Source organism: Balaenoptera physalus (assembly GCF_965194825.1).
Source record: "Balaenoptera physalus genome assembly, chromosome: 3".
Lineage (NCBI taxonomy): Eukaryota > Metazoa > Chordata > Mammalia > Artiodactyla > Balaenopteridae > Balaenoptera > Balaenoptera physalus.
In genome coordinates this window covers 128,139,041-128,387,317 of record NC_138890.1, presented here as the reverse complement: position 1 = coordinate 128,387,317, position 248,277 = coordinate 128,139,041, and the positions used below count along the sequence as shown (strand labels likewise).

Below are 248,277 nucleotides of genomic sequence, written 5' to 3'. Positions count from 1 at the left end.
TATTTGGTTGAGGAATTTCTACAGAACTGAAAAAGGATGGGAAGGGCACCCTCATCAGTACAGGAAAATTGTTCTAATAATTGGTATTGCTTATTATTCTGGCCAAATTCCATACAATTGTTGGGATTTTTTTTTTTTTAGTACCAAGGTAACATTCAGAAGTGAGACAGTATTGGGTGCAGCATGTATCCATGAGCCCTAGGGAATGTGTGATGCTGGGATATGAGCTGCATTAAAGAAATGTGTATGCAATTTATGCTGGAATGTATTTGAGTTATCTTTGCAGCTATGAATGGCTTTGTAATTATAAAAAATAATTTTATGCTTCTCTGCTTCATATTTATATCCTTTGTTAACTAAAAATAATTATTTTTGGGCTTCCCTGGTGGCGCAGTGGTTAAGAATCCGCCTGCCAATGCAGGGGACGCGGGTTCGAGCCCTGGTCCGGGAAGATCCCACATGCCGTGGAGCAACTAAGCCCGTGCTCCACAACTACTGAGCCTGCGCTCTAGAGCCCATGAGCCACAACTACTGAGCCTGTGTGCCACAACTACTGAAGCCTGCGCACCTAGAGCCCGTGCTCCGCAACAAGAGAAGCCACCGCAATGAGAAGCCCTCGCACCGCAACGAAGAGTAGCCCCTGCTCACCGCCACTAGAGAAAGCCTGCGTGCAGCAACGAAGACCCATCGCAGCCAAAAATAAATAAAATAAATAAAAATTTTAAAAATATATATATTTTTTCAGTTTGGGTGTGCACAATTGATTACTGCCATTCTTATAGTGTTTTTTTGTTAAAGTGTATCATAACTTGAAAAATAATTACAGTAACATTTGCTTTGGTAGAAGAGGATTATTTAAATTCACAGCATGCTTGAAATGATAACATTCTTAACGTGCCAGGGAATATAATAAAGAATAAAAATAAAACATTGTGAGCATTTTCTTGTATAAATTATAGTCCCTTGCAGACTTTTAATGTATTGAGAAGTCATAAAAACATTAAGAATGTTTGAATTTCACACTTTTAACATGGATTTATTAACTGAAATACTATATTTCTATGAAAAAATAATTCACCTGGACAAGATAAAACAAAATCAAATTGAAATGTACTTAGTATCAAGCTGTTTAATTTGATTAGAACAAAAAAAATATTGTGCCAATATCCAATACTAAAATGAAGTGCTGCCTTACAAAGTAGAACAATTTCAAAGAGTACCTAGAGACAATTTCTACTATGCTGTCTAAATCTTAACAGAAAAATGTGATGAAATTTGGCTGAAAGAAGTAATATACCTTGAATACTATGAGCAAGTCTTCTATAAAAAATATTCTAATTTTTTTCAGATTATTAAAATGCTATTTTAAATTGATACAATTAATTAAGAAAGAAGACTTTGGTCTCTGTTTAATACCAGCATGATGAGTCTAAGCATTGTCAGTGAATATCTAATAATTGTTAGTGAAAATCTAATATCGAATCATTGATACCTACCAAAAGCATCTGTCAGATAAATGTTTTCATATCATTACCATAAAATAATATATATTCTGTTGCAAAATGAAGCACTTTGAAGCTTTCCAAATACAATAGGAAAATTATTGTACTAAGAATTCTATTTGTGGATTATAATAGAGCCTATTTCATATTATATGTTTTATATTTGTATTTATATATTATATTTTCATATTGCATTTTATGGGTTTCAAAGTACTTTCCACACAATTAGATTTTCAGTGAAACCCTGGGAAGTTGTTAGGGCAAGCATGCTTATGCTGTTTTACCTGTGAAGAAACTGAGTCTCACAGAAATTAAAGGTACTTGCTCAAGGTCTTTCAGGTAGTTGGCAGCAGAAGTAGGGGTGGAAGCCTGTGCTCTTGCCACAGCAGGACACCAGCCTGCCTTATGTGGGCTCCTTTGGTCTCTACTTACATCTGAATGTTGCCATCATAGTCAATTCGCAGGTTACGCATCCGCGGATACAGAGGACCCAGTGTACTAGGCCATCTTATGCAAGGGACTTGGGGGTTCGTGGATTTTCGTATCCAGGAAGGGTCCTGAAATCATTCCCCTTGGATACCAAGGGATGACTGTACTCTCGTCACTGGTGGAATGGCAGGAAAGCAAAAGATACTAGCTGAGTCATTCTAGATACAATTTAAATTAATTTCACTCTTTAATAACAAGCTAATGTAAGAGTCAAGTGAATTCTAAAGTATGGAGTTAAAAAATTAAATCTTTGGTTACCATGAATTTAAGAATAAATTGTGTACAAAGTAACAATGACAGAGATGTAGTAAGTAAAAGTGGTTTTATTTTCCCCTTTTATGCGTTTCCTGGGCCCCAAAGATAGGGCAACTACATTGTAAACGAAATAACAAAACCAAAAACTTAACTTGCAAAAATCCTGGAAAATACAGAAGGTAGAAAGAAGATGAAAAATTTACATCTAATCTCACTATTCTGGTATAACCTCTGTGAAGGTTGACACACACTGTTTTCTCCTATTGTTTTAGCAATACATATTTTTACATAGTTGAGATCATATAACTTACTGTTTTTTTTCCATAAAATACAGTAACATAAAAAGCACTTTTCCCAGTTTTTATACAATCTTGATAGTCAGTATTGAAAGCTGCTGCAGAAGATTTCATCTTGTGACTGTGTAAGAGTTCACTAAATCATTCCTATACCACTGTTGTAAAAAATAGAGCCATACACATTTTACTGCATTTATGAAAAATATTTTCTATACTTTGGATTATTTCCCTAGTAGAGATTTATAAGAATGGAGTTATTTAGTCAAAATATATGAACATTTTAGTCTCTGAATATATAGTAATAGATTATATTCTAAAACAGTTGAATCAATTTTCATTCTTACCAGGAGAATATGAAAAAATGCTGTTTCACCTTAAGAGATACAAAGCTACATGGTATTATATTTATTTTTCCAAAGTAGAAATATTTATTATATTTCTTTGATTATTAAAGTAATACTTAAACATTGCAAAAAATTTTAGATAGTACAAAAAGATTTTAGAAAGTGAAACCTATCACTCAGAGTTCACCTCCACTAAGGAATTGATATTTTCCAAGACTTTTTGGATATAAAAAATTCTTTTAACCTACTGTTCTTACCTAACTAAATATGATGGACATCTTTTAATGTTAATGAATATAAATCTATATCAGCATTTTTAACAGGTAGAGAGTATTTCATTGTATGAACATACCATAATTTATGTAATCAATCCTTAGTGAAAGACACTTATATTGTTTCAAATTTTTAAAAAATTATAATCAGAGACTTCGCTGGTGGCGGAGTGGTTAAGAATCTGCCTGCCAATGCAGGGGACACGGGTTCGAGCTCTGGTCTGGGAAGATCCCACATGCCACGGAGCAACTAAGCCTGTGCGCCACAATTACTGAGCCTGCGCTCTAGAGCCCATGAGCCACAACTGCTGAAGCCCACGCTCCTAGAGCCGGTGCTCCACAACAAAAGAAGCCACTGCAGTGAGAAGCCCGCACACCACAACGAAGAGTATCCCCTGCTCGCCGCAACTAGAGAAAGCCCGCGCGCAGCAACGAAGACCCAATGCAGCCAAAAATCAATAAATCAATAAATTAAAAAATATATAAACAAAACTGAAGCTGCTACAAAATTATATTACCAAGGGCAGATCAGTTAGTTTCTCAAAGACTTATTTTCCTAAGCTGGTAAGCTTCTAATGAGTTAATTTATAAGCAGCTAATGAACTATATTATAGAGTTGCCCAAGACCCAATTTTACCCAAGTTACAATATTAAATGAAGTGTAGCAATTTCGAAACGTTATGATTTCGGAGCACATATTGGTTTTCTATTGCTGCTATAAAAAATTGCCACAAACAGTAGCTTAAAGCAACACAAATTTATTGTCTGAGAGTTCTGAAGGTCAGAAGTGTAAAGTCATCTGCAGGACTGAGTTTCTTACAGAGACTGTAGGGGAGAATCCATTTCCTTGACTTTCCCAGCTTCTCTATGCTGCCTGTATTCATTGAGTCATGGCCCCATATCGCTGTGACCTCTGCTTCCATGGTCACATCTCTCTCTCGGATACTCCTGTCTCCCTCTTAATTTTTTAAAAAAATTTATTTATTTATTTATGGCTGTGTTGGATCTTCGTTTCTGTGCAAGGGCTTTCTCTAGTTGCAGCAAGTGGGGGCCACTCTTCATCGCGGCGCGCGGGCCTCTTACTATCGCGGCCTCTCTTGTTGCAGAGCACAGGCTCCAGACGCGCAGGCTCAGTAGTTGTGGCTCACGGGCTTAGTTGCTCCGCGGCATGTGGGATCTTCCAAGACCAGAGCTCGAACCCACACGGGGGCGCCTGCAATGGCAGGCAGATTCTCAACCACTGCGCCACCAGGGAAGCCCCTGTCTCCCTCTTATAAAGACCCTTGTGAATACATTGGGCCCACAAGATAATATTTCCAGCTCAAGATTCTTAACTTAATCATATTAGCAAAGTCCCTTTTGCCATGAAAAGTAATATATTCACAGGTTTCAGGGACTAGGATTTGGCTATCTTTTATTCTATCTACCACAAAGCATATATCTAAATTTGAGTCTGTGCTTCTCCAGTTAAGAATTTGAAATTACTTAATTCATATGAGCATCATCTTCTAATCTGTAAAATGAGGGAAAGAATAATCTCCATATAGGGTGGTGATGAGGATAATAAATTACATGAAATGTCTACAGTTCAATGTCAGGCACTTAAAAAACACTTAGAACAGTTACTGGCACATAGGGAATATTTAGAAGTTAGCAATCATAATATTACTGAGGCAAATAATTTGCATTGTTATTATGTTTATCTGTTTTTTGGAACCTACTTGAGACTGAGGGGTGAGGGAAGCTAATGTTTCTTTAACTTATCATTTGCTCCATCAATTTTCTGCTTTCTCTTTTCAGTTTTCAACCATTTTGGGGGGAAAGCACTGAATATATATTTATATTTTAAATATGTTCTGAACAGCCCAATGATCATTTAATTTAAATTAATTTAATATTTGTCTTTTTCTTCAAAGAACGTGAGAATATGAGAATATAGCAGCAAAATGCACTCATATGAGATTTATCCAGCTGTACATATTTGTTTTGTACATACTATATTACTAGATTTTACATTCATAGTAGCTGAAGCTAGGACCTCCAAGTGCATCTTAATTTGGTGCCCTGAAGTCGTAGGCAAAATTTATGTATGTGCATTTTTCTAAGTTACAGCTTTTCTTCAATATCTGAAGAACCCATTATTCCAAACAGAAAAGATCCTTCTAAACAAATTTTTTCATTTTTATTAAAATTAGGTAATTTTTTCCTGCTTTATTGCATATTCCTTACAGCCTTGTTACACAACGTGTGATCTATGGAGAGCAGCATTAACTGGAAACTCATTCGAAATGAAGACTCTCAGGCCCCACCTCAGACCAACTGAATCAGGATCTGTATTTTAACAAGACCCCCATGTGATTCTATGCACATTTAAAATTTGAGAAGTATTACCTTTCAGTAAAATCAGAAGATACAATCAAGCAAAATAAATTAAAAAATAAAACATGCCCATAATACCATCCAACTGGTGACAAACCCTGTTAACATTTTCGCATATACTTATTTCCAAAAATGGAACCATACTGAGCATATTGTTTTGTAACCCACTCTTTCCCTAATGCATTGTGAACATGTTAACATATCAACATAATTTAAAAATTTTTTTAAATTTGATTTTTATTTTATATTGGAGCATAGTTGATTTACAATGTTTTGTTAGTTTCAGGTGTACAGCAAAGTGATTCAATTATACATACACACATATCCATTCTTTTTCAGATTCTTTTTCAACATTATTTTTAATGGCCAATTTATATTATATATGCATGTGTCATGATTTAATCATTCATTTTGGTGGTCATTTAGGTAATTTTTATATTTTTACTTTCAAAAATAGCCCTTGTGTGATGAGCATCTTGTAATGCAAGGCTTATGGTTGCCTGGTTCAAACCTAACACTGCTAGTTACTACTTACTAGCTGTGTGAACTTAGGCAGGTTACTTGATCTTTCTAGTGCTTCAGCTTCTTCAACCTCACAGGGTTGTTTTAAGGATTTAAATACATGATTCATCTGAAGATCTTAGAACTGTATCTGGCACATTCTAAATGATTAATGAATGTTATCTATTATTTTTATTAATCTTTATGAACACTAAACTATTTCCGTACAACTATTTTTTTCTAAATGTAAAACTTAGGTCACTAAGCTAGTTAGCAGCAGAGGCAGAGAGAACTGGATTTACTCCCTTTTAATCTTTCCACTCTTGCTATCGTTCTGGACTAGAGCGCCGAGCAAGTTTAGGACCTTAAAAAAATAAATATTCGTGGGAGGGCTGACTGCTGAGAGTAGGATTATTTTAAATAATTCTTTACTGAGACAGATCCGTAAAACAATGCAGTTTGGCAACTGATATCTGGAATAAGAAAGGGAAAATGATTCTGATTTAAGCTTCAATCAACCCAGGAGACAGTTGATTTTCCCAGGAGTGGGGCAGAGCCGACCTATGGTTTCCATGGTTACAGGTCGCTCAGCGTCCGGTGGTGGGGGGGGGTGGGTGGGACCAGCTCTCTATACTGCGCAAGCGCACAGAGCTGCCTTAGACGCCCGGCGCCTTCAGTTTCGAAGGGAAAGCTCCTCCCTCTCCTTTCGTCGTTCTCCTATCGTCTTCTGTCTTTGCCTAGTCCACGCGCTCCGGGTGTCCGTGACGCAGTATTCGAGCGCCTGCGTCGTTTGGAGCCGCGACGCTGAACATGGCGCGTTCCTAGAAGCGGCTTTCGGCATCAGTAGGCGGCGGCGTGTGGACTGGAAGCGTGGGGCGCAGGACGAGCTGACGCCGCTTCGTGTTGGAGCGTGGAAGCGGGAGAGCCGGGCCATTCCGGACCGAACCAAACGGTGAGGCCCCGGCCTGAGAGCTACAGAGCGCGCGCGAGCGGGAGGAGTGGGCTGGGCAGCGGAGACCCGAGAGGTGAGGGAAGAACGTGTGGCTAGTGGGAGGCCAGGCATAGCAGTAGCGAGAGGAGGGCGGCCTGCAGGCTTGGCTCTCCGTTACCCCAAGGACCCCTGGGAGCTCTAGGCTGCCCCAGTCAGCCCGGGAGCGGGAAGCATGGTCGCGGAGGAATCAGGGCGCAGGGAGGCAGGGGCTGGGTGCCAAAATGGGGACGTAGGGTGCTTATTGTGGCTGTGTTGCGGGTTAGGGTGGTTCATTTGCCCTTGGGGGATAGGTGGTGCCACTTTTCAGAGAACGTGGTCATCTTTAGTATAAAACCACTGTATGTTGTTATTGCACCCACAATACTGCTACTAATAGTAATACTGTGAAAGCTTTAATTGACCATTAGACCCTTGCTTGCCTTTAACGAACAAGTGAAGGAAGTTGTACATGTTCATAGAGGACTTACTTGCTGAGGTATGGCCGACAGTGCTCGAGCCCAGCGACTTCTGCAGCTTTATAACTTGAGGGTATTTGTGATTCAGCAAAACTATTTTGAGGCCCATTGCATTTGTCTTTTTTTTTTTTTTTTTAATCCTTTTGTGACATGGTGGTGAATGAGGGAAGTCTTATTTTTTCAGAGTGACTTCGCTAGATAGATAGGACTGCTAAATTGCCTCCTGGTACCAGGGCTGCAGTTGATCTCCCCTCCGCACCCCATTTGAACGGGCTCGGTTGTAGTGCGCTAGTGCCCTTGCGATTTGGTTATTCTTCAGAAGGGAATAAGGAAGAGTAGTTTACAGCCAAAATATTTTTTATTTTTTCTTGGATAGGGAGTTCATTACTTCGTTTTCACGTTATTTCCAACTTCTCTATTCAGTACGGAGGTTTCAGGTTAAAGGCAGAGTGACTCTACAATATGAGACATCCATTTCATGACATTTTTTCTTAGGTCTTTTGTCACTGAAGAAGATTTCTGTGAAATTAAATTGAAAATCTCTCCCTGTTGGTTGTGATAGGATTGTGAAATTTACCTCCTGTAACCCCTAGCACAGGGAATAGTAAAAAGCAGTTTAATTATAGCAGTGATTTGTGGTGATATATTATAGCCCTAGGGCAGCTGGGCTGTCTCTGCCCTAGTTACACTTCCTAAAGCAGAAAAGAATTCTCAACACAAACAGATTTAGTTGTGATAATACAATTGGAGGTTCTAAACAAATAGGTGAAGATTATTTGGGAATTAACATAAAAATCTTTAGGTTTAAAAAAAAACAACAACTTTAGGTTTTGTGACACTGTGGAATGTGTTTGCATTCAGGATCAAACCAGAATGCAAAAGAATCTTTGTAGACATGTAGGCAGTTAAAGTATACTGAAGATTTTTCTAGAGATAAATACACGTGTTTTTCCAGAAATGTTCATATTTTGAGAAAGAAAATGTATTTAATTAGAAGGTTTTAACCTTTGTGTTGTATATATGTGTACGTGTGTGTGTTTGTATTTAATCTTGGGCTTCTCCTAATTTAGTGTTATTGATGGCAATTCCTTTCTTTTCCTGTGATTCCTTTCTTTTCCTGTCTGCACCAAATGGGGACTATCAGTTAATTTCAGAGTGTTTCACGGAATGGCAAGACATTTCGTGCAGGTGTGAGTCTAGAGTGTTTTTCCTTGGTTTTCTAAATATCAGGCTGATTACAGATAAGCCGATAATTATAAGCTTTGTACAACTTGAGCTGGATCAGTGTCCTACACCCTTGCAGCTCAAAATATGGTGTAGGCATCACCTGAAAGTTTGTTAGAAATGCACAATCTCAGGCTTAACCCCAGATCTACTGAATCAGAATCTGCATTTTAACAAGCTCTCCAGATGATATGAATGTACATTACAGCTTGAGACACACTACTTTGGTTGGTAAAAGTTGAAGACCAAGGTCATGCACAAACCTGCATAAACATTGTAGCACTTCTTACTTTGAATCTGAGGTGATCTTATGCTGATTATCAAGTCTGGTTTGTCTGGTTGAAGAAACTTAAGGCCCAGAATGGTAAGTGACTTGCACAAGGTCACATGTTATCTAGATTTTTAAACCAGGTTCTGATTCATTGCAATGCATTTCTTTTGCTAGTTACTGCTAGAGTTCACCGTATTGAAACTGAACTAAAGCATTCATGAATGACACTGGGTGTTCATTCAGTAACAAACATTTACTGACTAATGGAAAGGCAGCCTAATAGTCCTCTGTGTCTTTAGTAACTACTCTTGTTTCCCGTGGTGGTTATTAGCCCACCACCTCCTTCCTTCCTTACTCTTTCCTGGATAATGTTGCCTTCTGCTTCACAGAGGAAATGCAGTACATTGGTGGGAACTTCATTGCTTTTTTCCCTCTTTCACCTGCATACTTGTCTACCTCTGTCTGTTCATCTCTAATTGTGTTCCGAGTTTTTTCTCCTCAGGGACAATGTTTCCTTGGTGTATTAGTTTGCTGGGGCTGACATAACAAAAAGCAGAGACTGGGTGGCTTAAACAAGAGAAATTTATTTTCTCACAGTTTTGAAGGCTGGAAGTCCACAATTAAGGTTAGGGCAGAAATAGTTTCTTCTGAGGCCTCTCTCCTTGAGTTACAGATGCCCTCTTTCTGCCTCTTTACATGGTTGTACCTTTGTGCACTAGAACCTCTAGTGTCTCTTTTTCTCATTAAAACATCAGTCATATTGGATGAGAGTCCACTCTGATGGCCTCATTTTAACTTAATCACATCTTCAAAATTCTTATCTTCAGTACTGGGGATACTGAGGGTTAGGGCTTCCAACATATGAATTTTGGGGAATACAGTTTAGTCCATAACACTTGGTTATTCCTTTTACTTTCAACTGGTACTAATTTATCAGGATTTAAATGCACTTGTCTTAAATACAATCTTTTCACTCTAGATTCCTCTTCAATTTTATCTGTAATTATTTCCCTTAAGGTTCTTGAAAAAGTTGTCTATGTTCATTTTCTCCACCTTCTTCTTATTTATTTATTTATTTTTCAGTGTGTTGAAGTCTGCCAATCGACTGCAGTCACTGAATTTGATGGGGTGATGGTCACTATTGATCTCCTTATTCTGAACTCTAATGGCATCTTTTAAATCATTTGACATTTTGATTAGTCCTCCTTGAAATTCTCTTCTGTTTCTGTGACACTGTAGTCTCCTTATGTTCCTTCGATGTCTTGGTCAGTCTTTCCTTGGTATATTTTTCTCTCTTCTCTGGCCACTTTAAATATTCATTTCACTCTGGCATACTATCTTCTCTCTTCTGCCTCTGCCTACTCTCCTTGAAGGGTTTCATCCTTTATGAGTTCAACTTCTGTATCTACTTTGATGACTCCCAGATCTGTTTAGCACAGATCAACTCTGACACATTGTGGTTGTATTAAGATACCTTAAACTCATGTCAAAAAAATTACGTATCGGGCTTCCCTGGTGGTGCAGTGGTTGAGAATCTGCCTGCCAATGCAGGGGACATGGGTTTGAGCCCTGGTCTGGGAAGATCCCACATGCTGCGGAGCAACTAAGCCCGTGAGCCACAACTACTGAGCCTGCGCATCTGGAGCCTCTGCTCCGCAACAAGAGAGGCCGCGATAGTGAGAGGCCCGCGCACCGCGATGAAGAGTGGCCCCCACTTGCCACAACGAGAGAAAGCCCTTGCACAGAAGCGAAGACCCAACACAGCCAAAAATTAAAAAAAAAAAAAAATGTACTTAAAAAAGTGTTTCAGGATGACTACTTTCCTGCAAACTTTAAAAAAAAAAAAAAATTACATATCTCACCCTTTCTGAAGTTGCTTCTCTTCTTCCTGTGATTCTTGCATGCAGCTCATCACTCACTCAGAGACACCAGAATCTTAACTCTTCCCTGTTATTACCCTTATGTGCTAACCTTCCCGCACTTAACTGTATTACTATTTACCAAATCTTGTTTTACCTCTTTCATCTACTTTTTCTCTGTGGCTACTACCTTGGTTCAGATTATCATTATTATCTGGACTTCTATGTAAACCTTCTAAATAATTTCCATACTTCTGAGAATGCGTGCCATCCCTCTGTACCTTTCCTTTTTCTGTAGGCAGATGGTGCTGTTATTCTGCAATCTTTCTCTGCAGACTTTCAGATAAAAATCCAAACTACCAAGCCTTGGAAATAGGGATGTTAATGATTTGGCCTTGCTTGTTTTTGCTTTCACCTTCTCTTATTTCCTGCCTCACATTGTTTTGTCATGCTGAATTGTTTACAGTTCTTCAGAAGTGTTAGGATATTTTTTAAAATTGAGACACTTTTATGTTGTGTGTCTTCTGCCTAGAATGTACCCATCACCTGTTTGACAAATACCCATAATGTGCTCATCAGGATAACTTCTGCTCAGCACAAATGCTGCCTTCCTCCCCTCTGGGAAGTCTTCCCCAGCCTTCCTAGGGTGAGTTAGGTCATCTTCTGACCTTCTTCCATAAGCGCTTATCATAGCGCTTGTACTGTATTGTAATTGTCTTTTTTCCTCTCTAGACTTTAATGCAAAGACTCCCTTATTTATTTCTCAGAGTAGTGCCTGGCCATGAGAAGCTGCTTCATTGCTGAATACTGTGAATGCAAATTCAATTGCCAGGGAGTTGGAAAAAATGTGGAATGTTACATACTCTGGAGGTTATATAACCACTCAGGTTATATACTGTGAGTGGGCTTGAAAAGTCAGAGACTTGGGTTCATTTTTGTGACTTTACACAGCTATAAGCGGAGATTGGGATGTAGTCATTGAATTCATTTATTTAACAAATATTTTTTCATGTGCCAGGTACTAATTCTAGATTCTGGTGATATTCCTTTGAACAAATTTCCTGGTGTCTGGATTTTACATTCTAATTGGGATTCTGAACAATAAACACATGTCAGACAGTTAAAAATGTTATGCAGAAAAATGGAAGATTAGAAAATAGAAGGAAGGATATCCAGACTAGAGAGATTCTGGATTGAAAGGTAAGCTATTTTAGATTGGGCAGTCAGGGAAGACTTATTTGATTAGTTGACAATTTGAGCAGAAACTGGATTGAAGCTAAAGAGCCAGACATGCAGATATCTAGAGGCAAGAGATTTGCAGCCAGAGGGAACACATTCTGCAAGGGGAGCATAAGATATATTTTATGTATCTGTTCCACTAACTATGGACAGCATATTGTCTCTAGCTCTCTCTTATTGTAGACAACTCCAAGACAAACACCCTTATCCTTGTCTCTTCCTTGTATGCCTATGCAGGAGTTTCTTTAGTTATAGTACCAAGTGTGGAACTGCTGGGTCATAGGATATTACCTGATCATAGGATGTACCTACACATACGAACACAATTTCATTCATGATGACAAGATTGCTCTCCAAAGTGGTTTTACTAATGTATACTCCTAGCAGCAGTGCATAAAGGTTTCTATTTACATACATTCTTGCCAGCACTGAATATTTTCAGAATTTGTAATTCTTGCCAATCTGATGATTATAAAGTAATACCTCTTAAAAAAAAAATTCCTGATAAAGCTTGTTAACTTTGTGTATGGTATTTTCATTGACTTTTAATTTTGGTTTTCAATTTTGCTATAGTAAAATTTATCAGGAATATAAGCTCTAGTCTTTTGATACTGTATTTTGGTTGTCAGGTCTAAAGATTTTTTAAATTTTGGTTTTCAGTTTTGCTGTAACAAAATTTATCAGGAAGATAAGCTCTAGTCTTGATATTGTATTTTGGTTCTCAGGTCTAAAGATTTTTTAAAAACAGTTAATTTCATTGGTATTTGACAACACTGTGATCAAAAGGAAAAATGTGGTAGTCAATAGAGAGTGTTGGGTTGGGATAGGAGACTTGAATTCTAGGTTTCCAGAAATGTCACCAATTTGCCTGTGACTGTACAGGAGTCACAATTTTTCTCTTTAACTTTTTTAGGACACAGTTTCTTGGTCAGTAAAACAAAATGCTTAAATTAGATATACTTACTGTTTAGAGAACTGATATGGATGGCTCTAAGGTGCTAGAAAATTATTTTAATGACTCAGAACATAATTTTAATGATAAAATGTAGAACAGTTTCTAATTTTGAGGGTGTTACTGGGCATACAGCCTATAACATGTTTTAATGAGTGAATTTTTATAAATTCAAGTGAGTCCTTAGGCTGAACTCTCACAACAAGAATGAGATTCTTCTAAGACGAGTTGTATGATATCCTGGATCAGTAATTGGAAACTACCAATTGAAGATATGTATATTTGGAGAGGACTGATGATCCCTTAACAGTTAGCAAAAAGTTTTGACTAAAATTTGGTCAGTTATGGTCTATTAAATTTAGGCTGTGCTATTACTGCCATTCGAAGAGCAGTATCTTCCCAAAATCAAGCTTACAACTTTTCCTTCCTATTTCTTTGACATCAGAGAAGGAACTTTAAAACCAATGAGCATAATTACTGTTCTTTAATAGTTTTTATACAGTTGTATATTTTTTTCTTTCACCTAAAGAGATGTCAAAGAAGGTGGTGGTGACACTAGTTGGGGCCTCACTGCTGGCACTACCTTGGTGGGTGTCACTATTGTTTAGGATTAGCTCCTTAACTATGAGGAGGTGTTCAGTCATGGGGGACTCTCATGTATACCAAGCTGGCAAGAGACTCATGGAAGTTTATCAATGCCATTTTACTAAAAACTCCCAGTACGACATGAATACTTGGGTTTATTGGACAGGACTTCTTTCACAGCTGTCTTCTGGCACTGTATACTGTCTTCTTACATACTGTATAATTTACTTCTCTGTCTCCATCCACTAGAATATACTCTCCATGAGAGCAGGGATTTTTTGTCTTTTTAGTTCATTGATGTATCTTAAGTGCCTAGAATAATGTCTGGCATTGTAGGTGTTCAGTAAATATTTGAATGAATGAATGAATGTGGAAAAGTCTAATGACAGGCCAAGAAGTATCAGAAACCTGATTGAGAGAACAGGATTAGAACAGAGGATGTTAGATATTCCCAGTGAAAAGCATTGTTAAATTTTATTGGCTCAATGTGCCTCATTTCAGTAGGCGAAGATACTGAACGAATTGTTCATTCATTTATTCCTTCCTTCATTTTTTTTTAGCTCTTCAGCGTACTGTTTACTTTTGTAGTATCTTTTATAGATATTTCTCTCTTTACTGTGATATAATTTCTGTACTTCCAGAAATATTGTTGTTTCTTTGACCTCTTTTTCATCATTTCTAAAAGCCTGCTTTCCGCTTTTAGAAATTACAATCACATTATTGCTTTGTTGTTCATCAAACATTTACTGAGCATTTGCTATAGCCCTGACACTGTATTAGGTGCTCGCACATATAGATGAATAAGACACAATATTTGCCTTTAAGCAGCTCGTGATTTTGTTGGTGGGACTCAAAAGGAAATAGATGTAATAACAGAAGTATGTTCTATGTAGAAGAGTGGTGTGGAGGAAGGAGCGCTTTACTATCTAGTGCATTTAAAGATTTCCAGAGCGGCTGATGTCAGCAGCTTTAGTATTCTCTGTATCATGGTCCATTAGCTGCCACTTTAAAAAACATACACAAAAATAGACGGAATTGTATCATGAACCCTTATCTACTCACCACCCAGGTTTAACAGCTGTCAGCCCATGGTCAATTTTATTTCATCTTACCTCCACCTACTTCCGCTCTAACTACATTGGTCGTGCTGTCTAGAAGCTTGGTCATTTTCAGGTTTAACTTTTTTTTTGGCAAACTGCTTTAAGATTTCTGTTTCTCAAAGTTTGAACTCTTCCGCTGGTCTTCACAGAAATTCATTTCTTTCTTGTCTTTGACACATTGTCTTTCTCTAGTTTGCTTTTGACTCCAGGCAGTTGAACAGTTTTGTAATATTTCATATCCATAATTCCTCAAGAATGTTTTCTGCCTCTTATTATTCTTTTCGTAGACTTGGGCTATAGATCATGATTTGACTTGCAGGAATTTAACTATCTTTGAAAAAATGACATCTTCCTCACATCTCTCTGTAGGATATGTTCCAGTGATTCCTGGTAAATACTATATTGCTTATACATTTCACCAAAAGGGCTACTCGCCATTCAGGTTTTTATTTGCCCAGTACCTGTTCTTCCAGGAGGAAATTTGGAGCTTTCAAGTTCTTATGCCACTGTCTCAATGGCTTGTATCTGGCTTTTCTTCTTCTTTCCGAATATTTGTCCTTCTGTCAAATGTGGACTACTGCATGTTTTTCTCCTTAGGTGATTTCATCCCGCTCCTCATATCACTCTGCCTGTTCCTGTTCTACAATTTCTCAGTCTCCTTTATGCTACAGTATTGCTTATGAATATTAAATTTTCTTAAGTTCTGTCATATTTATTTTGTGTAAAGCTCAAACACATTTATGTCTTCATCTCACATTTTCTTTTGCTAGAGAAGAGAGTTTTTTTTTTTTAAATGAATTTATTTATTTATTTTTGGCTGCATTGGGTCTTCGTTGCTGCGCACGGCCTTTCTCTACTTGTGGCGAGTGGTGGCTACTCTTCGTTGTGGTGCACGGGCTTCTCATTGCAGTGGCTTCTCTTGTTGCAGAGCACGGGCTCTAGGCTTGCGGGATTCAGTAGTTGTGGCACGCGGGCTCAGTAGTTGTGGCTTGCGGGCCCTAGAGCACAGACTCAGTAGTTGTGGTGCATGGGCTTAGTTGCTTCGCGGCATGTGGGATCTTCCTGGACCAGGGCTCGAACCTGTGTCCCCTGCATTGACAGGCAGATTCTTAACCACTGCACCACCAGGGAAGTCCCGAAGAGAGTATTTTTAATCTTCCTTTTGTTTTGTTTTGTTTTGTTTTTTTTTTTGGCTGCACTGCACAGCTTGTGGGATCTTAGTTCCCCGACCAGGAATTGAACCTGGGCCCTTGGCAGTGAAAGCACAGAGTTCTAACCACTGGACTGCCAGGGAATTCCCGAGAAGAGAGTATTTTTAATGATGCAGTATTTAAGTACAGAAGTAGAGAAAGTGCTGTAAGGTTGTTGTCATGTTTTGCCTCAGTGTGAAGTTTTCATTTTCATGTTTTCAATACCATCTTGTATTTACATTATTCTTTAGGCTCCCATTCATTTCTTTCCCTCAGGAGTGCTTTTCTCAGCATTCTTTGCCCTAACTTCCTGAACCCTGAAAACACTTGCTGTAAGGTTGTCCTGCCACTTTGCAGATGGTTGTCCTGACCAAGTGGTCACTGAGAATTCCAGTGTCCTTCTCTTCCCCTGTTGATGGGAAGAGGATGCTTAGAACATACTCTTTGGGATGTGCTACTTACTTCTTACCATCAGGTGGCACTGCAGATTAATCAGTTTATTTCTACATCTTTAGAAATAGTAGATCTAGTAGGATGTTATCTTGTAAAGGAACAACTTGATGTGGAAACGTTCATGGAAAATACTTCGAAGTGAAATTAAAGATAAACACGATATTGCTAACAAATACAAATTTATTTTCCTTTTATATGATGGAAGTGTACGGTATATATGTATGTGAAGCTTAAAGGAAAGTAAATAATAAATCAGAATTTTTTTTCTTAGTTTCGTTTTTCTCAGACTGTTAAATGTTTTAAACTTTTGTTTTTATGAACGTCACATAGTAAGAATTTTTAGAGATGAGTATTTGTAGGTAAAACTGCTGTTGGAATATAAGACTCAGAGTCCCCTGCATGAGGAAGATGTCTTTTGGTAAACATTGCCATCACAAATCCAGGTAATATGGCAGAACTGTTGCTTATCAACTCTTGCTACTGAAAACCAAGTCCTGAATGTTTATGATAAGAGTGCAGTTATTGACTACATTATCTACTTAAATGTGTATATATAATATATTGCCATGATTTCTTGGTATGTGCTTGACAAGAGAAGTACATGATGATTTGAAACTCTTGAGGAGTTTGAATAAGTTTTAGGATTACAGAAGAGAAATCAAGCAAATATTCCCATGGAAATTTAGAGTAGGTGTAAAGTGAAAATTCTTGGCCTTTTAAAAAAAATGTTTTTTCATCGTAAAGGTAAAATGTGTAGACTATTAGAATCCGCATAACTCCTAGGACTACCTTAGCACAACACCTTATAATCTTATGTTTCCTGCTTGTCTTTTATTCTTAGGCATTTTTATATTTGTATAGCTTTATTACGTATATTTTATGTGGTATTTTTTATTTGACATTATAGATATTCCTCTAGTTACAAAATAGACTAAGAGTATTTTTAAAATCCTGATTGGTTTAGGAGTTAACCTTGAGTTTCTACCACCAAGCAGGAGTTTGTAGCTCCTTTGAAACTCTTGAGTAGGTAGAATATTTTAAGAGTAGAGAAGAGAAAGCAAGGGAATATCTTCTCTCCTCCTTGTTCTATGTTTTAGTGTGTATCTTTTATTATCTTTTATTCCAGAATATATCAGTCTTTGACAGTCTGCATGATGTCTCATAGGGAATGCTTCCATAGCCCTGGTGGTTCTTTAACTTGAAGGTATTTGGAGATATATGGAAACATCTTGAGTCAAAACAATCCCTAGGAAGTGTTATTTACATATACTATGCAGGGATGCTAAACAACCTATAATGCATGCACAGAGAAGAATTTTCCTGCCAAACAGTCTCTGTTGAGAAACCGAAATGAATCCAAATGGTACAGTGTGAATTTGAATAGGACTAGCATCTTTGGAACCTTCTGGCTTATGTCAGAAGTCTTACATCCTTTCATCTTGCTTTAGTTTCTTAAACAAGTGCTCTTCCTTGCTCTGAATTAACATCACTTGTTGTTGTTACTCTAGCCACATTTTTCATTTCTTCAGCTTTTCCTGGTCTCTTGCTAACTTTGGCATTTACATAGAGCACTTAAAAGAAAATAACAGCTTTATTAAGATATAATTCACAGACCATACAATTCACCCACTGCAAATGTACAATTCAGTGAGTTTTAGTATATTCACAGAGTTGTGTGATCATCACTACAATCGATTTTAGAACATTTCATCACCTCAAACTGAAGTCATTCCACATTGTTCCCCAATCCCTTTTTATGGCTTGATAGATCATTTCTTTGTAGCATTGAATAATAGTCTATTGTCTGGATATACCACAGTTTGTTTATCCATTCGCCTACTGGAGGACATCTTGGTTACTTCCAAGTTTTGGCAGTTATGAATAAAGCTGCTATAAATATGTATGTGCAGGTTTTTGTGTGGACATAAAGTTTTCAACTCCTTTGAGTAAATACCATCGAATGTGATGGCTGGATTTTATAGTAAGAGTGTGTTTAGTTTTGTAAGAAACCACCAAACAGTCTTCCAAAAGTGGCTGTACCATTTTGTACTTCCACCAGCAATGTCTGAGAGTTCCTGTTGCTGCACATTCTTGCTAGCATTTGGCCATTCTAAAAGGTGTGTGGGGCTTCCCTGGTGGCACAGTGGTTAAGAATCCACCGCTAATGCAGGGGACATGGGTTCGAGCCCTGATCCAGGAAGATGCCACATGCCGCAGAGCAGCTAAGCCCGTGCGCCACAGCTACTGAGCCTGCGCTCTAGGGCCTGCGAGCCACAGCTACTGAAGCCCACATGCCTAGAGCCTGTGCTCCACAACAAGAGAAGCCACCGCAACGAGAAGCCCTAGCACTGCAACAAAGAGTAGCCTCCACTCGCCGTAACTAGAGAAAGCCTGCGCCCAGCAACAAAGACCCAACTCAGCCATAAATAAATAAATAAATAAATTTAAAAAAGTGTGTAGTGGTATCTCATTGTCATTTTAATTTGTATTTCCCTGATGGCATATAATGGGGAGCATCCTCTCATATGCTTATTTTGACATCTGTATATCTTCTTTGGTAAGGTGTCTGTTAAGGTCTCTGACCGATATTTTAATCGGGTTGTTTTCTTGTTGAGTTTTAAGAGTTCTTTTTATATTTTGGATAACAGTTCATTATCAGATGTGTCTTTTGTACATATTTTCTCTCAGTCTGTGGCTTGTCTTCTCATTCTCTTGACATTGTCTTTTGCAGAGCAGAAGTTTTAAATTTTAGTGAAGTCCAGCTTATCAATTATTTCTTTCATGGATTGTGTCTTTGGTGTTGAATCTAAAAAGAAATCACTATACCCAAGGTCATTTAGGTGTTCTCCTATGTTATTTTCTAAGAGTCTTTTAGTTTTATGTTTTAAATTTTGGTTTATGATCCATTTTGAGTTAATTTTTGTGAAGGGTGTAAAGTCTGTGTTTAGATTCATTTTGTTTTGCATGGATGTTCATTTGTTCCTGCACCATTTGTTGAAGAGCCTATCTTTCCTCTATTGTACTGCCTTTGCTCCTTTGTCAAAGATCAGTTGGCTATATTTATGGGCGTCTATTTTTGGGCTTTCAAATCTGTTCCATTGATCTATTTGTCTACCCTTTCACCAGTATCACTCTCCTGATTCATGTAGCTTTATAGTAAGTCTTGAAGTGGGTAGTGTCGGCCCTCCCAGTTTGTTCTTCAATATTGTATTGGCTAATCCATGTCTTTTGTTTCTACATGTAAACATTAGAATCAGATTGTTCATATCTGTAAGATAACTTGTTGGGATTTTGATTGGAATTGCATTGAATCCACAGATCAGGTTGAGAAGGAGTGACATCTTGACAATGTTGAGTCTTTCTATCTATGTGCATGGAATATCTATTCAATATTTATTTAGTTCCTTTATTTTGTTCATTGGTATTTTGTGGTTTTCCTCATATAGATCTTGTACATATTTTGTTAGATTTATACATAAGTATTTCATTTTTAGGGGTGGTAATGTAAATGATACTGTGTTTTTAATTTTCATTTCCACTTGTTCATTGATGGTATATAGGAAAGCATTTGACTTTTGTCTATTAACCTTGTATCCCACAACTTTGCTATAAATCACCTGTTAGTTCCAGGAAGTTTTTGGTTGATTCTTTCACATTTCTACATAGATGATCATGTCACTTCTGAACAGAGACAGAGTTATGTCTTCCTTCCTGATATGTATACCGTTTATTTTCTTTTCTTACCTTATTGCATGACCAAGGACTTCTAGTTCCATGTGGAAAAGGAGTGTTGAGAGGGGACATCCTTGCTTTGTACCTGGTCTTAGTGGGAAGGCTTTGAGTTTCTCACCATTAAGTATGGTGTTATGTGTAGGTTTTCTGTAGATTGTCTTTATCAGGTTGAGAAACCTCTCCTCATCTTTTGCCTTTTAATCGATTGTTTATCTTTTTATTGTTGGATTGTAAACATTCTTTGTATATTTTGCTTATAAACCCCTTATCAGGTATATGATTTGCAAATATTTTCTCCTATCCTGTGAATTGTCTTTATTTTCTCGATGGTATTGTTTGGTAAAGTTTTAAATTTTGATGAATTTAACTGATCTTACTTTAGTTGCATGTGCTTTGTTATCATATTTGAGAATGCTTTACCTAGCCCAAGGTCATGAAGGTATACTCCTAGATCTTCTTCTAAGAGTTTTATAGAGTTACCTCTTTATGCTTAGCTTTATGATCCATTTGGAATTAATTTCTGTCTATGGTGTAAGGAAGAGGTCCAGCTGTTCTTTTGCATGTGGATATCCAGTGGTTCCAGCACTATTTGTTGAAAAGACTGTTCTTTCTCCATTGAATTGTCTTGGTACCGTTGTCGAAAATCACTTGACTTTAGATGTAAGGGTCTGTTTCTGGACTTCAAAATCTGTTTTATTGATGTGTATATCTGTCCTTTTGCCAGTACCAACACTGTCTTGATTACTGTAACTTTGTAGTAAGCTTTGAAATCTGGAAGTGTGAGTGAATTTCCCACATTTCTGTTACTGATTGCAATCTGAGGACATATTTGTATGATTTCAACCCTTTTAAATTTGTCAAGACTTGTTTTGTGGCCTAGCATATGGTCTGTCCTGGAGAATGTTTCATGTGCACTTGAGATGAATGGTTGCTTTCATTCTACTGTTGAGTGGAACGTCTGTTAAGTCCAGTTTGTGTACAATGTTGTTCAAGACATATTTCCTTTTTTCTTTTTTTTTGGCCATGCCGTGTGTCTTGTGGAATCTTAGTTTCCTGACCAGGGATTGAACTGGGGCCCTCAGCAGTGAAAGTGTGGAGTCCTAACCACTGGACTGCAAGTGAATTCCCAAGACATATTTCCTCATTGATCTTCTTTCTAGATGTTCTCTGCATTTTTGAAAGTGGAGTATTGAAATCTCCAACTGTTATTGTTCCTGGCTGAGCAAGCTGGGGTGGGCATGATTGAGGTCCACTGTTCTTGGTCTGATATGCCTAGAGCTTCTGCCCCATGACTGGTGCCTGGGTGGAAGAAGAGTACCCCAGACCTTTTGGCTGTGCTTGTCTGGAATAGAGCTTCAGTATGTAGCTCAGTTAGCTGAGAAGTGCTAGCTGTCTGCTTTTCTTGGGGAGAAACTGTAGCCCTAGATTAAGAGCGGGAGTGAAAGGGAGCCCCATGTTCTTGGTTCATTCTGCCTGGAGTATAGCTTCTGTCACACTGGGGCAGGAGTAAGCTTGTGGCTCAAATGCCACAGATTGTTGCTATTTTTACCAAGATTTAGTAGTATTTCTTGCATAAATGTTTCTCCATTTGCTGTATGTCCTTAAATATGCTTTCCAGAGACTGTAAATGGTTGCTTTTTATAACTTTTATCAGTTACAGTTGTTTAACTGAGGAGAGGATCTGTGGAGCTCTTCATGCCACCATCCCAGAAGTATTCTCTCTCCTTTCTTTTAAACTCGAAATTGGATCTAGAGTCTTGATTAGATTGTGGCTGATCAGTTTTGGTAGTTCAGAGATGAGGTGGTGTACTTCTTTTTGCATCATCACATCAGGAGGCACTTTAGCTCAAGTTGTGCAGCTATTGGTGATACTGAAGTTGCTTTCTTGGTTGAGCCAGAGACTGACAGATCCCTTCATTTTAAAGGTTTGTTTATTTCTTCATTGCATTTAGCAAGTAATCTGTGGGGCAATACACTGGGAATATTCTGTTCCCCAACACCTCTTCTTTCACTTAATGGTTTTAGCATCCATATTGATCTATGCCTGAATAAATTATTTCACTGAGGGGACTATTTTGATTTTGAAATTCTTTTTTCTTCAATTTTTCTTGTAATCTTACACCTTCTTTTCTTCAGTTTACTTACTGCTTTAACTTTTAAAAGTGGGGTGTGGTTATTGTTTGTGTGGAATGTCCTAAAACTAAGGACAAACACAGATAATGTAGTAGTCTAAAGAAAATTGTCATGACTGAAGTTAAAGTCGATGCAGGCCTGAGAAGTCTGTTTATTGGTGGCAGGCAGGGTTACTGAGTTTTCCCTATTTGTTTCTTTTAATGAAAATTGGTAAGTTTCCAACTACAGGCGCATCTGTATTATCTTTGGACTTTGGATTTTTCCACAGTTGGCAAAGTATCTTATAGAATCAAGCCTAGAAAGTCCAGTTACAAGGTATGAGTATTTTTAGGCTCTTGGTCATATATTCCTAGATTATTTAGACTTTAATAGAATCAAAGACTACAATAAAGTTCAGTAATTAATAAATTGAACTGACTGACTTGTGAAATAGTGAGAAGGGTGAAAATGCCTGCCCTTTTAATTTTCACCTTCTTCTTTCGTTTTATTGTTCTTAGAGGAAAAAAAGAGTATGCATTTAGATTTTGAATAATGCTCTTCTGTAGTATAGTTGAGAGCTAATAATGCTCACAAGCAGTGTTTCCTCTTGCTTATGATTTTGAAACTATACAAATTAATGAAAATCAAAGCAATCTCAGTGTATACACTATTAATTAGAAGACCTAGGCAAATTTAATCTTGCTGTTTGCTTGGTTGTCTCTTGATAATTTATAGGAGCACAGAAAGGGAAAGGATACATTGTTTTAACATAGGTATGGGATTTCTCTCACTACACATAGACCTCAACAGAGGAGATGTAACAGCACTTCCACTGTGAGAGGCTAGCTTCCATGGCCTTCAGGCCTACATGGTGATGATCGCCATGAAGATCCTGTCAAGTTCTTTGAGAAATACCTCTGGCCATTCCCACCAGTTAGTCTGTGTCTGTCTCTCCCTCTCCTCCTACCTTCTACCCTGTCCCTTCTTTTCTCATTCCTTACCCCCTTCTCCTTTTCTTCTTCCCTCTCTTTCTCTGTCAGTCTCAGGTCTCTGGCTTTTTTGGAGACTAGTTGTATGTCTGCTTCACTACTATGTGCAAATAACAGTAGCAGCCCTGTTATATTTCTGCATGCTAATTCCAAGAGAAAGATATTGAAGGTTAGTTTCCAGGTGTACTACCCTCCAAACTGACTACTGCTAGTCAGTAATCATCTATCTTTTATCCCAAATGAAGTTTATTTCCACACTGTTACATTTGAATGACTCAGTACATTTCTCCCCCTGTTCTTTGTTGCCATTGTTGTCCTCTCAAGAAAACTCCACAATTGAGTACTGTATGAATATTTAATACATAGAAAATGTAGTCCTTTCAGATTTCTGATGGATTCAGGAATCTTTTTCTCCAGGAACCTATTATGGGAGAGCATGGTGTGTTTCTAAGTATTAGGGAGTAAGGTGGTGTGGTGAGACCATTTCATGTTTTAGTAGGAAGAGCTGGGATTCTAAACACCTTGTTATTAGGGCTCACTCTGCCATGTACTAGTTTTCTACAATGATCCTGGACAATTCTCTTGATAGCTGTTAAGTTCTTCCTCTATAAAACAGTGATATTATTAGTACATGTGCCAGATTTGCTTTTTATAGGTTTATTATGGGATCTTTAAAAAATTTAATAGGCTTTAGTAATGTGGTATGTTTAATAATCCATTATGGGTTTGGATTGTTATTTTTGATGATGCACTTAATCTGCAATTTAGGAACTGATTGCTGCCTGAAGCTTCCCTTCAGGAAGTTGATTAGTACTTGGAAATATTTCCAATATAAGTTATGAATGATGATTTGTTTCTCAGACCAAAAAGCCTTTTTACCCATTAGATAAACCACTCATAATGTTGTTTCTGTGGGGGAAATATACTCTGATTCCAACTGATATTCTAGAAACTTATTTTTCATAGTTTTTTTTTTAAAATACTTAGCAGCATCGGTATTTATTTATTTATTTATTTGGCCATGCCGTGCGGCATGCAGGATCTTAGTTCCCCGACCAGGCATCGAACCCGTGCCCCCTGCATTGGGAGCTCGGAGTCTTAACCACTGGACCGCCAGGGAGGTCCTGTAGTTTGTTTTAATAAGAATAATTCTCTGCCTCCCACCTCATTATTCCCCATATTTTGGGGAGAGAAAATGACCCTTTCTAATTCTTATTTCAACAACTACTGCAGTGCTTGGCATAGAATTGGTTCTCCAAAAATATATAAGCTGAGCTTTCCTTCCCAGACTGGATGAGCTTTTTGGGAGCAAGGATCAAAGCAAGAGGAGGAGAGGACAGGGCATATACTGCTGGGGAAGACCTGGATGGAGCAGGGTGCTGGAGGGAGGTAGGGATGGGGAACTCTAGCATTTCCATTAGAACAGGTGAATGGCGAGAGTAAGTGGGATATAAAGTTAAGAGTACATAGACTTAAAATTTTTAAAAATATTTATTTATTTAGGCTGTGCTGGGTCTTAGTTGTGGCATGCAGGATCTTCCTTGTGTCATGTTTAGTTGCAGCATGTGGGCTTCTTAGTTGCGGCATACATGTGGGATCTAGTTCCCCGACCAGGGATTGAAGTTGGGCCCCCTGCATTGGGAGCATGGAGTCTTACCCAGTGGACCACCAGGGAAGTCCCAGAGATAAGAGTACATAGACTTAAGGATTGCTTTGTTGCGAAGGTCCAGAGAAGTGTGAAGGTGTGTGTGTATGTGAGTGCTCTGCACAATCTTTGTTCTAGGTAAAAATTGCTCTGGGGGTTGGCAGTAGTCAGTGATTTTATTCTTCAAGTAGTAGCCCAAAACAGAGACATGGCTTTTTTCTTTCTTTTTGCAGGTTGAGTTTGGGATAAGGATGAGTTCTGGTATAGCCTTTCTCTATTATTATATTCGTATGTTCTTCCCATCTTCCAGTGGCTTTTTTTGTGCATGTATCACAGTCCAGACACTTTATTTTCCCCTACAAGGTCGTCCGTCACATGATCTGTTCCTTCCTACATCTCCAACCTCATCTTGTACTACTTTCCCCTTTTCTCATTAAGTGCCAATTATACTGGCTTTCTTAAGTTTGTTTATAATATTAAGGCCTTGTTTTCAGTTGTTTTCCCAATCCAGAACTCTGCTTTCAGATCTTTGCTTGTGGATCTCTCTTGTCACTCTCATGTCTCTTGTAAATGTCACTAGAGAAACCTCTGAACACCCAATCTGAAGTAACACATTCAGTTAGAGTCAATTTTTAACATTATTTTCTTCATATCACTACCTCTTTTCTTTCTTTTTTTTAAAAACAGATCTGTTTTCTTCCACTAGAATGTAAACTGCATGCAGTCGGACACCATTTTTGTTCACTGCTATGTTCTCAGCACCTAGAACAGTGCCTGGTATGCAGCAGGCTTTCAGCAGTTTTATTGAATAAATCAGTTAATAATCCTGTGTGGTTCAGTGTGAAGTCCTTTATTGTTCGAAATTGATCACTTTTGTTAATTCAGCAAATATTTATTAGGCATATGTCATATATCTTGTTGGGCCCTGGGACTACAGAGATGCCTTAAATGTCTGTTCTGTTACTCAAGGAAGGCAGTATTAGATATTGATTAAGAATAGTGGCTTTGGGGATTTCCCTGGTGGTCCAGCAGTTAAGACTCTACGCTCCCAGTGCAGGGGGCCTGGGTTTGATCCCTGGTCAGGGAACTAGATCCCGCATGCCGCAATTAAGAGCCTGCACGCTGCAACTAAAAGATCCCGCATGCCGCAATGAAGATCCCACGTGCTGCAACTAAGACCTGGCGCAGCCAAGTAAACAAACAAACAATTGAGTCCCCATCCTGGCCTCTTGTCTAAGGCCAGCATTTAAAAAAAAGAAAAAAAAAAAAGAATAGTGGCTTTGGTATTCAAGTCCAGGGACTGCTACTTAGTAGATTGTGATCTTGGCAAGGTAAGGTCTCTGATCCTTTAGTTTTCTACCTAAAAATTGGGGATAAGAGTATCTACCACATAGAATAAATATTAGGAATAAATAAATGAATAAAGCACTTAGTACAATGGTTGGCATGTAATATATGCTCAGATATTGGCTTTTTTTTTAAATTTTTTTTTTTTTTTTCAAAGCTGGTTGCTGTTACATTGCTTGGGAGAGAATCAGTGAATTCCTGCTCTTTATACCTTAGACAGTTCCCTTGTGAGAACTGCAAATCAGTGCTGGGTCAACCTTTTTTTAAAAAAAAAAAATATATATATATACTTTTTAAAAATAAATTAATTTAATTTATTTATTTTTGGCTGCGTTGGTTCTTTGTTGCTGTGCACAGGCTTTCTCTAGTTGCGGTGAGCGGGGGCCACTCTTCGTTGTGGTGCGCGGGCTTATCATTGCAGTGGCTTCTCTTGTTGCGGAGCACAGGCTCTAGGCTTGCGGGCTTCTGTAGTTGTGGCACATGGGCTCAGTAGTTGTGGCTCACGGGCTCTAGAGCGCAGTCTCAGTAGTTGGGGCGCACAGGCTTAGTTGCTCCGCAGCATGTGGGATCTTCCCGGACCAGGGCTTGAACCCAAGTCCCATGCATTGGCAGGCGGATTCTTAACCACTGCGCCACCAGGGAAGCCCTAGCTTTTTCTTTTTTTTAAATTAATTAATTAATTAATATTTAATTTTGGCTGCGTTGGGTCTTCGTTGCTGTGCTCGGGCTTTCTCTAGTTATGGCGACTGGGGGCTACTCTTCATTGCGGTGCGTGGGCTTCTCATTGCAGTGGCTTCTCTTGTTGCGGAACATGGGCTCTAGGTGTGCAGGCTTCAGTAGGTGTGGCTCGTGGGCTCAGTAGTTGTGGTGCACGGGCTTAGTTGCTCCGAGGCATGTTGGGATCTTTCTGGACCAGGGATCGAACCCATGTCCCCTGCATTAGCAGGTGGATTCTTAACCACTGTGCTACCAGGGAAGTCTTGGGTCTACCTTTTTTAGTAAGAATGTATAATTGAAACTACTGTACATCTTGTCATCCACTGCATTAGCAGTAGAGCTGGACTTTCAGATGTACCTTAGTTTTAGATGTTCTAAAGTTGTGCTTCTCAAACTCTGGCAATTATTAAGGTTTACCTAGAGAACTTATTAAAGCACAGCTTTTTGCCCCACTGCCTCCTGCCTTCAGCCCCTGTTTTCATTTGCTAGGTTTGGAGAGAGGGTTGGGAATTTGCATTTCTGTGAGGTGATGCTGGTGTTGCCAGTCCTTGGGCCACACTTTCAGTGGGGTTGTGCGAATATGGTAGCCACTGGCCACATGTGGCTATTGAGTACTTGAAATGTAGTTAGTTTGAAATAAGATGTGCCTTAAGTATAAAATATACACAGGAGTTTGAAGATTTAGTATAAAAAATGTAAAATATCTCATTGTTAATCAGTATTTTCAAAATATTGATTGCATGTTGAAAGGATAACATTTTGGAAATATTGAGTTAAATATAATATAATAAAGCTAATTTCACATGTTTCTATTTCTTAATGTGGCTACTCGAAAAGGTAAAAATTACATACATGGCTTGCTTTTGCGGCTTGCATTATTATATTTCAACTAGTCAGAAAAACATACTGCCTATCTCTTTAAAGTATCTTCTTAGGGCCTCCATGAAGTGAATCTCTCTTATATAGCCTGTTTTTGAAATCACACATTACCAACAAACCCTCTAAATTGAGTAAAAATCCATTCACTTATTACCAAGTGGTAATGAAACATGGAAACTTACATTGTTCAAGAAACTCCTATAATGGAAAAGAATCTGAAAAAGTATCTATGTATCTATCTATCTAATAACTGAATCACTTTGCTGGGTACTTAAAGCTAACACAACATTGTAAATTAACTATACTTCAATAAAAAAAAATTTACCAAGAAAGTAAACAAAACAAAACACCCCAAAAACTCCTAATTAGTGAGGGAGACAATATATATTTACAAGGTACCACCCTAGTCAGTTCTAAAATACAGACAACAGACTACTAATTTAAAATCTTAGTTCAGCTCCATTGCTAATTGGTAATATTTTGTCTGATTCCAGTTATTATGCCCTAGCGCTGCTTTACTCACATAGACTTCAAAATGATTAATTTCCTTAAAAGTTGTAATATTTGGGTAAAATTTCTTGTTGAATCAACATTTGGAATCTTCCCTTTTCATGAGTCATTGCAATTTAATTACAATTCTTAACAAAGGAGGTAATTTGCTTTGGCTATATTCCTTATGGGTTAATGACTTTTAGACTTTTACTGTCTGGAACATTCTTCAGTTTTAGGTAACTACTGTCATAAAGCTAATTCCCAGTCACCTCTGTACTGGGAACTATTTTTTATCAACTCTTAGTTTTCAGTTTTAATCTTGCATACTTTGTATATGTGTATTGTGAACTATACATACTTTTCTGAGTAAACAATTGTACACAGTTTTGGGGATGATTAGAAACAGAATCCTGGAGAATTCAATAAATGGCTTATGTATTTTTAGAATGGCTTCAGATTCTTGGTATAGGATTAGATGATTCAACCCTTAAGATCCTTTCTAACTTAGGGTTTTATTTTGTTTGTTGGTTCAGTTCTTTTTTTCCCTTCCACAATATTTCTTGGGTATGCATTTGTCTTTTATATTAAAAAAAAGAATTTTCAGACACGTTTTATTGGTGGCACCTAAGATGATAATGTGAGGTACTTAGCACTCTGTCAAAGCATTCCTTTTTCAGTTCTCTTCCTCCTGGTCTTGTTAGGAATAAAGTGGTTAATACTTTTATAGCTTTTATAATGCTTATCTTTAAAAAAACAAACAAACAAACAAAGAAGGCATTATGATTAGAGTCTTGGGCAGGCAGTGGTATTTAACCAGAATTTAGTAACTTCGGTTTTTGTTTGTCATTTTTTCCCCCCCTATTTACTACCTTCTATATATGGGACAATAAAAGGCAGTTTCCTTTAGAAATAAATTGATTTAAGCAAAGGCGATTTGAATTATGGGAGTTTTAAGTTAGAGTATGGGTGGTACATAAAAGAGAGAGAAATCCAGCAGATACATGCAGAGTAGATATGAAGTACAGGAGTAATTCAGAACATTGAAGCCCCTTTTCTCCCTTTTATTAGTGTTAATTTTTTAAGTATAATGTACATTCAAGTATGTTAACTTATCATTGCCAGGTTTCCATGGATCTCAATAGTGCCAGTACTGTCGTTCTTCAGGTCTTAACACAGGCCACCAGTCAGGATACTGCTGTGTTAAAACCAGCTGAGGAGCAGTTGAAACAGTGGGAGACGCAGCCGGGTTTCTATTCAGTGTTGCTGGTAAGTTGTTCTAAAAGAGTTTACTATAAATTTTAATAAAATGAGACACTATTATTTTTAATTGTTCTAAAAACTTACTTGTATTGGTGGTTTACTTTAGTGAAACTGATCCAAATGTTTGCCTGCCATTGCTCCTGCCACATATTAATTCAGAGCATGGCTCTTTGAGGATGTTTAAAAAATGTTTATTGATGATTGAATAAATAACCCAGCAGGGTACTGGTAGAATCTGCTCAGTAGACAACACTGTGCTGATAATCTATTTTAGTGTGTTAATGCGGACCTGAAGACTTTAGGTAGTACACTTTGATGTTTTGTCTTCATCCTTATCCGTGCCCCAGTTAATTTACGTTGTCAGAGTTCTTCAGGTCTCCCCACCGCTGTATCCGTCAGGTCTACCTTGCTCAGTGTGTTTCACTTTAAAACGCCATTTTCTTTACCCCCGTCTAAAAATTTTATTTTCTTAACATATCTGATCTTTTCCTGGGTGTTATGGGAAATAGTATGATAATTAACAATATGTGCTTTAACTAAATCTTTCTGGGAGTTAAAAGCTTTTGGTTAATTAATGAAAATCGTTTTCTCAATGCCAGAATGAAAAGACGTCTTTTTGTATTGAAGGCCTTTATTCTTTTCTTCTTCGGAAAATTTGAGAACTCTGATTAGTGTGTGAGATTTAGTTTCTGGCCATGGCAGGGAGGTTACCAATTGGATCAAAAACCAATTCAGTATGTGTGACTGGGTCAAAAATTCAGAGCAGAACTGTTTACTATATCTTGTAAAATAGAAAATTATGACATTACATAATATTTTGACTTCATGACTAAAAAGTTTTGAGTTGTTACATTTAAGAAGTTACTAGTCATGCCTGGAAGGGAAATTAAATATCTGGAGTCATACTTGATATTCTGAATATATAATATGAAAGTTGGCTCTTTGACACAGTAACACAAAGATAAAAAACATTAATTTCTAAAGATACTAAAGAAAGTATCTTATTCTTGTAGATAATCCCAGCATTATGTTTGTAAATTTGGGGCATAGTATAAATCTTTAGAAAATCTCTGAGTATATGCTTATTTAAATCAATGTACTCTGTATTTAGCCTTGTGTTTTTTCAGGCCAAAATATAAAACACTTTTTCTTATTTTGGTTACTGCTTGACCTTGGAAAAACCAATAGGCTTGCTTGATACCTTTTGTGTAATGTATGAATTATTAATATTAAGTGCCTAGACCTTTTTGTTTTTATTTTTACTAGGTATACTTTTCTTCTTAGAGGGATAGTAAAATTTCTTTTAGATAGAATAGATGATAATAGATTTAAAAACTGCTGAGTTTATTTCTTCTTTTTTCCTGTACTCACTGTCTTGCCACATTTGCTCTATTTGAGCCTTAGCCGTCCAGTTTAGTCTGGAGATTCCTACATTTGTATACGTGATCTCAGGCGTGTGTTCCAATCCTGTTATTCAGTATATAATATATATTTACTTGGATTGACACCTGCAGCTTGACTTTTCTTGGTTCCTAAGTGTAGCTGAGTTCGGCTGAGATCCGCCAACTTCCGCAGTATTCCCACATTACTTTCATTCATTCACTCATTTGCTCAATTGATATTTATGAAGTTTCTGCTTTGCTGGGCTGTATGCTAGACTCCACTCATAAGACACAACTCAATCTAGTGTGGAAGGTAGGCATGTAAAGTGTTAAAGTCGAATGCAATTAATTAATTAGTTATGCAATTAATGTGGTGAGAGAATCTATTCTTTCTTTTGCAAAGGAGACCCAAAAGAGGGACTCTGACTCAGTTGTCAGGGGTCTTAAGGAATAAGTGAGCATTACACAACTATCTTTGTAACTTTTTTTTTCGTTGCACATGATTTTTTAAAAATAGGTTTATAGTATACATACCTATTTTTAATACTTAACATCAATTTTTTTTATAGTAATGGACATACTTCCACATCATTGTTTTTGGCTTTGAGGTTTTCCCACACAAGGTTGTGTTTAAGAGGTCAACTCCAGGGATTTGAGTTGTTTTTGGTGTGAGGTGTAGTACAGTTTTAGTTAGTTAACATATTCGTACAATCCTATTTGTCCTATGTACCCGCTATTATAGAAACATTTTTTAGAAAGCAGTAAAACATTTTAATTCTCACTGTTTGTGATGTTTTAAATTACAGTGTTAGTATTAGGTTTACTATTCTTTTTATTTCATATACATTTATAACTGTCACTTACAAGATTTTGATAACAATTTTAATAAATTTTAAAATCAATTTTAAAGGTTATAGAACAGTTGTAATGTTGGTTTCAAGGTCATGTTGCATGGTTTAGCTTGCACAGTCATTTTTACACTCTCCCACTATGGTGCAAGGCAAGGACTGCCTGTATTTGGATTAACACAGTGAATAAATTTTTTGAGTAATGGTTAACTTTGAGTTGAAATTATTCATATCACTTCTGCCTTTATATTACTTGAAATTATTTTGCTATTGAACTTATTCGTAAACATAATTGCTTTGATAAGGAGGATGCTTTGAAATTGTTTATTTCATAGCATGAATTAATAACCCAGGGGCTTTGGCTCTTTGAATCTGTGCTGTGGTGGGTCTGCTTTTTCTTTTTTAATTTAGAAGTGTTTATTTTAGTTTTGTGTGTGTGCGTGTAGATTATGCTGTATAATTAGATTTGTTTCCGAATTTAATTTTTTATTAGGAAAAATTTAAAACCTACCTAAAAGTGGAATAGTATAATGACTCTCCACATATCCATTACTCAGCTTACATAATTAACATGCTCCCGAGCAGATATGCTTTCTTACATGAATTGTAGAGCTATAGATATTTAGAAACTAACAATATGATATGTGTAGTGATAAAATTTAAGTGAAGCATTTAATTAAAAATCTATCCATACTTTATTGTGTTATATTAATTATACTTTTAACTTATTACATGTTCATTCTGATGCTTTGTTTTTTATTTATAGAATATTTTCACAAACCACACTCTGGATATAAATGTAAGGTGGCTTGCTGTGCTGTATTTTAAAAATGGAATTGATCGCTACTGGAGACGTGTAGCACCTCAGTAAGTTCCACCTCTTCCCCCCCTCAGTGTCATCCTTTTCAAATTCAAGGAGGTATAAGACTGTTATCTGTTAATCTTCATTCTTTGTGTAAAAGAATTCATTTGTGCTTACTTCAGCAGCACATATACTATAATTGGAACAGTACAGAGATTAACATGCTCCCTGCTCTAGGATGATATGCAGATTTGTGATGTGTTTGATATTTAAAAGAAAAAAAGGTGTGTTAACTACTGAAGAAGAAAAGTGTTCTACATAGTTAATTACAAATCAACATCTATATTACTGCCTTTTTCTGTGAGTTTTTTTTTTCCCCATGGGCATAGGGTATGTGGATTTCTCATTGGCCTTCTGTCTTAGAGGATCTCTGATTTTATGGGCACAAAACAAATGCTGAATTAATGAATCATGTTCAGAAATGTCCTTTTTTTTTTAAAGGAAGTACAAGGCTTGAATTCTGGAAAATGTCATTGAGAAGGAACGCCCAGGTCATTTTTGAGCCAACTGATGTTAATTCCCTAGTCTTCTGCGTAATTGCCTCTGTGGTGGAAATTGGGTAGTATATATTTGTAATCTCATCAGATTCAGTTGTAACTTCTCTGTACGTGGTTAAGTGAACAAATTTTTCTTAATAGTTAATTACATGTTATATAATTGATGGAAAGACAGTGTAGACTGGACCCAGGAATTTGTTGGATAGAAAATAGTGAACTTTGCCAAAGGAGTAACATAGTCTTTATCCTCCAGTAGATGGCACTACAACTCTGTAGATTTTATATTTATAAGCCCCTTTTTTAAAAAAAATTGAGTACCTCATAGTGCCTGTAAAATATGCTCTTGAATAATATTGGAAGTAACTAGAGTATTTTAAGGCTACACTTAGGATACTATAGTATAAATCAAACCCTTCTCTTCTTATTTTAGAATTAATTCATAATTTTGAGAGAAATGGAGTGTTTAGTGATGAGAAATTATATATTGTTGAGTTGTAGGAAATAACGCAACAAGATATGTTTCTACTGCTATGTCCAGTTAAATTTTAATGTCCCCTAAAATTCATTTTGTTTTACTAGTTATATGAAGAATATGGTTATAAGTGACTGTCTTGGATGAAAGAGTAAATTAGGATTAAATATTTCAGATTGTACTTTCATGTAAAGAATTAGAAACTGGAATTTAGTTTAAATTTTAAAAGTTAAGGGAGATATCTTATAATAAGTAGTTAAACCCCAAGCTGTCTCTTTTAGTGATATATTGAGATACAAGCTAGAAAGGAGATGAACGTACTTAGGCAGCAAGGATGCTAAGAATGTAAAGCAGGGAGCAAAGATTCGTTATCGAACTCATATTAAGACATTTTATTAAATTTAAGACACTTAAAAAAAAAACTGTGTTCCTATCTAAGTTCCATCTTATAGTTTCTGTTCTTACCACTGTTGTCACAGAATGATTAAGCTTATATATCATTACTATGTAAAATGCAGTTTTTACTGGGTCCTAATTAATTAGATACTATCCAATTTCTGCTTGGGATATAGTCTGAATTCATCTAATGATAACAAGTGCATAAAGTTGAAGGTGGAATGCTAACTCTTATTGTAGAATTGCTAAAAACATGAGATTTCTCAGGTTAATGGCTTGCTTTCTTTAATAGTTATATAGTTTAATATAGTTTCATATAATTACATGAAAACTGTTGAACCTGGCTTCTTGGCATAGAAGAAAACTTAAATTTCAAGCTTGAATCAAAACATTGTAGGAGAAAACATTGTTTCAGGGATTTGATTGATAGAAGGAAGCTACTAAAATTGAAAAGTGCAGCATAGTTATAAAAAGATTAGAGAGATCATTTTTATTTTTATTTTATTTTATTTTTTTGTAATACACAGGACTTGTATTACTTGACATTATAAACATATCAGAAATAAACAATAAATCATAACAATGTAGCACTTTTCAAAAATAAACAGATCAACAAAACTGAAGAAAAAGTCCAGAAGATGCATGTACATGTAAGTATTTTGTGCATAATAAAGAACATGTTTCAAATTAGGATGGAAAGATGCGCTCTTCAATACTGCTATTTAGAGCTATTTTACTTCACAACAGTGAAGTAAAAGTTTAATTGTAAAAAACTCAAAACATAAAGGTATCTAAAGAAAATATAGGTTAATATGTATATAATTTGGTGTCGCAGAAGTTAAGCTTGAAGTCAAAGAAAGAAACCATAAAGGAGACCTATATTCCCATAAATAGAATAAAGGGACAATAGATTAGAAAAAGTAGATAAATCTCAAAGATGGAATTCATTTGGCTAATAAATATATTTTAAAGTGTTTAAATTATTAGTAGTCAAAGTTTTTCCAATTTAGGCAATGAGAAAGAAGATCACACCTATTGAAATGGTATATATTAAAAAGAATGTAGAGACTTCCCTGGTGGCACAGTGGTCAAGAATCCGCCTGCCAATGCAGGGGACACAGGTTCGATCCCTGGTCCAGGAAGATCCCACATGTCGCGGAGCAACCAAGCCCGTGCTCCACAGCCACCGAGCCCCCGCGCCTAGAGCCCGTGCTCTGCAACAAGAGAAGCCACTGCAACAAGAGAAGCCCGCGCACCACAACGAAGAGTAGCCCCCGCTCGCCCCAACCAGAGAAAGCCTGCACGCAGCAACGAAGACCCAACGCAGCCAAAAATAAATAAATAAATAATTTTTTTTAAAAAAGGAATGTAATGTACAGTACTGAAGAGCGCACACTGAACCTTTGCCAGAGGGATTATATATGGCCACCACCGTTAGGGAGAGCACACTGGAAATATACATTAAAAAGACTGGAAATGTACATATTCCTCACCGAAAAAATTCCCCATCAAAAATTTACCCTACGGAAATAATCAAACAACTGTATAATGTGTATGCAATGTTTGTTGTTGATAACAGGAAAAACAAACCACAAATCTAGAAACAATTTAAAAAATCAAGTAACTAAGTGTTAAACTATGTCATTAAAACATGAGCTAATAATTATGTCATCTAAAATTTCGCATATAAATATGAGAAATAAATTAATGACAGAGCTTAAAAGGTCATTTTTGTATTAAAAAGTGTGTGTGACATACTTCTCAGAAGGAGAGAATTAAAGAGTAAAAGAAAGGCAGAGAAAGAAATTGAATGGATAAAAGGAGTTATCTCAGGATGATAGGATTCTAGGGTTTTTCTTTCTATCTGCACTATTTCTTTTCTAATGATTATAAAGTGAGCATGTGTTTCTTACTTAATAAAAATAATAAAAGCAATAGAAAGTTGTGAGGAAAACAATCTGAGAATAAGGAGGCAGAAAATATACAAAATTTTTAGTTAAGAAACAAAGCATCTAAAGAATGTAGTTAATTTTTCATATTGTACATTCTCTTCATATTTTGTATGACATTATCTGCTATGCAATTTAGAATATCTGCTATTAAGTTACAGAAGAATTTTATAACTGATAGGGATCCAACATCGTATTTATAATACTGCAAGTCATTGTTGCAACAAATGCTATAAATTTGTACGTTTCTGTGTCATGTATGACATGAAACCAAGCAACCCAAAAGATTTAACAGTGGTATTTGAATCATATTTTCTAAGAGAGAATTTAAATCCACATGACGATAAAATATGAATTAATAATTTTATGAAGAGTGATTGTTTCCATGAAATTAGAAATGCGTATATTTGATTCAAATAATTAAGCAAAATATGAAAACATTCTTTTCAAATGTAAATAGATTATTTGAAGAATTGAGTTGAAGCATCATATCAAGAACTATTTTTTTTTAATGTATCAATATTGGTTTATTTTTTTTCTCATAATTTTTTTTTTTTTTATTCAAACAAAGTCACAAAAATTATAATCATCCTCATCAGTTCACTCAGTCCCATGTAATTAATGTTTTTTTCATCTTGATCTTTTGGTAGCACTTTTATGAATTCATCAGTTTTCCATTAGAGTTCTGAAAATGCTTATTCATTCAGCTCAGCAGTATAGTAAGTTACCAGAAACCTGTGCTTGTCAGAGTCTTTTCCATGAATTCCTTGAAGATGAAACCCTTTTATAGGAACATTTTTGCAAAAGCATCAGAGTATACCCAGAACTGTCTGTAAATGAAAGAAGACTTAAAAATGACCACGGTTAAAGATTTGATGAAAGTTCATAATAATGCAATTGACAAGGAAATTTAGTTATTTCTGAGATATACATTTTAAAATAATAACTAGAATTATGACTTATAACATTATACCAGAACATATAAGATTTTTAGGAATTTCATGTAACGTCTGAAACATTTATATTAACATATTTCCATACAAATAACCCAAAGAAAGTTTAGTATTAGTTGTTTTTTTGTTTTTTTTTTAATTTCTGAATTTTATTTTATTTATTTTTTTATATAGCAGGTGAGAGATCATTTTTAATGGGAAAGCATAGACTTGTATTGGGCTTTGACTCCTTTTGCCTAAATGTTTATTTTTTAAATTGAAGTTTAATTGACATATAACATTATATGAGTTTCAGATATATAATATAATGATTCAAAATTTGTATGAAACGATCACCACCGTAAGTCTAGTTAACATCTGTCACCATACATAGAGAATTTTTTTTCTTGTGATGAGTTACAAGATTTACTCTTTTAGCAACTTTCAAATACACAGTACAATATTACTAAGTGTAGTTGCCATGCTGTACATTACATTCCCATGACTTCTTTACTTTATAACTGGAAGTCTGTACTTTTACACTCCCTTCACCTGTTCCACATGCTCCCCCGCATGTTTATCTTAATCTTGTCTTCTCATTTGTTTACTAATCTTGAGCAAGTCACTGTTAAGATTAAAAAAAACTTTTATTGAAGTATAATATATAACATACTTAAAAAGTGCACAAATGAAGGGTACAGTTTGAATGTTTGTAATGTGACCACATCCATGTAACTACTACTCAGAACTAATCTAGAACTAGCACCCCAGAAGCTTCCTTTCTGCCGTCTCACAGTCACCTATATGTCCTCCTCAGAGATCTGACATTGCTCACCATAGATTAGTTTTACCTGTTTCTGAACTTCATACAAATGGAAACCTTATAGTATGTTCTCTTTTGTGTCTGACTTTTATTCAGTGTTATATTTGTGAGATTTATCCATGTAGTTGCGTGGGACAGTAGTTTGCTCTTTTATGTTTGAGTATAACATCCCATTTTAGGAACATACCACCATTATCTGTCCATTCTGCTGTTGATGGGTATGAAGGTTGTTTCTAGTTTTTGACTGTTAAAAATAAGGCTTCTTTGAAAAATCTTTTGCATGTCTTGTTGCGTATAAGTTTGCATTTTATTGTCATTTATGGTCAGGTGTATGTTCAGCTTTAGTAGATACTGTCAATTAGTTTTCCAGACTATTTGTACCAATTTGCCCTTCTACTAGTAGCATGGGTGTTGGCATTTGCTACGCATTCTCACCATACTTGGTCTGATCTATTTCATTTTAGTCATGCTGGTGTGCTTGGTAATTTTTGCATTTTCCTGATAAACAATGAGTACCTTTTTCGTATACTTACTAGTCATTTGGAGATCCTCTTTTGTGAAGGGCTTGCCATTTGCACATCTAAAAAAATTGGATTATCTTATTGATTTATGGGACTTTATATATATATTTGGATATAAGTTCTTTGTTGAATATACATATTGAAAATATCTTCTATTTTGTGACTTGCCTTTTCACTTTCTTACTGGTATCTTTTTTAATGAAGTTCAATTTAGCTACCTTTCTTTTTATAATTAATTCTTTTGGGATCTGTTTACAACATTTTTGCTCAACACAAAGCCATGAAAATATTCTTTTTTCTGCTAGAAGCTTGGTTTTTTACTTTTCACATTTTGGTGTATGTCTGGAAGTGATTTCTGTGTAAGTTATAGATGTGAAGTAGGGGCAGCACCATATATTTTTCCCCTATAGCATTTCAGTGGTTCCCTTATTATAAATCAGGCAGTTTATACATATGGATCTGTTTTTGGATTCTCTATTTTGTCCTATTGGCCTATTTTTCTATCTTTGCTTTAGGTATTGTACTTCATGAGGCTTAATGTACTTTTGATTACTGTTTTGAATTTAATTTGCTGTTCTTTTTTTAGTTTTTTGAAATGGAAGCTTAGATAATTGATATTCAGTTTTTCTTTATATGCATTTAAAACATTGAGGCTTTTTTGTAATCATGGCTTTAGTTCAGATTCACAAGCCTTGATATGTAGTATTTTCATTACCATTCATTTAAAAATATTTTAATAATTCCCCTGTGATTTCTTTTTAGACCCATAGGCTAATTAGAAGTATATCACCTTATTTCCAAACATGTGGGACTTGTTGTTGTTGTTGTTACTGACTTCATTCTTTGAAACGTGCTGTCTTGTTTTATGATCCCATCATATGGTGTTTTGGTAAATGTTTTATATGCACTTGAAAGGAACGTATGTTTTACTGTTGTGGATTATAATGTTTTATATATCAGGTCAAATTTGTTAATTATGCTATTGAAGTCTTCCGTGTTGTTACTGATTTTGAGCTACCTTTTCCATCAGTTACTGAGAGAGGTATGTTAATATCCAAATATCACTCCAATCTCTGCCTTCATTGTTACATAGTGTTATTTTCAAGTATCTTCTCTGTGTCTCTGTCCAAATTCTTCTATTCCTATAAATGGCATCAGTCATTGGATTAGGGCCCACCCTAATCCAGTGTGACCTCGTTTTAACTTGATGGCATCTGCAAAGCCCTTAATTCCAAATAAGGTCACATTCACAGGTATATTGGGTTAGGACTTGAACATACCTTTTGGAGGGTTTGGGGAGGGGGACACAATTCAACTCAACAGATGCTTTAAAACATTTTTTTTTAAAATTGTATGCAACTTTTATAGCAGGTTTTTTTGGGGATGATTCATCCAGTGCCAGCTACTCTATCATAGCCAGAATGGAAAACCTTGAAATGAGGTCTTTAAAATAAATAAAACCATTCATATAGTTCAAAATTCAAAATGTATACAATCTTATACAGATGGATAGTCTCCGTCTCTTTCCTTTTGCTATCTAGTTTCCTTCCTCATTTGCAGTCAAACTTATTAGTATTGTGTTTATCCTTTTCAGACATGTAAAATGAAAGATTTTAAACTAGTTGATTTCTAATAAGTCTTCCATCCCAAATATTCTCTGATTCGTGATCCCTTTCCACATAGAATTTTGTAAAAGAAGTCAGTGTAAGACTAATATTTACTCATAGATTTTTTTAAAGACCGTCATTAATTTTTTGGTAGGCAACTGTTTTTATATCAATAGAAGGAAACATCAAAATATCATGTTCTTTACTCTGGATTTGTCTTATTTCCTGTTGCTTACTATTTTGTGCTTCCTGTTTATTCAGTTGTGCAGGAATTTTGTGCTTTTGAATTACCTGATGTGTCAATATACAAGTAATGGAAATAATTCTGTTTAATTACCAAAACAATCAAGGACACATTGTTTGAAAGACTTTATTGCTAAAATTCTCAGTCATGCTTACCTGCATTCATTATTAGGCAGCATTTTCTTGCATAACAAATATATCTTTTTACAGTGCTCTCTCAGAGGAGGAGAAATCTACATTGCGTGCAGGGCTAATCACCAACTTCAATGAACCAATAAACCAGGTTAGTGAGAAAATGAGTGCCAACTATTCTTTCTTTTCCCTTAGTTTTTGCTTCTTTTCCAAACTAACTTTGTTTCTTGGCATTAAAAATAAAATCTTATAATGTTCATTTGTGATGTTTATACACATTTTTCTGATGGTTTTTTAATTTTGAGATCCAAGCCTACCTGTTAAGAATTTTTATTAGATTTGGCTGTTAATGATTTAAAACTCAGAAGTCATTTGAAGATAGATATACTTGTATATTTTTTAAATTCTTCAGTGTTTGAGCCAATATTGAAAGCACATCTCTATATATTAATTATAGAAGTTAATTTAGCACTCCCATTCCCCCCCGCCCCCAAACTACAGGATGGCTTCTGGTTTTTGTCTGTTTCCTTCATCACATTTGCAGTTCTCACTACTCTGTGGGAACTGAATTTTTCTTTCCCTTGTAGTGAGATTTTTCTTTTAAGAATAAAATAAGTTTGCTTATGATACAAAAATTATTTTTCCAAGTTACTACTATTTCTTACATTTGATTCTTTAATTTGAATATTAAAGCACACTGTATTAGGTGGTGTATCCAATGCAGTTTTATCTAAACCTATTTAAATGATCTGAGTTTTTTGCTGTACATTTCTTCAACTGAGGGAGATGAGGGGAGATGGAGAGGAACAGAGTTACTTTCCGTGGGGCAGGAGGTGGTTGGGGGGTCAGGGTCTTGGGTGATTGAGGGGTAAACCATTGCTTAGGTGTTCTGTCAACCAGAATTTGTGAAACTGATCTGAACAAATATTATGTAAATACCTAATATTGATGTTCATTTCTACTCTGAGGTCAGTGGTTCTCAATGTTTGCATTCTTAGAACTTCCTTATACTGCTAAAATAAAACACGAAATGGTTATATATGTTGATATTTATTGTATTAGAAATTAAAACTGAGAAATCTAAAAAAATATTATTTGTTAACATAAGTAGAATTTAAAAAAGTGAACAATAGCTATTTTCCCAAACAATAAATATTTAATGAGAAGAGTAACATTGTTCGGCATTTTTGCCTATCTCTTTAGTGTCTGGCTATTTAAAAGAAGACATCTAGATTTTCAAATATATCTGCTATTTACAATGTTGTGATATTATTTTGGCAGAAGGTATGTAATGAAAATCTGGCTTCACACCGGTACGTTATTGGGAAAGCGAGGACCTCACAGAAAGGATCCTAGGCGCCCTAGGGATCCATAGACCACACTTAGAGAACTACTATCTTAAGCAGTTGCTCAGTGAAATCTTACTCATTTTTGTTAAATGTATAATTAACCAAAAAGGTAATTTTCAACTATGAATGCATTCCTTATCTATTGCTTTAATTTCGTATGTTTATTTCTGAAGATTAATTTTTTTCCCTTTAGATTGCAACTCAGATTGCCGTGCTGATTGCAAAAGTTGCTCGATTGGACTGTCCTAGACAGTGGCCTGAACTGATTCCCACTCTTATAGAATCTGTGAAAGTACAAGATGATCTTCGACAGCACAGAGCGTTGCTTACCTTTTATCATGTTACCAAGACCCTGGCGTCTAAACGACTGGCTGCTGATAGAAAACTGTTTTCTGATGTAAGTGATTTAACATAGAATTTGGTAATGAAAACTGTGCTACTTGTATTAGAATGTGTGTAATTTTACCTATAAATATCTTACTGAAGGATTATTAATTCTTTCTAATTGACCTCAAAAGGTTCATAGTAATAGATAACACCCGAAAGGTTTTAAGCTGGTTAGTGATATGACTGGTAAGGTCACTTAGTTGCCAATGAGGGGGAAAAATCGGTGGAGAACAGTCTGAAGGCAAAGAGACAGTCTGAAGGCAAAGGCAATTGAGGCTATTTGAAGTAGTTCAGATTCGATGATAAAGCTCTTAAATGAAGCAGTGGTAAAGAGAACATTTAGGAGCATGTAGAGTTGAAATTTAGGAAGTTACAATTGACGCGCCTGGGTAATTGGTGGATGTAGGAAGGAGTCTGACACGACTGAGGGTGTCTATAGGTGTTTTAGCACCATTTGTTGAAAAAACTTTACTTTCTCCATTCAGTTGCTTTGGTGCTTTTGTTTGTATTTCACTGTTTTGAACTACCAGAACAGTGATTTTCATATTGTTCAACCTAACATTTTGAACTGTACCAGGTAACAATGGGAGTCTCCAAGTGTTTTTAAGTGTTCTTGCTTACCTTTGGAATTCTCACTTTGAGGATATGGCTTGGGAATTTGCATTTTTGATAGGTTCCCCAGGTGATTCTTAATACATCAAAGTTTAAACCAGAACCACATTATGTTCTCTTTATTTTTAACCCAGTAGGTTTAAATAGCCAATTTTCTGTTTATCTGAGGATATTGAGTGTAAGAAATTCTTTTTGTTAAAGGTTGCTTTTAAAATCCTTGTCCCTTTTGCTTGATATCTAACAAGGACTAAAGAAATGGACATTTTATCTACTCAAGTCTCTCTATGAATTTCTTGTTGATTTTTCTCACCTTTATCCCCATCTTAGGCCCGTTCAATTTCTTTTATATAGATGTTTTCCAAAATCAAATGTGTAGAAGATTCTGGGTTACGGTTACTCTATAGTGAAGGGTCCCCTTCTATAGAAGTCTTACTTCTTGGTTTGGCTTTCTGAAGTTGTACTCTCTTAATGTGTTGCCTTGGTTTTCAGATGTAATTTATATTTAGCCTAGTCAGGCTCTACCAGTTGTATCTAAACTGGCCTTATTCTGTATAGCTTGTTTGGGTTAGCCTCCTGTCCACTTCAGCTTTCTTGCTTGGTTTTCCTGTAGTGTGAGGCTGTTTCCTCTCCATATAAAGTGAAATATTGGTCTCCTTAGCATCTTGTACTTACTTCCAGCAGCGCATTTATTACACTGTACGTTGCATTGTAATTACATTATAATTGTTGACTTACCTTTTTGAGGTCCACCACACTGAATTTTATGAGGGAGGACTGTAACTCTTATTGTTATAGTCGTACTATCCAGCCCAGAAGAATGCACATCAGTGGACGGTGCTCAGTAACTGTTAAATGAATAAATGGTAAAAGAAGAGATTTGTTCTTAGATACCTTCTAGATTTCAAAGTGATATAGTGCAAAACTTCAAAAAGCAGGAGTTTGAGGAGCATATACAAAACTCAAGATACCAGGAAAAAATAATTCAGCTTAGCACCTTTCATTCTGGAATGGAGTATCTGAACCTGGAAACATGGAGCACAGTAGGGACTAGGAGGGGAATCTTGTCTCATGGGGCTGGGGAACAAGATGTGTACTTTAACTGAAGGTAGCATGTGTGGGAAGATATTATTATAAAGAGCAAGTTTGCTAGTTAATAAAGCAACTCCTATTATTTTGGTAATCTGAAGTGTGGGAAAATCTTCCTTTTAATAATGTGTTTACTTTATCGCTAAGATGGTCTTCATGTACTAAATTAGTTTCCCACCTAAAATTAAGTGTAAGGTCATAGTTGAGCTAGTTGGTGTGGCAAAGTAGTGCAGTGTGCACTTAAAACCCCTCCCTACTGCTCTGCGTGCCCCAACAATGTTTATATCTTGTTTTCCCTCCATGTTAAAATAAGTTTTTTTCAGGGGTGACAAACTACAAAATCAGCAGTGGAGAGAAAATTGCTTTGCAGTTACAAAATTGAGCTTGATTTGACACAAAGAGGATTCATTTTCTAGAAAATCATAAGCTTTTCATACAAACCTGAATATAAAAAAGTTGACATTAAGTACAGTTAAAATCTAAAGTCTACGAAGGCAAGGGATTTAAGGTACAGATAGTAATTCTAATGTACTTGTAAATGTATTAACCAAATAATACCTTGTAGACATGATGTGTAACCCACAAAGGTTTATGCTATGGTAAATGAAGTAATCTAAAACTCAAAAAAGAAGAAAAGATTTTTTGAAAGCAAGTATATTTCACTTGTGTTTAGAAATATGGGTTAACAAGTATGAGAAGACCTGGTTTCCAGTGAAGAATGTTTCTTTGTACTGAGCAGCTTTGGAATTTTGAGTAAGACATTTAAACTTTATGATTCTTTAAAATTTTCTTTCAATTCTAAAGTTGCGTGATTCTGTGAATTTATAATCTTTATTATTCCAAGTTAATCTATACAAGCACCATTAAAGTTTTGATATGGAAATCTTAGTTATGTAAATTTAAATATAAATTTTGCATTTTTAGTCACTGTTTTTTCTAGAAGCCAAGACCTTTGTACAGTTAGTTTTCTTTTTTCTTTTTTTTGTATTTTCTTGGCATACAGTTAAGTTTTTGACCTACTGACTTTATTGGATACTTTGCTGTGGAATTTTGGCATACAACCAGTTATATAGTTTTCTTAATTAAGAAAATTTCAAATATACTCTAGTTGAGAGAACAATACAACAACCCCCATATATTCTTCACTCATATTTAACAGTTCTTAAGGTGTTGCCACGTTTACATTTCCTCTTTGCTGGAGCAAATCTTAATGTGTCAGTTCATCCAATAATATTTAGAGTATGAATCTCTAAAAAAGACATTTTCCATAACCAGTTTTTATTATGAATTTTTTAAGGTTGAATATTAGGAATTAATCTTAAATTCTTCTCCCTGAGAGTAGGTCAGCAGATATTGATTGCCTGTTGTGTACGAGAGATATCTACGGTACTGAAGGAGATGAAAGAGACGAATAGTCGTCTCTTGACATTCATGGGGAAAGGCGTAAGACACAAACAAACCCTCAAAGTTCATTTAGTAACTTATTAAAATCTGCCACATAAGAAAACTAAATACTGTATTACATTGTTATTATAGTCAAAGCTAACATTTAGCAAAATTTTAAAAACTGAAGGGTTTATGATGAATAATGTTCCCACTAACAGCATATGTATTATTTGTATGGTGAAGATAAGAGAAAACTGTGTGGCAAGGTGAAGTCAGGTTACAATACTACCAAAGAGTCTTCCTGATGAGTTACTGTTTTCTGAATAAACTAACAAAACAGAACCACATAGCTACTTTGAGATGGGTTGGTTAGTATAAGCTCACTCAGCCTCGTAAAAGAGATTTTCATACTTCTTATAAATTTATAATTTAATGATGTGGTCCTTAGGGAAAATTCCCAAATAGTTGAAGTTATGAATGTTAAATTTGAGACTGCCAAGGTGCCACTTATATGGTATAGCTTGAACCTTCAGGAAATTTACAAAATAGTGAAACTTATTTAAAAGATAAATGTGTTTATAGGCAAATCATCAAGTAGGTTAAATTCATTTTGTTTTCAGTTTCATTTGGGTGGTTTTAAATGCCAAGTACTGATTAAGTGCTGATTCTAGATCTTGTCTCTTGCTCTGCCAAATTCAAATTGGCTTTTAAACACGTTGTTTAAAGGGTGACTCCTATAATACACAAAGGGTCATTTCTGCTATGAGCCTGTGTGGGGACTTAAGAGAGTGTGTGTGTGTGTGTGTGTGTGCGTGCGTGCGTGCGTGCGTGCGTGCGTGTGTGTGTGAGTGTGTGTGAGTCTAGGCTTATATAAATATGAGGAAACTTTTGGTGGGAAGCTTTGTTTTTTGCCCATCTCTATCTGTCTGACAAATATTTGAGTTCCTACTCTGCCAGTCACTGTATTGGATGCCTGAAATGCAGCTGTGAACAAAGGTAGGATCCCAAATGGAGAGGAGGGTAGTTTCACTTCCTCCTTCCTCATATCGAGATCATACTCTGTATACCTGAGAGCATTGTCTAGACATCAGTAGCTAAGGACAGCCTTATGGCTGTTGCTAGGATTAGAGGACTTGAGGGATCTGGAAGATGGGCCACAGTGACCTTCCTGGGCCTGAGGTGTACCAGTGGCAAGTTTGAGAACAAAATAAAAATTAGATTTTACTTAAAAAATATGTAGGTAACATGTGTTACAGGTCTTTAGGAATGTCCTTCATTGAAAGTTAATAAATATCAATTGAGAGACATACATTGGCACTTTGGAAATTGTTTTTGAGACCTTATAATCCACCAAAGCTTCTGGCCTGGCACATTTGGGTAGTTTGATATATATGTATGTCATGGTTAAGTGGAAACAAATTTATTTTTAAATATTAAGGAAAAAGCTGACTGCTACTAAAGTAACTACCTTTTTTTGTTACAAATGTGTGGATATTTTAAGAGTTACTTGTGAATTTTTTAAACATATAGAAAAATAATGAAAAAATATTAACTGCCATATACCCATCACCTAGATTTAGCAGTTAACATTTCGCTGTTTTTGCTTTATTGCTTTTTCTAAGATATTTTAAAGTAATTTAAAGATTTCACAATATTTTATTACTAAATACTTTAGTATTCATTTGTAAAAAGATAGATTTATTTTTTTTAAGGTTAAAAGAAAATTTTCCACAGACAGTTTACTGATTTAGTAGACTTTTATTCAACTATTCATGGCTCAGGCAGCATCCAGTCTAGCAGATAGGAGCTCCAAAGAGCTGTACAAGCTGAAAGAGTTTTTTGTACGAAAGTGAGCAGGAACAAGGAAGCTAGACTGGGAATTAGCTGAATAGCTAAATCAGGGTTATTTTCCTTATATGGAGCAGAAAGAAGTCTTAGAGCTGGGTCAGGTAACTTGTGTTGAGCAGGCAGGCACTGATTGGTTGACCTAGACCTGCCTTTTCTGGGAGAGCCCAGCACAGAACCTTAGTTCTAAGTTTTGGTTTGCTGCTGTGGGGCTTAGCATGAGCGATTTCATCTTGAGCCTAATCTGGTTACTTAGCATATATAATCATTTAACTTTTATCATATTTAACACACATAAAAGTAGTGATTTAATATGATGTAACACTTCTAGCCAATTTTCTACGTTGTTCTTAAATATGTTTACAAGTGGTGTGTTTGAGCCAGAAAAATGAATATGGCAGGTACATAGCATTTGATCATGTTTCTTAAGTGTCTTTTTTTTTTGGCCACACCATGCGGCTTGTGGGATTTTAGTTCCCCGACCAGGGATTGAACCTGCGCCCTCGGCAGTGAAAGTGCGAAGTCCTAACCACTGGACCGCCAGGGAATTAATTCCCTCTTAAGAGTCTTTTTAAGTTAGAATAGTATTCTCTCTCTTTTTTTTATTGGTGCACCATTGACATGTTGAAACATTTTTTGGTTATCTTTTTTTTTTTTTTAATATTTATTTATTTGGCTGTGTAGGGTCCTAGTTGTGGCACACAGGCTCTTTGTTGCGGCGCACGGGCTTCTCTCTAGTTGTGGCATGTGGGCTCCAGAGCGCCCAGGCTCAGTAGTTGTGGTGCACAGGCTTAGTTGCCCTGCGGCATTTGGGATCTTAGTACCCTGACCAGGGATTGAACTGGTGCCCCTGCATTGCAAGACGGATTCTTAACCACTAGACCACCAGGGAAGTCCCTATCTTGTTGATTAGAGTTAGGTTAAGCAGGTTTTGAAAGCTCCAGTTTGTGGATAATATTCATTGCCCCACTATTAGTGATGAATGACAAGACTTTGATTTAAACATTTTTGGTGCTCACTTTTCTTAGGGGAAAATTGTGAGGACAGTGGTCCTGAGGCTAAAAAAGTTTAAGAATATTTAAAATGCTAAAAGAAATAAAACTTCCTGTAATGTTTTGCTTTTGATATTCAAGGAGTCAAGTCTGTGTGCTTCTACAAAGTTGCTAAGCATTCAGTGGGTGGCACTGTTTCTTCTGGTTTAGAAAAAGAAAAATGCAAGTATTTGGGATTTTCATGAACTACTACCTAAAATGTTTCATTAAGTAATTTATTTTTATATTGTCTAACTGAATATTCCCTACCCCCTCTACATTTTTGAGAATAAAATGTAGAATAAATATTTTTATCCCTCCTATTTGTGCTTTATTATTACTTTCTCTTTTCCAGATGAGCCTTTTGTGAGCATGTATCAGTTGGTATTTTCTGGAGCAGATAGAAGCTTGTGGAGGGCTTGTGTTTACAGGATAGTTATCGGTATTCTGTCCCAAATTCTTGTGGTTTCTTCCTTCTTTGTCTGTCTCCTTCCTTTTACCCTTGGGCTGAAAGTGTAGTGCTATTGCTGCTTCATTCCAACCATCCCTGTTTGTGCAGAGCCCTTTTGTAGGCTAGCTAAAAAGAGTTATGAATTGTGGCATAATAGATGCCTAATGTCTAAGCTAGGTGCTTAGCTCCAGAACTGGAGTGTGAAACAAAGAAGAATATTAATTAAAGTTTTTTCACACTACTGTTTCTTGATTTCTGTCACAAATGCTGTATGTCTACACACTAAAAACAATGACCAAAGCAATAGGGGCTGGATGACTCCAGTCCAGGTTGTGGAATGCCCCATTGCTGGGAAGCCACTTCTAGACTGTAACTAAGTGGTATTATATTCTGCAGCTCTCTTCTGGGGGAGAGAGTTAGGGGTGGGATAGGATACTTTATACCTTATCAGATCCCAGGAGGCCATGAGAAGCCGTCTAACAGAGGAGATAGGGAGGTGAGCAAGAGATTGGTGTTCTAGCAGTTGCTTACAAGCCTTTCATCCTCTTGTGTTCCAGGAGGATCACAAGATGTTCTGCCAATACTCGGATTAGCAGAGGTTTAAGCCTTTGCCTGTGTAGATGTGTGCAGAGTTTCCAAGGGGTATGGTGAAGCTATTTCTCTATACCTGGAAGCACAGACCATTAAGATTACTGAATTAAAATAACAGAAGTGGAACTTGATTTTTTCATAGAAATATTATATTTACAGGATTGCATTTCTGACTGGTTTCTGATGCCTGACCATATTAGTAAATATAGTGTTTAATTAGTTGATATGACATATCTCAAATAAGAAAAAATCATTCTGAAGTGTGCTAATGATAACTAGTCATATGCACTTTTGTATAATTTTATTTAAAGAAAATTGCCATGTAGGCTCAGGTGGATTGCTCTTAGACCTTCTGGAAAAAAACGAAGATACCACTGGAAGGTGGTTCTCAGTGTGAGTCAGGTTTTTAAATACTGGTACATATTAGGCAAGCAGCCTGACAAGTGATGTGGTTTGTATCTTCTTGCTTTAAATACCGAAAACCATATGGGTAGAATTGGCAGAGCCCAGAAATTTAACTCCTTTGTATTCTTAGTATATTGATTTATCTGATAAACTCAGTGACACTCCTGTTTTTAAAGCTGAGTGTTACAACTATTAATGGAAGAAAAAAAAGTAAAAATAGGAAATATCAGACTGCAATGCAGGCATTAGGCTAAGAAATGTTTCAAGAAACTAATATTTTGGGGGGGACATGTGTGTGTGCGTAAGTAGCAGTAGCCAATGTAAACCATACTTACTGCTGTGCATTGTGACTAAAAAAAGTTTAAAATGTTGCTGTAAGTGATTCTTGACTATTTTAAATCTCATTGAAAATGTGTGCTCAGTTTTAAAACCAAAATGTATTACTACGTAGGTCTAATTGATTACTGAAATCTGTAATAATATTGTGAACAAATTTGTTGATATCTTTGCAGTTAGCTTCTGGAATTTATAGTTTTGCCTGCTCTCTGTGGAATCACCACACAGACACATTCCTTCAGCAAGTTTCTTCTGGCAATGAAGCTGCAGTTCTAAGTTCACTAGAACGAACTCTACTGTCATTGAAAGGTACTATTAAACTTGACATGCCTATTTTTGAAACAACATACCTCAGAACAGTGGCCAAATAGTTTGTCTGTATGGACTTTCTGTTTCCAGTTGCACTGGTGGAAGAATAAGGGGTTAATAGTTCCCTCAGAGACAAGGGCTCTTGTAGTTTGCTTTTCTTTTGTAAGAATAGCTCTTCCTCTACCCTAATTGATGAGAGCACACGTAGTTCAGATGGATAGCTTTAAGTTATATTCACATTACTGGAGTTTCATGGCTGTGAATGCATACCTTTCAAATACTTGCACTTCTTTTTTGCTTCATTTCTCATTCTGGGCTGCTACCATTATTATTGTCATGCCGACTTTCCTAAACTTCTGTCCCCCAGGCTTATTAGTTGAGCTCTATCTCCCAGCTCTCTTTTCCCTGAGAACTCATCTTTCTTGTTTGTACCTTAGGCTCACTTGGATTTTAGAAGGTGCTTGTTGGGGTGCTATCTTGGCCTGTGTTTTCCTATGCTTTGTTTATAGGCATTCCCTTAGCATAAATCTCTTTCACCTTCCCTGAGCTGAGCTTATCTTGATGCATGTATTCCGAGGCTCCTTTCCTTTCTAAAACATTCACCATCATTTTATTCTCTTTGTCTTCCTTCTGTTCTGGTTGCTGAGGCTCTTTTATCTTGTGTTTCTTAGTTTGAGCTCAAGCAACCTTTATTTCTTTCTTACTACAGCTCATTTTGCATTCTCTATTTTATTTGTAAACCCTTTTATCATATTCACCTTAGTACCTTGCAATGGCTCTACTCCAGTGCATCACTTACGTTAATAAGACAGTGGATGCACAAACCCCAAACTGTCAACACATTTTGGTGAACCTTGTGGACAGATTATTTTAAAGGACTGTTGACATGTAAAATCCAATCCATTGTACAGGTGGTTTTACAAGTGAATGGAGATGGTTTTACCAACATTCTTGAGGAAGACATTAAAAGGCCTTAGAAATGTTTACACAGAAAGAATTAGAGAAACTGATACAAGATTAGATTCATAAAGCGGTGTGTAAGTACTGTATTTAATGATTAAGGAATTTTCATGAATCCTTTTGATTGTAGAGTTTTTTTGTCTCACTGACTTCAAAGCCTAATTCCTGACACAAATGATGCCGTTCTACTCTACATTAGCCTGCTTTAGGCTTTTCAACACCGCAGCATCTCGAGGTCTTAGATACACATTAGCATTTCTAAGGCATCCTGATCTGGAAAAATCTCATAGCATTTTTCTTTAAAATACTTGTTCTGTCAAGCTATAAATTTCTTTCCTTTTATGACTTAAATACTTAGGACTAGAGCTTTTGTCACATGTAATCTTTGCATTTATACCTGTGCGCATTTAGTATCTTTTAGACAGGCATATGTTCATTACTTCATTCAACGTATTTATAGGTAGGTGCTTGGTTCTGGGGAGACAGATATAATACAATGATCATACAAGTACATGTAAAATGACATCTGTGACAGGGGGGCCTTACAATGTTATGATGATTGATAATAAGGTCAGAAAAGACTTCCCTGAGAAAATGATGTTTGAACCAAAATCATAAAGGATAAATGGAAGTTAACTAGGTGATAAAGGGAGAAAGAAAGCACTGTACCAGATAGTGTAGACCAAGGTCCTGTGGTGGGAAAGATCTTGTCCAGGGTAAGGGATTCAGCTTGAGCCCTATTTTCTCCTATTAGGGTACAGTAACTTGAGTTGTAGATAATTGATGGTATGAAACTGAAGGTCTTCAGACATTTGCATTCTAAGCCTAATTTTAATACACTGACTTTATTATTTTTTTATTGAAATTTAATTGATTTACAATGTTGTATTAATTTCTGGTGATTCAGAAAAGTGATTCACTTACACACACACACACACACACACACACACACACATACACACATTTTTTTTCATATTCTTTGCCATTATGGTTTATTACAGGATGTTGAATATAGTTCCCTGTGCTATACAGTAGGACTTTGTTATTCATCTGTTTTGTACTGATAGTACTGATAGTATGTTTCTGCTAATCTCAATTCCTAATTCATCCCTCCCCGACCCCCTTCCCTTTTGGTAAGTATAAGTTTGTTTTCTATGTCTGTAGGTCTGTTTCTGTTTTGTAAATAAGTTCATTTGTGTCATATTTTAGATTCCACATGTAAGTGATATCATATGGTATTTGTCTTTCTCTTTCTGACTTCACTTAGTATGATAATCTCTAGGTCCATCCGTGTTGCTGCAAATGACATTATTTCATTCTTTTTTATGGTTGAGTAGTATTCTGTTGTGTGTATATACCACATCTTCTTTATCCATTCATCTGTTGATGGGCATTTAGGTTGTTTCCATGTCTTGGCTATTGTAAATAGTGCTGCTATGAACGTTGGGGTGTATGTATCTTTTCGAATTATGGTTTTCTCCAGATAGATGCCCAGGAAGGGGATTGCTGGATCATATGGCAACTCTAGTTTTTTAAGGAACGTCCATATGGTTCTCCTTAGCGGCTGTACTAATTTACGTTCTCACCAAAAGTGTAGGAGGGTTCCCTCTTCTCCACACCCACTCCAGCATTTATTATTTGTAGACTTTTTAAAAAAAAATTATTTATTTATTTATTTATGGCTGTGTTGGGTCTTTATTGCTACACATGGGCTTTCTCTAGTTGCAGTGAGTGAGGGCTACTCTTCGTTGCTGTGCGCGGGCTTCTCATTGCAGTGGCTTTTTGTTGTGGTGCATGGGCTTCAGTAGTTGTGGCACCCAGGCTCAGTAGTTGTGGCTCACAGGCTCTAGAGTGCAGTCTCAGTAGTTGTGGCACATGGGCTTAGTTACTACGTGGCATGTGGGATCTTTCCGGACCAGGGATCGAACCTGTGTCCCCTGCATTGACAGGCAGATTCTTAACCACTGCGCCACCAAGGAGTCCCTGTAGACTTTTTAATGATGGCCATTTTGACTGGTGTGAGGTGGTGTACCTCATTGTAGTTTTGATTTGCATTTCTCTAATAATTAGCGATGTCGAGCATCCTCTCGTGTGCCTATTGGCCATCTGTCTGTCTTCTTTGGATAACTGTCTATTTAGGTCTTCTGCCCATTTTTTGATTGGGTTGTTTGTTTTTTTGTTATTGAGTTGTATGAGCTGTTTATTTTGGAAATTAAGCCCTGGTTGGTTGCATTGTTTGCAAACATTTTCTCCCAGTCTGTAGGTTGTCTTTTCATTTTGTTTATGGTTTCCTTTGCTGTGCAAAAACTATAAGTTTGATTAGGTCCCATTTGTTTATTTTTGCTTTTATTTCTTTTGCCTTGGGAGACTGACCTAAGAAAACATTGGTACGATTTATGTCAGAGAATGTTTTGCCTATGTTCTCTTCTAGGAGTTTTATGGTGTCATGTCTTATATTTAACTCTTTAAGCCATTTTGAGTTTATTTCTCTGTATGGTGTGAGGAAGTATTCTAACTTCATTGACTTACATGCGGCTGTCCAGCTTTTCCCGACACCACTTGCTAAAGAGACTGTCTTTTCTCCATTGTATATTCTTGCCTCCTTTATTGAAGGTTAATTGACTGTAGGTGTGTGGGTTACACTGCCCTTAGACTTCACCTCATGAACACTAAGTCTTTAGTTATATAGAAAGCAATGCTGTCTATAAAGTTGTTTTCTTACAGTGAAGTGACTTTAAATTTGATAATATAAGGTGGTAGTCTTATGCTGCTATCATGCTTGTTGTTACTGAATTCTGCTAAGTGTTTTACATATATTGTACTATTGAATTCTTTAATAACCCTATGCAGTAGGACTTATAACCATATTTTATAGATGAGGAATGTGAGATCAGAAAAGTTGTCCAAAATAATACAGTTTGAGGCATTGGAGCTACGATTTAAGTCTAGATCTGACTTCAAATCTGTTAATCCTGCTTGTCTCCCTGTGTACATCAGTTTACTCATAAAATGTGTGATGCTTGTAACTGAGCACTGTAGTTTATTCCAGATTTGGAAATTGAGTTTAATCTTTTTGTCCCTTTTTGGAGGTGCTATATTTTCATTAATGTAGCCTAAAACTGAATAAAGCTTTTCGGTCACTGTTGAGTCATAGTTTAAAGTTTATGGAATAGAGGTAACCTTCTCAACTTAGCCTGTAGGTGTTATTGCAAGTGAGAAGTACTAACAGTTATGTAAATTGAACTAAATTTTGCAGTATGGTTTTAAAAAACATGAATAGTTACGACAAGTGAGAAGAACATTGCTTCTTAGTCACAATAACTGGGGTTTAGTTCCATCTTTCCCACTTCGTAACCAACCAGTGACCAGGAGTTACCTTTCTTTATCTATTAAATGAAAGGATTAAGCTAGATTAACCTCCAGGCTTGATGAGGCTTTGTGATTCTGAGTCTATTATGATTATGATTTTAATAGGAAAACATATGAAAAAAAGATGTAAGTAAAGCTTGATTTTACTTTTCAGTGCTGCGTAAGTTGACTGTTAATGGATTCGTGGAACCTCATAAGAATATGGAGGTGATGGTAAGTGAAAGAAGTCATTTAATTTTTGTAACTTCGGAAAAGTGCTTGGTATTTTCCTGAATGTTATATAAAGTTTATTCTTTTTACTTGGCATTCATTTAAAAGTTTTTTATTAAATGACCACCTAGTGTTTTACTATTTTGTATATATTATACTACACTTTTAGACTTGTGGTCTGTTTTCAGACATACAGAAAATATGTTAAAGCAGCAATATTATGTGAAGGAGAGGAAGTAGAACTAGGATGGTTCTCAAGATGCCGTGGTGCATTGAGAGTGTTACTTTGAATTTGAATTCAAGTGAACTCTTGTGAATTTGAATGCTATGATAACATTACCAGGGTCAGTGTAGATTGATTTATATCCTTGGTATTTTCCTTTGTCTGTTTTTATGTACTTAAAATGTGTTTATTTCCCCTTGAATCATAACATTTATGCCCTTTTGCAATCAATTAAAAGTTATGTGTATAAGCGGGGAAAACTCCATTGATAAGCCCAACAAGTTGTGAAATATATTCATTTTTGGTATCACGTCATCTGCTTTTTCTATATGCAAAAATATATAGCTGCATAAATTTTATTCCTAAACAAAATGGAATTGTATCATACTTGCTCAGATCTATATTAGTTTTCACAGTGAGTTTAGGTCAGCTAAGATGTTACTCTCTGTGGATTGTCTTGGGGGCTGCATAGGAATTGTGGAAAGAGTATGTTTAATTGGGTCTTTGGGTTTGTCCTACTAGATTTGACCAGAGTCACACTTCTTTTTTTAATCTTTACTATATTTTGTATTTCCATAAGATTATGATTGAAATAATGGTTCTATTGTTAAAAGAATTCAAAAACTTTTGATATACATCATTATAATGTAAAGACAATTTTTTTCTATAAAAGCATTATATGCTTATTTTTTTAAAGGTTAAAAAACTCAGAAGAGGAAACAGGAAATAAGAAATCATTTAAAAACTTACTATCAGAGATATTGCTAACATTTGTTAATTATCCTTTAAGACATCTTATGCATATTCTTTTAGATATACTTTCTTTCTTCCTCAATTTTGTGTGAATGAGACCTACAAGCTGTTTCCTTACTTGGGTCCGTCTTCCTTCCTTCCTTCCTCCCTCCCTCCCTCCCTCCCTCCCTTCCGTCTTTCATCTGTTTATTTATTTTTGGCTGTGTTGGGTCTTGGTTGCTGCACGCAGTCTCTCTCTAGTTGTGGTGAGTGGGGGCTACTCTTAGTTGCAGTATGTGGGCTTCTCACTGCGGTGGCTTCTCTTGTTGCAGAGCGCGGGCTCTAGGCACGTGGGCTTCAGTAGTTGTGGCACACGGCCTCAGTAGCTGTGGCTCGCGGGCTCTAGAGCACAGGCTCAGTAGTTGTGGCACACAGGCTTAGTTACTCCTGGTCCGGGATCTTCCCGGACCAGGGCTTGAACCCGTGTCCCCTGCATAAGCAGGTGGATTCTTAACCACTGTGCCACCAGGGAAGTCCACTTGGCTTTTTCTTAAACTCAGTGTATTGGGGATATTTTTCTCATGTCAGTAATATTGTTATATGTCATGTTTTTAATGATTGTATAGTAAATCCATATGATTACTGTCGGTGTACAAATTTTTAAAAAAATGATAAAATTAATCATAGGTTTTCTACAATTTACTTGCCCAGTTATCTGTTGATGACATGTAGGTTGTTTCCAGTTTTTAATTGTTGATAAATGGTATTAGAATGAACATTTGGGTGCATATGTCATTGTGTACTTTTCTAAGTGATCTTCTAGGATAAATTCTTAGAAATGGAAATGTTGGGCTAAAGTGTATGCACACTGATGATATTGATATATATTACCAAATTGCCCAAAGATATATCAAAACCAATCCCAGTTTTAAATGCTGATACATTTAAATATCTATATTTATTGCCATGCTGTCAAAAAACATTTTCCAGAAACCAGTTTGACAACTCCCCCTCATTGCCCTCACTAGAGTGTAAGTTTCATGACTGCAGAGACTTTGTCTCATTCACTGTTCACTCCAGAGCTTGGAACAATCTCTGCAATATAAAAATGTTCAGTAGTTATTTGTTAAATGAATGACTATATGATATGGTAGAAACATGTCAGAAGGCTCAGCGATTATCTTTATTTGTAATATTCTGAGTATCATAAAATTAACTAAAATACTGAATATGTCAGTTTTTAGTGAAAACGAATTGATTTGAATCATATTTCTGTAAACTAGAATAATAGTTTTCAGTGGATACTATCCATGTTTTGTGAGCCTTTGGCTTTTCCTTGAGAGTCTTCTGTCTCAGAAATTGTACGTCAACCTTTACTCAGTTATAAATGCTGTGTTGTGGCATTTGATGTATATTGACTAGTTGTAAAGAGAATAGAATTTTAACAAATTATGGACAACTTTTCAAATAACATAAAGATCTTTAAAATAACATGGAATTTAAAAGATGCTTAAGAAACACTATATGATAGTCGTGAGATTTGGGTTTCTGGAGGCAGATAAATTTGGATTTGAATCTTGGCTTGGCCTTTTCCTGATAACATGGCCTCAGACTATTTACTTATCTTCCTTGATACTGAGTTTCCTTTTTTGTAATACGAGATGAAATAATAGTACATGTCCCATTGGATGTTGTGAGGATTAAGGGAGAAAATGATTTTTTTTTAAAATTAATTTATTTATTTTTGGCTGTGTTGGGTCTTCGTTTCTGTGCAAGGGCTTTCTCCAACTGCGGCAAGCGGGGCCCACTCTTCTTCGCGGTGCGCGGGCCTCTCACTATCGCAGCCTCTCTTTTTGCGGAGCACAGGCTCCAGACGCGCAGGCTCAGTAGTTGTGGCTCATGGGCCTAGTTGCTCTGCGGCATGTGGGATCTTCCCAGACCAGGGTTCGAACCCGTGTCCCCTGCATCGGTAGGCAGATTCTCAGCCACTCCGCCACCAGGGAAGCCCAGAGATAATGATTTTTGTAATGAGTTCAGCAACTAATTAAAATGCTCTGTAAATTACCATTTAATGATAATTTTAAGGGGTTCTTACTTTACTATTACGTAACAATAGTCAAGTTAATTAGTTGATTTGGATTGCAGATTAGTTGGTGGTCTAGTTCTATAAATTCCCGATCCTCTTGGTGCGCTTACTAAAATTGATGGCCTTTATAATTTTCTACTCTCTTTAGAGAACCCTGACTGATACACAAATTTTATTTAAAAGAAAATAGAATAAAATTCCTTCTATCTTGTAGCTACTGTATGGGACCATTGAACCCCTGTATAAATTTAACATACATATGGGATCTCGGTGATTTTATTTTTCCTATATTGAAACATTCTGCTGTTTCATCATCCTAGGAATTATTTTATTGTTAATTATTACTTACCATTCTCAACTATGCTTAAAAAGGTTGAAATAGTATGAAAATGAAAGAATGATGAGATTGCCAGAGGATAAGGCAATAGTGAAATTAGTTGTTGTCCTGCAGTTTTCTTACTGTGTTGTCTACTGTATTGCATCATCTTTTAGGAAGGTATAAAAGAAGACCACAAACACTATCTCTTTACTATTAGCTTTCATTTAACACAGTCGAGAATTCAGAATTTTTCACTTCCTGCTCGAAATGGCTGAGAAAAGAAAATTAACAGCAAAATGTTTTATAATTTTTACATGAATCTGAAGATGGATGCTCTCAAAGAGACTGGTAGCAGCATTCTAGACCCTAACGATGATAGTGAAATTGTCTAAGTGAAATCCCAGCCTTTGTGTCTTCAGGTGATGATATCCTAGTTGAATTGTCTCAGACTCAGGGATTGATGAGTGAACAATATATTTCTATATTTCAAAGAAGAAATGGAGCATTCTGTTCTAGTTAGTCATTCGTCAGGAAGGCCTTCATTGTGTAGTATTTTGTGACAAAAACCTGGACCATCTCTTTTGCTAACAGGACATGTGACATCTTTTATGATGTTTATACACCAAAATTTATTGATATAAAGAAGTCTGTGGTAATTAAATTCTTAAAAATTTTTAATAAAGTTGTTTTTCACTATCCCTTTATATTTATTTCTGTAAAGTTTTTAAAAAATTAATTTACTTTATTTTATTTATTTTATTTTTGGCTGTGTTGGGTCTTTGTTGCTGTGCACGGGCTTTTCTCTAGTCGTGGCAGCAAGGGCTACTTCTTCGTTGCGGCGCACAGGCTTCTCATTGTTGTGGCTTCTCTTGTAGCAGAGCACGGGCTCTAGGTGTGTGGGCTTCAGTAGTTGTGGCTCGCGGGCTCTAGAGCGCAGGCTCAGTAGTTCTGGCACACGGCCTTAGTTGCTCTGCAGCATGTGGGATCCTCCCAGACCAGGGCTCGAACCCATGTCTCCCCTGCATTGGCAGGCGGATTCTCAACCACTGTGCCACCAGGAAAGCCCTATTTCTGTGAAGTTTTCATAACATTTTAAAATACATATTAAAAGGTAAAGGTGTATTGATCCCATATGATATATGGTGAGTCTTGCCTTCCCTGGTATCTGAAGGCTAATATATTTAATACTTGAGATTGAGAACTCTGCTATAAATAATTGCTACCGTTTATTCATATTACGAGTACTTATTATTGGTAAATACCATTCCTGGATTCTGGGATAGAGCAAAATAACAAGGAAAAGTTCTTGGCTCTTAAGGATCTTACATTTTAGTGAGAGGAGACAGATGATAAACAGTATGTCAGGGGGTTATAAGGCTATGAAAAAAAAATAAAACAGTAAGGAGAATAGAGAATATTTAGTGAAATAGAATGCTTAATAAATAATTTTTTATTTATTGCAAAGTGATTTAGGTTATTGAAATGAGACACTGAGGAGATGAAATACTATAGTTATTTTGTTGTGGAAGACTGAAGACATTATTATAATAATGGAATGATTTTTACTTTATCTAATTTTAACTTTTTAATATGATGTGATAAGTATGTTTTAGTTTCCCTGAAAAAGTGTAAGGTAAAATTATAACAATAAATTGAGACTCTTCAAAAATTTTTTTCTTTTCTAGGGTTTTTTACATGGAATATTTGAACGTCTAAAACAATTTCTGGAGTGCAGTAAGTACTTCCATGATAGTAGTTTTTACTGTAGAATCCTTATTCATTAATAGCTTCCGCTTGGCACTTGCAAATCTGGAGTGGCTAAAATCTTGTATCTCGGTAATTAATTATCTGAAATTAAATTGGAAGCTCAGCTTTTGTCTTCATATACCTGTCTTGTCCTAAGTATTGAGGAAACCTTTTTTAAAAAACAAAATTATTTTGTATCCATTCCTTCCTCTGTATTTCTACTGCTACTACTCTGTTCCGTGCAGACATCCACAACGATAGTATGTTTAGCAGATAATAAGTGTAGACCCTATGTCAAATGCTATTTAGACTTTTTATTGATTGTTTCTTTTAGTACATTTTATGTATCTGTTTGATATAAATGTTCTTAAGTGGTTACATTCATTTTGTAAATCCCTTGTTTATTAACCTTTACTGACTTACCTATAGGACCCTTTCTGATCCACTCTCCCACACGAAAGAATTTAGCATTTGCATTTGTGTTGTATTATACTGGTGGTCTGTTTGTTATCCTCTTCGCTTCCCTATGATTATAAGCACCTTTGCTCAGGATGCACACACACATAACATACACAGGATACTCACGAATGCATGCACACACATGTATGTATACATGTATGTATAACCTGTATACATGTATACGTGTATGTTTTTTATGTGTGAGTGTATTGGGAGACTTACTCTCCTGAGAAGATACCTTAGTGTACTCACTTTTAGGGAGTTGCTGATTGTTTTATGTCAGTCATTTTCGGTTTAGTAGAATCATTATTGAGTGTGTTGCCAGGTATTGTTCTGGGTACTGTGCATGTAAAGATGAATAAGACAGCTCATATAATACAGTTTTTTTTTTCCTAAAAATGATCATTTTCCTCTGGTCATCCCCATGGGGGAAACAGAAGGAAGACTATATGATTAGTATGATTAGGGAGCAAGATAGTTAATGAGCTGATGGACATTATTCTGAATGTACAAAAATTAATTATACCAGGGAAATTATCAGAAGAAAATTGTTAGAAGATATAGGAAAAATAATGATTATGTTAATCTTTGAATTCTTTGTTTTTACTTATGTTGCTTGATAGGTATTTCAAATATGACTAGTTTAGATTTTGAAACTGTGATTCATGATTTTATGGATAAAATTGCTATCCTTTTACTGTGAAATAGGCTCAGTTTGTATTTTAGGATTAATTTTATGAAATATGGCACTGAGGATTACTGTGTCAAGTACAAGTCTTGGTATTGCTTTTTAAAAACTTAATTACTGTTTATTGTTTATTTGTTTAGAGTTGGGAATACACACTAATGAATTCGTAATGCAAAATGTGCAAAAATAAATCTGACAGTATTTTTGTAAAATGTTTTTTCATTGTCTTGGTTGTGAATTTATAGAATATTATAAATTTTTTACTAATATTTGAAATGTATTTCTAACAGGTAGAAGTATAGGTACAGATAATGTATGTAGAGATAGACTGGAAAAGACCATCATTCTTTTTACTAAAGTGGTAAGTTTTTTTTTTTTTTTGATCTTAAGTATGTTTTCTCAGATGAAATGTACATACTCAAATTTAGTAAGGAAAATGATTTTTTAATAAGCATACACTTTCACTTTAGTGTTAAGGTAACTTATTTTCTTACTGTGTATAAGAAAGCTAAAAAAAAAAATCCCTTGTATCTTGAAGTCTTTAGAATGCATATAAAAATTAAATTTATATACCATATACCATAGTGTATAAGTCACCTGGATGTAAAAAAAAATCAATCCTAATAAATATTAGAGAAGTTGATTCCCGTAAGGCTCATTATTCTCAAACCTACTGGAAAAAGCAGAGATAAAGAAGACAGCAATGCAGCTCAGCAGAAAGCAGCTAAGATGTCGCAGTAGATAATACTAGGAAGTCATTATATTCATAATGACAGATTATCATCATTAATATCAGATATCTTTTGAATATAATTATATGGGTACATTGTACTAGGCAGTGTGTATATATTTCTGATAAAATTAAGTTTTATAAAAAAGAGTAATTTTTACGAAGTTTTGGTCTTGGAGGTTGGGAAAAGTACAAAGAATTGGGTATAGCAGTGAGGAAGACCTGGTTGGAGGACTGCATAGACTTAAAACAGGTGTTTGAAGATAGGTGGCAGTATCTAAATCTGTAGCATATTTCCCCCTTTTCATTGAAGGATCATTAATAGGGTTGAGGTTGTCTGTTCCCTGGTGGGGCCGGTGGAGCAAAGGAGTAGAAATGAGCTGTTCTTATTTTTTGTGGTTGGATAGCAGTTACTTTCAGTTTCAGTTGTCTTCATTTCCAACTCTCATGTTCCAAAGAGCCTCAACAGCAAAGCCCACCTCATCCAAGATCCAGATAAAATTGACTTAGATCCTTTAAGTTAAAAACAAAAAACACATAGCAAAGTAAAACAAAATGATGTGGTTAGGCAGTGGGGCTACACAGTGTGAGTATATAATATAATTTATGAAATTCATATTTATGGTCTTATGACTTTATTAAAGCTTTTAAAATTGGAACATTTAAAATATGCCTCCAAATAGAACTGAGTAACTTTGAATACACATGAGGTTATCACTCAGCTTCAGCAATTATCAAAGTAAGGTCATGGTCAATTCTGTTTTTACCTGTATGCTGCTTCTCTCTCCTTTCTGTTTGTTTTAAAGCAAAGCCCAGATATCATATAGGATTATCTATAAATATTTGAATATGTGTCTTTAAGTGAAGGATTTAAAAAAAATATAATCTAACAATATTATCACATTTAAAAAGTAGGAATGACTTCTTAATATCAACTAAATATTTAGTCAGTTTTCAGATTTCTCTCATAATTTTTGTTTTTTTAAAATTTATTTATTTATTTATTTATTTATTTTTTGGCCGTGTTGGGTCTTCGTTTCTGTGCGAGGGCTTTCTCCAGTTGCGGCAAGTGGGGGCCACTCTTCTTCGTGGTGCGCGGGCCTCTCACTATCGCGGCCTCTCTTGTTGTGGAGCACAGGCTCCAGACGCACAGGCTCAGTAGTTGTGGCTCACGGGCCTAGTTGCTCCGTGGCATGTGGGATCTTCCCAGACCAGGGCTCGAACCCGTGTTCCCTGCATTGGCAGGCAGATTCTCAACCACTGCGCCACCAGGGAAGCCCCTCTCATAAATTTTTTATATATTTTTTTCGAATAAGGATTCAATAGTGTTGGTTCGCTCTGTCTTTTTTTTTTTTTTTCTTGTTACTTATTTGTTGAGGTAACAGATCATTTCCTGTAGAGTTTCCCGTGTTGTGGATTTGGCTGCCTACATCCTGATGTGTTATTTAACATATTTCTTTGTCTCTATATATACCTGTCCTACTCCCATATTTGTTATAAATTTCTAGTTAGATACAGAGGCTTGATCACATTCAGACCTTTTTTTTTTTTTTTTTTTGGGAGGAGGGTGGCAATGACAAGAATACTTTACAGGTGATGCTGTGTATTTCCTATTGCATCACATCAGGAAATGCACAGTGTCTGGTTGTCTAAAATTGATGAGTGAGCTATCATAAAGTTCTTCAGTAGCCTTTCCCTTATTTAGCAGCGATTGATGATCATAGCTTAGATCTGTTGTTTGATTAGGGGTTACAAAATGATGGCAATATAATTCTGTTATTCCTTTTGCATTTATTAGCTGGAATTCTTCTATAAGGAAGAAATCTCTCTCATCGAATGTTTGATACATTGAAATACAGTTGATGCAGGATACTTTTTTGATTCTTTGCCTTTATCTATTACTTTTTTTTTTTTTTTTTTTTTTTCTTTTTTTTTTTTTCTTTTTTTTTTTCTATTACTTTTTAAAAGCCTATCTTTTGTATACTTGTACTTTTTGTATCACATTTGCCCATTGATATCAAATTAAGTATGAAGTAAGTTTATTTCAAACCTTGTACTAGAAATAATAGAGAATTCAGGTAATGAGATATAATCTGATTTAATCCACTGTTGTATGATGTATGCCAGGAAGTATATTACATGTCTATTACATGTGAAACTGCATATATATATATACATGGACTTCCCACCAAGGTTCAAAACTTGCTAAGTGTTTATAACCAAAGTTATGAGATGTACCTATGAATGATTATATTTCCTATGTGAATTTGATACATTTTAATTTTTTTTTCTTTATAGCTTTTGGACTTCTTGGATCAGCATCCCTTTTCATTTACTCCTCTAATTCAGAGATCACTGGAATTTTCTGTAAGCTATGTGTTTACAGAAGTTGGTGAAGGCGTTACATTTGAACGATTCATTGTCCAGTGCATGAATCTTATTAAGATGATTGTCAAAAATTATGCTTATAAGCCATCCAAAAACTTTGAAGGTAATGCTTTACTGGTAGTTTTATTTTGTTCACTTCCTTATTTTAATCTAAGCGTGAAGCAATTGCTATTTTTATGTAAGTGTTTTGAAATTCATTTATTTAAGTCTGAAAAATAAAATATTGCTGGGACATGAAATAGAGATAAGGATTTGAGCCTTTAATATGTGAATGCCAGCTTTTAAAAACCATACACTGCATTTAGTAAACTGTCTTTTGCAACACAGTAGAAGATCAGTTGAAGCCCTCCAGTAACCACTGCAGTTCATTTGTAGGCTGTATTTATTTGAACAATTGAAACTTTTCTCTGACCTTGTATAAAGTGATGTTGCTTCTAGACAGGTTAAATTGTTTGTTATATTACAGTTGACCCTCCAACAATGTGGAGGTTAATCTGAGTATAATTTATAGTTGGCCATCTGTATTTGTGGTTCCTATGCATCTGAGGATTCAACCAACCACGGACTGGACCGTGTAGTACTGTAGTATTTACTGTTGAAATATCTGAGTGTAAATGGCCTCGCAAAGTTCAAGGGTAAACTGTATTTGGAATTCATTCATGTACATGTATATCAAGATGAATGAGAAAGTCTTGTAGGACAGAGAGAGATACGTAAGTAAGTCACTTCAATATGGTGTGATAATATAGCATGGAAATGTACAAGCTATAGTGGTAAGACAGAAGCAAGACTGGTGTGTGTGTGGTATGAATAAAGGCAAGAGCATCTTTGAGATTTGTCCATAATAGAAATGAAAATTTATACACCACTATATAGGAGGTATTTTTAAATTTAAGTTACATAATCCAACTTGGGTAGAATGTCTGTACAATTAACTTGGAAATTTTATTTTTCTAGATAGCAGCCCTGAAACTCTTGAAGCTCATAAGATTAAGATGACATTCTTCACATATCCCACTTTGACAGAGATATGTCGAAGATTAGTCTCTCATTATTTTCTGTTAACTGAAGAAGAACTGACAATGTGGGAAGAAGACCCAGAAGGCTTTAGTAAGTATCCGTTTTTCAGTTTTCGCATGATTCTTTTCCCCCTTCCATCAATAGATATCATTTATTTGAAAGATAGGTATAATAACACTATTTGAATGTAGTACTTTTGTTCTGAGAATCTTGGTTTTTAAAAGTTAGCTTATCATTCTCTCTTTATTAGCCATTAGTACAAATTGAGAAGGAGAAAATGAATGCTTGTTCAAGTATATAGAATTTTTTCCAAAAAGATAAAATTTTTTAGATGTTATGAATATATTCTGTAGTTTAAAACAAAAATATAAAATTAACTGTTTTTCTCTATTATCTTTGTGGTTCATTCTGTATTATTTTTTATTTGTAGAAATTTTTACTTCAGAAAGAAGTTTGGAGATGAAAATTTCTGAATTGCCGAATGGATTACCTATTTAAGTTTTAATTTAAAATTAATTTTTTGATGATTAAAATGTTTTTATAGGAGTTCTTTTTATCTATATGAATTTTAGTACTAGATAGAATATCAGGTCCTTTGCTACAGAAAATCAAGGAATTGTGTGCCTGATAAAGTACCTGTGTGTGAATGAAGTGTTCATGTGTGAATTGCTTCAGCCATGGTCAGACATAGGCTAGATTTTAACCTCTACTTATCCCTTTGCCTGGGTGCCTTTGTGTAGTTATACACGTTTCCAATATTTTTAGAACACCTTAAACATTTCTGTAAGACTTATCTTTTTTCTCTTTTTCATTTAAAAATATTTTAATCCATTTAGAAAATACAGCACTATACTGTATAATGCATATTTTGTTTTTGCTTTTTCTCTTAAAGTCTTATGCTTCTTATTGCTTTTTTTATGCAGTAATAGAATATTATAACATGAAACACTAAATCCCTAGAGTTTTAAAAGTCCCTGAAGTATTTTACTTTAAATATAGGAAATTATGGAAAATGTGACTAATCATTTGAACTTGTAAAACATCATTATTGTATAAAATGATTCTCAGGATTGTAATGATAGTGTATCAGGTGATGTCGCATACTCTGGGAGTGACAAGTACTTTGAGCTTTCCTCCATACAGAGTTTTTAATGAAAGTGAGAATGCTTATGGATATGAGCACTTGATAGATGACTATGATGTACACAGATAAGATCTGTAGGTTATAGTAAAGAAATCTTTGTAAGGCCTTGTGTTCCCAAGCATGCGCTCTCAGTTTTATTTTAAAGCAGTTCACAGCTATATTATATTGATATTATTTAAAGTCTTTGTTTTCCAAACTGAGATTTTGGAAACATCATTATTGCATTTGTGGAGAGCATCATTTGTTATATTTTTAATTGCAGCAGTGGAAGAAACAGGAGGAGATTCTTGGAAATACAGTTTGAGGGTGAGTATTGATTGAAAGAAAAATTGATAGGGAAAAGTTTAATGCTTCTGTAACTCTTAGTAGAGAATGATACTCTATTGAAGATTTCAAGCATTAAGTCAGACAGATAGGGAACATATATTCATAATTGCAAGAGTCCATATTTGAGAGGAAAGTACTTAATTAAATTATGAACTTAGATCTGAAAATTTTTTTTAAGTTGGAGCTTTGCAAACTGAATTTTTCTTCATTTTACAGATTGATTGGGAAATAACTGTTGTTGCAGAAGTAGGAAATGTTTTTGCAGTGAAAGCTACCTTTTTTTGGCTAGAATGATTTTTTTCCTCCTAAGTATTTCAGTAATTATAAAGCTTCTTTTGATACATTATTTCTCTTACTACCTAGTATAATTCTCAGAGACCAGCCCATTGCTTTTAGTTATAGAATGCTTTTTAAATATACATTTATTGATAAGGCCAACATTTGAGGAAGATTTATCAAATGTGGTCTTTGAACTATTCTTTTTGTTGTGTTTACATAATTTACGTAATTTGCCATTATTTTCCTAAACGTGTGTTACTTTTTTTAGTTTCATAAGCTTCCATAGAAAATATTAGTACTTAAAAGTTTTCAAAAAAAATTTTACTGCTTTAAGTTTTTAAAACTTTCTCTTATGGAAAATGTTAAACATATTAAAAAATAGAATAATATCATGAACTCTTCTGTATTCAAAACCTAGTTTATCAGTTATCAACTCATGGCTAGTCTTGTTTCATAGAAGCACTCTTTTACAAACCACTTAGATTATTTTGAAGTAAATATCTGAGATGACATGTCATTTCATCTGTACATATTTCAGTCTGTATATCTGTAAGATTCCTTTTTAAACATAAAGCACAATACCTTCAAAATTTAATTTTACTTTATATTATGAAACATATCTAGTGATTCAGTACTTTTAAGAATGAAAATGAATCATTCTTTTTATTTGTGATTTCTTTTTGTGTCTGTTAAAGGAAGAACAACTCAGGTGAACTGAATTCATGAATTGCTGTTGTTACTTAGGTCATTGCCAAGAAAATATACAGTTTTTAACATATTAATTCCTGGACAGTCATTTATAATTCTGTAAATGAATGTGGCTCCAGATTGCATTTTAGATTTAAAGAATTATTAATTAAAAATGTAAATTTCTCCTCTCCACAGTTTGGTGTTTTGGAATGCATAATGCCAAATGATTGAAATAGTGAAATAAACGTTCCATGTTAAGAATTTAATTATTAAATTTGATTTTATTTCCGACTGTGTTTACAAAAAACAGTAATAAACTTTTTTTCAAAAAACATCAAGAATTGGAAACATAGAGTTTTAAGAATGAGTATTCTTTGCTTTAATGTAGAATTTATCAATGCAATATACCATTGTTTTCATTAGAAATTTATTTTTTTCCCCAACAGCCATGCACTGAAGTATTATTTATAGATATATTCCATGAATATAATCAGACTCTGACTCCTGTACTTTTAGAAATGATGCAAACACTTCAAGGTGAGGTATATTTTGTGATACTTTGATTTATCTTTTAATTAGTGTTCAGTAAAACATTTTGAGTGCCTACTATGTGCAGTGCACTATTTCCTAGATCATATAGTAGACATGAATTTGAGAAAGACAGAATGTGTGCTTTTCTGAAAGAGTGGCCTTCAAGATAGAAAACAAGGATGGGCAGTTCACAAATGAGATAGGCCTTGAATGTGGTAATTAGATTTTGCTGTGATAAGCATACTAGCAGCATAAACAAAATAGCAGTCAAGTATATTGGTTGGAGAAATAGCCTATTTGGAGCATGCTGTAGGAAGTAGTGAGAGAAAAAGTTAAAATAATAAATGTTAGCCTTAGAATGGTGGCAGTGGGAATGGAAAGAAGGTAATGGATTTAAGAGAAAATGATGAAGTGAAATTTTTAGCACTTGATCATTGTACTTTGTACACAAGTAATTAAATTTTTTAACTATCACAAGTGATTTATCATTTTTTTAGTTATTTTTATTATCAGAGTATAGATGATTTACAATGTTATGTTAGTTTCTGCTGTACAGCAAAGTGAATCAGTTATACATATACATATGTCCACTCTTTTTTAGATTCTATTCCCATATAGGTCATTAGAGTATTGAGTAGAGTTCCCTGTGCTACACAGTAGGTTCTTATTAGTTATCTATTTTATGTATAGTAGTGTGTGTATGTCAGTCCCAATCTCCCAATTTATCCCTACCCCACCCCCCTTTCCCCCTTGGTAACCATAAGTTTGTTTTCTACATCTGTGACTCTATTTCTGTTTTGTAAATAGGTTCATTTGTAAAAAGTGATTTATCACTGACTAGTCTGCTGTACTGTAAATTTCAGAGAGGAGGCCGTGAACACATCTGTGTTGTTCACACCTTGTTCCCAGTGCCTAGCACACCCAGTAACTGTTGATTGACTTTTGGCAATTAACTGACTGTGCTGGGCAAGGGAAAGCTATCAAAGACTATCCTGAACTTTATAGTGTCTTAAACAGATTATTTGATTGGTTTGGGCAGGAGTCACATTATAAGGGTTCAAGTATTGAGTAGGTGGTAATGTAAGGAAATAACAGCAAGAGAACCTCCTGTAGAGAAGGAGATTCCTGATCTTGTTTGTAGTATTATAAAGGGTAGCTCACTTTTTAGGCTTTTGTTTTCTCAAAAATTTAATAGAGTATTCCTGCTTAAGTTATAAACCAAGGGAAGAAATGAGCTATCCGTCAGGTTTTTTGTGTTCATTTTTAAAGATAATTTGAATATTAATTGTATTTTCAATTTTTCTTGAACCACTGTAGGAAAGTGGGTAAGCTAATTAGGTTACACTGCAGTAACTTGCTCTATGGTGGTAAGGTTTTCAGTGATTTCAGTTATTTTCTTTCTAGTTCTGGAGCGATTTGCTTATTTAGGGCTGTACTTAACTCTAGTAATTGGACTAGTGAGCTTAAGAAATCATATTTAACAGCAGAAAGGTGCTTTGATAAACTTGCTAGAAAACTTTCTATTCTAAAGAAATATACTTACTAAGTAAACTGTATTTTTTCCTGTCTTAACCATGGTAGTCTCCTTTCTGGAGAGTAGTGCAGAGACTGCCAGCTTTTTATTCTGAAGTTTTCACATTATGTAATGGCTCTCATTTTTCTGTTTGTACTTTACATTTTGTTGTTAACCCTTTAATGTATTGTCATAACCTGGTTTATTTTTTATGTTTAGAACTTCTTGTGTGAATTGCCTATACTTGTTCTTTTTTTTTTTTTTCCTATTGTGGGATTCATCTTTTTATTCTTTCTAAGAATTTTCTCTTATAATCAGGGTATAATACAATAGTTAGCAATTTGGTATATATTTTTCTAGAACGCTGCTTGACTTAACATTTTCCATATATGTTATAATGATTTTTTAAAATTGTAATATGGCTTTACATGTTGTATCTGTGTTCTCTAACGGTGATGGTAACAAAACTTAAACTTTCTCTTTACACCTACGTGTATGTTTAATATCACAAAATATATTGTACTTAATGAATTGAGAAACTAACAAATTGAGTTTAAATATCTTTTAAAAACTAGTTTTATTTACCTTTACTGATACTTATTTTTTTTCAGGGCCCACTAACGTGGAAGATATGAATGCACTGTTAATCAAAGATGCTGGTATGTTAAACGAAAACGATTTAGAAACATTTCTTCAGAAGATGGTGTGTCTCTTTTGTAACAGGTGTTAATGCTGGGAGAGTTGGGATACAAAGATACCTAAAATTTAGGAGCTATCTGGTGGTGGAGATAGTCAAGTAAACAGACAGTTGATTATAACATAGTATCAGTTGATTAATGCTACAATAGGTGGTAATTATGTAGTACTGTGGAAAACTACAAGGTAGTTTTGGTGTACCCAGGGAAAGGCTCCTAAAGAAGTCTTCTGTGAGGGCACAGGATAAGTGAGAGTTAATAAGGGGGAGGGGGCGATTCCAGACAGAAGGAGCAGTAGGGACAGAAGCTTGAAGGGAAGAGGAACAAGCCCAGTTAAGTTTTGAATTGGGTGTATTTTGGTTTAATTGGAACATGGAGTTTAATGGGTTGTGGTGAGAGAAGAGGCTGGAAAGAGGGTAATTAGGGACCCCATAGCATAAAATATTGCATCTATTTGGAAGCAGATGTTGTTTTTATAATTTGACTTAAATATTTTTAAATGAGTGTAATTTTCTGTTTGAAAGCACTAAGGAGTATTTAAGAAAAACAAAAAGTAACTTAAATAATGTTTCTAAAATGTCTGTTTAAATAATTTACCAGATTAACATATTGTAGATTTCCCTCTATTAACATATTACATATTTCAAAGTAGTCCTTAAGGCTATTTTCTTGCATAAGGACAATTAGCATTTTGCCCAGTATCTGAAATTAAATTTTTTTTTTAAATCTTCTTCTTAGTGTATAATGCTGTTGGATTAGCAGCTTATGAGCTGTTTGACAGTGTTGATTTTGATCAGTGGTTTAAAAACCAGCTTCTTCCAGAATTACAAGTCATTCACAATAGGCAAGTATAAAACCCTGTGTTTGTTATATACTTATTTTATCTTATTGATTTTCTAATGAAAACAAGAAGGCATTAAAATTGCTTAAAATTTTAAAAAAGTCATAGTATGACTTAGCTGATAGTGTCTAGTGTAGAAAGGAATAAGACTTGTGAATCTTATAACTGAAAAATAAGCAAAATCATTTCTTGTTATTTTACTTCAAATGTGAATTGTGACATGTATGAAGTGTTTGATGTTAGATAAGCTAGTTTTCAGGAGGAAATTTTTGTTTGTTTTGTTTTTTTGTGGTTTTTTGAATTTTATTTATTTTTTATACAGCAGGTTCTTATTAGTTATCTATTTTATACATGTTAGTGTATACATGTCAGTCGCAATCTACCAATTCATCCCATCACCACCCCCTCGCCCCCCACCCCTGCTTCCCCCCCTTGGTGTCCATATGTTTGTTCTCTACATCTGTGTCTGTATTTCTGCCTTGGAAACCAGTTCATCTGTACCATTTTTATAGATTCCACACATATGCGTTAATCTACGATATTTGTTTTTCTCTTTCTGACTGACTTCACTCTGTATGACAGTCTCTGGGTCCATCCACGTCTCTACAAATGACCCAATTTCGTTCCTTTTTATGGCTGAGTAATATTCCATTGTATATATGTACCACGTCTTCTTTATCCATTTGTCTGTTGATGGGCATTTAGGTTGCTTCCATGACCTGGCTATTGTAAATAGTGCTGCAGTGAACACTGGGGTGCATGTGTCTTTTTGAATTATGGTTTTCTCTGGGTATATGCCCAGTAGTGGGATTTGCAGGAGGAAATTTTATGCAAAGGTAACAGAAGATGGAGATCTCTGAATTCTAGAAAGAAATTGTGTACAAAAGGAAGCCAGTTGGAGACTTAGCAGAGGCTAGGCCTGATGCCAGAAGTAGCCTAACCAAAGTAACATCCATCAAAGGTGACTGCCTTGGGATCACACAGAGAGAGCATACTGCAAGTCTTTGGGGAGGAGGAGTTGCAGAGACACCATGGCAAAAAGTATTTGGACACACTTTAGGCTTGTATTGAGGTGCCTAATTCAATAGTACAGATCTATCTGACATTTAGTAGGATTTTTGCCCAATTCTTCTGTTGAATATACATTTAAATACTTGCCTAATTATTTTAATTTTAGGTACTGAATGAGTAAAATGGAAGGGAAAGGGTCTTTCATAATTTTTACAAATTTTCCTTCATTTAAAATTAGACACCTAAAAAAAATTCCAAGATACTTTTTTCTTGTTTTGAATCGTGCAGTTCTAGTGATTTATTTCTGTAGATGTGGTACTTGTCAGGATGCCTAGCATGTAGTCATAGATCAGTTAACATATCTTGACTACTTTAATAAATGAATAGAAAACTATCCATATATGGATCATTTTATAAATATTTAGAGCCATAGAATTGTAGAGCTGGAGACGCTTTAAAAGTAATTTTGACCATTAAGTAGCTATCCATTCAGTTATTCAATCATTTATTCAATCAAATATTTTCAGCCCTGGAATTTGCTGTGTCTTGTAGAGGCAGTGGTGAATAAGATGGGCTTCAATTCTGCCCTCAGAGAGCTAGTGAGCCTTTGATGGAGAGAAAGCCTTTAGTAGGGAGACACGTGTTATGCACTTTGATTGTCCTTAAACCCTTATAGGCTGTTTAGTCTAGACCAGTCAACCATGTATTAATTACATGTTGAAATGGTAATATTTTGGATATATTGCAATAAATAAAAATATTAAATTTTCACATGTATCTTTTTACTTATTTTAATGTGGGTACTAACAAATTTAAAATTGCATATTTGGCTTGCATTATATTTCTTTTGGACAGAACTGAACTAGACCAGTATTTCTCAAACTTTAATGTCCATATGAATCACCTGGTGATCTTGTTAAAATGCAGGTTCTGGTTTAGGTTATCGGTCTGGGTCAGATTGTGTGATTCTGTCACACTTCCAGATAATGATACTGCGGTCCAGGAACCACACTTTGAGGAACAAACTGACTCCTATTCTTAACTTTGCCCAGAAGTGACTGTCATCTTGGAATTTGAACCTTTCTGAGCTTCATTCTCTTTGTCGAGAACAGAGTGTTGAATGTGGTAGTCCCAGAGATCTCAGTCCAAAATTAAAGGCTGTGTGGTTCCTTCATTTACTCTACACAAGTCTTGTTTACTTCCACCTCTGGGACTTTGTTCAAATTGTCCCTGTCCCCTGAAGTGGCATCTTTTCAGTTTTTTGCCCCAAATGCTATTTATCTTAAAGACTGTTCAAATCCCATCTCCCTCTGCCTGCTCTTCTCTCTTTCGTTTCTGCAATCCTAGTATATAGTTTTGTGGTCTTTAATTCTTTTAGGTACGTTAAACATTTTGAAAGCAGGGAATACACTTCTTTTGGAACTTTAATGAGTAATTCTTTTTACGTGTTTAATCATATAAGATTATAATTTTCTTAAAAATGTGGTATATTCATTAGTTTACTACATTTTCACCCAGAAATGAATATCATCTTGCCACTAAAATAAATATAATATCAAGAAGAGACTTTGTGGGTGGAATTCTTGGACACAAGTGATTTTTCTCTTTGCCTAAAGAACCTTCCTTTTCTTTAGCAAAGATGGCCATAGAGAAACAAATATATGTACATGTTGCTGTAAATGTTCTATAACTTTAAAAATACAAATCATTATCTTGGTAATCTGAGTCACAATTTGTAATTGGGCACCTTTTACAAAATTAGAAACTTTAGCTGAAATCAATATAAATTTATATGAATATTTTGTATAAGTCTAGAAATTTCTCACAGTGTTCTGAAAACAACCTTTATGAGATTAACAGAATTGGAATTGGAAAATTCCTTTATTATTACTTTTTGGGGCCTCTCCAGCCTTAGGGTTTGGAACATTAGCTAGTTATACCTATTGAGATTAACTTTTTTTGGTTACTTTAAGGAATAGAAGTGGACGTGGTTTTTATGTACATAACTATGTTGTAATTCTTTAATACAAAATAATCAGATTTACAGTATAAGAATTTTCAGTTTTTTAAATCAGAACTTTGTTAGTATTTATACTGTGGTACATTTAAAGTGCTTTTAAACTTTTATATAAAAATGCATATTGCTTTCTTACTACATTTTAGATTTAAATGATGAAATATACTAAGTGAAATAGGCTTCTTAAAATATTTAACATTTTAATTTCATGATTTTCCCTATCTAGGTATAAGCCATTGCGACGCAGGGTGATTTGGCTCATTGGTCAGTGGATTTCTGTGAAATTCAAGTCTGACTTAAGACCCATGTTATATGAGGCAATTTGTAACTTGCTTCAGGATCAAGACTTAGTGGTATGTTGCTTAAAGGTTTTAAAAGAGTTATTTTTATAAGTTTAACATATGTTAAAGTTCAAATTCAGAAATGGTTTATATCTTTCTTTAGAATGTTGGTGGCCTTTCAGTGCTGTAGTTATTCCTTGGTGAGTAGTTTGATTTGAGGGAAGAAAGTCCTTTGATTACTTTTTGCCCTTCTCATCACTAGTAAATGAAAAAAAATTTAACCAAACTCTACTAATCTAAAATTATTTATAATTTTTTAATAAGAATAAAAGAAGGCATTTTAAAAAAAATCCTTTTATAGCTTTACGTGTCCTTTTTCTTATTCAGGATAGAATTTGTCATTTTTACATTTAAGATAACACCATAATCTGTTTCACCCTTACTATTGATTTTTTCTTTGTCTCTCAGTTTTGAGGGTTTTTTTGTTTTGTTTTGTTTGACTTTGGAATTGTTTCTTTTAGGACTTTATGTATAGTGTTCACATAATATTCTTGATTTTGTGTTACTGAAAACTTGATAATGACGTCTTCGTTGCTTCTTTTGTTCCCCTTCAAGGCAAGTAGGTGTGCTGCTTTATTATATGTCAGTTACTCAGAGGGCTTTTTTTTTTTAAAAATATTTATTTATTTATTTGGTTGTGCCAGGCAGGCTCCTTAGTTGTGGCATTCGAACTCCTAGTTACGGCATGCATGTGGAATCTAGTTCCCTGACCAGGGATCGAACCCAGGCCCCCTGCATTGGGAGCGCAGTCTTATCCACTGCGCCACCAGGGAAGTCCCCAAAGAGGTTTTTTAAAAGAAGTTCAACATAGTGTGGAACAGTATCCTCCCCCCACCCCACCCCCACTGTTGGTACTTTATTTTATGCCTGAGTAAGTATATTCATGACTTACTGTACATTTTCTTTGTCTTGCGCTTAGGTTTGACTCCAGCATAGTCTTTAAAAAGTGAATCTGGTTGATTTTTTTTCTGAGCTTCTAATTATTTTTAGATAAAATTAAGTGATTCCCCCCCCAAATTATGCTAAGATCTTGTTTAATCATTTCTCAATATACCACCTTTTAAAAAAATTTCGAACCTACCCGATTATCCTGTTTTTCAGCAAAGGCTTGGGTCATACTTTTCTTGTTTTCACATGTGTGCCACGATAATATAAACTACTTTTCATGTTCAATGAAGGAAAACATAATTAGAGAAATTACGAAATTAAGAAAACATTATAATTGCAGAAGCAATGGTACATTCTAAAAGCAAATAGAACTGATTTTTGGATTTTCTACTTAAATGTTACCTACTTTGTGTAAATAATTGAGAATTTACTCTAAATATCATTCTGTAATTATTAAATAGTTTAAGCATCCCATGCTTAAACAAGGGAATCCGGTTTTATTTTACCATGTTTAAATTCTTAGAAGTTTGTTAATATAATAAAACTTAGCTGTTTCTAAGAATACTATTTGCTGGAATTAATTTACTTTTGTAATAGCTTTAGAATAAAGCATTTGTAAGATTTAAGTTTTGTTTTCCTAGTTGGAAATATTATTTGCTGTTCTATTAGTGGTATCAGAGAGAAGACATTAAATGCTTTATGAAAGTGTTACAAAAGATTTAAATTTCAGGTCAGTTTTCTGTGGGAAAGAGAGAAGTTTCTTGGATCTTATATTCTTTTTTTAATGAGTCTATTAGGAGAGAAGTGAAGAGAAAAATGAGTCATTTAGGTCAGCACTTTAAAAGCAGAACATTAAATCTATCACATCAATAAGCATTATTGGGGAAAAAGGGTTTCATGGCCAGTTAAGTTTGGAAAACACTGGACTAAATATTCAAATACTCCTCTTTACTGTAGGACTGATAAGAACCTTTAAAATGTACATCTATGTAGTGACTATCCAAGATGACAAAAACATTAATATCCAAGGAATATACTTTGAGGAAATGCTGCTGTAGATACAGCTTTTGCCCTTTTCCTGTACGTCTTCTGGTGGCTGCATCTCATCATTTTTACGCTTTTACAGTTTTGTCCTGCCACAATTATTTTCTTATAACTTCTTAAGAAGACAGTGTTTTGTAAGGCACTAAGTTCATGGTGCATACATTGTCTCCCCCCCCCCCCCCCCCCCGCTTTTTTTAAGTACATTTAAGATCAATAGTATATAAGATATACTCTTCTAATTTCAACCTGTGAGAAACGCTGGCTAATGAAATGTGGGAAAATACCTTATACATACAGACATACACAACAATGTACAAACATTCAGACATATATGTACAAACATACATGAGTGAATTTGTATGTATATAAACATACACACACGAAGTATATAGATTCTGATGAATCTAAATCTGCTTTGGCTTTCAGAGTCTGTGTTCTCTTGCTTGATTGCTGCTGTTATGGAGTTGGGATACATTTAACTAGTTGTCTATGTGGCTTCCTAGTCTTATAGCCATGTTATTACAAGGCTTGTTGTGGCAGAATAGAAATAGTGCAGCAACTGGAGAAAGCAACTTCTCCAGTTGGTATAGGACTCCATAATTTTTTTTTTTTTTTTGAGCCGAGGAAGGTTTATTGCAGGGCCAAACAAGGAGAACCGGTGACTTGTGCTCAAAAACCCCTAACTCAGGACTCTATAAAATTTTATAATATCAGATGCTACTGTGTAGAGTAAATATCTCTGATAGTTGCATGATAGTGTTGTTTGATCTGGAGGAATATAATGCAAATTGAGTGAAATTTTTTTGGTTTATTTGAAATAGTGTTATAACTTTTCATCAGTATTTAGCAATTAAAACTTGATCTAGGCATAATGGGCAAGCATTTATAATATTGCAGTATTTGGAAACTTTTTTGTAATAAATGTTGGGAATTTTGATTAGGTTTAAAATAATGCTACTTTGAAAATTTTAACTTCTAAGCTTCTTTCTTTTTTTTTTTAAATTAATTACTTAATTTATTTTTGGCTGCGTTGGGTCTTCGTTGCTTCCTGCGGGCTTTTTCTAGTTGTGGCGAATGGGGGCTACTCTTCGCTGTGGTGCACAGGCTTCTCATTGCGGTGGCTTCTCTTGTTGCAGAGCATGGGCTCTAGGAGCTCGGTCTTCAGTAGTTGTGGCATGCAGGCTCAGTAGTTGTGGTGCGCGGGCTCTAGAGTGCAGGCTCAGTAGCTGTGGCACACAGGCTTAGTTGCTCCACAGCATGTGGGATCTTCCTGGACCAGGGATTGAACCCATGTCCCCTGCATTGGCAGGCGGATTCTTAACCACTGTGCCACCAGAGAAGTCCCTCTAAGCTTATTTCTGACTCATCTTTAAAAAGGGGATGCTTTAAATTTTTTACTTTTTAAAAGTTAAGAATTATATCAAGGAAAGAGAAAAATTCAATGGCTAACATAACAGGTACCTGGTTTTCCATATTTCCATTGTAATAATTTTCCATATTTCCATTGTAATAATTTTCCATATTTCCATTGTAATGATTTTCCATATATTTCAAATATTTAGGAAATAAAACATTACAAATGCAGTGGAATGTCTATATCTTTCTTTTTTTTTTTTTTCCTATATCTTTCTTTGCTCATTCTGTTGTCTTTTTGTTGAGCAGAAGTTTTTAATTTTAGTATAATCGGATTTATTGATTTCCTTCTTTTGATTTTGTTCTTTTTGTTTCTTGTTTAATAAATCCATTTTCTTCACACGTGGTTCTTTATTCCATTTGGGATTTATTTTTTGACATGATATCAAGTAAGTTTCCATTTTTATTATTTTTTTATAAGGGCAACAGTGCTATAATGCTCTATTGAAAAATCCATTAAAAAATATCTTTTGCATGCTTTCTTCCATCCCTCTTAGAACATGTTACTTAGTAGATGCAGTGCTTATGGCAAGTTTCAGATTTGAGAATGTTGTTACCACAGTGTAAACAGAATGACTAAATTTTAGGTGAAAGGAACTTTCTTTCCCTAGGACCCCCAGATGATTCTCTAACCATAATATTTGATTTACATACTTGGTTTCTTTAGTGGTAAGGTTTCTGATCCAATAATAACCTTTCAATTTTGGAAATTATAAGTAATTAAAAAAAAATTTTTTTTTACTTAGGTTATTTATGCAACCTTCAATAAAACAAGCAGGAAGCTACTTAAAAATTAGCATCAGTGTACTCTTTCAGCCTTGTAAGAGGCAGTGTATAATGTAGACTGTGGTACAGCCAGAAGGTTTATAGTTTGGGGGTGGGGTGTGTGGGGGTTACTGTCTGTCAAGCAGAGGAAAGGCCATCTTCATGGGCAGGTTGACTACCAGCATAGAAATGGGGAGTTTTCCAGATGGAAAGCCAGTTGATGGAGTTTAAGAAGGGACTTCGAGTGACATGTACATGACTGTGGCAAACCCTGAATTCACTGTGGGAGGTGCAGCTGGGATCTGGGCAGAGGTATTTTTAACAAGGTGCATTGAAATTCTCCTGTCTTTCCACTCTTCTGCCTTTTATGGGTCTCCCAGTTCTGTCACACTTTCTTACAGTTTTGAGTTTTCTTGCTTGATCATCCTTTGTCTCAAAAACACTGTTACAGGTTTTAAACTCTGCGGTAGTCTGTGTTTTCACAAAATGAATTCTGAATTCACTTATATTCAGCAAATATATTGAGTAAGATGTTGTGGGAAAAACCCGAACGAACTTCTGGGCCAACCCAATAATTTCCAAAGGAAATATCAAAAATATGTGTTTGAGACATCAAGATATTAGGCCACTCTAAAACCAGGAAGAAAGGAAACTTTAGTAAGTTTCTTATAGTCCATTTTGGTTTTGTAATGATGTGTCTGATACCCATATTATATGAAAATGAGCTTTAGAATGTTTTTCTTAAAAGGAGATGAAAAAATGGAAGGTGCTTTTTATCCTTTTAGGAAAGTTATTTACATGTGTATTTCAGAAGAAAATATGTAATTCAGTGATCTAGACTGCATAATAGAGTAAAAATAGTACCATAATAGTACCAAGTAGTAAAAGAGCCAATGAGTAGGATAATATTATTCATATTAGTATCTCTTATTATGCCTAGCATGGAATCAGAAAATTAGAAAATGTTTATTGAAAGAGTTAAGAGATAAGGATAAAATATTATAAAATTATTATTCTGTTTCTTTTCAGCAGAGAAATAGAATCTATTTCATAATTATTCTCTCATGTTTGCCTTACTTACATTTTCCTGGTGGTCTTAAGTCCCTGAGACATCGCCATTTATTTCAGGTCCCAGCTCCATGCTCACTGCTCTAGTGTGTGGAATTCCCTTCACTGCTATAGGCAGGCTGTAGTAGTGGTCAAGCATTAGGCTGCTCCAAGTCTAGAACTCAAATCCACCACCCTGACAGTTATGCCAAGGCTCATTCTCATGCTGGACACCGAAGTGTCCGGTTACTCTTGCCTTTATGCAGCAGACTTCTTTGGAAGTAGTGTTGACCTGTGATTTCTTCTTGTTCATTTCTCTGTTGCTGTATGCTTCTCTGGGATTCTTCCAATGATTCTGATGGCTTGATGGCACTTGTTTGCCCCTGTATGGAATTAGTTTATTATCTTCTTAGAAGTTTTCTGATGTCTCAGCTGAAGGTGTAAGGTAGACTCAGGATGAGTTACAGTCTGTATCTGGTTCTGGATACTTGGGGTTTCTTTCTTCTTCAAAAATCTAGGTTTATTCTATGAAAAGTTATGTTTAGAGTCTGGTTAAGGGAAGATTTGTTTTGTTTTGTTTCGTATTCTTGCATTTATTTATCAAGTATTTATTGAATCATGTCTTAGAAGTTGTGTTAGACGCTCTTCTGCCAGTCTTCTGTCACAGTCCCCACCTCTTCATTCTGTAAATTCAGGTTCTGATTTTTTTTCCCCGTTACTTGTGAATTGCTGCAAAGTTCATTGTCTCTATGCAGTAAGTACTTCCTCTTTCTTTTGTAGCTCAGGAATAGCTAATTTTGTTCTTATTTGTGTTTGTCGTATTTTAAATGCTCCTCTCTTTTCTTAAACTGTGTGCTTTTTGTTTTCCCTTATGATCTGGCTTCCTAGTCTTGCAGTTAAACTAGAGTGCATCATGATTAATTTCATCTTTTTCTCTGCATGCAGTACTGCACTGACTTCTTCCCTTTGTTAGGAGGGAAAACACAGCTAGTTTTCATTCAGATGTCTCTTTCCTATACTTATTTGTGTACATGTCATCGTTATGGGTTAAATGCATCTCTGGTCCTTTTGTGGAGGAAGATCAAGAGAGATTTAAGGGTGAGTGTGCTGACAGTTTGATTTCCTTTTGGGGGGCGCTTTCAAGTCCTGGTGTTTGTGAATTAACTTATTGCCACAGTGCCAGTTATATGCCTTACACTGTACTAAATGCTGACAATTTGAAGATGACTAGAAATAGTTCATGTCCTCAGGGGGATTATCCTGTTCTTAAGCTCTTCACATTAGCCATTTTTATTTATAATTATTTAATATCTGGGTGTGTTTTCCCCCCTGCTAGATTGTAAGCTTTTTGAGGACAAGGACTAGGTGTGTCTTAATCAGCTTTTTTTCCCACAGCACCCAATACAATGCCTGGGAGTTACAGTTCCTTGTTGAATATTTTTAATTGCTTGAGTATGTCATCTTTTCCTTAGGTCATTTCATAGTAGAACACTTGGCATAGTGCTTTGCATGTATTGGATAATCAGCACATTTGTTAAATCATTTAAAAATCTAGAAATGTTCATATTACCTTTAGAAACAGTGAATAAAAAGAAAAGGCAGGTGAGAAAACATCTGCACTCTAGGCTCTTAGAATCTGTGGATTTGGAACTAGAGTACTTAACATTTGATGAATATGCCTAATCAGCACCTCAAGACCTCAGAAGCTCCTATAAAATGATCAAAACTGTTTCTTTGTGAAAAATGGCTGCAAAGGAAAAACCAGTTGCTATTACAGGTGTGGGAAGCATAGCAGCATCTAAGAAAGTAATGGCTCTTAGCCAGGAAATAAAAGTTTTAGATACATTATTTTACAGAGTAGCGTATAGCATTTAATCATGGCTTGAGTTCACGTGACTTGGTGTGGAAACTGAGTGTGGTAGCCCATGCCCATTTAGCTGGTCAAGTCCCAGGTAAAACTCGAAAAGAAATAGGAAGATTATGCTGTCATGATATGATTTTCCCAGGTAACATGCTGATACACAAAGAAAGCGTGATTTGGCAAGGTCAAGAGCTTGTACAAATCTTTCTGTATTTGTGAACTTTGGGATTTAGAAAATATCAGACTTTATCTTTTGGTTAGTTCAGGGACTTGCTGTAACTGAGGTTACAAATGGGAATTTGTGTGCTTTTTCCTCCTCCCTCTTCTTCCTTCTCTTCTCCTCCCTCACTCTTCACTTATACATCCACCAGCTTCTCCAAGCCCACCCTGTTTTCCTGCTTCTCTTCTCTGCTTCTCAACCTTCCCTTTCCCTCTGACACCATCTTCACACTCTTCTCACAGTGCCACAGTGTTACGGCAAATTAGTTTTCTTCCTGGAAACACTCAGTGGATTAAAGACTCCTTTAAGCAAATTATGGGAAACTGAGAAGGGTGGGAATCGACACTATTTTACTTTTTCCTTTTAGTCCTTGCTAAATAAGGAGAATGTCCTTTTATTTTTTTCTTTTTAGTCCTTGCTAAATAAGGAGAATGTCCTTTTATTTCTAGATGTTAATGTACTCTGTGACTTTAAGTAGAGAAAGTGATTTGCAATAAATTTTTTGTCATTCATTATTAATGATGTTTAGTAATTCTAGAATGATTCGTAATTCACAGTATACTTTCTTTTAGGTCCGTATTGAAACAGCTACCACTCTGAAGTTAAATATCCTTTAAAAACTTTTAAAACACTTCATTGAAAAGAATTTTAACAACACTTTAAAATTGTTACTTATTTTTAAAATTAATTTATGAGATAGTTTAAAATGTAATTTTTGATTGGTTTGTTGTATTTGGTTTTTACATAATTTTTATCCTGATAAATTTCATATATTCTGAATTTCATATATTCTCAGTATTCCTTAACTGCTCTTCACCTGTTGATGATTTTGAGTTTAGAACAGATCAGTTTCTACCGGTAAGAATATTTATTTCTAGGTTTTATAACAGTTTCTGGTTATGTCTTTTAGAATGTTGTGTTATTTTATAGCTGAAATTATATATGTAATATCAGTTATTTATTAAAGTTGCATTGAAAAGTATATTAGATTTTTTGGAAGTGATTGCTTTTATTGGTAACTTTAATTTGAAATAGTTTACTTTTATTCTGCTTGTTTTTTGTTTAGTTATCTTGTCATCTATTTTGGAGTAGACTGCTGAACTTTTTTTCTCACAGTTATAAAACATAGTAATTTCATTTCATGTTTGTCTGTTACTTTTCATCCTTAGGTTATCCCCCTCTGTTGTCTGTATGTCTATCCTACACTAGATTGCAAATTACTTGAAAAGCAGAATACCAAGTCTTACTCATTTTTTTTTTCCTTCACTCAACTCTCAGCACCTAGTGTGGTGTTTTCACATAATTGGTACTCAGTGAGCACTTGTTAAATATGTCAGTAAGGTTGGGGCATTAGTGTTTGTGTTTCTTGAGAGGACTAAACAAGAAGAAAACTTTATGATAAAATGTCTACCTATATTTCTTATGGGGTCATAGATGGGGAAACTTGTAGAGCAGAAAACTTTCTTTAATAAAAGAATCACTAGGTATTTTTGGATGAAAGAAATAGGTTTTACCAATCTATATAAAAATGAACCAGATATGTGAAAGAACAAATGTTTATGTATCTGGCATCCTGTGATTGGTTAACTCCTACTATAATTTTCAAGATGTAGGAGTTAAAAACCAGACATAGGATTTTTGTTTTCTATTTCCCAATCAGAAATATTCTGTTGTTCTTAGAATTACAAGTATTTATCTACAAAAATTTATATCTCTGCGCAGCATACGTTAAGGCCCACATTAGACAGCTGGTATGTGATTGCAATAATGGCATTCCTTTTGCTTTAATAAGTAGACTTTGCAGAACAATAGGCGTATGTGGAAAACCAATGACAAAGCACTGTTAAAAGTTGAGTTTAGCAGTATAAAATTTATACACAAAACGTTTAGATACAATTTTCCTCTGAAAACATTACTCAGTGTCTAGATGAACTAAATTCTAAAATGGACACATTTAACAGCAATAAAGAAAAAAATCACTCCCCTAAATATTGGCACCTTGATCATTTTGAAGTTGTATAGGTAATGCTAAGGTTTTGTCTATTTGTCTTGTATTGCTTTGATATTATGATTTAATTTTATTTCTTATTTCTGTCTGTATGTAAAAGGTTTTACATTTCTATTCCAAACTTTTATTTTTTCTTTTTACCTACAGTATTTGGAAACCGTGTTCACACTACTCTTTCAGTTACTGCAGCAAGTTACAGAATGTGACACAAAGATGCATGTTTTACATGTCCTTTCTTGTGTGATTGAAAGAGTCAACATGCAGGTAATTTTGTTGTAAAGCATGAAAATAGATGTTAGAGGAGTAAGTAGAGTATATGTAGAATTCATTAATATCTTTGCTTTATGTATGTTGTTTAAGTGTTAAAACATCATTAAAATATTTCAGTTATGTATCAAAATTGACATTTATGCTCGAGTTTTTATAAAATGACCTAAGAAAATTAAAATTAAAAAATAAAAACTTGGGCTTCCCTGGTGGCACAGCGGTTGAGAATCCGCCTGCCAATGCAGGGCACACGGGTTCGAGCCCTGGTCTGGGAAGATCCCACATGCCGCGGAGCAACTAGGCCCGTGAGCCACAATTACTGAGCCTGCGCGTCTGGAGCCTGTGCTCCGCAACAAGAGAGGCCGCGATAGTGAGAGGCCCGCGCACCGCAATGAAGAGTGGCCCCCACTTGCCGCAACTAGAGAAAGCCCTCACACAGAAACGAAGACCCAACACAGGCAAAAGTAAATAAATAAATAAAAATTAAAAAAAAAAAAAATAAAAACTTGGATCAGCAATGTAGAGGTGTTTATTAGAAAGCAAAATTATATATCTCTTAGAAAATTCAGTTTATATTTAATAATATTTCTTAAAATTTAGTGTGTTTGAGTGCATAGTCACAAGTGTCTGTCAGCAAATGCAAATATTCTCAGAAGTCTATTATTTGTACCTTAAAAATTGAGTGTGTTTTGCAGTCTAGTCCACATTATATTCATGATTGGTTTAATATAAAAATGATATGTAAAGTTCTTAACAGTAGATTATTATTTAACTGTATTCAGCTTCCCTTATCACTCCTAATCTTTTTGAAAAATTGATAATCCAGGAATCACAGTATAATTATCCTGTAATTTCTTATATCCAAGTTTACCAGTGCATATTTTTACTTGAAAAGCTCTGAGTAAATCTGTGAGGTATTAGGGAAAGATAATACCTCGAGTCCACAGTCCTGAAGTCTGCTCCTGAATCCATTAGTGAATTCTGACACTTGAACCTGTTTACTAATTCTAAAGCAGTTGATGAAAATTGCTATCAGTTATTGAGTAATGACAAGTTTCCAACTTCTGTGCCAGATGATTTGCATTTATTTCTCACTTAAATCTTTGGGTGGGAATTAGAATGTATTACCTCAAACAATTTGAGGCTTTAAGAAACTTACCAAAGTTCAGACATCTGAGTGGCATTGACAGTATTCAAACTCAACGTTATAGTATGTTAACAGCAGTTGCAGTTTTGAGTGACTGTTGATCATTTTGAGCAGATCTGAGTCCTGGTGTCTGAAAGTAGTAATATCTTACAGTTTTCTTAACACTTGGGATTCTTATTACATTAATTACATTATTTCATTTTGATATTGGTTTATAAACAACATTGAGAGAGTTTGATCATTGAAACTGTTTTAAACTTATTTCAAGTCCCTGTCTCTGCTCTTTAGCTTGAGCAAGGTCTTTAACCTTGTGTCCTCATGTATAAAATGGTAAAGTTAAAGATAACTCACAAACACAAAAAAAGATTTCATGAGTACGAAATTATTACAGATGTTCAGTATGCTTTAGATCACCATACAATTGCAATAAGTTATTTTAAAAATTGATTATATAAGCAAGATTTGGCAAATTTTTATAATTTTATTTAGATATCATCTGGCTAATGGGAATTTCTTAAAGAAGATTTGTTTTTTTCTTCTTTTAGAAATGTATTTTCTTACCACCATCTCCCCTAACCTTTAAACCTTTTTCCCCCATTACTTTTGCTTAGTAAATTTAAAAATGCTTTTGTTTCTATCCATACTCATCTTTCATAACACATATAGCCTAAGCAGCTCAGGTGTCTATATCATTAGTAAATAACAATAAGATATAGTTATCCAGTAGTACTTTTTTTTTTGTTTTCAGAATGCGGGTAGGAAAGGGTTACGAAAAATGTTTTTAGTAGATTCTTTAACATTTTCCCGTGTTAACCTTTGAACAACACCATCATTTATATATCCTTCAGCTATCATTTATATATCAATTTGATTTTTGTTTACTAGGTTGCAAACATTTTGAACCATCTTATAACAGTGCTTTCTGACATATAATAGTTTTTGAAGTTTTAGGGAACTCACCATTTTTATACCATAGCTTGCAATTATTTGAAGATTATATTTCCTCTACTTTTAAAAAACATAGTTGAAAACCTATAATTAAATTATTCCGGTGCAGGGACCCCATAAATACACAGTCAGGAAAAATGTGTTAATCATCAGGTATGATGTCAGGTAGATAGTCTTTGGACTTAAGCATTTCTAAAGGAAAAGAACAAAATTAAAGGGCCAGCGTGAAATATTAAATGTTCGGTGAAAATGTTACCTAAAATGAGGTGTCATTAGAGACTTACTTTTTTAATTCCCCTGTGAATGGAACCTTTGTTAAAACATTTTTTAGGCTGTCACATATTTGATTTTCACATGTTTTTCTTTTTCGTTTTTTTTGAATTGTCTCAAAGTACTTTTCTCCCTTTTTTAAAATTAATTTTTATTGGAGTATGATTGCTTTACAATGTTGTGTTAGTTTCTTGCTATACAGCAAAGTGAATCAGTCATACGTATACATGTGTCCCCTCTTTTTTAGATTTCTTTCCCATTTAGGTCACCCCAGAGCACTGAGTAGAGTTCCCTGTGCTATACAGTAGGTTCTCATTAGTTACTGGTTTTATACACAGTAGTGTATATATCACATTTTTCTTAACGTGTTATGAATCAAAGTGGGTATCTCCCTATATAGAATGAACTAACTCATAAGAGTATAATTATAATGCTCATAGTAGGCACCCCCCCCAACCCCCCATTCTGTTTTCTTTGGAGAAGTGCCAAAAGATGAGTGCTGTTTTGTCACAATTGTTTAATGCTTGTGGTTCAGTTTCTATTATAGGGTTATTTAGCCCAATGTCTATAAAACATTCTTAATTCCACGTGTTTTTTAAATATTATGTAAATAACTGATAATTGGTCTACCAAAAATCTCATGTTATGATCATTTTCAGAATGTATATGCATAGTATTTTTTATTTCACATCATTTCATTAAAAAATTTTAAATGTACAGATAAGTTGCAGTAAATCACTACCCGTATATTCTTCACCTAATTTCATCATGACACTTCACCCAGTATATTAGACCTCTCCTTCTTAATCATAACCATGATTAGATTCAGAGGACTTAACATTGATGTAATACTATTTTCTAATATCAAGTCCATATTCAGATTTCCTCAGTTGCCCTAATAATGTATTTTTTAACCTCCTTCCTCCTGCCCTAAGGGAATGTTTGGCATTCATGTCATCACTTTGTTTTCTAATTGCCAGCCTTTTTTTTTTTAAACATCTTTATTGGAGTATAATTGCTTTACAATGGTGTGTTAGTTTCTACTGTATAACAGAGTGAATCAGCTATACATATACATATATCCCCATATCTCCTCCCTCTTGCGTCTCCCTCCCACCCTCCCTATGCCACCCCTCCAGGTGGTCGCAGAGCACCGAGCTGATCTCCCTGTGCTATGCGACTGCTTCTCACTAGCTATCTATTTTACACATGGTAGTGTATATATGTCCATGCCACTCTCTCACTTCGTCCCAGCTTACCCTTCCCCCTCCCCGTGTCCTCAAGTCCACTCTCTACGTCTGCATCTTTTTTTTTTTTTTTTTTTTTTTTTTTACGTCTGCATCTTTATTCCTGTCCTGCCCCTAGGTTCTTCAGAACCTTTTTTTTTTTTTATATTCCATATATATGTTTTAGCATACAGTATTTGTTTTTCTCTTTCTGACTTACTTCACTCTGTATGACAGACTCTAGGTCCATCCACCTCACTACAAATAACTCAATTTTGTTTCTTTTTATGGCCGGGTAATATTCCATTGTATATATATGTCCCACATCTTCTTTATCCATTCATCTGTTGATGGACACTTAGGTTGCTTCCATGTCCTGGCTATTGTAAATAGAGCTGCAATAAACATTGTGGTACATGACTCTTTTTGAATTATGGTTTTCTCAGGGTATATGCCCAGTAGTGGGATTGCTGGGTTGTATGGTAGTTCTATTTTTAGTTTTTTAAGGAACCTCCATACTGTTCTCCATAGTGGCTGTATCAATTTACATTCCCACCAACAGTGCAAGAGGGTTCCCTTTTCTCCACACCCTCTCCAGCATTTATTGTTTGCAGATTTTTTGATGATTCGCCAACCCTTTTTTTGTCTTTTGCAACAGTGAATCTATGAGTGATTTTTGAAATAGTGTTTTTGAAGCATTAATTGTAATTTAGAACATCATATATTCTAATGAATAACTAGGACTGGGATATAAATATTTCATGACTTTCAAATGTATTTGGGAACTTTGGTTTTATTACTCACCAATTCATAGCGTATACTTCCTTTCTTCCATGCCTTAGAAGGTATTCTGTCTAATTTGTTCAAAACAAAAGCTGGTTTATTTTTCTTATCAGTAGAACATGCTGTTATATGCTGTTTTTAGTTGAATATGAATGCATTAGGCACTCTGAAACCAGTGTTTTTATGTATTAATTGGTTTGCCTTTAGAAATTAATTGGAGGAATCTTTGAGATAGAGCACTTAGTAAAATTAAGTGCTCAGCAAAATTAAGTGCTCAATAAATATCTATTTTAGTAGTATGATTGAGAATTTATATGTAAATAGTCTCTTAATATTTATTCAGTTTTATCTCACTGAAATATTTGGGCAAATATTTAACTTCTTATCTTTCTGTGCCTCCTCCCCCAAACCTGGGGGGAAGAAATCCTACACTTTTTTCTGGCTACCCTTTCAGTGTATGATGTTTTATAAGCAGAATAAAGAAACTCTTACTCTTTTTGGGAGCAATTTTTAAATTTTAGTCCGTGGGATTGATAGATAGTACTCAAGCTGTGAAAGTCTAGTACTTCTGTTTTATCACCAAGGGTACTCTGGTCAGATCAATTCCAAATACTGTGTGACCGTAAGCCTGAATCTGGAGCACTATGTCCATTTTCTGTGTGGATCCATTTTATTTTCCAAAAAGCTCAATGTCAAGCTGTGCTTTGCTTAAGGGCATATTTTTAAAACTGGTGAGCTTAATCCATAGTGGAGTTAACAGTTTTATCCTTTGAAAAGGAGTTTCTTCTCCTGTGTTTCTACCATACCTTGTGAACACCTTCACCTTGCATTTGTTGTTTTTCATTATAAGGATTTGTATGTCTACCTTTATATCCTCTTCTTTTTGGTGCCTAGTCTTCAGGGCCTGATACTTGGAAGATGCCATTAGGTAATTGTTGAATGAATGAGTAAGTGCTAACTCTTTTTAAGACACTATAATTTCCAATTAGATAAGCTGTTTTATTAAGAAGAACCAGGATGTAACAGCATTTTCTATTAAATTCTAAAGAAATAACTGACCTCAGTATGTTGTTTTCTATTCCTAAATTTTATTTCATGCAATAAATTTGGTACTTGTTTAAAATTGTTAATATTTACCATGGAGCTTTGTGTCTCTATGTAATGTCTAATTTATCTTTAAAAGGATATGTGCCTAATATATTACATCTAGTAAATATTAAATATTTGCTGCCTGGGACCTGTTAGGTCTGTCAGCGTTTCTTGAAGTAAGTCGCTTTCTTTACTAATATAATTCTTTTGCTTCCTCTACTCCTGTTGTGATAGATACGACCGTACGTAGGGTGTTTGGTACAGTATTTGCCTCTTCTTTGGAAGCAGAGTGAAGAACACAATATGTTGAGGTGTGCTATTCTGACAACACTTATTCATCTTGTTCAGGTAAGTTACTTCTCCACAGTTTCTTAGTTTAGTATTTTTTCTTCTTTAAAATTTTTTACTGTTTTCATGTGGTCTTTGTCAGTGATAGTAAAAGGTCTTACATTTGTCTCATGTGTGATCTAAACAGTTTAAAAATACCTTTTATATGTTTACTATGGGCATTTTTTGACCCTTAAAAATATTCTCTACTTTTAAAAGACGATTTCTTTCATTAGATGTAGTTTTCCCCAGTGATGGTAGACTCGTGATTTGTGCAGTCACTTGTTCTTTGTATGCAGCTTCCTTGGTATTCAGAACTCTTATGCATAAAGTTACTCTCCATTTTCACTCTCTTTCCTTGATTTAATATAAAAATGTTCCCTTTCACATATTGGGAAGGCAGAAAAACAGGTGAATTGCTTTTGAGGGAAGGAATGAATTTGATTTTCAATATCTTGCCTTTGAGGTACGGGGATGTGCAGCAGGAAGAGAGGACCCTAAAATTCCAGAGAGAGAGAGAGAGAGAGAGAGAGCGAGAGATGGGACTGTAGTCCTCATTTGAACTGTTACAGTGAATTATAGTCTGATGGTGAGAGTATGGCGAGGAAAGCACTTAATGCCAAGACTTAGAATATCTGGCTACAGGGATGCACAAGTGATTTTTACTGCCTTGCCCCAAAGTTTGATAGATTTTTTCCAATGGGGAGGTCTCTTTCGAAATTAAGAATTACTACTCTGAAATGTTCTAATAAGTTAAAAAAAAAAACCTGTCTAATATTAGTTTTAAAAAAACCTTTCTCTGTCACCTTGGTACTTTTTTGAAACATAAATTCATTCTTTCACTAAATATTTATGGATGAGTTTTGCAGTTACAAATTCCTGAAGCAGTTTTAGATACTTGATTAGTGATACAAAATTTTTTTTAAAGTACTTTCTTTTTAATAAATGTCTGGCCTAGCATCTCTTCTTGTCTACCCTTTAATTCTTGTGATTATCCTGAAAAATTATATCCCTTTTATAGTTGGGGATAGAAAGGCTAAGAGAAGGTTAACGAGTAGCCTGAGATTGCTCATGTAAGTGTCAGAACAAAGAGTGATCCCCATATCTTTTGCCCTATATCCCTGCCAAATTTGTTTTTAGACTCAATTTGAGATTTTTATGAGGGAGGTGTGTCTCTTCAGGCAGTGTTACCTCAGGAAATCTTAGGAAGCCATAGTAACTTGTATGGAATGTTTGGAGTATATAGGACCTTTTCCTTTAATCCTGACATTTAAGTACCCTGTGTATTTGTATAGGCCAGGGATACAAGCCTCCGTCTAAGTAATCATCTGCCCTTCCTGGAGAAAGCATATAACATTTAGTATTAAAATTGAGACTAGCTTAAAATAAGTTTTTCAGTCCTTTGAGAAGATTATAGTAGGATTATAGGTAAGTTTCCTTTCATGGAAAACAATGCGTCTTTTGACTTTTATTTTTATTTATTTATTTTTTGAAATATAGTTGGTGTACAAGCCACCCTTTGAATTTTAAAATTTAATAGGCAGATATTAGTGTAGGTATTTGTATGTTTTTGTTTTTGTTTTCATTTTTTAAATTCTGGGAACCCAGACTGATAGTCTCTGACTGAAGAGTGTAATAATGGATGAAAATAAACTTACTCGTCTGCAGTAGTTGGCCTCAGTGGAAGTAGGCATTCATTCATCTAATAAAGATTTTTTGAACAGTTGCAATATGTAGTACATGGTACTAGACACTGGGATACAGAAATGAATTGGGCAAGCTCTTTGTGAATGTGGCTGTCTAGGGGAAGACTGAATAGCTAAGTGCTCTGTTAGCAATAAGAACATGGTACTGTGGGGCACTTGGTAGGTTACCCATCTTAGACTTGAGGGTGAGGTGGGACCTCAGGGAAGGCTTCCTTCATAGGTGATACCCAGATAGTGTTGGTGTTAAATGGTGTTGAACAAGAGGTGTTAATGAGATACGGTGGTTCAGGGATGAGAGTGGTAAAGATATTTTAAACAAATTGACCAGCATATGTAAAGCCCCCTGGACATGTGAGAATGGGATACTTTTTTTTTTGAGTTTATATATTGATCGGTTTTGTATGTAGATAGGTTAAGGAGTGAGTTCTTGAAGACTTTTTATGAAAAGTAGCAGTATCTCCATTTCCTATTTGGTGGAGGAATCCACTTTCAACACTTATAGCCCTGTCTCTTTGGCTTTTTATCTCTCTAGCTCTAAGTAACATACTTATATTGTTCATTCTTGATTTAAGCATTTTAGGCATTATCTCTTGACCTCCCTGTTTAGAAGATGAAATTTTAATTCTTTCATTTCCCTCTGTATGACTCCTATTCCTCCCATCCTCCCAATATATCCCTCTGTATGACTACTATTCCTCCCATCCTCCCAATATAGTTAGATTGTAATTTAAATTAGGTCACTATTTAGTGTTTTTATTTGTGTGACTATATAAAGGCTATTGAAAGCATATATCATTATGTTACGGTTAATTTTCTTTCTTGTACAACCATCCTCCTAATCTTCACTCCTATATAATACTTTTGTTTGCTTAGTTTATAAGTTTTCTATTACTGTGTAACAAATTACCACAAAAGTAATGGCTTAAAAACAACATCCAGAATAACTCATAGTTCTGTAGATCAGAGGTCCAGCACACCTTGTCTGTACTCTTTGATCAGGGTCTGACAGGCTGAAATTGAGGTGTCTGCCAGGCTAAGTTCTCCCCTGCAGGCTTTGAGGAAGATTTGTCTTTACACTCAGTCAGCTTGTTGGCAGAATTCAATTCCTTGATCTGTAGGACTGAGGTCCCAGTTTACTTGCTGTCTGTCAGCTGGGGCACCTCTCAGTTCCTAGAGTCCAGCCACATTCCTTGATACACGGCCCCTTCCATCTTCAGTGTCAGCAGTGGGGAAATTCTTGGCTGTCAAATCCCCTCAGGCTTTGAATCTCTAACTTTCTTTTATGCAAGTAGCCAAAGAAAACTCTCTTTTAAAGGGTTCATGTGGTTAGGTCAGGCTTACCTGTATAATTTTCCTATCATAAGGTCATTGAATTTGGGACCTTAATCACATCTGTAAAGTAATATCTAAATTAGCATTTGATTGAATAACTGGCAAATGGTGTGTGTACACTGGGGTTAAGAATCATAGGTGGTCATCTTAGAATTCTGCCTGCTACATTTAGTTTTCTATGTAACTGAATCCATTCTCTCCACCTGTTATCTAAATATTCCCTCAGTGTGTTTACACACATCAGGTGTTTTATTACTTTCATCATCTTGGAATCTGGAAGATTCTTATGTGCTTTCGTGTGGCCTGGCTTTACTCTATGCTTGTTCACAGCTGTTATAACTGGATCCCCTTTCAGTGTCATCTAAAGGGTTTTTCTTGCCTATCCTTTCTATAGGATACCTGTTTTCTGTACCTGTCTTCTTCCTTGTTTTACTTCCTCTTTCTGATGGAGCCCATAAATGCCAGTGGCATTCTGCAAAAGGTACGTGGGAGGTAAATTTTCTCCAGATTTTGCATGTGTGAAAATGTCTTACAGCTTTCACATTGACTAATAGTTTGGCTGAGTGTAAAATTCTAGATTATCCCTCAAAATTTTAGAGGCATTTTTCCTTTGTCTTCTAGCTTCTAGAGTTGCTTTTAGGAATCCTGAGCCATTTTAATTCTCGTTTCTTGAATGTTACATCTCTCCTTTCCCTTTGGCAACTTGTATGATCTTCTCTGTGTTCCTGTTTTCAATTTCATGATGATGTGGGTGTATTTTTATTCCACTGTTCTGGACATGTGGTGGATATTGTAAACTGGAAACTCGTGTTCTTGGGTTCTAGATAAGTCTATTGTATTTTGTTGATTATTTCTGCACCTTCATGTTTTTCTTCTGTCTCTTTCTGAACTTCTTATTACTTAGATGATAGATGAATGAACCAGCCCTGTATTTTTCTTCATTTCTGCTTTTTCTTCTCTTTGTCCTTTTGCTCTACTTTCTGGGGTATTTCTTCAACTTTATCATTTACCCTTTCTATTGAGTTTTTCTTTCCTGCTATAATATTTTTAATGTCTATGAGTTCTTTTTTTTTTAAGTTAAAAATTTTTATTTGTTTATTTTTATTGAAGTATAGTTGATTTACAATATTATATTAATTTCAGGTGTACAACATAGACAGTTCAATATTTTTATAGATTATACTCCATTTAAAGTTATTACAAAGTAATGGCTGTATTTCTCTGTGCTGTGTAATATATCCTTGTTGATTATTTTATACATGTTTGTGTCTCTTCATTCCATATCCTATTTTTCCCCTCCCCCTTCGATGAGTTCTTTTTTGTATTGTTGAATAATCATTTTACAGCATTTCATTTTTTTTTTCATGAATACAATGTTTTCTTTTATTCTGACAAGGATATTAATGATGTATTCTTCTAAGCTTTCATCTCTTTGTGTGGTCTCTGTTTCCTTCAAGTTGCTGTTTTCTATTTTATTGTTTTGTTCTCTGTTTTTCATATTAGATATTTTAATCATATATGTTGATCCTTGGTTGCCTACTTTTTTTTTTTTCCCTTGTGAAAATTTGAAGCATGTACAAAAGAAGGAAGAACAGTATAATGAGTCCTTAGGTAACCATCACCCAACTAAAAGAGCTATATCAACATTTTGTATAAATTTAAGAGTGGGCACTAAAAAGCTAATTGGAAGGGTTAAGTATGTATGCGAAGCTTGCTGATTGTGGATTTTTCCTTTAGGATTATCTAGCTGGAGGTTTTTTTTTGTATGGGACAAATGTTTTGGTTCCGTGTTTTTCAGATCTTTCCTTAGTGAAAGATCCGTCAGTCTCCCGTCTGTTACGTTATATCTCCCTGTTTTATATAGTATCCCTAGTCTTGATTACCTGATATCTCCCTGTCTTTAGACGATTTGTTTTACTTAACCAGAAAATAAATGGCCAGTTCTATACTGGGTTCAGGAGAGGGCCAATTGTTGATTGTTGTACTTGGATGAGATCTCGTCATCAGATGTCTTTTAAAATACCTTCCAGAGGTCCTATTATTTTTAATACCTCCTCTTCAACCTCCCCTTCCCAAAATACCTTGAACTATCAGTTCCTGAGTCTTTTGGAGTTTCTGTGATATAAATCAGGTGGTTTCTTGCCCTTTTTCACTGCTGGCTTTGAGCTTTCGTTTTCTGAGTCTGCTAAATCAGTCTTTCTTTCCGGCTTCCAAAGATGAGTTGCTTTTATCTCTTCTTATGCTGTCTTTGTACTTATGGTTTTAGGTCTTTAAAAACACATCCTCATATATCCTTTTGGTGGATCTTGGGAGAGCACAGTAGTAAATGCATGTGTTAAGTCTGTCAGCTTTCTGCAGAAGTTAACAGTGATTTCTAGTACGGAGTTGTTTGGTATAGCTGCGACATAGAGTACTGAGCTTGCGTGTGGGGGTCTGGTTAGGAAGGCATAAAAAACATCTCTTGAAGTTCAGAGGAAGGAATGTTATCATTTGTATTTTAGAAAGGTAATCAGTGTACCAGTGGGGACACTGGTTTGGAATGGAGTTAAACCAAGCTCAAGGAAACAGTTGGAAGGCTCTTCTGTTAACCATGAAAGAGATGATGACCTGAAGTAAAGCCATGGAAAGAAGGGGAAAAATTTGAAAAATATTAGAGAGATAGAATTAAGGATTGTTTAGATTTGGGGTGAGGAGGAGGAAGAACCAGGAGGTAGTTGTGATATAATTTATCTCTAGATAGACAGTGGTTCATGTCACTTGAGTTAGGAAATGCAGGAAGAGGAACCATTTTTTAGGAAGACAATGAGTTGGTTCACTGGTATACTTGAGAGTTTGAGATGCCTTCTGGGTGATGATGTCCCGTGTCATTTGGAGTATCTGGAGTTCAGAGGTTTTGGTTGGAGATAATATATTTGGACGTTATCAGCATGTACATGGGACATGAGAAGAGAACCAAAGACAATAACCTGAGAAACAGCAGTTTTTAGAGAGTGTTGTTCTTTTCTCCCCTCTTAAATTATAGATTCATAGGCAGTTGCAAAGATCATACAGAGAGATTTCCTTATACCTTTCACCTAATTTTAATTTCCTTTTATGTTTTATGTAATTATAGTACAGTATGATTTCCTCCCTTCAAGCATTTATGATAATTTTATTAATAACTGATGACTTTATTTTTGAGCTTTCATAGTATTGTAGACAACATCTTATAGCTCTAACTGTAATTATTTCATAGTATTGTAGACAGTGTCTTTCAGTTACAGTTGTGGGTTGAAAGAATTTTCAAATAAATTTACTTAAAGCTGCATATTTGGGATTGGACACATTCTTCAAGCCACTAGATTACAAAGGTAAATTTCTTCAGGCTTTAACTGAGAGAGTCTTATGTATTTAGCAGTTGCTTACTTTAGTTTTGCTAATGCTAGCATACTGTGCTCATTGGAATGTGCACTAAGTAAGTAGATTCTGACATTCCTAGGAAATATTAAGTCTGCTTGATATTAAAACTGAACTTTACTAGTTTTTCTTCATGTTTTTTTTCTTTTTTGTTCTGTTAAGAATTGAGCTATGGAGAGTGAAATTTAACTGAATTTTAAGGCCCAATTTACTACTTTATGAAATGTGACATTTTTATAAATCTCTTCCTTTGGAAAAATCTTTAATAAAGTCTTTCAACTGATGCTTAGTTATAGAAAGGGCCAAACTTAACATATTTAAGGATAAGCTTTATGTATTTCCACTGAAGTATCTATACCTCACTGATAAAAATTCGTATATATATATACACATACATATGTCATCAAAAGGGGAATACATATATATTTTGTTGCATTGTAATTATATGTCAACTATATTGACATCTGAATTATTTTCTAGGTGAGGAGGTGTTTGATAGTTTGGTTTCCTTTCTGTGTTTATCAGATTATAGAGATTATTATGAATTAAAAATTGACTTTCTATCCTTTTTGTTTCTTTCAAAGTGCTTAGATTTAGTGTGATACACTGAGTCAGCCTCCATAAGACAGTAATTAGTCAAAGTAGAATTTTAAAGTAAAATCCCTTCTTCTTCCATCTTTATAGTCTTAATTCATTAAAAATATTAGCAGAAATTCTTCATTAAAAAATATGCACACATTAAAAAAAGACTCCTTTTACCTTTTTCCAACATCCTTTTCCAATATCCATGTTTAACTAGTGTTAACAGTTTTTTCTGTTTGCTCCCAAGAAACATTTTTATGCATGTATCTTCATATCAGATACATAGCTATTTAAAAAAATTGTTTGGCATGTGGAATTGTTATACACATTTCTTTTTAATCCCAATTTGTCATTATTTTTGAGATTGTTTTCATTCCATGCCTAATCCTTTTTCATGGCTACTCAGTATTCTAGAATATGAAGGTATTATAATTTAATTATCTTACTGATGAACATTTAGATTGGGTTCATTTTAGCTTAGTTATTTAGGTGAGATAATTTGTAGAATTTAATACATCACTGTTAACACCTCTTCAGTCATCAGAGAAGGGAAAATAAATATTTATATGAGAAATCTCTTAAAATGAACAGATGTGTGTAGCCTTGGTGTATATGGTTTTACTACCATTAGGCAATTGAATAATATTTTTTTCCAATTATAAACAGAACTAATTTTGTTTTTGTAGTGCTTATAATTAGAACCATTCTTTTAAAATCTGACTGATTGATTTTTTATAAGTTGGTTTTAGGGCTTTTTAATATGATAGGTGATTTTTTGGTGGGAAGTGGGACCATAGAGTATCTTATGTTAAGTTTTATTTATACTTCCCATAGGGATTAGGAGCAGACAGCAAGAACCTGTACCCTTTCCTGCTCCCAGTTATTCAACTGAGTACAGATGTTTCCCAGCCTCCACATGTTTATCTTCTGGAAGATGGTTTAGAATTATGGTAAGAGGAAAAACTTGATACCGTGGATCTTATTTATTTATTTTCTTGGCCTTCCCTACTCATGGCAGTAAAGCAAAGGTCATGTACTAGGGCTTAAAAACTCAGCATTTAAAAACAAAAACATAAAATCAGTTTCCCTGAACTGGGTAACATAATACATAGCTCCAACTTTTCTTGGCAGCTGTCACTCAGTGTAGGCTTATAATAGTCAAAGTTAGAGAGGAAGTTTCAGTAAGAACTCACCTGAATTTCATCTTTTGGAATTTGGAATGTAAAATGGGGAATCTTGATCAAAACTAAAAATTGACATAAAACTTCCAGCGTGTTAAATGAGATGTTTTGGGGGATATTGAGTTATTTTCAACCTCTTACTACTTTACCCAGTAAGTACTGAGATAGAATACCTCAGCCCTAAATGTTAATGCTACTTAGTCTTGGCTTATTATTTTACTGAGTAAGTAGTACATAGTGTTAAGAGGTAAAAAAACAAACAAACCCTGTTTCTGTGGCATCTCAGAGCTACAAACTGTGAAATGAATGAATTGGAGTTAAGTAAGTACAGACTGAGCATTGACTAGAAATCTTTTTTCTTCATCTTACTGATGGCAGCAGTTTTCTTCAGGGCCAATCTTTATATAAGATGTAATTAGTAATACAGGAAAGGTTTTAAAATTCTAATGTAAAAACCTGGTATTGGAATTAAAAAAGCAAATCATAGAAAGTAACCACAGAAAAAATAAACATTTGTGGTATCTCCCTCCCTCACTCCTTCCCTCCCTTCTTCCCTTCCTCCCTCCCTTCCTTCAGTTTTGCTTGGATGTCTAGGAATGAACAGTTTTTTGATTCTAAGAAATTGTCTTTGATGCAAATGGTAAAATTAACGATCTGTATCAATACTGGATGAACAATTTAAAAACATAACTAGGTGGATACTTATTAATTTGCAATTTGTGTTTCTCATATTCTTTTCTAGGTTATGTTGTTTGAACTTAAGTGACTTAAATGATTGGAAATTAGCATGTGTTGGAGCCTCTTATATTCATATATTTTTATTCGTACAGGATGGATTACTCTAGATCAGAGGTTGGCAAACTTTTTCCCTAAAGGAGCAGATGGTAATTATTTTAGGCTTCACAGGCTATGTACTTTCTGTCCCAGCTCTTCAACTCTGCTGTTTCAGCACCAAAACAGTCATAGACAATATATAAACAAATGGACATGGCTATGCTCCAATAAAACATCACTTACAGAAAAAGGGTATTGGTTTGGCCCATGAGCTATAGTTTGCCAACTTCTACTCTAGATTACAAATTAAAACATTAATCTCTGGCACAGAGATACTTTTCTGTAACCATATGTATATCGTATCTATCATAAAAATTAAAAATATTAGTTATAATAAAGAGGCAGACTCATATACTTATCAATATAATTACAGATTTAGTATATTAATGTGTTAATGAGAGGTATATAAATTTTTTAGGGATTATATGAACAGGTAATAATAGAAGTGCATTGCTCTACTAATGGTAATTTCTTTTTTCCTAGCTTTCGTTCTATGTAAACAAAATTAAATCATTAGGATACATTAAAAAATTTATCAAATTTATTAAAGCTAAGATTATTTAAAGAATCAGGGTACACACTTCTTAACATAATTTTCTTAACGGGTTAGAACTCATATTTGGAAGCAGATAGAGGTGGCCAATCCCATGTATACCACTGCATTAGGTTTGTAATCATTTTCTGTGAGCCTTTCCTTCTGTAAAATGAGGAAAAATAATTTCTACCTGATGTGGTTGTTGTGAGCATGAGATACTGTTTGTAAAGTGGTTAACATGTTGTGTATGATTTATAAAGTCTGAGAATAGGTGAGATTGCCTAGGAAGGAAAGGGCAGATAGAGGGCCTTGTGCTCAGGGCAGAATCCTGAAGAAAAAACATTTTGAGGTCACACGAGAAGCCATCAGAGATGATATAGGAGGAAAACCAAGCCAAGAGAGAATATTTCCTAAAAGAGGGAATGGTTAACTATGTCAAATGTTGCTGATTGTCCTTGTAAGAGTGTACAGAAAAGTGAATGGAGATGATAGGAGGGGTTTCAGTGGAGTAGTGAGAACAGAAGGAAGAACTGGAGTAGATTGAAGAATGAATTGGAGTTAAGTAAGTACAGACTGTGAGCATTGACAGCTTGTTTGAAAGCTTTTACTATGGAGAGGATGTTGAAATTGCGTAACAGTTGGCTAGTGTGGGAATGAAGATCTAGAGGTATGATGAAGCTCAAGAGAGTGAGATAATTGAAGGAGGCAAGAAGGGATGGGATTCAGCATAAGTGGAAGGAGTTGATTTTTTTTTTTTTTTCTTTAAATAGCAGCAGGGGTATTTCATCCATTTTAACTCAAGGCAGGAAGATAGGTTTCTGTATTGTAGTAGAATGAGATGGGAAGGTGTTCCATCTAATAGCTTCTGTTTTCTCAACAAAATATGAAGTATAGTCATCAATTGAGTGGCATGGGCTGGAATGGGAGTATTTATAAGATGAGAGAGGTTTGTGGGGACAAAGGTATAAAATAGTTATCTTGGGGAATGGAAATTTGAACTGATAGGGCTTACCAGTACCAGCTGATGTTTGTGGTCTTGTTTACAAAGAAAAATTTTTCAGACTGATTATTTGATTTTTTTTTTTCATGACTTCTTTGACCCAACATTCTTTATTTTTTTGCTGATATTAAAATATATGATTCAGGCCTGGATTTATTGCATTGTAAATATAACATACCACTTGTACAATTTTTTTAAACTTAATGTGAATTTTAGTGACTTCTTATAGTATCTATTTTTGTAATATATTCACATAAATAGTAATGATAGTATCAAAGATGCAGACTTTCATGTATATCTGTTCTTTTTAACTTGTAGATTGTTAGTTCACATTATTTTGCTTTTTCATCTTGACCCTGATGTATTAAAATATCCCATTCACTTTTCTTCATGTGAGTGCCCCTTTTTATTTCTAGCGTTTTTGATCTGTAAGTTAAAAAAATATAACTGCACAAAATTTTGGTACTTTTGTATAGTGTTATAAGATTTAATAAATAAAATATATTTAAAATTTTTTATGAAGCATCATGTGATATAATGTATATATGCAGTGATTAATTTTCCACCTTTTAATTCTTTTGCATTTAAATTTTATATTAATATTGTATGGTTTATTTTGTTTAGATTTGATTTAACTATCTATGTTCATCTTTTATATTTTAGCTTTTTTATTTGAAATTTATTTATGTTCTATACAGAGCAAATTTTTTAATTTTATATTTTAACCTAACCAAAGAGGCTTTACTTCAAAAGAATTTTAATGGTCTTATATTTATTTGTTGAACTGATATGTCTGTCTTTTTACTTTATGCTCTCTCTTTTCTACATTTTTTGTGGAAGGATAACATTAAATTTTACATTTCTCTAGTCAAAGATGTAGGTACATATAGCTTTGTCTAATTATTCGTCAAAATAGTTAACTTCTCCCTTTCCCTGATGGTAAAGAATTTAGTGCTTTGACTTTGCCTCACTCCCTCTCCTTTCCAAGTCTTTATTTGTTTAATCTGGAATTACAAACCATGTCATTTTATTTTTAAGTAGTTTAAGTTCTTCAAGATTTTTCCTCTTTTGAATAGCATAGTTTATACTGTGGGAACTAGCATAGGAAGTGAGAGTGACAATGACCTGAGTGGCCTTTTTACTAAGGTAATGACAGTAGAAGGGAAGGAACAAGCTTCAGATAGAATCTTAATCTGGACCTATTGAGTAAGAGAGTTTTTTTAAACATCTTTTGGCATTTAGAATATGACCTCCAATTTTTTTCTCGGTGAAACCCCAGGACTGGAGTGTAGTTTTTCTTTTGGCTTCATGGTTATTTTAAAGGTGAATAGGATAATGTTTTTTTTTTTTTTTTACCTTTCCTGAAGTTTTATTCTTTAAAAATGAAATAAAATCCTGTTGCTGTTTTTTAAATTTATTTTTTATTGAAGTATAGTTGATTTACAATGTTGTGTTAATTTCTTCTGTACACCAAAGTGACTCAGTTATACACACATATACATTCTTTTTTATATTCTTTTCCATTATGGTTTATCCCAGGATATTGAATATAGTTCCGTGTGCTGTATGGCAGCACCTTGTTGTTTATCCATTCTGTATGTAACAGTTTGCATCTACTAACTCCAGACTCCCAGTCCATCCCTCCCCCAGGCCCCTCCCCCTTGGCAACCACAAGCCTGTTCTCTGTGTCTCTGAGTCTGTTTCTGTTCGCATATAGGTTCATTTGTGCCATATTTTAGATTTCACATATAAGTGATATCATATGGTATTCGTCTTTATCTTTAAAATCCTGTTACTGTTGATCAAGTTAAGGTGTCAAAGACATCATTGCTTGTGCATGTTGGAAGTACTTCATTTTGGGGGTAGCTGGTTTTCCCTGTGTAATATCCTGCCCAGATTACCTGATTTTGTCATTTAAAATTTGTGAAGTATTTCATAGACACAAAATAATATGAGGTCATATTGTTTATAATTATTTATAACTTACATAAAATGAAAATCAATTTTCCATACTCTGGGTAAGAAATACAACAATAAGAATGTCTTTGAAGCCCCTGGTGTGGCATGTTTGTTGAATCTTCCTGCATCCATGCCAGAGATAACCCACTATACTGATTTTTTCGTTTTCATTTCTTGGTTTTCTTTCTTGTGTTTTAATGCTTTTAGAATCACATATGCGTGTGTATCTCTAAACAGTATATTTTAACTTTATATAAATTGTATCATATGTGTTCTAACTTACTTTTTTTGCTTCCTGTTTGGAGATTCATCCATAGTGATGAGCTTAATGGTGTGACTGTAACAATTCATTTACTCATTTGCCATTTTGTTTGTTGTTCAAATAATGCGACTCTGAACATTCTTGTGCATGACTCCTAGAGCAAATGTATAAGACCTTATGCCCTGTGCACATTTCTGCCTAGAAATAGTGCCAGGTCATAGGTATATACACATATACATATTCAGTATTACCAGATAATAATTATTTCCCAAAGTGATTATATCAACTTGCACTGCTGTTAGCAGTATGCAAGAGTTCCCACTTTTATAGCTTTGACAATACATGGTATGTCACACTTAAAATTCTGCTGATCTGGTGGGAGTAAAATTGTACCTTGTTTTGGTTATAATTTATATTTTCTTGATTACTAGTCAAGTTGGATATCTTTGGTACTTTTTATAGTCATAGCTTTAATGGTTATGGAAAGTGATTTAATCGTCTGTTTTTTTCCCCTAGGTTAGTGACTTTGGAAAACAGCCCATGTATTACACCAGAGTTACTTCGTATATTTCAGAATATGTCACCACTTCTAGGTATGTATTAAGCATAAAATTACCACTGTTTTTGAATGCAACCATAATTTGGGGCATTATAGGTGACTATAAATCATACCTTCCATTTTTACTAAAGCCCTTGATTTTGAGAAACAAGTTGTGTAGTGTTTTAATAATTTCTAGATTTTTTCCTACAGTATAACCTTTTAGAGTTATTTCTGCGTATTAAAGAGCAAACACTAAATTTACTTAACTTATACTTAATTGAAAATTGATTTTGTGCTGTCAGTTGTTAACAAATGAGCTCTGTACATATTTCTGATTTAGCTAAGGAACCACCAAAATAAAGATTATTAAATAATAAAAATCATTTATTGTTTGTTGAGGTATTACTTATGTAAAAGCTTGAAATCAGGAAGCTTAATGTTTTAAGACAACACTTTTGGCATGTGACACCAGAGAACTGGCCACTGTGCTAGGAGTAGGCTGTTAGTCTCTGTTAGCCACCATGGATGATACCTGGTTAGATTCTTTTCTGAACATGTATTCTGATGATACTTAGTCATAGAAAGCCAATACTTGTCTGCTACATATCAGCTTCCATTCACAAGTGTGTAATATCTTAAATTTACAAAAAATATTTTGCTCACAGGGTTATTTTGTGAGCGATTTTACCAGTGCAGATTCACATTTAAACCTCATAGAGTATTTAAGAATTGTATACAGTGCTATTTACTGGCCCTTTGCTTCTTTTTCAGTCTGCAAATTACTGCCATTTAAAAAAATCGTTTATTTACAAAATGTAAAAATTATTTACATTTATTCCATTCAGAGTTCCCACTCTCTAAGACTCACCCATGAAGCATCTTTAATTCCTTCATTAGAACTTTGGGTATACTGACTGAATAGTTTAATATTATCAGGAGAGGGCATTCATGTAGGAAAAAACTAGGAAAAAAGGCATACTTATTATGGCAATATCTCAAAATTATTTTTTCTGAGAACTTACTTGTAGTGAGCAGTTTTATTAGAGGGAAAGTATTACTGAGGTATAATGATGCGCCAGAAAGGTAGACACATTCTTTGATAAAATCAACAAGTGTGGACTAAAACATAATTATAGCTGATTTAAAAACATCTGTTGGGCTTCCCTGGTGGTGCAGTGGTTAAGAATCCGCCTGCCAGTGTAGGGGACACGGGTTTGAGCCCTGGTCTGGGAAGATACCACATGCCGTAGAGCAACTAAGCCTGTGCGCCGCAAGTACTGAGCCTGCGCTCTAGAGCCTGCGAGCCACAACTACTGAGCCCATGTGCCACAACTACTGAAGCCCGCACGCCTAGAGCCTGTGCTCCGCAACAAGAGGAGCCACCACAATGAGAAGCCTGCGCACAGCAACGAAGAGTAGCCCCTGCTCGCCACAACTAGAGAAAGCCCGTGTGCAGCAACGAAGACTCAACACAGCCAAAAATTAAAAATAAATAAATAAAATAAATAAGCTTATTAAAAAAATAAAAATAAAAAACATCTGTCTTCATTTGCTGGATGATCATGGGGGCTATAGATAATGTGATTAGTCCTTCGTGTTTTCTGATTTTTTGTTGTTGTTCTTCTACCCCATTCTTCAGAATAAATTAGACCTCAGATAATACCAAGATGCCATCTGTTTTCTAATAAAAAGCCATTTGATGTTTTATCATCTAGCATCCCCATAAAATTATGGAAGAAATTTTCAAACATGAAGGCAGTGGCAATAGACCAGTCGCTTATTGCTAGTCTCCTAGGGAAAGTTTTGTAGCTAAGATATCATAGAGAAAGAGAATAGGAAAAGTCCTTTTACTTTCTTTTACTCTTGGTGAAGACCATTTAGTTCTAGTCTACCTAACTTGGAGACAATATACAGTACCATTCTGGGTAATCCACAGTGCTTCTTTATATACTTGCCCTGAGAATGGAAACCTCGACCAGGCCCATTATCAACTTAGTCATGAACAGGATTCAGCCATTTTCACATATGGGTAACTTCACAAGGTGATTTCACTTCACCTTTGTATTCCACTGCGAATTCAGCCTGCCTGGCCTTTACAACGTGGTGGGAGAGAAGATTGGTAGCCAGGAAGAAGAGACTGAAAAAAAAAGCACATAACTAACCCTCCTATAACCATATGACACTATTTTGAGTGTAGTTTTAGGTAGGTACTAAAGTACAGTTTTACCATAGAAAGCTTTGTAGTTGATGCATAGTCCTTATAAATCAATAAGGACTTTTACGTGTTTAGAACAATGTCTGGCACATAGTAAGCACCATTTAAGTGTTTTGTAATTATATTTATTACTACTATTACTGTCAACATTATTGCTATTTTAAAAGAAAAAATACTGAACCACTGGCTCTGTAGGATTTGTTAGTTAATAATATGAAGAAATTCTTTTTTTTTTTTTTAATTTATTTATTATTTATTTATTATTTATTTTGGGCTGTGTTGGGTCTTCGTTTCTGTGCGAGGGCTTTCTCTAGTTGTGGCAAGCGGGGGCCACTCTTCATCGCGGTGCGCGGGCCTCTCACTGTCGCGGCCTCTCGTTGCGGAGCACAGGCTCCAGACGCGCAGGCTCAGTAGTTGTGGCTCACGGGCCCAGTTGCTCCACGGCATGTGGGATCTTCCCAGACCAGGGAAGACAGGGCTCGAACCCATGTCCCCTGCATTGGCAGGCAGACTCTCAACCACTGCGCCACCAGGGAAGCCCGAAGAAATTCTGTATACAAATTATATCTGTGAATGTTTAGTATACCTTGACATCAGTATTACCTTTATTTTTGTTTTGAGTATTGTGCAACTAATTAATATTGTTTGATGTGTAGCTTTTTGCATATACATTCTTTCAGTTGAGCTTTAAAATTTATTTTGAAGTATAACCAGAATATTTATTTTAATCTTTTAAGAATATAGATCGAAATGAATACTCACTTTTCTTAAAGGTGAAAACATTTTTTCCTATTAGATCAGTGATTTTTAAACATTTATTTAATGAGTATGATAGCTATTATTTTTTTCCAAGTAGAAATAAAGCTACTGGCTGGAAGTTTCTCATTTTCATTTAAAACACATAAAACCAACAATATTGGTGTTTAAGTTAATGATTTTTAGGATATGTTAATTAGGTGTGAATAAATCCAAGGCTAAAATTCATTTCATATCCTTCTCCCCAAATGTAAGTAGAACTGGAGATACTTTAAGTAGAACCATAGGCTATAACTAATTCTAATAATTTAGTTCTAAAGGCTTATTTTTTAAATCCTTTATATCTTTTTTATGGTATTAATTTTCTCAGTATTCTCATTACTTAAAAGATAAACACCTGACTGACTCTTGTCCATGTTGTTGTAAGTGCCAAGCTAATGTTCCTTGACCAACGAAATTTTTCTAATTCGGAAGGAACTTTTCCCCACCTGACATCTTGATGATGTGTAGGCTATTTTACACATTTTAGCCTTCATATTTTATCAGAATTTGAAATAAAAGAAGAAACTACTATAGTTTCATTTCCAAACATAAACATCAAATAGTATGATTAAAAAGAATAAGTAAAATGTAACATGAAAGTAGAAATTAAAAATAAGAGCCAAAGAATAGAGAAAAACAGAGAGGAATGGAATATAAATTATAATTAGACTAATAAATATAAATCATATGTGCACACAGCATAACTAGATACTTGGATGGGTTACAGCGTTGAATCAGAGCTCTCCGTCTATGAAAGAAAAACTTGATCACTTAAGTTAGGGGTTTTCAAAATTGTTGACATTTTGGGCCATGTAATTCTTTCTTGTGAGGGACTGTTTAGAGCATTGTAGGAAGCTTAATAGCATCTTTAGCCTAACCCACTAGATGCTAGTTTTAATAACCAGAGTTTCCAGACATTGCCAGATGTCCCCTAGGGGGCAGAATTGCCCATGGTTGAGAACATTTGAATTAAATTATTCACAGGGCTGAAAATAAATACAGATCTGTTGTAGGACCAGACAATAATTTTTTATCGCAGTCTTACTGGGAACTCATGGATATAATGAACAATGTTCAATATACTTTAAAATAGATAAATTTATTAATTTTAGGACTTTTTTTTTTACTATCAGTATTTAATATTTGCTGATGATAGCATGCCTTAGGAAATTTAGTAAAAGTTGTCCTTGGCATGATGGAGGCATGGAAAACAGTATGAAGTGACCTAATTGCTTATTTGCTTATATCAGTTAATCTAGAAATAGCTTTTAAAATATAAGAAGAGATGGCTACTATGGTTTTTATTTTTAGGTTTTTTTTTAATTTTTAAAATAAATTTATTTATTTTTGGCTGTGTTGGGTCTTCGTTGCTGCATGCAGGCTTTCTCTAGTTGCGGCGAGCGGGGGCTACTCTTCATTGCGGTGCGTGGGCTTCTCATTGCGGTGGTTTCTCTTGTTGCAGAGCACGGGCTCTAGGCACACGGGCTTCAGTAGTTGTGGCACGCGGGCTCAGTAGTTGTGGCTTCTGGGCTCTAGAGTGCAGGCTCAGTAGTTGTGGCACACAGGCTTAGTTGCTCTGCGGCACGTGGGATCTTCCCGAACCAGGCCTCGAACCTGTGTCCCCTGCATTGGCAGGCAGATTCTTAACCACTGCGCCACCAGGGAAGTCCTGGTACTATGGTTTTTAAAATCAATCTTTCTTAAATATTGTCTCCTTCATCACAGATCTTGATAAAATTTTAGATGGCAGTGATTTAGAAATTATATTCACTGACATACCTGGAATGTAGCCATTCTAAGTTCTCACTTAAATGTAGACCCTCTGCCTTATTTATCACGGTGGTTGCCAAAACGGTGGTTGCCAAATAGTCTGCTATTCCTTGTTGGTCTGTTAAACAGTGTGCACAAGTTTAGACTTGACTGGACTTGCTCCTTGAGGAGAAAAGGACATGTGAATTGTTCATAAGAATAACTTTATCCAATGTAATGGCCTGCCCCTTTATCCTGAGATTTTGTCTTACTTCTGTTGTGAAAAATATTTAGGTGACAGCCTTTATTATTTCTTTTTATGCCTTCCGTTAGCATGGTAACAAGTTGGTTAGTTTCTGTCCCCTCTACATTCTCATTTTAAACTAATATGTTAAATCCCTAAAGTATAGAAAATAATGCCTTTAAAACACATTTTGAGCTTTGAGTGGGATTGTCATTTTCTTGTGAAAGTGTATGGGTAATTCTCACCTGAATAGAATATCTTCTCACTTTGCTAGGATGTGAGTTAGGTAAGAACCCAGGGCCTACGCTTTTGCCAGGAAACATTTTTTAATCTGTCCTGTTGCAAGTGAATACGATTTCTAAAATAGTAGCAATACAGAATGAAAGATTTCAGATATACATGATATTTTGGGGTCATGTTTTGATCTGTATAATTATATACATCTGTAACCTGTGTTCTATTGTATCATTATTGTATGTGATAAGACGTAAAATAACACTGCATAAACATTTGATCATTTTCAATTTTAACAAGTTTTCTGCTTTGCACTTGAAAAAGAATAATTAAAAACAATATCCTTTTCCTATACTATTCTGGTAATAACATTTTAAAGAAGATTTTTTATGTGTAGGTTTTTCATAGAGGAGTGGATTTGAAGAACAAAGCCCAAGAATTGAGAATATCTAAACACAATATAATTTTCGGAGTATAACAGGGACTCTTTTCGTACGTAGGGTAGCATGTTCAGTGCCAGCACAATAGACACTCAGTAAATGCTTACTGAGTGAACCCATTTAAGCAGATATCAAAATATGATGGTAAAATGATTCAGTTGCATGTCGTTTGCCATGCTGGTACTAGAAATTTAGTTTGAAATGCACGGTTGGATCACGTAGTTATTTTCTGAAAGGAAAGAAAAGGGAGCTTAGTATTTTCTAAGTTGTTTTAACTAGTGGGAGGTATATGGGAAAGCATTAAGTTACAGGTTAATGCCAGTTTTTAGATAGATATTTATATACTAGCCATCTGAATAGCATTCAGAAAAGATTTGTAAAGAAGGGCATGTAACTTAGCTTTAAATAAGTCACTTCATTTAAACTGATTTTGAACAATGAATTAATTTGTTCTTTTTAAAAAAATTATTATTTTGCCAGAACTAAGTTCAGAAAGTCTCAGAACCTGCTTTAAGATCATCAATGGTTATATCTTTTTATCATCAACAGAATTTTTACAGGTATGTTGTAGGTTTTGCATTGTAAAAATTTATATAGTTATTATTTTGATTGTTTCTTATTTGAAATCAGGAATCTTATTTTGAAACCTTTTCAAAATTTAATAGATTGATTTATTACTTTAAGGCGGGAAAAACGTCATAAACATTGCCTACTGTGGGCAGATGTGATGTAGTTTCATGAATTATTTAACATAGAAAATATGCTCTACATGTAAATATATCCTTATATTTCTACAAAAATTAGAATATCAATAAACTGTATTTTTATTTCTTAAACATTTCCTAAAGAGTTCTAATTGAAATTTTATATGCTTAGAGCTTTAGTATCTAATTCTCAAATAGAGTATAATGAGTCCCCAATTTAATTTTATACCTTTTTTGATATTGCAGATATATTCATATGTATATTTTGACTTTTCATTGAATTTCAGACATATGCAGTAGGTCTATGTCAGTCCTTTTGTGAACTGCTAAACGAAATTACTACAGAAGGTCAAGTTCAAGTGCTAAAGGTACTGTCATCTTTCTAATGAATATTGTTGTAAATTTTCCATCTGTATTTTGTGAAATTGGACCTTCATTTGGGTTTAGATGATGGGCAAGAAGGGGAAGAGTAATTCTAGACAGAATATTTTCTTTTAGCTGTATTAAATTGGTCTAATACCTCTGGACCAGGGGTGTCAAATTTGATTGTGCATATAGATCACCTGAGGATGTTGTTAAAATGCAGATTCCACATTTCTAACTAACTTTCTGCTGATGGGACCCCACTCAAAGTTCCCCCTCATCCTGAGATTTCACTTTCTGTAGCAAGGCTTTAAAACTTTTATAAATTATCCAAAGCCTGGTGACATCTGATACTTCTCACCTCTCCAGTTTGTTAGCCTGCTTTTGGGACACAATATTCCCACTATAATTTGGTACTTTTAATTTGGATCGGCTCTCGAAGTTAGAGTACCAAGTTTGTATGGACTGTGTATAACTAAGAGCCAATGTTGAGTCATTATATTGTATACCTGAAACTAATATAGTGTTATATGTCAATTATACCTCAATTAAAAAAAAAACTTACAAACAAAAAAAGAACCCATGGGCTCTGAGTTAATCTTTATGTATTATATCTTTATAGAATCACTATATATTATCTTTATATATTGTATATAATTGTGTATAAGTAAGAACCAACAGTCTCTGAGTTGTATGTTTATATATCTATATATTAAAGATAAAGGAGTATCAAATGTATATATTTAAATATAAATGTATATATAAATATATCTTCACATGTATGTGTCACACACACATATTTTGTATGGATTTTGTGAGAAGGTGTACTTGTTAAAAGCATCTCTTTTTTTTTTTTTTTTAAAGCATCTCTTTTTTGTTTCTAATTTCTTAGCTATGTTTTAAGTCAGATATGAGAGCTGGTTAGGTGAAGTGTTACTATAGCTTAACCAAGTAGCATTTTTTTGTGTGAAAACTATGGCATTGCTTTAGATCCTAAAAACAATTTGATTTCCTCCCAGTGAAATGAAAAAGTGTTTGCCCAAAGAGATTCATTGTAAGAAGTGTGTTAACCACAATAATCATAGCAACAACCCATAGTACATTTTGGGGGACTAAGTGGGTATAAGTTTGTGCAGGTGGTAAAGTCTTTCATAATAACCAGTAAGAGTAATCATCAGTTGGCACTTATTCAAGCATTACACTATTTTATGTGCCGTTCTTCGGACATTATACACATGTATGCACATATAAAGCTCCAGATATCTGTGTTAATATGCATGTTAATTTGATTTTCAAATTGGTTGCATTTACTATCATTACTGATTATTCAGTCATTCACCATATAGGTCAGGGGTCAGCAAACTTTTTCTGTAAAGGACCAGCTAGTAAATGTTTTAGGTTTTGTGGGCCATACAGTCTTTGTCTCAACTATTTATATGTTTTGTTGTGGATTGAAAGCAGGCATAGATGGTATGTAAATTAATGACTGTGGCTGTATCCAAAAATGCTTTATTTACAGAATCATATAGTTGTTCAGATTTGGCCCAAGGGCATTGTTTGCCAACCCCTGTTACTGGTATTCAGTGCATTCTGGTAGGCATACGTGATAGAAAAACCACAGTTTCTGCTCTTGAGTAATTCATTCTTCTGGGGGAAGGAGGCAGGTAAACAGTCAGCCCATATTTAGTGTGTTATGTTGTTTTGGATTAGAGGTATCTCAGATTACCTGGTGAACTTTTTGAAAATTTGGGTAGGACATAAGATGTTAGTATTTCTTTTTAAAAAGTTCCCTAGGTGATTTTCATGAGCACTTTCTAGTGTGAGCCATTGCTGTCCATTGGCTTTATGTTACTTTGGGAGTATAGATGTGGTCATCTAACCCAGCATTTTGCAGAGAACATTTTTCAGGGAGAAAGAATTGAGATGGGACCTGGGTCTTAAATGTTTGGTAGGGTTAGGGTTACCAGATAAAACAGTACTTTTATTTGCTAATTCTGGCAATCCTAGTAGGGTGAATTAGATTAATACAGTGTTAAATACTGCAGAGAAGTGAACAAAAATAACACAGAGAATACTGTGAGAATTGTCTGTTGAGGGTGGGGATAAGGGTGTTATTTAAAACCTTTAGTGTCTATAAATTGGAGGGGTTCATATAACAGATTACTGAAGTGTTAAATTATAAAGTGATGAGAAAATGATTATATTATTAAGAACTATATTTGTTTCCTAGGGCTACCATAACAAAGTATCACAACCTGGGTGGCTTAAAACAACAGGAACTAATTTATAATATTTATAGTGATTATCTCTCTCACAGAGTTCTGGAAACTACAAGTCTGAAATCAAGATGTTGGCAGGGCCATACTCTCTCTGAAGACTCTAGGGGAGAATCTGTTCCATGCCTTTCTCTTAGCTTCTGGTGGTGGCCAGCAATTTCTGGCTTCCTTGGCTTATACATGCGTCACTCCAGTCTCTGCCTCGATTGTCACATGACATTCTCCTTGTATCTTTGTCTTCTCTTCTTATAAGGGCACCAGTCATAATGGATTAAGGGCCTACCATAATAACTTCATCTTAACTTAATTATATCTACAAAGATTCTATTTCCACATAAGGTCACATTCACAGGTACTTGGGATTAGGACTTCAGCATATCTTTTGCAGGGGGCAGGGCACAAGTCAATCCATAACAAGAATTTACTGTTAAAAAATAAAAAGATAGCTTTTGTGTGTGGAGAGGCAGTGAGGAAAATCTGATCTGAGTAGATTTTGTAGGTGAAAGTGACCCAATAGAAAGGAAGGTGGCGCCAGAATGATACAGGAGATTGGGATTTTGAGTCTAGAGCGTATGTAGAAGGGGCAAGAGTTTGTTTTTTAAGAGAGCTGGCAAGACTGGTAGTGATTGAAGCTGTAGATATAATGTTAGGTGAAGAGAGTAAGAAACTGGCATGTGACCTTGGTGTTTCCAGATAAAAAGACAAGATTGTCAGAGCTGCCTGATGCCTGTCAGTATGAGGCAGAGGAACATTACAGGATGATTAGTACATCTGCACTTATTGAGGAGGGAGAGGGGACTGAGTAGTATTCATCTCAGTATTCATTTTTAAATGAATTCTATCTTACAGATGTTTAGGTTGATATTTAAGAATGATTCAGTTATATTAGAATGTCGTCTTAGACTTTGGAAGAGAAATCTTGTAAAGTAAAGGCTTTTAACAAGAGTTGAAATAAAAAGTTCTTTGGTAAATTCTGATTTTTCCCAGAAAGATTATTTATCACACATATTACATTTTTCACACTCTCTGATTTGCTGTTTTATATTTGAAATCACAATGGAAACTTAACTCCAAAATATTGTTATAAACTAAGAAGTAGGTAAATATAGAGTGAAAATACAGCAGAGCTCTCTGGTTTTAATTTCATAGGTTCTTCAGTTTCTTTTTTAGAGTAGGGGGTAAAGGATGGGAATGTATGCCCTTGTTACTGAGAAGCTTGTGGGCTCTGAAGGAGTAATAACAGGAATCTGTGTGTGTGGCTTGTCAAGACCCCAGATACTGGAGGCCTAGTCTACCGCCATGTGTCTATCAATCCTCACCTGTACTGATTTCAAAGTATTCTAGCTCCAAAGCTTACAAGCAAGTAACGTTAGACATGTTGTTTGCTAAACTGTTTTTGTGAATTTTTATTGCATTTATGCCCTTACCAAACTGATATAGTGGCAATATATAATTATGTTGAGGAACTTCCATCTGTCTTACAGAATCTCAGCTTCATCTTTTCCTTGGTGATAATTTCTTCTCTGAAAGTAGGGATATAAGGAATTGATACTTTGGACTTAATTCTGTTTGAGGAATAACTGATTGGCAATGTGGGAGTGATAGAAATTTGAGAGAAAATTGTCGTGTCATTTTGATGTTGCCTTTGTAGATTTTTCAGTATGTGTGTGTTTTATCTTTTTCTCCTTTACTAGACTGTAAGCTTTTCCATGATCCTAAGTTTAGTAAATAATAACTGCATTTGGAATGTTATTCTCTCCTTGACCTGTGCCTTGGTTTTGTACACCCAGCTCTGTTACTTATACATTCTTGAGTACATTTTGGACTTAAATTCTCTTATTTATTATATAAGGTGTTGTACTATTATGATTTTTAATAATCTGTAACTATATATTATCTGAAATCCCTGTGACAAATTATAATCTATAAATTCTAAGTGATGAAAAAAGGTTGTTTCTTATGTTTATAAACACCTACCAGAAAAAATTTGAATTGAAAGTGTTTATTTCCTCCTGCTTTTCTGCAATATTATTAGTAAAGTAATTATTGAAAGACAACTTTTTCTGAGTCATATGGAATGGGATTGTGAAATTTATTTGAAAAATGAGGCAAGTTTTTAGGATATGTCCTAAGGAGAATATTTATTTTCTTTTACTATTTGTTTTAAATTATATTCTTACAAAATAATTAGACCTAGTGTAACTTAGCAGGTGACTTAAGCAAAACTGCTAGGGTTAGAATATTAACCCTGCTACTTCACAGCTGTGTGAGGTGAACCAGTTAATCTCTGTTCCTCGCTTTCCATCTGTAAAATGGGGATAAAAATGTTACATACTTCCTCAGGTTGTGGTGAGGATTACATGACCTTATATGTATAAAGCACTTGTAACATTGCCTAACATGTAATCAGCTAATACAAGTGTTGGCTATTTTAATCTAATTATATAGTTGTCTAATTATTTAATCTCCCTTTGGGGGAAAACAGGCCACCAGGGAACTCTTCCTTTGACCATCTCTTGTAAATAAATGTTTATTTAAAATAATACATTAGTTAAATTTTTTATAACTTAAGTAGATGATTTGCACAGCGATAGAGTTTTACTATTTTTCCAGAATCATGTTATCTCAGCTGGCTTTTTAAAAATAATTGTTTTAAATTCTTTCTTTCTTTTCAAAATAACATGCTCTTCTAAAAATTTTATTATGGAAAATTCCAAATCTATATAATGTACAACACTACCCTTACAATTTTACTAGAAAGAGGTCTATTTGCTTCTCCTTTTTCCTTGAACTGAGAGAAGGTAATGTCATTATTTGTCCCCCAGTTGTGCCTAATATTTTTTGATTGAATGATTCAGCACAAATCAGTTACCATGCAAATATACATTGAAATATTTGTAACATTTAACATGCGTTACACATTAAACCAGTTTCTAAGTATAGCTAGCCAGGGGGTCATAAATAGGATATAAATACTTGAATTATATAACATGTATTTCAGACTGTATTTTTATATAACATTGCTGTAGCTAAACCTCTGTATTTGATTTGAAATCCCAGAAACTGAATTTTATTGTTTATTAAATGGATGTTAAATACTAGAAATATACTAATTATCATGAATAAATTATTTGTGTTTTTTTTTATATAAAAGAATATTTTAGGATAATGGTACTTTTATGCTTGTACTTGAAAGCTGAGAGAACTCTCAACATTTTTGGCATTTTCCTATTCTCAGAGTTCCAATAAAGTTATAATAGTTTTTAATATTGGCTCATTTTTTTTCCATTTTTTAATACCTCTCAGATACTGTTTCTTAATATAGTATGCAGTATAACATTTTTAATATATTTTTGACTAAGTGTCACTGTTATACTAATTTCTGACAGTATCTGGAAGCAACTTCTTTGTTCTTTGAAGCAGAAAATTACAATGTTATGAAAATTGGATAGAGAGATAAGTATGCCTGCCTTCAGAGCAAAAATAGGCTTTATTGTGTTCTGTGACTCGGAACAAGTTATCTAGATGAATACAATTATATTCTAAAAATACTCAAATTTAACCTTTTTTTTAAATTTGAAATTTATCCATACGTATACATACCAATTTGAGTTTACAAATCATCTTTTTTATCATGGTCTTATTAAGCAGTAGTGAGCCATGTTGGTTTTATTCACTGTGATAAGCCTTATTTAAGATGGCACGCATATTTTTAAGGTATAATTTATTCTGTAATAATTATAGCTAATACTAGCATTTACTATATGATACACATTTCTAAGCACATAGCATAGAGTTCATTTAATCCTCACATAAACCTGGGACAGTGGTACTGTTCTTTTCCCCATTCTTACAGATGAGAAATTAAATCACAAAGAGATAAATACCTTGTCCCAGGTCACACAACTAGTAAGTATTGGAGCCATGTTATAAACATAGGCATTCTGACTTAAGCATCCGTGGTCTTAACCACTTTGTATGCAATGTAAGCCTAAATCAAAAAAATTGTTTGAGTGTAAGGCACAAACTAAAAGCCTACATTTTTCACAGGGATTATATTATAAAAACATAGTCTGTTTCTAAACTATTTCAGGTATATTCAGAAAGGGGGTGGAATGAAAGTAAAGTTAAGAAGTTCTATTTGTAATAGCAAAATGCTGATAAAAATAATTAGTAATAGGTGATTGGATGATAGGCGGTACTGCAACTTATTCAGCCACACAGAGGAGTACTGTGCAGCCTTAGAAAGGAATGAAGATGACCTCTGTATACAGTTTTAGAGTTAAGCAAGGAACAGTGTCTAGAGTTTTCTTGTATTTAAAGAGTGCAGCATAGATAGCAATGGAAAAATAAACCAAATTAAGAAAAGTAGTTATGTAGGGGAAAGAGGGACAGAGAATGCAATCTAGATCTTTCAGGATGTATGTTTTGTACTTTAGGGTTTGAAGCTATAGAGATGTTTCACATGATCTAAAATAATAAAGTAAAAGTAGTTCTAAACATAAAAGAAAGGAAACATTTGAATCTAACTATTATTATGTTGGTGGCATAAGTCATCTGAGAATATTTCAAGTAACATAGTATTTTACATGTACCTCCCTGGTGAGATATAACATTAGAACAAAAAGAAACATAAGGAAATTATAAATTGCTTTCAGTATTGTTATTGTTATCAGTAATATCGGTATTATTATTTTGAAACCCATATGTACATATGTGGACATTTTTGTACATAGCAGTTAGAAGCAAATAAGTTAAGGTTATTAGAATCTGGGATTTTTCAATATAAGGGAAGAAGGATGGAACTATTAAAGAAGTTATATAAAATGCTATAGTCTTAAATTGAATTTGGTGAATTACTGGTATATACTTCTCAGGAAGAGAAAAATAAATTTCCTAAATCTGTGTAAGCAAAGACCTAGAAGCAGTGTCAATCCAGTGGCAATGAGCACCTCAGAACCTAGATTATGGTCTGTAAATACTGTGTCCTGCTGGTTGACTCCAGAGCTCGGGCAAGAGAGACACAACATAAACTGGGGACCTCTCCTTGTGCCGGAAGGAAGAGAAGGTGGGATTTTGTCAAAACGATGCAAGAGTCAACTTGAAGGAGCTCCCACTGCCTAATAATGGGACAGTTTGAGCATCAAAACAAAACTAAACTAAGTGGATTAAAACATATCAAACATGTTAAAATCCCTGAGAACATAATGATTCCCCCCAAGAAGAGTAAGTTATGATTTAAATTCTCTCAATATCTGTAAATTACCTTTTAATAAACTACCTGTTATTGCTTTAGTTGTCTTTAGTGTTATTTCCTTCTTAGACATGTTTGGCCATCTGGCTATACGTGCATTTCACTTAAAATATACAAAATTGTTTACTACCACTGAAATCATTAGATGCATTTTTCAAAATCTTGTTTAGAAGTGAAAGCAGTGCTGCTGATCAAAATGTTTGGTAGGATTCTGATCATTATGAAAGAACCTTCTTCATTATGGAAATAGTCATAATTTGAACTCTGACTTTTAGGTCCCAACTGCAATACCTTCCCTAGAAAGTGGACTGTATAGAGTGTTATGTGTGTGGAAATAAGACCATTCCATACAGATTTTCCCACAGGTTTCTCAAGTTCACCATGTCTAAAGTGAAGCCTCACTATTATTAATGGCATCACGATTGTACCCATTGACCAAACGTGAAAACTAGGAGTAATCCCAGACTTCTTCACCTTTGGTCAGCTGTTCAGTTGGTTTTTTATATCTGATCAGCTCTGCTTTCTGATTTTCTCTTGATTCTGATCCACAGTCCTTGCCTCCAAGTCTGATAGTGGCATTTTCCTGCATAATTTTTCAGAACGGATCTCATCGTTTCTATGGTTCCTAACCTTTTTGAATACAAAGACTCCATTTTAGTTCTGAAATAAGTGAACCCTTTACACACTGTACCTTTATATATAAAGAAAATGCATAATGACAGCTGGATTGTATTGAATGGTACGTTTCAGTGAATTTACATTTTAAAAGTCAGAATCTTAAGTATGTGATTACTTTTCCTTTTCTGCACAAACTTCTGTAATCTTTGGAGTTAATAATTTTTTTAGTGTTATTTTTTAAGTGCACTGAGTTCTCTGCCACTTGTCTCTGTTTAATATGTTCAGACACATTGACCCATAAGGATTTTATTACTTTAATTTTCTTGAAGAAGTCTCTTTCAGAGCCATGCTGACTCCCCCACCTTGCTCCCCCTCCCCAAACTTGTAGTTTCTTTTTCTTTTTCCTAGTGTTCTGAAATTTTACAGTGATGTACCTTGATTTAGGGGTTTTTAAATTAATAGTACCAGGCACTCCTGGGCCCTTTTAGTCTGGAAAGTCTCTCTTTTAGACCCTTTAAAGAAAATACACTGTCTTCTCCTGGGGTGGGGGAAGGTCAGTTGCCCAAATATGCAGATTAGGGAATATCTGGCAATCTGTTTCTTAAGTAGACTTCCAACCTGTCTTATTTTTAGCTTTACCTTTACCCTCCTTTCCAAAGGTGTATGGCTCTGCTAATTCTTGTGGATTTTGGTGGGGAGAGGTAGGGAGAAGATACATCTGATGTGCATCGAGTTGCTCTCAGCTTTCTCTATTGCAACCTTAGATTTCAGCTTTCTCTCATCTGATAAGTCAGTTACCTCTTGAATTTCTTCTTTGTACCTTCCAATATTCATCTCTCATTCCTTTTGTCCTTTTAAAATTATTCCCCCTCCCTTTAAAATCTTTTTATATAAGTTTAGTGGGGTTTTAGGAGGGAATGAAGTTATAGTGTGTCTAACAATCAGCAGATGGCCTTACTTTCCATTCGTAGATAAAATGTCTGGTGACATCTGCCTCTGGGTAGCTTATCTACACCTTCCCCCTCTTTATTCCAAATCTAATTTTTTGACAAAGTAAACCTTACTGAGGTCAGATTTAATCATGTTCTGAATCTCATCATCTCCTGTTGCTTTTAATCAGGAACTGTGATATCTTTTATCCTGTATTTCTTATTAGATAGCATAGTGTTCGGCCCACAGTAAAAGTTTTTGTATTTTTAGACTTTTCTTTGCACATTCCTTTTACTTCTTGCACAAAATTAGAGGATGTTGTCATTCATTGTACTGTTTGCTTACCTTGAGAATGTTTTGAAATGCACGAGGTGTATTTGATTATTGCTGTGTTGGGAGCATGCCATTGGCACATAATGAACAGAGATCAGAGATGCTAAAAACCCCTCGATAAGTGGAATAGTCCTGCACAGTAAACACTTGTCCCACTCAGAATGCCAATAGTCAGTCTTGAGAAACATTGCTGGACGTTTTAAGGGAAACCTGGCTCTGCCTTGAGACTGGTACTTGCCCACAACCCTCTCAAATGGTGTCTGCTTTCATTCTTACCCCGCAAGCAGTGGGGCTAGAAGTATGGACATTTCTTGTTGGTCCTCACTGCTGCTTTCTGACCACTGCCTTCCTCACTCCGCCCCCCGCCCCAAACCCTGGAACAAACAAACAAACAAACAAATCCCACCCCAGTTTGAATTTCATGCTACCTGTGTTTGTTATAGAGGGAGCCCATCTCACTCAGATAAAAGTAATTTATGTTTCAAATTTTCATCTGTAACAATCAATGTGCATGGTTAATAATCTGTATGATTGTATTATAAATAAAATAAGATTATTTCTCGTTTAGTAAATATGTAGTATATATGCAACATGCCCTTTTCCATCCAATTTATGGATAAATTTAAATGTAGACTTATTTTTGGATAGTGAGTGTAGTTGTTACTGATTTCCCTTTTCACTATTAAAATACTTTTGAAGTGCCTTTTATTGCCTCAATAAGACAATAAACATTAAACATTATAAAACATTAAACAGACATTAACATTTTATAAGGGTTGTTTATTTAAAATGCAAAGATAAGTACATTAACAACATATCTGTTATCAAAATGGGATTAATTATAATTCTATGTAAGATGTATAACTGTGTCTAAATACTACATACTTAAAATCGAATTGTAATTTTTAATGGATTATCTTATAAAAGTGTGTCTAGAATACTGAATACTTCATGTACTTGTATATATGTGATATTCAATACATTGTTTTCTTTACCTATGTTTTGCATAAAGCAGTGACTTGCATTATTAAGCATTACCAATGTGTCATTTTGGTTTTTAGGTTGTGGAAAATGCCCTTAAAGTGAACCCAGTATTAAGCCCGCAAATGTTTCAACCAATTCTACCCTGTGTTTTCAGAGGTATTATAGAAGGGGAGGTAAGATTTTTCTTAAGCTTGTAAAGTTAGTATTGGATTCTAGGGTTCTATTTTAATTATTTTCCTTATTCATTGGAAAATTATTTCTTCTTCACATATATAATCCATATAAATATGTACATAATACATATATATTACTTTGTATGACGTATATATTTAGTTAGAACTCAGGCAATATTGGTGTTCATTCTAAAGAAGCAGTGTAAAGAAGAATATTGTTATTTCATATCCCTGTTGATTGTTACTTTGTCAATGATTGTTTATAATTGTTTATACTTGTACCATAACACAGTTTTACATATGCTGTATTTTAATTGTACAGAGGTATCCTGTAGTGATGTCAACGTATCTCGGCGTTATGGGTCGAGTCCTGCTACAAAACACTAGTTTCTTTTCCTCACTACTTAATGAGATGGCACATAAATTTAATCAGGAGGTAAGAATCAATTTACTTAAATTGAAGGAGGTCTTTATCCAAATAAAGATTGGAAATAATTTCGTGAAATAATGAGTCTATAAAAGTCTTGTAGTATTTAAACTTTATTTATTTATTTCCCTGAATTAAATTTTATTATGTTCAAGAATACGAAATGAAATAGTACATAGTTGAGTCATTCATGGAATTACTTTCAACAAACAGATGATTTTGAAATAAATATTTTTGTTATTTTAAATCTTTAATAAGTTGTATTGATACTATAATTTGGGAGAAGGAGAAAGAAACCTGTGAATGGCAGTTGAAACTTAAATTTTGTTCTCTCTCAAAATAGGCAATTTTATTCTGCTTAACCATAGGATAGAATTTTGATTTGTTATGGTTCCCGTTTTTGTTAACTCATACATAAAATGAAACAGGAATACTTTACATATAATCATGTACTACCTTTGTTTCATTTCCTTAATGAACTTGTTCTTAATGCCATGCAATGAGTTTCTGTCATCATTATTGTGGGAAATGACTTTTTCTGCAGAAGCTTATTAAAAATATACTGTAACTGAAACCAGCCACCTGAGTAAGTATGGAATAGGTTATTAAGTGAGTTGGTTACTTGAGACTACATACATTATATTAAAATATGGTTTTTATGTCTTAAGTCATTAACCTGTGAAAATTTATAAAATGTAGAAGGTGGAATGTACTTGACTGATCTCTAGAATGGAGGGGCAGTTTGTGAAATCTTTTGGTTTGTGGCTGAAATAGGTATTACCATTTCCACTTTTAACGAAAATCCAGAGTAAGGAAGTGCAAACTGTAGAATGTATATAGTTTTTCCAGAATTAGACTAACCTAATTAGAGAATCTAGACTTTATTTTGATGAATAGGCAGGACAGATTTTTCATTAGCTTCATTAAATTTAACTGTGATGGAATAATGTTAAAAGTTTAAAGAGTTTATTCACTTGAGTTCAGCAAAATCTGTTGAGTGGTTTTAATAATAACAATATATTTAACAATATAAATTTTATGTATTATTTTAATTCCTCACAACAACCCAATGGATAATAATATTTTTATTTCCATCTCACATCTGAGAAATCTGAGGCTTGGAGAGATTTTGTGACTTGGTCAACTTTGCAAAGCTAGTAAGTGATGGAATGATTTGCAGACCCCAGCAACCTCACTTCAGAGCTGATATCTCAGCTACCACATTCTGCTGCCTCCTATACATCCTGCAATAGGCACTTCTCCGCTAGACACTGGAGACACCTGGTTTGACAAGCTGATAGTATTCTTTTAAGGAAGAGAGTACTTAAACAGGCAATTTTGTAATAGTATTATAAATACTATGTTAGAGTTTTGTCCATCGTGCTGTGGGAAGAGAAAGAAAAGCTGTCTACTCTGTTAAATTTTTTTGTCCAATTTTTTTTCTTGTGATAGAATACACATAGCATAAAATTTACTATCTTATCTGTTTTTAAGTGTGCAGGTCAGTGGTACTAAACATATTCACAGTATACAGTCATCACCACCATGCTTCTCCATAACTCTTTCAGACTTGTAAAACTTGAATCTCTATATCCATTAAAGAATGACTCCCCATTACCCTCTCCCTGTAGCCGCTGGAAACACCATTTTACTTTCTATGTCTGTGATTTTACTCTAAGTACCTCATATAAGTGGAATCATACTGTATTTGTCTTTTTGTGACTAACATATCACTTAGCATAATATCCTGAAAGTTCATCGTGTTGTAGGATATGTCAGAATTTCCTTCCTTTTTAAGTCTGAATAATATTCCATGGTATATATTTATCACACTCTACTTATCCATTCATCAGTCAGTGTACACTTGAGTTGCTTCCACATTTTAGCTACAGTGAATAAAGCTGCTATGAACATGGGTACTCAGATATCTATTTGTGACCCGCTTTCAATTCTTTTGGGTATATATCCAGAAGGGAATTGCTGGATCATGTTGTAATTCTATTTTTAAGTTTTTGAGGAACCACCATACTATTTTCCACATAGCTCCACCACTTTAAATTCCCATCCACAGTGCACAGGGTTCCAGTTTCTCCATATCCTTTCCAAGACTTGTTTTTGTTTTTGATAGTGTCCACTTTAATGGGTGTGAGGTCATATTGTAATTTTGATTTGCATTTCCCTAATGATTAGTGGTGTTGAGCGTGTTTTCATGTGTTCGTTACCCATTTGTGTATCTTATTTGGAGAAATGTCTAAGTCTTTTGCCCATTTTTGAATCCGTTTTTCTGTTGTTGAGTTTTAGGGTTAATTATGTATTCTGTATGTTAATCTCTTATCAGATATATGATTTATAAATATTTTCACCAGTTTTGTGGGTTGCCATTTTACTATGTTGATAATATCTTTTGATGCACAAAATTTTTTAATTTTCAAGAAGTTCAATATGTCTTAGTTTTTTCCTTTTATTGCTTATGCCTTTGGCGCCATATCCAAGAAAACACTGCCAAATTCAGTGTCGTGAAGCTTTTGTACTATTTTTTTGTTTAAGAGGTTTATAGTTTTAGGTCTTACCTTTAGTTCTTTGACCCCCCCTTTTTTTTTTCCAATTGAAGTATAGTTGGTTTACAATATTATATTAGTTTCAGGTGTACAGCATATTGATTCATTATTTTTTACAGATTATACTCCATTAAATGTTATTATTAAGATAATGGCTATAATGCCCTGTGCTGTACAGTATGTCCTTGTTATTTATCTCTTTGACCCATTTTAAGTTGAATTTTGTATATGGTATGAGATGAGGGTCCAGCTTCGTTCTTTTGCATGTGGTTATTCAATTTTTACAGTGCCATTTGTTGAAAAGAGTGTCCTTTCCCCATTGAATGATCTTGGCACTCTTGTCAAAAGTCATTTGATCATATATGCAAGGGTTTATTTCTGGGCTCCGTATTCTGTTCCATTGGTCTATATGTCTATCTTTGTATGATTATCACATAATTTTGATTACTAAAGCTTTGTAAGGCATGTTGAAATCCAAAAGTGTGAATGCTCTGGCTTTTTTTCATATTTTTGGAGATGGTTTTGTCTATTCAGGGTCCTTTGAGATTCTGTATGAATTTTAGGATGGGTTTTTCTATTTCTGCAAAAAGTGTCATTGGGATTTCGACAGAGATTGCATTGAAACTGTAGATTGCTTTGAGTAGTATTGACATCTTAATGTTAAGTCTTGCAATCCATGAACAGGGGATGTATTTCCATTTATTTATGTCTTAATAAGGAGTGTTTTATATTTTTCATTATACAAGTCTTTCACCTCCTTGGTTAAATTAATTCCTAAGCATTTTATTCTTTTTGATGGTAGTAAAATGGAATTGTTTTTGTAATTTCTTTTTTAGATTGTTCATTGCTCATGTATAGAAGTGCAACTGATTTTTGTTGACTTTGTATTCTGCTGCTTTGCTGAATTCATATATTCTAACAGTTTTTTTTGAGGAATCTTTGGGACTTTCTACATATAAGAACATATGATCTGCAAACAGATAATTTTGTTTCTTCCTTCCCAGTTTTGATGCATTTTATTTCTTTTGCTTGCCAAATTGTTCTGGCTAGAACTTCCAGTACTGTGTTAAATAGAAGTGGTGAAATTTGGCATCCTTGTTTTGTTCCTGATATTAAAGGATGAGATCTTCTCAGTCTTTTGTCATTCAGTCTGATGTTCATCATGGGTTTTCATATATGGCGTTTATTATGTTGAGATATTTTCTCCCTATTCCTAATTTATTCACTGTTTTTATCATGAAAGGGTATTGAATTTTGTTAGATGCTTTTTCTATATCTATCGAGATGATCATGGGTTTTTTATCCTTTATTCTGTTAATGTGGTGTGTTATCTTGATTGATTTTCATATGTTGAATCATCCTTCCATTCCTGGAATAAATCTCATTTGGTTATGGTGTATAATCTTTTTAATATGTTGCTGAATTCTGTTTACTAGTACTTTGTTGAAGATTTTGGCATTAGTGTTTGTAAGAGACACTGATCTGTAGCTTTTCTTTTTTGTATTATCTTTGTTGGGCTTTATTACCAGGAAATGCTGACCTCATAGAATGAGTTAGAATGTGTTCCCTCCTCTTTGATTTTTAAAATTGAAATTTTAAAAATATTGTAATAAGTCCCTGCTAACTACAAAATAGTATAATAACCTTGATAAATGCTGTAAATAATTAATAGTATAAATTTTACTATGAAGCAGTTTATCATTTTTTTTTTTTTTGATGTGGACCATTTTTAAAGTCTTTATTGAATTTGTTAAAATACTGCTTCTGTTTTATGTTTTGGTTTTTTGGCCACGAGGCATGTGGGATCTTAGCTTCCTGACCAGGGATGAACCCACACCCCCTGCACTGGAAGGCGAAGTCTTAACCACTGGACCACCAGGGAAGTCCCTATCATTTCTGTTTTGTAAATAAATCTTTTGAATGTTCAGGAGTACAATGAAGAAATTATGTTAATAATAAATTGCAGTGGAGAACATCTTCTGATATGTTGAAGAATTTAGAACAATCTGGAACCTCTTGAAACTGTAGGACTCGGTGCAAAGTAAAAGTAATCTTTATTTCTGGAATGAAAAATATTTTTATTATTTCAGCAAAATATAGTGATTTGTTGTTATTGCTTAATGATATAAACTTTGGATGCAAAGGTGTTTAAGAATTGTATCATTAGAAGTTGAAGGTTCTAAATACATTTCATCAGAATGTCAGTCATGTTCTATTAATGTTTCTGGCAAAGTAAAGAATTTTTGCAGCAGTCAGTGAGGAAAAAAATTAAGGGAACATCATGAATTTGTGTTAGATAATAAAGTGATCAAAATAATAAAGTTTTTCCACTGTCAAAGTGAACAAAAACATTTGGAAAAGTACCATCAGCATTTAAAAAATTCTATCAACTATGCAGTTTTAATACAGTATCTTAAGACATGAAATATTTAATAGAAATTTCAAAAAATTAATATTTATGGGACTATCATTATATTCTAAATTTTGTTTTTCACCTGCTAGCTAACATGTATTTACTGAAATGAGAAAACGACTTTTTGAAATATTTATATAGATTACTTAAAATGAGAAATTCATGACTTTGAAGATATTTAATGATGTTTATTGAACTCATATAACTAGATGAAAGAATATTTGAAATAATAAACTTGATGTTTAAGAAAAATATTTCAGTAAGAAATATTTAACTGAAAACCTCATTGCCAGTGTCTCTATAGGGAGAAGGTGTATATAGCTTCAGTCAAAACTAAAAAAACTTTTCCACATATTTGGTTCTAAGTCACTAAATTTAATCATATGCAATGAGGGATGTAAATCAAACAAATCAGAAAGCTTTTCTTAATAAATTTCATGTTTACTATCGTATTGAATAAACATCAGAGAAACAAATAATATACCTGAAAATCAGGAATTGAATGATGAAATTGGAAGAATATTAACCCTGCAGTTTTACTTTTTCTTTTCATTTTTCCCTCATATTAGCTATTAAGCAAATGTTGATAGTTTTCTTGCAATATATGAAAACTGAGATGTTCAAAACTACTCTTTGATGTAGTCACATCCTAAAGATGTGTCAGCATTTCCACAAATAGTTTTGGGCACATCCCCAGATCATTTCTTCAAAGTAGTACTTGACACAAAAAAATTAACTTGGAATGAATCATTGATCAAAAAAGCTAAAACTATAAAAGCTTCCAGAAGAAAACATAGGAAAAAGATATCAATTTATTTTATACACATGCACATGAAACAGTAATTCCTAAATCATTTGCTGATATTTAAAAATTGTAAATATGATTCTTTATTTGATGCTGCTGACACTAGCTGAATAATGCTCTAGTTTGAGTCAAGATTTTACATAAAAAGATGACATCAAATATTTTCAACAATTTCCTCCCTAAGTATTAGTCACTAGGCAACTTGTAGTCTCAAAAAGTAGTAATTTGTCTTAATGTTCCTAGTCATGAATCACCTCTCATCTTCTATTAAACTAACTGCAGTTCTATTCAGAGCTTTTCTAGCCCTTCTAGATGCTGTTTGGGATATTTAGAGATATTTAGACTTCATCCAAAAGTCATATTTGTTTATCCAAAAGTCATATTAATTGGTTTAATTTTATTTCATTTTCAATGAGCTGAGCTTTACAACCATCATTAGCCAAGTTTAGGATACAGTAAATGAAAGAACCTAAAGATTCAATATATTTTTCATTTGTCATCAGAAAGGGGGGCGGTCACATAATTGCACAATTTTTCTTATAATTAATACTTTGTTTTGGTTGAATGATAGTTCACATTTCTTAATTTTCATATCTTTCACTTTCATAATTTTTTCTTTTATATGGTCAATTACAAAAAAGTGATTGAACGTATCTATCACAAATCTCTCAGCTTTAATATCCAAAATATTTGCAGTAGAATGAGCAGAATTCTAACAGATTTGATATTTCAATACTTCCATTCATTATGATACTGGGAGCCCTACCAGTGCAACAAGGCAAAAAAAAGACAAATAAAAGCATACAGATTGGAAAGGAATAAGTAAAACTGACTCACTTTGCAAACAACATGATTGTATATTACAATCTCCAGTAAAACTACTACTAAGTTTACTAAGGTCATGGGTTACTTGGTCAATATATAAAAAACAATTTTATTTCTCTTCACTACCAGTGAACAACTGGAAACTGAAATTCTCAAAACATGATTTATAATAACATTCAAACCTAGAAATATTTAGGATACACTTAGCAAAAGGTGTGTAAGACAGGTACAGTAAAAACTACTAAACATTGCTGAGAACATTAAAAAAATCTCAATAAATGTATATGTATGCTCATGGATTAGATGATTCATTATTGCTAAGATAAAAATTTTCCCTAAAAATTATTATTATTTTTTTTGGTAGAAATTGGCAGGCTAATTCTAATATTTATATAGAAATATAATGGACCTAGAATAGCCAAACCTACTTTAAACAAGAACAAAGTTGAAGAATATATAATACTATCCTATTTCAAGACCTATTATAAACCTATACTAACCAAGAAAGGGGGATAGCATGAAAATAAACATTTAGGTCAATGAAACAGGATTGAGTTGGAAAATAGGTGCACACATTAATGGTCGGTTTATTTTTGACAGATGTACCAAGGAAATTTAATGCAAAAAAGACAAGCCTTTTATTTACTTATTTTATTTTATTTATTTATTTTTTTGGCTGCGTTGGGTCTTAGTTGCGGCACGCGGGGTCTTCCTTGAGGCCGCTTGCGGGATCTTTCATTGTGGTGCGGGCTTCTCTCTAGTTGTGGCGTGTGGGTTTTCTTTCTCTAGTTGTGGCACGTGGGCTCTGTAGTTGAGGCACGCGGGCTCTCGTTGAGGTGCACGGGCTCTCGTTGAGGCGCGCAAGCTCAGTAGTTGTGGCGCGCGGGCTTAGTTGCCTCATGGCATGTGGGATCTTAGTTCCCTGACCGGGGATCGAACCTGAGTCCCCTGCATTGAAAGGCAGATTCTTTACCACTGGACCACCGGGGAAGTCCAGAAAAAGACAAGTCTTTTAGATGAATCAAGCTAGATTAACCTATAACATGCAAACATATATGTGTATACATATGTATTTATTTATGTATATATGTGTATAACTATATACGTGTTTTATATTTGTATAACATAAACCTCATTGGAGGGCACAGTAACTTCCTCTTGGTTTTAGGTGACACACTCATTCACACATTCCTTGAAATTCTTCCCTTCTTTAGGTTCCAGGACACTGTAAGTTAATTTCCCATTGATTTCCTTCTTGGTCTCATGGGTTTCACTTCCTAGTAAACGATAAGCATTTTCTAAGACTTAATCATTGACTCTGCTTATCTCCAGCCACAGTCACTCCTTTAAGGGAGGCCAACTCTGACCTTTTCCTTACCATCCAGTCCCAGTATCTTTACACCAAGGTCTTCTGTCTTCTTTGAGCACTCAATGTCCTCTGACATTTCTTCTTTTGTGTGTCCATTATGCTTAATGTATATTTCTCTCTCATTTATTCAAAAGTTTTCTCATCTTTTATTGTAGAACAGCTCTCCCACCTCCATCCTTTTTTCCTGTGGCCTTAGTTTATTTAAGGGCCTGGGCCAGTTATCCCAAAGAACTTTGAGCCCTGTCCTGGTATCATTTAACTTATTCCTTCATCCCCTGTATTTTTGTAAGCCATGTTAAATCCATCTTCTTTTCACCTCCATTGCTGCTGCCACAGCCCAAGTGCTTTTCTCGTGACTGGAATATTACCATAACCTCTAATATTGGGCTTCCTCCAGTACCTCTTCTACAGGTCAGCTGAGTGGTCTTGCAGATTGAATTACAGAATTGCTTACTTGCTTGTCTTCTCCATTTGACTGTGAACTCCAAGGTCACAAAGCTAGGAGATGGTAGAGTTGGGGAAATGTACCATATTTCTCTTTTCATGGCTTCATCTGTATATAGGGGTACGTACCTCAGTTGGTGATGAAAGTTCTGGAGGCTTGGAAGTCCAAGATCAGGGTGCCAGCGTGGTTGAATTCTGCCATTTCCTGCATTGTAGCCTGCTGACCTTTCACTGAGTCCTCATGTGGTGGAAAGGCAGAAATTATTAAAATGGTTTGATAACGATTTGTGCTACATAGCTTGATAGACAGTGTTAAAATACCAATTTGTATAAAAAATAAAGATTATATTAAAAATTTTTAATTTATAGTTACTTTTTGATTTTTAAATATTTTAATTTTCATTTTACCTCAAGTGATTGTTAGTAGCAGCATGATTTGAATCTGGAAATGAGTCACCTAGCATAGTATGTATTTGCATGAATGGAGAAGATCTGAAAACATAGCTTTACTTGTTATTAGACCTTAAAGGAAATTTGCCTCTGTGCTGTCCTGTGCTTAACACCATCTTTCTACCCAAAATAATATGCTTTGCTAATCCAGGGCAGACTAACTAATGGATAGTTCTTTAGGTGCTGTTCATTTAAGAGTCATCATGTGATCGATCAGCTATACTCCAATATAAAATCAAAATTAAATTTAAAAATAAATAAATAAATAAAAGTCATGTGGAAAATTTTCTGAAATGTCCTGTTTCCCTGTTATCGCAAATGTCTTAGGTTTACTTTTAAAAAAATACACGAGAGTAGACCACCACCTCCATTGGGTTAAACATCAAAATATGCAGAAATAATGACCTGTGGCTGGTGCTGGTACTACATCAACCCTTTGACAATATGAAGGATTAAAGAGAGATGTTATAGGTTCAGACTTATTTCTCTCACTGTATTTAGAGCACTGGCTTTTCATGGAACACTTCTTTTTTCACTTTTCGATGTGAAGAAGAAATGTTTTTCACAAAGAATTTGACCAAAAATTGTCAAGCCATCATGTTTGAGTCTAGAGACTACGGGAATGAAAGAGAATGAAATATTATTGTAGTTCAAATGGCTACTTTTGACTGTGAGCACAGTTTTAAAGAACATCAGAATTAAATAGGACTAGGAAAATGAATTCCAGTAAATCCAGATAGCTTTGAAGCAAGCAAGGATTTTGCAGAAAGGTTTGCCTCTTCTAACCACTTGAAAACAGTTGTCAGATAGTAGAGAAAACCAAGTTAATTAAGAGTGGTTTAATATCTTTAGGAAAGAAGTTGGGTTCATTGCAGAAGTCACCATTAGAACAGTTCCACCTCTAAGCATTTGCTAGTCAGAGTCTTTCAGAGTCATTTTTTTATATTGAATGAAGAAAACTTTTTAGACTGATAACGTAATTTAGAATTTAGAGCCTTAGGGTATTGAAGAATGGTACTTTTGCTGCAGGGAAATTTGCTAGAAAATGACAGCATTTGTAGGCCCTTTTTCTCTTTAGGCTTCCTCTTCTGAGGGACAGCATCTCTCTTGGTGTAAACCAGTGCTGTGGAATTCAGGATGGGAAAACAGGCTTTTGGGATGAGGGTGTTTCGCCATTCAGCGTCCTGATTCTCATTTAAGTCATCTGATTTTAATTTGTTTCTCACCTTGCCTGCCCCCTGTTCTTGATGCCTTGAGTTGGAGTTTCTTGGATTTTATTTTTGCAGATATTGTATCTTTGGACTCCTTTAGGAGTGGGGAAAGCAATCTAGAAGGTTCTAATTGTTCTTTATACAGATTCCCAGCTAGTTTTCCTGTTTTGAGCTCTGTGCCTCACCTCTGTCTTCTTTGTGGCCTGATGATTGCAAGGTTCTGAGAACCAAGTCTGTTTGCATTAGATTATTATTTCTCTGGCAGACAGTTTGGTTCCAGGCTTTTCTGTTTGGCCAAGTTACTTATCACTCTTTCATTCATCTGCCATCTTCCAAAAACTCGTAGCCATCTTTACCCATGTAGTTTCTCCTCTTTTATAGACCCTGGGGGGTTATTTGTTTGCTTTTTATATTTCTTTACTCTCATTTTAGCGGGATTTCAGAGGGAGCCAGCAAATGCGTATGTTCAAAGCTAAAATTGTTTTCACAATGTCAGTATGCTTCTAGGGTAAATAACTTTTTTATAAAGATGCAATAAGGTGTGTGCAGCTGCGTAATTGGAGTAATATTATCTGTTTATCTTTCTACAAAATTTAGACTGAACCCAACTATTCCTTAGGTATTTCCTTATTTTCTAGAAACATTGTCATCTTACTCTTTCTGGCAATATCCCTTAATTTAGACTTTATAAATTTGGGGGGAGGAGTGAAACATTTTGGTAACTTCAGTTCTACGAGGTAAGAAGATGACTTTCCTCAAGACCTGCTACTTTGATTATAAGACTTTTTCCTTAATCAGTCCTCAGTGTTTGACTTGAAACAGCACACATCTCTCTAATACTAGAGAGATTGAAGGTACTTTTTTGTTTCCACACAATGAATGATGTTTCATGAAATTTTATGTAAAAATGACATTTTATTGCTTGAATAACAACTGGTATGAAGGTTAGACTAAGAAGATAACATTTGGAGAGAGAAATAAAAAAAGATCGCCATTTGCATAAACATATTCTGTTCCTACAGGGAATATACTTATATAAAATTACTTAATTCTTATAGACAACATTTATAACTCATATTCTTTGAAGTTGTAAAAATGATGGAACCAGTCAGAAATAAAATTCTGTCTTTCTATAGTAGCTATTTATTTAATCGTGGTATCTTCAGCATGATCCACCAGGGTAGATTTTGGCATACATTATCAAGGTAGAGAAATCTCATCATCTTTTTATCATGCTGCTTAAGAAATACCTTGATTTTAGAAATTAGTTCTCTGAAATACTACAGAATTCTTTTTTTGCTTTATGATTCGCTATAAATGGTCATCAACATGTGTTACAGTTGTTTCTATTTTTTGTTATGTGCTGTTGTTATATATTTTTATAATAGAGGAAATAAATATAAGTTATAAGTAAATAAAATTAGACCATAGAGATACCTGTCTTTGCTGATTGCATCTTCATTTCAACCACATATATTACTATAGCTTTAGTTGTATATATTACATTTTAATAACTGGATATTTGCTTTTGTATGGTTATGCTTTGTTTTTTAAATCTTGCTTACTAGATATTAATTGCAGTAAATCTATAAAGTATCTGAGCCATTTGTTTCCAAATTAAGTACAAATTGAAGACACATGGTATAAATCAGCAGTTACTGGACTGTATTGCTTCATTGTGCCCTTAATATGTTAGTAATATTTTCACAATGCCTCTAGGCTAAAAGAAATATAAATAGCTAACTGTTCCTTTTATTAAGTAGTTCGATCCAAACAAATTAATTTGTATTCACATCCTAATAACTTAGTATCTATTGAAAATTATACACAAAAATCTAAAGAATAATATCTTTATTTCATTCTTAAATAACCACAATTACTGATTAATGGAATGTGTATGCCTATTGGGCAACACCCAAGTTCTTAAACCTTAGAATCATATTGGATACCTCCACTTTCATCTTCTGTTCTACCTTGATTTTTTGGTAGTACTTTGGAAAGATACAAAGTCATCAAAAGGAGTATAATGTTAAAACTGGGAACTATCTTGAACTAGTAGTTTTTGCAGTATCTGACGGATGTCATTAGGTTTCTCTGAATAATTTTAAATATTTTGTCAGTTTACTGTGGCATCTTGGGACACAGCACACAGTTTGGGGAACTCAAGTATAAATAATTGTCTTATACTAATAAGTGTTTCCTTGACTGTTTATTATTTTTCAAAATGTGTTGGGGAAAAAAAATGTGTTGAAGCATTTTTTGGAAAAAATGTAGAAGCACAAAAGTAAGAAAGTATGGGAATTCAAGGTTGATCTTACATTACTAAAATCCATGAAGTACAGATTCTGATATTAAATGCATTCTTTAAAAGGTGCGAGGAGTGTACAGGTGTTTGTAAGCAAACCCTGGGACCCACTTTCAGTCTACAGGATGAGTACACTTGGCCCTGTTTTACTTTATAGATTCTAACTGTATCAGTTAGGGTTTTTCAGAAAAATAGAACCAGTTCTGTGTATATGGAGAGAGAGAGAGAGATTGAGAGAATATACACATGTAGAGGCGCACATACGCGAGAAGGGGGGTGGATTTTAAGGAATTGGCTCATATGATTGCAGGGACTAGCAATTTCTAATTTTGTAGGGCAGGCTGCAAATGAAAACTCAGGCAGGATTTCTATGTTACAGTCTTGAGGCAAGGTTTCTTCTTTCTAGGAAACCTTAGTTTTTGCTCTTAAGGCTTTCAACTGATTGAATGAAGCCTAATCCACATTATCTAGGGTAATCTCCTTTACTTAAAGTCAACTCATTGTAATCTTATCTGCAAAATACTTTCATGGCAACATCTAGACTAGTATTTGACCAAACAACTGGACCCTTAGCCTAGATGAGTTGAACAAGTCTATTTGGCTCTCAGAGTTAATTGGCTCTCAAGATTAATTAGAGTCGTTTTCTGGTTTTGCTCAAATTATTTTTTTCCAGCTCAAGGCTTGCCCCAAAATCTTATATTCCAATTCTCTGGTTTGCTGGAATTGAACTTTAGCCATTCCTTATGAGGTTTTAGCCTTTAACAGTACTTATCCACAAGTAAATAGCATTTCACATATTTGAGATGCCTCCTGGTCTTTTTTCAGATGGACCAGCTTTTGGGAAATATGATTGAAATGTGGGTTGATCGCATGGACAATATTACCCAGCCTGAAAGAAGAAAACTTTCAGCTTTGGCTTTGCTTTCTCTTCTGCCATCTGATAATAGGTGAGGAAATGTTTTCTTAAAATTTGTTTTGTTAAAGCATCAAAATGTTAGCACTGTTTTGGCCATTGGTATTGCTGTGTGTTGCCGGGCAGTGCTGTTTTATGCATATGTATGCTAATTTTGTTAGTAGGTAATGATGTGGCAAGTGTTGGTCTAGATCTAAAGAGATGTGAGTGGAGTGGTGGGCACTGCCGTTTAACTTGGTTATGTTCATTTTACCAATTTCATTTTTGTCTGAATTCCCATTTTTTAAAATAACCAGATTTTGTTAGACTTATTTTAGGTCCTCTTTTTATATGAATATATTAAATATATAATATTTCAATGTCAGTAGCACTTCATAAAATATATTATCCTCCTGGTAATTCAAAAGTTTGTTACATAATTTTGTTGTTATTTATTTTGGATTATCTCTAAAGAAGCTTACAAGTTATTGTTTTCTCCTTACTTAGATGAAGTCATTATAATATACTTTACAGTAAAACTTTGTTAAAATTCTCATTTCTAAAAGCAAATACAAAATGCTTTGATTTTGGACATTTTTCAAAGAGTATCTTGGTTGTTTTTTTTTTTTTTTGCCTTTATCCCTGCCTTTGTTTGGCATTATATGCTTTTTTTGGGCTACTTTTAATTTTAAAGGCATAAAAGCAGGCCTTTTAAGACTTGATACTGTGTGAGAAGAATGATATATTAGATCTTTTTGTCTTAGGGAATTTTTAGAGCACATTTATCCTAGTGATAAATTAGTGAAATAAGTGCAGTTAGCTTTAGAAACTCTTCTAAAAAATTTATTATTTATTTCTGGTATGGTAATTTGGATTAAGAACACAGGTAATGGTTTAGTCCTAACACCATAACAATAGATAATAATTTTTGAGCACTTACTGTTACCCAAAAACTGGGTTTGCCTCTTGGTGGGTGTTGAGCCAAAAGGTAGAACCAAGTCAAAGACTGGGAGAAGGAAGGATTTATTACTTGCAACAAGGAGGAAGAGCACTGGGGATCTTTCCCAATGGAGTGTTTCCATGAACAGCAAAATTTGGGAAGTTTTAAGCTAAGGGTACATGCATATTCGTGAAGGTGCTTGGGTGTTTGACAGAGTCCAAGCTTTGGTTGATTGAAGTCATGGGGGTCAGTGAAGGTCAGCATCATCATCCCTTACGTTCCAGTTGATCTGGAGGTTGAGTGCCTAGGAGGTTTAAATTCTGCAGAACTGCTCAAGAAAGTGCTTCATGCTAGTCTTTACTATTGAAACAGAACTGTGAGTTTTTACAACTAATTTGTTATCTTTGCTCTTGCTACTTCTCTTGCTTGATAACAGTTTGTTCTTTTGTTCCCTTAAGATCATTATTACCAAGTCCTGCTCAAGGTTAAGCATTGTGGCCAGGCTTAGATCACAGAATGACTTAGGCCAAAAATGGCTTCTCTTACCTGATTCTCTTTCTCTGGGGACCCCCTACCTTATATGCTTACATTACCATATGCATTATATTTTGCTAAGTACTTTACATTTATATCTCATTTAATTTTTAAACGGTCCGCAGTTAGAGGCATGGTTGTCTTCTTTTTATAGAGCAAAGAAATAACTTAATGTTAAATGACTTGCCTAGGATCTGGCAAGTGGCACGTCACAGGGCAGAGTTTGACCTTGGGCAGCTTGACGCCAGAGCTTGTTCTCTGAACTACCAGGTGTGCTGCTTCCCAGGTGGATGTACAGAAGACCAACATTATTTCCTCACTGTGAAGCTGAGTGGCATCTTATTTATTTTTTGAAACCAGATTGAAGTTACCAACATTTTAACTTACTGCTCTTTCCCTTTCTCTTAGTGGAAATACACTGACTAGAGATTTATTCAGGCCTTTAAAATGGAAATGTTAAAGAACCTGTTCTTTGGCAGTAGTCAACACTGTAAACATTTTCTCAGTAAATTAATGGATGGAAAAAAAGTATTAAGGTTAATAGAGCATGTTAGAGTTTTTGTAACATAAAGTACTGAGATTATTGAGGGAAAACTTGAAATGACACAGGTTAAAAAGTGAGAAAGATACCTAATTGTATCTAAAGCATATTTGTTTTACACTTTTTATGATAATACTGTTGCCTTCAATATTTAATTTTATGTGTGTGATTCAAAAACATTTTTGATACTTAAGTTGTGGAAATAGTTGGGTTCTGTAAAGAAAATAAAAAAGGCTTCTATAAGTCTAAAAGAATACTTAGACTGGGGCTCATGTCAGTCTGCATAAATTGAGGGACAGAATTTTATTAAGGCTTGAAATTTTCTTAAGCATTAAATTTTCAAATTTAAAAATATGATATCACTTATATGTGGAATCTAAAAAAATAATACAAATGAACTTATTTACAAAACAGAAATAGACTCACAGACACAGAAAGCAAACTTATGGTGGGGGTAAATTAGGAGTTGGGGATTAACATACACACTACTGTATATAAAATAAGCAACAGGGATTTACAGTATGGCACAGGGAATTATATTCAATATCATGTAATAATCTATAATGGAAAAGAATCTGAAAAAATATGTATATAATCACTTCGCTATATACTAAAAACTAACACAACATTGTAAATTATACTTCAATAGAAAAATAAATTTAAAAATTTTAAAAAAGAAAGTAAAAGTTGTGAAGAGAAAGCTTTGTGAATGGGAAAATTAGATCTTATTTATGTTTTTAAAATGAAGTATTGAAAAATCTATTGGGCGGTAGTGAATTCATGTCATTTTAAGTACCAAGAAAGTCTTGAATAATGTAATAGAATTTTAAAGAATAATGATTTAACTTTATAGTCCTTAATGGATTAATGACTAAAGAAGCATTGATAGATACAGAAAATGTGACCATCTGAAAAACAACCAAAAAAACTTAAAAGTTTGCCACATTATCAGTGACCCATGACATAACTTAGGAAAATTTATAGTCACATGCTCTAGTGGAAGGTAACGTTGACGTTTAGGTCAGCAGTTTTATCATTTCCCATTATAACCTTTTTCTACTTATAGGTACATAGTTGATGGATTTGGGGAAATTTTTTCCCCCATCCACATCCCCAGTGATATTTCCTGGTTAACCTCCTACATAATAGTAATTTCCTCTTCCTGTGTTTCTTTTAGACTTTGCAGTGTAACATTTCCTTTGCCTGAAATAAGCAGGTCTAGAGAATAATGTATTGATAATGATATCTTGAATCAGGCTACCTTGGGAAATGTTATTTTCTTCTTCTTTATTATAATGGATTTTCACATGCAGAAATAACGCTTTTCTAAAACAGTTTCTCAACCACAGTACTATCGACGGTTTGGGGCCAGATGATTTTTTCATATCGGGGCTGCTGGTCATAGCAGCATATTTAGCAGCATCCGTGGCCTCTACCCACTAGATGCCAGTAGAACCTCCCACCTCCAGTTTAGAATCACTGATCTAAAGAATGACCATTTGGGAAACTATTGTATTAAGCTATCTTTTACCATGATCCACTACTTCTGATTCAGAAATCTGTTAAAGACTGTAGACTTTAGGACCACACTCAAATTCCAGTGCCACTAGTCACTAATGACCATGGCCAAATAACTTCCCTGTGCCTAAGTTTCCTTGTTTTTGAAATGAGGATACTAATAGTATCTTCCTAGTGAGAGTATTATAAAGATTAAATGAGTTTACATATTGAGGTCAAACTGTCTGGATAGATGAGGTTAGCTGTTTTTATTTTATCCCTTTCTTCCTCTCTCTCTCATCCATCCGTCCTTTTACTGCACTGTAAAGTTCTAAAAGCTTAAGTCTCGTGTACATGCATTAATTTAAATTCAGGACATTTTTAGTATATTGAGTATTTGTTTATCTGTTCATTAATTCATTAAAAATATGTTAACCACATATGTCAAAGGCATGTCACCTTCAGCTTGATGATCTTTTGTAGTATTCTGCATTGTCACTTAAACTTAAGGATACGTGATTTTGTCCATGTCTTCTCCAGATGTTCTTAGTATATCTTCTTGGTCACCTTCTGAACATAGTGCAGTCCTTTTTTTTTTTTTTTTTTTTTGTAGTTGTGCAGTACAACTGTCTTGTGTCCTTTTTGTTTTGTAGCTGGAATAATTTCAAGTTTGAATTTTTTCCCTTTCTTAGGGTCCATATTATTTATACATAAAGGGAGTAATATTTTCTTCTGCTAATTTTTATGTGAAAATAACATTATTTACATATAACTCTTTTAATGTTTTCCTCCAAAGGCATAGATTAAACAAAAACTTTCATAGATGAGAATGAGAATAATCAAACTTTCCTTTGACTCTGTTGTCTGAAATAGCAATTCATCATCTAACTTAAAAGACATTTTTATAATGCAGTTCTAAGAATTTCAGATGTGAGTAAGTGTTCTCTGAGATTAAGCATTTTAAGAATTTTGAATTTTGATTTTTTTTTTTAGATTTAAGGAAGTCACTAATGGGGAATATTTTACTTAAGCTAGTTGAATAATTCAAAAGAGGTTGACAAAGCAGCAGGGTTTTTAGGTATGATGGCTTGCTTTCCAGGTGAAATTACCTTATAATAAAGTCCTCTTGGTATCAGATATACTACACAGGTTTGGGTTGGACACTTAGTACCTCTCCATAGTTCTCTTCTATCTCAAAAATAGTATATATTATGATCAGCATTTGGAAATTTATTATTCTGTATAAATTTTCTAAGATAATTTTCTAAGTCATTTTACAGCTTTTAAAACAGGCTAGTAGAATCAAGGTAACAGGTTCCAAAGAGTAGTATTTTGTTATAGTTTAAATATAGTTAAATAAAAGGCAGTTTAAAATTTTAAAATTGTGGATGTGTTGTTTTACCAGAATTATGTTTGGTTTAAACTGAACATTCCTAAGTGAGTATTTAATGTGACAGAATTTTATTTTCATCCTTTAAAATTAGGATGCATCTTTTACTCCTAGGTCATGTATTCTTATTTAGCATTTTACATTATTTTCTTTTATCTGTAAATTCTTAACCTAATATTTTAGTAGCTTTACTACAGTAAAAATTAGTTCTTAATTTTTTACGTCTTTCACAAGAAAAATGTCTTAGAAACGTCTTTTGTGTGTATGTGTGTGGTAACAGCTTGATAAGGATATAATTCATAGACCGTACAATTCACCCATTTAAAGTGTACAATTCAGTACTCTTTAGCATATCCATAGCGTTGTGCATCCATCATCACAATCGGTTTTAGAACATTTCGTCACCTCCAGAAGGAACCATGTACTCTTCAGCAGTCCTTATTCACTCATCCCTGTCCCCAGCCTCTCTCTTGCTTTCCCCCCCACATTCTTTTTTCCTACTGAAAGTGTCTATTCTGAATTTGTTGGTGCTTAAGGAAAGCAGCTTTGCCCATAATTCATTGTGCCCTGGATTTATGACACCAACTTGTATTTGGCCGATTAGGAATGAGGCCAAACTGCATTTTTCTTGGGTCTCTTCAGTTGATAAGTGGCACTTAACTGATTTCTTTCATAGAATCTTTAACAGGAATTCATAAGTTGCATCAGTTATGCCGCAAGAGATGGGCATCTCTGAAAAGATTTGTCAGATTCCTGTCCTGTTTTAACCAGAGTTTTTGGAAAACCCTGGGGAAAGATGGAAATTCACCATCAATCTGAGACTGCATTTAAGTTTTTACAATATTAACTGGAAAAAACAAGATTCCAACATGGCACCCTATAGACCTCCACAGATAATATCATTGACCAGATGAGCATTGTGAGTCATTGCCATAGGCAGATGTTCCTTGATGGGACCTCGAAGGCCAAAAAAAGGACGTTGCTGAATCTGTTACTGAAAAGAACAGGCACCAGGCCTTGATAACACTCTATAATTCCATGGCATTTTGGTGCCTTGAAAGCCTGACAGGTGTAAATTTGTCATGATACTTGTGGTCTTGAAGCAATGTTTGAACTCGTTCCAGTGGCATGAAAATTGCTTTCTGTTATCCCTGCAAGTACTGCTGCCATGCTACCTACCGGTTGCAAACTCTGGAGTACTGATATGCTTAAGGAGAAGGCAAGATAAATCCTCATACAGACCAAACATAAGTGCTAGTGTTGTTGTCTTCTCCATTAATGGGGGAAGGATTCCATGGTGCAAGTTTCGAAATCCATCCCTTCTCAACTGAAGTACTGCATCCTGGGTTTTGATTTCATACAGCTCTTGCCAAAAGAGGACCTTCCAATGGGAAATGCAATTGCTACATTGTTTTTTTTAAAATTTATTTATTTATTTTTGGCTGCATTGGGTCTTCATTGCTGTGCGCAGGTCCTCTCTAGGTGCGGCGAGTGGGGGCCACTCTTCGTTGCGGTGCACGGGCTTCTCATTGCGGTGGCCTCCCTTGTTGCAGAGCACAGGCTCTAGGCGTGCGGGCTTCAGCAGTTGTAGCACGCAGGCTCAGTAGTTGTGGCACGCGGGCTCTAGAGCACAGGCTCAGCAGCTGTGGTGCATGGGCTTAGTTGCTCTGCGGCATGTGGGATCCTCCCGGACCAGGGCTCAAACCCGTGTCCCCTGCATTGGCAGGTGGATTCTTAACCACTGCACCACCAGGGAAGCCCAATGATTGCTACATTGTTGAAAGCTGCACAGAATCCACACAAGTAATGCTTCATTTCACTAACATTCGCAATATGAGGTGATATATCTTGTTTTTAAAACATTAGGATTGGTGGCCTCTTTTCATGAGCTGCTGAGTTCATCATGTTGCTTAAGATCTTTCTTCATGAAGGATTTGTTTTTTTAACCTGTAACACCATCTGGGCCTGGTATTTTGGGGGATGGTAGCTTTTTGATAACTTTCTCAATTTCTTCCATTGTTACTGGTCTATTAGGTTCTCTCATCTAGAGTCAGTTTTGGTAACTGGGTTTCCCGTTGCCACTGGCGCCTGGCTCCACGCCTGGTAGCCCCCGCCTGCAGGTTGGTGAGCCTGCTAGCCAGCACTGGCGCAGACGCAGACCTTAATCGACCTCAGAGCATGGGGTGGAGCGTCGGAGAGATTATTTCATTACCAGGAATGTTCTCTAAATACTTTGACCAATGAGGCATAAAACTACTTTATTTTAATTACATTCCAGCTACCTGTTTGCTTTCTAATATCCTAATGTTAATGAGTAGTAGTGGAACAGTATGAGGATAAATGTGGTTTTTGTATTTGCGGGGTAACAGTCAAGTGAAGAGGACAGAGTTAAAGAATTATAGAACTACAGAATAAAAATGATAACAGTTGACACGGATACTGTGCAGCTGCCAGATTAGGGCATTAATGCAGTACAGAAGGACTTTCCTGAAGAAATGTTTGCTGAGATATGAAGAGGAGATATTAACTCTAGTTCGTTGAGAGAAATTAACTCCAGTTAATTGAGTTGAGAGAGAATGAGTATTCCAAACAGGCAGAACAACCTGGGCAAAGGCTCTGTAGCTGGAGGGGTGAGGGCGCCTTCAGGAAACTGAAAGAAGGCCAGTGTGGCAGCCATTAGAGCGAAGGGAGTAAGAGCAATAAAGCTGGAGAGCTAGGCTGAGAATAGAGCATAAATCCTAGGAAAGTAAGGCCTTCAAGGGAGAGTCAGTTTTATTCTCTGAGATGAATCAGGCAGTTACTAGTTTTCACCTAGCAATACGGTTACAGATAATTTACTCATTGTAAATTTGCTGCTGCCCAACTTATCACATACTGAAAATGTTAGAATTCAGGTCTTTAATTTTTGATCTAGTGTTTGCTTGCATGTTTGCTGCCAGCATTCATTCTTGGCTTATTCATTCATTTATTTGTTCAATAAACATTACGAAATACAAATGCCTCCATAGTAGACCCTGGGTGCTTTAAAATGTAGGTTTTAATATTTTTCAGATACGGCAAGGCCAACAGATCAGGGACAGTTGCCATTGAAACTGTTTGTTATTCACAGTTCCCAAGAGGAAGGAGCATACCACACCACACAGAACCACATGGGGTAACACCAGGGTTGGTCAAGAGACAGAGGGAGAGAGGGGGAAATGTGGGCAAGAGCCTTTATTGCGCTTTCTGTGGGAAGGGATGGGAAAGCAAGGGTAAGCCGGTTTAGGATTGGCAAGTTCGAGTAATTTTAGGAGGCTACAGGGTGTAGGGACTGTCATGAGTTGTCTGGTACCTGGCCCTAGGTTAGTTAGGAGAAGGGAGATAGTGGCATGGAGTGTAAGAGCTTGATAGTTGGAGTAAGGGCTCTGGATCAGTTAGTTTGTGTGTGAAATATGTGCTCAAATGCAGCCATTTTCTATCTCTCGGAATTGGCTAACCCTAAGAGGGCCAGTCTTTCCAGGTTAAGCAAGGTCCCATCTGTCAAAGCATCAGCATACAGAAAATAGAAAGGCATAATCAATACACTGAGTATTAATTGTCTCTTGTTCTTAGCACCATGACTAACACATAGTAGGTGCACAGTAAGTTAATTGAATGAATTTAATAAATATTTACACTGTAATCGTGTGTTATTTTTTCTCCCACTTAAATAACATTTTTTTCTGAACATCTAAATGTTCAGAAATGTTTATGCCTGAAAAATTAAGCTAATTTGATCTCTCAATTTGTCAGTCCTAGTTGGAAGTAAAGCATACTTTTTGGTCAGTCTATTAAAAAGTGCACTTTTTGAGGTAAATAGATCATTGTTTAATTTTGTCATATTAACACACCATAAAAAGGTGTTCACATTTAGCAACCCTTTAAGAGGGGTGTTTTTATGTATACTCTGATTTGTAGTATTGTTGCAAATTAGGAGTTCTTCGAATGGGGCTACTTTAGGCATACTTTTTTTTTTTTTTAAAGCCTTGCTTTTTTTTTTTTAATTAATTAATTAGTTTATTTTTGGCTGTGTTGGGTCTTCGTCTCTGTGTGAGGGCTTTCTCTAGTTGCGGCAAGTGGGGGCCACTCTTCATCGCGGCGCGCGGGCCTCTCCCTATCGCGGCCTCTCCCGTTGCGGAGCACAGGCTCCAGACGCACAGGCTCAGTAGTTGTGGCTCACAGGCCCAGTTGCTCCGCGGCATGTGGGATCCTCCCAGACCAGGGCTCGAACCCGTGTCCCCTGCATCAGCAGGCAGCCTCCCAACCGCTGCGCCACCAGGGAAGCCCTAGGCATACTTTTAATCTGTTTATTAAAGTCAACATATAAATATATATATATCAGGTTGGCCAAAAAGTTCATTTGGGTTTTCTATAAGATCTACGGAAAACCCGCAGTTTTTGGCCAACCCTACACATGCACGCACACACACACACGTATATTTATACATACATATATATATATATATATATATATATATATATTTATTTATTTATTTATTTTATACCTGACTGTTCAATACCCTTTGCAAAAAAAAAAAGGTGTGGAATGAATTTAGATGTATTACTTTGAAAAGTATGTGTCATTTAAATTTAAATTGGTCATTTGAGCATTAAATATAGTTTCATAAATTTAGAGAGGAGGGAGTGTGAGATTGTGGGATTTGGAATTGAATTTTTGTTCATACACTTGGGAAGTCACTTGGTTTCTTGGAATATCAGTTTACTGTAATGAATAATGAACAATTTATAGTGTTCTACAATGCTACAGTTAAAAAAATACATGCACAGGTTATACAAAGTATAGTTAAAGAAATTCCCAAGGCATTTAATAATAAACATTCAGTAAATACTGACAGTCCTTTTGCATCATTTGTTGTTTCCATGATAATGATGGTTAATTTTGGAATGAAAAGTCATTAGTGAACACATTTGTTTACACATATTATGTGCCATAATTTTTTTAAAAGATGAGAGATTTTGAGACATTATTTCTAAAGTGAATTAGTTATGAATTACCTTTTGTTTTCAATAAAGTAGATTAGAGCAATGGGTAATTTCAAACTACAGGTTCCTATACATTGTATAGGTATGATTTTATAAATGGGTTTCTGTAAGTAGGTTGAGATGGTATTGGAAGTCAAGTTGCCACTGAAAAGCTATGCTGTGTACGTGTGTCAAACTCTTGTGTCCCCTCTGGAGAAGAGATAGGAGAAGCCAATCTGAGAGGACTGATGGAAAGCATTTTATTCTTTACTTTTTGTGTGTACTTGATAGGCAAGATGATCAAGCCTTGGCTGAGCTATTTCAGTGTGCCATACAGTATTCTAGGTACAGAATCAGAGTGACAGAAGGCACCCTTAGTGATTATTCTGCCCTTTAGGTGAATGATCACTCCCTCCTCTTTTCCTTCAAATACTTACTGAATGTCTGTGGAATGCTAAATAGTGAGATTACTGTGGGGAAAACGGACATAGTCCTTGCATAGTCTAGGGTTTTTGTTTTATGGTGTTTGCTCTTATTATTGTTGTTTTTTCCCCTGAAGATTTAGCTTGAACTGATTTCTAACCTAGTTAGAACCTAGTATATATCCTAGTATTATCTGATTATATACTGATTTGTGGAAAGGGGCAGTGAGGTGTCAAGGGGGGAAGTTGTTTAGAATATTTATTTTGCCAGAGTTGACCACGCAATGAATAATCCTCCTTGGGTGTATTGAATGATGACTATTTCTCTTTCTCTCATTGTTATGTAGGGAAAATAGAAACATATAAAAGAGTACTTTGAGGATTCAGGACCTCAGCTGTTGAGGTTCTGCTCCTCATCTCCTTTTGAATATATGTTTTACTAATGGGATAGATACATTTAGATTTCCAAAAGAATAATCTTTGGATTATTAACGTTTTCCTTTGCATCTAACCTAATGCAATTTGCAGTAATTATTGGTTCAAATCATTTCAGTCTAACTGGGGAAAAACCCCTCTATAATGCAGCCTTTAATGTTTTTATTTTTTTGATTAGGCTATGCACATGTATCTTTTGGTAACAGAAGCTGGAGGGTGTAGACAAGATGATTTAGGAAGATGAACAGTTAGTTGGTGCCATAATTGCATGTTCACTGAGTAGTTTTGTGAAAGAAAGAGGTAAATTATTAATTCCTGGGCTTGGTGATTTTTTTATTGAAGGGTTATAATCATTTATAAGACTTTCTTTTTAAAGCCGAACGTCAACTTGTTCTTCTGGCAGGTCCTTTGTAAACCCATTGTCACCCCCCACCCAAAAGTTCGGTAGTTTTGGAAGTATTTTGAAGTGTTTCTATCCTCTCACCTTAGAATTTGAATGGAAAGAGTCCATTTTGGTTTTCATTTCCAATACAAATTCACTTTACCCTTGAAACATACAGCAGAACTAAAGTGCCCCTACCTTCCTTTCTAATATCAAGCCTGGGATACTGATACAACAAACATTCAGCAATATTTTTGAAGTTTCTATCATGTGCCAGGGCACCATGCTGTGCATTCAGTTTACACATTATTATTCAGTGCAGCCTGGCTTCTTAGAACAACAACAACTTATGTCTTCCGTCTCCTGTCCTAATTGCTTAGGAGAGTTCCTGAATGCTTGTGACTTTGGGACTACACTCTTAATGCTCTCCTCACATCTAGGACCAGCGCCGTGTCTACAAATTAGATAAGGGCTTCTGACAAACTTTTGATAATGTGGCAGTCATCTTATAGACCATGGGTAATGTTAACTAATCACCAACCATTGTATGGCATTAAGCTTCTTTTAAACAGATAACCCAAGAAAGCAATACTGTGAGTGAATAGGATTGCTTTGAAGTTTCAGGACCTTAAACTGTTTAATGAGAATAAGAGAAGATTCTGATTGAGAATGAGGTATTGATTGGGTCTAGGCCCTGAAGCAATATAGAAACATAATTTTTACAGAGTAGCTAGTTTCAACAAGGGGATAAAAACTAAGGAATACAAAAAGTCCTTCGACTTTTTCTATCTTGAATCCTGTGTACTTTCTGATTTTTCCTGTGTAGGTAAATACTTTCATAGCTTGAGGAGCATCTTACTTTTTGGGATTCTTTTCCTTGGGCTTCTGCTTTTACTCTAAGAGTCTCAGAGAGAAAAAGACACAGTGTGATGGAGAGGAAAGCTAACTTTAGCTTGAGATGCATGCTCTACCTACTATTTGTGTGACATTGGACCACTTTTTCCTCTCCGGGCCTCAGTTTTCAACAGTGAGGCATTTGAAACTAGTACCTGTGGGTTATTATTAGGTTAAATTGTAGAATGTATATTTAATGCCTATTAAAGTGTAATGCATATGATCGCTCAATAAATTGTTACCAAACAGGTCTGGCTGCTCACCACTCAAAAGTCAATACTCAAGAGGCAAGTGTTGGTAGAAATGGAAAACATTGCTTTTAACCAGAAAGCTGGCAATCTGGGGGGAAGGCGGCCTTGTGTCCCAAAACCAACTCTGAAGTTTCTGCTTGGCCATGAAAGTTTTTAAAGAGAAAAAGGGGAAGTAATCTCAGTTAATCATTGAGATTCGGGGTCAGAGTCATCACCATCTTTCCCTGCTTGCCAGCTTGTCGGCTTCTTGTGATCTTTCTTTAGATGCTATCTTGTTCACACAGTTTGCTCATAAGATTACTGAAGGGGAAGCTGGGAAAGAGATCTGGTCATCTGTTAATTATTTATTTTTCATTTCTACTTCTTTGATCTATGGAAAGAACCAACAGGTTAAGCAGGGTATTGTGTGATCAAAAGATTTGAAAGGTGTGCTAGGGCTGGAGATGAGTAAAGCATGGGGGTGCCAGGTTTAAGGTTAGTGACCATATAGCTCTGCTAAAGTGACAAAAGGGGCCTCCTGCAGAGAGCTCTTTCCTGCCAAAAGCTGCTTACAAAATGATTGTTACTCTATCAATCATTGCCACTATCTATCAAGTAACGCTGCTACCACTATTAATGTTACTACATCCGTCATTTTGACCAAGTGTGTGAGGGTACCATCTTAGGCTTTCCTGAGGCTTTCCCTCATTTACTCTGAGTCCTTCCCCCATTCAGTCTGTCCAAATGTGACCAATGCCACCATTTGAGGAAAGACTCTTATCTCCCTGCAGCTATTTCATGCACATCCCTTGGGCACACATGCGAGCACTTACTCATTATTCTTTTCATTATTGTTGTTGCCTCCATTTCACTTTTCAGGAATTGGCAGGTATTTCAACCCAGGAAGAAGCTTTTGTTGACTACTCTTTACAAAGTGATTGTATAGAGTTGACCCTCAGTTTGTATTTGCTACTCTTAACATTCCTCAGTGATGGCCCTTAAACCCCCTTATCTATTATAGACCAGAGAAAAATGTTTGGAATTCAGTCTGTAGGTTGAAGGGAAACTGGAGAAAGAGGGTAGAGGGTAGAGTTTGAGGTAGTTAAAGGTACAGTTTTATTGACTCACGATATCATTTGCTATCCTTTGATATTTCTTTATTTATCTCTCAGTTTTTCATTTGTCAAAACTCTTTCCAGTTTCTATGTCTAAAAGTGATTTCTGCCTCCTTGAAATTTTTTGACTGAATCATGCATCTTTTATCTTGGATTACTTGTCTATTTCTACTTTCTGTATTTTACCTCCTGGGCGTTTTAGAAGTTAGGCCCATGTGTTGAGATATAGTGAAGGGCTTAAAGGTCCAGACTCTGGAGGCACACTGGGTAGATGTGAATTCTTGCTCTTAAAATTCACTGTGTGACCTTGAGCAAAGTACTTAACCTGTTTCTGTCTCTTTCCTTACCTATAAAATGGAACTAAACTGTTGGATTATTTTGTATGTTGAGTGAGCTAATGTGTTTAAAATACTTAGAGCAATGCCTGGGAAGTAGTATATGCTCAGTAAATAAATTTTGCCTGTGATGATGATAATGTTGTACACATTTTTTTCCCTCTGTTTAACACTAAACATAGGATACTTGCTTACAGAATACCTTACATGGTCAGGAAGGATATTGTTAAAATGAGTATCTCAATTGAACATTTATTCTCTCTCAGGGTATCTTGAGCTGCTTGAGATCAGGGACCAGGATTTTGTTTATCTTTAGTATCCTTATAGTCTAGCACAATGCCTGACACATAGTAGGCTCTCAGTAATGTTATTGAATTGGATATATTTGATGGAGGTGAGATAACCAATGCACTCTGCTCCTCTCGGTCTTGGATACTTCTGAATACCCAATTACTCTTGTCAGAAACGTCCCACGTTTAATCCATCACCAAAGCTGTTGACTAGACCTATAAATGTATCTCAGATCCATAGCCTCCATTTCCACTTCCACTATCTTTATATAAGCTATCTTATTCTTTTTCTGGACTACTGCTTTAGTCTCGTAAACTGATCTCATATCTCCTCCAAGTCGTATTTCACAGAGAAGAAGACAGAACCATTTTTTTAAAAGGAAAAATGATCTTTTCCCTCTCCTACTTGAGAACTCTTCAGTGGCTTCCATGGAGTAACTTGTCCTACAGGGTCTGCCAAAATTTTGGCTTACTCCTTGAGTCTTATCTCAACGTACTCAGTCATTCTGCACCAGTCTTGCTGGCTAGTCTCTCTGTGTTTGGACTATGCTAAGCTTCTTTGACAAGAATTTTGACAAATTCTGTAAATTGGCATGCTTTTCAGTACCTTCAAAGCACTCTCTCTTTTTTTTATTGAACTATAGTTAATTTACAATATTGTGTTAGTTTCAGGTGTACAGCTTCAAATTCTTTTCCATTATAGGTTATTACAAGATATTGAATATAGTTCCCTGTGCTATACAGTAAATCCTTGTTATTTATCTATTTTACATATAGTGGTGTATCTATTTAATCCCATACTCCTAATTTATCCCTCAGCCTCCCTCTTTCCCCTTTGGTATTCATAAGTTTGTTTTCTGTGTCTTTGAGACTGTTTGTTTTGTGAATAAGTTCATTTTTATCATTTTTAGATTCCACATATAAGTGATATCTTTATAATACTTGTCTTTCTCTGTCTGACTTACTTCATTTAGTATGATAATCTCTAAGTCCATCCATGTTGCTGCAAATGGTAATAGTTCATTCTTTTTTACGGCTGAGTAATATTCCGTTGTGTGTGTGTCTCTGTGTGTGTGTGTGTGTGTGTGTACACACACACACACATACCCCACATCTTCTTTATCCATTCATCTGTTGATGTACACTTAGATTGCTTCCATGTCTTGGCTACTGTGAATAGTGCTGTTATGAACATTGGAGTGCATGTATCTTTTCAAATTAGAGTTTTCATCTTTTCCCAGGAGTGGGATTGCTGGATCATATGGTAGCTCTATTTTTAGTTTTTTAAGGAACATCCATACTGTTCTCAACAGTGGCTGCACCAATATACATTCCCACCAACAGTGTAGGAGGGTTCCCTGTTCTCCATTCAAAGTACTCTTTGTAAAACTGGTCATGATTGTAAATCAAACAAGTGTTTGTCTAGCAGTTTTTTATATGTATTTTGTTTTCTACCCACAAATATTTGTATTTGAAAATAAAAGGACTTAAAAACTGTTATTTTTTAATTGACAGAGTAAATTTGACTTTTTTGGGGGGGGTATACACTACTATAAATTTTCACACATGTAGATTTGTGAAAACATCACCACAATTAGAATACAAGGAATAATTTTATCACCTGAGGAAACTCCCTTTTGCTATATGCTTTAGGGAAGTCATCCTCCCCTTGACCCTTAACTCCTGGCAACCACTGATCTGTTCTCTTTCACTATAATTTTGTCTTTTTGAGAATGTCATATAAATGGAATCAGGCAGTATATATCCTTTTGAAACATAATGTCTTTTAAATCCATCCAAGCTATTGTGTATGTTATTAGAATGTTCTTATTTTATTGCTGAGTAGTATTCCATTGTATGGATGTACCACTTCAGCCATTGAAGGACATTTGGGTATCTAGCACATTTTTTTTTTTTTTTTTTTTTTTTTTTGGGCCACACTGTGGGGCGTGTAGGATCTTAGTTCCCCGACCAGGAATTGAACCTGCACCCCCTGCATTGGAAGGCGGAGTCTTAACCACTGGACCACCAGGGAAGTCCTTCTAGTACATTTTAATGACTTTCTCAGTAAATTCCATGAGCATGACAGCCTGGACTTGTTAGCATGTGTCCTCTTTCTGTCTTCCCGTCTCTTATTCTCTCTGTCTCTATGTGTGTGTATACAAACATTACACACATGCACCAACACACACACACCAACCATACATGGTGCTTTATTTTTGAACCATTTGCGTGAATTGCATCAGTCATTGCCTTTTGCTCCTAAATACTTAAGCTTTTAGTCGTCATGTCTTTGTAGTCTCTTCTACACTGTAATGTCGTTTCCTGAGTCTATCTCACTTATGACTAACATTTTTGAAAAATACAATTCTACTCTGTCTCCTTCTCTCCCTTTCTTCCTCCCTTACTCTCTCCCAGAATGTTCCTCATTTGGGGTTTGTCTGATATTTCCTCATGATTAGATCCAGGTTAATCATCCCTGTTTGGAATATTACATAAGCGATGTGTTCTTGAAATATCACATCTAGCAGTATGTGGTGTCTACCTGCTTCTCATTAATCATGTCAATTCTGGTCAAGGTGTTGTCCGATTTCTCTGCTGTGTGATACTTTTTTTTGTTTTTCCTGGCAACTGTTAAGCAATCTGTATTGAGATACTGCTCCTCATTAAAATTTTCCCCTACATTGAGCAAAATGATAATATTTTTTATTGTTACTGGACTAATTTTTATTGTAAACCCCATTTCAAGTTTTGATTCTTTTGATTTTAGGATCTATAAGTAATTTTTAAGATCCATAGTAAGATCAGTAACTGCTATTGTAAACCATTCTTTAGATGTAAACCCATCTTGATTGGTTTATACATAGACGCTATATGTCTAAATAATGCAGATGGCATATATGTAAAAGATGGTAATAGAACAGTTTTCCTCTTATTTTTGTATTTTTGTACTTGTGATGGAATTGCTGAATGGAAAGGAAATAGATATGTGTTGAAACTTAAGGCATGAGATTATTTAAAGATAGAGGTAGTACAAAAGAAGGTTTAGCAATAAGAATGAGAGAGAAATAATTTAGTGAGCCAGTTTCCTGGAAAGAAAAGAGAGGATGCCTACTTAGGAGGCTTAGTGTTCAGAAATAGTTCTAATGAATATTAGTAGGAATGAGAAAAGGGATATGAGGAACCATTTTGATGTATTATTCCAGAGCAAATTCATAATGTCAGAATTCAGATTGGGGAGAATTATATATTGTGCATTGGAGATACATGAAGATTTTATTAAACATGTTATAGAACTTAAAGCTCATGAGAGGATTTAAAATTACCTAAATAATACAGATTACTGTGAAATGAAAGTATTTAAAGCACAGGGAAATGTACCCTCCGGTAAGTGCAGTGGGAAGCTGGGAAACTTGAGTTCTTATCTAAACCTTGAGTGGGCAATTTTGCCACTAATTCGTGATGTGCTCATAGCAAGAAAGATGAAGAGGTCTCTGGTTCTTTCCCTGCATCAGCTTTCTTCAGGTTTTGACTTCTGTGGTCTTCTTTAGTAGTGATCACTTGTCTCTAAGAGCAACAACTCCTAGATGAACAGATCTTTACTTCAAGATCTAGTAAGAATAAATATTTTTGTCTGCTTTGGATATTTCTAGAACAGAGGACAAAATTAATTAATGAATGTTCTGATCTTGTTACCTTGTAGTTTACCCTCTTTAAATTTTATTTTGATTTCGATGGACCAATTTCTCTGACTTTTTCTAGACTGTAGGAGAGTAAAAAGTTTTCCTTGACTCTCTTAGGGTCCCTGGCTGGGTCTGAAAATTAAACTGAGAAAGACAAGACAACAGGATTAAAGCATACAAATTTAATGTACGTTTTACATGTCATGGGAGTCTTCATAAGGAAATGAAGACTCAAAGAAACTGTTAAACCCGTGTGTTTTTACACTGGGTTTGATGTAGAATGGCAAGTCATGGAAAGATATGGTATGGTAAAGGGTGTGAGGTAAGTATAATAAGCCAGGGGAAATTTTACAAGTCCCATTTGTTTGGATTCTTCTGACACCTCTTGTCTTTGGAGATAAGGATTCCTCCCATTATAGGGAGGGCACTTCTCACTTGAGGGTTTAACGACTTGTTTCAGGGGACAAGGGCAGGGAGTGTGGGGGTGTGGCTGGGGGTGGGAGAGGTCAGAGAGAGAAATTCCTGCTCATGCTGTATGCTCAGACTCCTTCAGCTTAAAGTATTCAGTATGCCAAGGTGCTATATTTTGGGGTACCGTGTCCTGAACCCCCTCATAATTCTTTAAGTTGTATGACACAGTTGAAAAAAATCTGTGAAACATACCTCATTATGCTTTGTATGTTATTGAAAATATGAAACAAAATGAACTTGAAAAACCTAGCTCTTGTTTCATCTTTACCTCTAATTTATGTCATTTCTCTGTCATTTGGTTTTTTGGTTGTTTTCTAATTTCTATGTTTATAAAATAGCAATTACAATAGCCAGCCACAAAGGATAGCTGTGAGATTTGTAAGTCATTTTGATAAAGATCTGTTATCTAGTATGCACCTCTGATTTTTTATTGTAATTGAAAGAAAGTGCTGGGTGTTATACAAAATATTAATATGGAAATAATTTATATTATTATCTGAAGTAGTTGTCTTGATGCGAAATAAAGCTGCTTTAATATCAAAAGGGAGTTATAGTATACAATTATATATATTATTACTGATATTTTAAGTGCATTGTCAGGGTATTAGTAATATTAATAAATGTCAGAATTAGAAAGTCTAAGCAGTCAGGTTTTTGAAAAATTAGTGACTAAACAATGTATAATATATACAGTTTATAGTCAACTCTTTAAATCCTTTAAAATATTATATTATGCACAGATACATTTTTATTGTAAAAAATTCGGGTTAATTCAGATGTATATATGGTCAAAAGTCATTAAAGGGCTTCTTTCACTCTCCTCAACTTTTCTTGTCAAAGATAACCTTTGTCAGTAACTTGGTATGCAACCTGATATCATTCTACAACTCAAGGCATATACCTTAATATATTAAGGTACTAATTGGTCGTATTCAATACTTTATATGCACCAATTTTTTTTAATTAAAAAAGAAGAGCACAGAAGAACAGCATCTGTCAAGTTCATTGTTCTAAATTACTTGTTTTTGCTACCTGTTTATTTTTAAGGAATAAAGCAAAATTGAAGTCTCTACTGTATATTCAAAACAATATAAATATTCTATGCATTTAAAAAATTCACAAAAGTTACATTACTGTATTTACATCTTATTTCAACTTGGTTTTTCCATTCGATAGCTATTTGTTGTTGATGTATACGGAGTTTGTTCGTTCTGAATATTTAAAATTTTCATGTTTAAAAAATACTTACTTTTAAAATGAAATATTTAGGTTTGTGCGTTAGGAAAACTCAAGTTAACTGCATTCTGAAAAAATAAGTTCCTGAGATTTCCTTTTAACAATACTTTTGAAACACAGATAACATTATTTCCTGTCTCTCAGTTTCCTGTATCCATGGCAACCTCTGTTTTACACACTAAGTGTGGAGGAACCAATGTGAAGAGTGGTGTTTCCTGAGCAAATTGTGACTTAAAAAAAAAAAGAGGTGGAGGGGTGGAGGTCAACAGTGCCACAAAAGAAATGGAGTTTAGAAATGTCGCTCTTCAGATATAGAAAGAAAACCTTTACTTGAATCAGCTGAGTGTTAATAATATGAATTTCCTGTTCTTGGTAAGATTATTTATTTAAATATGAACTTTTAGCTGAAACAAAAAATAATTTGGTTTGTAAAAACCTGTAGTTTAAAGGGAGCTTAATTGTTCTGTATTGAATGTGTGTAATTCCTAAATTATAATGTTGTTTAATTGATATTAGACTTTAAGTTGATAAAGGGGCATATTATATCCAAAGATCTTTATCCCTGCATCATCATTTGTCACTTTAGTTATAGTCAGTTGTAATATTTTAAGTTAGCAAACATTTTATTTTGCAGTTCATTAAATTTGAATTATCATTTTGTCAAACAGTGGGTTAATGGCCTGGAGGTGCTAATAATTCTAGAACGTATTTCAGCCTTACTGTTTTATGCTATCACCATAGTATGATTTATGATATTTAGTATTATGGCTGATCCTAATAAAATAAAATAGAGTATAGAATTTCTAGTATTATAAAACTTTTATTTAAAGAACTTTTTGATGATTTAAAGTTTTACCTTTTCTTTTTATAGCCAATTTTGATATGAACAGAAAAACCAAGAACAGGGCTATGTGTGGAGTACGTTTTTCTCTGCCTTGCCTACGACTGTTTCTACTTGTTACCTGTTATCTTGTGTTATTATTCCATAAAGAGATACTTGGATGTTCGTCTGTTTGCCAGCTCTGCACTGGGAGACAAATTAACTGCCGTAACTTAGGCCTTTCAAGCATTCCTAAGAATTTTCCTGAAAGTACAGTTTTTCTATATCTGACTGGAAATAATATATCTCATATAAATGAAAGTGAATTAACTGGACTTCATTCTCTTGTAGCGTTGTATTTGGATAATTCTAGCATTGTGTATGTATATCCAAAAGCTTTTGTTCATTTGAGGCAGCTATATTTTCTATATCTGAATAATAATTTTATAAAACGCTTGGATCCTGGAATATTTAAGGGACTTTCCAACCTTCGTAATTTATATTTACAGTCTAATCAAGTATCTTTTGTTCCAAGAGGAGTATTTCATGATCTAGTTTCAGTTCAGTACTTAAATCTACAAAGAAATCGCCTCACTGTCCTTGGGAGTGGTACGTTTGTTGGTATGATTGCTCTTCGGATACTTGATTTATCAAACAATAAAATTTTGAGGATATCAGACTCAGGCTTTCAACACCTTGGAAACCTGGATTGTTTGTATCTAGAAGGTAATAATTTAACAAAAGTACCGTCAAATGCTTTTGAAGTTCTTAAGAGTCTTAAAAGACTTTCTTTGTCTCATAACCATATTGAAGCAATACAGCCCTTTGCATTTAAAGGACTTGTCAACTTGGAGTATCTCCTTCTGAAAAATTCAAGAATTAAAAATGTTACTAGGGATGGGTTTAGTGGAATTAGTAATCTTAAACATTTGATCTTAAGTCATAATGATTTAGAAAATTTAAATTCTGACACATTTAGCTTGTTAAAGAATTTAATTTACCTTAAGTTAGATAGAAACAGAATAATCAGCATTGATAATGATACCTTTGAAAACATGGGAGCATCTTTGAAGATTCTTAACCTGTCATTTAATAATCTTACAGACTTACATCCAAGGGTCCTTAAGCCATTATCTTCATTGACTCATCTTCAGGCAAATTCTAATCCTTGGGAATGTAACTGCAAACTATTGGGTCTTCGCGACTGGTTAGCATCTTCAGCCATTACTCTAAACATCTATTGTCAGAATCCCCCATCCATGCGTGGCAGAGCATTGCATTATATTAAATGGACTGACTTTACAAATTGCGTTACATCTTCAACAAATGTATCCAGAGCTTGGGCTATAAAATCTCTTCATATTCATCACAAGACCACTGCATTAATGATGGCCTGGCATAAAATAACCACAAATGGGAAACATTTGGAAAACACTGAGAGTGTTACTTTCTGGGAACGAATTCGTACTTCACCTGCCAGTAGATTTTTTCAAGAGAATACCTTTGGTAATCCATTAGAGACTACTGCAGTGTTACCTGTGCAAATACAGCTTACTTCTCCTGTTAACTTGAACTTGGAAAAAAACAGTGCTCTACCGATTGATGCTGCTTCGGTGTCAGGGAAAACATCTCTAATTTGTACACAAGAAGTTGAAAAGTTGAATGAGGCTTTTGACATTTTGCTAGCTTTTTTTATTTTAGCTTGTGTTTTAATCGTTTTTTTGATCTACAAAGTTGTTCAGTTTAAACAAAAACTAAAGGCACCAGAAAACTCAGGGGAAAATAGACTTGAATACTACAGCTTTTATCAGTCAGCAAGGTATAATGTAACAGCTTCAATCTGTAACACTTCCCCAAATTCTCTAGAATGCCCTGGTTTGGAGCAGATTCGACTTCATAAACAAATTGTTCCTGAAAGTGAGGCACAGGTCATTCTCTTTGAACATTCTGCTTTATAATTCAACTGAATATTGACTATAAGAAAACCTCAGTGTCATGGACATGAATAAAACTGAAGCATCCTTATAGAATTATAGACTTTATTTGGATATATAATGAATTATATGAGCTTAGCATTAATAAATATATGTTTTTAATAATTTGTGAATACTGTATTCATTCAGCAGATATTTTCTTTGATAAGCACTGTATTAAGTAATTAATAATAACTAATGTTTCTGTGTACCAAGCACTATGCTAAATACTTCATATATAACATTTAATCCTTAAAAAGCCTTATAAGGTAGTACTATCTACATTTTATAGGTAAGGAAACTTAGGCAGAGTGAGTTTAAGAAACTGTCCCAAATTCTCACAGCTTGTGACACTTTTTAGGTCTGTCTGATTCCAGAGCCCATACTTTTAATTTTATACTATACTGATGCCTGGGTGCTAGGGTTATAATTGTGAATAGCATGGACATGGTTCCTATTCTCAGCAGAGCTTGAAAATGTAGAGGAGGACACACATGGTTATTGTACAGTATGATAAATACTGCACTTGAAGGTACTATCTTGAGTAACATATGTGGAGGTGAGAGATAGCTTTATGAGAAAAGTGACATTGAAACTGGATTGCAAAGGATAGGTAGAAATTAGCCCAGCGAAAGAGAGCTGAATAGTAGGTAGAGGGTTGAAGAAATAGAATACTGCTTTTCAGGAACTAAAATTCAGTCCAACTGGAGTTGTGAGTGGTATTATGAGATTTGCAGCTAGAGAAAGAAATCAGACGATGAAGGATGTTGTAATTTCATGTTTTTCCCTAGGGCAGCAGGGAGCCATGGAAAGATTTTAAGCATTGTTAAGGGAACCAAATGCTGCTGTTTGACTACACATTCAAGGATTCTTTGTTTTAAATAAATTCATTCATTTATTCATTTATTCATTTATTTATTTATTTATTTATTTAATTTTGGCTGCACTGGGTCTTCGTTGCTGCATGGGGGCTTTCTCTAGTTGTGGTGAGCAGGGGCTACTCTTCATTGTGGTGCGCAGGCTTCTCATTGCAGTGGCTTCTCTTGTTGCAGAGCACAGGCTCTAGGCACGTGGGCTTCAGCAGTTGTGGCTCGCGGGCTCTAGAGTGCAGGCTCAGTAGTTGTGGCGCACGGGCTTAGTTGCTCTGTGGCGTGTGGGATCTTCCCGGACCAGGGCTTGAACCCGTGTCCCCTGCATTGGCAGGCGGATTCTTAACCACTGAGCCACCAGGGAAGTCCCAAGGATTCTTTTAAACATTTAGTATTTGGCAAATACCATCTGAAAGTGCACTCTTTCTGGAAGGAACAAGACTAGAAGCAGGATTAATCTGAATCTCCCATGGAGTGATCACTGATTCATGGGAGAGACGCTGGAGCCCTGGACTGGGGTGGTGGCAGAGAGGATGGATGGATTCTAGAGCTACTTTGGAAGGTGCCTTGGTGATTGGCAGAGGCATGGCAGGTGAGGGAGAAATCAGATGTTAGGTTTTTGGAAAATATTTGCCCTTAGACTACAGGCAACATTTTAGAAAACTCTTGTTTATTTATAAACCACATACAGAAGTAAATACACCTGTTTTAATCACTACTTAGGTCAAGAAATAGAACATTCAAACATAACATATATGTGGACATTTCTTGAACTTAAGAATTATAGAAATAACCAAGTGTTTAAGCTTTAAGGTGGAGGGGGACCCACATGTAATAAGGGCATTTTCACTCCATTATCTTACCCACAGCATAACAAAAACAGTAAAATTTGCCATATTTGTTTTTAAGCTTTGCCAAAATGGGAAAAGAAAGCCTGGAAACCTTTTACAAGGTTCTGAAAATGAGCTTTGATGTTAGGTCTTCCTACCAAGTTGGTCCCTCATTCACTTCCCCACATCCTATTGTACTTCTTGTTCTTCCTTGTTAGAAGGATCTCACTCCTTGCTTGTCTTCTGTTACTGGGCCAGACTGGAAAACGTATGCATGGACTTGTAATATGTTGTGCTGCTCTGGACTAAGAGGAAAGAGAACAGGGTACGTGAAACCAAAGAGAAGGTTGTTCTCTTTGCCGGTTAGACTTTGTTTTTATGCATCGCCTACTGAATAGTAACTTAATTTTTTTTCTCCTGAGAAGGCCCATTTCATTTCTCATTAAAACTTTTATTTTTCTTTTCTGTTATTGGACTTACTGATAAGGCCTTAGGTGAGTGGGGAGGGATATGCATCAGTTGTCTCAAATTATTATCTAGTTAGTTAATGATTTCACAGTTATGGAGCAATATTAACAAGGTGATGAGCCCATGGTTTTCAGTATTATACTGTCTCAAGTATAGTTTTTTAAAAGTGCCCTCTATCTCTAGTCATCACTCTACTGAAGTTGGTAGGCTCTTGTGGCTGCATACTTTAATGTGAGAAGCCCTGTGGGTTAAAAGATAAATATGGTGAAAGCAGCATGAATGAAAGGAGTGGATAGTATGCGTTCTGCTGGTCCAAATGTGCCTTGTTTCATTGTTCCTGACTCCTGAGGCATCATGTGACATAGTAGAGGGCACTATATTTTAGTGGGAAGTAGTTTTTTGATTGTTAATAGTGTGTAATTGTAACATACAATACTTTCCTTTTATCTCCATGTCTTCCCGTATGTCTTGAGTTTCCAGTACCTGAGCATAAACTCTTGCCTGTCCTTAGTTTGGATATTGGCTTTGGAAAAGCTCACTTTTTGCCAGATACCTTCTCTGATACTCTTCCTAGCCTTAATTCTATTCTTAATACATAAGTTCACATTTTCTTTGTATTTTGTTTGAGGTCCCATGGAGCAAAAATTTTTATGTTCTAGTTCAGTTTCCTCATGTTTTGGCTTTCAGAACCCCTTTTCTTAAATCATCTGCTTCTCATCTATGAAAGCCTCCTAAGGCATTGTCTTCTAGAATGGGGACCTCTGAGATAAAAGAAGAAAATATGTATTGGTCTCTACCCCTGATTCTTGGCACAGAGCTCCTGAAACCCTTGTAATTTCCTAAGTGATAAGAACATTAGGAGCATCTTTTTTTCTGACGAGGCAACTCTGGGGTGGGCTCCTAGATTGAGGTCACCAGAGAGACTGAGCCACGATTAGAGGCTTGGAATTTTCAGCTCCAAGCCCCATCTTCCACAGAGGGGAGATGAGCTGGAAATGGAGTTAATAATTGAGTATGTATGTAAGGAATTCTCCATAAAATCCCAATAGTAGGGTGTTCAAGGAGCTTCCAGATGGGGGAACACACCCACATCGGAAGGGTGATACACCCCAACTCCACAGGGACCATAGCACTTGTGCTCAGGACCCTCCCAGACCTTGCCCTCTGTAGCTCTTCATCTGGCTGTTCATCTGTATTCTTTATCATATATTTTAGTAAACTGGTAAACATGTTTCCCTGAATTCTGTGATTTCTCTGGCAAATCAGTTGGACCTAGGGAGGAGTCATTGGAACCTTTGGCATCTGAGGGACTTGGGGGGTGGCTCAGTCTTGTGGGTCTGAGACCTTAACCTGTGGGATCTGACACTATCTCCAGGGAGATAGTGTTAGAATTGAGTTAAATTGTAGGTCATCCAGCGGGTGTCACAGAATGGCATGTTGGGAAAATCTTCCACACATTTGGTGACCAGAAGTAAAGTGTGCTGTGAGTAAAGAAGACTCACAAAAGAGAAACATAGTAGGGAAGAACAGGGTTTCTCCCTACTCGGGAAGGAAAAATCTGAGTTTTTTTCCATTAAGGACCATACCCTCCTGGAGTTTTATTCCTACTATAATTACAAGTAACCAGGTAAATTCAGGAAGTAGCATTCCTAGCAGATGGAATCCCTCCATGAAAGTCCTAAGACTACGAAAGTGTTTGTCAAAAAGAAGGCTGGTACAGCTGGAGAGTAGTATGAAAAGTTAGGTGAGGTCAGAGAGAGGTAGGCAGCAGCCAGGTGAGATGGGGTTGAGTGAACCATGATTAGGAGTTTGGATTTTTATGTGTAATGGGAAGTTACTGAAAGGTTAAACCCTTACTTACTTACTTTATTTATTTATTAAAAATTTTTTAACATCTTCATTGGAGTATAATTGCTTTACAATGTTGTGTTAGTTTCTGCTGTATAACAAAGTGAATCAGCTATATGTATACATATATCCCTATATCCCCTCCCTCTTGCGTCTCCCTCCCACCCTCCCTATCCCACCCCTCTAGGTGGTCACAAAGCACGGAGCTGATCTTCCTGTGCTACGCAGCTGCTTCCCACTAGCTATCGATTTTACATTTGGTAGTGTATATATGTCAATGCCACTCTTTCACTTCGTCCCAGCTTACCCTTCCCCCTCCCCGTGTCCTCAAGTCCATTCTCTACGTCTGCATCTTTATTCCTGTCCTGCCCCTAGGTTCTTCAGAACCATCTTTTTTTTTTTTTTTAGATTCCCTATATATGTGTTAGCATTCGTAAACCCTTACTTTAAAGCAAGGGAGACATGATCAGATTTTGCAAAAGAGCACTGTATAGAGAATGAATTAGGGGAAGCAAAGAGTGGAAGGGTCCCCATGTGGGAAGTTATGCAGTAGTTCAAACTAGAGACAGAATTGACTTGTAGCACACTAATTACAGTAGGAATATAGAGAAGTCGAAAAATTTCATAGATAAATGTGACAGAATTTGATGATAAATTGGGTTTTGGAAGGGTAAATGAGAAGGTCAAAACTGTATCCCAGGTTTCTGGCCTGAGTCACTGGGTGCTTAGAATTGCTCTGTAGTCAGATAAGGACAACTGGAAGAGAGCCTGATTTTGATTTTCTATCTTGTTTTCCTTTGTTTTTGTTGGGAAGGCACTCAAAAGTTTGGTGTTGGCTACCTTAAGTTAGAGATGCTTGTGAGACTGCCAAGAGTGGATGACGAGGATGTAGATGTAATAGGGTTCCAAAGCTCAGAGAGGTCATTGTGAGTGCTAGCAGTATTTAGGAGGGATTTGGCAATGTGCCTGAATGAGGCAGGTCTAAATAGCAGGCAGTTAACTCATTTTCCCTGTAAGAAAAATCTACATAAGGTTTTTGGTCAGCTTGAATATGTTGTATTTACAAAGCTGTAACAAAATAGTCAAATGCCTATTATATTGTTAGTTTAGTTACACATAAATATTTTAAAATAATGTAAATAGAGAGATTTTTTTCCCCCTGTTATTTCATGATAGTTTTATTCAAATGCTTCATGTAAATCTTTGACATCAATGTTCTCATCATCACAGACTTCCCTTCTGATCACGTAACACTGTTTTCCAGAGCACATTATCTTCATTTTGGTCTGAGCAGTGTGACATACAGCACTTCTCCAGAAATTTAACTCTAAGCCACAAGTATCTTTTCATATAACTTTAATAACGTTAACTAAGTTGGCTTTTTCGCATTTATCCTGAAGATATATGTTCATGATTGCCTTGTGATAACTTGTATAGCTCTGTTTTCAACAATGTCCACCATTTATAATGGTGAGGTCGTGCCTCCAACCCCATAATTACTAAATCTCTATTAAATTCTTTTGTATCACTTAAAAAAAAAAAGTTTGTCAAGTGACTCCTATAAGTTTTGAAAATAAGCATTGATTGGGTTTTTTCAGCCTAATGTCTTTTCCAAACAGTTCTGTGCCAGTCATTGATCATCTTCTTTTTAATGGAACCTTAGTATATCTTCACTGAGCAGTGTTTCTTAAAGCATAGTCTTCCTCTTGAAAATCATATAATATGGCAGTTTCTTCTCATCCCACTATACATAGATCACTGTAGTTATTTCTTATTGTCTTAAAGATAATGGCTTGCTTTTTCCCCCCACCTCTATGCAGTCAAAAAAGAAAAAAAAGTTAATTGGGGGAATGGTTTATAATATGTAAGGATAATTGTTGTATAAGCTTTAATTTTAAAATAACTTAGTGAACTTCCATTATGAACTTTTTATCCTTTTATTTCCTTGCCCAGTATTTGTCAAGGGAACTAGATTTATTAATACATACACTTTTCCATGACCACGAAGAGAATTAACTGTGTAGAAAGGGTGTATGTTTCCATTTAAGTGACAGAAGTATTTCCAGCCTAGGTCCTGGAAAATAAGGGAAAAACCTGATTTTAGTGTAAATGTCACCACTTCTATAACTTCCGATGTGGAAGGAATTCTGGAATAAGACCGATAAATCAAGGCTTTTTTCGTTTTCCTTTTTCTTTTAGTGAACTGCTGTTCTTTGCTTAATATTGTTAATATAAGCAGAAAAGTATAATTTACAGAATATTTTATTTGATTGTGGCTTTTAGTGCTTAAAAACTTATTTTCTTAAATTACCTTTACTTCATTGACCCTCTGACTTAGGATTTAATGATGTGAGTGAGTTCAGATATTATTAGGTGCAGTGTACGAATAGTGTAATTGTTGTCTGGTTAGAGCAGAGAAAATTTTAAAGTAACTGAAGTTCTGATTTCTTTCTTTCTTGGGCTTGCTACTATGAAAAACTTAAATCATCAATTTTCGATTATAAAACTGTTCAGAAAAAGTAACTGAAAATTTGATGTTTCTGCATTCCTGTTTTCCTCCAAGGCCCAAGGGAATGAAGATGTGATGTAAATGTGTAAATCCATCACTTACAGAGAAGTTATCTAAGGCACAGGCTCTATGATGATGGATCAGTTAATCTAAAAACTGGAAGTGTAAAATGCTTACTAGAAAAATACTAATAAAAATTGGATAAGTGGAAAGAAACTAGAGTCCTGTCCACATTTAACCTAATATTTATTGTTTAGGCTAACCAAATGAATATTAGAATATTTCTTTTATTTGTGCCTTTGGGATTAAAAATTTTGCACTATCTTTCTAGGGGCATTTTGTTTTCTGAACACCTGTGGCTGGGTTCATAGTGATACAAAAGGACAGAAATAATTTTAAGCCAGCATGATTTTTAAAGTTGGGTGAAAAACACAAGAAAGATGGATTTTTTTTTTCTTTAGTACATAGTTTTCAAAAGCAAGGAAAAATCACTCTGCGTGAAGTTTCTGCAGTTCACATATTCTACAGATACTGTTACATACCCAGAAAATGTCATACCTTTAGGAAATACTAAGTCAAGATTAAGAGCTGTAGTTTTACTCACGTGCATTTAACTGAAAAAGAAAAGTTTACTAAAAAGTATGTGGAATTGTTTTAAATGATCAGGTGGTCTTTACCCACTGAGTAAAATTTTTAATGCTCTCACCTACTTATTTAATGTTTGTGTCTATATATATATATATAGTACATCACTTACAACATACTTGAAGAACAAAACAAGCAGATGTTTAAGGAGGCCGGTCTTCTTTCTGTAGCGTAGTTGTAACTCTGATCTATGCAAATAAATTAATGTATCAACCAAGTATGTAAAATAAGAAAAGGAAAAGTGTGATAGGTAAAAAGGAAGATTACTAATACTTCTTGCCCTTCAGTTTTACTTTTATTCTCTCCTTTCATCCTTGATGTTAAACTTTCCTTGCATTTTCTAAGATGAATGTTTCAGATGTAGATTCCAACACAGCCACCTTCTGTTCTATTTTCTGCCTAATGTCCGGTGTAGACTAATCAATTGTAATATGTAATCTACAACTTAGTTACCTATACTTGTAATTTAAAAAAGAAATAAGTAAAAATAATATTGTTTAAAAAAAAAACAAGGGAGGGCAGTTTTCGAGCTTTGGGGATCATAAATTCCTATGATTATTTATTGTGTGTTCACATGATGCATAATGTTACCCTAAGGGACATAAAGAAATAAACGTAACACATGGGCTCTGCTTCATGTTACTTACCATCTTAGGGAGAGCGGGCATGCAGGCATGAAAAATTAAAGGACATAAGAAGAAAGTAATAAAAAAGGTGCCACATGAGTGGCACGCCACATGAGTAGTGCAGAGGTTTTATGCTATTGGAAATTCCAGGGGCAGAGTGCTCAATTACAGTGAGGTAAAGAGTGGTCAGGGAAGACTTCATGAAGAAAATGTGAATTATACATTGAATAGAAAAAAGGAGGGAGAACATTGTGAGAAGCAGGAAGGGAGTAAGCAGTTATTGGAGTCAGGAACTTCTGTATTCAGGAGGTGATGACTTAATGCCTGAAAGTGGTGGAAGGAAGAATAGTTCAATACCACTTTGGAAAGGTGGTTTTAGTAGAGCTTGCTGAGGCTCTCGATAGCCCTTGAAAGTTCTTAAATTAAGGAGAAAGAATAGAAGGCACCCATTTGCCTCCTTGAAGCCCTCAATAATAAGGAAATGAATAGAATCAGTTGGGTCCCATTTAGCATTGTGAAATGAAAATAAGTTTATATCAAATTTGGGATTCCTTTAGGAGAAGCATCTATCCTAATGCAGTAAATAAAGGATAAGTTAACTTGAAAATTCTAAGATCTCAAGTGGTGGTAGAATGATCCAGTCTCAAGTTTCGTGCTGGAGATTTCTCGCTGGATGATGCTCCATGGTCCAGTTGAAGTTTATAGCGATCAAATCAAGACATTAATTGAGAACAATCAACATTATACCACACAGGAGATGGCCGACATACTCAAAATATCCAAATCAAGCACTGAAAATCATTTGTACCAGCTTGGTTATATGAATCGCTTTGACGTTTGGGTTCCAAGCAAAAAAAAACCTTTTCGACCATATTTCCACATGCGATTCTCTACTTAAACGTAATGAAAAAGTTCCGTCTTTAAAACAAATTGTGACAGGTGATGAAAAGTGGATACTGTACAATAACGTGAAACGGAAGAGATGGTGGGGCAAGTGAAATGAACCACCACCAACCACACCAAAGGCCAGTCTTCATCCAAAGAAGGTGATGTTGTGTATATGGTGGGATTGGGAGTCCTCTAATTTGGGCTCCTTCTGGAAAGCCAAAAACAATTCCAACAAGTACTCCTAATTAGACCAACTGAAAGCAGCAGTCGACGAAAAGCGTCCGGAATTAGTCAACAGAAAATGCATAATCTTCCATCAGGATGACGCAAGACTGCGTGTTTCTTTGATGACCAGGCAAAAACTGTTACAGCTTGGCTGGAAAGTTCTGATTCATCCATCTTATTCACCAGACATTGCACTTTCAGATTTCCATTTATTTCGGTCTTTACAAAATCCTCTTAATGGAAAAAATTTCAATTCCCTGGAAGACTGTAAAAGGCACCTGGAACAGTTCTTTGCTCAAAAAGATAAAAAGTTTTGGGAAGATGGAATTATGAAGTTGCCTGAAAACTAGCAGAAGGTAGTGGAACAAAACAGTGAATACGTTTTGTTCCATAAAGTTCTTGGTGAAAATGAACAACGCGTCTGTTATTTTTACTTAAAACTTGAAGGAACTTTTTGGCCAACCCAATAAGTCAGAAACCTGTAAAATTGAGACAGTCAGTTATTCAGGATATCATAACCTGATTTTAAAAAAAAAAGGAACATCTCTTTTGTTGCTTCATTTCTTTGTCCTTTAGTTTCTAAGTTCCCTGAGGTGGCCATCTTTTTTATCCCCAGGGCCTATCAGGATGTCTAACATGTTTTGTGAGCTCATAAAATTCGACTAAAGTGAATGAACTTGACCATGGTGACCTATACACCAGGAAGAATTGGCCTAGGTAATATGACCACTTAACTCTAATCACTTCTTTCTTCGTGAGTTAATTGGTATCCTGGTATAAATCCACCTCTTATTAATACTCAGTAAGCCAGTCTTCTGAAGTCTGCTCATGGGGGTATACCAAGATAAACTTCTGGCTGGAATTATCAGTAATCAGTGTTTAGTTTTTTTTCTTTAAGCTCCTGAATGTTGTTTTTTCTACCGTGCTGTAGAAAACTGTGGGTTCCATATCCATGGATACAGAGGGCCTACCGTACTACACCATTTTATAGTATAAGGGACTTGAGCATCCATGGTTATCGAGGGACTGTTGTATAGACTAGCATGGAGTTTGGCTGTCTCTTTCAGGGATACTAGATTGCCGTGCCCTAGTTAATGTGAACTGCCACTTCATGGTAAGCACTGATTTTGGAGAATTAAGAGTTGAGTGAGATCTAAAATTACATGGTTTTCTCTGGCTACCTTTACTTCTCCCACATTACACCAGACACCAGATTTGAATGGATGTACACAAGAAGACTACTATTAGGAGATGATACACTGAGAATTCTAATAAAGTATTACTTGTAACTCCAGTATGTAATACACATAAAAGAAAAAACTGAGCTTTTTTCATAAAAAAACAAAAACAGTATAATACCTAGTTCCTGGCTTGTTGTATTTAAAGAAATAATGTATATAAGATTATCAAAGTACAATGACTTTTCTCCTTCCCTTTGTTCCTCCAAACCTATTGCTATTTCATTCCTGGTTTCCAGCTCTCTTTTGTTTCCATTTTAGATGTCTAATTACATTTTAAAGCATGTAATTCAGAAAGATTGTATATTACAAAAAAGATTTATTCTTAATTTATAAAGTACAGAGTTGAGAGTATTGTGTGGATAAAAAGGGAAACAAATGCTTAATCTTCAAAAAGAATCATAAAGAATACTGTCTATAAAAATTTTATTTTAAAGGCTTCTTCATAAATGTAACATTTACACATTTTTTTAATACTTAAAATAGGAAGAAAAGAATTTATGACTTCTAATGCTTGTTTTCTTTAAACATCTGTTCTGTATGCCAGGAAGGTACAAGCCTCTTTTAGCTTTTTGTTACCTGTATTATTTTGGGGTACTTTTCCCAAACTGCTTAATGAGTAGTAATTGAGTTGCATCCTTCTGAGTGCTTTTTGAAATTGAATACTCTGAAGATAATTTTTGCTTAACTTCTCCTTTTATTGATCCCAAAATGTGGCATAGAATCTCCTTTTCCACTCTTTTTCTTCAGTCCGTCTCCTTTTCTAGAGTCAACTCTTTTCATTCAAAGCCAGATTACATACCTTTCTACTCTGTGCCGTAGTCATTTTCCCCTTTTCTGAACTTGCAGTCCAAGCCTCACCCCCTCTGGCACTTAATAAGTACTCCAGGGTAAGCATGGTTCCCCACCCCCCCCGCCCCCCCCGCCCCATCTACTGGAATTAATCCCCCCTTCCCCCACCCCCTGCTTTCCCCCAGGCTAGATCTCTGCCTCTTGTGTCCTTTTCTGTGCAGCATGGGTGACATTTCAGTGAAAAATATGACTGACTGAGGTTGGCTCACCTCCCTTCTTCACCCCTACAAGACAGTCATCTGTCTAAGCCTCTCACTTGGTAGAGCTAGAAATTCAGCTGGAGGCAGGGGAGGGAAGAAGGAGTGTGAATCACAGTGATCACATGACTGACTTCTCCTCCAAGCCTGAATAAGCATGGGCCGGGACAATAGTCTTTCTTCCTGACTAGCATGTGCAGGTAGAGCAGAGGTTGGACCTATATCTTCTGGCCTGTGTCCAGTCTGCTTCTGTGAGTATCTTTATATCTTCTTTAGTTTGATTTTAACACTTCTTTTTGTCAGTCATTCACTAATACTATCTTTTGGCTTTCTGTAAACCTCAGGTTCCTGAACCTATTAGATTTCTCTCAGAACTTTTCAAGCTTCGTTCTGGTTCTGGCAGTGTCGTCTAAATAATCCGATCATTTATGAGAAAGGGGTGAAGTTACTGCCTTTGGGAAGAATTGTGCAGTCAAAAGTTTACCTTATCCATGCTGCAGTTCATCACAATCTGTTCTGAGCCTTCAAGGCTCATTCTGTAAATGTTCATCTCTGAATTGAGGCCCAGTGCTGTAGAACTGTATCATTTTCTAATTATGGCAAAGATATAACTTCTTACCATCTCCTCAGAAACATGTGTGACCATGCTGGTAGCCCCAGCATTGATCAATATGATAATTTGAAGTAAAACCTGTAAACAGATGAGCTGGTTGTCAAATTACACCATTTTAAAATCTCTCTCTCCCCTACACTCCCTTATAATTAACATTCACACACATAGTAGAACATGGTCACACGTGGATTGTCAGATACCTGTTAGGAAAATTCATCATCATTCTTTTGAGAAAATACACAGTACTCAGAAATTCCATTGATTTCTTGGGAAATTTCTAGCCCTAGAAGGTGTGGGGTTGATCTTGGAGGTGATCTGAGCAGAGAAGGCAGCTGCCTGAGTGGATTGTCCCTAAATAATATTGACATAAAGGCCTGGTAAAGAGCCTTGGAAGCTATAGAATACAGGGCTTTTGTCTTTTTCAACTAATTGAGATCAGTTGTTGATAGCTATCCAGAATGCTGCTCTGTTAAAAAGGAATGTCAGGCCCTGCCTGCCTTAGCTTGCTATGATGGATTAGGGGCGAATTAACTCTGCAGTGGGAAGGGAAAATGGCTGTATTCCCCGCCATGCATCTGCCATCCCCGAGTCCAATCTTCACTTTACAGACAAGAAGACCAACACTTAGAGAAATGAGAGAGTGGCTGAACTTTTAGTGCACAATCTTGGTTTCCAATGCTTTTTAAAAATCATTTTCTTTAATATGACTTTTAAAAATATGACATATAGGTAATTTACAGTGTTTCAGGTATACAGCAAAGTGATTCAGTTTTTTTATATATATATATATATATATATATATATATATATACTCTTTTTCAGATTCTTTTCCGTTATAGGTTATTACAGGATATTGAATATAGTTCCCTGTGCTGTACAGTAGGTCCTTGTTGTTTATCTATTTTATATATAGTCGTGTGTATCTGTTAATCCCAAATCCCTAATTTATCCTTACCCCCCTTTCCCCTTTGGTACCCATAAGTTTGTTTTCTATGTCTGTGAGTCTATTTCTGGGTTTTTTTTTTTAATTTTTAAAAAAATTTTATTTATTTTTTATTTTTGGCTGCATTGGGTCTTTGTTGCTGCACATGGGCTTTCGCTAGTTGTGGCGAGTGGGGGCTACTCCTCGTTGCGGTGCGTGGGCTTCTCATTGTGGTGGCTTCTCTTTGTTGCAGAGCACGGGCCCTAGGCACACAGGCTTCAGTAGTTGTGGCATGCAGGCTCAGTAGTTGTGGCTCACGGGCTCTAGAGCGCAGGCTCAGTAGTTGTGGAGCACAGGCTTGGTTGCTCTGTGGCATGTGGGATTTTCCCAGACCAGGGCTCGAACCCGTGTCTCCTGCATTGGCAGGCGGATTCTTAACCACTGCGCCATCAGGGAATTCCCTCTATTTCTGCTTTGTAAATAAGTTCCTTTGTATCATTTTTTTAGATTCCACATATTAAGTGATATCATGTAATATTTGTCTTTTTCTGTTTACCCTACTTCACATAGTATGACAGTCTCCAGGTCCATCCATGTTGCTGCAAATAGCATTATTTCATTCTTTTTTATGGCTAAGTAATATTCCATTGTATATATATGTACCACATCTTCTTTATCCATTCAACTGCAGATGAAACATTTAGGTTGTGTCTGTGTCTTGGCTATTGTGAATAGTGTTGCTGTGAACATTAGGGTGCAAATATTTTTTTGGATTAGAGTTTTCATCTTTTCTGGATATATGCCCAGGAGTGGGATTGCTGGGTCATATGGTAGCTCTGTTTTTAGTTTTTTAAGGAACCTCCATACTGCTCTCCATAGTGGTTGCACCAACTTACATTCCCACCAACAGTGTAGGAGGGTTCCCTTTTCTCCACACCCTCTCCAGCATTTATTGTTTGTAGCTTTTTTGATGATGGCCATTCTGACTGATGTGAGGTGATACCTCATTGTAGTTTTGATTTGTATTTCTCTAATAATTACGATGTTGAGCAGCTTTTGATGTGCCTGTTGGCTCCAGTACCTTTTTCTAAGGTGTTTCTCGCTAAACCAAATAAGGCAGACTGTATGTGTGTTTCTTTCTTGAGAGATTTTTAAAATTCTTATGCGAAGGATATATAGCGATATCAAAAATATATACTCTTGCAATAGGTTGTTACATACACATTAAAATGTAACAGAATGATAACAACTATTGGTTATTTTGCCCATCTGGTGATTTAGTTCTCTAAAACCTGATCACACTTGAAAGTACAGACAAAAGGTTTTGACTTTACAAAGGTGGGAACATGACCCAAACTGTGTTGACTTTGGGAACTACTTTACTGAACATTTTAAAACTTAATTATGCATGTTAATGCAGTATGAGAAACACAGTATGTCCCTTGCAGGAATGATACTATTAGTTCCCTGGAGATGAGTTATAATTTATTCAGTTATTTTTAGCATAATTTTGTGTGCCAGTAAATGGTTATATACTTCTACTTTTTAAAAGTTAGGCTTATTAAGGTATAGTTCACATACAGTAAAACCTCTTTTAAGCATACAGTTCTGGCAAATGTACACAGTGTATAACACTTCCACACTCAAGATACAGAACATAACCATCACCCCCAAAAGATCCCTTGTGTCCCTTTGCCTGGCAACCACTGATTAAATAATTTTGCCTTTCCAGAAAGTCACATAAATGGAGTCATACAATATATAGCCTTTCGAATCTTTTGTTTTTCTCAGTGTAATGTTTTTGGGATTTATTCAGGTTGTTGCATGTATCCGTAGTTTGTTCCTTTTTATTGCTGATTATTCCATTGGATAAATGTCCCACAGTTTATCCTTTTGTTAGTTGGTAGACATTAGGATCTTTGCAGTTTTGGATTATCAGTGAAACTACCATAAATATTTACATACAGATCTGAGAATACTTGTTTTGGTCTTGGGTAAATACCCAGGAATGGGATTGCTTAGTTGTGTGGAGTGTTAACTTTATAAAAACTGCCAATGTGTTTTCCAAAATGAATGTGTCATTTTTTATTCTTACTGGCAATGTATGAGAGGTCCTGTTGTTTTTCACCCTTGCCAGCACTTGGTATTGTCAGTCTTCTTAATTTTACTTTTTATTAAAATCTCATTACAGGGAATTCCCTGGCAGTCCAGTGGTTAGGACTTGGCACTTTCACTGCAAGGGCCCGGGTTCAATCCCTTGTCGGGGAACCAAGATCCCGAGCAAGCCGAATGGTGCGGCCAAAAAAAAAAATTTCGTTACAGTTTTAATTTGCATTTCTCTGATGACGAATGATATTGAGCATTTTTTCAAGTGCTCATATGCCATCTGTATTATCTTCTTTGGTGAAGTATCTGTTCAAATTTTTGTCCATTTTTAAATTGTGTTGTCATCTGAGTTTTCAGCGCCAAGCTCTTCATCAGATTTATGTTTTACAGATATTTTTTCCCAGTCTATTGCTTGTCTTTTTCCTCAGGAGTAGAGACTTGATATTCAAAATTTTGTACCTTTATTCTTTTAGTTATGACATTAACACAAGACTATTATAGTAAATTAAAGAATATTAAAGCATCTCTTTCCCATCTGATCTACCCACCTAAGTATTTAAACATACTGGTAATCTAGTGAAGAAAATTTTAATGTAATATGCAAAGTACAATTTCTGCTTTAAGAAATACATTTTGAAAGTTTCTTTTGTACTTTCAGACTAAAATTTCTCTTCATGTTCAAGAGGATAATTAAGAGGAAAAAAAAGAATTACCTGTTGAAATACTCCATTTTAACCTGTTTTGCTCTCCTTTTATTCTAGTGTTATCCAAGATAAATTCTGTGGGATTATAAACATCTCAGTGGAGGGCCTACATGATGTTATGACAGAAGATCCTGAAACGGGAACTTATAAAGAGTAGGTGGATCATTTAATTAATTGCACTTTGACTTGGGGAGTAATTAATTATATCCTGCATTATTTTTGTTTACTATAACCATATAAGCATGGTATGGCAACTTTTAAATTTTGTCTTTATAAAAGAAAAATATTTTTGTTACTTTGCTTATAATATTGTTTGATCTTGAGATAAGCTTAGTTTTGTTATAGTGAAATTCTCAATTGGACTTCTTTGGTCTAATCATCATTTTATGATTTGACATTAGGTTTTTAAAAAAATTCCAAGTGTATTTTAACATATACATTTCTCTTTTAAGATATTTTGAATAGTATGTTCTTTTTTTCCACTAACAATGTTCCCCTGCCCTTCAGGCGAGTTATGGAGAAAGGGGAATGGATTAGCATCCTATATTTGTATTTGACTGGTTGAAGCATCACTGGCACCTTTAAGATATTAGAGGGTCATATGGTACTTGACTACTTCCAAAAGAGAGTAGTTAAAATTACAGTTGATTATTGAACAACATGGGGGTTAGGGACGCCAACCCTCTGCACAGTTGAAACTCCACATATAACTTTACAGTTGACCCTCTCTGTATCTGCGATTCCACATTTATGGATTCAACCAACCACAGGTTGTGTAGTACTGTAATATGTGTAGCACTGTAATACGAATTTATTGAAAAAATCTACACATGTTCAAATCCGTGTTGTTCAAGGGTCAACTGTGTATTCTTTGGGAGATTAGTTAAAATTATGTTATCAGGAATGCTGATAATCTCACATTTATATAACTATTAATGTGAAAAAAATTTTTATCATTATATCCTGTTATTTATAATAGAATTATCATATCTTTCTTAATATTGCTATTAATTTAAGGCATGTTTCATATAATGATAAGCAAGGCTTCATGAGATTCCATACTGCTTGACTTCTCAGTAATGTACTTAGCCTATTTTCCTTGCTTTTTATAAAACCATCTATAGCAAATGAGAAAGATTGCCATTCGAATCATACTTTGTTGAAAAATATGGAAAGTAGATATATGTAGTTGAAACATGTATAACATGTTTAACATGTATAAACAAAATGTTTCTGGTGTGTAACTTAGCTTTCAGGAACATAGGAGTTCAGATGATGTGGAAACCTCAAACTTTTGTGATTACAAACCCAAAATAACAAACCATTTTATGTGTGTAGGCAATTTTTAAAAAGTTAATGTAGGGATTATAGCACATGACTATAAATATTGTGCTTACATACATAATATGCGACAAAGTTTACAACTATTTGTGAAATATTTAGGTTATATTCAAATGTTCCCTGTCTTCTTTGGAGTATATAATTTGGTTAGGGGGAGGGTGTGTCTAACAATAGCACCATGAAAACACTAGTAATGTGTAAAGACAACGATATATGTTTTGAACAAAGCACACAAAACAGTAGAATTCCAGATTGTGCTTTAATAGAGTGTCAGAGAAAGAAAAGGCATAGTGTGTTAACTGGAAGCGATGAGAGTCAGGAAGTTGTTAGAAATAAAGTTTAGAAATTATCTAGTGTAGTTTCATTATTTAAAAGATAGGCTACAGAAGCTCAGAAAAGTGCAGTGACACAGCAAATTAGTGGAAGAGTCAGGACTAGAACCAAGGTCTTTTGACTCAATATGCCACACTCAGCCATGAGGGAAGTTTTGGTTTGTAAAAGGAAAATGTTGGATGTAAGCACAACAGACTGACTGGGAGACCATTATCTGGTCTCCCAGATCTGGGAGGTGCATATATCTGTTTGAATTAGTGTTTTTCTTCAGATAAATGCCCAAAAGTGGAATTGCTGATTTATGTAGTAGTCCTGTTTTTGATTTTTGGAGGAGCCTCCATACTATTTTCCACAGTGGCTGCAGCAATTTACATTTCTGCCAGTAATGTACAAGGGTTCCCTTTTCTCCACAATCCTTGCCAACATTTGTTATCTCTTGTCTTTTTGAGGCTAGCCATTCTAACAGGTGTGAGGTGATATCTCATTGTGTTTTTGATTTTCATCTCCCTAATGATTGGTGATGTTGAGATCTTTCATATGTCTGTTGGCTGTCTGTATGTCTTATTTGGAAAAATGTCTGTGCAGATTCTCTGCCTGTTTTTTAATCAGATTGTTTGATGTTTTGGGTATTGAATTGAATTATTTTTATATATTTTGGATATTAACCCCTTATCAAATACATGATTTACAAATATTTTCTCTCATCCAGTAAGTTGCCTTTTCATTTTTTTGATGATTTCCTTTTGGTTTGATGTAGTCCCACTTGTTTGTTTTTGTTGCCTTTGCTTTTGGAGCAGATCCAAAAAATCATCACCAAGATCAATGTCAAGGAGCTAACCACTTATGTTTTCTCCTAGGAGTTTTATTGTTTCAGGTCTTATGTTCAAGTCTTTGATTCATTTTGAGTTAATTTTTGTGTATGGTGTGTGGTCTAGTTTCATCTTTTTGCGTGAGTTTCTTTATATGTTTGTATTTTAGTAGAGTTCTTATTTTATTAAACCAGGAAAATATATTAATAACACCTGTAATTTGCCTTCTGCTTGTCTTTGGTTAGAGTGGCTTCCCTTTTTTTCCTTAAATTATACATTGTTTTCAGGCACAAAGGGAGGTGAGATTGACAACCTATTGCCAAAATTTGGGAAGTAATAAGGAAGAAAGGATTTAGCCAGCATTTCAGGAAGCTTAGAGCCACTAAAATTTATTTGAAAAAGATTCATAAATTGTGTTTTTTATAGTTAGAGAGTATAAAACATACCAGCCATCAAGGATATAGCTTTTTTTTTTTTAAACAAAAATAAAATTTAGGCTTTTATAAGCATTTTTCTCCCTTCACTTGATACATTAACCCACCAGATAGCTCTTCAGAATGGAATAGAGGATATCAGAAGCAGCCTTGGTTCCTTGACTCTAAATTATCCCCTGTATATTATCCTAACTTATGTTGGTCTCAGTGATCTCCTTGGCGTCTCTCTCCCATTTTACCCTTCTGATCCATTCTGCTCCATTTCTTAAAATTAAAAGCCCAGTTTCTTATAAAGTTGATGGGGCGGTATTCTTTGCTGATCCTCAGTTTACATTATTAGCCTTGTCTCTTCCTCCCTAGATTCTTCCTTCTTCCCCAAATGTGCCATTTCTTTTATACACATGGCTTGACTCAACATTTCTTCTTCTTGGCATGTCACACCCTTAGCTTTGCCCTTCTTTGCAAATACCTACCTCTAAGATTCCTTTCCATATTCTCAGGAAGAATTCATTGCATCCTTCTCTGTTCCTTTGTGGCACTTTGTCTATACTGCTAATATACAACCTTTAGTTAGTTGCTTGTTTTCAGTCTAGTGGTCATAGAAGGATTTGAGGCAGTGAATAAGAAAAGCTCATGCTCATTATGACTGAAAACTATTAACACAGGATTGAAGGAATTTAAACAAGGTTGAATGGCGAAACATGTGGCATCTAGATGTAAAACAGCCCTGATCTTGCTAACTACCAGGGCAAAGAGAAACATTAGGAATTACCTAGTTCCTATTTTCATGTAGAGGGAAGTAGGTGTATCAAGAGAGGGAGACTGTTTCTTGGCCTGAGCCCAGAAATGAATTTTTGATAAGATATTTATATAAAGGACTAAAAGGATTTTTCAGCTGCAAGTAAGAGAAACCCTGAGTCAGCTGTCTTTAACAATAAAAAATTTGTTATCCCTTACAACAAAACAACTGCAGGTAAGAGGCTCTAGGATTAGCTACTTGTGACCTCACTATATCTTTAAAGACCAGGTTCTTTCTACTCTATCCCCTCAACACATTAACTTCATATGCAGGCTACTTTCTCTAATCGTCAGAAAGTACTTCTAGGCATTACAGTTCATGACAATGCCAGTGCCAGCAAGTAATCTTCTTTTTCCTTATGTCTTTTTAACATCATAGGACACTTTTCTAGAAGTCATTTCATCAGACTTCCCTTCATGTCTAATTGGCTAGAATTTCTTAAACATGCTCCTGTTGAAAGCAGTCATTAACTAAGGGAATAGGATTGCCATGATTGCTTACTGAGCCACTGGCACCTGGGGCTCAGATCAGCTTTTTCTGAAGCATATGGTGACATGCAAGAGGAGGATAACCGACAAGTTCAGGGCTCTGTTAGGAAGGAGGGCGATTATGTAGGCACCCTAAGTGTCCACTGCAGAGACCAATGGAATAATGTCAGTTCTAGTTTTATTAAAACCTTAAGAAGTGGGTTTGTATAGATTAAATGAAAGGTGTACCTTTAAACCAGAAATAATTTAAAAGATTTCATGTTGCATGCTAACACTGTTGGTTGTGTTTGGCTGGTTGGAGTTTCTTGTTGGGAAAGATTCCGAGTTAGCAGACTAGAGTGCCTGGATGTATTCAGTGGACGAGAGTAGGATGTGAGGGTGGCTGCCTATGCTCACATGTTAATTGTCCCTATTTTAAACTGTTGTTATTATTATTTTATTACTATTACTACATTCACAGCGCACACATTTTAGCTTACTAGAATTCTGTTAATTCTCACCATGCTTTTTATGTAAAACATGATTCCCTATCTTTAATCTTTGTCAACAAAATGAGATTTGACATCTATTTATGTATGTATGTATGTATTTATTTATTTATTTATGGCTTTTGTCGGGTCTTAGTTGCGGCACGCGAGCGCTTCATTGCGGCACGTGGGCTCCTCTCTCGTGGTGCCTGGGCTCCAGAGCACGCAGCTCAGTAGTTGTGGTGCACGGGCACTAGGGCTTAGTTGCCCCGTGACAGGTTGGATCTTAGTTCCCCGACCAGGGATCGAACCCACATCCCCTGCCTTGGAAGGCAGGTTCTTAACCATTGGACCACCAGGGAAGTCCCCAAGATTTGACTTTTAATTGGAGATTCTCTTGCAGGAGAGAATTTCAGCTTTGGGCTTTTCAATTCAATTTTTTTGTTTGTTTTTTTCCACTTTCTACCTTTCAGAGACCCAAATGAATGCAATTTGCAGAATTGCAAAGTAAAAATATCCTGCTCTCTGGGGAAAAAGTGTGTATATTTATATCCAGAATATACTTTATTATTAGTGTGATAAATCTTTTAACTTAGGGAAGGGAGAACAGAGAGTTTTTTACTATACAAGTAAGTTGACAGATTTTGGAATGTAGTGAAGGGATTTGATGCAGTACAAAGCATACTTCCATGGAGATCCAGATCTATTGCAGTTAAAATTCAAGTCTGCAGCAGACTTAAAATAGCTTAAGTGAAGGAACTCCATCTTATTATTCAGTTCTAAAATACAAACTGGGATCTAGACTTTTTCTAAACGTTTTAGTTTATTAAATACCTTTTGGGTTGAGATAATAATGTCATAATTTTCCAACTTTGTGCCAGAGTTCCTTGGCCAACTAGTTGTGCTATATCATTTTATAGTTGACCTTGAACAACTCGGGGATTGGGGCACCCACCCTCTTTGAATTTGAAAACCTAAGTATACCTTATAGTTGGTCATCATACCCACAGTTCCTCTGGTTCCACGTCCTTGGATTCAACCAACGAGGGATCGTGTAGTACTGTAGTATTTACTATTGAAAAAAATCTGCATATAACTAGACCCCTGCAGTTCAAACCCATGTTGTTGAAGAGTCAACTGTATATCATGGTGGACGAAAGCATTGCAGTTCCAAGAGGTTAAAGCCATGAAGTGAGTTAGAGATTGAGCTCTTGCTGTTTTTCAGGGCTTCTGATTTCCAGTTTAAGGTTCTTACTGTTTGATCCCACAGGTGTACTGACTCATCAGAGACAGTTGTTCCAGAAATTATTTTTTTAATGGTGGGGGATTAAGGATAAAAGGACATTCATGTCCCCTGCAAGAGTGAGCCTGATCAGGTTTCTGGTGTCAGCACTTATCTTAAACCCTGAATCAAAAGTTATTCACATGGCTGAGTCAGGAAGTGTCCTTCTCCTGTACTTGCCACAAAACATAAGAGAAGCGAAGCTTTCTTTGCCACAGTTTATTGGTTAAGAACCTATGACTCTGATAAATTACTGAATTCTATTCTAAATTAGGAACAGTGACATTTGTTCTATCAGCTTGATTCACTAGACAATATTCATATCTTGTCTCCCTGGAACCAATGTTGACTGAATAGGAAGCTATATTTCTATTATTTCTGCTAATGGTGAAGAGCAGTAGTGCAGATAATCAAAATAAAATGATTTATAACTGTCCTGCTGGTACAAGTGCTATCAGGGACAGGTTCCTCATAGCATAGTAATGTAATTTGGAGCACGAAGTAGATTGTTACATAATTAATAGTGTTTTAATGATGTTACTATTTAAATTTCTGTTACTGTTATGAAACATAAATAATTAGACATATGAAGATTAGTGGTAAAAGAAGTATTAATTTTAAGTGTTTGTAAGTATCATTTTTTAGAAAGGTATAAAAGGTATACCTTGCTTTGTCAAGTGATTTATGGTTCAAAAGTTGCCTATAAATAAATTTCTTACAATTTATTACCTAAATACTGAAGCAAAATGCTCTAAGTTTTCTTTGGTGTGATCCTTTTAAAAGTGAGATATCTTTTCATAATTAAACTTTTTAATTATACATCTAATTTATCTAGCTATTCCTCACATATTGGTACATAGAAGCATTATTGTTCTCAGTATTTTGAGGTTTGTTTTTAGTATATTGTAGACTTTTTAATTTATTTAAAACATTTTTTTAAAAACTGCAGCTGTATGTTAATGTCTCATCTTGAAGAACCAAAAGTAACAGAAGATGAAGAGCCACCCACAGAACAGGATAAGAGAAAAAAGATGGTAAGTTACAAAAGTAGCTTCTAAAATCTGGGAAAACCATATATCGTCATTATATTCTGGAGGTTTCAAAATATGTGGTGGTCCATTCTTCCTTCCTTCCTTCCTTCCATTCATCCATCCATCCATCCATCCATCCATCCATCCATCCATCCATTCGCCTGACCCTGTTGCAGACTTAATGTAAGATAACTGAGTTTTGAAATTTGAGGTATAATACTAAAACAGATAAATTGCATTCATAGTACAGGAAGTTGAGTTTAACTTTTGATCTGAAATAATTGTTTCTTGTCTTAACAGAGGGTTTACTCCTTTACTTACAGGAACCATGTGACCCTCAAACCTTATTTAAATTGTAATGCTAATTCTTCTGTTTTGAGATTTATTGAAATTTCTTTATTCCCTATTTCATGGATCTTATAATGATTTTGAAATCATTACAAGCCTTTATAAGAATGCCTTTAAATTAACTGCTAAATTGTTTTGAAAACCATAACTCTCTCTACAGGAGTCTGATAAGAAAAAGGAACAAAAAATAGGAAACATCTAAAATATCTTACCTCTAAAATTAATTATAATCATGAATTTTTAAATACTTTGACACGTGAATATAAAATAGTTACTTAAATAAACTTTTTCTCCTTTTTCTCTTGGAATCTGCTCTAGTCTCCTGACCTCACCAGTTATTAACTTCATTGTACTTTCTGTCCTCATTCGCAATTGAGAACAACAGCACTCTCTACCTCAAAAATAGAATAAATAAATTAATATATAAAATGGTCATGAGATAGATAATGCTGAACACCTAATAATTACTTTGTAGGTGTTGGCTATCATTAGTCTACTCATGATATTCACTCCTTGAATTATCCCACATTGATCCTCAAGGGCTTCATCCTAGGTGTATAGCTAAGCACGGCTCTGACAGACAGCCTTCTTTTAAACTGTGTTTGAGTTTAATCCATTTTACTTTGTTTTTATGCTAGATGTCATTTCCCTAGCACTAGTGTAGAGGAAAGGACAATATCCAAGAGTTCATAAAACCTGAATTCTAGTCCTGTTTGTGTTGTTAATGATGACCTTGAGGAAGTCACCTTGTCTCTTGAGAATCATTTCCTCATCTGAGAAATGAGGGGGAAATTGGATTAGCAAATTCCAAGGACTATGAGCTAAAAAACTATTTGATTTTTTTTTTTAAAGCTCTTAATACCATTCCTTTCTTTCCCCATTATCTAGTGTCCTAGTGAAGTTTTCAATTGTGAATATACCTCTGGAAATATTTCTCCCATGAAATGAGACTGCTAAGCAGTATCCTAAATACATGGAAAATGTATTTTCTTCACTTAGAATAATGATAACCTTTTGGTAGAACGTAACAATTTGTCTTTCCCCCTCTTTCACTTCTACTTTTTTAAGCCTTGAATATATCATTGGTGTTATAGAAAAATACGATAACATTTTTCTTAATAATGTTCTGAACTTATAAATGAATAATAGGTATTCTGCTTCCTTTCACATCAGCTTTTTGTACACTTTAGTAACACGGTTAGTCTGGTAGATCTGCCCTTTGCAAATTGATCTACCCAGGTCTGTTCTTCATTACGTATAGAATCCTTAGTAACATCATAGAGTAGTAATTTTAATTCTAACTTTATTTTGAAGGTAAGCGCAGTACTATCTCAGAGAGCAGTGTAAGAACATAGTTTTCGAAATAACCCTTAAAGTTCTTTGATTCAGTTTTGTGATCCTAAATTTTATTTGAGAACTCATTATTTTATCATTATTGTTCTATTTTAGGTAGTATTGATTTATAGAACAACTTTTATTTTTTAAAGTGGCTGATTTTATTTGAAATTAGTCGTCACAGTAGCTATTTGATGTAGATTTATATTGTCATCTCTATTAAAGATTTCCAGTGCCTTAGCCATAAGGCTTTTAGTCTTATGCTGATAAATACCACAGTGTTTATGATTAATGCTGAGATTATGTATCTTAGCCTTGAATAAATATAATTATGAATACAGTGCTAATTTTTCAGTAACTTTTCAAAAACAAATAAAATTAGTTTCACTGTATCTTCGGGGTTACAAGAATAAATTATGTATTTTCTTTCTGTAATTATATCATCATTCTTGTACTGTGATGTCTTTAACATTAGAAATTTTTTGAGAATTATCTAAATGTGTCTTGGTTGTAGTTTCAAGCGGAAGTGTTTGCTGGTAGGTGATTATGAATTATTATTCAAAAGAAAAACCAATCTAACATCAAAGAGTTTTTTCATTTTAAAATGAAATTTTTTATTTACTCGGAAGAAAAAGTGTAGCTACTTGATTCCAAGATTACATAGTTGAAAGTCTGATTTACTGACTGTCATTGTTGTCTTAAAGTAGTCCCAAAACGTGGCGTCTTCATTTCAGTAGCTGCTTTGGTAGAGCGAAGCAGCAGTGATTATAATTCAGAAAGGTGGATGATTAGTATTATATCAAATGTGCCAAATGATTTTCCATATGTTTATGAGAATTCTCTATATTTCATCTTAAATAAGGATGAAATTTCTGTTCAGGAAAGCTATTAAGCTGTCCAGACTTTTGATTGTGTGCTTTTTTATCCAGCTCTTCTCTGTTCTATCTATTTGGGGGGAACTAATTCTGAGAAGATTGAACGTAGCTTAAACGTTTCACTTCATTTCTAAGTTTCCTCTCTGTCCAGTATACTCCAGTAGTAGAATGGTAATTCCATGACCTCTTCTATAAAGAATCTAGCTAATACCTTAACATTTTAAGTTCCTTATAATTTCTTTTTTTGTGAAATGTGACATACTAGGCATTTATACATTGACACTTCTCAAATTTAAGTTTTTGAGCATATTAATGCTTTCTGGCAATGCTTTGGTACCTGCTAAGAAAGCATTATTAATGAAACATTTGATATAATAAGTAAAGCTGTGTTGATCATGCTTTCCTGTTAAAGTTTAAGCCCTAGAAATATTTTGATAATCTGTTTCTGTAAATAATAATCTAGTTTTATACATACTTAATAGATGCTTTGATTGATAATGGGGTATAAATAAGTTGAACATTATTAAAACTACACTAGCTTCTCACTCACTTGTGCTAGTAGAAGCAGTAGCACAAATAAAGGTCTATCTAAACATCATTCATATGGTCTTCTGCTTTTGCTGTAGCACAGCTAAGCAAATTGATGATATGTTAGGTTGGGTTGCATTTTATTTGATAAATTCATGACCAGATCCTAAATCTTGTGGCAAATATAATAAATCCTGAGCATGCCTTGCATTTTGCCTTCGAGTGAGTATTGTCTCCTGTGCTGCTATTGCCAAATACAGCGCTGGGTCAGGGAGGGCCAAGTGCTGCATTGTGGGAGTGGAACTTGTCTGAAAATCATAGCCTACAGGTACCTGATATTTCTCTTTCTGAGAGCAGATAGACGGCCTCTTCCTCCACTTCTGCCTCTGTTTCCCTCCCTCTTCTCCCTCTCCCTTCAGCTTCCTTCCTTCTCATCAGCTCTCCCTGAAAACTTATTTGCCTAACTATGAAATACAGTAGTTTTCCTCAGACTTTTACTTACATTTGGAATATAGAATACATTGTTGGAGGGAAAGTTACCTTATTATCAGTTGCGAATATTCCACAATGTCGTTTTGTAAATTTTTAGTTCAAATATAATGTCAGCAGGGTGCACTATAGTGGTGGTTTGGGGTGGGACATTGTAAACTCTCCCTGAACAGGTTTTTTTTAAATTTTAGGTTGTTACATAATATTTATTTATTTATTTAAAAAATATCTTTATTGGAGTATAATTGCTTTACAATGGTGTGTTAGTTTCTGCTGTATAACAAAGTGAATTAGCTATACGTATACATATATCCCCATATCCCCTCCCTCTTGTGTCTCCCTCCCACCCTCCCCATTCCACCCCTCTAGGTGGTCACAAAGCACCAAGCTGATCTCCCTGTGCTATGCAGCTGCTTCCCACTAGCTATCTATTTTACATTTGGTAGTATATATAAGTCCATGCCACTCTCTCACTTCGTCCCAGCTTACCCTTCCCTCTCCCCGTGTCCTCAAGTCCACTCTCTATGTCTGCGTCTTTATTCCTGTCCTGACCCTAGGCCTGAACAGTTTTGATCACTGAGAACCAGTAAGATTATTCTTTTGCCTGTTCCCATTTACCTCTAAAAAACTCAGCAGAACTAGTAGAAAGACAAAATTGTATTTGATTGTCACTAATAAGGTACTGTCTTCTTCTTAATTCAATATCAGTTTAATTCAATTTTGAAATGCATGTTAAAAAGACATTTTTATTTTACAAATAATATGAGATTAATACATTATCTTATTATTGGTGGTTTCTGAACTGCCTTTTGAGAATCCTTACCCTATAACATTGAGTAATCAAGGTAAATTATACAACTGTTGAAAATACTCTTTAGTATTCAACTTGCATGAAATGTCACGCTGGTTATGAATTTAGAGCTTTCTGCTTTTCCTCAACTTGCCCAATTCTGTTACATTTTTCAACTCTATTTCTCATGCTAAATCTTGAACTTATCCTAATTTGGAACTGATCTCATCCAAAATCCTGAACTCTGACATTTCTCTCTCATCACAACCTCTTCTTCTTCCTTACTAACTATTCCTTTTCTCCTGGTAAATCTGTTTTGTACCTTTATCTGGAGCCCCATAATTCGTCCTTGTTTTCATAATCACTTTCCCAGCTTTTAACCTAGATTTCCTTGTTTTTCTGCTGTTTTTAACTTTGGGCAAACCATATCCTTTGCCGCCCTGCTTTAGACCTACTACATTTCTGGGCCTGGGAATCAAGCACACATATTTCTTTAAAGGGGCACATATTATTTGGATGTACAACCAGGGTTGAGAACCACTGCAATAAGAATTTAACTCCTTGTTAATCTTTACAGACCTCTGTAGTATGATTCCAGCCAAGCTTTTGAGCCTTGTCTTCCTTTTTCCCCACACTGTCTCCTAAACCAAATAACTTATCTCCGTTCATATCTATGTTTTTTTGTCTCTGTTATGGAGTTCATACTAGTCCTTCCATCTGGAGTAGCCCCTTTATCCTCCTTCTCTCCACTCAGCTTACTCTTTTGCCATTTTTCTCATGAGGTACTCTCTCTTCTCACTGATCACCTTTCCTACCCATACCCAGTTACAGAAATAATCTTGCCCTCTGCTAGACTTATGTAGCAACTTTTCTGTATGTTTTGACTACCTTTACCACCTGCATTTTAAAAAAGATATTGGAGATCAGAATACAAAAGACAATGATCCCTGAGAAACAAAAAACAGACACTGTGAGCCTGCTGTGATTGCCACATCTTACTGCCTTCAGTTTCCAGAGAGTGGCCTAGGGAGCCCAGTGGTCTCTCTGATTTGAGGAGAGGAAGCTGGAAATCTGAGGACACCAGAGTGGCTCAGACTACCAGGGAAGAGGAAGCTGCTCACATAGAATTTTGGGGATCTTCAGTGGGTCCCCTCTCAGTCTTCACCTGAGTACTGATTAGCACATACAAGTGCAGAAGTTACCCAAGTCCAGAGAAAGAACCTCCAGAATGGATTGTTATGAGAACAATACTCAGAGCTGACACAGAGCAGGGAGTAGTCCCTCATGTCAGAGTGGAAATCTCAGAATTCACAGAGTATTAGGTAGAGGACTCAGAATTGTATTACCTCAGTAGTGGAGCAAAATTAGCCCTAGATTAGGTATTGCTCTGATCCTGCCAAACAAAGCTTAAAAGCAAAATCCGACCTACCTAAGGAGACAAAGGACCTGTACTCTGAAAACTATAAGACCCTGGTGAAAGAAATAAAAAATGACACAAACAAATGGAAAGATTTACTGTGTTCTTGGATTGGAAGAATCAATATTGTCAAAATGACTATACTACCCAAGACAATCTGCAGATTCAGTGCAATTTCTATCAAATTACCAATTGCATTTTTCATAGAGTAGAACAAAATTTTAAATTTGTATGGAAACACAAAAGACCCTTAATAGCTAAAGCAATCTTGAGAAAGAAAAACAGCTGAGGGAATCAGGCTCCCCGACCTCAGACTATACTACAAAGCTACAGTAATCAAAACAGTATGTCATTGCCACAAAAACAGAAATATAGATCAGTGGAAAAGGATAGAAAGCCCAGAGATAAACCCACGCACCTATGGCCAGTTAATCTATGACAAAGGAGGCAAGAATATACAGTGGAGAAAGACAGTCTCTTCAATAAGTGGTGCTGGGAAAACTGGACAGCTACATGTAAAAGAATGAAATTGGGGCTTCCCTCGTGGCACAGTGGTTAAGAATCCACCTGCCAATGCAGGGGACACAGGTTCGAGCCCTGGTCTGGGAAGATCCCACATGCTGCGGAGCAACTAAGTCCGTGCGCCACAACTACTGAGCCTGTGCTCTAGAGCCTACTAGCCACAACTACTGAGCCCATGTGCCACAACTACTGAAGCCCATGTGCCTAGAGCCCATGCTCCGCAACAAGAGAAGCCACCGCACTGCAACAAAGAGTAGCCCCCACTCACCACAACTAGAGAAAGCCTGTATGCAGCACCGAAGACCCAGTGCAGCCAAAAATCAATAAATAAAATTAATAAATTAAAAAAAAAGAAAGAATGAAATTAGAACATTCTCCAACACCACACACAAAAATAAACTCAAAATGGATCAAAGACCTAAATGTAAGACTGGATACTATAAAACTCCCAGAGGAAAACTCTTTGACATAAAACACAGCAATATCTTTTTGGATCCACCTCCTAGCGTAATGGAAAAAGACACATTATGTAGAGAGGGAAAGAGATAAGGACAGTGGCAAACTTGTCATTGGAAACAGTGCAGGCAAGCCAGTAGCAGAGCAGCATTTTTAAAGTATTGAAAGAAAAAAATCGTTTCTCTTATTTTCACATTACTAAAATAATCTTTTGATACAACTTTTTACTACTGAAAATAAAAATTGTTTTATTTAATCCCTGCTTAATTTGTAAAGTTTTCAAATTTTATTTTGATAACAATGGAAGATGTCCCATTTTCTGATTTTTCTTTATTCAACGAGAATATGAAATATTTACAGGCTGTTTACGTAACCTATAACAGTATCATAGATGGCCCCTGAAAATCTATTATACTAATTGTCAGATTTTTCTCATTTATCATACTACTGGATATTTTTTATGCTACTGCTTGAATGAAACTATAGAAGTATAGGCTTGAATGCTTTTTAATCATTAACATAGAAGTACTCACATTTGTTACTTTATGGCCTGCCATCTGATTCTTTTTTTTCCCTTCAGAATTGCTGAGATGTTTTCGTTTTTTTCTTCAGTCTTTGGTACATAGTGATCTATAAAGTCTGTAGATAGATAATAGGAAAAAGCCATTCAGAAGCTGGTTTGTTAACAAGAAAATCAGATCTAAATTGTTCATTATGAATGTTTTTATTGATATCTAATTTTAAAAAACATTATAAATAGGTAAAATTTGTCTTTGTTCCTCTGCCTCCTAGAAAGCTTTAAAACTCAATTCTTAAACTTTAATATTAAAGAACAGTTTGAAAAATAGTGACTGTAAATGATTGCTTCTGATTTTGCAAGTAAAGCAGTTGTACTGGTTAAATTTTTATATTGCTTGCTTGCTGTCACTTATTTTTGGTTGTCACTTAACATATTTTCACCAGTCTGATTCTCTTAAGGCCCAATTTATTAAAGTTGTGTGTAAATCCTCCCAGTCCACCATTCTCTTAAAAGTAGTTCTCTGTTGACTCTTAGTCCGGTACCAAATAATTCTACCTGCTGCAGTTACACAACTGCTTCTCTTGACCTCCACCCAGTGGCAATAGAGTAGCATCTTCAAAATGAACTATTTTTCTTTTGTATTCATTCCATATGCATTTTTGAATGCTCACCATGTACAAAGCATTGATCTTTATAATCAGTATTTTCTCTGCTAGCATGTTTATGTACCCACAGAACCTATTTTCTTGTGTATGTTGGTAAATACATACATATTTTTAAAAAATATTCAATGCCATTAGCTTATTACAAAGCCAGTTTCTTAAAATGGGAGGATCTACTTGTTTTTATCTATGCTTTGCTTAGATTTGACCTATAAGTTTGACTGACTGCTATACTGCTGTTAATATATCCTTATCTTCATTTCTAGGTGATGCTAAAACGTAAAAAAGGTTATCCTAGGTATATTTTTAATATACCTAAGGCCAGCTATATAAAAAATACTAAATATTTCAAAAGTTGGATTGAACAAAACTTTCTGTACCAAGTGAGACTTCAAAATCAATGTTTAACTTACCCCATATCTTGAAATATGCTATTGCAGTGGTTAATTCAGCTCTTACAAACTGTGGAATTGCAAGTAACATTAAACCATCCAAGAGGATAGGAAATAATGACTTGAATAATCCAACTGAGATGTAATAAAGACACAAATTGATAACCAGGCATCCTCCTGAGACAGCAGTTTTTCCCTGTGACGGAGCTAAAATGTTAATCAAAAAATAGTCTGAGATCAAGAAGTTAAGATCTTTGACAGTAGGCTACATCATAGTAATCAAAAGACACTAGAAAAGAAAATTCTATTGAAAATGCTCTTGGAACTAAATAAAGTGATGGCTTCTAAGTTTTTGCTTTTAGTTGAGATCTCAGATTAATTCCCTGCTGACATCAGTATTGTTCTTGAGTATTAAAAAAATAGGCAGCCTCATTATTCATTATTTACTTGAATTGTTACTGAAAACCTTAATCAGGAAGAGTTCAGTAATTTGCCACTGTTCACTTGGAAACTTTGGCAAGGTGGTATTGACTCAATGTAAATAAAGTCTTCATATTTTTAGATGAAGAATATGACCTGGTTTGGGAGAACTTAGGTAACATTCCAGTGAACTTTAGACTGTCTTCTTGATGGGTTTTCCTACTCTATTCCTGCTTTCCTCTTCTGCTTCTTTCTTTTTCTCAATAAATTATCAGTATGCTAATTGTGTTTTTATAAGGAGCCTATCTTTTGAGGAAAGGGAAATTTAAGAATCCTTTTCAAAGAATTGTTCTACGTAAGGAAGTTCCTATTTTGAAGACTTTTTTTTAATTATAAAAGTAACCTATACTTATTTTAAAAAATCACAAAATCATTGTATAATGTGGAATACCGTTTCCCCAACGCAACGTTTACTAACATTATATGTATCTTTCCAAACATTTAGTTTACATATATAAACATCTGTATGTAGTTCACAAATTAGAAACACTATACATTCTATTTTGCTGCTTGATTCCTCTTAAATGTAGTAAATGCATGAGCATATTTCCTGTACATAAATTTAGATTTGCATTATTTCTTCTAATAGCTGCACACGATGACATTCCATTGAATGGATCTCCATCCCATGCATCTCTTGTGCAGCAGTTCTCAAAGTGTAGCCCACAGATAACTAGGGGTTCCCCAGACCCTTTCAACAGTATTATTGTTTCATAATAATAATAATAATAATAATGATTTCATAATAATACTAAGATATTATTTCCCTTTTCATTGTGTGAACATTTGTACTGGTGGTGCTAAAACAATGTTGGGTACCCAGTGGTGGGTATAACTGCTGGCACTTCAGCATTAATAAGGTCAGTGACAGCAAACTATACTAGGAGTCATCATATTCTCCACTACCGTACACTTAGTTTTTTGTTTTTAAAGCCAGTTTCATTTAAGAATGTCTTTGATGACATAGTACAAATTATTAATTTTCATATATCTCCACTCTTGAGTGCTCATCTTTTAAATATTTTATGTGTCAAAATGGGAATATTCTCTGACAGTGGTTGGTCTTGAGGAAAGGTACTTTTGTGATTGAGTTATGAGCTGAGTTAAACCTTTTTCATGAACACTACTTGAATGTGGAAGTGGAAGAGCAGCTGAAAGATAAACATGATCATTCAGACTTGAGCATTCGGCATGCATTTTCTCGAAAGTAAGCACGTCACTTCAAGGTAAACAACTAACAATTTAAATTTATGTGCCCAGTGGTGGTACATGAGTTGTTCTGTACCCTGGACAATATGATAGTTAGAAAGCAGTAATTTGTTGTTTAAGGTACTTTCACTAATTATGAGTGAGGCTTAGCCTTTTTCAGATGCTTGTAGCTCATTTATATCCCTTTGTTTGATGAATGACTTGTTTATATTTTTCTGTTAGAAATTTTATTTGTTTGGTTTTTTGCTTTTAAATAAGAATTTTCTGACAGATTATGTTTCCCAAGAATGGTCATAATAATATCTCCCATTCCGTATGCTATTCTTAAAATGTGACTTTGACATTCTTTCCCATTAAGATGTTAGGCCTGTATTTCCTTTTGTTGAAACTGGTCAGGCTTGCTGGTGCTTTATGACTTCTGAGTCTAGATCATTAGATATAGCTTCCACCTTGTTCTCTAGGGACACTTATTTTTGGAAGCCAGCTGCCATGCTGTAAGGAAACCCAAGCATCCACAAGGAGAACATAGGTCTTATTTTCCCCAACAGAAGTCCCAGAGAACAACCAGCATTAACTGCTAGACACATGAGTGAGTGACTCTTCAGGTGGTTCTGACTCCAAGATGGCTTCACTGACTCCATTAACATTAAAAAATAGTTGTTATTTTATGCCGCCTAGTTTGGACTAGTTTGTTAGGCGACAGTCAGTAACCTGAACAAGCTGTTTATAGATTAAAGAAATCAGTCCTTAATTCTCATCTTTGTTTCTATCTATCTATCTACCTATCTATTATCTATCTATCTATCTATCTATCTAAAACTAGGAACAAAGTTAGGTTCATTAGCTTGCTACTACAAGGGAGAATGTACACATTGGGGAACCATAGGATGTGTCACAGTGAATGAATCAAGGAAGAGTTTTTATAGGGTTTAGGGAGCTGAAGTTTAGTTACAGAATGGTCTTGTCAGGGATTGGTCAGAATTTGTAAGCCAGTCAATTTGCTGGGTCAGTCACTGGTCTTACCTTTAACACGAGTTCATGCAGTTACCATTGGATCAGTTGTCAGTTTTCTTGTCTTGGAATACGTGGATCTAAATGAGCTGTGGTAAAATAGTATGGGTTTAGATTGCTTGTCTTGCATGTCATGGTTTAGGATAGTTTTTCTGTTTTGTGAGTCCTGGTACAGTTTTGCAAATTGTCTCTGCTTCAGTTCTCAGATTTCCCCTCACAGCTATCAGTGAGGCTTTTTTGCTTTTCACTTCATTTGACCCTCTTTCTGAAAGATGAAGTGCTGTCTTCTGAGGACATGATCAATCCAGATCTGCACTGCTCTTTGAGAGATCATCACTGTATATTGAGTTTTCCATGGTAGTTGTTTTCACCTCTTTAATTTGACGGCATTTTTTGGTTTTTGACTTTGTTTTCGAACTCTTATTTTGTTGTGTATGATTTTATGGAGTGATTGGAATGGCTACCCCACTCTTAAGAAATCATTTCTTGTGTTTTTATGGGCTTATTTCATTTAAATCTTTAACTGGAAATTTTTTGATAAAGGAGTGAAGTAGAGCATCAGCTTTTTTTGTATATACATGTATATGTATATAAATATATAAATACACACACGCACATACATACACATATGGCTTGTGTCACAAAATTAATCAGTAGCCTGTCTTGTCTTTACTGTTTTGAAATGCCACCTTTATCAATCAGATTCTCCGTTGCCAGATTTGCATGGATTTATTTCAGAACTCCAAATTGTAGTCTGTAACCCTGCCTATTTTAATTACTGTAGCCTAACAATGTGTTTTAATACTCATTAATGATGTTTCTGAGGATATTTTACTTGAAAATTCACCATAATATAACTTTTAAGGTAAACTGAACACTTACTAAATAATTGTTAATTACCTTGGTCTGAAGTGGGAAAGAGTTATGCTGGAAAACAGCAAAAACTGTATTGTTTGAAAGTCAGAGGCATGAGACTGGCTATTTTGATGCTAAGAATTGCAGATTTATTTTCCTTTTAAAATATTCCTTAGATCAGTCTAATACATACATACATACATACATATATACATACTCCAGCTAGTTCTTTTGAGCAGTGCATTGTAAGCAATTGCTTCTTTGTCGTCTCACCCTAACTGTGTGATGTGAATAAAGACATAGCTTATACCAAAAGCTAGGGTGTGCTACCGTGATTCAGAGTCAAATGAAGAAAATATGAGAAAGAACATGTCCATTTATATTAATTTAAAACAATTAAAATGATTTAATTCTCCTGCATAAAGTGATATGTTCACAAATAAAATATCACTTCTGATGAAAGAGGATTTGTTAACTAAAGAATTTACAAATTAAATGATACGGATTTCACTATATCCTAGCCACTCTAATTCATTTTTACATAAACCCTAGCAAAGTGAAATGATTTAAAACAGCTTTGCACAATTTTGTACTTATTTATGTGAAGATCATATTAATAAGTCATTGGATTTTTCAGGAACTGTCACCTTGAAATAAATTACTTTAAAATAAAAACAGATATAAAAGAGGAAAGTTTTGTTATAGAAACTATCCAGGTGTTATTTGTAACTTTCTTTTAACTTAAACCAGAATTAATTTCTTCCCCACACTTTCTTACTGAGCTGGAAGAAATGAAGAAACTGATGACTTTCTTAACCCTAGTCAAAATGGCTTTATGTCATTGTGTGAATTAAGTAGGTTTACATTTACTTTTACGTACAAACAGTAAATCCTTGTTTAATAGTGGTTCTCAACTGAGTGTAATTTTGCCCCCCCCAGGGGACTTACAGCATTGTCTGAAAGACATTTTTTATGGTCACAAGGCCAGAGAAGTGCTACTGGCATTTAGTGGGTAGGAGCCAAGGATGCTGCTAAACATCCTGCAGTACTCAGGACAAGTAATTCTTTGTTTTATTTCACTGAACTGTGGGTAGTGGCAGGAATGTCAGACATTTATTTAGCTGCCTACTGTGTGTCAAAAAAAAAAGGTGGGTTGTAGAGGGCCTGGTATACCATATGATAAGTGTGGTAGGCAGAATAATCCCTTCCATCTTCAGGCATATCCATGTCCTAGTTAGTCCCTGGAGCCTGTGAATATGTTGTATCATCTGTGACTATGTTTTGTTACACAGCAAAAGTGGAATTAAGGTTGCTAATCAGCTGATCATAAGGGAGATTATCCAGGTGGGCCAAATGTAATCACAAGAGTCCTTAAAAGTGAAGAGGGAGGCAGAAGGGAGAGGGTCAGAATGATGCAGTGTCAGAAAGACTCGACCTGCTATTGCTTTGAAGATGGAGGAAGAAGGCTTCTAGATCTGGAAGAGCCAAGAAAACAGATTCTCCCCTGGAGCCTTCAGAAAGGGAGGCAGCCCTGCTGACACACCTTGATTTTGGCCCAGTGAGACTGTTCTGGCCTTCTAATCTACAGAACCAGAAGGTAATAAATTTGTGGTTGTTACAGCAGCCATAGAAAGCTAGGAATTTGGATTTTATTTGGTAGGAATAGGGAGCCGTTAAAAAGTTGTCATCAAAGGAGTGACCTGGTCAGATTTGTGTTGTAGAAGATTGTTGTACAACCATATTCTACCATGAATTTGCTTATTCATCTGCTATGACTGCATAAATGACAGTGGACCATGAAACTTCAGATACCATTTGAATTTTGTGAATTAGGGTATAAACCCTAAATTCCAGAAATACTATGTCCACATTTTCATTGTTACATTCACATTTCATGGGTAGAAGGCCTTGCTTATTAATAACTGTTTCTTCTCTTTCCTTTGAACTAAAGTTATCTGTATAGATCTTTGTCTCATAACTCCTTAGCATACTTTACATACGAATTTTATAGATGTTCGTTTTTTTCTTTAAGAAAATGGCCGTTATGTAATGTGACTGATTGTCAAACTATAGGTTCTCTTCTTTGTTTCCTTTGTTCATTTCCACAAACTCCAGAACTATTAACAATGCAGCCTCTCCATTAACCCTTACCTTTCATCATCCCTGACAGGCTGCCACCCGTGGGGCCCACTGCACCAAAAATCCACACAGATTTTCTTTTAACTGAACAGCTATAAGTGCATGTTATAAACGGTTTTGTCTTTTATAAACAAAATTGTGTTCTACTCAAAAAAACTGTAATACATCCTGTCAAGAGTTTCTCTAAATAAAAGGGGATCTTTTCACTTTGTCATTTTGTTGTTGTTGTTGTAAAACTCAATTATTTGGGGAAAAAATCACTTATTGGCTATTTTACAGAATACCTATATGTTCTAAGTTGGTTATCAAGCCAGTGTTTCTCATGTAAATCCTATTCTCATTTATTTTCATTGTAGACCAGATGTATTGGGTTGGCCAAGAAGTTCGTTTGGGAAAATCCGAAGGAACTTTTTGGCCAACCTAGTATATGTATTTAAAAAGAAATTTAACCATCTGATGGCTTTTTTTTTTTTTTTTTTTAATGCAGGCAGACTTGTTTTATTGCACTTCATAGATACTGTGTTTTTTTTAAATTAATTTATTTTATTTTTATTTATTTATGGCTGTGTTGGGTCTTTGTTTCTGTGCGAGGGCTTTCTCTAGTTGTGGCAAGCAGGGGCCACTCTTCATCGCGATGCGAGGGCCTCTCACTATCGCGGCCTCTCTTGTTGCGGAGCACAGGCTCCAGACGCGCAGGCTCAGTAATTGTGGCTCACGGGCCCAGTTGCTCCGTGGCATGTGGGATCTTCCCAGACCAGGGCTCGAACCCGTGTCCCCTGCACTGGCAGGCAGATTCTCAACCACTGCGCCACCAGGGAAGCCCTATCTGATGGCTTTTTAAAAAATTTCTCAATAAATGAAAAAATAGAGCAGAAAACTTTTGGCGAGAAAAGGTTTGAGATTGTGCTTAACCATACAGTTGGGGAGAGGCTTGCAGTGTTATGCTTGCTAAGAGAACTTGACAGTGTTTTCCTACTCCATTCATTTCCTACGCCATTCATTTAACTACAGATTAACTGCTTCCACCCAGTGAATACCGATGCCATTGGATGTACCACATAACCAGCTAGCTTTCTTCTGACCTGGATACCTGAGAGCAATATCTTCTCTTTGTTGTCTGCCAGCACCCTCTTCACCTCCCCCATCTTCTCTCTTTACCTCCTCCCTTCATCACACATACACACAATGCTGCCTCATTCCAAAGGACATTTGATGCAGCAGCTTTTTACTATTTAATATAAAAATTTATCACACCACTAATTTTCCTGTTACCTTAACTCCACCCCACCCCCCAAACGTGTTTTACATACAGGGTGTGGATGTAGAATGGTACAAGATGGATTCTCAGTAACTTTTCATTGAATTAGATGCTAGTGGTAGCACATTTCTTAAACGTGTAAGTCAGCAGTTAACATGAGCTGGAGATTTGGGTGAACTTTTTTCAGGAAAGATCTGGCCTTTGGTAACTAGGTGTTGATGAATTGCTCCTAAAACTCTACTTGTTCCATTTCACTATGAATTTATTCCTTGAATAAAGAACAAGCGTAATTCTCAGAGACTGGTACAAGATCATTTATGGTCTTAAATCCGATGGGTATTGTAGATATTCTGATTGTGATTACTCTGTTTTTATGTAAACAAATGTTGATAGGCTTGATTCTCTGAGACTTAAATAAACTCCAACATTAAAAGGTAATAGTGGGACAGACATTTTGAAATGCTTGAATTGTGTTGTTTTCTAAAGACTTGTCATAGTGTTACATCTTTGTTAATCACAGTGTTGCTGTTTTTTGAGTTTTCCACTTGACTTCCACAGATAATTCAGTTCTGGAGGCACTGCTGTGTAGTTATTCCTTTGTTTAGTGCCAAGCATGCCTACTACAATAAACACACAATGTAATTTAAATCATGTATGAGATCATTTCAGGTACTCCAGGAAATGCAGGTTAAACAGCCATAGAACAGTTTTTCCCTTCACAGAAATAGTGAATTAATGCAGGTCTTAAAATACTGCAAATTCTCTAACAATTTTGCTATATCAGCAGATGGTCAGAATGGAAAGTTTTCATTCCCGTCATATTCTGTCATTTTTATAAATTATTGATGGTTTACAATTTGATAAATGATAATCCCAGTTTTTGAAATAGATTGAGGGCGCTGACTGGCTCCTTATTAAATGTTCTTGGCTTTAAAAGTTCTCTTGTGGAATTTCCTGTTTATAGCACTTACACTGCGATCCTTCACCTGATAGCTTGACCTTGTAGAGCATTTTATCAGGAAAGTAGAGATTCTCGTAATATTTGCTCAGTGATCTCACTCCCTGGAACCATAGGGGCAGTTGGAGCAATAAGCAGAGAGAAGGGAGCTGGTGTTGCCTGTAGATGGCTCACTCTGATGTTCTCAGTCTCTCTAATAAGGTTACACACAGAAATAAATGATATTCAGAAAACTGAGCATATCCAAAGATAGCATTTAGATGGCAAATAGAAAACCTCATCTGAGTTTTCTTCACTGTTTCTGTTTATAAATCTTTTCCATTCTCTGTATCACCTGGAAACTACATATAATTGGATCAATGTATTATGGCACATATTTGGTTTTATAGTATATTATGTCACAGATTGGACAAACATGAGTATTAATAATATCTTTGAGTAGGAAGTAGAATCAGAGGCATTGCTAAGTGGTAACATATTTAGATATCTAGCAGGCCGTTGTTATCTAATTTAATAACATTGATGTTATTAAATTCAGTATTCTATTACACTTTGTTATATAGTCATTTTACTCTGATGTTAAGATGACTGGAAGGAGGGCATCTTCCTCTTATTTATTAATTTAGTTATATATTAGAATTGATTTATTTTTAGTGTAAAGAGATAACTCTGTTGCTGGAAATTGCTGGAATGGAGATAGTCCTTAATTTGGTTAAATTGGTTTATAGTAGAAATGCTTTCATAAAACATGAAAACAGTCATTTGAAAAGGCAGCATATTTTTACAGGGTTCTAAAAATACACCTATGATCATAACATTTTTATTGGTGCAAAATTTATCTTTCTACACATTTCCATTTTGCGATATCATGTCATCCCCATGGCCTTTTGAGTAAACTGATGTTAAGGATAGCCTATAGTAGTCTTGTGATCCTGTATGTTAAGTTGAACCTAAGTGGATCTCCTAGTGGTTGTGTAGTGACAAATCTGAATAATATAATCAGTAAAGTTAATTTAGTAGCTGTAAAATAAATATTCTACCCTATAAATAGAACATACATTTTTTTAAATGTTCATAAAACGTTTAAAAAAGAGCATATTCAAGGCTTACAAAAATACCTCAAATTTTTTAGAGTAGAAATAGTACAGGTCATATTCTCAGACTGCAATGAAGTGAAACCCGAAATTAAGCGATTGTTGAGAAAAATATTGGTCATATGATGTTTTTAAAATGATATTTTAAAGAGGAAGCTTGCAAGTGAGATTATTACGCATAAAAACATGTGGGTACAACTAAATTATACATAGCCTTAAGTAATTTTATTATCAAACAAGAAAGAATGAAAATAAATCAACCCAAAACTCATTTCAAGTTGTTAGTAAAAAGTAAAAAGTCAACCTTAGGAAACCTAGAACCCAATATGGGGATTCTTCCAGATGCTAAGTATGTGTGTTCCAGTTACACAATCTGGAACTGGGAAATAGCCACAAGATGGGCAACCTACTGGTCCCACTGTGAGATGGACCTGAGCTTAAAAAAAAGCTCCATTGCCCACCTGACCTCCATGAGCTGCTACTCTGGTGAGCCACAATCAAGGGGTGGGGGAGTGAATATAAATATCAATATTAGAGATAAGGACACATATAACTTCAGGAGTTATACATGCAGCTCTTGGCTAATCAATGGAAAATCTTGTCAGAATGGACAATTTTTAAATAAAATGTAAATTACAAAAAAAAAAAGCACAGAAAACAAAAAACTTAGAACCAGGTAGAAATAGATGTATAATAGCCATGGAAGAAATGTTTTAAATTGCCTCCCCACTCCTCAAAAAAAAGAACAATAAAACACCCTCCCCCAGTACTCAGTAACGTTTATATGCTTATCTTACAAGTGGTTTTATTGGAATGTACTATCAATTAAAATAAGCAGTTTAATGCGTTTAATTTTTCTAATGACATCCTTTTGGCAGCAGCTTTCCTTCTCTCCCTCTCCCATTTTTTTCTCCTTCTTTCTCCCTTTTTTCCTTCATTCTTTTCTTTCTTCCTTCCTTTTGTAGTATCAAAATTTAAGGAACAGGTAATGCTGTGCTAGTTGAACTATTCTAAAACCTAGAAAGCTGTGGGAATTGTCAGGAAAAGAATGAAACAGAAAAAAGAAAAACAGTAAATTTTTAGATTTATAAAAATAGATGCAAAAATATAAATTGCCCTTAGCAAATTGAATCTAGCATTAAATTCACCATTTATCCCTGGCAAAGCTTCTATTGAAATAGGAATAGAATAATAATATGCTTTTAACATGTTAAAAGATAACTTTTTAAAACTAAACACAAGCATACCACTGGATAGTGAATTCTAGAGTCAAAAACCAAACGTCAAAAGGCATTAAACTTTGGGATGGTGGAGGAATCAGACAATGAGAAAAAAAAGAAAGACAGTGACATTGCCTAGTATGCATACAGTAAAGCAAAAGGAATTTAAAAATGCCTCATTGAAACTAAGAGAGAAAGGAAGCCCTGACGAGTTTCTAGAAATAGATGATGGTAAATGGGAATTAAGTTTCATATGTTTTATTTAGTCTATTACCTGTATTCTTTTATTTTACTGAATGTAAAAATATAGAGTTTTTTTTAGGTTCACTTGAGATCTTAGTCCTCAGAGCTGGTTTTTCCAAATTTTTCTGTAACACTTAGATGTGCATCAGAATTACCTGGAGAGCTTTTAAAAATCCTGGTGCCTGAAGCCAGTTAAATCAGAATTTGTAGAAGTAAGACTTAGACGTCAGCATTTTTAAAAGTTTCACAAACGATTCCCAGTGTGCTGCCAAGGGTGAGAACCACTGTTCTTTAAGGATTTTTGGTTAAATTGCTGAAGGCTCCCTTGCCTCCTTAGGATTCCTTACTGTGAGTTTTAAATGAAATACTATAGGTGAAGGACCTAGCCTGTGCCTAGCACATGCCTTGCTTGTGTTTGGAGTTTAGTAAATATAAATATAATATTTTGATTTCTATTTCATTGCTCTCATGAAGAACATTCTATACTGAGACAAATGTGAAGAAATAAGCAGATGTTCTGTTCCTCAGGGCTGGACTTGAAATAAATGCTTTGGCTCATTGTTTAAATTTTGCATTTCTCTTAAGCTTACTTTACAAAGATTTGATGCACCCTACAATGAAAGGTATAACTAGAAAAAAATTGAAAAAAATTGAAACTAGAGTAAAAATACCCAAGTAGTAATGGTCTAGGACTGGTGGAGAGAATAATAATTGTATCAGAAAACCTAGGTTACAAGCTAATTACTAAGTTGAAATTTAAGTTTTTGTCACTGAGATAGGCATGTGCTGTCATTTTTATCTCATTAAGTCTGGGTCCCAGTCTTTCTAGAGGTAGCAGTGTAAATAGTTCCTTTACTTACAAGCTCATCAGATAGAAATTGTAGTTCAGGGAACAGCCACAACAGTGATTAAAATAAAAATACATTTTAAAATAGAATAAAGTAAAAATCTCAGGTGGCTCCCTTGGAATTTGTGTTTCACACTTGGTGTAATTAGTGACTAAATTTGCATTGCCAAGCCCTATTAATGAGGTGGGTTCTGGTTGGCATCTGCAGGCCTCAAGCTCTTTGTTAAGCCACCAAATTAAAAGAGTTTATATCCTAAGAGATTCTAGAAATTTAGACGTTTTAGATATATTTTAGAAATTGAGTTACCTATGGTGAAACAATCAGAGGTCAAAACAGAAGATAATTTTAAACAAAAGATATTTTCATCAAACTACGGAATTTTTGAAGACCACATGGTTACACATTGTTATAAGCAAATTTTTCTTTAAGATTTTTGGCCTGTTGCGTAGCAAATGTGTTTATACATAATCTACCAGGCTTCATAGAAAGTATATTATTTTTTAAAAGATCTTCTGTATTTTTCTAAGGTAAGAAACTTTCTCTTTAGCAAAACATCATATGAAAAAATGTTACAGTAAATAATTTCTGAAAATTATCATAGGTTGTATGGAGACTTGAAAAGTGAGCAGTTACACAGTATGCCACATAACCTAAGACAAATAAAAGATTCAACTTTACCGAATATCTGCTGGGTGAAATTGAAGATTAATGCAGTGAAATATATTTTAGTTTTAAGGAATAAAAATCTCAAAGAACAAGAAATGTACATCTTGGTAAGTAGCACCACAGGAGCTAAAAATCTTGTACCAGCTTTAAAGATTAAACACCTGTGGGTCAATTGTTGTAGGTCAGAAGGCTATATAGTTACCAACAGAAGGACCTCATATACAGTTCAACCATTCTGAACTGTACAGAACCATACGGAACTGTTCTTCAAGTCATAATTTCAAGTAATAATTTCAGAACCAGGGAATACCGGACTTGCTTATTAAAATCCAATTTATGTACTTTTGAAGTAAGTCAGGTTATTTAGCACTTCATTTATTAGGTATAACCCTGGAGTCAGGAATTCTAGCTAGTTATCTTCTGCTAATAACTGAAACCTGTTATAAGGTTCCTAATGTTATCATAACCATTTTAAAGGAAATATTTCTTAAATAATCATGTGCTTTCTTGAAGGGCAAGAATGGGAGTTAGGCATATGGAAGCAACAGAAAGAGAACAAACCAAGAACTTGGCAGTCTGTATTCTAGTGGCATCTATTGATGCCGTTAACATGAGAAAAATCAGCTTTGGATGTCATTCAAAGCTTAGGGTTGTCAGTTTTTCTCATTTTGAAAGTGAGCTTGCAAGTCTTGCTGCTTAGACATTCTGTATATATAATGAACATTTGTGTCAGCTAATTGAAGTGTCTAGGGCAGCTTGTCCCCCAACCAAATGGCCAAGAGGTATGTACTTTTTTAGTCTGAATCCTTTTTTTAAAATAACTTTTTAAAGTTTTGTTTGACATAGTTTCCCTTGTTTGTTTTTGCTTTTGTTGCATGTGTGTTTTGGTTATGATATCATATCCATGAAATCATTGCCAAGGCCACTGGCATGAATCTTTTCCCCTATGTTTTCTTCTAGAGTTTTACAGTTTGAGGTCTTATGTTTAAGTCTTTAATTAATTTTGAGTAGATTTTTATGTGTGGTGTAAGATGAGGGTTTCATTCTTTTGCATATGGATATCCAGTTTTCCAACACAGTTTGTTGACGAGAGTATCCTTTTCCCACTGTGCATTCTTGGCACCATTATTGAAGATCTATAGGTAACTCTATATGTGTGGATTTATTTCTGATCTCTCTATTCATTTCCATTGCTCTGTATGTTCAACATAGTACTGGAAATCCTAGCCACAACAGTTAGGCAAGGAAAAGAAATTAAAGGCATACAAATTGAAATGGTAGAAGTAAAATTGTCCGCTCTTGCAGATGACATGATCTTATATATAGAAAACCCTGACGACACCATTAAAAAAACTGCTGGAACTAATAAATGAATCCAGCAAAGTTGCAGGATAAAACATTAACGTACAAAAATCAGGTGTGTTTTCTATATGCAAATAATTAGCTGAAAAGGAAATTAAGAAAGCCCATTTACAATAGCATCAAAAAGAGTAAAATATTTAAGCATAAACTTAACTAAGGAAATGAAAGACTTGTAGACTGAAAACTTATGAAATATTCATGAAAGAAATTAAAGACACAAACAAATAGATATCCATGTTCATGGATTGGAAGGCTTAATATTGTTAAGATGTCCATACTACCCAAAGCAATTTACCAATTCAGTGCAATTCCTATCAAAATCCCAATGGCATTTCTTACAGAAATGAAAAACACAATTCTAAAATTCATACGGAACCACAAAAGACCTTGAATAGCCAGCCAAAACAGTTTTGAAAAAGAACAAAGCTGGCGGCATCACACTTCCCGACTTCAAAATATATTACAAAGCCACAGTAATTAAAATAGTATGGTACTGGCATAAAGATAGATAACCTTGTTATTTTGGAATAGTTTTAGGTTTACAGAAAAGTAGCAAAGGTCGTACAGAGGGTTCTCATGCACCCTTCACCCAGTTTTCCCTAATATCAACATCTTACATTAGTATTGTACATTTATCAAAGTTAAGAAACCAACTTTGGTATATTAGTATTAACTAAACTCCAGACTTTATTTAAATTTCACCAGTTTTCCACTAATGCTCTTAGTTGCAGGATTCAATCCAAAATACCACACATTGCATCTAGTATGGATCTGTTTTTTAATAGTTTTCTGTTTCTTCCCATTATCCCCAATATTTTCGTATTGTCAATTGAGCCTCAGTATTGCTGCCTTTGTTTTCCTTGTAGCAGGTATTTATCGCCTCAGATTTGTGCATCTAAGCAAATCTGCACCTAAACAAAGGTAATCACATCTGTTAGAAATGTGTGGGAAAGAAGAATAAATAATTTGATTTTGTAAGATTCTTCTATGAATACTTTGTTTAAATTTGGGCATATAGGTGTCAAACTATTTTGGTCATTCATCTTCAGAAGTTAATTCCTTGCCTCCTAGTGTATTCTTGGTGGTTGAGGCTGCCAGATTAATGATCTCTCTGGTTTATAAACTGTTGCTGTCCATGTCCTCCAGTGATAACATCTTGCGAAACTGTGGCTTCAAAACCAGAATATTGACGTTAATGAGCCAAGATATAGAACATTTCTATCAGCACAAGACCTCTCAGTTGCCCTTTTGTAATTAAATCCACTTCCCTCTTGCCCATGCCCTGTCCTTTTGGTTGGTATTGTGAGTGATTTCTGTTGAAACCTGGGCATTTTTGGTATTGTGTTATGAGACTCTGCATCTTATTTAAACCTGTTTTAGCTGGCTTCTTCTGATACTGCTCTGGCAGAAGAAGTGAATGTACCACTTTTGTTACTGCCAGATAGGGGAAGAGGCCATGTTCCCCACTAAGCTTCCACTGATACCTCCCTGAGTGAGGAAGGGGAGAGTTCAAGATCCCCAAGGACCTCTACAGACATGGGAGGTGGGTTGAATCCTTCTAATAGCTCAGTGGGACTGGGGCCACAGTTTATTCTGTGGTGTTTGGCTGAAGTAGAGCAATTATTGTCTAAAAGTTTTTTGTCATGCTTTGTGGTCCCTTTCCTGGTCCTTTGGCTAGAGAGTAGGCTATTTGTTTTAGCTTTTTTTGTCTGTGCTCATTGGTGTTTCCAGGTTGCTGGCTTCTTCAGCCCCAAATCTGGAATTTATGAGGCAAGAAGAAAGGGCACTCAACACCATGTTGTTCCTTGGGTGCTGTGCTGCCTTCTTCTCTCCATCTTTTAGAGTCTTCTTATGTTTGTTTATATATAATGTCCAACATCTTCCTGGTTATAATTTACTTATTATGTTAGAAAACTAATTATTTTCTCAAGAACATACCACCTAGTAAACATGCTAGGCATTCTGTATTTTTTCACATTAAATCAGATAATTAAGTTCATTATGTTAGGTGGTACATTATTTGCATAAAAGTAATAGTTTTGAAAATGTTGTTAGTGACTTCAGGGTCTCCTAATCCTAGTGACTATAGGCATTATTGCATTCAAAGAAATGATATCTGGATTTTTAGTGCATGTGCAATGATAATTCTTCTCTAGGGAATCATTTGGTCAATCTGTTTTATATATTTCTTCAAAAGAAGGTATTAATAACCATGATTAAGGAATGTCTGCCAGAAGTCAAAACAGACATTTATTTGTGAACGTGTAGTTTTTTTCACTAAAAGTATTGTGGTTTTGGTTTTTTTTTTAAGATCTTGTAAGGTATGTAATTGGAGATTCTGTATGTTTTTTAAAATTCCTTCTTCGCTCCACAACTCTTCCTACAAAACAGAGAAATACTTTTAATCTTCTAATGACTGATCAATACACTTTAAAAAAAATATACCAATGTCGTGTTATGCCATAGCTGGTGGGATTTAGTATGGGGATACTTTTCCTTTTTATTAGTCTGTTGGAAATTAAAGAGTGGAGATATGATAAGTTAACTGTTTACAGTTTCTTAGAGCAAATTGAAACAGCATTTAAACCACACTCTTAAGCTTTGTTTCAGTAGTGGGAGTGACTTGTTGAACATCAGCTTCAAGCTCAGCTTCTTTTCACTCATATTGTAGCAGGTGGTTTTAGTGACTTATATTTCAACAAAGTTCACATCCTCTTTAGTAAGAGGTCTATTGCTTACTAATTAAAATGATATTGAACATTATTGCATGTTGCTTAAGGGAGCAGATATTTTTAAATGTTCATCTTCAATTTCTATGCATTTTGTAGAATGATATCTTCAGACTTGTGAATTTAGGGCTTTGTGTCTGCAGTTTTTCTTGCTGTTCTTTCTCCTATCCATCTTCCAGGAGAATGAGTATTGAAATTACCCTTGCCTTGGATTTATCCTGTAACTCTGGAATGTTCACATAAGGGGTTTAATTTCACATTCATGCCTCCTATGTCTCTACCTCTCAGTTACATTTTCTATTTGTGGTCATTATTTTAAAATCTAGGGGATATGTGTATATGTATAGCTGATTCACTTTGTTATAAAGCAGAAACTAACACACCATTGTAAAGCAATTATACTCCAATAAAGATGTTAAAAAATAAAATAACTAAAATAAAATCTACTTACATTGTTCAAACTGCAGATCTGACTCAGCTACTTCATCTGCGTAGAATAGAATTGAGTCTCAGTAAAGGAAAGAGAAGAATTTCTCACACAGAAACTCATGCACTTTACTTAAAGCCTTACACATTTTCAGCATTGTTGATAATGAGAACAATATATAGCTGAAAGCAAAGTTGTGTTATTTTTCAATTCTTAGATTTTAAGGAATTTAAATACTGATAATACCAGTGGTAACAGTGTCACAAGCTGAAAACTCTTATACCTTTTAAGTTGGTACAAACCGTAGGAAAAACAACCTGATAATATATATCAGGAGTCATAAAATTGTCTATGCACTTTAATCTAGTAATCCTTCTGAAATAGTGGTAGATATCCTCAAGAAATAATTTGAAAAGTAGAGGAAAGGCTGTATAGATTGTAACATGGAACAGTGTTTGTGAAAGATTATTCAGCAAAATTATAGCTAAAATTATATTTAATCTAGACCATGATTACTTTAACATGCCTATAACAAAAAAATTATGACATAAGTTGATTTAGAATTCTTAAACTGTGTTAGAGTAGAATTTTTTGTGTGATAGTATAAGTGCAAAGAACAGAACTAATTGTTTATATATGTATGTGTATGTATGCGCATGCCACAGGCACAGAGAAGGCCAGAATGTTCTCTGTTGTGATTGTTATCTTTAGGAAGTGGATGGATGGGTTATTTTTATTTAATTATATTTCTTTTGTTTTTCAAATATCCCAGTGGGAGAGGAGGAGCACGTGTTTGGGTTGTTAAAATCTATTTTTATTTATTATTTTTCTTTCTCTTTTTTAACCAGAAGAATATACATGTATATAAGTAGCATAGCAATCCAGGATAGGGCAGTGTTTCCTCTGTCTGTCCTGAGGGCCTCACTAAGCTGCCACAATAAAGTACCTGATCTTCCTGTGAGGAACCCTGGACAATTGTGTTTAAGTGCTCTTTGGCATGTTATGTTCCTTTTAGGATACTTTCCACCAGGTTTTGATTCTTTACATGGATGAACTGTTGAGAAATTCCGCTAATCAGATGACTATGCTTAGAGGCCCTAGGGAAGTGAGGTTAGACTAATTGAGTGAAATTTTCTTTGACAAACTTTTCCACAATGAGGCTCCCTTTAGAATCCCTTGCAAGAAGGGAGGCAGAAGCAATTTTGTTGCTGTGAAAGAGATTACAAAGAATTGAGTCACTCCCATGTAAGAGGGACTTGTTTTGCCTCTGTGACACAGTGTGGCTCCTCTCTGTCCTGCAGCTGGCCCTGAAGGACCCCGTGCATACCGTGTCATTGCAGCAGTTCATCTACGAGAAGCTCAAGGCCCAGCAGGAGCTGCTGGGAGAGCAAGGCTTCCAGTCCCTCATGGAAACGGTGGACACCGAGATCGTCACCCAGCTACAGGAGTTTTTGCAGGGCTTCTGAGAGCACGTGACATGTGGCTGAGATGACCAGCCTGCCATCTGTGTGTGAGAGCCTGCTGAGATGATGGAGAAATCCCTTGTGTATTGAAAGAAAGATGGGAAGACCACACGTTTTTTTACTACAAAATTCAGCAAATAAATATAAATCCTGCATATCTAAAATCACAAAACTATTCCTCAAAAGAGTTTAATTTTATATTTATGAGGGCCCTGTGTTTACTAAAGATAGATTTGACAACAATAGCTGCTTAGTTTCCTGTTAAGAGAAGAAACTGTTACCTTTTAATCATGTGCTCTTAACACTTGAGAAGAAGAAGGCTAATGTCTGAGATGTTTTTCTGTAACCAAAATTAGTTAAATTTGGCTGCCTTATCCCTTTTTTAAGTTAATGAGACTACAAGTTTGAAAAATGGCAAAACTGTTCAGATGATGAAATTACAGAAATTTGTGTACCAGGCAAAAGAATATGAATAGTGACAAATATACATTACTGAGATTATCTTGCAAGGGAGTTGCTTTCATCTGACATAGAAAACATGTTTTATCAGACAAATGCTTTTATTTTCATTCTAGTAATTTGATATGGGAATTAGTAATGGGATTTTTTTCTTGTGTTATTTTCAGTAATTACATTTAGTCTTTAAATGCACATTGTAAGGCCCGCAGATGTGAACCTGTGGTACTGCAGTGCCAGCTGGGAGACCTCTGGTCGTGATTTGATCCTAGTTCCTTTGTTACCCCTGGAGGCCAGAAGCCCTGTGAACACTGACAGGAACCAGCAGCCACAGACCCCCTGTGCTACGAAATGCCTGTGACAGGCTGTTCAGCACTTACCCATCTCAGGTTCCTCAGTGCAGGGGTAGATCAGGGCCTCGAAGATATGGGTACACGTGGAGGACTCAGCAGCGATCCCCAGGGTACCGACACTGATGTGACAAGTCTTCCTTCCTTATTCCTCTAACGTGCAGTACCAAAAACGGGGAAAAAGGAGAAAATAAAGCCTTACTTTGTTTTACTTGCCATTGATTGTAAGGAACGTTTAAAACATTTTGAAGAAAATACTCAAAAGCAAGGTTGGAAAATGTCTGATCTTTCTATAGAAAGTTGGGTACAGTATGTAACTGCAGGAGACCCACTGCCCTTTGTAAGTTGTGGAACCCAAAGCGTATGGAAATATTTGATGTTTTAAGCAAAAGAAAGAAAATATGGTCCAAATTAAATTTTCCAAAGATACCTCACCTTTGCTTGCCTGATTATTTTTCCTGCCTCACAAAAAATGAGTTCATAAAAATTGCCCAGTGAATTTTAAAGGGAAGTTTTCTTTCATGCTCTGGTGTTAACTCTGTCCTAGCAGGTGGCAGTGCTTCAAGTAGCAAATCCTAGTTACCCTTTCAGTCTCTCTTTTCATTTAAAGACCAGAAGCTTCTTTAATATGATATTTCTTTTTTTTTTAATTTTTATTTTGTATTGGAGTAGAGTTGATTAACAATGTTGTGTTAGCTTCAGGTGTATAGCAAAGTGATTCAGTTATACATATACATGTATCTATTCTTTTTCATATTCTTTTCCCATTTAGGCTATTATAGAGTATTGAGCAGAGTTCCCTGTGCTATACAGTAGGTCCTTGTTGGTTATCTGTTTCAAATATAGCAGTGTGTACATGTCAATCCCAAACTCCCAATCTGTCCCTTCCCCTCCACGCTTACCCCCTGGTAACCATAAGTTGGTTCTATAAGTCTGTGAATCTGTTTCTGTTTTGTAAATGAGTTCATTTGTATCATTTTTTTTAAGATTCCGCATATAAGTAATACCATATTATATTTGTCTTTGTCTGACTTACTTCACTGGAGACTGTCACCTGATAGTCTCCACGTCCATCCATGTTGCTGCAAATGGCATTATTTCATTCTTTTTAATGGCCGAGTAATATTCCATTGTATCTATGTACCACATCTTCTTTATCCATTCATCTGTTGATGGACATTTAGGTTGCTTCCATGTAAATAGTGCTGCAATGAACATTGGGATGCATGTATCCTTTCAAACCATGTTTTTCTCAGGATATTTGCCCAGTGGTGGGATTGCTGGATCATATGACAGCTCTATTTTTAGTTTGTTAAGGCACCTCCATACTGTTCTCCATAGTGGCTGTATCAATTTACATTCCCACCAACAGTGCAGGAGGGTTCCCTTTTCTCCACATCCTCTCCAGTATTTATTGTTTGTAGAGTTTTTGATCATGGTCATTCTGACTGGTGTGAGGTGATACCTCATTGTAGTTTTGAGTTGCATTTCTCTAATAATTAGCAAGGTTGAGCATCTTTTCATGTGCCTCTTGGCCATCTGTATGTCTTCTTTGGAGAAATGTCTGTTTAGGTCTTCTGCCCATTTTTTGATTGGGTTTTTTTTATTGAATGATTTTTTATTGTGGTAAAAAACACATAATATAAAACTTACTATTTTAACTGTATTTAACTGTACAGTTCAGTGGCACTAAGTACATCCACATTGTTGTGCAACTCTCACCATCATCCATCTCCCGAATTTTTCACCTTCCTAAACTGAAACTCTCTCCCCATTAAAAACGAACTCCCCATTCTCCCTCCCCACCCTGCCCACCCCACCCCCTGGCCCCTGGCATCTACCAGTGTACATTCTGACTCTGTGAATTTGACTATTCTAGGTACCTCATATAAGTGGAATCAAACAGTATTTGTCTGCACCTAATATATATTGGAATGCATTTTTAAGGTTAACTTAATATATGTCCTGCAAACAGATTACACCTTTTTTTCCCCTTTGTTATACAGTAGGCTCTCACCCAGCCATCTACTTCATACATAGTAGTGTACATACATCAATACCAATCTCCCAATCCATCCCACCGCCCCGCCCCCCTTGGTGTCCATACATTTGTTCTCTACATCTGCGTCTCTATTTCTGCTTTGCAGGTAGGTTCATCTGTACCATTTTCCTAAATTCCATATATATATGTTAATGTATGATATTTGTTTTTCTCTTTCTGACTTACTTCACTCTGTATGACAGGTTCTAGGTCCATCCACGTCTTTGCAAATGGCACAGTTTTGTTCCTTTTTATGGGTGAATAATATTCCATTGTATATATGTACCACATCTTTATCCATTCCTCTATTGATGGACATTTAGGTTGCTTCCATGTCCTGGCTATTGTAAATAGTGCTGCAGTGAACATTGGGGTACATGACTCTTTTTGAATTATGGTTTTCTCAGGGTATATGCCCAGGAGTGGGATTGCTGGTTCATATGGTAGTTCTATTTTTAGTTTTTTAAGACACCTCCATACTGTTCTCCATAGTGGCTGTATCAATTTACATCCCCACCAACAGTATAAGAGGGTTCCGCTTTCTCCACACCCTCTCCAGCATTCACTGTGTGTAGATTATTTGATGATGACCATTCTGACCAGTGTGAGGTAGTACCTCATAGTTTTGATTTGCATTTCTTTAATAATTAGTGAAGTTGAGCATCTTTTCATGTGCCTCTTGGCCACCTGTATGTCTTCTTTGGAGAAGAGTCTATTTAGGTCTTGTGCCCACTTTTTGATTGGGTTGTTTGTCTTTTTGATACTGACCTGCATGAGCTGTTTGTATATTTTGGAGATTACTCCCTTGTCAGTTTCTTCATTTGCAAATATTTTCTCCCATTCTGAGGATTGTCTTTTCGTCTTGTTTATGGTTTCCTTTGCTGTGCAAAAGCTTTTAAGTTTAATTAGGTCTCATTTGTTTATTTTTGTTTTTATTTTCATTACTCTAGGAGGTGGGTCAGAAAGGATCTTGCTGTGATTTATGTCAAAGAGTGTTCTGCCTATGTTCTCCTCTAAGAGTTTTATAGTGTATAGCCTTACATTTAGGTCTTTAGTCCATTTTGAGTTTATTTTTGTGTATGGTGTTAAAGATTGTTCTAATTTTATTTTTTGCATGTAGCTGTTCAGTTTTCCCAGCACCATTTATTGAAGAGACTGTCTTTTCTCCATTGTATAGTCTTGCCTCCTTTGTTGTAGATTAATTGACCATAGGTGCGTGGGTTTATTTCTGGGCTTTCTATCCTGTTCCATTGATACATATTTCTATTTTTGTATCAGTACCATATTGTTTTGATGACTGTAGCTTTGTAGTATAGTCTGAAGTCAGGGAGCCTGATTCTTCCAGCTCTGTTTTTCTTTCTCAAGATTGCTTTGGCCATTTGGGGTCTTTTGTATCTCCATACAAATTTTAAGATTGTTTTGTTCTAGTTGTGTGAAAAATGCCATTGGTAATTTGATAGGAATTTCATTGAAGCTGTAGATTGCCTTGGGTAGTATAGTCATTTTGACAATATTGATTCTTCCAATCCAAGAACATGGTATATCTTTCCATCAGTTTTTGTCATTTTTTATTTCTTTCACCAGGGTCTTAACGTTTTCAGAGTACAGATCTTTTGCCTCCTTAGGTAAGTTTATTCCTAGGTATTTTATTCTTTTTGATGTGATGGTAAATGGGATTGTTTCTTTAATTTCTCTTTCTGATCTTTTTTTGTTACTGTATAGAAATGCAACAGATTTCTGTGTGTTAATTTTGTGTCCTGCAACTTTACTGAATTCATTGATGAGCTCTAGTAGTTTTCTGGTAGCATCTTTAGGATTTTTCTATGTATAGTATCATGTCATCTGCAAACAGTGACAGTTTTACTACTTCTTTTCCAATTTGGATTTCCTTTATTTCTTTTTCTTCTCTGATTGCCATGGCTGGGACTTCCAAAACTATGTTGAATAATAGTGGTGAGAGTGGACATCCTTCTCTTGTTTCTGATCTTAGAGGAAATGCTTTCAGTTTTTTACCATAAATGGGTGCTGAATTTTGTCAAAAGCTTTTTCTGCATCTATTGAGATGATCATATGGTTTTTATTCTTCAATTTGTTGATGTGGTGTATTGCACTGATTGATTTGCAGATATTGAAAAATCCTTGCATCCCTGGGATAAATCCCACTTGATCATAGTGTATGATCCTTTTAATGTATTGTTGGATTCATATTGCTAGTATTTTGTTGAGAATTTTTGCATCTATATTCATCAGTGATACTGGCTTGTAATTTTCTTTTTTTATGGTGTCTTTGTCTGGTTTTGTTATCAGCATGATGGTGGCCTCATAGAATGAGTTTGGGGGTGTTCCTTCTGCTGCAATTTTCTGGAACAGTTTCTGAAGGATAGGTGTTAACTCTTCTCTAAATATTTGATAGAGGGCGCCTGTGAAGCCATCTGGTCCTCGCCTTTTGTTTGTTGGGAGTTTTTTATTCACAGTTTCAATTTCAGTACTTGTGATTGGTCTGTTCATATTTTCTATTTCTTCCTGGTTCAGTCTTGGGATATTGCAGCTTTCTAAGAATTTGTCCATTTCTTCTAGGTTGTCCGTTTTATTGGCATATAGTTGCTTGTAGTAGTCTCTTATTCTGTGGTGTCCGTTGTGACTTCACCTTTTTCGTTTCTAATTTTATTGATTTGAGCCATCTCCCTCTTGATGAGTCTGGCTAAAGGTTTGTCAATTTTGTTTATCTTTTCAAAGAACCAGCTTTTAGTTTTGTTGATCTTTTCTATTGTTTTTTTCGTCTCCATTTCATTTATTTCTGCTCTGATATTTATGATTTCTTTCCTTCTACTAACTTTGGGTTTTGTTTATTCTTCTTTCTCTAGTTGCTTTAGGTGTAAGCTTAGGTTGTTTACTTGAGATTTTTCTTGTTTCCTGAGGTAAGATTGTATTGCTGTAAACTTCCCTCTTAGAACTGCTTTTGCTGGGTCCCATAGGTTTTGGATCGTCATGCTTTCGTTTTCATCTGTCTCTAGGTGTTTTTTTTGATTTCATCAGTGATCCATTGGTTATTTAGTAGCATATTGTTTAGTCTCCATGTGTTGGCGTTTTTTACAGTTTTTTTTCTTGTAGTTGATTTTTAATCTCACAGTGTTGTGGTCAGAAAAGATGCTTAATATGATTTCAGTTTTCTTAAATTTACTGAGGTTTGCTTTGTGGCCCAGCATGTGATCAGTCCTGGAGAATGTTTCATGTGCACTTGAGAAGAATGTGTATTCTGCTGATTCTGGATGGAATGCTCTGTAAGTATCAAGTCCATCTGGTCTACTATGTCATTTAAGGCCTGTGTGTCCTTATTGATTTTCTGTCTGGATGATCTGTGCATTGATGTAAGTAGGGTCTTAAAGTCCCCCACTATTATTGTGTTACTGTTGATTTCTCCTGTTATGACTGTTAGCATTTGCCTTATATATTGAGGTGCTCCTGTGTTGGGTGCAATTGTTACAATTGTTATATCTTCCTCTTGGATTGATCCCTTGATCATTATGTAGTGTTCTTGTTGGTCTCTTGTAACAGTCTTTATTTTAAAGTCCATTTTATTTCGTATGAGTATTGCTACTCCAGCTATCTTTGATTTCCATTTGCATGGAATACCTTTTTTCCATCCTCTCACTTTCAGTCTGTATGTGTCCCTTGGTCTGAAGTGGGTCTCTTGTAGACAGCATATATATGGGTCTTGTTTTTGTATCCATTTAGCCAGTCTGTGTCTTTTGGTTGGAGCGTTTAATCTGTTTACATTTAAGGTAATTATCGATATGGATGTCCTTATTGCCATTTTGTTAATTGTTTTGGATTTGTTTTTGTAGGTGTTTTTTCTTCCCTTCCTGTTTTGTTCTCTTGTGATTTGATGACTAACTTTAGTGTTGTGTTTGGATTCTTTTTTCTGTTTTGTGTGTGTATCTATTGCAGGTTTTTGGTTTGCAGATAATATGAGGTTTCAATAATAGCAGTCTGTATATAAACAAGATTGGTTTAAGTTGCTGGTCTTTTAATTTCAAATGAGTTTCCAATATCCTACATTTTTACTCTCCTCTTCTCATAATTGCTGGTTTTGATTTTATATATGTGTGCAGATGATTTCTTACCTTTACTATATGTTTGCCTTTACTGGTGAGCTTTTCCTTTCGTAATTATCTTGTTTCTAGTTGTGGCCGTTTCCACCTAGAGGACTTCCTTTAGCATTTTTTGCAAAGCTGGTCTGATGGTGCTGAATTCTCTTAGCTTTTGCTTGTCTTTAAAGCTTTTGATTTCTTGGTCGAATCTGAATGAGAGCCTTGCTGGGTAAAGTATTCTTGGCTGTAGTTTCTTCCCTTTCATCACTTTAAATATATTGTGCCACTTGCTTCTGGCCTGCAGAGTTTCTGCTGAAAAATCAGCTGATAACCTCATGCGGTTCTCTTGTATGTTATTTGTTGCTCTTCCCTTGTTGCTTTTAATATTTTTTCTTTGTCTTTAATTTTTGTCAATTTGATTACTATGTGGCTTGGCACATTCCTCCTTGCATTCATCCTTTCTGGGACTCCGCACTTCCTGGACTTGGATGACTGTTTCCTTTCCCATGTTAGGAAAGTTTTCAGCTATTATCTCTTAAAATATTTTCTCGGGCCCTTTCTCTCTCTCTTTCCCTTCTGGAACCCCTATAATGCGAATGTTTGTGCGTTTCATGTTGTCCCAGAGGTCTCTTAAACTGTCCTCATTTTTTTCATTCTTTTTTCTTTATTCTGTTCCATAGCAGTGATATCCACCATTCTGTCTTCCAGGTCACTTATCCGTTTTTCTGCCTCAGTTATTTTGCGATTGATTTCTTCTAGTGTATTTTTCATTTCAGTTATTGTATTGTTCATCTGTTTGTTTGTTCTTTAGTTCTTCTAGGTCTTTGTTAAACATTTCTTGTATCTTCTCGATCTGTGCCTCCATTCTTTTCCCAAGATCTTGGACCATCTTTACTATCATTACTCTGAATTCTTTTTCAGGTAGATTGCCTATCTCCACTTCACTTAGTTCTTCTGGGTTTTTGTCTTGTTCCTTCAAATGGACCATATTTCTCTGCCGTCTCATTTTTTCTAACTTTCTGTGATTGTGGTTTCCGTTTTGCAGGCTGCAGGGTTGTAGTTTTTCTGTCTTCTGCTGTCTGCCCCCTGGTGGATGAGGCTAAGAGGCTTGTGCAGGTTTGCTGGTGGGAAGGACTGGTACCCACCCACTGATGGGTGGAGCTGGGTTTTATCCCACTGGTGGGCAGGGCAGTGTCTGTGGGTGTGTTTATTATGGGGCAGCTGTTTTTTCAGGAAGACTTTGAACAGCCTCTCTGCTAATGGGTGGGGCTGTGTTCCCGCCCTGTTGGTTGTTTGGCCTGAGGCGTCCCAGCACTGGTGCCTACAGGCCGTTGGGTGGGGCCAGGTCTTGGCGGGAAGAAGGCAGCATCCTTGAGGGCCCACGCCAATGAGCAGTTGCCAGAGCCGCCACCGCGAGTGTCCCTGTCCCCACAGTGAGCCACAGCCGCCCCCCTCCCCGACCTTCGCAGGGGACCCTCCAACACTAACAGGTAAGTCTGACCCACTCACTTATGAGGTCACCGCTTTTTTCCCTGGGCTCTGGTGCACCCCAGACCCTGTGTGCACCCTCCAAGAGAGGAGTTTCTGTTTCCCCCAGTCCTGTGGAAATCCTGCAGTCAAACCACTGGCCTTCATAGCCAGACTCTCTGGGGTCTCCTCCCTTTATTGGCACACCCCCAGGCTTGGGAGCCCCACATGGGGCTCAGAACTTTCACTCCTGTGGGAGAACTTCTGTGGTATAATTAGTTTCCAATTTGTGGGTTCCCCTCCTGGCGTGTATGGGATTTGATTTTATTGCAGTTCTGCCACTCCTACTGCCTTGTTGTGGCTTCTTCTTTGTCTTTAGACATAGGGTATCTTTTCTGGTAGGTTCCAGCGTTTTTTCGTTGGTGGTTGTTCAGCAGTTAGTTGTACTTTTGGTGCTTCTGTAAGAAGGCATGAGCTTATGTCCTTCTATTCCGCCATCTTGCCTCCTTCCCCTAATGTTATTTCTTTATCATTACTACTCAGTCCTCAAGACTGGCCTAAGAAGAATAATTTCTTTTTGTTAACTTCATTATTTTCATTTGAGGCACTATTTCCATTAGTGTTTTCAGAAATGTACATACATGCTCCCATTTTTCAGTTAAGGTAAAATACTCAGCTTTCCAATTCCTGACAGATTTCATTATAGTATTATAGCAAATGTTACTCAGATAGCCACCTTGCAAAAAAAGTAAAAAAGATCTCAGGGGAATAGTTTGGTTCATTTTTTAAAGCTCAGAATTTAAAATAGGCTTTGTAAATAGCTCAGAGAAAAAGAGAAATTATTGAATTTTTAAGTGCTCAATTAAGACATAAAATGTAGTTATTGATTTATAGAATTCTGTTCATTAATTCAGCCTTATAGCACATGTATTCAGTTTTGGACAAACAACTCAGCCAGGCCTCTGGTTGAACTGTGCTTCCTAATACAAGGTTATGATCATTTCCATTCCCTACACATGTTCCTTTTCTATTTATTTTATACTCCAGAGACTTCTCCTAACCCTCTGACAAAGGCCCATGTGATGAACAGTTAACATTTTAAAGTTGTTATTATATGTGGTCCCTCCTTCCTCTCTCCTACCAGTCATGTTAGAGAAGCCACATCATTAGATTTTCAAATATTCATGTTTTTAGTTTCCCTTGAAAAATCTTCACCTTAGATCTTTATTTTACCTATTCCTTTATTCAACTAATGTTTGTCGAGTTCCTGTTTTATGCCATAGTTATATGCTAAATTCTGGGGTTAGAACAGTGTACTTACCTTGTGAAGTTTTACAATTCAGTGGGAACACACTTGCCAGTATGATATACGAAAACAGTGGTTCTAATGGAATTGTGCGTTCAGGAGCAGCAGTCGTGCAGGGGAAGGAGATCTTTCACAAAAGAGAATGATGTTGGCACTGTATAATTTGATATCCCTTTAAAAATTGATCTCAAATGGCATAGTTTGGTAAGGTTATTTAAAAGTAACCAGACTCACAGCTATTTGAAATTACTCTGACATATAAAATCATCAGTGACATTTTGAAAATGTTAGAATTCTGTACCTTTCAACCAGTTCCTAATTCCATGAATTAAAACATAAGGCTCACCTACTGAGTCTAATAGTCTTCTGTTCTATTTCTACGTTCCTTATAAATCTCAAGTGAGTAGCAATTTAAAAGTTGATGGAGAGCTGATGAAAGGAAGGCAAGAGATGCATGTCACAAAAAATTGTATCTCCTCCCTCCAACGTTAGGGAAAAAAAAGTTTAAATTATAGGGGCATTGAAAGAATAGTATATAAGGACATGCTCTCATTCCCTCTTGTGAGAACACCGGGATCACAACTAACTGCTGAACAGTCATCGACAGGAAGACACTGGAACTCACCAAAAAAAATACCCCACACTCAAAGACAAAGGAGAAGCCACACTGAGACAGTAGGAGGGGCACAATCACAGTAAAATCAAATCCCATAACTGCTGCGTGGGTTACTCACAAACTGGAGAACATTATACAACAGAAGTCCACCCACTGGAGTGAAGGTTCTGAGCCCCACATAAGGCTTCCTACCCTGGGGGTCCAGCAACAGGGGGAGGAATTCCTAGAGAATCAGACTTTGAAGGCTAGTGGGATTTGATTATAGGACTTCGACAGGACTGAGGGAAACAGAGACTCCTCTCTTGGAGGGCACACACAAGGTAGTGTGTGCATTGGGACCCAGGGGAAGGAGCAGCGACCCAATAGGAGACTGAACCAGACCTACCTGATAGTGTTGGAGGGTCTCCTGCAGAGGCAGGGGGTGGCTGTGGCTCACTGTGGGGACAAGGACACTGGCAGCAGAAGTTCTGGGAAGTACTCCTTGGCGTGAGCCCTCCCAGAGTCCGCCATTATCCCCACCAAAGAGCCGGGGTAGGCTTCAGTGTTGGGTCGCCTCAGGCCAAACAACCAACAGGGAGGGAACCCAGCCCCACCCATCAGCAGACAAGCAGATTAAAGTTTTACTGAGCTCTGCCCACCAGAGCAACAGCCAGCTCTACCCACCACCAGTCCCTCCCATCAGGAAACTTGCACAAGCCTCTTAGATAGCCTCATCCACCATAGGGCAGACAGCAGAAGCAAGAAGAACTACAGTCCTGCAGCCTGGGGAACAAAAAACACATTCACAGAAAGATAGACAAGATGAAAAGGCAGAGGGCTATGTACCAGATGAAGGAACAAAATAAAACCCCAGAAAACAACTAAATGAAGTGGAGATAGGCAACCTTCCAGAAAAAGAATTCAGAATAATGATAGTGAAGATGATCCAGGACCTCAGAAAAAGAATGGAGGCAAAGATCGAGAGGATGCAAGAAATGTTTAACCAAGATCTAGAAGAATTAAAGAACAAACAGAGATGAACAATACAATAACTGAAATGAAAACTACACTAGAAGGAATCAATAGCAGAATAACTGAGGCAGAAGAATGGATAAGTGACCTGGAAGACAGAATGGTGGAATTCACTGCTGCAGAACAGAATAAAGAAAAAAGAATGAAAGGAAATGAGACAGCCTAAGAGAACTCTGGGACAACATTAAACGCAACAACATTCTCATTATAGGGGTCCCAGAAGGAGAAGAGAGAGAGAGAGAGGACCAGAGAAAATATTTGAAGAGATTATAGTTGAAAACTTCCCTAACGTGGGAAAGGAAATAGCCACCCAAGTCCCGGAAGTACATAGAGTCCCATACAGGATAAACCCAAGGAAAAACACGCCGAGACACATAGTAATCAAAGTGGCAAAAATTAAGGAAAAATTATTGAAAGCAGCAAGGGAAAAACGACAAATAACATGCAAGGGAACTCCCATAAGGTTAACAGCTGATTTCTCATCAGAAACTCTACAAGCCAGAAGGGAGTGGCATGATATACTTAAAGTGACGACACGGAAGAACCTACAACCAAGATTACTCTACCCGGCAAGGATCTCATTTAGATTTGATGGAGAAATCAAAAGTTTTACAGACAAGCAAAAGCTAAGAGAATTCAGCACTACCAAACCAGCTCTACAACAAATGCTAAAGGAACTTCTCTAAGTGGGAAACACAAGAGAAGAAAAGGACCTACAAAAACAAACCCAAAACAATTAAGAATATTGTAATAGGAACATACATATCGATAATTACCTTAAACGTGAATGGATTAAATGCTCCATCCAAAAGACACAGGCTTGCTGAATGGATACAAAAACAAGACCTATATATATGCTGTCTACAAGAGACCCACTTCAGACCTAGGGACACATACAGACTGAAAGTGAGGGGATGGAAAAAGATATTTCATGCAAATGGAAATCAAAAGAAAGCTGGAGTAGCAAAATTCATATCAGATAAAATAGACATTAAAATAAAGAATGTTACAGGAGACAAGGAAGGACACTACATAATGATCAAGGGATCAATCCAAGAAGAAGATATAACAATTATAAATATCTATGCACCCAACATAGGAGCACCTCAATATATAAGGCAAATAACTAACAGCTATACAAGACGAACTTGACAGTAATACAATAATAGTGGGGGGACTTTAACACCTCACTTACATCAATGGACAGATCATGCAGACAGAAAATTAATAAGGAAACACGAGACTTAAATGACACAATAGACCAGATAGATTTAATTGATATTTATAGGACATTCCATCCAAAATCGGCAGATTACACTTTCTTCTCAAGTGTGCATGGAACATTCTCCAGGATAGATCACACCTTGGGTCACAAATCAAGCCTCAGTAAATTTAAGAAAATTGAAATCATATCAAGCATCTTTTCTGACCACAGTGCTATGAGATTAGAAATCAATTACAGGGGAAAAAAACCTAAAAACACAAACACATGGAGGCTAAACAATACGTTACTGAATAACCAGAGATCACTGATGAAATCAAAGAGGAAATCAAAAAATACCTAGAGAAAAATGACAATGAAAACACGACGACCCAAAACCTATGGGATGCAGCAAAAGCAGTTCTAAGAGGGAAGTTTATAGCTATACAAGCCTACCTCAAGACACAAGAAAAATCTCAAATAAACAATCTAACCTTACACCTAAAGGAACTAGAGAAAGAAGAACAAACAAAACCCAAAGTTAGCAGAAGGAAAGAAATCATAAAGATCAGAGCAGAAATAAATGAAATAGAAACAGAAAACAATAGCAAAGATCAATAAAACTAAAATCTGGTTCTTTGAGAAGATAAACAAAATTGATAAACCATTAGCCAGACTCATCAAGAAAACGAGGGAGAGGACTAAATCAATAAAATCAGAAATTAAAAAGGAGAAGTTACAAGAGACACCGCAGAAATACAAAGCATCCTAAGAGTCTACTTCCAGCAACTCTATGCCAATAAAATGGACAAACTGGAAGAAATGGACAAATTCTTAGAAAGGTATATAATCTTCCATGACTGAACCAGGAAGAAATAGAAAATATGAACAGACCAATCACAAGTACTGGAATTGAAACTGTGAGTAAAAAACTCCCAACAAACAAAAGTCCAGGACCAGATGGCTTCACAGGTGAATTCTATCAAACATTTAGAGAAGAGCTAACACCCATCCTTCTCAAACTCTTCCAAAAAATTTCAGAGCAAGGAACACTCCCAAACTCATTCTATGAGGCCACCACCACCCTGATACCAAAACCAGACAAAGATGTCACAAAGAAAGAAAACTACAGGCCAATATCACTGATGAATATAGATGCAAAAATCCTCAACAAAATACTAGCAGACAGAATCCAACAGCACATTAAAAGGATCATACACCGTGATCAAGTGGGGTTTATCCCAGGGATGCAAAGAGTCTTCAATATACGCAAATCAATCAATGTGATACACCATATTAACAAATTGAAGAAGAAAAACCATATGATCATCTCGATAGATGCAGAAAAAGCTTTTGACAAAATTCAACACCCATTTATGACAAAAACTCTCCAGAAGGTGGGCATAGAGGGAACCTACCTCAACATAACAAAGGCAATATATGACAAACCCACAGCAAACATCATTCTCAATGGTGAAAAACTGAAAGCATTTCCTCTAAGATCAGGAATAAGACAAGGATGTCCACTCTCACCACTATTATTCAACATAGTTTTGGAAGTCCTAGCCATGGTAATCAGAGAAGAAAAAGAAATAAAAGGAATCCAAATTGGAAAAGAAGAAGTCAAACTGTCACTGTTTGCAGATGACATGATACTATACATAGAGAATCCTAAAGATGCCACCAGAAAACTACTAGAGCTAATCAATGAATTTGGTAAGGTTGCAGGATACAAAATTAATGCACAGAAATCTCTTGCATTCCTATACGCTAATGATGAAATATCTGAAAGAGAAATTAAGAAAACACTCCCATTTACCACTGCAACAAAAAGAATAAAATACATAGGAATAAACCTACCTAGGGAGACAAAAGACCTGTATGCTGAAAACTATAAGACACTGATGAAAGAAATTAAAGATGATACAAATAGATGGAGAGATATACCATGTTCTTGGATTGGAAGAATCAATATTGTGAAAGTGACTCTACTACCCAAAGCAATCTACAGATTCAATGCAATCCCTATCAAACTACCACTGGCATTTTTCACAGAACTAGAACAAAAAATCTTAAAATTTCTATGGAGACACAGAAGACCCCGAATAGGCAAAGCAATCTTGAGGGGAAAAAATGGAGCTGGAGGAATCAGACTCCCTGACTTCAGACTATACTACAAAGCTACAGTAATCGAAAGAATATGGTACTGGCATAGAAACAGAAATATAGATGAATGGAACAAGATTGAAAACCCAGAGATAAACCCACGCACCTATGGTCAACTAATCTATGACAAAGGAGGCAAGGATATACAATGGAGAAAAGACAGTCTCTTCAACAAGTGGTGCTGGGAAAACTGGACAGCTACATGTAAAAGAATGAAATTAGAACACTCCATAACACCATACACAAAAATAGACTCAAAATGGATTAGAGACCTAAATGTAAGACTGGATACTATAAAACTCTTTGAGGAAAACAGGAAGAACACTGTTTGACATAAATCACAGCAAGATCTTTTTTGATCCACCTCCTAGAGTAATGGAAATAAAAACAAAGTAAACAAATGGGACCTAATGAAACTTAAAAGCTTTTGCACAACAAAGGAAACCATAAACAAGACGAAAAGACAACCCTCAGAATGGAGAAAATATGTATAAACAAATCAATGGACAAAGGGTTAATCTCCAAAATATATAAACAGCTCATGCAGTTCAATATTAAAAAAACAACCCAATCCAAAAATGGGCAGAAGACCTACATAGACATTTCTCCAAAGAAGACATACAGATGGCCAAGAAGCACATGAAAAGCTGCTCCACATCACTAATTATTAGAGAAATGCAAAGCAAAACTACAATGCGGTATCACCTCACACCAGTTAGAATGGACATCATCAGAAAATCTACAAACAACAAATGCTGAAGAGGGTGTGGGGAAAAGGGAACCCTCTTGCACTGTTGGTGGGAATGTAAATTGATACAGCCACTATGGAGAACAGTATGGAGATTCCTTAAAAAACTAAAAATAGAATTACCATATGACCCAGCAATCCCACTACTGGGCATATACCCAGAGAAAACCATAATTCAAAAAGACACATGCACCCCAATGTTCACTGCAGCACTATTTGCAATAGCCAGGTCATGGAAGCAACCTAAATGCCCATCGACAGACGAATGGATAAAGAAGTTGTGGTACATATATACAATGGAATATTACTCAGCCATAAAAAGGAACGAAATTGGGTCATTTGTAGAGACGTGGATGCTTCTAGAGAATGTCACACACAGTGAAGTTAGAATGAGAAAAACAAATATCGTATATTAACGCATATATGTGGGACCTAGAAAAATGGTACAGATGAACCGGTTTGCAGGGCAGAAATTGAGACGCAGGTGTAGAGAACAAACGTATGGACACCAAGGGGGGAAAGCGGCGGGGGGGTGGTGTGATGAATTGGGAGATTGGGATTGATGTGTATACCCTGATGTGTATAAAATGGATGACTAATAAGTAGCTGCTGTATAAAAAAATTAATAAAATAAAATTCAAAAATTCAGAAAGAAAAGAAAAATAGTATAACGAACAGCAGTATACCCTTCATCTGGATTCACCAAATTGTTCCATTTTGCCACATCTACTCTTTCCATGCCTCTAAGACTGGCATTTCTCTACATATCCACTAATATACCCTTATATACTGAAGAAAATTAATGCAATAATATCTGTTTGTATTCCAATTTTCCCAAATGCCCTCAAAGATGTATTTTATATCACGCCCATTTTGTTTTATGGTCTGGAATCCACTGAACATTTATATATTGCATTTAGTGGTTTAGTTTTTAACTCAGAATAGTCCTTTTCTCATGTCATTGACGCTTTTTTGAAGAATCCACGGTAGCTGTCTTTGTTTTTTTTTTTCCCCCTCTGTACAATTCTTTTGATTTCTCTGTATATATATATATATATATATATTTAAACATCTTTATTGGAGTATAATTGCTTTACCATGGTGTGTTAGTTTCTGCTTTATAACAAAGTGAATCAGTTATACATATACATATGTTCCCATATCTCTTCCCTCTTGCATCTCCCTCTCTCCCACCCTCCCTATCCCACCCCTCTAGGTGGTCACAAAGCACCGAGCTGATCTCCCTGTGCTATGCAGCTGCTTCCCACTAGCTAGCTATTTTACATTTGGTAGTGTATATATGTCCATGACACTCTCTCACCCTGTCACATCTTACCCCTCCCCCTCACCATATCCTCAAGTCCATTCTCTAGTATGTCTGTGTCTTTATTACTGTCTTGCCACTAGGTTCTTCATGACCTTTTTTTTTTTTTCCTTAGATTCCATATATATGTGTTAGCATACTGTATTTGTTTTTCTCTTTCTGACTTACTTCACTCTGTATGACAGACTCTAACTCCATCCACCTCACTACAAATACCTCCATTTCATTTCTTTTTATGGCTGAGTAATATTCCATTGTATATATGTGCCACATCTTCTTTATCCATTCATCCGATGATGGACACTTAGGTTGCTTCCATGTCCTGGCTATTGTAAATAGAGCTGCAATGAACATTGTGGTACATGACTCTTTGTGAATTATGGTTTTCTCAGGGTATATGCCCAGTAGTGGGATTCCTGGGACGTATGGTAGTTCTATTTTTACTTTTTTAAGGAACCTCCATACTGTTCTCCGTAGTGGCTGTATCAATTTACATTCCCACAAACAGTGCAAGAGTGTTCCCTTTCCTCCACACCCTCTCCAGCATTTATTGTTTCTAGATTTTTTGATGATGGCCATTCTGACCGGTGTGAGATGATATCTCATTGTAGTTTTGATTTGCATTTCTCTAATGATTAATGATGTTGAGCATTCTTTCACGTGTCTGTTGGCAATCTGTATATCTTCTTTGGAGAAATGTCTATGTAGGTCTGCTGCCCATTTTTGGATTGGGTTGTTTGTTCTTTTGTTATTGAGCTGCATGAGCTGCTTGTAAATCTTGGAGATTAATCCTTTGTCAGTTGCTTCATTTGCAAATATTTTCTCCCATTCTGAAGGTTGTTTTTTGGTCTTGTTTTTGGTTTCCTTTGCTGTGCAAAAGCTTGTAAGTTTCATTAGGTCCCATTTGTTTATTTTTGTTTTTATTTCCATTTCTCTAGGACATGGGTCAAAAAGGATCTTGCTGTGATTTATGTCATAGAGTGTTCTGCCTATGTTTTCCTCTAAGAGTTTGATAGTGTCTGGCTTTACACTTAGGTCTTTAATCCATTTTGAGTTTATTTTTGTGTATGGTGTCAGGGAGTGTTCTAATTTCATACTTTTACATGTACCTGTCCAGTTTTCCCAGCACCACTTATTGGAGAGGCTGTCTTTTCTCCACTGTATATGCTTGCCTCCTTTATCAAAGATAAGATGACCATATGTGCGTGGGTTTATCTCTGGGCTTTCTATCCTGTTCCATTGATCTATGTTTCTGTTTTTGTGCCAGTACCATACTGTCTTGATTACTGTAGCTTTGTAATATAGTCTGAAGTCAGGGAGCCTGATTCCTCCAGCTCCATTTTTCGTTCTCAAGATTGCTTTGGCTATTTGGGGTCTTTTGTGTTTCCATAAATATTGTGAAATTTTTTGTTCTAGTTCTGTGAAAAATGCCAGTGGTAGTTTGATAGGGATTGCATTGAATCTGTAGATTGCTTTGGGTAGTAGAGTCATTTTCACAATGTTGATTCTTCCAATCCAAGAACATGGTATATCTCTCCATCTATTTGTATCATCTTTAATTTCTTTCATCAGTGTCTTATAATTTTCTGCATACAGGTCTTTTGTCTCCTTAGGTAGGGTTATTCCTATATATTTTATTCTTTTTGTTGCAGTGGTAAATGGGAGTGTTTTCTTAATTTCCCTTTCAGATTTTTCATCATTAGTGTATAGGAATGCAAGAGATTTCTGTGCATTAATTTTGTATCCTGCTACTTTACCAAATTCATTGAGTAGCTCTAGTAGTTTTCTGGTAGCATCTTTAGGATTCTCTATGTATGGTATCATGTCATCTGCAAACAGTGACAGCTTTACTTCTTCTTTTCCTGTTTGGATTCCTTTTATTTCTTTTTCTTCTCTGATTGCTGTGGCTAACACTTCCAAAACTATGTTGAATAATAGTGGTGAGAGTGGGCAACCTTGTCTTGTTCCTGATCTTAGTGGAAATGGTTTCAGTTTTTCACCATTGAGGACAATGTTGGCTGTGGGTTTGTCATATATGGCCTTTATTATGTTGAGGAAAGTTCCCTCTATGCCTACTTTCTGCAGGGCTTTTATCATAAATGGGTGTTGAATTTTGTCAAAAGCTTTCTCTGCATCTATTGAGATGATCATATGGTTTTTATTCTTCACTTTGTTAATATGATGTATCATGTTGATTGATTTGCATATATTGAAGAATCCTTGCATTCCTGGAATAAACCCCACTTGATCATGGTGTATGATCCTTTTAATGTGCTGTTGGATTCTGTCTGCTAGTATTTTGTTGAGGATTTTTGCATCTATGTTCATCAGTGATATTGGCCTGTAGTTTTCTTTCTTTGTGACATCTTTGTCTGGTTTTGGTATCAGGGTGATGGTGGCCTCGTAGAATGAGTTTGGGAGTGTTCCTCCCTCTGCAATATTTTGGAAGAGTTTGAGAAGGATAGGTGCCAGCGCTTCTCTAAATATTCGATAGAATTTGCCTGTGAAGCCATCTGGTCCTGGACTTTTGTTTGTTGGAAGATTTTTAATCACAGTTTCAATTTCAGTGCTTGTGATTGGTCTGTTCGTATTTTCTATTTCTTCCTGGTTCAGTCTCGGCAGTTTGTGCATTTCTAAGAATCTGTCCATTTCTTCCAGGTTGTCCATTTTATTGGCATAGAGTTGCTTGTAGTAATATCTCATGATCCTTTGTATTTCTGCAGTGTCTGTGGTTACTTCTCCTTTTTCATTTCTAATTCTATTGATTTGAGTCTTCGCCCTTTTTCTCTTGATGAATCTGCCTAATGGTTTATCAATTTTGTTTATCTTCTCAAAGAACCAGCTTTTAGTTTTATTGATCTTTGCTATTGTCTCCTTCATTTCTTTTTCATTTATTTTTGATCTGATATTTATGATTTCTTTCCTTCTGCTAGCTTTGGGGTTTTTTTGTTCTTCTTTCTCTAATTGCTTTAGGTGAAAGGTTAGGTTGTTTATTCGAGATGTTTCCTGTTTCTTGATGTAGGCTTGTATTGCTATAAACTTCCTTCTTAGAACTGCTTTTGCTGCATCCCATAGGTTCTGGGTCGTCGTGTCTCCATTGTCATTTGTTTCTAGGTATTTTTTGATTTCTCCTTTGATTTCTTCAGTGATCACTTCGTTATTAAGTAGTGTATTGTGTAGCCTCCATGTGTTTGTATTTTTTACAGATCTTTTCCTGTAATTGATATCTAGTCTCATAGCATTGTGGTTGGAAAAGATACTTGATATGATTTCAATTTTCTTAAATTTACCAAGGCTTGATTTGTGACCCAAGATATGATCTATCCTGGAGAATGTTCCATGAGCACTTGAGAAAAATGTGTATTCTGTTGTTTTGGGGTGGAATGTCCTATAAATATCAACTTAAGTCCATCTTGTTTAATGTATCATTTAAAGCTTGTGTTTCCTTATTTATTTTCATTTTGGATGATCTGTCCATTGGTGAAAGTGGGGTGTTAAAGTCCCCTACTATGATTGTGTTGCTGTCGATTTCCCCTTTTATGGCTGTTAGTATTTGCCTTATGTATTGAGGTGCTCCTATGTTGGGTGCATAAATATTTACAATTGTTATACCTTCCTCTTGGATCGATCCCTTGATCATTATATAGTGTCCTTCTTTGTCTCTTGTAATAGTCTTTATTTTAAAGTCTATTTTGTCTGATATGAGAATTGCTACTCCAGCTTTCTTTTGATTTCCATTTGCATGGAATATCTTTTTCCATCCCCTCCCTTTCAGTCTGTATGTGTCTCTAGGTCTGAAGTGGGTCTCTTGTAGACAGCATATACATGGGTCTTGTTTTTGTATCCATTCAGCCAGTCTGTGTCTTTTGGTGGGAGCATGTAATCCACTTACATTTAAGGTAATTATCGATATGTATGTTCCTATTCCCATTTTCTTAAATGTTTTGGGTTTGTTATTGTAGGTGTTTTCCTTCTCTTGTGTTTCTTGCCTAGAGAAGTTCCTTTAGCATTTGTTGTAAAGCTGGTTTGGTGGTGCTGAACTCTCTCAGCTTTTGCTTGTTTGTCAAGGTTTTAATTTCTCTGTTGAATCTGAATGAGATCCTTGCTGGGTAGAGTAATCTTGGTTGTAGGTTTTTCTCCTTCATCACTTTAAGTATATATCATGCCACTCCCTTCTGGCTTGCAGAGTTTCTGCTGAAGGATCAGCTGTGAACCTTATGGGGATTCCCTTGTGTGTTATTTGTTGTTTTTCCCTTGCTGCTTTTAATATGTTTTCTTTATATTTAATTTTTGATAGTTTGATTAATATGTGTCTTGGCGTGTTTCTCCTTGGATTTTTCCTGTATGGGACTCTCTGTGCTTCCAGGACTTGATTAACTATTTCCTTTTCCATATTGGGGAAGTTTTCTACTATAATCTCTTGAAATATTTTCTCAGTCCCTTTCTTTTTCTCTTCTTCTTCTGAGACCCCTATAATTCGAATGTTGGTGCGTTTAATGTTGTCCCAGAGGTCTCTGAGACTGTCCTCAGTTCTTTTCATTCTTTTTTCTTTATTCTGCTCTGCTGTAGTTATTTCCACTATTTTATCTTCCAGGTCACTTATGCGTTCTTCTGCCTCAGTTATTCTGCTATTGATCCTGTCTAGAGTATTTTTAATTTCATTTATTGTGTTTTTCATCGTTGCTTGGTTCCTCTTTAGTTCTTCTACATCCTTGTTAAATGTTTCTTGCATTTTGTCTATTCTATTTCCAAGATTTTGGATCATCCTTACTATCATTATTCTGAATTCTTTTTCAGGTAGACTGCCTATTTCCTCTTCATTTGTTAGGTCTGGTGTGTTTTGACCCTGCTTCTTCATCTGCTGTGTGTTTTTCTGTCTTCTCATTTTGCTTATCTTACTGTGTTTGGGGTCTCCTTTTCACAGGCTGCAGGTTTGTAGTTCCTGTTGTTTTTGGTATCTGTCCCCAGTGGCTAAGGTTGGTTCAGTGGGTTGTGTAGGCTTCCCGGTGGAGGGGACTAGTGCCTGTGTTCTGGTGGATGAGGCTGGATCTTGTCTTTCTGGTGGACACGTCTACGTGTGGTGGTGTGTTTTGGGGTGTCTGTGGCCTTATTATGATTTTAGGCAGCCTCTCTGCTAATGGATGGGGCTTTGTTCCTGTCTTGCTAGTTGTTTGGCATAGGGTGTCCAGCCCTGTAGCTTGCTGGTCATTGAGTGAAGCTGGGTCTTGATGTTGAGATGGAGATCTCTGAGGGATTTTTACCATTTGATATTATGTGGAGCTGGGAGGTCTCTTGTGGACTAGTGTCCTGAAGTTGGGTCTTCCACCTCAGAGGCACAGCCCTGATGCCTGGCTGGAGCACCAAGCGCCTTTCACCCACACGGCTCAGAATAAAAGGGAGAAAAAATAGAAAGAAATTAAGAGGATAAAATAAAGTAAAATAAAATAAAATAAAGCTATTATAATAAAAAATAAGAAAAAAATTATTAAGAAAAAATTTATTAAGAAAAAAATTAAAAAAAATTTTTTTTAAATAGATTTATTAATTTTTATAATAAAAAATAAGAAAAAAATTAAGAAAAAAATTTAAGAAAAAAATTTTTTAATTTTTTAAAATAAAAAATATTTTAAAACTTATTAAGAAAAAAATTTTTTTGAATTTTTAAAAATAGAAAATAAGGAAAAAATTATTAAGAAAACACTTATTAAGAAAAAAAATTTTTTTAATTAAAAAAAAAAAAGAAAACGGACAGACAGAACCCTAGGACAAATGGTGAAAGCAAAGCTATACAGACAAAATCTCACCCAGAAGCATACACATATACACTCACAAAAAAAGGAAAAGGGGAAAAATTAATATATCCTGCTCCCAAAGTCCACCTCCTGAATTTGGGATGATTCGTTGTCTATTCAGGTATTCAACAGATGCAGGTATATCAAGTTGTTTGTGGAGCTTTAATCCGCTGCTTCTGAGGCTGCGAGGAGAGATTTCCCTTTCTCTTCTTTGTTCGCACAGCTCATAGGGTTCAGCTTTGGATTTCGACCCGCCTCTGCGTATAGGTCGCCTGAGGGCGTCTGTTCCCCGCCTAGACTGAACGGGGTTAAAGGAGCAGCTGCTTCGGGGGCTCTGGCTCACTCAGGCGGGGTAGGGAGGGAAGGGTACGGATGTGGGGCAAGCCTGCGGCGGCAGAGGCCGGCGTGACGTTGCACCAGCCTGAGGCGCGCCGTGCGTTCTCCCAGGGAAGTTTTCCCTGGATCACGGGAGCCTGGCCGTGGCGGGCTGCACCGGCTCCCGGGGGGGGGGCTGTGTGGAGAGTGACCTGTGCTTGCACACAGGCTTCTTGGTGGCGGCAGCAGCAGCCTTAGCATCTCCTGCCCATCTCTGGGGTCCGCGCTGATAGCCGTGGCTTGCGCCCGTCTCTGGAGCTTGTTTAGGCGGCGCTCTGAATCCCCTCTCTTTGCGCGCTGCGAAACAAAGAGGCAAGAAAAAGTCTCTTGCCTCTTCGGCAGCTGCAGACTTTTTCCCGGACTCCCTCCCGGCTAGCTGTGGTGCACTAGCCCCTTCAGACTGTGTTCACGCCGCCAACCCCAGTCCTCTCCCTGGGATCCGACCGAAGCCCGAGCCTCAGCTCCCAGCCCCCGCCCACCCCGGCGGGTGAGCAGACAAGCCTCTCGGGCTGGTGAGTGCTGCTTAGCACCGCTCCTCCGTGCGGGAATCTCTCTGCTTTGCCCTCCGCACCCCTGTGGCTGCGCTCTCCTCCGTGGCTCCGAAGCTTCCCCCCTCTGCCACCCGCAGTCTCCACCCGTGAAGGGGCTTCCTAGTGTGTGGAAACCTTTCCTCCTTCACAGCTCCCTCCCACTGGTTCAGGTCCCGTCCCTATTCTTTTGTCTCTGTTATTTCTTTTTTCTTTTGCCCTACCCAAGTACGTGGGGAGTTTCTTGCCTTTTGGGAGGTCTGACGTGTTCTGCCAGCGTTCAGTGGGTGTTCTGTAGGAGCAGTTCCACGTGTAGATGTATTTCTAATGTATCTGTGGGGAGCAAGGTGATCTCTGCGTCTTACTCTTCCGCCATCTTGCCCAGACCCCTCCACGGTAGCTGTCTTGTAGAATCTCCATTACTCTGCAGTGTTCTAATTGTTTTCTTGTAACTGGATTCAGGTTAACATTTTTGGCAACAAGACTCCATTGGTAATGTACTTGCATGGTGTCACATCAGGATGCACAGAATGTCAGGTTGTCTCTCTGTTGATGATGCTACAGTGGATAAGGTGGTGCTCACCAGGCCGCTCCATAATTTTTCAAAGACCTTACAGTACTAGAAATTTCCAGTGGTATTTTTGTTTGTTTTGTTTTGGCCTTAGAACTCTTAACCTCTACTTGCCTTTTCATTTACAGCAAGTTCTGCAATTTTATTTTAACCTAGATAAGTCAATGACCAAGCTATGGAAAGGTAGATTGAAGCTGGTGCGCATTTCATCAACCCTCCTAAGTCTCATAAACTCCATTATTGTTATGGCACACCTCAGCCAAGAGTCGTCTCTTTCTCTTTCCCTCTCTCTATCTCCCCTGCCCCCTTGTGTTTTTAAAAAGTATGTAGATCTTTGTGAACACCTATATAACCTGAACTCACATGCCACCTAAAAATGAAGAAATGAAGACAAACAACTGCCTTTCTCTTTGTTGTTTTTGGATTTGTAAACGGTTGGCAAAGATGCAAATATGTAACAAATAGGTTTTTTTTAAACACTTCACAAATACGTTATCATTTTTGGTCTGAGCTTAAAAGACAGAAACATGCCACACTTTAGAACATTTTCTTTTAGTGTGGTTTAGGATCAGCTGGCAAAATGGGGAGAGAAAAGAAAATAATCATTCCTTAAATGTGAATCTCTGATCTCTGTACCTCCATAGGACTGTGACATCTGAAACGGCAGTCCAAAGTTACCTTTTTCCTCTTAAGAAGAAACTGCATTCTGTCCCAAACACATCCAGGTTAGTATGCAGAACCTCATGTCCCATGATAGCCCCATGCAGTTGTCTGAAGTTGAGCTTTTGAGCCCTTGTGGTGAATACCCTAATACCCTGGAAAAGAGCTGTAGCTATTGGTCTGAATTTCTCTGATTTTGCTTCTGGGCAGTTGAACTCCTGGCCTAGGAGACTCCTTATGGTCTGAAGCACTTGGATAAAATTCAGAACTGAGAGTCATTGACTACATTTTCTCTTGAATCCTTTCTTACTGTAACAAGTAGAGCGTCTCCAGTTAGCCAAAGATCTTTAACAAGCAAGATTTGTTCCTTGTTCCAGTTAATGCCTGCATCCAACTCATTTGGGCCTGTTGCAAGTTATTTAGCCAAGTGTGCTTTGAAGAACTGTCTAATCCAAGAAGGAATGTATTGATATCTGGTCATCCAGCCCTCTTTTCCTTCAAAGTGAAGCATTGATTTTCATGCCACTTTAATTTCCCGGTAGGGCAAAAATAGAATGCAAGTAACTGCTAGAACAGGTTATGAGTCCTGTGAGGCTTAAAGCATTTATATCTGTCTGCCACTAGGACGATGTTTTAAAGCTGGAAATTAGCCTTATGACTAGAAGTCTGCTTGTTGGGGTTTTTTATTGAAAGGGGTTAAAGCAGGTAAGTCTGGAGGTGAGCTGTGAGTAGACCTGCAAGTGAGCTGTTTGTTTTCTCAATAGCTTTAGCCTGAGGCAAGATCAGTATCTCATTTCCGAAGGGGCAGGTCATTTCCACAGTGCTCTCTGGGCTGGCCCTAAAGTGACTTTTTTTTCTTTCTTTTTTAATGAACATTGCAACTTAAGCAATAATCTAGAAGAGCAAAACTTTTTGATTGACAGCGAAGTTGTAGCTCATAAATGTATACTCTGAGCTCAGAAGCGTATTGACAGCCAGCCAGGAAAGGAAAGTCTATTGACAGTTCAGGAGGTAATCACAAACTAATTATGAGTTCTGTTTAGTCAAGGAACGCAGCTGGGTTTCTTTCTCTTTTGGATTGAAAGGCATATGCCTTGTGCTGTCTCTGGCAGTGAAATCAGTACTGTGAAATGGCCTTTCCTTCAGCCTTGTGTGTTCTTTACTCACACACAATGCATTGAGAAGTGCTGAACCAGGTGAGCAAATCCAATATTTTATTAGACTTACTAGATAAGCCTGCTAAAGGCAACTCACAGTATGGAAATATGGAAACCCAAACTTAAACTTACTGCAGTAATAGATTAGGATATTGATTATTTTTATACCTTTCAAAAGGCTCCTCCTTGTAGATATATGTAAAGGCAGAAGATAGGCTTTTTATTTTTTTTGTTTGTTTGTTTTATTTTAATGTTTTTAGTTAAAGAATTTCAGAGCAGGAAGGGAATCAGAGAGAGAGGCTCCATTCTAACCTTACCGTTTCACAGGTGAGGAAATGGGCCCTGAAAGGTGAGGCCTACAGCCTTGGGTCCCTAGCACCTCTTCCAATGTACTTTCAGTTATATCTCTTTTTTAAAATGTTAATGGTTGCCTAGGTTTACAATTTACATTTTTACTAATCTAAGTCCACCTTCAAATGGCAGTATTCCTGTGTAGTGTAGGTACCTTATAGCAGTGTTCCCACTTCTCCCATCCCGCTCCTTACATGTTGCTGTCGCTCATTTCACTCATCTATGTGCTGTAGTCACCCAATGCAGTGTTACTGTTACTTTAAACAGTTACCTTTCAGATCAATTAAGAATTAAAAAAAGCCACAAAGGTTTGATTTTACCTTCATTTATTTCTTCTCCAATAAGCATCCTTTCTTCATGTAGATCTAAATTTCTGATGTATCTAATTTTCCTAATCCTAACCCTTTTAACGTTTCTTTGCAGGGTAGGTCTTTTGATGATGAATTCTCTCAGTTTTTGTTTGCTTGAGAAGGTCTTTACTTATCCTTCACTTTTGAAGGACACCTTTGCTGAATGTAGGATTCTAGATTAGTATTTCTTCTTCCTTGCATAGTTTTTGAAAATAAGCCCACTGTTGTTCTTATCCTTGTTCCTCTGTAGGTAAAATGGTTTTCCCTCCCTCCTCTGACTTCTTTCAAGATTTTTCTCCTTGTCTTTGCTCTTCTGAAGGTTAAATATGATATGCCTAGATGTCAGTTTTTGGTTTATTTCTGTTACAAGGTTTTTGACTTCTAGCATTTACTTTTGATTCTTTCTTAGAATTTCTGTCTCTCTGCTTACAATACCCATCTCTTCATGCATGTTGTCTTTTTCATTACAGCCCATGACATACTAATGGTAGCTATTTAAAATTCCCTGTCTGAGAATTCTAACATCTATGTTATATATGAGTCTCATTCTGATGCTTGCCCGAGATCTCTGATTTCTTGCTTGATCACAGATCTTGATCTGCCTTTTAGCATGCCTTTTAATTTTTGGTTGAAAGCTGGACATACTGTGTTGGGTAATAGGAACTGAGATAAATGATCTTCTAGTGTGAGCATGTATGCTAATCTGGCTAGGAGTTAGGCTGTGTTTAATGTTTAATGTTAGCTCTTGGTGCCAGAGGTTTCAAATTGTCCTAGGGTTCTTGTTTTTGTTTCCCCTCTTTGACTTTGGGCTTCCCTAAGTACTTCTTCTCAGAGAGGACCTGTGTCTGGTATCTCTTTTAGCAGCAATCCACCGTTATACTGGAGCCCTGTTGGTGTGGTGGAAAAGTGTGTGGGAGGGGAATGTCCTCTGATCTTATGATTAAATCTTAAGTCTTAGTGGGCTTGAGTGTCTGGCCTGTGACCACGATGTGTTTCTTTTTCTTTTTTTAAAATAATTAATAATTAATTAATTAAATTTTGGCTGTGTTGGGTCTTTGCTGCTGCGTGCAGGCTTTCTTTAGTTGCGGCGAGCGGGGGCTACTGTTCGTTGCGGTGAGTGGGCTTCTCATTGCGGTGGCTTCTCTTGTTGTGGAGCACGGGCTCTAGGCGTGTGGGCTTCAGTAGTTGTGACTCGTGGGCTCTAGAGCACAGGCTCAGTAGTTGAGGCGCACGGGCTTAGTTGCTCCGCGGCACGTGGGATCTTCCCAGACCAGGGCTCGAACCCGTGTCGCCTGCATTGGCAGGCGGATTCTTAACCACTGCGCCGCCAGGGAAGTCCCACGTGTTTCTTCTTGGATAGGCCTCTCGTCCCTCTGAGGTAAGACACGAAGGTGAGAAGGGGCTGGAGTGAGAGGAATGCCCTTTTCCCATGCTTTAGGACAAGGGTCTGGTAAAGTCTTTTCCCTGGGGATTAGGCCTTTGTTATGGAGAAAGCTCTGGGTATATTTCACAGGCATGATCCTTCCCCTCCACCTGCCAGAGCCATGAGTGAATCTTCCTCTGATTTCACCAGGAGAAATTGGTGGGGCTCCTGGAGGTAATACTCACCAAAGTAAGGGCTTCCCCTAAGACTGTGGTCCCCAGAATTGATACTACCAGTTTATGGCTCTGGCACTTCTGCTCCAAGTAAGTAGCTTTTGGCTGTGACTCTGGATTTGCCTGTCTCTCCGCATTTTGGGGAGGCAGTTTGCCCTGCAAACTCAGTTCTCTGATGAGTCCAAGAAAAGTCATTGGTTTTCAGCTTGTCCAGGTTTTTCCTGTAAGGACTGGAGTGAAAACTTCCAAGCCATATGTTGGAGCCGAAACAGTCCAATGTACTCTCCATATGGCCTTCCATAGGTTATATATATATATATATAAATAAATAACCTATAGATGAGCATTCAGAGAAGGAAAACTCAAAAGACTAGCAATTTTGTTTCTAAAATAATTTAGAGATAGCAGTTGAAAAGCTGATAAAATGCAAAAACCTTTCAAGCCAATTACATGGTCAATTGCTTTTTAATAACATTTTTTTCCTCATTATAAAAGCAACATATGTTTGTGGTAAACAGCTATGTGTGACTTTCTCCAGCAGTATTGTTCTGTTCCGCTGTAGCCACAGAGTTGGGTTTTAGTGGATGATGCTGTTAGAAGAGGATGCAGGATTTGGAGCCAGATGATGGACAATGAATTCTAAGATGAATGAAAAGGAAGTAAAGACAGGCGAAGGCAAAAGATAGGGTAAATGGGAGGTTCAAAGGACTGCAGATCCTGATGGGGTTAGAACAGTGGTTGCAGGAGTGGCTAATAAGTAACTTGGAAGGACTGGCAGGCAGAGGTAATGAGAGACAGAGATACTGAGGTTACTGCTTCGGAAGGAGGAGCAGTTTCAGTGATGACAAGGGTCAGAATGGGACCGTGGCAGAGATTTCTACTCGATTATATTAGTCATTCCACTGCTTCTACCCTTGCAGGAGGTCAACACCCAAAGGAAAAGGTTTGTTTTTCTTTTGTTTTACAAAAGGGAGGAGTAATAGTCTGGAAAAATATGTCTGAAAAGCACCTAGCACAGTGCCTGGCACATAGTAGGCGCTTTACAAGTGAGTGGGTTCTCATTTGACTGTTACTGCCACTGCTGAGCTGTGTTCATGCTCTATATAATGTCATTTTAGAACTTCCTGAAACCAGACTAGGAAATGCCTGTTTTGCTAAGTTCAACTTCATAATGAATGGCGGTTTTGTTTGTTTTTAAGTAATTAATTAATTTATTTATTTTTGGCTGCATTGGGTCTTCATTGTTGTGTGCGGCTTTCTCTATTTGCAGTGAGCAGGGGCTACTCTTCCTTGCCGTGCACAGGCTTCTCATCGTGGTGGCTTCTCTTGTTGCGGAGCATGGGCTCTAGGTGCGTGGGCTCAGTAGTTGTGGTGCACGGGCTTAGTTGCTCCGCAGCATGTGGGATCTTCCTGGACCAGGGCTTGAACCTGTGTCCCCTGCATTGGCAGGCAGATTCTTAACCACTGCACAACCAGGGAAGCTCCATGAATGGTGTTTTGGCAAGATTTCTGTGTTGTGATTTAAGTAACATCTTGTAGTCAAAATCATTCTCTGGGACTACATCTCCAGTGTTCAAGTCATGTTCCAATCATTGTTTGATGTATTTTCATTTACCTTTTCAGAAATACATCCATTCTGTAAAGTGAGAAATATAAATTGTAACAACATCCTTAAAGATAAGTGTGTCAGTTTCCTAGGGCTGCTGTAACAAAGTACCACAAACTGGGTGGCTGAAAACAACAAATTTATTCTTTCATGATTCTGGAGGCTAGAAGTCCAAAACTGAGGTGTGGGCAGGGCTGGTTCCTTCTGAAGTCTGTAAGGGAGAATCCCTCCTTGCCTCTTCTGGTGTCTACTGACTCCTTGGCATTCCTTGGCTTATAGATGCATCACTCCAGTCTCTGCGTCTTGTCACATGGGCACCTTCTCCCCCTGCCTCTTTCCTCTTATAAGGACAGCAGTCATCTCAACTAACTACATCTGCAATGACCCCATTTCCAAATAAGGCCATATTCTGAGGTGCTGGGGGTTAGAACTTCAACAATTCATTTTTGGGGGGGGGACACAATTCAACCCCTAATAGATGGATTTAAAAGAACCCATACTAAATATTTCTCTGTTCCCATTGTCCTGATGATAATGTTTCTGATAACTAGAAGCCCCAGTTCCGTGGATGAACTTGCTGCTCTTAAAAAGAAAACCTAGTTCTGAATGCGCTCACGAAGAGTGGGAGGAGTTTTGCCTCCATTTAAGGCTGAATCTCTGCAGACAGGAGCACCTTGCTACTATGGTGGTGGGGAGTTTGATGTGGTGAACATAGCCCCTCAGTAGTCACAAGCTCCCTGCAAGGCAGTCAAATACTCAAGGTTCATTTACTAATCTTGCTTCCACATTGTTGCTTGAAAGTATAAATAATTCGTTGCCAAATCTGAAAGATGTTCCTTGGTTTCCATCTTAATGTTTTAGTTAGGTTAAATAACAACCAGGAACCACACTTAGATGTTTGTGTGAATCTGCACTTGCACAGCAGGCCTGTTTTGATGAGACTAAGGAGAATGCAAAATGAATTGCAGCAAATAAAATCTACTATGGCACCATTGAGTTCAATTAAAAATGATAATAGAATTCAGGCGTCCTACAGCTGCACTAAACTTAAGCTCCATTCTCCATTTGGCCTCCAGAAAACATAACAACAACGACATTCAATTTAGCTGGTGTTTTGAGTTGTGTACTGGAAGGAGCATGGACTTTGGAATCAGATCTGAATTTGATTCCAGGCTCCAAATCTTGCTTTCCCCCCCATGGTAGGCAGAATAATGGGCCCCAAAGATGTCTGTACCCTAATCCCTGGAAACTGGGATGGCAAAAGGGACTCTACAGGTTTGATTAAGGTACAGACCTTGAGGTGGGAGAGTGTCCCGTATCATTCAGAGGGGCTCAGTCTAACTACCTGAGTCCTTAAAAGCAGAGATGCTTTCCCAGCAGTGCTTAGAGATGAAGGGAAAAAGGTCGGAGATGTTGTTGACTTTGAAGATGGAGGAAGGGACCATGAGCCAAGGAATGCAGGTGGCCTCCGGAAGCTGCAAAGGAAAGAAAGTAGATTCTGTCCTTGAGCCCCCAGAAGGAATATAGCCCTGCCAATGCCTTGATTTTGGGGCTTCTGAACTCTAGAACCAAAAGATAATAAAGTTGTGTTGTAAGCCACTAAGTGTGTGGTAATTTGTAAAATAGCCATAGAGAACCAATATATGTACTTACTAGCTGTATGACTTTCTGAGTCTTGGGTTTCTCATCCAAAAATATATATATAATAATATTGATCTTGTGTAGTTTATGTGCAGATTTACTGAGATGATGTAGGTAAAGTCCATTGTTAATCATTCCACGACTTAGTGTCAAGAGTCCATCCTGAGGAGTCTGATTATTTTCTCTCAGGTACCTAGCCTCCAATTTGGGCCCAGCTGCCATCAGGTGAGTGGCTGCACCTGGTTCCATGGTCCATGCCTTCTAGTCAAAATGTGATGTACGAACCAAGCAGCATCAGACTCAGACTGCGACCTTGTTAGAATCACTGAATCTCAGACCACACCCCAGACCGACTGAGTCAGAATCGATATTTTTTAACAAGGTCCCAGATGATTCATATGCACTTTAAAATTTGAGAGGCACTACACTGGTGGTTCGCAAACATCACATATGCTGACAGAGCAAACGCCTGGGTCCAGAATTTATGAGCATGAGGCTTCAACATCTGTATTTTTAATATGCTTCCTAGTTATTTCTGATGCATAAAGGGTTATAACCACTAGAATAAATACTTAGAGATGTACTTTAATATATGAGATTCAAATCAGAATTGTAAGATTTTCAATTAATACCTTTTTTTCTCTAAGGAAAGCAGCTATGCTATGTAAGCATTACTAAGTGCTGCATTTTAAAAAGATACATAAAGGAATAAACATCAAAGAACAGCAGAGACACTTTCTCACTAGTTCTTAACCGTTCTGTTTCCTGTCCTGGCTTTATCAAATATGCTTGATTAGACTTCATAAGATTCATCCACCTTCGCTTCACTTAGAAGCAGTACTTCCTACACAACTCCACAAATGTGGAAGCTTGGCATTAAAAACCCTTGGCTGTTTTCTCTTTAGCAAGAAAGATCTAACCGCTTAGTAAATTATCAGAAGACAGACAAGAGTTTTTGGAAAGAGTTCTCTGTTCTGGGAGTACCTGCATCTCTTCCTCCATAGACAGAAGCATAGGATAAATCTCAGCAGTTGTAATTAGGGCAGCCCGGCCACGCTTCCATGACCCAGGGCACAGAGTTGCATTCCAAGAACCGAAACTAGCATGGCTTCTCTTCAGCACGCCCAGGGCAGAAGATCCAGAGTCTGGAGAGAGTGCTCAGATTCAGGCTCTTACCCTACCCAGGAGCTCCAAGTCCAGACAGCTAGATAAGGGCTATAGGCAAGAGCCAAAATCAAGACTGAGGGTCTGAGAGCAGACCTGGGCAGGAAGGCAGCAGGTTAGGAGGCAGTGATGAAGCTGCTGGACAGTTGCCACAAATGGCTTTGAGGAGCCTTCTTTACTAGGCAGCAGGGACGTGAGGCAGATGCTCTGGACTGCCGTTTAGGGCAGGGGGGACGAGCACGGTACCCTCCAGGCTTCCACCGTGAAGAGCAGAGTGAGCTGGGACGCAGGCCCAACCAAGGGGGGTCTAGAGGAAACTCTCCATTGTAGCCAGTGAGGGCTTGGCAGCCTGCACGCTCACTGCAAGGGCTGTTGATGCCCACAGTCTTCCCAGGCTTTCCCAGCTCTAGAAAGTCTCCTGAGGTCCCACCAGACCCAGCTCACTGACCCAGAGCCTCTCAGTTGTGGGTCTGGTAATGCAGGCCTGGGCAGGCCATCCTGGGGTCTCTACCTCACTGAACAGAAAACACTGCGGCAGCAATTTTTTTTTTTTTTTTAAATTTCTATTGGAGTATAGTTGACTTACAATGTTGTGTTAGTTTCAGGTGTACAGCAAAGTGAATCAGTTATACATGTACATATATCCACTCTTTTTTAGATTCCTTTCCCATATAGGCCATTACAGAGTATTGAATAGAGTTCCCTGTGCTATACAGTAGGTCCTTATTAATTATCTATTTTATATATAGTAGTGTGTATATGTTAATCACAATCCCCTAATTTATTGCTTCCCCCATGTTTCTAAGTTTGATTTCGAGATCTATGAGTCAGTTTCTGTTTTGTAAATAAGTTCATTTGTATCATTTGTTTAGATTCCACATATAAGTGATATCATATTGATATTTGTCTTTCTCTGTCTGACTTACTTCACTTAGTATGATAATCTCTAGGTCCATCCATGTTGCTGCAAATGGCATTATTTCATTCATTTTTATGGCTGAGTAATATTCCATTGAATATATGTACCACATCTTCTTTATCCATTCCTCTGTTGATGGACATATAGGTTGCTTCTGTGTCTTGGCTATTGTAAATAGTGCTGCCGTGAACATTGGGGTGCATGTATCTTTTCAAATTATGGTTTTCTCCGGATATATGCCCAGGAGTGGGATTGCTGGATCATATGGTAGTTCTATTTTTCATTTTTTAAGGAACCTCCACACTGTTCTCCATAACCTTTCTACCAATTTACATTCCCACCAACAGTGTAGGAGGGTTCCCTTTTCTCCACACCTTCTCCAGCATTTATTGTTTGCAGAGTTTTTGATGATGGTCATTCTGACCGGTGTGAGGTGATACCTCATTGTAGTTTTGATTTGCATTTCTCTAATAGTTAGTGATGTTGAGCATCTTTTCATGTGGTGGCAGCCTTTTTATTAACAGAAATTACAAATTTCCATTTTTGTTAGAAAAAGTAGCAAGTCATACTTCCTTCTACATTTCTTTCGGAGTCCTGAAGTATGTATATGATACCTATTCTTTCATAAGGTTGCCCTCTCCCACAATAAACCATCTAAAAGACATTTAAGCAAACCCCATGTGGTGTAAAATAGAGATATAATATTTTGCCACAGAGGCTCCAGGGGCCGACTGGACACTTGATTGAATTGTATTCTCTGCTGCTGGCTGGCTGTGGCTTAAAGCTTGTGCAGTTACATGCTCCTGGCTACTCAGCCTTTGGGTATTTCTCCTGCGCCTCTCTTTCCCTTCCCTGGTCCTTCCTTGCTGCTTACCCTTCCCTTGTCTTACTCTCACATGCAGAGTTCCTAACCACTATTGTCTAACACCATTAAATCATATCAAATTACATATCACCCCCCTGTGTAATTTTCCAGTGTGATTCTAACATGTCAAACCAGAAGATCAGACTCCTTAGAGGTGGGAGTTGTCAGTGCCGTAAAATTCAGGGGAGAGAGAGCCTTGGGGTAACTCAACTGGGCCATTATCCCCCTGGAGCCCGTCTTCAGAAACAGTGTGTGCTGGTGGAACACGAGGGTCTGGTCTCCTCTCAAGTTGTACTTCTCACTGTAGATGAATATATGGGATTCTACTTTCATTGAAAAATCACATAAAAGTCAGAGTCAGAGTGGTTCAAAGTCACTCACTAGGTGCTCCTAGTCCTCAAAGAATACCTCCCTTCACTCTGCACCCATGATTATAATCCAGCAAACAACAATGACAAAGATAATTTTGATGGTGGTGCTATTTAATATGATTCTCACAATATGAGTATTATTTCCTCCATTTTCCAGTTATGAAAATAGGCTGAGAAAGGCCCTGGGTCCTACGGCTGGTCGCTGATATCAACTGGGCCGCCTGACCTCGGGCCATGCTCTTCACCACGTCATTGCATGGCCCCCGAGCCATCCATCGGCCATCTCCCTCCCCGGCCTCCTCACCCGTACTCACCAGGCGCTATCCCTCCTCCCCTCCCTGTGCCATGCAGCCTCTCACACTCGGCCTGCTCTGGCCTTCACACAGCCTTCCCACGCATGCACCACCTCTCCCGCTGCCCCATCCCCACACACAGGCACAGTCTCTCTCTCTCTCTAGGATTTGCATGGTCTTGGCTCGTCTGAAAGAAAAAGACCCGCCAGAGCCCACACTGGTGTTTCATGGGTCTGTAAGCCAAAACCTCCAGGCGAAGGGAGAGGTGCTCCCTCCTCCAGCTTCTAAGGCCATCCTTGCCAGTGCACATGCCCACAGGGTGCAGTGTACATGTGGCCGGCCAGGACCTGGGCCCTGGAAGGCTGCCCACCTCCGGCTGCCCAGCTTGTCTCTGCTCACCAAGATTCTCTGCATCTCACCGCTGTCCAGGCAAAAGGCAAAAAGAGCACAATATCAGAACTGTGATTACTTCAAACGGATAAAGAATCCTGTCTAGGTAACCCCATCACCCCTTCGTAGTTGCCAGGTCTGCGTGATTTATGCAAATGACCTGCCTGTGTTTGCTGGAAGCAGATGTTGGCATGTGCGAAGTAGCCTTCCTTGTCAAGGCTAAGGACTTCTCTCAGGAGAGGTCTGAGGGTAGGAAGCTCTGTTCTTTGGGCCAGAAAAACCAAGATCGAGCAATTAAAAATTGCAAAGCCAAATTTTTGAAAAGCAATTCTGCCAACATCCCAGGACCCAAGTCAGACAATCTCTTCAGAGATCACCGGGCCCCCCTTCCTGCTAAGGGCCACTAATGCCATCCCAGTTGAGCATGCAGGGACAGCCTGCAGAGGAGGTGCCATGAAGATAATGCAATTTGGCTGAATCATTTGAACGCTCTGCAGATACAGCAGCAGCCCCGACCTCCAGAGGCTAGCCTTGTTCATTGAGTAACTATGGCCCAGTACTTACTATATGCCCGGAATGGTCCTAAAGCTTTACACCTACTAACTTATTTACTTTTCATGATACTACCCCCTCCACAGAGAAGACATTGTGTCCAAGCGGTTGAGTGATTTGCTCAAGGTCACACAGCAAGCAGGTGGCAGAGCAAAACTTTGAAGCTGGGCTTTCAGCTCCAACGTCTGTGCAGTGGAGGATAAATCAGGACCCGTATGCTTCCTGCCTTGTCATCTCTGCAGAGAACAAACACCCCAGGATAAAATGTTATCAGAACAAGGCAGGAGGAAATCAGGAACGATTGGAACCAGGCACAAGACTCCCTCATGGGTGGGTAGACCTTTGCGTGTTACAGAGCACTTGGGTGTGGGGAGTGGAGCTGTACATAGAAAGTCTTCTTCTTGTGGCCTTACTTGTGATGGAGTGTGAAGCTGTGACGCTTGCTGTTCTTCATTCATCACCAGCCCCCTCAGATTGCAGAGAACAAAGGTCCCCAGATCATGAGGTGAGGCACAAGGCGAGGCATGGTGCACCTTGGGCAGGAGTGGAGGAAACCGTACAGCAGACCAGCGAAGCTGCCTGGTCCCCTCCCCGCTGCAGCCCCTACTGGCCCCCAAGCAGGAAAGAGAAGTGGGGGCTTCCTGGAAAGCAGAGGTCAAGTGTCTGGGAGGGGCACTTGGCCTATTTCCGCCCCCCCCCCCCGCCAAGGTCAGAGCTTGGAGAAGTCTCCCGTGAGGCTCCGGTGACTCTGGCAACAAGGCTGGTATCCGCCTCTCACTGGAGGTGGGGTGAGGCCGGAGCAGCTGAGCCCGCTGGTCATGTAAATGACCCTCACCTTCCCCCAGCAGCCACTGCTGCCCCGTGACGGGCCAGGGCGAGGCCTTCTGGTGATTTAGAGTTAAACCAGAGGAGGTGGCAGGTAACTTAGAGTTTAACCAGAGGAAGCCCTTTAAACTGGACAGTCAGTCGTAACAAAGTACCTGAATTTGAATATTTACACAAGAAGGACCACATTTTCAATTAGTAGTAACTAAAAAAGTGCCACTGTGGTTTGAATTTACTGGTTTGGGGCAAATTTCATTTTCCCAATGCTGAGTAGGAATGGGCCTCCCTGGTTAAGGAAAGAATATACTGTTACACAAATAAAACAAGTTTTGTGTGAGTCCATGGATGATTTGAGAATGTCAGTTTATACACACCACACATGCTTGAAAACGTTTATCCTCACCGCCCGCTGAGGAAGGGCTGTGTGGTGGGGAAAAGGAGTAGCTGGCATAGCTTCTGCCACGAAATTCCAGACAGCTTTCTCCTTGGGACTGCTCTTATGGAACATTTTCACTAGGCAAGACAAAGATATTTTATACACACACACACGTAGTGTTGCTAAGAAGAAAGATTAAGCTGTGTGTGAGGACTGGGAAGACTGAAGCTGGCAGTGCTTAGTGTTTTTTTAGAAAGGCTGGTCATGGAAAGCTGCCTCGTGAGGTGACATTCAAGCAGAGACCTGAGTGAAGTGAGACACAGCTAAGTACTATTTGAGACGGGTAATGGAATTGGGGTGAGGTTTTTTGGTTTGTTTGTTAGGGACTGAATGCTTGTGTTCCCTCCAAATCCATGGGTTGAAGCCATAAACCCCCTCCCTTCCTCCCCCATGATGGTATTTGGAGGTGGGTCCTTTAGAAGATGATCAGGTTTAGATGAGGTTGAAGGTGGGGCCCCCATGATGTGATTAGTGCCATTATAAAAAGAAGAGACACCAGAGCCCTTTCTTTCTCTCTCTGTCTTGTGAGGACCCAGTGAGAAGCCAGCTATCCACAAGCCAGAGGAGGTCTCTCACCAGGAACCCAATCTGCCAGCACCTTGATCTGGGATTTCCTAGCCTCCAAGGATATAAGAAATAAATGTCTATTATTTAAGCCACCCAGGCTATGGCATTTTGCTATAGCAGCCCAACCTCACTAACATAGTTTGATTTCATCTTGCTGAGCTAATGTCTGCTCTTAGCCATTTCAGAGCTTCTGAAGGTAAGCTCCAGAAGTTACCACCACAGCGTGGAAATGCCATCTCCCTGGTTTCAGGAAGGTATATGTTAGCGGGAACGTGAATCTGAGAGGTAGTCATAGGAGGAAAGGAAAGAATGTTTATGATGATCGCCCTCTCTTAGTTGGCACATAGGTGGGCCTAGGGTCACCAACTAACTGATGGTTCACACCAAACTTGGGAACTTATTAGTACCTACACCAGGACAACAGACACGGACCAGGACTGGTCAGGGCAAATCTGGATGTTCGTTAACCTAGTTTAGTTCCTGGTTTGAGTGATAAATGATCCTAATCCAGCCCTAGTTCACCTTTTCTCACGAGTGCCCCTGGGGCACAGTTATCATTGCTTTGGGCTTGGGCAGCTGGCTGGTGATAGGACCTATAGAGGTTTAAGGGAAGAGAGAGTCTTTCTTAGGCCTCATACCTAGGTGTCAAATAATAAAATATTAATTTGGAAAAAAAGAATCTTGCCATTGTCACTTGTAATTAAACTTCTCTGAGGGGATTTTCAGTTTGGGATGGAAGTGGTTTGGGCAGGACTCTGATGTTTCTGCATCCCATGCTTTTACATTATCTTAATACCATTTAGAGCAGTGAATGTAGCGGTTAAGAATGAAGGTTCTGACAGCAAACTGCTCTGGTTTGAAATATGGCTCTGTCACCTTCTAGTTGTAAGATGCTGTGCAAATTACTTAACTTCCCTGTGCCTTTGTTGCCTAAACGTGTGTAAAAACAATGCTTTTTTCCACAAAGGTACATAAAGGTTAAATGAGGTAAATAAAGCACTTAGAGCAGTGCCTGACATATATTAAAATGCTCCATAAACGTTGGCTATTACAGTATTACAATTATCATTATTATATTTTAATAGCTAAATATCTAAAAGATTATTGTCCTATTTTATGGATAAGGAAACTGAGTTCAAATGTGTGTTGTTGTGGCCAGAGAAAATTGCAAAGATTTGAACCAGGTCATGGATTATGGGCAAGGTAGGTGGGTGAAGAGGAGGAGGTGGAGGAGCCAGCATGTAGAGTCAGGAGAACACACGGTGTGGTCAGGGGACAGCAATGAGATAAGTGCCACTGGCGAAGACAGATTGAGTTGAGGACAGTGGGCAAGAGGGGCTGGCTGTGGTGAAGATTATGGGGCAGAAACTGGAGAGTCTCCCACAGCTGGCTTTCCCTCTTGGCTGCCTGCATGAGGTCTCTCTGCATCCAAGGGAGGATGGTTATTTTCCTTGCAGGTCTGGGCTAAGAGCTGTTGGGTCTTTGGGAGTCCACACCTGCTGTCCCTCCGGTGAGGTGCAGCCTTTGGTTAAGATTCTTGCATGCTGGGCAGGTGCAGGAGGCAGACTGTGTCTCCGTGCCCAGGGACCATCCCACCTCTCTGGCAGAGATAAGTTTATTTCAGCCTCAGCTTCTGTTTCTTCATTAGTTATGACTCCATTAGTTGTGAGGCTGGAACCCAATTCAACCTGGCTTAAGAAACGTGGGAATTTATTGGCTCCCTTAGTTGACATTGTTGGAATATATTGGTTTCAGGTGCAGTTTGATCCAGCGTTGTGTGGACCCAGTTTCTGGCTATTTTTTGGCTCTGTTTTCCATAGTGTTGGCTTCCTGGGCAGTTCCAAGTACATGTCATCTTCCTTATGGAAATTCCAGCAGAAAAAGTGCTTTTTCCCCTACTGCCCCAACAAAGGTCTTATTGCATCTGAGTAGTTCTTGTTGGGCCACAGACCCAACTCTGAACCAATTGCTGGGGCCAAAAGAACGAGATGCCCTGATGGTCAGGCAAGCCTACGTCCTGTGCCTGTGTTTGGAACTGGGAATAGAATCTTCAGGATGGGGACGGAGCACAGGGGAGGAAACTCCCAGGAGAAGGGCAAAAACAGCAAAAGACAAATAAAAGAAAAGTAGCTTCTTTGCACTGAGCCACAGAATGATTGGTAAAAATGAGATTTGTGTGTCTGGAATATAGACCCCCATGGCTTTTAGTCTTCGTTATCCTGGAGAACAATGCCTGCAGCTGTTTTCTCCTTATTTGCTCTAGGTTTCCTTGGGCTTTGCCAAATGGGCCCTGTCCCCACTGCTGTTCGCTTATTTTTAAGCCTGACCACTTGTGGCCATCTACCCTATAACACAATATTCCAGCTTTGTTTTTCTAATTGGAAGTATACAACATATGCTCTCCTCTCTTCTCCCTGTGATCTTGAACTCACCAGTCTCTCTCCTGTTCTGCCGCTGTCAGAACAGAAAGCTGCTCTCCAGTGGGGACCCAGCATTGCATCACACCTCATGCAAACTTGACTAGTATTTCAGGATGCAGCTCATGATGTTCCCTCACTTCGCCCACCTGGACCTGAGTTCGCCGATAAGCTCCTGTGATCCATGACTAAGCTCTGTGATGAAGGGGACCCATGTCATTTAATTCTTAAATCCTCTTACATTGGCTGTTTGACATTGCTGAGTAAGACTAAGGCTGCCAAGATGTAAATGTAGTGAATCAATTCTGTGGTTAAGGTTATAAAAATGTAAGCAGGGGCCTCGCCAACGACAGGCTTTCAGTGCCATGTTGGGCACCTGGACTTGTGTCCTGTTGACAGAGGGGAGCCATTGAATGTTTCTGAGTAGAGAGAGATGCCCCCTGCTCACGACCACTATTCACTGAGGACATACTAAGTGTCAAGCCCTGTGCATGTGTCCTTTACATGTGTGATCTTATTTCACAGCCACAATAATTTGGCAGGAGGAGAATTCTCTTCTCAAATGGCACCTACTCACCTGAAATCACACCTCATTCTTGGCAAGAATCCCTAAAAGCACGGAGTATGTACAGAAAACCAACCATCCACCCTCACTCAAGGCTCCAGTGGCGTGCTCCCTTCTCATCCTATAACATGGAAGCCCTGGGGGAAGAGTTCATTGTTCTCACTGTTTGGCAGGGCAGCTGAGGAAGACATCATGTAAGGGTTAAAACAACAGTGAAAAGGAAATGACGCACTTCCCTCTCAATCAGTGCTTCCCTCTTCTTGGCCTCTTGCTTTTTCAGAGTGGACATATCTGTACCCCTGCGTTTCCATTCCTTCCTCTTGGCTGACAGTCCCATCTCTCCGCCATTGATTTCCCTGTTAATTTCACACCCCTTAGATCTGATCTTCACATGCTCGCCCCCTTCCTCTCCATGACCCTTTCCACCACAGAATGGCCTCTTGGACTTGTTCACTGTGTCCCCTGGCTCTGTCACTTCATGCATGTCTGCATCACTTTACCTGTGTGTCTCTCAGTGCATATATAGTGGCCCTTGTTGACTTCCCCCCTTGCTTTTTTAAGTCCATATCCTCTGGTCTGTTTTGCCAGATTTGCTCCCCAGGGGAATCGCACTTCCCCTGCTGCTTATCTAGCATTGTCCAACTTTCATTTCTGTCAAGGACAGCCGCTGTGCCCCTGAGTTGCATTTTGTTCTCCATCTTATTTCTCCTGTGTTACGTCCTGTGTTCAAACTCCAGCTCCACCTCACCCTGGCTCTGTGATCCTGGCAGAGTTGCTTTACCTCTCTACACCTCTGCGTCCTCCTCTGTTAAACAGGAGTGGTGTTAGTATTTTTCCAGTAGGATTCTTGTGAAGGTTAAATGAGCTATTTAATGTGTGGAAAGTGTTCAGAACATTACCTGGCACAAAGTAGGCATGTGATGAGTGTTAGCTCTTACTCTTGTGGTGGTGTGTTACATTGTTCTGACATGTTGATTCACAAGGGTTCCTCAGGAACAGCAAACCCAGAGCTGGCTCTGTGCTGGAGAGACAAACAGCAAGTTTGAGGGTGACCAAGTGGAAGGACAGTGCGTGTGCCCTGTGCCAACTGGGTGTCCCCTGACCTCACTTTTGCAAGCTTGGGAGGAAAGTCGCCTGTCCTTCAAGGAGGAGAAGACACCACTCTTGCTTACCAGTTAAGTAATAAAATGGAAAATAAAGTAGTTTGGGTAAATACTGACTTGGTAGGATTGACTCTCCGTCTGTTTTATTTCCTTCTGATGCTCCATCAAGATTCCTAAATGCAGTTTGGATTTTGAAAACATCTGGAATCAGCCAAGCACATTTTTGAAGCTGTTGAGTGCTGACATTATAATCTGTATTTCTTGCTGCTCAGCTGTGCCTGCCTACTGTGCATCGACCTACGAAGGTGACGCCAGCAGTGTGCTCCTTCAGACAGCATCCTGCCTCAGGGGGATTGAGGGTCCTTATGAGTAGTGTGTGTGTGTGTGTGTGTGTGTGTGTGTGTGCGCACTTTATCTTTGCTTCTGATTATAAATGTAATAACGTTCACTATTGAAACATTGGAAAATAAAGAAAAAGGTAAAGAAGCAGCAACTCATAATCCATTCACCCAGAAATAAACACTCTTAATGTTGTGATGTGTATGTGTGAAGGATTTTGTGTACACACACACACCCCTTTTACTCTGTGTGGTTTTAAAAAAACAAAACCAGGATCATTTGTATATACATTTAGAATACTGGCATTTTTTGATAGCATTATATCCTATTTTTTCTATCTTTATACATTTTTTATAAATATAATATTTGATAACTGCCTTAATATTTGGTGGATGGGTATTCTGTCAGTTCAGGTCCTCCAAGAAGCAGATGCCAGGAGAGGATTAACTGTACAAGGAACATGTCGGGAGAAATCTCTGTGAAGGACAAAGGAGAGGGAGCGGGAATAGGCCGGGGCTTGGTGCAAGTGTGACACCTGTGAAAGGAGACCAAGAGGAAGGGTTGGCCAGGAAGAACATCACAGTCCTGAGAAGGGCTTGCCTAGGCTGATGGGGAGCCAGCCCTTGGGCAGAGGTTGCCCATCGCACAGTTCTCATGTTGGACAAGAGCGGCGTGGCTCCGGTGCCCCTCCCATGTTTAGTCAATGGTGGGGGAGGGCAGCAGGGAAGAAGCATGACCTCAGCATGAACACTGATGTGGATCCAAAGGGATGGCAGCCGGAGGCTTCTAGTCAACTCTCCCCCGTGGAGTAGTCTGTTGAAGGAGATCTGAACGGCACCGCTTCCTGGTCACCACAGAGCCCCCTAAGTTCTTTAATTAATCCTTTATTGTTAGCTATTTTGACCATCCTCATTTTTTGCCATTATACATTAAGAAGCAATAAATATTCTTTGACATAAATCTTTGTGTTCTTCACTGATAATTTCCTTAGGGTGAATTAATATGTGGACTTCTGGTTGAACATGGTACATTGAAAATAATAAGTTTTCTTGGGCTACCTCTTAAAACTCAATTTTGATTTGAAGAAATCAACAAAGTCAACATCTACAAACT

At 36.2% G+C, this 248,277-nt stretch overlaps 2 protein-coding genes across 7 annotated transcripts; both read left to right on the top strand.

The window, feature by feature from the left end:
* The first annotated feature begins 6,800 nt into the window (after positions 1-6,800).
* IPO11 (importin 11) lies at positions 6,801-246,783 on the top strand. 6 transcript variants are annotated; one of them, XM_082457115.1, is made up of 30 exons: positions 6,801-6,990; positions 29,393-29,536; positions 32,527-32,627; positions 40,273-40,345; positions 41,737-41,940; positions 49,850-49,982; positions 54,466-54,524; positions 59,567-59,615; positions 61,065-61,135; positions 63,803-63,995; positions 64,850-65,002; positions 66,319-66,362; positions 67,799-67,889; positions 70,008-70,055; positions 70,830-70,935; positions 74,187-74,313; positions 82,112-82,145; positions 82,357-82,397; positions 83,695-83,811; positions 89,512-89,625; positions 97,455-97,570; positions 102,908-102,984; positions 109,093-109,172; positions 109,604-109,684; positions 120,152-120,247; positions 120,570-120,683; positions 133,880-134,001; positions 171,733-171,828; positions 178,578-178,662; positions 204,794-206,190. In XM_082457115.1, the coding sequence occupies exons 2-30, from the start codon at positions 29,399-29,401 to the stop codon at positions 204,956-204,958; spliced, it is 2,928 nt and encodes a 975-aa protein (XP_082313241.1). In that variant the 5' UTR covers positions 6,801-6,990; positions 29,393-29,398; the 3' UTR covers positions 204,959-206,190. The 6 variants fall into 6 exon arrangements, 5 of the variants coding, with proteins under 5 accessions (XP_082313241.1, XP_082313245.1, XP_082313242.1 ...); XM_082457116.1 differs by lacking the exon at positions 204,794-206,190 and adding an exon at positions 246,706-246,783 and having other exon boundaries at positions 6,833-6,990; XM_082457118.1 differs by lacking the exon at positions 204,794-206,190 and adding an exon at positions 229,642-229,671 and having other exon boundaries at positions 6,833-6,990.
* LRRC70 (leucine rich repeat containing 70) lies at positions 143,294-157,035 on the top strand. Its single transcript, XM_082457243.1, has 2 exons — positions 143,294-153,714; positions 154,214-157,035. The coding sequence occupies exon 2, from the start codon at positions 154,225-154,227 to the stop codon at positions 156,118-156,120; it is 1,896 nt and encodes a 631-aa protein (XP_082313369.1). The 5' UTR covers positions 143,294-153,714; positions 154,214-154,224; the 3' UTR covers positions 156,121-157,035.
* Positions 246,784-248,277: the final 1,494 nt, after the last annotated feature.

Coding starts and splice junctions, on each gene's coding strand:
- IPO11 (XM_082457115.1), top strand. CDS start 29,399: ATGGATCTCAATAGTGCCAGTACTGTCGTTCTTCAGGTCTTAACACAG. Junction 32,628..40,272: donor TGGAGACGTGTAGCACCTCA/GTAAGTTCCACC, acceptor ATCTTTTTACAG/TGCTCTCTCAGAGGAGGAGA. Junction 65,003..66,318: donor AGAAGACCCAGAAGGCTTTA/GTAAGTATCCGT, acceptor TTTTAATTGCAG/CAGTGGAAGAAACAGGAGGA.
- LRRC70 (XM_082457243.1), top strand. CDS start 154,225: ATGAACAGAAAAACCAAGAACAGGGCTATGTGTGGAGTACGTTTTTCT.